Source organism: Euleptes europaea, chromosome 1 (assembly GCF_029931775.1).
Source record: "Euleptes europaea isolate rEulEur1 chromosome 1, rEulEur1.hap1, whole genome shotgun sequence".
In the NCBI taxonomy this organism is placed as follows: Eukaryota; Metazoa; Chordata; class Lepidosauria; order Squamata; family Sphaerodactylidae; genus Euleptes; species Euleptes europaea.
Window position 1 is genome coordinate 16,886,795 of NC_079312.1, and position 253,628 is coordinate 17,140,422.

General features: G+C 46.6%; 9 protein-coding genes and 1 non-coding gene across 10 annotated transcripts in view; 8 read left to right on the plus strand and 2 right to left on the minus strand.

The window, feature by feature from the left end:
- LOC130472633 (zinc finger protein 664-like) overlaps nt 1–9,152 on the plus strand; it is a 10,898-nt gene extending 1,746 nt beyond the window's left edge. Inside the window, exons 3-6 of the mRNA XM_056844012.1 lie at nt 645–770; nt 2,785–2,840; nt 3,261–4,011; nt 9,010–9,152. Coding sequence (XP_056699990.1) covers nt 645–770; nt 2,785–2,840; nt 3,261–4,011; nt 9,010–9,152 — 1,076 coding nt within the window. The remainder of the gene's footprint in view (nt 1–644; nt 771–2,784; nt 2,841–3,260; nt 4,012–9,009) is intronic.
- A 563-nt stretch (nt 9,153–9,715) lies between these two features.
- On the plus strand, nt 9,716–20,260 carry LOC130472640 (zinc finger protein 501-like). Its single transcript, XM_056844025.1, has 5 exons — nt 9,716–9,796; nt 11,054–11,180; nt 12,670–12,783; nt 17,380–18,474; nt 20,223–20,260. Exons 1-5 carry the CDS (start codon nt 9,716–9,718, stop codon nt 20,258–20,260), a joined length of 1,455 nt encoding a protein of 484 aa, XP_056700003.1.
- Nucleotides 20,261–31,255: 10,995 nt separating this feature from the next.
- Nucleotides 31,256–34,729, plus strand: LOC130472647 (zinc finger protein 239-like). The gene is made up of 3 exons (XM_056844038.1): nt 31,256–31,317; nt 31,509–32,089; nt 34,644–34,729. The coding sequence occupies exons 1-3, from the start codon at nt 31,256–31,258 to the stop codon at nt 34,727–34,729; spliced, it is 729 nt and encodes a 242-aa protein (XP_056700016.1).
- A 37-nt stretch (nt 34,730–34,766) lies between these two features.
- On the minus strand, nt 34,767–47,020 carry LOC130472654 (zinc finger protein OZF-like). Its single transcript, XM_056844051.1, has 7 exons — nt 47,006–47,020; nt 45,389–45,515; nt 44,545–44,667; nt 40,996–41,733; nt 37,085–37,187; nt 36,389–36,442; nt 34,767–34,887 (listed from the first exon to the last, which is right to left on the minus strand). Exons 1-7 carry the CDS (start codon nt 47,018–47,020, stop codon nt 34,767–34,769), a joined length of 1,281 nt encoding a protein of 426 aa, XP_056700029.1.
- A 55,215-nt stretch (nt 47,021–102,235) lies between these two features.
- Nucleotides 102,236–106,036, plus strand: LOC130472661 (zinc finger protein 501-like). The gene is made up of 3 exons (XM_056844064.1): nt 102,236–102,242; nt 103,529–104,548; nt 106,002–106,036. The coding sequence occupies exons 1-3, from the start codon at nt 102,236–102,238 to the stop codon at nt 106,034–106,036; spliced, it is 1,062 nt and encodes a 353-aa protein (XP_056700042.1).
- Nucleotides 106,037–109,825: 3,789 nt separating this feature from the next.
- LOC130472671 (zinc finger protein 345-like) lies at nt 109,826–111,194 on the plus strand. Its single transcript, XM_056844076.1, has 2 exons — nt 109,826–110,011; nt 110,505–111,194. Exons 1-2 carry the CDS (start codon nt 109,826–109,828, stop codon nt 111,192–111,194), a joined length of 876 nt encoding a protein of 291 aa, XP_056700054.1.
- A 3,331-nt stretch (nt 111,195–114,525) lies between these two features.
- On the plus strand, nt 114,526–150,578 carry LOC130472681 (zinc finger protein 620-like). Its single transcript, XM_056844087.1, has 5 exons — nt 114,526–114,540; nt 115,981–116,107; nt 116,873–116,998; nt 143,944–144,070; nt 150,536–150,578. The coding sequence occupies exons 1-5, from the start codon at nt 114,526–114,528 to the stop codon at nt 150,576–150,578; spliced, it is 438 nt and encodes a 145-aa protein (XP_056700065.1).
- On the plus strand, nt 123,217–124,932 carry LOC130491538 (zinc finger protein OZF-like). Its single transcript, XM_056865296.1, has 2 exons — nt 123,217–124,051; nt 124,211–124,932. The coding sequence occupies exons 1-2, from the start codon at nt 123,217–123,219 to the stop codon at nt 124,930–124,932; spliced, it is 1,557 nt and encodes a 518-aa protein (XP_056721274.1).
- A 2,954-nt stretch (nt 150,579–153,532) lies between the features above and the next one.
- Nucleotides 153,533–233,435, minus strand: LOC130472687 (complement C4-like). Its single transcript, XM_056844099.1, has 42 exons — nt 233,359–233,435; nt 226,824–227,013; nt 225,780–225,969; nt 223,993–224,063; nt 223,398–223,486; nt 222,001–222,083; nt 219,055–219,151; nt 216,949–217,054; nt 214,741–214,864; nt 212,150–212,265; nt 209,746–209,916; nt 208,725–208,904; nt 206,035–206,217; nt 200,693–200,698; nt 196,061–196,216; nt 194,072–194,198; nt 193,887–193,958; nt 192,420–192,608; nt 190,009–190,111; nt 189,608–189,678; nt 188,005–188,144; nt 186,752–186,961; nt 185,750–185,801; nt 182,794–182,883; nt 182,496–182,699; nt 181,361–181,436; nt 179,829–179,985; nt 179,541–179,681; nt 177,238–177,409; nt 176,119–176,294; nt 175,398–175,556; nt 174,920–174,979; nt 172,290–172,383; nt 169,873–170,044; nt 167,086–167,176; nt 165,678–165,752; nt 163,378–163,483; nt 162,784–162,873; nt 161,021–161,113; nt 159,841–159,924; nt 157,995–158,127; nt 153,533–153,674 (listed from the first exon to the last, which is right to left on the minus strand). Exons 1-42 carry the CDS (start codon nt 233,433–233,435, stop codon nt 153,533–153,535), a joined length of 5,118 nt encoding a protein of 1,705 aa, XP_056700077.1.
- TRNAI-GAU (transfer RNA isoleucine (anticodon GAU)) lies at nt 188,392–188,463 on the plus strand. The gene has a single exon. It is a non-coding gene; the product is annotated as a tRNA-Ile (tRNA).
- Nucleotides 233,436–253,628: the final 20,193 nt, after the last annotated feature.

Below are 253,628 nucleotides of genomic sequence, written 5' to 3' on the forward strand. Positions count from 1 at the left end.
AATGTGGCAAGATGGTCACCTTTTCTTTCCCCATCAAACTGCTTTGGGCCACTCTGGGGTCCTTTGGAAGATTATCAGTGAAAGGATCAGACATGGCAGACAATGTTCCCTGAAAGTCGGCTTGCCCGCTGTTGGCTGACCAAACCCTGCATTGTGCTCTGGGGCAAGGGGTGGGGGAGAGCTCTGAGTATGTTTTAGGGCCTGGTCTGGGTTGGTGTGGGACACGATGCCACCCGGTGGTTCTCCTCAGTGCTCTAACTGGCCTGGATTCACTCTTGAGAATTGGCCTAGAAACCTCTGCAGTGCGCAGGTGAACAGGGCTCTATGAGACCAATAAGGTTGCTGAGTATGTTCATATGGTGGGGATTCCTCAGCAGAGACGTCGAAGTGGAAAAGCCTTCCCTAGAGGCAGGGAGCTTGCAAGCCACTTGCCTATTGCAGGCCAAAGACGTGTGCCAAGATTAAAGCCAGAAGAATTGTGCTTCCAAGCTCTGTCTTAGTCCATCGCTTGTCTGTGCACAGCAGGATCTGCACCTTCTTCCCCCTCTTCGATTGACAAATGAAAATCAGCTCTGGCTTCACCAACTGTGAGCCATGACAGAGATACAAAAGTGCTCCTGACCCTTTCTTCTGTTTCCTTCCAGCCAGAAATGCAGGATATCCAGTTCCAAAGCCATACCTGATCTTCCACCTCGAAGGAGGGGAGGTGATTAGGCTACCTGATCCGCCAGAGATTGCCGAGAGGCAGGAGGCTTCAGTCTCCAGCTCAGGTAAGGAGTCTGCAGTGCCAGCTGAGATTTCCCTTGCCGATGGTGGCGTGGGCCATTTTCCCTCCACCCCTCACAGTATTAAATGCACACAGAAATGGTTAGAGGTTTGTCTCCGCCTCCTGTGGCAGCCATTTCCAGTTGTGGCCCACCACTCTCTGTCAGAATTGCAAAGGCCCTGGGAGGCTTAAAAAACTGGGGACTCCTGCTTGAAATGTTCCAGTAAAACGTCCTCAGCTGTACTTGGAGAAGAGGAATGCGAAGCAAGGATCAGTCAGTAATCTTTAAGCAGCCATTGGATGCAACCAGTAAAAGTGAAGTCCGAAGTCCTCCAAATCCAGTGTATTGAAGACACCATAGATGTTCTAAAGCATAATACTATGACCATCCACGACATTATTCTTAACATAGTTCCATCTGTGGATGCTTAAATCCAGAGACTGCATCCACAAAGTTATAAGACAGATATTTCTACAAACAAGAGAAAAGCCCCATGTATTATAAAAATCTGAAAACTTTTAAAAAAAATACACCAGGGGTTTAAAATCCCCCCCCAAATACTAGCTGTTACCTTTATGAAATGAATTCCCTCTGAGACCTCAGAAGCCATTCTGGAGGTTGTTGTGGAGGCAACCACAACAATAATGCCAGCCTTTAAACCTTAGTTTCCTAGGAAAAAAGGAGGGGAGGGGCAGGGCCCTTACCAAGTCCACCCCTGCTCCCCTACCTCCTGCCCTGGAAGGAGGATTCATCAGGCTCAGGGCCAGCTCCAACCAGGCAACTTGCGCCATGCCGCTTGCCCAATTTACCCAGTGCTGCTTTCATACCAAGGACGTCCCATGTTTCAGCCGCCTGAATGGTGCTTCTTTTAATGTTTCCACATGACATCACCTTCTGTTTTTGCACGGACCATAATAAGTAGCCGTTGCTTCTACAAAAAAACCAACAACCATCTTGTTTTGTTTTAAGTTTTTAAAAATGGTGTTTCCTGGGGGGGGGGGACACCGTCAGCAGGAGCAGTTTCTTGTGTCTGAAGGGGAAACAGCAGTAATTGCAGGACTTTGTTGTCTCTCTTTTCATTTGCGGATGACCGTAGGGGGCCGGTCCTTTGCAGAAATTTGCAAAACAGAAGAGAATCCCCTGCCTTTTAGACAAAAGGGAGGGGAATTCCAGAAGTGTCTGGAGATGTCTTTGCAAGTACATGGAATTAAAAGAAGTTTTGTAAAAGGTATTGTGTATTTCTATGCAGCAATACCCATGGGCCTCAAAACAAAACAGGGTGGGCTGAGAATCCTGAGGGCTGAGCCAGTGTGGTATAAGGTTAAAAGAGTCAGAGTAGTATTTGGGAGGCCCAGGTTTGAATCCCCAGTTGTGCCATGGAAGCTTGCTAGGTGACCTTGGGCCAGTCACAATCTCTCAGCCTAAACTACCTCACAGGGTTGTTGTGAGGATAAAATAGAGGAAAGGAAAAGAATGTAAGCTGCTTTGGGTCCCCATGGGGGAGAAAGGTGGGGTATAAATCAAGTAAGTAAATATTTTTTTTAAATATTATTAAAAATAATAAATTAATTAATTGCATGATAACACAAGCGGAAGAAAACTGATAACCTGGAATGTCTGGATTCTCCATTTCAAGGCTGATTTAACACAGAATGGCATGAGCAGCCAGACTGTTCCCTAGTAGAATCAGCCCAGGTGTGGCGATGGCTGTCACTGGGTGCCGCACAGCTTGTCTGGGCCCAGAAGGAGCCTCCGTACAACTTGTGCGACTTGGCCAAAGAGCCTGGCAGTGCCCTCCACGCAACTCCTCTGAGCAGTTTGTATTGTACAACATTTGAAAGTTGGCCAGACTTGGGAAAGAGGAAATAATGTGGGGAGGGAGATACAGGAGGAAATGAAGTGACCCCAGAAGTCCTTGTGGGTTCCCTGCTTGTAATGTCCACATTTGGTCCTTAGCTGCTACCTTCTGACAAGAAGGGAAGAATGTGAATATGTTCATTACTTTTCTCCCAAATAGGTGCTGAGCAGGTCAAAGAGAAGGAGAAATCTCTGCCAGCAGAAAATGCTCCACCGGTGACCCCAAAAGGGACAGAATTGCACTGGGTCATAAAGGGAACTTCCCAGGATCAGAGGGGAGGGGAACAATCTGAGACTCAGGAAAGTCCAGGGAGGTCCCAACAAAAACGTCCTCAGAAGAAAGTCAGTTTTTGTGTGGAAAGCCATAATGACCACCATGAAGAAAGAGTCCAAGAGGGGAGTCGCAAAGATGGGACTCAGAAGCCACTCAAAGATCAGGCAAGAGCCTCCTCCCTTTATACCAGCAATGCAACGCATGCAGTAGCAAAACGGTTTCAATGCTCAAACTGTGGGAGAAACTTCATGTATCACAGTGTACTTGTTATACACGAGCGAACCCACACAGGGGAGAAACCCTTTGCGTGCTCAGTCTGTGGGAAATGTTTCAGATGCAGATCAACCCTTTTTCACCATCAGAGGGTGCACACAGAAGAAAAACCCTATAAATGTTCCGATTGTGGGAAAAGTTTTAAAACGGCTTCATATTTCAAAGGTCACAAAAAGGTCCACACAGGAGAGAAAGTGTTCAACTGTCTAGAATGTGGGAAAGGATTTATAACAAAACCTAAACTTATTCGACATGAGAGAATCCACACCGGAGAGAAACCATACTCTTGTTCAGAGTGCGAGAAGAGCTTCAGCGTAAAATCAAGCCTCCTTCAACATATGAGAATGCACACCGGAGAGAAACCGTACAAATGTTCACTCTGCGGGAAGAGCTTCAGCGTAAAATCAAGCCTTGCTGTGCATGAGAAATTCCACCCAGGAAAGGAATCCCATCAGTGTTCAGAGTGTGGGAAAAGCTTCAACAATCCTTTACGCTTCCTGAAACATCAGAAGATCCACACAGGTGAAACTCCCTATAAATGCTTGGAGTGTGGGAAAAGCTTTGCCTCAAAGCGCAGTCAAGAGCAACATCAAAGAATCCACACAGGAGAGAAACCATACCAGTGTCTGGACTGTGGGAAGAGATTCAGTTATCAATCAAACCTGCAGGTACATAAAAAAAGACACACTGGAGAGAAACCCTTTAAATGTATGGAGTGCGGCAAAGGCTATATTACTAGTTCAGGCCTCATATACCACCATAAAATCCACACAGGAAATAAACAATCTGAATGCTCAGATGAGGGGGAAGGTTCCAGAAAGAGGACTGATCTGCCCCAATGTAAGAGAGCCCGCACACAGGGAAAAACCTTTTCAATGTTTACAGTGTGGGAAGACGTTTGTGAAGAAAGCAAATCTGGCTGCGCACAAGAAAATGCACAGATGAGAAGCATTAGAAAACAAGCTGAAAAGGAATCTTTGCTGAGGTCATAAATAATTATGGGTTGAAAAGTCTGTTGTGAGTTAATCTTTGTCCAACTCAGTTTCCACCAACAAAAACATAAAGAGCAAAATTTTTATGGTAGCAGGGGAATGGTGTAGACATAGTTTATCTTGATTTCAGTAAGACTTTTGATAAAGTTCCCCATAATATTCTTGTTGACAAATTGGGAAAATGTCGTTGAGATCCTATTACTGTTAGGTGGATCTGTAACTGGTTGACACCCAAAGAGTGCTTGTTAATGGTTCCTCATCCACTTGGAGAGGAGGGACTAGTGGAGTTCCTCAGGAATCTGTTCTGGGCCCTGTGTTGTTCAACATCTTTACAAATGATTTGGGTGAAGGAATAGAGGGGATGTTTATTAAATTTGCAGATGATACTAAATTGGGAGGGGTAGCAAATACGGTAGAAGACAGAGCCAGGATACTGGCTGATCTTGACAGGTTGGAGAATTGGGCTAAACCCAATAAAATGCATTTCAACAGAGATAAATGTAAAGTTCTGCATTTAGGTGGGAAAAATCAAATAATTATAAAATGGGTGAGACATGTCTGAGCAGTAGTGTGTGTGCAAAGGATCTTGGGGTATTAATAGACCAAACACTGAACATGAGTCAGCAGTGTGATGTGGTAGCTAAAAAGGCAAATGCGATCTTGGGCTGCATCAACAGTACTATAGTGTCCAGATCACATGAAGCTCTTCTCTGCTCTGGTTAGACCTCACCAAGAGTACTGTGTTCAGTTTTGAGCACCACAATTTAAGAAGCATATAGACAAGCTGGAATGTGTCCAGAGGAGGGCGACAAAAATGGTGAGGGGTCTGGAGACCAAGTCCTATGAAGAAAGGTTAAAGGAGCTGGGTATGTTTAGCCTGAAGAGGAGAAGACTGAGAGGTTATATGATAACCACCTTTAAGTACTCGAAGGGCTGTCACATAGAGTGTGGTGCTGAATTGTTTTCTGTTGCCCCAGAAGGTTCAATAGAGCATGCCAAAGTACCAACAGAATCAATACTCTTAACTTTAGATGTAACATCTTTATATACTAAAATACCTCATGATGAAGCCCGCATAATGGCAGAGGAAATATTTGACTCTAGAATTTCAGTGAGCCCCTCCAACAATGGAGGGATGTAAGCAGTGGGGTCCCTCAGGGAACTGTATTGGGACCGGTGCTTTTCAACCTGTTCATCCGTGACCTGGAGTTGGGGGTGAAAAGCGAGGTTGCCAAGTTTGCAGATGACACCAAATTATTTAGAGTGGTTAAAACAAGAACAGACTGTGAAGAGCTCCAAAAGGATCTCTTCAAACTGGAAGAATGGGCATTAAAATGGCAAATGAGATTCAATGTGCGCAAGTGAAAAGTAATGAACGTTGGGGCACAAAAAATCCCAACTTCACATATACACTGATGGAATCTGTGCTGGAAGCGACAGACCAAGAAAGGGGGTAGTGGATAGCTCAATGAAGATGTCAACCCATTTGTGAAAAAGGCAGATTTCATGCTGGCCATAATTAGACGAGGATCAAAAATAAAACTGCTGCTTTCATACTGCCTTTGTACAAATCTGTGTTGAGACCACACTTGGAATACTGTGTACAGTTCTGGTCACCACACCTAAAAAAAGAATATTGCAGAGCTTGAGAAGGTGTAGAAAAGAGCAACCAAAATGGTCAGAGGACTAGAGCAACTCCCCTATGAGTAGGCTTGCCAGGCCCCGTAACTCCACTGGCGGGAGCTTTCTCGGGACCTGGCTGCGGAGCCTGGCTCCATAGAGTTTTAGCTGGTGTTGTGTCCACGTCGCGTCCGGGCGCGTGCAGCACCAATGTGCACATGTGTGTCTTGCCCGCTGGCCCTCAGCTGGTCAGCGGGCAGCTCGGTGGTTGGGTGGGATTTTACTCGCCACCACCAGGCACTTGGCAACCCTACCTATGAGGAGCAGTTAAAACGCTTAGAGATGTTTAACTTGGAAGGGTGGTTAAGGGGAGACATGATAGGAGCTATAAAATGTCTATAAAATATAGGATGTCTATAAAATTCTGCATGGTGTGGAGAGAGTAGACAGGGAGAAGCTCTTCTCCCTCTCCCATAATACCAGAACACAGGGTCATCTGCTGAAGCTGGAGGGTGAGAGATTCAAAGCATAAAAGGAAGCATTTGTTCACACAATGCATAGTTAAACTGTGGAACTCCCTGCCCCAGGATGTGGTGATTACTGCCAATTCGGAAGGCTTTAAGAGGGGAGTGTGCATGTTCATGGAGGAGAGGGGTATTCATGGCTACTAGTCATGATGCATCCCTATTCTCTCCAGGATCAGAGGAGCATGCCTAGTATACTAGGTGCTGTGCAACCCAGGCAGAATAATGGTGCTGCAGTTGTCAGGTTTGTGGGCTTCCTAGAGGCAGCTGGTTGGCAGCCTAACCACTGATCACCTCCTGTTGACCCCATTCTCAGCTGACTCAACACCAGAGACGGGTCTACTGTGGAACTAATGAAGCTTAAGCTTCAGGGCCCCTAATCCTGGAGGGCCCCCCTGAAGCAACTTTTTTTAAATGAGTGAATTTCTCCACAAAATCTATGGGTTTTTTTAGTGATAGAATCATAAGCCAATGGCTTGAAGTACTTAATACTGACCTTAAAATATGTTCTAATACCCATTTCACATGGCCTCAAAATGTCCCTGTAATTGGTCAAATTTCAAAATCTTCTCGGGGGCTTGCAGTGCCCGAATCCCAAGCTGTATGGGCTCTCTGAGCTCGAATCCATTCATAGCCTACATTTGGGCAGCTGGATCCTTAAATCCTTCGTGGGTGCACGACTTAATAGTTCTATAGTTTTATTTCATCACTGTATGGCCCATTTTCCAGGACTCCACCCCACCACCCTCTTCTCCACCATTTGGGCCTGGAGGTCCTCGCAAGGGCAGCTGGGCCTTTTGGACCTTGTTGGATGTTGCCCTATTGTTGCTGGTTGCAAAGGGGCTCCCAGAAGAGTTCAAGCTTCAGCCCCCCCCCCCCAAATGTAGGTCCGCCACTGCTCAACACTAACTTGAGACGAGGGGGACTTTTCAGGGCCAATTTTATGGCCAACGTCCCTGTGAGCGGGCCTATCAGGAAGAAAAGCGGGGGAGGTCGGTTTCAACGAAGCCAGTAAATAATCTATAGGTCATGGAAGCTAATGTGGTGTTGCAGGAGAGTGTTACGTATACCCTGGACCGCCAAAAAACCAAATCTGGGTTTTAGATCAAATCAAGCCTGAACTGACCCTAGAAGCTAAAATGACTAAACTGAGGCTGTCGTACTTTGGACATATTATGAGAAGACAAGAGTCACTGGAAAAGACCATAATGCTAGGGAAAGTTGAAGGCAGCAGGAAAAGAGGAAGACCCAACAAGAGATGGACTGACTCAATAAAGGAAGCCACAGCCCTCCGTTTGCAAGATCTGAGCAAGGCTGTTAAGGATAGGACACTTTGGAGGACAATGATTCATAGGGTCACCATGAGGGGGAAACGACTTGACGGCACTTAACACACACGCATTCGATGCCAAGAAAACGCCTGCTTCCCCCCCCCTCCTCCAGCTGCCTCAAGTGGTGCAGTCCACTTCCCCTTCTCCTGTGGGTCATTTTGCACTGCGGGTCTGCAGTCCAAAGAGTTTCCCTTTGCAACTCACCTTGCAACGAGGGGAAAGGGTGGCAGGGGGTGGCTGTTTGGGGAGCGCTTCCCAGAGCTGCAGGACAAGAGCCGGAGCAGCGGAGTTGTTTGTACGGCTGCCGCCCCGTCCCCTGAAAGTGGGAAGGGGGAATCTCTGCTGAAGGAAGGAAAGAAACAGGGCAATAGTAGAGGGAGACCAGAGATATCTTTGGGTGGAGGGAAGACATCATTTTGCTATCTGGGTTTTATATGTTGACTTGACTTTAAATGGAAAACACTTGCAGCATACCAGCAAGCAGATTTTTATAGCACTTTCAGGGGGGAAGCCATGACAGTCTGCAGTAGAACAGTTAGATTTGAGTTAAGGTGCACCTTGACCAAGAAGAGTTTCCGAGTATCTGGGGAAGGGAGCTTTGACTCTGGAAAGATGATAGCCTGAAAAGCTTGTTGGTCTCTGAGGTGCTGCTGGACTCGAATCTAGATGTTGTCGCATCTGTGGGGACTCTGTGACTGTGGCGTCCTCTACAGTATTACTCCATTGAGCATCATCCTTACTGCATACATAACACTTAGGAAGACCTCTTCAGTGGCAAACTTGTCTGAAGGTCTGTGTTGTAAAGGAGGTCTGTGTTGTAAAAGAGGGGGTTATACTGCCCCACTCCCTGCTGGCGCTGCCTCCACCTTTCTGGGGTGGAGGAAGTAAGCCGCTGTGGGTCCCCCTCCTTGGGGAGAAAGGTGGCCAGGGTGGAGGAGAAGCTTGACTCAGGCGAAGCCATGTCGTTTGCCTCATGCACCCAGAACCTCTGGCAGGGAAGCCGCAAACTGCCAGCAGGGCTGGAAATACCTGAGGCAGGGCCGGATTTAGGTTTGATGAGTCCTAATCTATTGAAGGTAATGGGGCCCTTTATATGTCCAGCTGTCCTTTGTCAACAACAAATTGTGGCTGTTTTTTGTATTGAATATATGCTGTATGGTAATTTATGGACCTAATAGGTATCTAAAGCCATTTGCACATAACAAAATATGTATTTTATCAAAGTAAAACACTGTTGCTGTATGTAGGTTTTATTTTATTTGGTTTTTATCTTATATTTTGGAAATGTACATCCAGGTTTTATTTTCTTTAAATGTTTTCGGGGGCCCCCAAGAGAGTGGGGCCCTACGCTACAGGTTGTTTAGCTTATAGGTAAATCCGGCACTTTTAAAGGACGTGGAAAAGGAGTCTTGGTCCGGCGCACGGAGGCGGCTGCAGTTTCCCAGACACCGAATGGAAGCGGCTTGTCGAGAGTTGTTGTTGCTCCTGAGATGCGGGTCTTGCGGATCCAGTAATGCCGATGCATTGAGGAGGAGCTCAGAAAAGAGCGCCGCGTCGGGCAGGCACAGCTGTCCCTTGAAGGCAGAAGTTCTCAACTCCCACGATCCTCATGATCATCACCGTGTGGTTTCCTTGGCCAAAGGGCATCTACCTGTTGAGCCCCTCCAAAAAGGAGGAGCCCTGGAGGCAAGGCTCCGGCAAGACAAAGGGGGTATAAATGAAGCAAATAATCCCATGGGCCACGAAAGCCACATAAAGTCAGCCGTGGCTCTTGGGGAATAGACGAGGAACTTCCCCGTGTTGGTTTGCACGGAGTTTTATTCAATGTCGAGAAAAAGCCTCCCCCCCCCTCCCGCAGTCTCCAGTGGTGCCGTCAGCCTCCCCCTCCCCTCCCCTCCCCTCCGAGTTTGGGGTCTGCAGCCACAGAGCTGCCCTTTGCAAGGGAGGGAAGGGGGGCTGGTCGCAGGGGGGCTCTTGGGGAGCGTCTCGCAGGGCAGGATCCGGAGCAGTGGGGCTGGCTGGGGCTGCCTGCCGGAGAGGTCGCTCGGCTGCACACACACCCCCTTCGCCCCCCGAAATGCGGGCAGGAAGGGGGAGCTCTGAAGCCGGGCGCCTTTGGAGACGGCGGGGAGACGCCCGCCCCATGCCTCGTGGCTCGGTAAGCGCTTCCCTCCGCCGCCGCCTCCCTTCGTGCCGGGAGGGTCTCCTCTCCCGACTTACTCGTTTTCTGCTTGGGTCTGGCCCTTAAAGCAAGGGCTGGTACGAAGGGCGCATTCTGCGTACGCTCAGGAGCCCCCTGCAATTGTGGGCTGGTTTCCTGCGCTCCAGGTCTGAGGTGGGGCGTTGCAAAATGCGTGGAAATCCAGCCCGAAAGGCGCCCGTCTGAGCTGCACACCGAAGAAGACCCGCTTGGAAGGCGCCGCTGGAGCCAGCGGGGCGGCTCTGGAGGGACTGGCCGACTTCGGATTGCAAAGACGGGGTGGGGGGATCACGTTCTGGAGCCCCCCCCTCTAGAAAGTCCCTGGGAAAATACCGAAAAGGGTCTGGTGCAGCAACCGGGCGACTCTCTGGACTGATTATCACAGAGAGGCTGAAGTCTGGTTTCTTATGGAGGACTGTAAACTTGCCGGGGAGGGCGGGGGGGAGTCTTTTCTTAGACCTGTTAAGAGGGAAGGCAACATGTTGGCCAAAGAATCCTTCCTCACTACAAAGATACAAGGGCTTCTTCTAAGGACCCCCCCCCCTCTGAATATTTGTACTTATACCCCCTTTTTACATCATTGTGACATTATCTCCTTTCCCACCACTAACAGAGCACAGGAACGCCATGCACCCAATCTGCAGGGACAGAATTCGGACTGAGGGTGAGAATCTTGGGTCCCAAAAAGGGGTTTACTATCCAGATTGCTTACTCAGAGGCAGTAAAAGTTCTAAAACAACTTTATTGTGCCGTGGTCAGATAATCCTTCCTAACTATTCTTCTGAGTCCCACCTCTTTGAGTACATGTATTTATACCCCTTTTTACATCGTTTTACATCTCCTTGCCCATCACAGCAACGCAACGTATCAATTCATCTACCAGGACTCCCTTCCCTAGGTAACGGCCTACGATGGATTTGTGTCCTTAACTTCTAATAAGCAACTTCCTGTCCTTCTGCTAACTACTCTGGTTAATGAAAAAAAAAGGCATCACTCGTGCCGACAGACACGTTTTTGCTTCAAGACCATGGAGTCAAGAGAACTCTGTGCCTTAAAATCACATAGCGTTTATAGCATATTCTGGTTGCATGAGGGTCTGGGGCCTACTTGTTCTATTGCCACACCACACGCCCACCCAGATGCCCCTGCCTTCTTGTCCATCCTTTCCCTTTTCACTCTTGGGGCGACCTTGGACAATTGTTCTCTCTTTCTCAGGAGCCCGTGAGTTTTGAAGATGTGGCCGTGTATTTCACAGAAGGGGAGTGGGCCCTGCTGGATCCAGAGCAAAGAGCCCTCTATGAGGAGGTTATGCAGGAGAACTACAGCGCCATGGCCTCCGTGGGTAAGGGTCCCTGCCCACTCATTTCCTGGGCCCATGGATTCCCACCGAGTTCAGGCCTCAATGGCCAATGTGGCCTGGGCCACTCTGGGGTCCTTTAAGCTTATCAGTGAAAAGATCAGAAATGGCAGACAAAGTCCCCTGAAAGTCAGCTTGCCCGCTGTTGGCTGACCGTACCCTACGTTGTGCTCTGGGGGGTAGAACTCTGAGTGTGTTTTAGGGCCCGGTCTGGGCTGATGTGGGACATGATGCCATCCAGTTATTCTCCTCAGTGCTCTAACTGTCCTGGATTCACTCTTGAGAATTGGCCCAGAAACCTCTGCAGTGCGTAGGTGAACAGGGCTCTACAAGACTAATAAGGTTGCTGAGTATGTTCATATGGTGGGGATTCCTCAGCAGAGAGGTTAGCGAGGAAAAGCCTTCCCTAGAGGCAGGGAGTTTGCAAGCCACTTGTCTATAGCACGCCAAAGACATGTGCCGAGGTTAAAGCCAGCAGAGTGGTGTTTCCAAGCTTTGTCTTAGTCCATTCCTTGTCCATGCAGAGCAGGATCCGCACCTTCTTCTCCTTGTACTGGCCTCTATTATCGCTATTTGATGACTAGATCTATGGGATGTATACTTGATTGACAAGTATGGTTCCGTAGTAGTAGTAGTCTCTAGGGTAACTATTGCTAGTTCAAGATATTAAAAGCAGGTTCAACGCATGTACAGAAAATAACATAAATTTCTTAGGCAGAGTCACACAACAGACTATTACAGAAAATTGCACAGAGTATACAGATCATTACTTATACTTTTCCATACATTACCAACATCATCCAGGAGTCCTCGATTAGGACTCTCAATTTTTAACAAATCCGGGTTCCTGTTATAGTCTTTGGCATGGGAAGAGTCTCTATAAAAATGCCCCCATGACCCTTCTTCAAGGTTTTTCATAAGGGTCTCATAACATCCTAATCTTTATAATGGCATTTTAATCACCACACCTGTTTCATACCACTGATATGGCCAGATGTACGACCAGCTGCTCCGCTGATAAGAATGTTATCAGATATTCAGTGTCCAACCCATCTGCCAGGTGTGAAACAAGTTCAAGGAAAGGACAAGGATGACATCCTTCAAGGTCTTTCAATGCATTCAGGACACCCACAGAACATTGCTATCTTAATGTTATGAGTACTGGCAAGATCACTGGCAATATGCCCAGTCTTCCAGCTGCAGTAACAGATGACATAATGGTTTGGGGTTGTCTCTGTGTGCCAGCTAACTAATAGAGAAAACTGGCTGTTTATTGGCAAATAATATATAAAAATCCATCCTTTAATACTGAAATATAACTAGAAACTCGGTAAATATATCTAATCCACTACAACCTCTTCGATGGACAAATGAAAATCAGCTCTGGCTTCACCAGCTGTGAGCCCCGGTACATGACAGAGATACAAAAGTGCTCCTGACCCTTTTTTCTGTTTCCTTCCTGCCGGAAATGCAGAATACCCAGTTCCAAAGCCAGACCTGATCTCCCGCCTCGAAGGAGGGGAGGCGATTTGGCTACCTGATCCGCCAGAGATTGCCGAGAGGCAGGCGGCTTCCGGCTCCAGCTCAGGTAAGGAGTTTTTAGTGCTGGCTGAGATTTCCCTTGCTGATGCTGGTGTGGGCCATTTCCCCTCCACCCCTGGCAGTATTAAATGCACGCATAAATGGTTAGAGGTTTACCTCTACCTCTTGTGGCATCCATTTCAAGCTGGTTCCCACTGCTCTCTCACAGAATTGCAAAGGCCCTGGGAGGCTCAACAAATTGGGGACTCGTGCTTGAAATGTTTTCAGAAAAACTTCTTCAGCTGTATTTGGAGAAGAGGAATGTGAAGCAAGGATCAGTCATTTATTACAAACCTATATATTCCAGGATACTACCAAGTCACACAAGACACTTATTTGTTAAAGAAATGAGGCGACTGTCTTTTGAGCCATTCTTTATAGATAATACCATCTTGTCATCATCGGCTATTTTGTCCATATGTGCAAATCCACTGTGTAAATCCAGTTCCTGATTCTTAAATTCAAGATTTTCTATCAAGAAGCTGGGTTTCTTTGATCTAATGTCAGCTGCAGGTCAGAGCAAATAAAGATACCACAACAAGCCAGTTTTATATTTGAATAAAATTGCCCCTCATCAATATGCAAACAAACCACCTTTCCAATCTTCTCTTTCTTTCTCATTTTTCTGATGTTGTAATGATTTATGCACCCTGACCTTGATGGCCCAGACTAGCCTGATATCCTCAGATCTCAGAAGCGAAGCAGGGTTGGTCTTGGTTAGCGCTTGGATGGGAGACAATCAAGGAAGCGGCAGAGAGGCAGGCAATGGCAAGCCATCCCCTCAGCATCTTGTATCTTGAAAACCCCATGGGGTCGCCTTGAGTCAGCTTAGGGTTGGTGGCTCTATCCACCACCAATGGTTTGTTCTGCTTTGTCAGTCTCTGTTAGTCAAAAGATGGTCTTCAGATCCTCTAAATAAATGAAATCGATTAGTATCCTCATCACATACTCGCTTCTTTGCTGAAGTCAGGATTTGTTCTTAATCTTCCTGTTTATTCCAGCAGATAACAACCATCCAAGTGAGAACACAGAGGAGCTTCACTCACCAAAGAAAGAAATTAAAATAATATTGCACAGAGTCCAAGAGAGCATTTCCAAACATCAACAGAGAGGAGAAAATTCTGGGATACCCTGTGGACCACAGAGACCTCAAGGAGGGCACGATAGAAAGAAAAGGGCTAAAACCTCTCCTCACAAGGAGAACGGTGGGGATATTAGCGAACCATCACATGAAAAGAGAAGACACGGGAGTGAGAGACCAAAGGCCTGCACAGCAGGGGGGCAAGAATCCTCCCCCAAAGATGGTAAGAGGGAAGGGTTCTTTGGCAGAAGGGTGGGACATAGATAATAGGAGAATTCTTAGAGCAGCAAAACCACCTGTGTCCTCAAACTGTGGATGAACATCTTGTCCATAACTCGTGATGTTATTTGTGTGCTGCCCCCAAACTGGAGATAAATGGTATCAGTGCTTGACTGGAAACATCTCCAAGAGATTTATTGCTCGCCAAACATGAGGCAAAGTGGTAAAGCTCTGCCAGGACTCTACCACCATGGATTGCAAGTAATGCCTCACGTGAAGGAATATTCCACTATGAAAAGAAGCTTTCTACGTGTAGAAAACTACCATGTCAGAGCCTTCTCTGTAACATCTAGTGTTCTACCTGCGTGGTTTTTATTTATGTGGGGAGGGGTGGATCCTGCGAGCACCTGAAGCGGACCAACTACCGTGTTTAGTGGTTATGGTTACGGAATTCATATCTCCCTAAGGAGATATATTATCTTACTTAACGTAACCACATCAGATAGAGACACAACCCATTTGAACTGTTAACGTTCTTTTTATTGCTAAAGCGTTAAAATAATAAATGTATACATGTAAAAGGAGAGTAATGAAATAAAGTAAGTTGCATGAAAAGTTCTAACAGATTCTAACAGATCTGAATATAATGTCTTTAAAGAATGAAATAAGAGTTTATATACCCCATCACAGAATACAAGATTACCATACTGGGAGAATTGTGTCAGACAGCATGTCTGGTCAGAAAACCTCCAACTCTTTTTCTAAATTTTAAGTCCTCCAAATCCATCGTAGTCAAGCCACCACAGATGTTAAAAGGTATCATACTATGACCATCCATGACAAAAAATTTAACATAGTTCTATCTGTGGATGCTTAAATCCAAAGATTGCAGCCACTGAATGATAGGACAGATCTTTCTACAAATGAGAGAAAAGCTCCATGTCTCAGAAAAATCTGTAATCTTAAAAAATTATACACCAGGGGTTTAAAATCCCCCCAAATAATAGTAGTGCTGTTACCTTTAGGAAATGAATTCCCTCTGAGATCTCAGTGGCCATTGTGAAGGTTTCTCAGCAACCACAAAAATACTGCAAGCCTTCAAACCATCGTTTCCTAGTAAAAGGGAAGGGGAGGTAGAAAGGCTGTTTCCAAGGCTATTTTAGCCTCCACCCCTGCTCCTCAACCTCCTGCCCTGGAGGGAGGACTCATCAGGCTCAGGTCCAGCACCAACCAGGCAATTTGCTTCCATGCCGTTTGCACAATTCACCCAGTGCTGCTTTCACACCAGGGACTTCCCACGGTTCTGTTGCAGACTTTGACATATGGGACCATATGGAACGTTGTATTTTATGTATTCTTCGTTAATGTTAATCATAGACAGAATTTTCCTCATTTCTTGAATCATCGAGCTCCCTTCTCTCCTTAATATTAGTTCAAGCAGTCAGAAACTGCTTTCAGCTAAATTGAATGTAAGAGACCTTGAAAATATGCCAAATCTTACAACAGCAGTAAGGAACGTCTCCTTCGACTGCTCAGTAGAATGAACTGAGAAGTGCTTAACAGTTTATAAACATATAAAGCTTAGCTTTATAAAATAATCTTAGCTTTATAAAATATAGGTATTCAATACAGTTGTGATTTTAGACCAGGGGTGGGGAACATCAGGCCCAGGACCCATATAAGGCCCACGAAAGCATTTGGTCTGGCCCTTCGTGGGTCCTGGCAGATCGCTAGCTCAGAAGGTTCTAAGACTGGTGATCCGCCCCCTCCCACGGATAGGAATAGCCTCTGTTCAAGGCGGATGTTTGTTTGTTTTGATGATGTTTGTTTGTTTTTTCCCCTTGCATGAGAGTAGTTAGCTATGGAACTGCTAAGACCGCCCAAGAAACTGTGTTAACCCTTTCCCACCCAGGCCATGGAGAAACGTATTCCCGCTGTACTCCAAGAGGGCTGGGAGAGGAAGTGGCGACAATGGAGGGGAGTTAAAGGGGGCAGGGCCAGAATGTGTGTGTGTGTGTATGTGTTTTGGGTTTTAGCCAGTGTGTCCTAATTTCATCCCTACAGGCAGAGGTAGCAGGAGCCAGCTGTAGAATCTGGCCCTGAACATACGGAGCAAAAGCAACTCCAGCATGCGGCTGGACGGCTATGACGGGCTGGTGCAACAGACCATTCTGCGCCACCGGTTGGATGCCTCCCTCCTTGCCCGCATGGGGGGTCGGTCATCTGGGACAGCTGCCTGCTTGGGGCTTGGTCGGCTAATTTTTAGGTTGATAATTTTGTATGGCCCGCAAATGAGGCTGTAAATATCCAAATGGCCCCTGGCGGAAAGAAAGTTCCCCACCCTGCCTTATGGCATTGCTTCCAGCTTCGCTGACACACACAAATCCCTCTCCCCATGTTAAGGTGTGCGTCCAAAAAGAGGACGTCCAAAAGGTAGAGGGGGGGCATCCAAAAGGTAGTCACTTACTCTTTCCATTTGCTGATGACCACAAGGGGCCAGTCCTTTGCAGAAATTAGCATAACAGAAGATGATTGCCTGCCTTTTAGGAAAAAGGGAGGGGAATTTCAGAAGTGTGTGGAGATGTCTCTGCCAGTACATGGACGTAAAAGAAGTTTTGTAAAAAGTATTGTGTTATTTCTATACAGCAATGGCCATGGTCTTCAAAATAAAATAAGATAAAACAGGGTGGGCTGAGAATCCTGAGGGTTGAGCCTGTGTGGTGTAGTGGTTAAAAGTGTCAGCCTAGTATCTGGGAGGCCCAAGGTCGAATCCCCACTTGTGCCATGGAAGCTTGCTAGGTGACGTTGGGCCACTCACAGAAAGGTGGAGTATAAATTAAGTAAATGGTAAATAAAGCTGATGACTGGGGGAGGGGCTGTGGCTGAGTGGTGGAGCATCTGCTTGGCATGCAGAAGGTCCCAGGTTCAATCCCCAGTGGCATCTCCAGTTAAAGGGACCAGGCAAGTAGGTGACATGAAAGACCCCTGCCTGAGACCCTGGAGAGCCACTGCCGGTCCGAGTAGACAATACTGACTTTGATGGACCAAGGATCTGATTCAGTAGAAGGCAGCCTCTTGTGTTCATGAGTGGAGAAAAGAAAACTTGGTTGTTAAGTGGGGAGAAGAGAAGAAAGCAAGGAAAGAGGAAATAATGTGGGGAGGAGATACAGGAGGAAATGAAGTGACCCCAGAAGTCCTTGTGGGTTCCCTGCTTGTAATGTCTAAATTTGGTCCTTAGTTCCTACCTTCTGAAGAGAAGGAAAGAATTGTGACTATGTTCTTCATCACTTTTCTCTCAAATAGGTGCTGAGCAGGTAAAAGAGAAGGAGAAATCTCTGCAAGCAGAAAATGCTCCACTGGTGACCCCAAAAGGGACAGCATTGCAATGGGTCAGAGAGGGAACTTCCCAGGATTGCGGGGAAGGGGGACAATATGAGATTCGGAGAGGGTCAGGGATGTCCCAACAAAAACGTTCTCAGAAGAAAGCCGGTCTTTGCGTGGAAAGCCACGATGACCTCTATGAAGAAAGAGTGCAAGAGGGGAGTCGCAAAGATGGGACTCAGAAGCCACTCAAAGATCAGGCAAGAACCTCCTCCCTTAACACCAGCAAGATAACCCATGCAGCAGCAAAACGGTTTCAGTGCTCAAACTGTGGGAGAAGCTTCCACTATCGCGGTCTGCTTGTTATACACGAGCGAACCCACACAGGGGAGAAACCCTATGCATGTTCAGTCTGTGGGAGAAGTTTCAGCTGCAGATCACAACTTTTTAGACATCAGAGGGTGCACATAGAGGAAAGGCCGTATAAATGTTCTGATTGTGGGAAAAGTTTTAAAGCTGCTTCAGACCTCAAACGTCACAGAAAGGTCCACACTGGAGAAAAACCACATCCATGTCCAGAGTGTGGGAAAAGCTTTGGTGATAAGGGGCATCTTGTTAGACACAAAAAAACCCACACTCAAGTGAAACCATTCAAATGCTCACACTGTGGAAAGGGCTTCAGAGAGAGAGGGAGCCTTAGTGTTCATGAGAGAATCCACACGGGAGACAAGCCTTATAAATGCTCAGACTGTGGGAGAAGCTTCAGTTGTCTGGCAAATTGCATAACACACAAGAAAATCCATGGAGGAGAGAAACTGTATAAGTGTTCAGATTGTGGGAAAAGCTTGAGGAATAAGTCAAGCCTTACAGTGCATAAGAGAATTCACACTGGTGAGAAACCTTACCACTGCACAGAGTGTGGGGAAAACTTTCGGAGCAGCTCAAACTTTATAAGGCATAAGAGAACCCATCGAGGAGACAAACCATATGAGTGCCTGGAATGTGGCAAACGTTTCCGTCTTAGGTCTTCCCATATTCGCCATGAGCAGAGAATGCATAAATACCAGTGCCCTGATTGTGGGGAAAGTTTCAGTCAAAGTTCAGCCCTTCAACATCATACAAGTAAACACACAGGAGAGAAACCATTTAGGTGCTCACATTGTGGGAAAGGCTTTGATCAGAGAAAATTACTGACTCTGCACGAGAGAATCCACACGAGAGAGAAAGTATTCAATTGTCTAGAATGTGGGAAAGGTTTTATAACAAAAGCTGATCTTATTCGACATGAGAGAATCCACACAGGAGAGAAACCGTACTCTTGTTCAGAGTGCGAGAAGAGCTTCAGTGTAAAATCAAGCCTCCATCAACACATGAGAGTCCACACAGGCGAGAAACCATACAAATGCTCGCTCTGCGGGAAGAGATTCAGGCAGAAATCGAGTCTTGCTATACATGAAAAATTCCACCCCAGAAAGGAATCCCATGAATGTTCAGTCTGTGGGAAAAGATTCAACAATCCTTTGCGCTTGCTGAGACATCAGAAGATCCACACGGGTGAAACTCCCTATAAATGCTTGGAATGTGGGAAAAGCTTTGCCTCAAAGCGCAATCAAGAGCAACATCAAAGAATCCACACAGGAGAGAAACCATACCAGTGTCTGGACTGTGGGAAGAGATTCAGTTATCAATCAAACCTGCAGGTACATAAAAAAGGACACACTGGAGAGAAGCCGTTTAAATGCATGGAGTGCGGCAAAAGCTTTATTAGTGGTTCAGGCCTCATAAACCACCATAAAATCCACACAGGTGAGAAACCATCTAAATGCTCAGATGAGGGGGGAGGTTCCAGAAAGAGCACTGACTTGCCCCAAAGGGAAAAAGTCCACACACAGGAAAAACCTTTTCAGTGTGCATGGTGTGGGAAGACGTTTGTGAAGAAAGCACATCTGGCTGCACATGAGAAAACACACAGATGATAAGGGAAGCATAGGAAAAATAGGCTGAAAGGGAATCTTTGCTGTGAGGGCATAATTATGGGTTGAAAAGTTTGTTGAACACATGAACACGTGAAGCTGCCTTATACTGAATCAGACCCTTGGTCCATCAAAGTCAGTATATTGTCTACTCAGACCAGCAGCGGTTCTCCAGGGTCTTAGGCAGGGTCTCACCTAATGACCTTGTCTCTTTAACTGGAGATGCCAGGGATTGAACCTGGGACCTTCTGCATGTCAAGCAGATGCTCTGCCACTGAGCCTCAGCCCAACTCAGTTTCCTTCAAGAACAGGGCTGATATTCCCTCCTTAATTTCTATGGGCCCATCCCAGCTTCCTTTTCACACCAACCCATAGCTTTCTGTGCCCACCCCAATATTATTTTGTAGGGGCTCTGCCCCTCTGCATATTCCATGGGCTAATCCCCAAAGCAGAGTATTTTAAACATATTTTGTTTGACAGAAAACACACACACAAAAACTATTCTGTCAAAGAGATCAACCAGAAATGTAGGATTTGTGTTTTAATTAGTTTTATTAAGAAATTCAGACAAATACTACATGTTTTGGGTATATAACATGATGTAACCATTTTATATGTGTATATAGTGAAGAATCAACTGTTAACAACAAATGAGGAATTAAATGACAAATATTAAATAGCAGTTAATTAGGGAAAATAATGTTAAATAACAGTTAATTAGGGAAATTAGTGGTCTAAAGCTTCTAACACAGGCTTGTGAGGCACAGTGCACTCAACCTACACTATTTAGTGTTATTTTGTGTATTCCATGGAAGTATGATTGCTGAAAGCCGTTCTGTCTCTTGCCGAAAGCATCGCAGCAATACCTGATGAAGCAGCAGCCAGAATGATCATCCTGTTTTGGCAAGCTGTAGCCAAAAGCAAATTAAGAAATGTCTTTCCTAGCCCCCCAGAGTGGCATCTGTGAAAACTGTGGAACTCACTGCCACTGATTACTAAGAGCCAGCACGGGTTTCTCAAGAACAAGTCATGTCAGACTAATCTTATCTCCTTTTTTGAGAAAGTTACTACCTTACTGGATCAGGGTAATGCTGTAGACATAGTTTATCTAGATTTCAGTAAGGCTTTTGATAGTGTGATACCAGGTCCCGCGGAACAATACCTGGGAGCCCGGGAGATCATCTAGCTATTGTACGCTTTTAATTCTTGTATGCGTTTTCTTAAGTCGTTACCGGCAGTTAACTTCTGTATTGTCTCTCTGTATCTAAACTCAATCAACCTCATTGTATGTACCCTATATATGTACCAGTATTTCCCCATGCCTGTATTCTAGCCTTAAGTTTCTATGACTTGCTGAACTCACTGGCTTTCTCAATAAAACTTTCAACTCGCGATTACGTCTGAAGTGAAGTTCCCTATGCTTGAAACGCAATGAGGTACTGAGGTCTGACATTACGCCAAGCACAGGGGGTCTCCTTTTATTGGGGGAAATTAGCTGGAGACTAGATAGAGCTTTGCAAGAGGCTGGCGTGAGGATCTTGTTAAACCAATTCTTCCCCTAGGTGAGCTAGCCAAATGGAGAGCAACCCAATAATGAGGAGGCTTTTATTAATTTTAAGGCTTTTATTAAAAGTAATCAAATAGGGTAAAAAACACACACGCAAACAATTCCCGACACACATAGAGCTAAGAAAAAAAAGATTTGAGATTCCCAAGCGGTTCATAGTCACCTTTCCTGCAGAACAAGTTTCCAGGACGGCAGCTGCATGAGAGAAGGGGAAAAAGAAGTACACACCGGGTGTAGGGCTCACATCTTGTGTTCTGGATCCAAAATAAGAAGCCACTGGCATGTGCCAGAGTGCCAATATTTAAGGCTGAATTCTGCCCTGGGGCAGGGTGATTCACCGAGCATGTGTACAGTGGGGCACAAAGGTAAGATTGCTTCAAAATTGGAGAAAGATTGAATGGTGAAAAGGTGGGAGCGAGGTTGATCGGAATATGAGGGGATTATTGATGACTGTCAATCACTCAGTGATTGTGTTATTGAAAGCTGGCAGGAACTGGGGGAGAGGAGAAGGAGAAAATGGGATTAGCCTGTAATCAGACTATCCCAGAGAAGGGATGCAAAGTGGGGGAGGGGAACTGTCACTGTTCTGAGTCTGAAGTCATAAGGCAGATCTTGATAGGCTGGCCATCTTCTTGGTTATGCAAAGGCAGTTGTTCCAGGGTTGGGTCACAGGTGAGGAGAGGCGGGAGCAGAATCTGGAGTCCTGCTTGGCATCCACCTCCAAGATGGAATCCAGGTCACGCCCCTTTCTCCGGGTCCAGGTGCTGTGTGTGCGCCATTCGCAGGATCTGGCAGGCTCCGCACAGCGATGTCCGGTGGGGTATCTGGGGTACTCCTGTGCCTTGGAGTGTGGTGTTGTGTCTCTCCACGCCTCCCCTGTCATTCAGCAGCAGTTCCCATGTACAAATATGAGAGTCCAAGAGTGTCCATATTTATAGGGCATATGCAAGGGTGCCGTTAAGCGTGGGGGAGGTAGTTGTGACATTCCTGCATTGTGCAGGGGGTTGGACTAGATGACCCTGGTGGTCCCTTCCAACTGTATGATTCTATGATGTGGTGAGGGCGGCCAACTTGGAAGGCCATGAAATGGGAGTGGAGAAATCCATGGAGGGCGGGGCTCTCAGTGGTTACTAATCATGATGGAGATCTGCACCCTCCAGTTCATATCACTTACTGGGGAGCCCAGGGAGGCAGATGCTGTTGCAGCGGCCTGTGGGCTTCCTAGAGGCAGCTGGTTGGCCACCATGTGAACACAACGCTGGACTTGATGGGCCTTTGGAGAGAGGTAGATGCAGAACATGTCTAGAGTCCGTGAAAAAAACAGATGAATTGGGAGCCTCCTTTGTCTTCTGCCTCGGTCACGGTAGAACAAAGGATTTCATTTTACCCGGGCCAGAGGGAATTGTGGGAAGAAGCAGCTCTGATAGCCAATTAGCGTTCAGTTCAGACACATCTGCCCTAGTGTTGGTCTGGACTACATTTCCCACGATTGTAAGTCTTAAAGGGCTAACTACTACAAACATTTTCTATGTAACACCTCGCTTTCTGCTGGGGCAGCACACCACCAATGGTGGACCTGCCAAAAAACCCAGAAATATTGGAAGCGAATTCATAAAGAGATCGTGGCAATACTCCCGGTGGAATTTGATTTAAATCCAAACTTCATGCTCTTAGGGATGATTCCAACTCAACTACAAGTTATGCAGAAGGAATTTTTTCAGTATGCGGTTACTGCAGCGAGGGTTTTATATGCAAGATATTGGAAAAACAAAGAGGCCCCAGGACTAACGGAATGGATTGCAAAAATGATGGAATTTGCCACCATGGCAAGGCTCACCAGCCAACAGAATGAAGAGCACCAACAGAAATGGCAATTGTTTTAGGCTAAGTACGGATGCTAGTGTTCTTATTTCAGATTTGTTCATAATACCATTATGAATAGTGTTGTATGTAAGTTACAGTTGAGTGTAGAAGTAAAGCAATCGATATAAAGCAGCAATAACTTGACGAGCTTAGGATGGTTAATGGTTTATAGTAAGGAAACATTTGATTTAAATGAAAAGTTTCATTTTGTATGGCTTCAAACTGAAGATGGGTTGCAGGGTGCGCGCATGTAATACGATCTTTCCCTGTTTTCCCTTTTCCCCTTTAATCTCCCCCCCTTTTTTAAATTCTGTATCCTAAAAACTAATTTTAAAAAAAGTAATGCCAATGTATTGAGATGGAGACGGGGGTTTGCATGGAGTTTTATTCAACGTAGAGAAAAAGCCTCCCCCCCCTTGCAGTCTCCAGTGGTGCCGTCCGCCTCCCCCCTCCCCCCTGCAGCTGGAGTCTGCAGCCACAGAGCTGCCCTTTGCAAGGGAGGGAAAGGAGGGGGGTGGTCGCGGGGGTGGCTTTCGTGGGACCGTCTCGCGGGGCTGCGGGGCAGGAGCCGGAGCAGGGGGGCTGCCTGCCGGAGAGGTCGCTCGGCTGCACCACCCCACTTCGCCCCCCGTTAAGCGGGGAGGAAGGGGGAGCGCTGAAGCCGGGCGTGTTTGGAGGAGGCGGGGGGAGACATGCCTCGTGGCTCGGTAAGCGCTTCCCTCCTCTCCCCATCCTTTTGTGCCTGGAGGTGCCCCCCCCTCCTGATTTACTCGTCTTCTGCTTGGGTCCGTCCCTTAAAATAAGGGCTGGGGAGCTGTGCAAAGGGTGCATTCTGCGTATGCTCAGGAGCACCCTGCCATTCTGGGCTTGTTTCGTGGCCTCCGGGACTGAGGTCGGGCGCTGCAAACCGGCCCCGGGGGCCGAAATGCGTTGAAATTCAGCCCTCAAGCCGCCAGTTTAAATTGCAGACCGAAGACCGGGTTTGAAGGCGGCGCCGTAGCAGGCGGGGCGGCTCTGGCGGGACTGGCCGACTTTGCATTGCACGGACGGACGGGGTGGGGTGGGGGTGGGGGTCGCATCTTGCAGTCCACCCCCCTTGCTAGAAAGTCCCTGGGAAAATAACGAAAGGGGCCACGTGCAGCAATCGGGCGACTCTCTGGACTGATGATCACAGAGAGGCTGAAGTCTGGTTTCTTATGGAGGACTGTAAACTTGCCAGAGGGGGAAAGTCTTTCCTTAGACCTGTTGGTGGCGGGAGCCTTGGGAGGGAGGGCGACATGGGGGCCAAAGGATCCTTCTTCACTACAAAGACACAGGGCGTTCTTTGAGTCCCACCCCTCTGAATACCTGTATTTATACCCCTTCTTACATCGTTGTGGACGTCATTTCCTTTCCCACCACTAACAGAGCACAGCAACGCCATGCATCCAATCTGCAGGGAGAGAATTCGGACTGAGGGCGAAAATCTTGGGTCCCAACAAGGGGTTTACTATCCAACTTTATTGTGCCGTGGTCAAATAATACTTCCTAACTATTCTTGTGAGCCCCACCCCTCTGAATACATGTATTTATACCCCTTTTTTACATTCCCTAGGTAATGGCCTACAATGGATTTGTGGCCTTAACTTCTAATAAGCAGCTTCCAGTCCTTCTGCTAACTCTTCAGGCAGGTAGAAAAGTTCCTTGTTAGCTTTCAGCAAGAAAAAAACGGCATTGCTCATGCTGACAGACCATGGAGTCAAGAGAACTCTGTCTGTGCCTCAAAATCACGTAGGGTTTATAATATATTCCGGTTGCATGAAGGTCTGGGAACTGCTTGTTTTACTGCCATACTGCCCACCCACCAAGATGCCCCTGCCTTCGCGTCCATCCTTTCCCTTTTCACTCTTGGGGTGACCTTGAACAATTGTTCTCTCCTTTTCAGGACCCCGTGAGTTTTGAAGATGTGGCCGTGTATTTCACAGAAGGGGAGTGGGCCCTGCTGGATCCAAAGCAAAGAGCCCTCTATGAGGAGGTCATGCAGGAGAACTACAGTGCCGTGGCCTCCCTGGGTAAGGGTCCCTGTCCGCTCATTTCCTGGGCCCATGGATTCTCACCAGGGTCAGGCCTCAATATCCCATGTGGCAAGATGGTCTCCTTTTCCTTCCCCACCAAGCTGCTCTGGGCCACTCTGGGGTCCTTTGGAAGATTATGAGTGAAAGGATCAGAAATGGCAGACAAAGTTCCCTGAAAGTCGGCTTGCCCGCTGTTGGCTGACTGTACCCTGCGTTGTGCTCTGGGGCAAGGGGTGCGAGGAGCTCTGAGTGTGTTTTAGGGCCCGGTCTGGGTTGATGTGGGACACGATGCCACCCGGTTGTTCCCCTCAGTGCTCTAACTAGCCTGGATAAGAATAGAATCATAGATTTGGAAGGAACCACCAGGGTCATCTAGTCCAACCCCCTGCACAATGCCCCTCAGTGCTCTAACTAGCCTGGATAAGAATAGAATCATAGATTTGGAAGGAACCACCAGGGTCATCTAGTCCAACCCCCTTCACAACTACCTCCCCCCCACACACACTCTTGAGAGTTGGCCCACAATCCTCTGCAGCGCGTAGTGGAACAGGGCCCTACCAGACCAATAAGGTTGCTGGGAATGTTTGTATGGTGGGGATTCCTCAGCAGAGAGGTAAGCGTGGAAAAGCCTTCCCTAGGGGCAGGGAGCTTGCAAGCCATTTGTCTATTACAGGATAAAGACGTGTGCCAAGGTCTTTTTGAGCTTTGTCTCAGTTTCTCGCTTGCCTGCACGCATTAGGATCTGCACCCTCTTCCCCTCTTCGATGGACAGGTGAAAATCAGCTCTGGATTCACCAGCTCTGAGCTCCAGTATGTGACAGAGATACAAAAATGCTCCTGACCCTCTCTTTCCTTCCAGCTAAAAATGCAGGATACCTAGTTCCAAAGCCAGACCTGATCTCCCGCCTCGAAGGAGGGGAGGTGCTTTGGCTACCTGATCCGCCAGAGATTGCCAAGAGGCAGGTGGCTTCAGGCTCCAGCTCAGGTAAGGAGTCTGCAGTGCCAGCTGAGATTTCCCTTGCTGATGCTGGTGTGGCCCAGTTCCCCTCCACCCCTGGCAGTATTAAATGCAAGCATTAATAGTTAAGAGGTTTGGCTGTAACCATTTCAAGTTGATGCCCGCCACTCTCTCAGAATTGCAAAGGCCCTGGGAGGCTCAAAAAATTGGGGACTCGTGCTTGAAATGCTTTCAGTAAAACTTCTTCAGCTCTATTTGTAGAAGGTTTGGGACCTCTACCCCCAAAAATGCCCCCCCAGAGCCGTGGAAAGGGGCGGTTGTGTTTTTAATGGCTTTATTCGGCCGAATTTTTTTCCCGAACTTTGAATTCCCGCCGAATTGCACGGACCCGAAGTGGGGGAGTTCGGACTTCGGCATATTCCGAATCTAAACAGGCCGAATTCAGCCGAATCCGAACTATACTGAATTTTTAAAAATTCAACAGCCCTAATTTGAATAAAATTGCCCCTCATGAATATGCAAACAGGCTCCCCTTCCAATCTTCTCTACCTTTCTACTTTTTCTGGTGTGGTAACAGTTTGTTCACCCTGACCTTGATGGCGCAGACTAGCATGATCTCCGCAGAATCTCAGAAGCTAAGCAGGGTTGTTCTTGGTTAGCATTTGGATGGGAGACCATCAAGGAAGGGACACAGAGGCAGGCAGTGGCAAAACACCCCCTGAGCATCTCATGCCTTGAAAACCCTGTGTGGTCACCAAGAGCCGGTTGCGGCTTGATGGCTCTTTCCACCACCAAAGGTGTGTTCTGCTTTGTAGGTCTCTGTTAGTCAAAAGATGGTCTTCAGATCCTCTGAATAAATAACACTGGTGGTCAGCCTCATCAGAGTCTTCCTGGCAGAAAGCAGGATTCATTCTTCCCGTTTATTCCAGCAGTCAGTGGCCATCCAGGTGAGAACAAAGAGGAGCTTCGCCCACCAAAGAAAGGAAAGACAATAATACTGTGCAGAGACAAAAAGAGCATTTCCAGACATCAAGAAAGAGGAGAAAATTCTAAGCTTCCATGTAGATCAGAGAGACCTCAAGGAAGGCACTCCGGAAAGAAAGGTGCCAAAACATCTCCTCACAAGGAGAGTGGTGGGGATTTTATTGACCCATCAGATGAAAAGAGAAGTTACAGGAATGAGAGACCAAAGGCATGCACAACAGGGAGGCAAGAATCCTCCCCCAAAGATGGTAAGAGGGAAGGGTTCTTTGGCAGAAGGGTGGGACAAAGAAAGTGGGAGAACTCTTAGAGCAGCAAAATCAGCTGTATTCTCAAACTGCAAATGAACGTCTGTAAATAACCCGGGATTATATTTGTGAGCAACCCCCAAACTGGAGAGTAAGGGTATCAGTGTTTGACTGGAAACATCTCTAATAGATTTATTTCTCACCTAATGTGAGACAAGGTAAAGCTCTACCTGGACTCTACAGCCTTGGATTGTAGGTGAAGCCTCACGTGGTGAAATACGCTTCTAGTGAAAGAAGCTTCCTAAAGGGTAGAAAACTAGCATGTCAAAGGCTTCTGTGTAACAGGTGGTTTTTGTGTGTACTGCATGGTTTTTGCTTATTTGGGGAGGGGTGGATCCCACAAGGCTCTACCCCCAGTTTGAATGGCTTGGATACAGGTTGAGTGCCTCATCTCCAGTTCTGTGAGGACTGGGCCTGGGAAATAGGTCAAACTCTTCCCCTACCCACATGGACCCATTTTTCAGAACTCCTCAGAATTTTCTGGGTCAGCTTCTAGCTGTGAGGCAGTGATGTGAGTAGATTCAGGTGTAACATTAGTCATGTCCCCTATGTGCTAAACAGCTGCTTTAGGCTTGCGCCCCATGAGATTTACTCCCTCACAGCTGAGCCCTGGTTAAGGAGGACCATCATGGAAGCGACAGAGAGGCAGGCAATGGCAAATCATCCCCTCAGCATCTTGTATCTTGAAAACCCCATGGGGTCACCATGAGTTGGCTGTGGGTTGGTGGCTCTTTCCACCACCAATGGTGTGTTCTGCTTTGTCAGTCTCTGTTAGTCAAAAGATGGTCTTCAGATCCTCTAAATAAATGAAATCGATTAGCATCCTCATCAGATACTCGCTTCTTTGCTGAAGTCAGGATTCATTCTTAATCTTCCTGTTTATTCCAGCAGATAACGACCATCCAAGTGAGAACACAGAGGAGCTTCACTCACCAAAGAAAGAAATTAAAATAATATTGCACAGAGTCCAAGAGAGCATTTCCAAACGTCAACAGAGAGGAGAAAATTCTGGGATACCCTGTGGACCACAGAGACCTCAAGGAGGGCACGATAGAAAGAAAAGGGCTAAAACCTCTCCTCACAAGGAGAACAGTGGGAATATCAGCGAACCATCAGATGAGAAGAGAAGTCAGGAGAGTGAGAGACCAAAGGCCTGCACAGCAGGGGGGCAAGAATCCTCCCCCAAAGATGGTAAGAGGGAAGGGTTCTTTGGCAGAAGGGTGGGACATAGATAATAGGAGAATTCTTAGAGCAGTAAAAACCACCTGTGTCCTCAAACTGTGAATGAACATCTTGCCCATAACTCGTGATGTTATTTGTGTGCTACCCCCAAACTGGAGATAAATGGTATCAGTGCTTGACTGGAAACATCTCCAAGAGATTTATTGCTCACCAAACATGAGTCAAAGTGGTAAAGCTCTGCCAGGACTCTACCACCTTGGATTGCAAGTAAGGCCTCATGTGATGGAATATTCCTCTATGAAAAGAAGCTTCCTACGTGTAGAAAACTAGCATGTCAGAGCCTTCTCCGTGACATCTAGTGTTCTACCTGCATGGTTTTAATTTATATGGGGAGGGGTGGATCCTGCGAGTGCCTGAAGCGGATCAACTACTGTGTGTAGTGGTTATGGTTACAGAATTCATATCTCCCTAAGGAGATATATTATCTTACTTAACATTACCACATCAGGTAGAGACACAACCCATTTGAACTGTTAACGTTCTTTTTATTGCTAAAGCTTCAAAATAATAAATGTATAAATGTAAAAGGAGAGTAATGAAATAAAATAGGTTACGTGAAAAGTTCTAACAGATTCTAACAGCTGAATATAATGTCTTTAAAGAATGAAATAAGAGTTTATATACCCCATCACAGAATACAACATTACCATACCGGGAGAATTGTGTCAGACAGCATGTATGGTCAGAAAATCTTCAACTCTTTTTCAAAATTCTAAGTCCTCCAAATCCATCGTAGTGAAGACACTATAGATGTTATCAGGTATCATACTATGACCATCCATGACAAAAAAATTAACATAGTTCCATCTGTGGATGCTTAAATCCAAAGATTGCAGCCACTGAATGATAGGACAGATCTTTCTACAAACGAGAGAAAAGCCCCATGTCACAGAAAAATCTGTAATCTTAAAAAAATAATACACCAGGAGTTTAAAATCCCCCCAAATAATAGTAGTGCTGTTACCTTTAGGAAATGAATTCCCTCTGAGATCTCAGTGGCCATTGTGAAGGTTGCTCAGCAACCCCAACAATACTGCAAGCCTTCAAACCATTGTTTCCTAGTAAAAGGGAAGGGTAGGTAGAAAGGCTGTTTCCAAGGCTATTTTAGCCTCCATCCCTGCTCCTCAACCTCCTGCCCTGGAGGGAGGAAGTATCAGGCCCAAGTCCAGCACCAACCAGGCAATTTGCTTCCATGCCGTTTTCACAATTCACCCAGTGCTGCTTTCACACCAGGGACTTCCCACGGTTCTGTTGCAGACTTTGACATATGGGACCATATGGAACGTTGTATTTTAAATATTCTAAGTTAATGTTAATCATAGACAGAATTTTCCTCATTTCCTGAATCATTGAGTTCCCCTCTCTCCCTAATATTAGTTCAAGCAGTCAGAAACTGCTTTCAGCTAAATTGAATGTAAGAGACCTTGAAAATATGCCAAATCTAGTGTTGTTGTGAGGATAGAGGAGAGGAGAAGGATATAAGCTGCTTTGGCTCCTCATGGGTGGGGGGAGAACACAGTGGGGGGGCTCAGTGCACATCTGGTTTAAAAGGAAAACCATGGCTAAAAACCAGAAGAAAATTTTTAACCTGGGATGTCTGGAATCTCCATTCCAAGGTTGATTTCACACAGAATGGCATGAGTAGCCAGACTACCACAGAAAATCCCCCTAGCGTGGAATCAGGCCAGGTGTGGCGGGGGCCATAACTGGGTGCCACACAGCTTACCTGGTCCCAGTAGGAGGCTCCGCACAAGTCTGGCAGTGCCCCTCCACACCACTCACTTGAGCAATATGTACATTACAACTTTTGTAGCTTGGCCAGACTTTTCACAGGAAGAGGCTATTAGCAGAGGGAAGGAAGGAAAGCTGAGTGTGTATCATGTTGCCGTGTTAGATTTGGATCTGCGAGATCCGGGTTCAAATCCCTACTCTGCCATGGATGTTTTGCTGGGTGACTTTGGGACAGCCACACACTCTCAGCCTCATCAACTTCTTGTGGTTGTTGTGAGGATAACATGATGGAGAGGAGAATGATGTAAGTTGCTTTGGGTCCCTATTGGGCAGAAAGGTGGAGTATAAATTAAGTAAATAGTAAATAAAGCTGAAGACTGGGGAGGGGGTGTGGCTCACTAGTAGAGCCTCTGCTTGGCATGCAGAAGGTCCCAGGTTCAATCCCCAGTGGCATCTCTAGTTAAAGGGACGAGGCTAGCAAGTGATGAGAAAGAGACCCTGGAGAGCGATGGAGAGGGGCTGTGGCTGAGTGGTAGAGCCTCTGCTTGGCATGCAGAAGGTCCCAGGTTCAATCCCTGGAATCTCCAGTTAAAGGGACCAGACAAGTAGGTGACGGGAAAGACCCCTGCCTGAGACCCTGGAGAGCCGATGCCGGTCTGAGTACCATTCTTGATTCCATGGAGTAGACAATACTGACTTTGATGGACCAAGGGTCTGATTCAGTAGAAGGCAGCCTCTTGTGTTCATGAGTGGAGAAAAGAAAACTTGGTTGTTAAGTGGGGAGAAGAGAAGAAAGCAAGGAAAGAGGAAATAATGTGGGGAGGAGATACAGGAGGAAATGAAGTGACCTGAGAAGTCATTGTGGGTACCCTGCTTACAATGTCTAAATTTGGTCCTTAGTTCCTACCTTCTGAAGAGAAGGAAAGAATTGTGACTATGTTCTTCATCACTTTTCTCCCAAACAGGCGCTGAGCAGGTAAAAGAGAAGGAGAAATCTCTGCAAGCAGAAAATGCTCCACTGGCAACCCCAAAAAGGACAGAATTGCAATGGGTCCAAGAGGGAAATTCCCAGGAATGGGGGGAAGAGGGACAATATGAGACTCAGAGAGGGCCATTGAGGCACCAAAGAAAGCAACCTCAGAAGAAAGCCAGTGCTTGCGTCGAAAGCCACAACGACCGCCATGAAGAAAGAGTCCAAGAGGGGAGTCGCAAAGATGGGACTCAGAAGCCACTCAAAGATCAGGCAAGAACCTCCTCCCTTAACACCAGCAAGACAACCCATGCAGCAGCACAACCGTTTCAATGCCCACATTGTTGGAGGAGCTTCAAGCATCACGGTCCACTTGCTATACACGAGCGAACCCACACAGGAGAGAAACCCTATGCATGTTCAGTCTGTGGGAAAAGTTTCAAGTCTACATCAAACCTTTCTAGCCATCAGAGGGTGCACACAGAGGAAAGGCCGTATAAATGTTCCGATTGTGGGAAAAGTTTTAAAGCTGCTTCAGGCCTCAAACATCACAAAAAGGTCCACACTGGAGAGAAACCATATCCATGTTCAGAATGTGGGAAAAGGTTTGGTACTAACAACCATCTTGTTAGACACGAGAGAACCCACACTCAGGTGAAACCATTCAAATGCTCACACTGTGGAAAGGGCTTCAGATTGCGAGACAGCCTTGTTGTTCATGAGAGAATCCACACAGGAGACAAACCTTATAAATGCTCAGACTGTGGGAGAAGCTTCAATTGCCGGTCAAATTTCAGTAGGCACAAGAAAATCCATGGAGGAGAGAAACTGTATAAGTGTTCAGACTGTGGGAAAGGCTGGAGGAATAAGGCAGGCCTTACAGTGCATGAGAGAATTCACACTGGTGAGAAACCTTACCACTGCACAGAGTGTGGGAAAAACCTTCGGTGCAGTTCAAGCTTTATAATGCATAAGAGAACCCACCGAGGAGACAAACCATATGAGTGCCTGGAATGTGGCAAACGTTTCCGTCATAGGGTTTCTCGTATTAACCATGAACGGAGAATGCATAAACATCAGTGCTCAGTTTGTGGGGAAAGTTTCAGTCAAAGTTCAGCCCTTCAACGTCATACAACTAAACACACAGGAGAGAAACCATTTAGGTGCTCACATTGTGGGAAAGGCTTTGATCAGAGAAAAATACTGACTCTGCACGAGAGAATCCACACAAGAGAGAAAGTGTTCAGTTGTCTAGAATGTGGGAAAGGATTTATAACAAAACCTAAACTTATTCGACATAAGAGAGTCCACACTGGAGAGAAACCATACTCTTGTTCAGAGTGCGAGAAGAGTTTCAGCGAAAAATCAAACCTCGGTCAACATGAGAGAGTCCACACAGGAGAGAAACCGTACAAATGCTCGCTCTGCGGGAAGACATTCAGGCAGAAATCGAGTCTTGCTATACATGAAAAATTCCACCCAGGAAAAGAATCCCATGACTGTTCAGAGTGTGGGAAAAGCTTCAGCAATCCTTTACGCTTGCTGAGACATCGGAAGATCCACACAGGTGAAACCCCCTATAAATGTTTGGAATGTGGGAAAAGCTTTTCTTCAAAGTGGGGTCAACAGCAACATCAAAGAATCCACACAGGAGAGAAGCCATACCAGTGTCTGGACTGTGGGAAGAGGTTCCATTTCAAAGGAAACCTGCAGGAACATGAAAAAGGACACACTGGAGAGAAGCCGTTTAAATGCATGGAGTGCGGCAAAAGCTTTATTAATAGTTCAAGCCTCATAAGCCACCATGCAATCCACACAGGAAAGAAACCATCTGAATGCTCAGATGAGGGGGAAGGTTCTAGAAAGAGGACTGACCTGCCTCAATGAAACAGTACATACACAGGAAAACCCTTTTCAATGTTTAAGGTGTGGGAAGAAGTTTGTGAAAAACACATCTGGCTGCACATGAGAAAACACACAGACAATAAGGGAAGCATTAGAAAAATAGGCTGAAAGCGAATCTTTGCTGTGAAATCACAGAATAATTATGGATTGAAGAGTCTGTTGAACACATGTACACATGAAGCTGCCTTATAGTGAATCAGACCCTTGGTCCATCAAAGTCAGCATTGTCTACTCAGACCAGCAGCGGTTCTCCATGGTCTCTCACATAACTTACTTGCCTAGTCCCCTTTACTGGAGATGCCGGAGATTGAACCTGGGACCTTCTGTATGCCAAGCAGATGCTCTACCACTGAGCCTCAGCCCAACTCAGTTTCCTCCGACAACAGGGCTGATATTCTCTTCTTAATTCCTCTGGGCCCATCTCAGCTTCACCAGCCCCTTAGCTTTCTGTGCCCACCACCATATTATTTTATAGGGGCCCTGCCTCTGTACATACTCCAGGGGCTAATTCCCAAAGTAGAGTATTTTACATATATTTTATTTGACCAAAAAAAAATCTATTCTGTCAAAGATATCAACTAGAACTGTAGCATTTGGATTTTAATTAGTTTTATTAAGAAATACGTTTTCTTCCATCTCCTCCACTTGAGCATCCTACATAAAGTTCCCCGTGTGTAGAGCAAAGGCCCTGCGAATCAAGCCAACAGTTTTTTAATGATTATACCGGATATTTATCGATGCTGATTGCAAAACTTAATCGGATGGGAAATAGAAGACTCTTAAATTGAAATGGAAAGTCTGTAGGTATTATAGGCGTTATTAGAATAAATACATTCTGGACTAATTGTTAATCACACCTACAGCATCATTTCTGGATACTGAAACGGCCCTTTGGAAATGCTGAGTTCTGTAGATCTTCCAACTTCTCTGCCATATTCCCCGTGTTTTTCATGGATATTTCTACTATTCTACCAGGTGTTATAGCACCATTACCTAATCTCAAGAGATTCCATGCACATTCACAATGTGTAGCATAACCAGTAAATTGTATGGTTCTATTTTTCCTTCGGCATCATTTTAGGACGCTACTCCAAATTTATGACGACTTGATGCAGACCTGCAACTAATCAGAGTTAGTTCCTCCTCCTGAGGTAACAAGAAGACACCCCCAGCCAGTACAATGGTGACTCCTCCCATAGTTACGTCAGCTTCTGTTTTTTGGCTTCTCTTTTTAATATAGTGATTTTGAATTGCAAGTTGTCTCGAGCAGGATTCTGAAGAGGTGGCATAAAAATATTCTAAATGAATAAATACACTTAAGTTATTTCTTTGTAAATACTACAGTGTGTGGTCTAAAGCTTTTAACGCAGCCTTGTGCGACACAGTGCACTCATCCTAAACCTGCATTTAATGTTATTTTGTGTACTTAATGGATGTTTGATTACTGAAAGAGCTGCTCTGTCTCCCTCGGTTTCCTTCCTGCTTGTACAGGACTTTCACTAGAGGGGGAACAGTTTTTGTGGGTTTTTTGGCTTGGCGTTCCCTCGCTAACTCTTATCCGGGCCTTAAAACACACTCGAAGCTCCTCGCATCCCTTGCCCCAGAGCATAACGCAAGGTGCGGTCAGCCTGTTGGTTGGGCAAGCTGACTTTCAGGGAACTTTGTCTGCCATGTCTGATCTTTTCACTGATAAGCTTCCAAAGGACCCCAGAGTGGCCCAGAGCAGTTTGATGGGGAAGGAAAAGGAGACCGTCTTGCCACATTGGCCATTGAGGCCTGACCCTGGTGGGAATCCATGGGCCCAGGAAATGAGTAGGTTAAGGACCCTTACCCAGGGAGGACACGGCGCTGTAGTTCTCCTGCATGACCTCCTCATAGAGGGCTCTTTGCTCTGGATCCAGCAGGGTCCACTCCCCTTCTGTGAAATACACGCCACATCTTCAAAACACATGGGTTCCTGAGAAAGAGAGCACAATTGGTCAAGGTCGCCCCATGAGTGAAAAGGGAAAGGATGGACAAGAAGGCGGGGGCATCTGGGTGGGTGGGCAGTGTGGCAATAAAACAAGTAGCCCCCAGACCCTCATGCAACTGGAATGTGTTATAAACATTATGTGGTTTTGAGGCAGCGTTCTCTTGACTCCGTGGTCTTGAAGCAAAAACGTGCCTGTCAGCATGAGCGATGCCTTTTTTTTTCTTGCTGAGAGCGAAGAAGGAACTTTTGTACCTGCCTGAAGAGTTAGCAGAATGACAGGAAGGTGCTTATTAGAAGTTAATGCCACAAATCCATTGTAGGCCGTTAGCTAGGCAAGTGAGTTCTGGCAGACAAATGGATGCATTGCATCGCTATGGTAGTGGTAGGAAAGGAGAGGATGTCACAATGATGTAAAAAAGGAGTATAAATACATGTATTCAGAGGGGCGGGACTCAGGAGAATAGTCAGGAAAGATTATTTGACCACGGCACAATAAAGTTGTCTTAGAACTTTTACTGCCTCCGAGTAAGTAATCCGGATAGTAAACTCCTTGTTGGGACCCAAGATTTTCACCCTCAGTCCGAATTCTCTCCCTGCAGATTGGATGCATGGCATTGCTGTGCTCTGTTAGTGGTGGGAAAGGAGATGATGATGTCCACAACGATGTAAAAAGGGGTATAAATGCAGGTATTCAGAGGGGTGGGACTCAAAGAACGCCCTGTATCTTTGTAGCGAGGAAGGATTCTTTGGCCACCATGTCGCCTTCCCTCCCAAGGTTCCCAGCACCAACCAGTCTAAGGAAAGACTTTCCCCCTGTGGCAAGTTTACAGTCCTCCGTAACAAACCAGATTTCAGCCTCTCTATGATAATCAGTCCAGAGAGTTCGCCCCATTGCTACACTGGGGCCCTTTTCGTTATTTTTCTAGCAAGGGGGAGGGGACTCCCAAGACATGACCCCCAGCTAGGGTTGCCAGGTCCCTCTTCGCAATCGGTGAGAGGTTTTGGGGGCAGAGCCTGAGGAGGGCGGGGTTTGGGCAGGGGGGGACTTCAATACCATAGAGTCCAATTGCAAAAGCAGCCATTTCCTCCAGGTGAACTGATTTATATCGGCTGGAGATCAGTTGTAATAGCAGGAGATCTCCTGCTGCTACCTGGAGGTTGACTGAAGAAAATAGGCACTGGGTACTACTAGTCGTTTGGAGAAGGGAAAGTACCACAAAGTTGATCAATGCAAATACAAAATTTAGTGACAGTGCAGTGAAGCAATGAGTGCAAAAAAGACGAACAACGAACAGACAATACAATACTAATTATCTCCACTTAGCTCCAAAGGGAGTCAATAATATTCCATCTCAAATATTGTCCAATGAGTCCTGCCGGACTTCCTGTGTGAACTTGATATTGAAGACGGTAAGAAAAATCAAGTTGCAAGTTGGAACGCAGTCCGGATTAACTTTGCGTTTTCACCGCCACGCTGGCGGCTTCATCAGCGAATAGTTCAACTTCAGGAGACCAAAGCTCCTACAGGAATAACAATACATTAAGCGGAATTCTACATGTTGAAAGTTAATCCGGACTGCGTTCCAACTTGCAACTTGATTTTTCTTACCGTCTTCAATATCAAGTTCACACAGGAAGTCCGGCAGGACTCATTGGACAATATTTGAGATGGAATATTATTGACTCCCTTTGGAGCTAAGTGGAGATAATTAGTATTGTATTGTCTGTTCGTTGTTCGTCTTTTTTGCACTCATTGCTTCACTGCACTGTCACTAAATTTTGTATTTGCATTGATCAACTTTGTGGTACTTTCCCTTCTCCAAGCTACCTGGAGGTTGGCAACCCTACCCCCACCCCGTCTGTGCCATCCGAAGTCGGCCAGTCCTGCAAGAGCCGCCCCGCTTGCTACAGCGGCGCCTTCAAACCGGGTCTTCTTCGGTCTGCAATTTAAACTGGCGGCTTTAAGGTTTCATTTCAAGGAATTGTGGCCCCCTGGGACCTGGTTTGCAGCGCCTGACCTCAGTCCTGGAACACACACCACAAGCCCACAAGGGCAGCGTGCTCCTGAGCATACGCAGAATGCTCCCTTCGGACAGCTCCCCCCAGCCCTTGCTTTAAGAGACGGGCCCAAGCAGAAAAGGAATAAATCAGAAGAGGGGGCACCTCTCGGCACAAAAGGGGGGCACGCAGAGGGAAGCGCTCACCGAGGCGCCAGGCATGGGGCGCGCGTCTCCCCGCCTGCTCCAAACGCGCCCGGCTTCAGAGACTGCAGGAGTGGGGGGGGGGAGGCTTTTTCTCAACGTTAAATAAAACTGCATCCAAACCCATGCAAACCAACACGGGAAAGAAGAAAAAGGCCAGGGGAAGTTTCTTGTCTATTCCTCAAGAGCCGCTACTGACTTTATGCGACCTTTGGCTTTCCTGACCCATGGATTATTTGTTGGCTTCACTCATACACCACCCCCCCCCCCGTGGCGGAGACTGGCCTCCGAGGATCCTCCTTTTCGGAGGGGGGTTCAAAAGGCTGATGCCCTTTGGCCAAGGAAATCACACGGGTTTTTGTTTTTTTTATCGTACTCCTGATCGGGCCAATACAAGTCTGGAAATCAAGTTCCAAGCACACAACTCCCAGAACAAATCTATCACAGGACCTGGGACAGACTTGGAAGCCAGGCATTGTGTAGTGCGGGCCTTGCATGGTTTCCGGCACCAGGATGGACGGGGGTCCAGGGTGGAAAGGGGTGGCCTTCATGGGTCCCAAGGTCTTGTCAATGTTAACAATGGGGGCTGGATTTAAATGATCCCTAAAGGGATGGCCCAGCCTAGCCTGATCTGGTCAGATCTCAGAAGCTAAGCAGGGTCAGCCCTGGTTAGTATTTGGATGGGAGACTACTAAGGAATACCAGGGTTGCTGTGCAGAGGAAGGCACTGGCAAACCACCTCTGATAGTCTCTTGCCATAAAAACCCCAAAAGGGGTCGCCTGAAGGCACTTCACACACACACACACACAAAGGGACCAGTCATCCTGCCTAAGTTTCCTCATGTCTTAACTCTATCTTCAGCAACCTCCAAATCAGACCATCTCTGGTAGGTCTGAGAGCTTCTGCCTGGAAGGAAAAGTTCTGCCTGCCTGATGCAGTGCTCTTTTCTGACATCCGGTCTCCATCTCAATACGTCAGCATTACTGCATCCGCAAGACACACATCTCTTAATTCCTTGCGGTGTTTGGGAAAATGCAGCTCCCTTTGTGCTCATGACCAAAATTCCTTTCCCACCTTCTTATCGGGTCTTTCCAGCCAGGCTCAAAACGGCTCAACTCAGGGTTGCAGTTTCATGCTTCCCTGCCAGAGGTTCTTTGTTATCACCGTTCGAGATTCAAAGCTCCCTTCCCCAGATACCTGGAAAAGCTTCTTGGTCTCTAAGACGCTCCTTGACTCAAATCTACCTGTTCTACTGCACACTGGCACAGCTACCCTGTGAAAGCGCTATAAAAATCTGCTTGCTAGTGTGCTGCAAGGGTTTTCCATTTCCAATCAAGTCAGAATAGAAAATCCAGATAACAAAATGATGTATTGCCCCCACCCAAAGAGCCGTCTGTCTGCCTCTATTATTGCCTTCTGCCAAACGGTGAACAGGTTGTTTTGCTTGGTGTTCCCTCGCTAACTCTTATCCTTCCCACTTGTACAGTTTCACGTGTTTATGTTTTAATTATCCTGATTATTTTCATGCTGTTGAAAAGCTTTTTAGTATCTGAAACTTTCTAATGTTCACCACCTCAGGGAGTGGAAAGGCGGCACAGATATTTCAAATAAAATAATGACCCAATTGCTAATCATGTCAGAATTACGGACGATTGTGTTCCAACCATGGCTGGCTCTCATCTGAAGACATTTGGTCTTCCAAAACCACACAGGGATGACCGCTAATGCACTTGGAAGCGAATTTGCAATGAAAAGATCCTGCACAGCTTGGTTACTTTATATGAGAAAATTAGCCAAATTTTTAACAGGATCAAAGGAACAGTTGTGAAGAAATTACTGGTCTTGTTTTCAACACGGCAGGTGGTATAACAACATAAGAGGAGCCACACTTGATGCCGGACCAAAGGCCCATCAAGTCCAGCGTTGTGTTCACATGGTGGCCAACCAGCTGCCTCTAGGAAGCCCACAGGCAGGAACACTGCAGCAGCATCCACCTCCCTGGGCTCCCCAGCAAGTGACATGAACTGGAGGAAGCAGATCTTCGTCACGATTAGTAACCACTGAGAGCCCTTCCATGGATTTCTTCACTCTCATTCCCAAGCCTTCCATGTTGGCAGCCCTCACCACATCCTGTGGCAGGGAGTTCCACAATTTTCACAGATGCTGCTCCAGGGGAACAGGAAAGACATTTCTTAATCTGCTTTTGGCTACAGTTTACCAGAAAAGGATAATCATTCTGTCTGTTGCTGCATCAGGTGTTGCTGCGATGCTTTCGGCGAGAGACGTACACAAAATAACATTGTGTCTCACAAGGCTGCGTTAGAAGCTTTAGACCACACACTGACTGTAGTATTTGCAAAGCAATAACTTAAGTGTATTTATTCATTTAGAATATTTCTATGCTGCCTCTTCAGAATCCTGCTTGAGGCAACTTACAATTCAAAATCACAACATTAAAAAGAGAAGCCAAAAAACAGAAACAGACATAACTATGGGAAGAATCACCATTGTATTGGATGGGGATGGCTTCTTACCTCAAGTAACAAGAAGGTCCCAGATTCATATTCATAAAATTTATTGCCGTCTTTGACCAGTACAATAAAAGTTATCACAAGATTTAACAAAAGTTCCAGATTTAAAACAATGATTCAATACAACAGAAGAATAACAGTCTACAGCTTTACTACCGTTCCCCGAGTCTTACATAATCTGAGGCAAAATTTGGCAGCTTGTCTGGGTGCCCAGGGATTTTTATCAGGCAGTATGTTTTCCAAATTAATTTCATCGTATTGGGTAGCAGATTCAATCCCCAGAATTTCCAGTTAAAGGGACCAGGCAAACAGGTGATGTGAAAAATCTCTGCCTGAGTCCCTGGAGAACTGCTGCTGGTCTGAGTAGACAATACTGACTTTGATGGACCCCGGGTCTGATTCAGTATAAGGCAGCTTCGTGTGTACATGCGTTCAACAGACTCTTCAATGCATAATTATTTATGGCCTCACAGCAAAGATTCAATTTCAGAATATTTTTCTAATACTTCTCTTATTGTCTCTGTGTTTTCTCGTGTGCAGTCATACGTGTTTTCTTCACAAACTTCTTCCCACACCGTACATATAGCTTGTGCCGCACTCCATGCATTTAAACGGCTTCTCTCCAGTGTGTCGTTTTTCATGTGCCCGCAGGGCTGCTTTGAAATGGAACCTCTTCCCACATTTATCTCTGTTGAAATGCATTTTATTGGTTTTAGCCCAATTCTCCAACTTGTGAGGATCTACCTGTATCCTGGCTCTGTCTTGTACTGTATTTGCTACCCCTCCCAATTTAGTATCATCTGCAAATTTAATAAGCATTCCCTCTATACCTTCACCCAAATCATTTATAAAGATGTTGAACAACACAGGGCCCAGAACAGATTCCTGAGGCACTCCACTAGTCCCTCCTCTCCAAGTGGATGAGGAACCATTAACAAGCACTCTTTGGGTGTCAACCAGTTACAGATCCACCTAACAGTAATAGGATCTCAACCCTCAACCACATTTTCCCAATTTGTCAACAAGAATATTATGGGGAACTTTATCAAAAGTCTTACTGAAATCAAGATAAACAAGATCTACACCATTCCCCTGCTATCGTAAAAAAATTGCTCTTTATGTTTTTGTTGGTGGAAACTGAGTTGGACAAAGATTAACTCACAACAGACTTTTCAACCCATAATTATTTATGACCTCACAGCAAAGATTCTCTTTCAGCCTGTTTTCTAACGCTTCTCGTCTGTGCATTTTCTTGCGGGCAGCCAGATTTGTTTTCTTCACAAACGTCTTCCCGCACTGTAAACATTGAAAAGGTTTTTCCCTGTGTGCGGGCTCTCTTACATTGGGGCAGGTCAGTCCTCTTTCTGGAACCTTCCCCCTCATCTGAGCATTCAGATTGTTTCTTTCCTGTGTGGATTTTATGGTGGTTTATGAGGCCTGAACTAGTAATATAGCCTTTGCCGCACTCCATGCATTTAAAGGGTTTCTCTCCAGTGTGTCTTTTTTTATGTACCTGCAGGTTTGATTGATGACTGAATCTCTTCCCACAGTCCAGACACTGGTATGGTTTCTCTCCTGTGTGGATTCTTTGATGTAGCTCTTGACTGCTCTTTGAGGCAAAGCTTTTCCCACATTCCAAGCATTTATAGGGGGTTTCACCTGTGTGGATCTTCTGATGTTCCAGCAAGCGTAAAGGATTGTTGAAGCTTTTCCCACACTCTGAACACTCATGGGATTCCTTTCCTGGGTGGAATTTCTTATGCTTAGCAAAATGCGATCTCTGCCTGAATCTCTTCCCACAGAGCGAGCATTCGTACGGTTTCTCTCCTGTGTGGATTCTCACATGTTCATGAAGGCTTGATTTTACGCTGAAGCTCTTCTCACACTCTGAACAAGAGTATGGTTTCTCTCCGGTGTGGATTCTTCGATGTTTCTCTTGATGGCTCTTTGAGGTAAAACTTTTCCCACACTCCAAGCATTTATAGGGAGTTTCACCTGTGTGTATCTTCTGATGTCTCAGCAAGCGTAAAGGATTGTTGAAGCTTTTCCCACACTCTGAACACTCATGGGATTCCTTTCCTGGGTGGAATTTCTCATGCACCGCAAGACCTGATTTCTGCCTGAATTTCTTCTCACAGAGTGAGCATTTGTATGGTTTCTCTCCTGTGTGGACTCTCATATGTTCATGGAGGCTTTTTTTTACTCTGAAGCTCTTCTTGCACTCTGAACAAGAGTATGGTTTCTCTCCGATGTGGATTCTCTCATGTTTAATAAGATTAGGTTTTGTTATAAATCCTTTCCCACATTCTAGACAGTTGAACAGTTTCTCTCCTGTGTGGACCTTTTTGTGAATTTTGAAATATGAAGCCATTTTAAAACTTTTCCCACAATCGGAACATTTATAGGGTCTTTCTTCTGCGTGCACCCTCTGATGGCGAGAAAGGTTTGATGTGAATCTGAAACATTTCCCACAGACTGAGCACGCATAGGGTTTCTCCCCTGTGTGGGTTCGCTCGTGTATAACAAGTACACTGTGATACATGAAGTTTCTCCCACAGATTGAGCATTGAAACCGTTTTGCTGCTGCATGGGTTGCATTGCTGGTGTGAAGGGAGGAGGTTCTTGCTTGGTCTTTGAGTGGCTTCTGAGTCCCATCTTTGCGACTCCCCTCTTGGACTCTTTCTTCATGGTGGTCATCATGGCTTTCCACACCAAAACTGACTTTCTTCTGAGGACGTTTTTGTTGGGACCTCCCTGGCCTTTCTTCAGTCTCATACTGTCCCCCTCCCCTCCGATCCTGGGAAGTTCTCTCTTTGACCCATTGCAATTCTGTCCCTTTTGGGGTCACCAGTGGAGCATTTTCTGCTGGCAGGGATTTCTCCTTCTCTTTGACCTGCCCAGCGCCTATTTGGGAGAAAAGTAATGAACATATTCACAATTCTTCCCTTCTCGTCAGAAGGTAGCAGCTAAGGACCAAATGTGGACATTACAAGCAGGGAACCCCAAGGACCTCTGGGGTCACTTCATTTCCTCCTGTATCCCCCTCCCCACATTATTTCCTCTTTCCCAAGTCTGGCCAACTTCCAAATGTTGTACGGTACAAACTGCTCAGGGGAGTTGCGTGGGGGGCACTGCCAGGCTCCTTGGCCAAGTTGCGCAAGTTGTGCAAAGGCTCCTACTGGGCCCAGGCAAGCTGAGTGGCACCCAGCTACAGCCATCGCCACACCTGGGCTGATTCTACTAGGGAACAGTCTGGTTGCTCATGCAGTTCTGTGTTAAATCAGCCTTGCAATGGAGAATCCAGACATTCCAGGTTAATCAGTTTTCTTCCGGTTGTGTTCTCATGCAATTTATTTACTTACTTTATTTATACCCCACCTTTCTCCCCCATGGGGACCCAAAGCAGCTTACATCCTTTTCCTTTCCTCTATTTTATCCTCACAACAACCCTGTGAGGTAGGTTAGGCTGAGAGATTGTGACTGGCCCAAGGTCACCTAGCAAGCTTCCATGGCACAAGTGAAGATTCGAACCTGGGCCTCCCAAATACTACTCTGACTCTTTTAACCACTACACCACACTGGCTCAGCCCTCAGGATTCTCAGCCCACCCTGTTTTGTTTGAAGGCCCATGGGTATTGCTGCATAGAAATAACACAATACCTTTTACAAAACTTCTTTTAATTCCATGTACTTGCAAAGACATCTCCAGACACTTCTGAAATTCCCCTCCCTTTTGTCTAAAAGGCAGGGGATTCTCTTCTGTTTTGCAAATTTCTGCAAAGGACCGGCCCCCTACGGTCATCCGCAAATGAAAAGAGAGACATCAAAGTCCTGCAATTACTGCTGTTTCCCCTTCAGACACAAGGAACTGCTCCTGCTGATGGTGTCCCCCGCAGGAAAAACCTTTTTTTTAATAACTTAAAATAAAGCAAGATGGTTGTTCTTTTGTAGAAGCAATGGGCTACTTATGGTCTGTGCAAAAACAGAAGGTGATGCCATGTGGAAACATTTTAAAAAAGCACCATTTAGGCGACTGAAACATGGGACGTCCATGGTATGAAAGCAGCACTGGGTGAATTGGGCAAGCGGCATAGCGCAAGTTGCCTTGTTGGAGCTGGCCCTGAGCCTGATGAATCGTCCTTCCAGGGCAGGAGGTAGGGGAGCAGGGGTGGACTTGGTAAGGGCCCTGCCCCTCCCCTCCTTTTTTCCTTAGGAATCTAAGAAACTAAGGCTGGCAGCATTGTTGTGGTTGCCTCCACAACAATCTCCAGAATGGCCTCTGAGGTCTCAGAGGGAATTCATTTCATAAAGGTAACAGCACTACTAGTATTCGGGGGGGGGGGTTATACCCCTGGTGTATTTTTTTTTTTTAAGTTTTCAGATTTTTATAATACATGGGGCTTTTTTCTAGTTTGTAGAAATATCTGTCTTATAACTTTCTGGATATAGTCTCTGGATTTAAGCATCCACAGATGGAACTGTGTTAAGAATTATGTCGTGGATAATCATAGTATGATGCTTTAGAACATCTATGGTGTCTTCAATACACTGGATTTGGAGGACTTCGGACTTCACTTTTACTGGTTGCATCCAATGGCTGCTTAAGATTACTTACTGATCCTTGCTTCACATTCCTCTTCTCCAAGTACAGCTGAGGATGTTTTACTGAAACATTTCAAACAGGAGTCCCCAATTTTTTAAGCCTCCCAGGGCCTTTGCAATTTTGACAGAGAGTATAGTGGGCACCAAGTGGAAATGGCTGCCACAGGAGGTGAAGACAAACCTCTTAACTATTAATGCTTGCATTTAATACTGTGCCAGGGGTGGAGGGGAACTGGGCCACACCAGCATCAGCAAGGGAAATCTCAGCCGGCACTTCAGACTCCTTACCTGAGCTGGAGACTGAAGCCGCATGCCTCTCGGCGATCTTTGGCGGCTCAGGTAGCCAAATCACCTCCCCTCCTTCAAAGCAGATCAGGTCTGGCTTTGGAACTGGGTATCCTGCATTTCTGGCTGGAAGGAAACAGGAGAAAAGGTCAGGAGCCCTTTTGTATCTGTGTCATGTACCAGGGCTTACAGTTGGTGAAGCCAGAGCTGATTTTCATTTGTCCATCGAAGAGGGGAAGAAGGTGCGGATCCTGCTGTGCGCAGGCAAGTGATGAACTGAGACAGAGCTTGGAAACACCACTCTGCTGGCTTTAATCTCGGCACACGTCTTCAGCCTGCAATAGACAAGTGGCTTGCAAGCTCCTTGCCTCTAGGGAAGGCTTCTCCACTTCGACCTCTCTGCTGAGGAATCCCCACCATACAAACACACTCAGCAACCTTATTGGTCTGGTAGAGCCCTGTTCATCTGCGCGCTGCAGAGGTTTCTGGGCCAATTCTCAAGAGTGAATCCAGGCCAGTTAGAGCACTGAGGAGAACAACCGGGTGGCATAGTGTCCCACATCAACCCAGACCGGGCCCTAAAACACACTCAGAGCTCTCCCCCACCCATTGCTCCAGAGCACAATGCAGGGTACGGTCAGCCGAGCCAACAGTGGGCAAGCTGACTTTTAGGGAACTTTGTCTGCCATTTCTGATCGTTTCATTGATAAGCTTCCAAAGGACCTCAGAGTTGCTCAGAGCAGTTTGATGGGGAAAGAAAAGGAGACCGTCTTGCCACATTGGCCATTGAGGCCTGAACCCGGTGGAAATCCATGGGCCCAGGAAATGAGTGGGCAGGGACCCTTACCCAGGGAGGCCACGGCGTTGTAGTTCTCCTGCATGACCTCCTCATAGAGGGCTCTTTGCTCTGGATCCAGCAGGGCCCACTCCCCTTCTGTGAAATGCACGGCCACATCTTCAAAACTCACAGGCTCCTGAAAAAGAGAGAACAGTTGTCCAAAGTCGCCCCAAGAGTGAAAAGGGGAAGGCAGGGGCATCTGGGTGGACGTGTGGTGTGGCAGTAAAACAAGTAGGCCCCAGACCCTCATGCAACCGGAATATGCTATTAACACTATGTGATTTTGAGGCACAAACAGAGCTCTTGACTCCATGGTCTTGAAGCAAAAATGTGTCTATCGGCATGAGTGATGCCATTTTTTTCTTAAACTGGAGGAGTTAGCAGAAGGACAAGAAGCTGCTTATGAGAAATTAAGGACACAAATCCATTGTAGGCCATTACCTAGGGAAGCGAGTCCTGGTAGACGAATGGATGCATTGCATTGCTATGCCCTGTTAGTGGTGGGAAACAAGATGATGTAACAATGATGTAAAAGGGGGTTATAAATACATGTGTTTGAAGGGGTAGGACTCAAAAGAATAGTTAGGAAGGGTTATTTGACCACGGCACAATAAAGTTGTCTTAAAACTTTTTCTGCCTCCAAGTAAGCAATCTGGATAGTAAAAACTCTTGTTGGGACTCAAGAATTTCACCCTCAGTATGAATTCTCTCCTTGCAGATTGGATGCATGGTGTTGCTATGGATGCATGGTGTTGCTATGCTCTGTTAAGTGGTGGGAAAGGAGATGATGTAGGAATGATCCAAAAAGGGGTATAAATACAGGTATTGGGGGGGGGGGGAGAACCTCAGAAGAACGCCCTGTATCTTTGTAGCGAGGAAGGATCCTTTGGCCACCATGTCGCCTTCCCTCCCAAGGTTCCCGGCACCGACCCGTCTAAGAAAAGACTTTCCCCCTGTGGACAGTTTACAGTCCTTCATAAGAAACCAGGCCCTGACCAGGACGGCCCAGGCTAGCCTGATCTCGTCAGATCTCAGAAGCGAAGCAGGGTCAGCCCTGGTTAGTATTTGGATGGGAGACCACCAAGGAATAGCAGGGTTGCTGTGCAGAGGGAGGCACTAGCAAACCATCTCTGTTAGTCTCTTGCCATAAAACCCCCCAAAAGGCACTTTACACACACTCCTAAGAAACCAGACTTCGGCAGTTCTGTGATCATCAGTCCAGAGAGTCGCCCGGTTGCTGCAAGTGGCCCTTTTCGGTATTTTCCCAGAACTTTCTAGCAAGGGGGGGGGACTCCAAAACATGATCCCCCCACCCCGTCCTTGCAATCCAAAGCCGGTCAGTCCCGCCAGAGCCCCCCCGCTTTTGCTACAGACCCGCCTTCCAAGCGGGTCTTCTTCGGTGTGCAGCTCAGACGGGCGCCTTTCGGGCTGGATTTCCACGCATTTTGCAGAAGCCCCACCTCAGACCTGGAGCGCAGGAGACCAGCCCACAACTGCAGGGGGCTCGTGAGCGTACGCAGAATGCGCCCTTGGCACAGCCCCCCAGCCCTTGCTTGAAGCCCAAGCAGAAACGCGTAAGGTGGGGAACCCCCGGCACGAAAGGAGGCGGCGGAGGGAAGCGCTTACCGAGCCGCCAGGCATGTCTCCCCACCTGCTCCAAGCGGCCCCGGCTTCAGAGCTCCCTCCCCTCTCCTCGGGGGGCGAAGGGGCGGCAGCAGCGCGACCTCTCTGCAAGGCAGCCCCAGCCAGCCCGGCAGCAGTGCCAGACGAGACGAGATGCTCCCCCCGGACCTGCCTGCCCGGTCCTCGCCTTGCAAAGGGCAGCCCCGCACCTGCGACCCCAGGTGCAGAGGGGAGGGGGAGGCGGGCGGCACCACTGGAGACGGGGGGGGGGATGAGAGAGGCAGGCGTTTTCTCTACATTGAATCAAACTCCATGCAAACCCATGCAACTCAACACGGCCGGGGAAAGTTCCTCGTCTATTCCTCAACAGCCACTACTGACTTTATGTGGCTTTCGTGGCCCATGGGATTGTTTGTTTGCTTCATTTTTAAACCCTCCCCCCCCCTGACGGAGCATTGTCTCCAGGGCTCCTCCTTTTCGGAGGGGAGTTCAACAGGTGGATGCCCTCTGGCCAAGGAAACCACGCGGTGATTACCATGATCATGAGCGCTGAGGACTGCGCTGCCTTCAAGGAAAAGGGCTGCCTGCCTGACGCAGCGCTCTGGCTTCCTAGTAGAGTTTGGAAATGTTATATAAAAACATTGCTTTAAAAGGGTTTTTGGATGCCACGGCTAAAAAATGGTTGGAAGACGTCTTCACAGCTCAAGGGGCCAAACAAAGTGCGAACAGTATTTTTTATAACATTTTCAAACTCTTGATACATCGCTGGGAGTAAAAGTGTGGTAACCTCTGCCGTAACACCTGTCTCCGTTTCAATATATCGGCATTACTGAATCTGCAAGGCCCGCATCTCTTACGAACAACTCTGAACCAGCCGATTCCTTTCGGTGTTTGGCAAAATGCAGCCGCCTCTGTGCGCAGGACCAAAACTCCTTTCCCCACGTTCTTGTCTTACCGGGTCTTTCCAGCCAAGCTGTCAGTCTGATGCTTCCCTGCCACAGGTTTTGGGTGCATGAGGCAAACGAGGGGGCTTCGCCTGAGTCAAGCTTCTCCTTCACCCAGGCCGCCTTCCTCCCCCAAAGGGGACCCACAGCGGCTTACCTCCTCCTCGCCAGAAAGGTGGAGGCTGCGCAAGCAGGGAGTGGGGCAGTATATCCCCTGTGTTTACAACACAGACCTTCAGACAAGTTTACCACTGAAGAGGTCTTCTCAAAGATGATGCTCAACAGAGTAATAGTGTTGAGAGGGATCAGCAGTCACAGAGTCACATCAAATGTGACAACATCTAGATTCGAGTCCAGCAGCACTTCTGAGACCAACAAGCTTTTTTCAGCTATCAGCTTTCAAGAATCAAAAAATTTCCCCAGATACACAGGAAAGCTTGTTGGTCTCTAAGATGCTCCTTGACTCAAATCTAGCTGTTCTACTGCACACTGGCACGGCTACCCTCTGAAAGCGCTATAAAAATCTGTTCACTAGTATGCTGCAAGTGTTTTCCATTTCAAAACAAGTCAGAATATAAAATCCAGATACTGAAAGGATGTACTCTCCCTCACCCAAAGATCTGTCTCTCTCCCTCTATCATTGACTTCCGCTAGAGGGGGAACAGTTTTTGTGTTTGTTTTTTTGGCTTGGCGTTCCCTCGCTATCTCTTATCCTTCCTCCTCATATAGTTTCATGTGTTTATATGTTTCAGTTGTTCTAAATATTTACATGAATTTGAAAAGCTTTTTAACATCTGAAATGTTCTAATGTTCACCACCTCGGGGAGCCTGAATGGGGTGGAAAGGCGGCAGAGATATTTTAAATAAAATAAATAACAACCCAATTGCTTATTGAGTAGTTAGAATTACTGACGATTGTGTATCCAACTATGGCTGGCTCTCATTTGAAAACATTTGGCCTTCCAGAAATACAAAGAGATGACCGTTAGCGCACTTGCAAGTGAATTTGTCACAGAGATCGTATATGATCCTGAACAGCTTGGACTCTTTATCTGTGAAAATAAGTCAAACTTAAAATAAGATCAAAGGAATAGTTTTGAAGAAATTGCTGGTCTTGTTTTCAACACTGGAAGCCCACCAAGTCAAGTGTTGTGTTCACATGGTGACCAACTAGCAGCCTCTAGGAAGCCCACGGGCAGGAACACCGCAACAGCGTCCACCTCCCTGGCCTTCAAAACAAGACCAGTAATATTGTCGAAGGCTTTCACGGTCAGAGTTCATTGGTTCTTGTAGGTTATCCGGGCTGTGTAACCGTGGTCTTGGAATTTTCTTTCCTGACGTTTCACCAGCAGCTGTGGCAGGCATCTTCAGAGTAGTAACACTGAAGGACAGTGTCTCTCAGTGTCAAGTGTGTAGGAAGAGTAATATATAGTCAGAAAGGGGTTGGGTTTGAGCTGAGTACTGTCCTGCAATGATTAGCACATTACTTTTGCAGGACAGTACTCAGCTCAAACCCAACCCCTTTCTGACTATATATTACTCTTCCTACACACTTGACACTGAGAGACACTGTCCTTCAGTGTTAATCCTCTGAAGATGCCTGCCACAGTTGCTGGCGAAACGTCAGGAAAGAAAATTCCAAGACCACGGTTACACAGCCCGGATAACCTACAAGAACCAAAGACCAGTAATTTCTTCAAAACTGTTCCTTTGGTCCTATTGTAAGTTTGGCTTATTTTCTCGTATAAAGAGTCCAAGTTGTTCAGGAACACATCCAATCTCTGTGACAAATTTGCATGCAAGTGAGCTAACGGTCTCCTCTCTATATTTCTGTAAGGCCAAATGTTTCCCTGGGCTCCCCAGTAAGTGATATGAACAGGAGGACGCAGATCTCCATCACAATTAGTAACCACTGCGAGCCTCACCCTCCATGGATTTTTCCACTCCCATTTCACAGCTTTCCAAGTTGTCAGCTCTCACCACATCCTGCGGCAATGAGTTCCACAATTTTTACAGATGCTGCTTCAGGGGAACATTGCTTAATCTGCTTTTGGCTGCAGTTTGCAAGAAAAGGATGATCATTCTGGCATTTGCTGCATCAGGTATTCGGCAAGAGACAGAACAGCTCTTTCAGTAATCAAACATCCGTTAAATACACAAAATGACATTAAATGCAGGTTTAGGATGAGTGCACTGTGTCTTACAAGGCTGCGTTAGAAGCTTTAGACCACACACTGTAGTATTTACAAAGAAATAACTTAAGTGTATTTATTCATTTAGAATATTTTTATGCCACCTCTTCAGAATCCTGCTCAAGGCAACTTGCAATTCAAAATCACTTCATTAAAAAGAGAAGACAAAAAACAGAAGCAGATGTAACTATGGGAGGAGTCACCATTGTATTGGCTGGGGGTGTCTTCTTGTTACCTCAGGAGGAGGGACTAACGCTGATAAATTGCAGGTCTGCATCAAGTCGTCATAAATCTGGAGTAGTGTCAAAAAATGCTGCCAAGGGAAAAATATAACTGTACAACTTACTGGTTATGCTACACATTGTGAATTTGCACAGAATCTCTTGTGATTAAGTAATGGTGCTATACTTGGCAGAGTAGTAAAAATATCCATGAAAAACATGGGGAATATGGCAGAGAACTTGGAAGATCTACAGAACTCAGCATTTCCAAAAAGCAATTTGAGCACTAAGAAATGATGCTGTAGATGTGATTAACGGACAACAATAATTAGTCCAGAATGTATTTATTCTAATAATGCCTATAATACCTACAGACTTTCCATTTCAATTTAAGAGTCTTCTATTTCCCATCCAACTAAGTTTTGCAATCAGCATCGATAAATCTCCGGTATAATCATTAAAAAAAAATAGTTGGCTTGATTCGCAGCGCCTTTGCTCTACACATGGGGAACTTTATGTAGGACGCTCAAGTGGAGAAGATGGAAGGAAACTATTTATTTTAGCTCTTCATGGTAAGACTATCAATGTGGAACACAACAAAGTCTTGCGGCCATAAAGATCTTGCTCTTTAATTTCCCTAATTGACTGTTAATTAACATTTGTAATTTAATTCCCTATTTGTTTTTAATACTTATGATTCTTCCCCATATACAGGCAGTTGTAAAATGATTACATTACATTATATACCCAAAATATGTAAAGTTTTCTAAATTTCTTAATAAAACTAATTAAAATCCACATGCTACAGTTCTAGTTGATATCTTTAACAGAATAGATTTTTTGGGGGGTCAAATAAAATATATTTAAAATACTCTACTTTGGGAATTAGCCCATGGATTATGTACAGATAAATAAATAAAATAAATAAACAATAAAATAATGTGGTGGGCACAGAAAGCTAAGGGGTTGGTGAAGCTGGGGTGGTGTGAGACTTCAGTACCTTGTTGCGTTTCTCTCCTAAGGAACTTTGTGTGTGTTAAGTGCTGTCAAGTCGCTTCCGACTCATGGCGACCCTATGAATGAAAGTCCTCCAAAATGTCCTATCTTTGACAGCCTTGCTCAGATCTTGCAAATTGAAGGCTGTGGCTCCCTCCATTGAGTCAATCCATCTCTTGTTGGGTCTTCCTCTTCTCCTGCTGCCCTCAACTTTTCCTATCATGACGGTCTTTTCCAGTGATTCTTGTCGTCTCATGACGTGACCAAAATACGACAGCCTCAGTTTAGTCATTTTAGCTTCTAGGGTCAGTTCAGGCTTCATTTGATCTATAACCCACTGATTTGTTTTTTTGGCAGTCCACGGAAAAGGAACTTTACTCCAGACATAATCGTGAGTTAAAAAGTTTTATTAGAGAAAGCCCGCGGGTTCAGTAGGTCCGTTGAGACATAAGGCTAGAATGCAGACATGGGGAAACACCAGTACATTTAAAGGATTCATACAATTGGATTGATTAGTTTCAGGACATAATACAAAAGGGGCGAGTTGAGGCAGAGTTGCCTTGATGGTTTAGGTTTAAGGAAACAATACAGAAGGTAACAGCCGGTAACTATTCACAGGAGAAACCATACATGAAACCAGTGTGTGAAATAGCTAGGTGATTGCCAGGGCTCCCAGGCATTGTTCCGCGGGCCCTGGTGACTCAGTAACAATTAGCCAGGCAGGTCTCCATTGAGGTGTAGATGCGGGGGCGGGGGGATGGGCAGAGGCCGAATGCCAGGAAGCCTTAGCTGACAGGTGGGCCCAGAGGAATTAAGAAGAAAATATCAGCCCTGTTGTTGGAGGAAATTGAGTTGGGCTGTGGCTCAGTGGTAGAGCATCTGCTTGGCATACACAAAGTCCCAGGTTCAATCCCTGGCATCTCCAGTAAAAGGGACTAGGCAAGTAAGTTATGTGAGAGACCTCTGCCTGTGAGACCATGGAGAACCGTTGCTGGTCTGAGTAGACAATACTGACTTTGATGGACCAAGGGTCTGATTCAGTATAAGGCAGCTTCATGTGTTCAACAGGCTCTTCAACCCATAATTATCTGTGACCTCACAGCACAGATTCCCTTTCAGCCTATTTTTCTAACACTTCCCTTATTGTCTCTGTGTTTTCTTGTGTGCAGCCAGATGAGTTTTCTTCACAAACTGCTTCCCACACCTTAAACATTAAAAGGTTTTTCCTGTGTATGTACTGTTTCATTGGGGCAGGTCAGTCCTCTTTCTGGAAACTTCCCCTCATCTGAGCATTCAACTGGCTTTTTCCTGTGTGGATTTTATGGTGGCTTATGAGGCCTGAACTATTAAAAAAGCTTTTGCCGCACTCCATGCATTTAAACAGTTTCTCTCCAGTGTGTCCTTTTTCATGTACCCGCAGGGCTGCTTTGGTATGGAACCTCTTCCCACAATCCAGGCACTGGTATGGCTTCTCACCTGTGTGGATTCCTTAATGTTGCTCTTGACTGAGCTTCGAGGTAAAGCTTTTCCCATATTCCAAGCATTTATAGGGAGTTTCACCTGTGTGGATCTTCTGATGTCTCAGCAAGCGCAAAGGATTGTTGAAGCTTTTCCCACACTCTGAACACTCAAGGGATTCCTTTCCTGGGTGGAATTTCTCATGCACAGCAAGACCTGATTTCTGCCTGAATCTCTTCCCACAGAGTGAGCATTTGTATGGTTTCTCTCCTGTGTGGACTCTCATATGTTGACAGAGGCTTGATTTTTCGCTGAAGCAATTCTCGCACTCTGAAGAAGAGTATGGTTTCTCTCTGGTGTGGATTCTCTCATGTCGAATAAGTTTAGATTTTATTGCAAATCTCTTCCCACATTCTAGACAGTTGAACACTTTCTCTCCTGTGTGAATTCTCTCATGCTGATTCAGTCTTTTTCTCTGATCAAAGCCTTTCGCACAATATGAACACCTAAATAGTTTCTCTCCTGTGTGTTTAGTTGTATGACGTTGAAGGACTAAAACTTTCCCCACACTCTGAGCACTGATGTTTATGCATTCTCTGTTCATGGTTAATACGAGAAACCCTATGACAGAAACGTTTGCCACAGTCCAGGCACTCATATGGTTTGTCTCCTCGGTGGGTTCGCTTATGCCCTATAAAGTTTGAGCAGCAGCTGAAGTTTTTCCCACACTCTGTGCATTCGTAAGGTTTATCACCAGTGTGAATTCTCTCATGCACTGTAAGACCTGCCTTATTCCTCCAGCCTTTCCCACAATCTGAACACTTATAGAGTTTCTCTCCTCCATGGATTTTCTTGTGCCTACTGAAATTTGACAGGCAATTGAAGCTTCTCCCACAGTCTGAGCATTTATAAGGTTTGTCTCCCGTGTGGATTCTCTCATGAACAATAAGGTGCTCTTGCTCTCTGAAGCCCTTTCCACAGTGTGAGCATTCGAAGGGTTTCACTTGAGTGTGGGTTTTCACGTGTCTGAGAAGATGCCCCTTATCACCAAACCTTTTCCCACACTCTGGACTTGGATATGGTTTCTCTCCAGTGTGGACCTTTCTGTGACCTTTGAGGTGTGAAGCAGTTTTAAAACTTTTCCCACTATCAGAACATTTATACAGTCTTTCCTCTGTGTTCTCCCTCTGATGGCTAAAAAGGTTTGATCCGCAGCTAAATCATTTCCCACAGACTGAACATGCATAGGGTTTCTCCCCTGTGTGAGTTTGCTCGTGTATAACAAGTGAATTGTGATACTGGAAGCTTTCCCCACAGTTTGAGCATTGATATGGTTTTGCTGCTGCATGTGTTGTCTTGCTGGTGTGAAGGGAGGAGGTTCTTGCTTGATCTTTGAGTGGCTTCTGAGTCCCATCTTTGAGACTCCCCTCTTGGACTCTTTCTTCATAAAGGTTTTCAAACTCTTAATACAAGTGTGGTAACAGCCCTTGTGCGGTACTGTGGCTTTTGTGACCCATGGGGTTATTCGTTTGCTTCATTTTTTTATCCTCCTTGATGGAGAATTGACACCAGGGGTCCTCCTTTTAGGAGTGGTTCAACAGGCAGATTCCCTTTGGCAAAGAAAACCACAGGGTTCTTATCAGGATAACGAGCGCTGAGAACTTCTGTCTTAAAGGAAAAATCCTGGCTGATACCGCACTTGTATTCCCAGAGATGTATTAAGAGTTTGAAAATGTTGTAAAAAATACTGTTCGCACTTTCTATGTATTCCCACCGATGTATTAAGAGTTTGAAAACGTTGTAAAAAATACTGTTCGCACTTTGTTTGGCCCCTTTAGCTGTGAAGACGTCTTCAAACCATTTATTAGCCGTTGTATCCAAAAACCCTTTTTAAGCGATGCTTTTTATAACATTTTCAAACTCTTTATACATTGCTGGGAATACAAAGTGCGGTAACCCCCCCCCCCAGCGCTCTATCTCTGGGGGTTTCCCAGCGATGTATTAAGAGTTTGAAAACGTTATAAAAAATACTGTTCGCACTTTGTTTGGCCCCTTTAGCTGTGAAGACGTCTTCCAACCATTTATTAGCCGTGGCATCCAAAAACCCTTTTAAAGGGATGTTTTTTATAACATTTTCAAACTCTTAATACATCGCTGGGAATGCATAATGCGGTAACAACCAAAGTCTGCCTAGAAAACGTCGGGAGGTGACGCCACCCCATGGGTCTGGAATGACCCGGTGCTTGCACAGGGGACACCTTTACCTTTAATTGAGATGGAGACGGGGATCTCAGAGAAGAGCGCTGCCTTCCAGGCAGAAGTTCTCATCGCCCACGGCCAGCGTGATAAGAACCGCGTGGTTTTCTTGGCCAAATGGCATCTACCTTTTGATCCCATTCTCCGTCACGCGGGGGGGGGGATATAAATGAAGCCAACAAAGAATCCCATGGGTCACGAAAGCCAAAGGCCACGTACAGACAGTAGCGGCTCTTGAGGAATAGACGAGGAACTTCCCCCGGCCTTTTTCTTCTTTCCCGTGTTGGTTGGCATGTGGTTTTATTCAACGTTGAGAGTTGGGTTGCAGGGGTTTGCAATGGCATGGAGTTTGAGTCAGCGTTGAGAAAAAGCCTGCCTCCCCCACCCCCTTGCAGCCTCCAGTGGTGCCGTCCGCCTCCCCCCTCCCCTCTGCATATGGAGTCTGCCTCTTTGCAAAGGGGGAAGGGGGTGGTGGTCGAGGGGGTGGCTGTTTTGGGACCGTCTCGCTGAGCCGCGGGTCAGGATCCGGAGCGGTGGGGCTGCCTGCCGGAGAGGTCGCTTGGCTGCATCACCCCACCCTTCGCCCCCCGTTAAGCGGGAAGGAAGGGGGGGCTCCGAAGCCGGGCGCCCCATGCCTCGTGGCTGGGTAAGCGCTTCCCCCCGCCGCCGCCCTCTTTTTGTGCCGGGAGGCGCCTCCCTCCTGCCTTACTCCTCTTCTGCTTTGTCTGACCCCTCAAGCAAGGGCTGGGGGAGCTGTCCGAAGGGAGCGTTCTGCGTATGCTCAGGAGCCCCCTGCGATTGTGAGCTCGTTGCATGTGCTCCAGGACTGAGGGCGGGCGTTGCAAACCGGCCCCGGGGCCGCAGTCCCTTGACATTAAGCCCTACAGCCCCCAGTCCCAAAGTTGCCGACCCAAGACCGGCTTGAAAGCGTCGCTGTAGCCAGCGGGGCGGCTCTTGCGGGACTGGCCGACTTCGGATTGCATGGGGAGGGCGGGGGGGGGTCACATCTTGGAGCCCTTCCCTCCTCCTAGAGCAGTGGTTCCCCACCTTTTTTTGACCAGGGACCACTAGGACTTTTTTGTTCGGTGCAGGGACCCCAAGGTTCAAAATAAAAATTCCGAGAATTTGAAAATAAACTTTAATCATAACTGTTAGTGAAACATTAAACTTAGAATAATATTTGAATATATATATTTTACAATAGAGAACTTTTAATTGAAAATATTAATTTAGTATGGGTTTACAACTTTGTTTTGCGGACCTTAATTTAGTTCTCACGGACCCCTGGGGGTCCATGGACCCCTGGTTGGGAACAAGTGTCCTAGAAAGTCCCTGGGAAAAGAAGGGAAAGGGCCCCGTGCTGCAATCCGGCGAACTCTCTGGACTGATGATCACAGAGAGGCTGAAGTCTGGTTTGTTACGGAGGACTGTAAACTTGCCACAGGGGGAAAGTCATTTCTTAGACAGGTTGGTGCCCGGAAACTTGGGAGGGAAGGAAACATGGTGGCCAAAGGATCCTTCCTCACTACAAAGATACAAGGCATTCTTCTGAGGTCCCCCCACCCCGTGAATACCTGTATTCATACCCCTTTTTACATCGCTGTGACCTCCTCTCCTTTCCCACCACTAACAGAGCACAGCAACGCCATGCATCCAATCTGCAGGGAGAGAATTTAGACTGAAAATCTTGGGTCCCAACAAGGGGTTTACTATCCAGATTGCTTACTTGGAGGCAGTAAAAGATTTATGACAACTTTATTGTGCCGTGGTCAAATAATCCTTCCTAACTATTCAAATGCATGTATGTATACCCCTTTGTACATCGTTTTACACCCCCTTTCCCACCACTAACAGAGCATAGCAACCCAACGCATCCATTCGTCTACCAGGACTCACTTCCCTAGGTAACTGCCTACAATGGATTTGTGTCCTTTATTTCTAATAAGCAGCTTCCTGTCCTTCTAACTCCTCCAGTTAAAGAAAAAAATGGCATCGTTTTTGCTTCGAGACCATGGAGACAAGAGAACTCTGTGCCGCAGAATCACATAGTGCTTATAGCATATTCCGGTTGCATGAGGGTCTGGAGCCTGCTTGTTTTATTGCCACACCACCCGCCCACCCAGATGCCCCCGTCTTCTTGTCCATCCTTTCCCTTTTCACTCTTGGGATGACCTTGAACTATTGTTCTTTCTTTTTCAGGATCCCATGAGTTTTGAAGATGTGGCCGTGTATTTCACAGAAGGGGAGTGGGCCCTGCTGGATCCAGAGCAAAGAGCCCTCTATGAGGAGGTCATGCAGGAGAACTACAGCGCTGTGGCCTCCCTGGGTAAGGGTCCTTAACTTACTTATTTCCTGGGCCCATGGATTCCCACGGGGTTCAGGCCTCAATGGCCAATGTGGCAAGACGGTCTCCTTTTCTTTCCCCATCAAACTGCTCCGGGCCACTCTGGGGTCCTTTGGAAGATTATCAGTGAAAAGATCAGAAACAGTAGACAAAGTTCCCTGAAAGTCAGCTTGCCCACTGTTGGCTGACCATACCCTGTGTTGTGCTCTGTTTTAGGGCCTGGTCTGGGTTGTTGTGGGACACGATGCCACCTGGTTGTTCTCCTCAGTGCTCTAATTTACCTGGATTCACTCTTGCGAATTAGCCCAGAAACCTCTGCAGCTCACAGGGGAACAGGGCTCTACCAGACCAACAAGGTTGCTGAGTATGTTCATATGGTGAGGATTCCTCAGCAGAGAGGTCGAAGTGGAAAAGCCTTTCCTAGAGGCAGGGAGCTTGAAAGCCACTTGTCTATTGCAGGCTGAAGACGTGTGCCAAGATTAAAGCCAGCAGAGTGGTGTTTCCAAGCTCTGTCTTAGTCCATCGCTTGCCTGCGCACAGCAGGATCTGCACCTTCTTCCCCCTCTTCGATGGACAAATGAAAATCAGCTCTGGCTTCACCAGCTGTGTAGCCCAGTACGTGACAAAGATACAAAAGTGCTCCTGACCCTCTCTTCTGTTTCCTTCCAGCCAGAAATGCAGGATACCCAGTTCCAAAGCCAGACCTGATCTCTCGCCTCGAAGGAGGGGAGGTGCTTTGGCTACCTGATCCGCCAAAGATCGCCAAGAGGCAGGCGGCTTCAGGCTCCAGCTCAGGTAAGGAGTCTGCAGTGCTGGCTGAGATTTCCCTTGCTGATGCTGGTGTGGCCCAGTTCCCCTCCACCCCTGGCAGTATTAAATGCAAGCATTAATAATTAGAGGTTTGGCTCTAACCATTTCCAGTTGGTGCCCACCACTCTCTCTCAGAGTTGCAAAGGCCCTGGGAGGCTCAAAAAATTGGGGACTCCTGCTTGAAATGTTTCAGTAAAATGTCTTCAGCTATATTTGGAGAAGAGGAATGTAAAGCAAGGATCAATCATTTATTACAAACCTATATATTTCAGGATATTACCAAGTCACACAAGACCCTTGTCTTTTGAGCCATTGTTTATAGATGTATAATATCCCCTTGTCATCTGCGGCTACGTTGTCAATATGTGCAAATCCACTGACTTCAGCTCCGGATTCTTAAATTCAAGATTTTCTATCAAGCAGCTGGGTTTATTTGACCTAATGTGTCAGCTGCGGATCAAATAAAGACTCCATAACAGGCCAGTTTTATGTTTGAATAAAATTGGCCCTCATGAATATGCAGACAGGCCCCCTTTCCAATCTTCTCTACCTTTCTACTTTTTCTGGTGTGGTAATGGTTTGTTCAACCTCGATGGCCCAGACTAGCCCGATCTCCTCAGAATCTCAGAAGCTAAGCAGGGTCAGTCTTGGTTAGCAGTTGGATGGGAGACCATCAAGGAAGGGACACAGAGAGGCAGACAATGGCAAACCACCCCCTGAGCATCCTGTGCCTTGAAAACCCCATGGGGTTGCCATAAGTCAGCTGCAGCTTGATGGCTCTTTCCACCACCAAAGGTGTGTTCTGCTTAGTAGGTCCATGTTAGTCAAAAGATGGTCTTCAGATCCTCTAAATAATTGACATTGGAGGTCATCCTCATCAGATTCTCTCTTCCTTGTTCAAGGCAGGATTAGTTCTTAATCTTCCTGTTTATTCCAGCAGATAACAGCCTTCCAAGTGAGAACAAAGAGGAGATTCACCCACCAAAGAAATACATTAAAATAATATTGCACAGAGTCCAAGAGAGCATTTCCAAACGCCAACAGAGAGGAGAAAATTCTGGGAGACCTCAAGGAGGGCAAGATGGAAAGAAAAGGGCTAAAACCTCTCCTCACAAGGCGAACGGTGGGGATATCACCAAACCATCAGATGGAAAGAGAGCAAAGGCATGCACCGAAGGGGGGCAAGAATCCTCCCCCAAAGATGGTAAGAGGGAAGGGTTCTTTGGCAGAAAGGTGGGACATAGATAGCGGGAGAACTCTCATAGCAGCAAAACCACTGGTCTCCTGAAACTGTGAACGAACGTCTGTCTTAGCCACCATGGGCGGTAGGGTGGGGTCTCCCTTATTAGACCTATTTCCAACAAGGCAGGCTCTCCCAGTTTCTCTCTTATAGCTTGATAAGAAGGTTGTTTTTTATACCCTGCTTTTCTCAGCCATTAAGAAGTCCCAAAATGGCTTACAGTTGCCTCGCCCCACACACACAGAACAGGCACCTTGTGAGGTAGGTGGGGCTGAGAGAGTTTGGGGAGAACTGTGACTAACCCAAGGTCATCCAGCAGGCTTCAGTTGGACAAGTGGGGAATCAAACCCGATTCTCCAGGTTACAGTCCATGCTGCTCCTAACTACTACACCATGCTGAGTGACCCAGATGTTACAAAGACCAAATAGCTCTAGTTTCAGAAAAATAAAATTTATATATTTAAGCAGTCATTGGATACAACCAGTAAAAGTGAACAGTTGAGCAACAAGGCCTACAAATCTGAGCACAAGCAAAATCAAATTCTCTTACTTGGTCTAAAACTTACCGATGTGATGTTCAGTCAGGCCTGCTGTAGGGTCAAATGTGGGAAATATATAAACCATAAATGCATGGATTGGGGCAAAAGCTATATTAGTAGTTCAGGCCTCATAAGCCACCATAAAATCCACACAAGAAATAAACCATCTGAATGCTGAGATGAGGGGGAAGGTTCCAGAAAGAGGGCTGACCTGCCCCCATGTGAGAGAGTCCACACACAGAGAAAACCTTTTCAATGTTTACAGTGTGGGAAGAGGTTTACGAAGAAAATATCTGGCTGCACATGAGAAAACGCACAGAGAACAAGGGAAGCATTAGGAAAATGGGCTGAAAATGGAATCTTTGCTGTGAGGTTCTTGATTTATTTGGGGAGTCTGTCCAACTGATCAGATCCTTTTGATTATTTTTACTTTGAACCGCTTTAAAACGATCCTCAGTGATCTTGGGTTGTTTGTAATGTCTTGAATATTTCAAGTTTGGGATTAATGGGGATAAGATTTTATTATTAAAAACCCAAACAGGGAAAATCCCTTTTGCTGCAAATAACCTTTTTTTTGGGGGGGGGGGAGTAGGAGTGAGGGGATTTTAGAGCTGCTAAAGGACAGAAGAATTCTCTGTATCTGATTTGCGTTTCCTTAGATCAATTTGTTTCCTTAGATCAATTTGCCGCACCTGGTCACCTAATGGAGTGAAAAGATCAGTAACAGTAGACAAAGTTCCCTGAAAGTCGGCTTGCCCGCTGTTAGCTAACCGTACCCTGCGTTTTGCTTGGGGGGTGGGGTGGGGGAGAGCTCTGAGTGTGTTTTAGAGCCTGGTCTGGGTTGGTGTGGGACACGATGCCACCCGGTTGTTCTCCTCAGTGCTCTAATTGGCCTGGATTCACTCTTGCGAATTGGCCCAGAAACCTCTGCAGCGCGCAGGTGAACAGGGCTCTACCAGACCAACAAGATTGCTGAGTATTCTCGTATGGTGGGGATTCCTCAGCAGAGAGGTCGAAGTGGAAAAGCCTTTCCTAGAGGCAGGGAGTTTGCAAGCCACTTGTCTATTGCAGGCCAAAGACGTATGCTGAGGTTAAAGCCAGCAGAGTGGTGTTTCCAAGCTCTGTCTTAGTCCATCGCTTGCCTGCGCACAGCAGGATCTGCACCTTCTTCCCCCTCTTCGATGGACAAATGAAAATCAGCTCTGGCTTCACCAGCTGTGTGTCCCAGTACGTGACAGAGATACAAAAGTGATCCTGACCCTCTCTTCTGTTTCCTTCCAGCCAGAAATGCAGGCTACCCGGTTCCAAAGCCAGACCTGATCTCCCGCCTCGAAGGAGGGGAGGTGCTTTGGCTACCTGATCCACCAAAGATCGCCGAGAGGCAAGCGGCTTCAGGCTCCAGCTCAGGTAAGGAGTCTGCAGTGCCGGCTGAGGTTTCCCTTGCTGATGCTGGTGTGGCCCAGTTCCCCTCCACCGCCCGTCACAGTATTAAATGCAAGCATTAATGGTTAAGAGGTTTGTCTCTGCCTCCTGTGGCAGCCATTTCCAGTGGGTGCCCACTACACTCTCTGTCAGAATTGCAAAGGCCCTGGGAGGCTTAAAAAGTTGGGGACTCTTGTTTGAAATGTTTCAGTAAAACGTCCTCAGCTGTACTTGGAGAAGAGGAATGTGAAACAAGGATCAGTCAGTAATCTTTAGCAGCCATTGGATGCAACCAGTAAAAGTGAACTCTTGAACAGCAAGAACTACAGATCTTGAGCACAAGAAAAAATCAAATAGTAATAAATGCACATTTTCTTCCCCGAGGTCTAAAACTTACTGATGTGATGTTAAATCAGGCCTGCTGTAGGATCAAATGCAGTAAATATAGAAACCACCTCCCAATAATTGTTTTTAATGAAATGGAACCTGGGGAGGTGGCCAGTTTTAGTGGGGGAATGGAAGTGGAGAGGAGGTATTTAGCCATTTCTCTGATTGATTGACATTTTGCTCCGCACTAGGGAAGAGAGATAGTACATCTTTTTCTCCTTGTGGCCAAGGAGGGTGTGATTTTGAGCAGAAAAGCGGCAGAAAAGGGAAGGGTAGAGAAGGATGGTCCTTCCCCCCCCCCTCCCACTGCTTTTAAAAAAAAAAAACACCAGTCAGGAGATTTTTCACATGTTTCCGGTATCATCAATCTAACGAATTATCAAAGAGGTCCCTTTTGAGGAGACTAGGCAGACCAGGACCTATGAAGCTACAATGCTATCCAGGCACCTCAGTTGCCAGCCTTTAGTCCACCAGAAAAGGGGGAGAATCCATTAATAGAATTATTCTTCTGCAGAATAAAAAAGAGGATCTGAAACATTTCTTCCTTTTTGTGGCTCTAAAGATATCAAGAACAGATGTAAGAACAGGCCCAAAGGTTTCATTCAGGAAAACATTTTTTCTGCTCCTTCCCTGCACTTGATTCTTCCTCCTCTTTTAAGACGGACGTTCACGAAACTTTCTGTGAAGCCTGGCAAAGCCGTGTAGAATCTTGTGACTCCGTTGGTGCAAACAATTTCAGCAGGCAAGATTAGCTTCTGCAGGCCCAGCCAGTGTGACCTCCAAATACGCCACAATGTGTACTTTCAGGAATGCTGAGCAAGGCTCAGGGTGAGAGATTCAAAACAGATAAAAGGAAGATTTTTTTCACACAACGCATAGTTAAATTGTGGAACTCTCTGCCTCAAAATGTGGTGATGGCTGCCAACTTGGAAGGCTTTAAGAGGGGAGTGGATATGTTCATGGAGGATAGGGGTATTCATGGATACTAGTTAAAATGGACACTAGTCATGATGCATACCTATTCTCTCCAGGGTCAGAGGAGCATGCCTATTATCTGAGGTGCTGTGGAACAGAGGCAGGATGGTGCTGCTGCAGTTGTCTTGTTTGGGGGCTTCCTAGAGGCACTTGGTTGGCCATTGTGTGAACAGGCTGCTGGACTTTATGGGCCTTGGTCTGATCCAGCAGGGTTTTTCTTCTTATGTTCTTATGTAAGGCTGTCACATTCAATGGAAATTTTGTCCTCGAAATCCATTGTATTGAAGACACCATAGATGTTCTAAAGCATGATACTATGACCATCCACGACATAATTCTTAACATAGTTCCATCTGTGGATGCTTAAATCCAGAGACTGCATCCACAAAGTTATAAGACAGATATTTCTACAAACTAGAGAAAAGCTCCCTGTATTATAAAAATCTGAAAACTCAAAAAAAAAAAAAAATACAACAGGGGTTTAAAATCCCCCTCCCCCAAATACTAGCAGTGCTGTTACCTTTATGAAATGAATTCCCTCTGAGACTTCAGTGGCCATCCTGGAGGTTGTTGTGGAGGCAACCACAACAATGCTTCCAGCCTTTAAACCTTAGTTTCCTAAGAAAAAAGGAGGGGATCAAATGGACTTTCCAAGTCCACCCCTGCTACCCTATCTCCTGCCTTGGAAGGAGGATTCATCAGGCTCAGGGCCAGCTCCAACCAGGCAACTTGCGCCATGCCACTTGCACAATTCACCCAGTGCTGCTTTCATATCAAGGACGTCCCATGTTTCAGCTGCCTGAATGGTGCTTTTTTTAATGTTTCCACATGGCATCACCTTCTGTTTTTGCACGGACCATAAGTAGCCCATTGCTTCTACAAAAAAAAACAACCACCTTGCTTTATTTTAAGTTTTTTTTAATGATGTTTCCTGGGAAGGACACTGTCAGCAGGAGCAGTTCTTTGTGTCTGAAGGGGAAACAGCAGTAATTGCAGGACTTTGGTGTCTCTCTTTTCATTTGCTGATGACCGCAGGGGGCTGGTCCTTTGCAGAAATTTGCAAAACAGAAGAGAATTACCTGCCTTTTAGACAAAAGGGAGGGGGATTTCAGAAGTGTCTGGAGATGTCTGTGCAAGTACATGGACTTAAAAGAAGTTTTGTAAAAGGTATTGTGTTATTTCTATTCAGCAATACCCATGGGCCTCAAAGCAAAACAGGGTGGGCTGAGAATCCTGAGGGCTGGGCCAGTGTGGTGTAGTGGTTAAAAGAGTCAGACTAGTATTTGGGAGGCCCAGGTTTGAATCCCCAGTTGTGCCATGGAAGCTTGCTAGGTGACCTTGGGCCAGTCACAATCTCTCAGCTTTACCTACCTCACAGGGTTGTTGTGAGGATAAAATAGAGGAAAGGAGAAGGATATAAGCTGCTTTGGGTCCCCATGGGGGAGAAAGGTAGGGTATAAATAAAGGAAGTAAATAAATTGCATGAGAACACAGTGTGTTAATCATGGTTAAAAATTGGAAGAAAACTGATTAACCTTGGATGTCTGGAATCTCCGTTGCAAGGCTGATTTCACACAGAAAGACGTGAGCAGCCAGACTGTCCCCTAGTGTGTAATCAGCCCGGGTGTGGTGGTGGCTATAACTGGATGCCACACAGCTTGCCTGGCCCATTAGGAGCCTCTGCACAACTTGCGTGACTTAGCGAAGTCTGGCAGTGCCTTCCACACAACTCACTTGAGCAATCTGTACCATATAACTTTGGTAGCTTGGTCAGACTTTTCCTAGGAAGAGACTTTTAGGCAGTGGGAAGGAAGGAAAATTAAGTGTGTGTCATGCTTGGAGTGTTAGATTAGGACCTGCAAGATCTAGGTTCAAATCCCCACTCTGCCATGGAAGATTACTGGGTGACCTTGAGCCAGACTCACGCTGGCAGCCTAATTAACCTAACGTGGTTGTTGTGAAGATGACATGATGGAGAGAGTATGATGTAAGTTGCTTTGGGTCCCTATTGGGCAGAAAGGTGGAGTATAAATTAAGATATGAATGATAAATAAAGCTGAAGACCGGGCCAGCGGACAAAAGAAAGGTTGGTTGTTAAGTGGGGAGGAGAGAAGAAAGCAAGGAAAGGGAAGAGGTTGCATGGAGGAGGGAAGAGGCTGCTTGGAGGAGGGAAAGAGGAAATAATGTGGGGAGGGGCTACAGGAGGAAATGAAGTGACCCCAGAAGTCCTTGTGTGTTCCCTGCTTGTGTAGCAGTCTCTGACATGATCATGGTATCTTGTGAACATGTGCAGAATTAATTCCATATAGGGCTTAAACACATCATACAAATACAGAGGTTTGTGTAATGTATAATGAAAGTCTGTGTCATGCTGACAGGCAACTCTGTGTCATGCTGACAGGCTAGTTCAAGGTTAGCTCTAATCAAAGCTAACTACTAAAGTTACTCTGGCTTGCCCTTGAAGGGGCAGCGTAAAAGTCATCTTTCTGCCTTAGCTGCCAGATGTCAGAATCTTAATCTACTAAGAGTGCATTAATAGTTGGAAGTGTGCTTAAAATATAGCCTAACGGCATTATAGTTCTCTCAAAGATAAGAATAAAATGCTTCCTCGTTCTGCTGTAATCTTGCCGGAATGCAAACCTGCTAAACTAATGTAAACAAAACACTTTGCAAAGTGACAATGTCAGCTAAAATTATGTTTCATGAGTTATATAGTTAAACGTTGTGCTACAGGTTTCTAAGTAGTCTCATTTAATGCGTATAGTCCCAACGAAGAGGATGGTATAGAAATTAAATATGTAACTTGATCATGTAACTCAGAAATAAGGGTTTATACTTTGGGCACAGAGGACTGAAAGGGAAGGATGTCCATATTTGGACAATAAGATATCAGAAGACAGGAAAAGAAGCCACCTAAGCTCCTGGTTTTGGATACGAAAGGGAAATAAAAGTACCCTTTCGAGGGCTAAGGAAGAGAAGTTCCTGAAGGAAAAGGAACATTCTTCACTCTTAATGGGTCTAGAAACAGTATAAATAGAGCCACAGTACAGCTTGCATTTTAGAGTTCTATGGCTGGCAGACTGCAGCTGTCTGGCATAGCACCTCCATCTCAAAAGGCTTGAGATGTAAAACATTGAAACTCTGATCCTTGCGTGGACAGAAGTTCTCAGATATCTTGAAATATCAAGATCTGGATATTTCAACATATCTTACTTACAGTCTTCTTGTGAGACTGCTCTATTCCTAGAAGAGGATAGAGACCCTTAGAATTCCTATTCTTTGAATGGGAATCTAAGTGCAGAGATCTTTCCATGTATTGGAACACTGAGAGTCCATCAGATTTATGGATTCTTACAAACTAAGCCTATTTGGCTTACCAATGCTAAGAAGCATCCTGAATACAGGGATAATCGCTAGACCTCTGAGATTGTGTCAGAACGTCCTCTACTTAACAGAGGGACTTCTGAACCTCCTCAGAGCAAGAGACCAGAGAAGGGAAAGGAGACTCTCTGTACTCTGTGAGATATGCACAATGCACATACACAGATTGGCACAGCAAGGTATAGTGTGTCTTCTGTACAGAAATGTTATGATGTTTTGAATGATTTAAGTTAGGATGTTTCTAACCAAATCTTTCTCCAAAGAATTAACCATATTTTGACAGGATTTCTGTAACCTTATATTCTGAATGAAGGTGCATTGCACTAAGGATACTTTATGAGTATATTCTGACTAAAATACTCCTTTATGGAGGCATAGAGAATGTGAATGATTACTTGCTACATAAACATGTTTAAGACTAATGATGTCTATCCTTATATGATATTTTAAGGCTTGGTTTGCAACCAAAAAGCATATATTGTATAATGTAAATAAATGTGTTTTTTATATATACTTCTACTCTTGTCCATTATTATAAATTTATTGGCGTGTTCAAAAGATGTCCTAGAAGCAATAACAAGTTTCTAGGAACCGTTGATTCCGGTCTAGTGGTGTCTCACTGAATAAGATAACTCCATTTCTCAGAAAATGGTACATTCTAAGAGTGTAGGCACTTAACGGCCCGAACCGCGACAGTTGGCGACCGCGGCAGGACAGAGCGAAGGGTTTGAATCCAGACGTGGGTTCGAATTCAGAGTGTTTTGCAAGCACACAATTTAAACCATTGGTATTTATTCCTGCAGGATCCTAAAGCACGGCTTAGGAGATTTTGGCTCTATATATTTGCAAAGCTTGTAGAAGTGACTACAATGACAATACCACAGTCAGGAATTGACTGACTTCATAAGGTGAAGGTAAAGGTAACATTACTTTGCAATCTACTGCCCTTTGTATACTGTACATTGAGCCAGGGCACAACTAAACCAATGGGCATTTCTCTAAGTACTTATAGAGAAATGAAGGCTACTATACTGTACTAGCCTTTTCAATAACAGCCTACAAGTGGCTGAGCAAGTAAGCAACTCTATGTGATAACTGTATGATATGCAGTCAGATATATAAAGATACATTAAGATGTATTGATGATTGTACTAAGGTACATAAGGTTTTGAATGTATTGATATGTTGAATTGAAGTACTAAGGTACACATACAATGCTATATGCCAGATTAGAAAATATCTGGAATTTCTGAAACATGTACTTATATAAGAGAATGTAAAACATGATGAATACAAATGAATATTAATGAAATGGAATGTATGTTTCTTTACTTGGTTCTTAACCCACGAGTGTTCAGGTGGTTGAAGAGATGTCTGCTACTCACTTTTCTGTTCCTCATTATGCTATTATGAGATTATTGTATTAAGGACAAACAGTTGTCTGCTGGATAGACAAACTGAAACCTGGGCAATTATGATCATAAATACAGGAGCGTTTGTCACACCCTAAGTAGTGGGTAAGTGGAGCGAAAAAAGGACAGAATGACATGTAGTATGATTGAACTCCTATTTGTTCCCCAATGTGTAATTACTAAGTAAATATCATGCATTATAAATATGATTGAAAGAAAATATACAATGATTCATTGTAAAAATATTTCGTTTTTATCTCCAAATAGAGTAAAAGGAATCTTGGTGTCTAGGAATTTGGATAAGGTTCAGCTGATGTTACTCAGACCAAGGATAATGTTCAGAAACATGAAGATATTTTATATAAGTATATGTTATAGAAAGTACAAGTGTTCTAGATCTTACTTTCCAGCAGATGTGAAAGAAGAATTTGGTGAAATGCCATCACCAGACTGAGGTCATCTGAGAATAATGGACCATATATGTTTGAAAAAAATAATTGAACAATGATCTGAAGAGAATATTTTGAAGAGTTGTGAAAACCACATAGTGGAACATAATATGATGGAACACAGCCCAAAGGGATCATTGTTAAAGAAGTAAGTAAAACTGTATTTACTCCACAGCTATAAACAACAGACAGATGTATAAGGCCTACTGATGTGCCAAAAGAAGTACACAGAGATGTATAAGGCCTACTGTATCTGAACTGTATTGGAATCCATCTGCTACATAAGATGTGCAGCTGAAGAAGAGAATATACAGAGACTAACCTGATGAGTCTCTGATTGAGTTGGCAGGAAAAGTCACCCCCCAGACTAAATGACTAACTCTGATCTGGAACCTACCCCTGCTTGGTGACTTGACACTGGTTATCCATACTAACCATCAGAAGCAGGTATTGATGTCTGAAAAATTATGTGATATATGTTATGCGTGAAAACAACTGTTTATCCATCCAACCCATTTATATACTCAGAAGCAAGTATACCACTAAGCTTGTGAGCAATTGATGTTTTGGGATACCACCCAGTAGGTGTACATCGGATTGCAGCAAGTCAAAACCTTTGCATAGAGGACCTTTTGAGATAAGGACTCTCATGATAGACCTTTATGAGTTTGAGGCAAACTCCTCAGAGACTGTCTAAAATGCAAACTTATATGGGCTGGAGGAACTGATGATACTATAAATGTGATGAATCAATATTCATGTCAGAAGAAATATGGAAGAAACAACCATATCAACCATATTTGTCATTCAACAAAGGATTGAAGACAGCCTTGATAAAGGTACAGTGAACTATTTTATATACTTTGCATCCAAGAAGAAAATGCAAGACTAGCATAAATGCTTTATGATAAAGAAGCAAGAAATAATTATGCTTCAGTATATTACAATATATGCCAATGCCATTGGAAAAAGAATTAAAGATCAGTGAGTCTGTATTATGGAAGCTCCATATACAAGAGAAGCTGGAAGCTTTAACCTCATTCTATCCTAAGGAGAGGGACTTCAGTTTAGGAAGTCCAAGATATGTAGCTACGTAAACGGGACATTGAGACTCTTTTTTGTGTTATTCCTCTTGGAGAAAACTTCGTGAATGGCCCACAAAAGAGTTCATTGCGGATGATTATCCAAGACTAAACAGCACAACAAGAAGAATTGTATTATGATGACCAGAATGAGAAATAATATTTTTTACAAAATGATACAGAAAGCAAGGAACTGTAATCTTATTCTTCCTGAAGATAAACTTAAAGTGGAAGATCATAGAAAACCACAACAAAGTTGTAGGTTTATGCTCCAAAGAAGCTTTGGTGATAAGAAGGAATAGTCAAACAAGACTGTATAGATTTCTATATACTGATGTTCATATGCTGGCTAACATGGCTGAGAAAAGCTCAAAGTTCAGCAAAAAATGACTACAAGCAAGTAACGTGCTTCAAAGAAGATATGTATCCAGAGATGGAAATAGTATGGTCTGGAGTTTTGAAAGCTGAATACAAAAAGATTACGCCAAGGGTGTAAGCAAGAATATTTCCTAGAGTATTTCATGGCACCAGGTAATTGGAGGTAAAAATGATATGTTTCCCACAGGAAAAGTATGGCATAATTGACTATATGCCTAATTAAATGTAATAAATATACAATGTAATGTGGGTATTGCCTATACTTATATATTGAGAATGTGAAAGCTTCTCACATTTACATTTTACGAACATAAATTGTACACCCATAAGAGGTGCTGCCCACTATGGGAGACACAAGTTTCTGGTCTCTGCAGTGAGCAGGTCTTAAGATTTATGGGAGTATATAGTAGGTGTGTGAGTATATTATAAATATACTATTCATGTTTGTTACAATTCAGAATGTATTAGTATTATACCGAATTGAACTATAACTGTAAGGATGTCATGTTTACTTGTGTCATAGAATACAAGATTACACAATGACACAACTGACACAAAGTGACAGTGACAGTGAGAGTTTGTGTTAAATGATTTTAATGATTTCTTAGAATTAGCTAATTCTGCATTAATACTCATGTTGAAAGATATGGGCCCACATAGCAGTCCAACATTCTGCTCCAATTTAATTGTGGGTTCTCACAATGAGATGACCAGAAAACATAGTTTCTGGCACTTTGGATGTCAATCTGAAGAACCCAAAACATGGTCTTTGACATATTTTTGTAGATGTTGCAATGTTAACCTTGCAACTCCAATTTGTTTGAGACAAACGTTTGGCCATGCTTTTAAACCAAAAGCCAAAAAGACCAATTCTGGAATGGGTTTAATGCAATCCTACGAAATTATACATGATTGAGGGCTCATCTCAATCTACATGAGATTAACCTTTTTTAACAACGAACGAATGTTCTATCATTTACAGTACATTTTAAAACGACCACTTTTTTCCTGTGCCGAGGCTTGACTTTGGAAAAAATGAAGAGAGCTGTGTCTGGGCTTAGAGCCAACAGCTCCAGATAAGATATGAGTAAACTCCCTACTCTCTCTCGTTCACTGAATAAGCTTTTATGAAACTGAGGTTTCCAATGCAATTATAACCATTGCTAAAAGGAATGCATATATGCCACAATTTGTATGTATCAAGCATAGAATGCTTAAACTATATATTGTCAAGGATTTTCATGGTCAAAGTTCTTGTAAATTATATGGGCTATATGACCCTGGTCTTGGTGTTTTCAGAGAAGTAACACTAAAGGACTATATGATTGCAGTTGCAATTATGAGCTTAGTTAAGCTTTAACACTGGTTTGAAAAGTACAGCTACTGTTAAATGCTTTGGAATTATGATTAACAGATTGTTTTTAAATACTTTCCTCCACTGAGGTAGGAAGAACTATGGATTTACAGATGCAAATGTTTGAAGACAACTGATTGAAGAAGACATTATATTATGGCATGAAGACTTATGTAAAGGCATCTCCTTCATTGTACTTCATTGTTATTTTGTAATATTTTGTAATAGTCTACATGTAATGGCTCTGCTGTATAACAGTTTGATTTGTATTGTTATATAATAGTGATACTGTTTCTCACTGCTACTTAATTTTGGTGATTGATTATATGGTATTCCATAAGCATGGGGGGGATTCATGAGGGATGCTATGCTCATGGATTCCCATATCATATTCTTAAATGTATAAAATGAGGTAGAATACTGCTGTATTCAATACTTGGTTTCAGTACTTCTCTAGGATATGCAGAGAAGCTTTATACAAAGTTGAGTTATTTTACTGTCTTGAACCCTTTAACTAAGGGTCTCTCTCTCCTTTAAGCCTTGGAGTGAGAACAGATAAGAAGATTTGCTTATGGACTATTTCCTAATGAACAAATGGATAAAAATGGAGGATTCAAAAAAATTGGAATGACAGATCCAAGAAATTTGAAAGACTCTACAACTTAATGAATGTAGCTAAGTTGTGTTTTTATTTTTCTGTAACATGTTAAATATTTTGCGGGAATGAATGCTGCAAATGTTCATAGGAGAGGGTGTAGCAGTCTCTGACATGATCATGGTATCTTGTGAACATGTGCAGAATTAATTCCATATAGGGCTTAAACACATCATACAAATACAGAGGTTTGTGTAATGTATAATGAAAGTCTGTGTCATGCTGACAGGCAACTCTGTGTCATGCTGACAGGCTAGTTCAAGGTTAGCTCTAATCAAAGCTAACTACTAAAGTTACTCTGGCTTGCCCTTGAAGGGGCAGCGTAAAAGTCATCTTTCTGCCTTAGCTGCCAGATGTCAGAATCTTAATCTACTAAGAGTGCATTAATAGTTGGAAGTGTGCTTAAAATATAGCCTAACGGCATTATAGTTCTCTCAAAGATAAGAATAAAATGCTTCCTCGTTCTACTGTAATCTTGCCGGAATGCAAACCTGCTAAACTAATGTAAACAAAACACTTTGCAAAGTGACAATGTCAGCTAAAATTATGTTTCATGAGTTATATAGTTAAACGTTGTGCTACAGGTTTCTAAGTAGTCTCATTTAATGCGTATAGTCCCAACGAAGAGGATGGTATAGAAATTAAATATGTAACTTGATCATGTAACTCAGAAATAAGGGTTTATACTTTGGGCACAGAGGACTGAAAGGGAAGGATGTCCATATTTGGACAATAAGATATCAGAAGACAGGAAAAGAAGCCACCTAAGCTCCTGGTTTTGGATACGAAAGGGAAATAAAAGTACCCTTTCGAGGGCTAAGGAAGAGAAGTTCCTGAAGGAAAAGGAACATTCTTCACTCTTAATGGGTCTAGAAACAGTATAAATAGAGCCACAGTACAGCTTGCATTTTAGAGTTCTATGGCTGGCAGACTGCAGCTGTCTGGCATAGCACCTCCATCTCAAAAGGCTTGAGATGTAAAACATTGAAACTCTGATCCTTGCGTGGACAGAAGTTCTCAGATATCTTGAAATATCAAGATCTGGATATTTCAACATATCTTACTTACAGTCTTCTTGTGAGACTGCTCTATTCCTAGAAGAGGATAGAGACCCTTAGAATTCCTATTCTTTGAATGGGAATCTAAGTGCAGAGATCTTTCCATGTATTAGAACACTGAGAGTCCATCAGATTTATGGATTCTTACAAACTAAGCCTATTTGGCTTACCAATGCTAAGAAGCATCCTGAATACAGGGATAATCGCTAGACCTCTGAGATTGTGTCAGAACGTCCTCTACTTAACAGAGGGACTTCTGAACCTCCTCAGAGCAAGAGACCAGAGAAGGGAAAGGAGACTCTCTGTACTCTGTGAGATATGCACAATGCACATACACAGATTGGCACAGCAAGGTATAGTGTGTCTTCTGTACAGAAATGTTATGATGTTTTGAATGATTTAAGTTAGGATGTTTCTAACCAAATCTTTCTCCAAAGAATTAACCATATTTTGACAGGATTTCTGTAACCTTATATTCTGAATGAAGGTGCATTGCACTAAGGATACTTTATGAGTATATTCTGACTAAAATACTCCTTTATGGAGGCATAGAGAATGTGAATGATTACTTGCTACATAAACATGTTTAAGACTAATGATGTCTATCCTTATATGATATTTTAAGGCTTGGTTTGCAACCAAAAAGCATATATTGTATAATGTAAATAAATGTGTTTTTTATATATACTTCTACTCTTGTCCATTATTATAAATTTATTGGCGTGTTCAAAAGATGTCCTAGAAGCAATAACAAGTTTCTAGGAACCGTTGATTCCGGTCTAGTGGTGTCTCACTGAATAAGATAACTCCATTTCTCAGTAAATGGTACATTCTAAGAGTGTAGGCACTTAACGGCCCGAACCGCGACACTTGTAAATTTGGTCCTTAGCTGCTACCTTCTGATGGGAAGAACTGTGACTATGTACTTCATTACTTTTCTCCCAAATAGGTGCTCAGCAGATAAAAGAGAAGGAGAAATCTCCGAAAGCAGAAAAAGTTCCACTGGTAACCCCAAAAGGGACAGCACTGCAATGGGTCAAAGAGGGAACTTCTCAGGATTGCGGGGAAGGGGAACAATATGAGACTCGGGGAGGGCCAGGGAGGTCCCAAAGAAAGCGTTCTCAGAAGAAAGCCAGTACTTGCATGGAAAGCCATGACGACCTCTATGAAGAAAGGGTGCAAGAGGGGAGCCACACAGATGGGACTCAGAAGCCACTCAAAGGTCAGGCAAGAACCTCCTCCCTTCACAGCAGCAAGACAACCTATGCAGCAGCACAACCGTTTCAATGCCCACACTGTTGGCGGAGCTTCAAGCATCGCAATGTACTTGTTATACACGAGCGATCCCACACAGGGGAGAAACCCTATGCATGCTCTGACTGTGGGAAAAGTTTCAAGTCTACATCAAATCTTTTTAGACCTCACAAGGTGCACACCAAAGAAAGAACCTATAAATGTTCCGATTGTGGGGAAAGTTTTAAAGCTGCTTCAGGCCTCAAAGGTCACAGAAAGGTCTACACTGGAGAGAAACCATATCCATGTCCAGAGTGTGGGAAAAGGTTTGGTGATAAGTGGCATCTTCTTAGACACGAGAAAATCCACACTCAAGTGAAACCATTCAGATGCTCACATTGTGGAAAGGGCTTCAGAGAGCAAGAGCACCTTATTGTTCATGAGAGAATCCACACGGGAGAAAAACCTTATAAATGCTCAGACTGTGGGAGAAGCTTCAGTTGTCTGGCAAATTGCATAAGACACAAGAAAATCCATGGAGGAGAGAAACTGTATAAGTGTTCAGATTGTGGGAAAAGCTGCAGGAATAAGTCAGACCTTACACTGCATGAGAGAATTCACACTGGTGAGAAACCTTACCACTGCACAGAGTGTGGGAAAAACTTTCGGAGCAGCTCAAACTTTATAATGCATAAGAGAACCCACCGAGAAGACAAACCATATGAGTGCCTGGAATGTGGCAAACGTTTCCGTCATACGTCTTCCCATATTCACCACGAGCAGAGAATGCATAAATATCCATGCTCAGTTTGTGGGGAAAGTTTCAGTCAAAGTTCAGCCCTTCAACGTCATACAACTAAACACACAGGAGAGAAACCATTTAGGTGCTCACATTGTGGGAAAGGCTTTGATCAGAGAAAAATACTGACTCTGCACCAGAGAATCCACACAAGAGAGAAAGTGTTCAGTTGTCTAGAATGTGGGAAAGGATTTATAACAAAACCTAAACTTATTCGACATGAGAGAGTCCACACTGGAGAGTAACCATACTCTTGTTCAGAGTGCGAGAAGAGTTTCAGCGAAAAATCAAGCCTCCGTCAACACATGAGAGTCCACACAGGAGAGAAACCGTACGAATGCTCGCTCTGCGGGAAGAGATTCAGGCAGAGATCGTATTTTGTTGCGCATGAGAAATTCCACCCTGGAAAGGAATCCTATGAGTGTTCCGAGTGTGGGAAAAGCTTCAACAATTCCTTAAGTTTGCTGAGACATCAGAAGATCCACACGCGTGAAACTCCCTATAAATGCTTGGAATGTGGGAAAAGCTTTGCCTCAAAGCGCAGTCAAGAGCTACATCAAAGAATCCACACAGCAGAGAAACCATACCAGTGTCTGGACTGTGGGAAGAGGTTCCATTATAGAACAAACCTGCAGGTACATGAAAAAGGACACATGGGAGAGAAACCGTTTAAATGCATGGAGTGCGGCAAAAGCTTTATTAATAGTTCAGGCCTCATAAACCACCATAAAATCCACACAGGAGATAAACCATATTAATGCTCAGATGAGGGGTAAGGTTCCAGAAAGATGACTGACCTGCCCCAATGTGAGAGAGTCCACACACACAGGAAAAAACTTTCCAGTGTGCGCACAGTGGGAAGATGTTTGTGAAGAAAGCACATTTGGCTGCACATGGGGAAATACACAGATGATAAGGGAAGCATTAGGAAAACAGGCCAAAAGGGAATCTTTGCTGGGGGTCATATGGGTTGAAGAGTCTGTTGCAAGTTAATCTTTGCCCAACTCAGTTTTCCCCAACAACAGGGCTGCTAGTCTCTCCTTAATTCCTATGAGCCCACCCCAGCTTCCTTTGCTCACCAACCCTGTAGCTTTCTGTGCTCACCAAAATATTATTTTATAGGGGCTGTGCCCCTCTACATACTCCATGGGCTAATCCGCAAAGCAGAGTATTTTAGATAGATTTTGTTTGACCAAAAAAATCACACACAAAAAAACTATTGTCAAATAAATCAACCAGAACTGTAGCATTTGGATTTTAATTAGTTTTATTCAGAAATTTAGACAAATATTACATATTCTGAGTATATAATGTAATGGAAGCATTTGATAAGTATCTGTAAAAGGTAAAGAGATAACTGTTAACAACACTTGAGCTTCCTACTTAAAGTTCCCCGTGTGCAGAGCAAAGGCCCTCCTGCGAATCAAGCTAACTATTTTTTTAATGATTATACAGGAAATACAAGACTCTTAAATTGAAATGGAATCTGTAGATATTATAGGAATTACTGGAATAAATACATTCTGGACTGTAATTGTTGTTGTCTGTTAATCACATCTACAGCATCATTTCTAGGTCCTAAAATGGCCCATAGATGCAAGCAGATTGGGTTCATTTAACAGCACAGTTCCTCTGGAAATGCTGAGTTCTGTAGATCTTACAACTTCTCTGCCATATTCTCCGTGTTTCCCACAGGCATTTCTTCTTCTCTATCAGGTGTTATAGCACTATTACCTAATCTCAAGTGATTCTCTGAAAATTCACAATGTACATTTTAACTAGTAGCCATGTACAAGGCCCATAAAGTCCAGCAGTCTGTTCACACAGTGGCCAACCAGGTACCTCTAGGAAGCCCCCAAACAAGCACCATCCTGCCTGTGTTCCACAGCACCTAAGGCAATAGGCATGCCCCTCTGATCCTGGAGATAATAGGTATGCATCGTGACTAGTATCCTTTTTAACTAGAAGCCATGAATACCCCTTTCTTCCATGAACATGTCCCCTCCCCTCTTAAAGCCTTCCAAGTTGGCAGCCATCACCACATTTTGAGGCAGGGAGTTATGTAGCCTAACCTGTAAGTTGTATGGTTATATTTTTCCTCAGGCAGCATGTTTGGACGCTACTCCAAATTTATGACAACTTGATGTAGACCTGCAACTCATCAGTGTTAAGTTCCTCCTCAGGTAACAAGAAGACACACCCAGCCAATACAATGGTGACTCCTCCCATAGTTATGTCTACTTCTGTTTTATGGCTTCTCTGCTTAATATTGTGATTTACAATTGTAAGCTGCCTCAAGCGGGATTCTGAAGAGACGGCCTAGAAATTTTCTAAACGAATAAATAAAATTGGGCTATTACTTTGCAAATACTACAGCGTGTGGGCTAAAGCTTCTAACTCAGCTTTGTGAGACACAGTGCACTCATCCCACACTATTTAATGTTATTCTGTATATTTAATGCAAGTTTGATTACTGAAAGAGTTGTTCTGCATTGCAGCAATACCTGATAAAGCAGCAACCAGAATGAGCATCCTGTTTTGGAAAACTGCAGCCAAAAGCAGATCGATAAGAAATGTCTTTTGTGTTCTCCCCCAGAGTGGCGTCTGTGAAAATTGTGGAACTCACTGCCACAGGCTGTGGTGTGGGCTGCCAACTTGGAAGGCCATGAAATGGGAGTGGAGAAATTCATGGAGGGCGGGGCTCTCAGTGGTTTCTAATCATGATGGAGATCTGCTTCCTCCAGTTCATATCCGTTACTGGGGAGCCCAGGGAGGTGGATGCTGTCGCACCGTTCCTGCCTGTGGGCTTCCTAAAGGCAGCCGTTTATCCACCATGTGAACAGACTGCTGGACTTGATTGGCCTTTGGTCCGGCATCCGGTGTGGCTCATCTTATGTTCTTATACCACCTGCCGTGTTGAAAACGACAACTGTTCTTTTGGTCCCGTTATAAGTTTGGCTTGTTTTTCTCATTCAGGATCATATGCAGTCCCTGTGACAAATTCGCTTGCAAGTGCGCTAACGGTCTCCTCTCTGTATTTCTCGAAGGCCAAATGTTTTCAAATGCTGATTCCTCAACAGTATTACTCTGTTGAGTGAGCATCATCTTTGAGAAGGCCTCTTCAGTGGCAAACTTGTGTGAAGGTGTGTATTGTAAAGGAGGGGATATACTGCCCCACTCCCTGCTAGCCGCTGCCTCCACCTGTCTGGGGAGGAGGAGGTAAGCCGCTGTGGGGGGAGAAAGGCGGCCAGGGTGAAGGAGAGCTTGACTCATGCGAAGCCCATGCTGGGTGCCTCCTGAACTCTGAACCTCTGGCAGGGAAGCATCAAACTGCCAGCCTAGGTTGAGCTGGTGTCAGCCTGGCTGGAAAGGAAGTGGGAAAATGAGTTTTGGTCCTGCGCACAAAGGGAGCTGCCTTTTCCCAAACACTGACAGAAATCGGCTGGTCGAGAGTTGTTCCTAAGGGAAGTGGGTTCAGTGATGCCAACGTATTGAGATGGAGACAGGGAAACCAGAGAAGAGCGCTGCATCATGCAGACTGAAATTTTCATTTCAGGTAGGAGTGTGATGCTCTTTGACAAAGGGCATCTACCTGTTGAACCCCCCCCCCCCGAAAAGGAGACTCCTTGGAGGCCATTCTCTGCCAAGGGGTATAAATGGAACCTTCTTGTCCATCCTTTCCCTTTTCACTCTTGGGGCGACCTTGGACTATTGTTCTCTCTTTCTCAGGACCCCGTGAGTTTTGAAGATGCGGCCGTGTATTTCACTGAAGGGGAGTGGGCCCTGCTGGATCCAGAGCAAAGAGCCCTCTATGAGGAGGTCATGCAGGAGAACTACAGCGCCGTGGCCTCCCTGGGTAAGGGTCCCTAACTTACTCATTTCCTGGGCCCATGGATTCCCACCAGGGTCAGGCCTCAATGGCCAACGTGGCAAGACAGTCTCCTTTTCTTTCCCCACCAAGCTGCTCTGGGCAACTCCAAGGTCCTCTGAAATCTTATCAGTGAAAAGATCAGACATGGCAGGAAAAGTTCCCTGAAAGTTGATTTGCCCGCTGTTGGCTTACCAAACCCTGCGTTGTGTTCTGGGGCGCGGGAGGAGCTCTGAGTGTGTTTTAGGGCCTGGTCTGGGTTGGTGTGGGACATGATGCCACCCGGTTGTTCTCCTCGGTGCTCTAACTGGCCTGGATTCACTCTTGTGAATTGGCCCAGAAACCTCTGTAGTGCTTAGGAGAATGGGGCTCTACGGGACCAATAAGGTTGCTGAGTATGTTCATATGGTGGGGATTCCTCAGCAGAGAGGTCGAAGTGGAAAAGCCTTCCCTAGAGGGCAGGGAGCTTGCAAGCCACTTGTTTGTTGCAGGCTGAAGATGCGTGCTGAGGTTAAAGCCAGCAGAGTGGTGTTTCTGAGCTTTTGTCTCAGTTCATCGCCTGTCCACGCAGAGCAGGATCTGCACCCTCTTCCCCTCTTCGATGGACAGGTGAAAATCAGCTCTGGATTCACCAGCTCTGAGCCCCGGTACGTGATCACGGTAATTCCCGTGCGATTTCTCTTGGGTGGAACCTGCCTTTTGAACCCCCCTCCGAAAAGGAGGCTCCTCGGAGGCCAGTCTCCGCCAAGGGGGGGGGGGGGTATAAATGAAGCCAACAACTAATCCCATGGGTCCCGAAAGCCAAAGGCCACCTACAGACAGTAGCGGAATAGACGAGGAACTTCCCCCGGACTTTTCCTTTTCCCGTGTTGGTTGGCGTGGGTTTGCATGGAGTTTTATTCAACGTAGAGAAAAAGCCTCCCCCCCCCTTGCAGTCTCCAGTGGTGCAGTCCGCCTCCCCCCTCCCCTCTGCATTTGGGGTATGCAGCCACAGAGCTGCCCTTTGCAAGGGAGGGAAAGGAGGGGGGTGGTCGCGGGGGTGGCCCTTGTGGGACCGTCTCGCGGGGCTGCGGGGCAGGAGCCGGAGCAGGGGGGCTGCCTGCCGGAGAGGCCGCTTGGCTGCACCACCCCTCGCCCACCCCCGTTAGGCGGGGAGGAAGGGGGAGCGCTGAAGCCGGGCGTGTTTGGAGGTGGCGGGGGGAGACATGCCTGGCGGCTCGGTAAGCGCTTCCCTCCGCGCCCCCCCTCCTTTTGTGCCGGGAGGTGCCCCCCCCTCCTGATTTACTCCTTTTCTGCTTGGGCCCGTCCCTTAAAGCCAGGGCTGGGGGGAGCTGTCCGAAGGGAGCGTTCTGCGTATGCTCAGGAGCCCCCTGCCCTTGTGGGCTTGTTGCACGTGCTCCAGGACTGAGGTCGGGCGCTGCAAACCGGCCCCGGGGGCCGCAATGCGTTGAAAATCAGCCCTCAAGCCGCCAGTTTAAATTGCAGACCGAAGACCCGGTTTGAAGGCGGCGCCGTAGCAGGCGGGGCGGCTCTTGCGGGACTGGCCGGCTTTGGGTTGCACGGACGGGGTGGGGTGGGGGTGGGGGTCGCATCTTGCAGTCCGCCCCCCTTGCTAGAAAGTCCTGGGGAAAATACCGAAAGGGGCCACGTGCAGCAATTGGGTGACTCTCTGGACTGATGATCACAGAAAGGCTGAAATCTGACTTGTTACAGAGGACTGTAAACTTGCCAGAGGAAGAAAGTCTTTCCTTAGACCGGTTGGTGCTGGGAGCCTTCGGAGGGAAGGCGACATGGTGGCCAAAGGATCCTTCCTCACTACAAAGATACAGGGCGTTCTTCTGAGTCCCACCCCTCTGAATACTTGTACTTATACCCCTTTTTAAATTGTTGTGACTTCATTTCCTTTCCCACCACTAACAGAGCACAGCAACGCCATGCATCCAATCTGCAGGGAGAGAATTCATACTGAGGGTGGAAATCTTGGGTCCCAACATGGGGTTTACTATCCAACTTTATTGTGCCGTGGGCAAATAATACTTCCTAACTATTCTCCCAAGTCCCACCACTCTGAATACATGTATTTATACAGCTTTTTTACATGATTGTGACACCCTCTCCTTTCCCACCACTAACATAGCAATGCAACACATCCATTTGTCTGCCAGAACTCAATTGCCTAGGTAACGGACTGCAATGGATTTGTGGCCTTAACTTGTAATAAGCACCTTCCTGTCATTCTGCTAACTCTTCAGGCAGGTACAAAAGTTCCTTCTTAGCTTTCAGCAAGAAAAAAATGGCACCGCTCATGCTGATAGGCACGTTTTTGCTTCAAGACCACGGAGTCAAGGGAGCTCTGTCTGTGCCTCAAAATCACGTAGGGTTTATAATATATTCTGGTTGCATGAAGGTCTGGGACCTGCTTGTTTTACTGCCACACCACACGCCCAGCCAGATGCCCCTGCCTTCGTGTCCATCCTTTCCCTTTTCACTCTTGGGGCGACCTTGGACAATTGTTCTCTCTTTTTCAGGAGCCTGTGAGTTTTGAAGATGTGTCCGTGTATTTCACAGAAGGGGAGTGGGCCCTGCTGGATCCAGAGCAAAGAGCCCTCTATGAGGAGGTCATGCAGGAGAACTACAGCGCCGTGGCCTCCCTGGGTAAGAGTCCCTTACTTACTCATTTCCTGGGCCCATGGATTCCCACCAGGGTCAGGCCTCAATATCCAATGTGGCAAGACAGTTTCCTTTGCTTTCCCCATCATACTGCTCTGGGCCACTCTGGGGTCCTTTGGAAGCTTATCAGTGAAAAGATCAGACATGGCAGACAAAGTTCCTTGAAAGTCAGCTTGCCCACTGTTGGCTGACCATACCCTGTGTTGTGCTCTGGTGCGGTGGGGGGAGCTCTGAGTCTGTTTTAGGGCCTGGTCTGGGTTGATGTGGGACACGATGCCACCCGGTTTTTCCCCTCAGGGCTCTAACTGGCCTGGATAAGAATAGAATCATAGATTTGGAAGGGACCACCAGGGGTCATCTAGTCTCAGTTTCTCGCTTGCCTGCACGCAGAAGGATCTGCACCCTCTTTCCCACTTCGATGGACAGACGAAAATCAGCTCTGGATTCACCAGCTCTGAGCCCTGGTACGTGATAGAGATACAAAAATGCTCCTGACCCTCTCTCTCTTTCCTTCCAGCTAGAAATGCAGGATACTTAGTTCCAAAGCCAGACCTGATCTCCCTCCTCGAAGGAGGGGAGGTGCTTTGGTTACCTGATCCACCAAAGATCGCCGAGAGGCAGGTGGCTTCAGGCTCCAGCTCAGGTAAGGAGTCTGCAGTGCCAGCTGAGATTTCCCTTGCTAATGCTGGTGGGGCCCAGTTCCCCTCCACCCGTGGCAGTATTAAATGCAAGCATTAATAGCTAAGAGGTTTGGCTCTAACCATTTCCAGTTGGTGCCCACCACTCTCTCATAGAATTGCAATGGCTCTGGGAGGCTCAAAAAATTGGGGACTCATGCTTGAAATGTTTTCAGTAAAACGTCTTCAGCTATATTTGGAGAAGAGGAATGTGAAGCAAGGATCAGTCATTTATTACAAACCTATATATTTCAGGATATTACCAAGTCACACAAGACACTTGTTTATTAAAAACCTGAAACAACCGTCTTTTGAGCCACTATTTATAGATGCATAATATCACCTTGTCATCTGCGGCTACATTGTCAGTATGTGCAAATCCACTGACTTCAGCTCCAGATTATAAAATTCAAGATTTTCTATCAAGCAGCTGGGTTTCTTTGGCCTCATGTCAGCTGCGGGTCATATCAAATAAAGCTACCATAACAGGCCAGTTTTATATTTGAATGAAATTGCCCCTCATGAATATGCAAACAGGCCCCCTTTCCAATCTTCTCTACCTTTCTAGTTTTTCTGGTGCGGTAATGGTTTGTTCGACCTTGATGGCCCAGACTAGCATGATCTCCGCAGAATCTCAGAAGCTAAACAGGGTCGTTTTTGGTTAGCACTTGGATAGGAGACCATCAGGGAAGCGACATTGAGGCAGGCAATGGCAAACCGCCATCTGAGCATCAAGCTGCTCTGGGCAACTCCGAGGTCCTCTGAAATCTTATCAGTGAAAAGATCAGACATGGCAGGAAAAGTTCCCTGAAAGTTGATTTTCCCACTGTTGGCTTACCAAACCCTGTGTTGTGCTCTGGGGCGCGGGGGGAGCTCTGAGTGTGTTTTAGGGCCTGGTCTGGGTTGGTGTGGGACATGATGCCACCCGGTTGTTCTCCTCGGTGCTCTAACTGGCCTGGGTTCACTCTTGTGAATTGGCCCAGAAACCTCTGTAGTGCTTAGGAGAACGGGGCTCTACCAGACCAATAAGGATGCTGAGTATGTTCGTATGCTGGGGATTCCTCAGCAGAGAGGTCGAAGTGGAAAAAGCCTTCCCTAGAGGGCAGGGAGCTTGCAAGCCACTTGTTTGTTGCAGGCTGAAGATGCATGCTGAGGTTAAAGCCAGCAGAGTGGTGTTTCTGAGCTTTTGTCTCAGTTCATCGCCTGTCCACGCAGAGCAGGATCTGCACCCTCTTCCCCTCTTTGATGGACAGATGAAAATCAGCTCTGGATTCACCAGCTCTGAGCCCCGGTACGTGACAGAGATACAAAAGTGCTCCTGACCCTCTCTCTTTCCTTCCAGCCAGAAATGCAGGATACTTAGTTCCAAAGCCAGACCTGATCTCCCTCCTCGAAGGAGGGGAGGTGATTAGGCTACCTGATCGGCCAAAGATCGCCGAGAGGCAGGCGGCTTCCGGCTCCCGCTCAGGTAAGGAGTCTGCAGTGCTGGCTGAGATTTCCCTTGCTGATGCTGGTGTGGCCCAGTTCCCCTCCACCCCGGAACAGTATTAAATGCACACAGAAATGGTTAGAGGTTTGGCTCCCCCTCTTTTAGCAGCCATTTCAAGTTGGTGCCCACCACCCTCTCTCAATATGTGCAATTCCATCCTTCAAATCCAGCTCCGGATTCTTAAATTCAAGATTTCCTATCAATAAGTTGTGTTTCTTTGACCTAATATCAGCTGTAGGTCAGATCAAATAAAGATACCACAAGAGGCCAGTTTTATATTTGAATAAAATGGTCCCTCATCAATATGCAAACAGACCCTCTTGCTGATCTTCTCTTTCTCGTTTTTCTGGTGTTTTAATGGTTTATTCGCCCTGACCTCGATGGCCCAGAATAGCCTGATCTCCTCAGATCTCAGAAGCTAAGCAGGGTTGGTCTTGGTTAGAGCTTGGATGGGAGACCATCAAGGAAGCGACACAGAGGCAGGCAATAGCAAACCGCCCCCTGAGCATCTCGTACCTTTAACACCCCATGGAGTCGCCGTGAGTCAGCTGCAGCTTGGTGGCTCTTTCCATCACCAATTGTTTGTTGTGCTTTGTAGGTCTCTGTTAGTCAAAAGATGGCCTTCAGATCCTCTAAATGAATGACATCGGCTGTCATCCTCATCAGATTCTCCATTCCTTGTTCAAGACAGGATTCTTCTTTAATCTTCTTGTTTATTCCAGCAGATAACAACCATCCAAATGAGAACACAGCGGAGCTTCACCCACCAAGGAAAGAAATTAAAATAATATTGCACAGAGTCCAAGAGAGCATTTCCAAACGTCAACAGAGAGGAGAAAATTCTGGGATGCCCTGTGGACCAGAGAGACCTCAAGGAGGGCAAGATGGAAAGAAAAGGGCTAAAACCTCTCGTCACAAGGAGAACGGTGGGAATATCAGCGAACCATCAGATGAGAAGAGAAGTCAGGGGAGTGAGAGACCAATGCCCTGCACAGCAGGGGGGCAAGAATCCTCTTCCAAAGATGGTAAGAGGGAAGGGTTCTTTGGCAGAAGGGTGGGACAAAGATAGCGGGAAAACTTTTAGAGCAGCAAAATCACCTGCGTCCTCAAACTGCAAATGAACGTCAGCAGTATCCCTTGATGATATCTTAGGTGCTGTGGAACATGGGCAGGATGGTGGTGCTGCAGTCACCTTGTTTGGGGGCTTCCTAGAGGCACCTGGTTGGCCACTGTGTGAACAGACTGCTGGACTTGATGGACCTTGGTCTGATCCAGCAGGGTTTTTCTTATGTTCTTATTTGCGAGCAATCCCAAAACTGGAGAGATATGGTATCTGTGTTTGACTGGAAACATCTCTAATAAATTTATTTCTCAGATAACATGAGACGAAGTAAAGTTCTACCTGGACTCTACTACCTCTGATTGTAGATGAGCCTCACATGGCAAAATCGTCTTCCAGGAAATGAACCTTCCTAAGTGTAGAAAACTAGCATGTCAAAGGCTTCTGTGCAACATGTGGTTCTGTGCATGCATGGTTTTTGTTTATTTGGTAAGGGGTGGATCCCGCAAGGCTCTACCCCCGGTTTGAATGGCTTGGATACAGGATGAGTGCGTCCTCTCCAATTCTGTGAGGACTTGGCCTGGGAAAAATGTCAAACTTCCCCTACCCACACGGACCCATTTTTCAGATTTCCTCAGAATTTCCTGGGTCAGCTTCTACTTCTAGTGAGGCAGTGATGTGGGCAGGTTCAGGTGTTACATTAGTCATGTCCCCCATGTGCTAAACAGCTGCTTTAGGCTTATGCCCAATGAGATTTTATTCCTACACAGCTGAGCCCTGGTTAAGGAATTCCTCAGCTCAGCTGTGAATGAAAACAATAACAACAACCAAAGGGATGCAGGAGCGGGAAGAAAAACAGAGCTTTGCTCTATCTTTTTGAAGGTGCTCCTTGTGGTAAAACCACCCTACAGGCTCTTGTTTATACCAAATGGAGTGAAGGTTTACTCTGCTGGCCCTGGTCTCAAGCAGCTGGATCTCAATGAGGATCCCTCCAGCTCTATCCCAACCCCAAAGAGGGTTTCCTCTCCGCTGCCACCAGCAGGCCACTAGAAGTACTGCAGTCTGATGGCTTTCCAAAGGACCCTATTTTCAAATTTAGAATCTCCTCCTTATTTCAGCCATCCTGGGAGGTTGGGGAAAACTTTGGAAGTCTCGCATATTAGACAAATTTCTAACTAGGCAGGCTCTCTCTGTTTCTCCCTTATAGTTTAATAATACTAATAAGAGTTGATTTTTATACCCCACTTTTCTCTACCTTGAAGGAGTCTCAAAGTGGCTGACAATTGCCTTCCTCTCCCCACAACAGACATCTTGTGAGGTAGGTGGGGCTTAGAGAGTTCAGAGGGAACTGTGACTAGCCCAGGATCACTCAGCAGGCTTCGTGTGTAGGACTGGGAAAACAAACCCAGTTCTCCAGATTAGAGTCCATAGCTCCTAACCAATACACCATGCTGGGTGAACCAGATATTACAAAGACGAAATAGCTCTAGTTTCAGGATTTTTTTTATCTTTTAAGCAGTGATTGGATACAACCAATAAAAGTGAGCCATTGAAAAAGGACTACAGATCTGAGCACAAGAAAAATCAAATACGTATAAATGCACATTTTCTTCAACGAGGTCTAAAACTTACCAATGTGGTGATCAGGCCTGCTGTAGGGTCAAATGCAGGAAATATATAAACCATCTCCCAACAATGATTTTTAATGAAATGGAACTTGGGGAGGCTGCCATTTTGAATGGGGGAATGGAAGTGGAGAGGGGCCTCTTGAGCCATTTCTCCGCTTTGATTGAAAGCTGCCCATAGTCATTTTGTTCCCCACTAGGGAAGAGAGAGGGTATAGCTTTTCTCCATGGCTGCGGAGGGTGCGATTTTGAGGAGAAAAGTGGTGGAAAAGGAAAGGGCTGAGCAGGACGATCCTTACTCCTTTTTCTACTGCTTTTAAGCTTGTTTTAATATTTAAAAGACCAGTGAGGAGATTTTTCATAAATCTCCTGCATCATCAATATATCTAGTTGTTACAGAGGTCATAAGAAAGGTCCTGCTGGATCAGACCAAGGCCCATCAAGTCCAGCAGTCCGTTCACACAGTGGCCAACCAGGTGCCTCTAGGAAGCCACAAACAAGACGACTGCAGCAGCACCATCCTGCCTGTGCTCCAAAGCATCCAAAACAATAGGCATGCTCCTCTGATACTAGAGAGAATAGGTATGCAGCATGACTAGTATCCATTTTAACTAATAGCCATGAACACCCCTCTCCTCCATGAATATGTCCACTCCCCTCTTAAAGCCTTCCAAGTTGGCAGCCATCACCTCATTTTGGGGCAGGGAGTTCCACAATGTACCTATGCGTTCTGTGAAAAAACAGCCCTAAGCGTCTTAACCGCTCCCCATAGGGCAGTTGCCCTTTTGGGGAGGCAAGACAGACCACTATCTAGGAAGCCACCAAGCTAAACAGTTACCTCAGTTGCTATCCTTTAGTTGACCAGAAAAGGGAGAGAATCCATTCATATAATTATTTTCCCGCAGAATAAACAAGAGGATCTGTAGGATGGCATCCTTTTGTGGTTCTAGAGTAGAAATGCATATTTAAAGATAACAGAAATGTGACATGATTGGAGTGTCAGATTAGGATGCTCTCAGCCAAATTAATGCTGTCAGCCAAATCAACCTCACAAAATATTGTCGAAGGCTTTCACGGTCAGAGTTCATTGGTTCTTGTAGGTTATCCGGGCTGTGTAACCGTGGTCTTGGAATTTTCTTTCCTGACGTTTCGCCAGCAGCTGTGGCAGGCATCTTTAGAGTAGTAACACTAAAGGACAGTGTCTCTCAGTGTTACTACTCAGTGTCTCTCAGTGTTACTACTCTGAAGATGCCTGCCACGGATAACCTACAAGAACCAACAACCTCACACAGTTGTTGAGAGGATAACATGAGGAAAAGAAAAATGAGGGAGAGAAGAATGATGGATTTGGGTCCATACTGGGGAGAGGTAGAATATAAATGATTGTTTTGTGTAATTAAAGTTGAAATCTGGGGGAGCAGAGAAAAGCAAGGTTAGTTGGTAAGTAGGGAGGACAGAGGAAAGCAAGGAAAGGGAAGAGGATTTTGGGGCTGCTTGGAGGAGAGAAAGAGGAAATAATGTGGGGAAGGGGATACAGGAGGAAATGGTGACCACATAAGTCCTTGTGGGATCCCTGCTTACAATGTCTAAAATTTGGTCCTTAGCTGCTACCTTCTGATGGGATGGGAACTATTGTTACTATGTTCTTCACTACTCTTCTCCCAAACAGGCACTGAGCAGGCAAAAGAGAAGGAGAAATCTCCGAAAGCAGAAAAAGTTCCATTGTTAACCCCAAAAGGGACAGCATTGCAATGGGTCAAAGAGGGAACTTCTCAGGATCATGGGGAAGGGGGACAATATGAGACTCAGGGAGGGCCAGGAAGGTGCCGACAAAAACGTCCTCAGAAAAAAGCCAGTCCTTGCGTGGAAAGCCATGATGACCTCTGTGAAGAAAGAGTGCAAGAAAGGAGTCACACAGATGGGACTCAGAAGCCACTCAAAGATCAGGCAAGAACCTCCTCCCTTCATACCAGCAAGACAACCCATGCAGCAGCACAACCGTTTCAATGCCCACACTGTTGGCGGAGCTTCAAGCATCACAATCAGCTCGTTATACACGAGCGATCACACACAGGGGAGAAACCCTATGCATGCTCTCTCTGTGGGAAAAGTTTCAAGTCTACATCAAACCTTTTTAGACATCACAGGGCGCACACTGAAGAAAGACCCTATAAATGTTCCAATTGTGAGAAAGGTTTTAAAGATGCTTCAGGCCTCAAAAGTCACAGAAAGGTCCACACTGGAGAAAAACCACATCCATGTCCAGAGTGTGGGAAAAGGTTTGGTGGTAAGGGGCATCTTCTTAGACACAAGAAAACCCACACTCAAGTGAAACCATTCAAATGCTCACACTGTGGAAAGGGCTTCAGAGAGAGAGGGAACCTTAGTGTTCATGAGATAATCCACACGGGAGACAAACCTTATAAATGCTCAGACTGTGGGAGAGGCTTTAATTGCCTGTCAAACTTCAGTAGGCACAAGAAAATCCATGGAGGAGAGAAACCGTATAAGTGTTCAGATTGTGGGAAAAGCTGGAGGAATAAGGCAGACCTTACACAACATAAGAGAATTCACACTGGTGAGAAACCTTACCACTGCACAGAGTGTGGGAAAAACCTTCGGAGCCGCTTAGGCTTTATAATGCATAAGAGAACCCACCGAGGAGACAAACCATATGAGTGCCTGGAATGTGGCAAACAATTCCATCATAGGTCTTCCCGTATTTACCATGAGCAGAGAATGCATAAATACCAGTGCCCTGATTGTGTGGAAAGTTTCAGTCAAAGTTCAGCCCTTCAACGCCATATAAGTAAACACACAGGAGAGAAACCATTTAGGTGCGTGCATTGTGGGAAAGGCTTTAATCATAGAAGAATACTGACTCAGCATGAGCTAATTCACATAGGAAAGAAAGCATTCAACTGTCTAGAATGTGGGAAAGCATTTATAAGAAAAGATAGACTTATTCAACATGAGAGAATCCACACCGGAGAGAAACCACACTCTTGTTCAGAGTGCGAGAAGAGCTTCAGCCAAAAATCATACCTCCTTCAACATATGAGAGTCCACACAGGAGAGAAGCCATACCAGTGTCTGGATTGTGGGAAGAGGTACTGTAGCAAAGCATCCCTGCAGGCACATGAAAAAGGACACACTGGAGAGAAACCATTTAAATGCATGGAGTGCGACAAAAGCTTTATTAATAGTCCAGGCCTCATAAGGCACCACAAAATCCACACCGGAGAGAAACCACACTCTTGTTCAGAGTGCGAGAAGAGCTTCAGCCAAAAATCATACCTCCTTCAACATATGAGAGTCCACACAGGAGAGAAGCCATACCAGTGTCTGGATTGTGGGAAGAGGTACTGTAGCAAAGCATCCCTGCAGGCACATGAAAAAGGACACACTGGAGAGAAACCATTTAAATGCATGGAGTGCGACAAAAGCTTTATTAATAGTCCAGGCCTCATAAGGCACCACAAAATCCACACAGGAAAGAAACCATCTAAATGCTCAGATGAGGGGGAAGGTTCCAGGAAGAGGACTGACCTGCCCCAATGTGAGAGAATCCATAAAGAGGAAAAACCTTTTCGATGTTTACGGTGTGGGAAAAAGTTTACGAAGAAAACACACCTGGTTGCACATGAGAAAATGCACGGAGGATAAGGGAAGCATTAGAAAAACAGGTGGAAGAGAATCTTTGCTGTGAGGTCATAGATAATTGTGGGTTGAAGAGTCTGTTGCGAGTTAAGCTTTGCCCGGCTCAATTTCCTCCAACAACAGGGATGATATTCTCTTTTTAATTCCTATGTGTTGCCCCAGCTTGGTTTGCTCACCAACCCCATAGCTTTCTGTGTCCACCGCAATATTATTTTATAGGGGCTCACATTACAGCATCATTTCTGGGTGCCAAAATGGTCCTTTGAAGTAAGCACATTGGATTCATATAACGGTGTGGTACCTTTGGAAAAGCTGAGTTCTCCAGATCTTTCATCTTCTCTACCATATTCCCAATGTTTTCCAAGGATATATCTCTACTAAGTGTTATAGCACCGTTACCTAAACTCTAAAGATTCTCTGCAAACTCACAATGAGTAGCATAACTAGAAAGTTGTACGGTTATATTTTCCTTGGGAAGCATGTTTGGACATGAAGGAAGATGCCAGCACATGGGCTGCACATGGGAAAATGCGCACATGATAAAGGAAGCGTTAGGAAAACAGGCCAAAAGGAAATCTGTGCTGTGAGGTCATAGGTAATTATGGATTGAAGAGTCTGTTGCGAGTTAATTGTTGCCCAACCCAGTTTTCCCCAACAACAGGGCTGATAGTCCCTCCTTAATCCCACTGTGAATTAATTCCTGTGAGTCCACCTCAGCTTCCTTTGTTCACCAACCCTGTAGCTTTCTGTGCTTGCCAACATACTCCATGGGCTAATCTGCAAAGCAGAGTATTTTAGATAGATTTTGTTTGACCAAAAACACACACACAAAAAAACTATTGTCAAATAAATCAACCAGAACTGAAGCATTTGGATTTTATTTTTTTTTATTGAGAAATTTAGACAAATATTACATATTTGGGGTATATAATGTAATGGAAGCATTTGATGAGTATGTGTATATGGTGAAGAATCATAACTGTTAACAACACTTGAGCTTCCTACATAAAGTTCCCCGTGTGCAGAGCAAAGGCCCTGCGAATCAAGCCAACTATTATTTTTAATGATTATACTGGTGATGTATTGATGCTGATTGCAAAACTTAGTTGGATGGGAAACACAAGATTCCTAAATTGAAATGGAAAGTCTGTAGGTATTATAGGAATTATTGGAATAAATACATTCTGGACTGTAATTATTGTTGTCTGTTAATCACATCTCCGGCATCATTTCTAGGTCCTAAAATGCCCCCTTGATGCAAGCACAGTGGATTCATATAACTGCATAGTGCCTCTGGAAATGCTGAGTTCTGTAGATGTTTCACCTTCTCTGCCATATTCTCAGTGTTTTCCTTGGGTATTTCTCCTTCTCTACCAGGGGTTTTAGCACCATTACCTAATCTCAAGAGATTCTCTGAAAATTCACAATGTAGCATAACTGGTAAATTGTAGGGTTATTTTTTTCCTCAGGCAGCATTTTTGGACGCTACTCCAAATTTATGATGTCTTGATGTAGACCTGCAACTCATCAGTGTTAAAAAAATATATTATTGGTACAGTCAATGAGACCAGTAAAAGCTATACAACAAAGAACCTCGCATGGCCAATATAAAAACAGCATTAAAAAAGATACATATATAAATAACTTTTCAGAACACTTAACATAAAAAGGGGATGGAGTGGGAAAAAGTGCAATAAATGCCAATGACATTATTCTAGCAGAAGAACTCATCAGCATTAGTTCCTCCTGATGTAACTAGAAGACACACCCAACCAATACAATGATTACTCCTGCCATAGTTATGTCTGGTTCTGTTTTATGGCTTCTCTGTTTAATATTGTGGTTTTCAATTGTAAGCTGCCTCAAGCAGGATTCTGAAGAGGTGGCCTAGAAATTTTCTAAATGAATAAATAAAATTGGGGTATTACTTTGCAAATGTGTGGGCTAAAGCTTCTAACTCAACCTTGTGAGACACACTGCACTCATCCCATACTATTTAATGTTATTCTGTATATTTAATGCAAGTCTGATTACTGAACGAGCCATTCTGTCTCTTGCCGAAAGCATCACAGCAATACTGGATGAAGCAGCAGCCAGAATGATCATCCTTTTTTGGAAAACTAGCCAAAAGCAGATTGATAAGAAATGTCTTTCCTGTTCCCCCCGGAGTGGCATCTGTGAAAATTGTGGAACTCACTGCCACAGGATGTGGCGAGGGCTGCCAACTTGGAAGGCCATGAAATGGGAGTGGAGAAATTCATGGAGGGCGGGGCTCTCAGTGGTTTCTAATGATGGAGATCTGCTCCCTCCAGTTCATATCTGTTACTGGGGAGCCCAGGGAGGTGGATGCTGTTGCAGCATTCCTGCCTGTGGGCTTCCTAAAGGAGCTGGTTGGCCACCATGTGAACAGACTGCTGGACTTGATGAGGCTTCAGTCCGGCATCCTGTGTGGCTCCTCTTACATTCTTATACCACCTGCCGTGTTGAAAACAAGACCACTGTTCCTTTGGTCCCATTATAAGTTTGGATAGACTCAGATAAAGAGTCCAAGCTGTTCAGGATCATATGTAATCTCTGTGACAAATTGTCTTGTGAGTGCGCTAATGGTCTCCTCTTTGTATTTCTGGGAAGGCCAAATGTTTTCAAATGAGAGCCAGCCATGGCTGGAACACAATCGTCAGTAATTCTGATGACTCGAGTAGCAATTGGGTAGTTATTTTTTTTAATTATCTCTCTGCCTTTCCACCCCATTCAGGCCCCCCCCCAGGTGGTGAACATTAGAACGTTTCAGATATTAAAAGACTTTTCAATTGCATGGAAATATTTAGAACAACTGAAACATATAAACACATGAAACTATACAAGCAGGAAGGATAAGAACGCCAAGCCAAAAAAAAAACACAAAACCTGTTCCCCCTCTAGCGGAAGCCAATGATAGAGGGAGAGCAGTCATGTCCAAAGTCCGGCCTGGGGCCCAATTGCGGCCCCTGGGCCGGTTTAATACGGCCCCCCAGCCCGTTTTGCAGAGAGAGAAAAGGGGGCGCGTGGGGGCTGCGCCTGTGCTTTGCATCCCCGACCGAGGGGGCAACGCTTGGGCGGAGGGTCACCTCGATTGGCTGTCTCAGCCCCACCTCCCGGAATGAAGGCCAGTGAGTCCTTCCTTCTTACCCAGAGCCCGTGTGTTGTTCTTGTGAGGGTTTCCAACCTCCCTGTGCAGTTTCCATAAAATCACTTGCTCAGACGACCATTCAGAAACAGGTAAGTTTATTAGAAAGCTTCAGGTATGACTGGGCCCTTACAGGGTCAAAGTTGCAAGTGCTAGCTTTTCCAAAAAGCAAGACTATAAACAATTCTACACAGCAGATGCCAGTTACATGTTTTGAGAACCATGAGATAACCGTGGCAGACCATGCCTAGCACAGGAACATCAAAAGGTCCCAAGAAGCTCGCTATTGCAATCTACAGAAGCCAAGGCCAGAGCAAGCAGGAGGGAGGCAGGGAGGGACATTCCAGCTTGGGGCCTGCTTGGGGTTTACAACAGTAACAGCCTGAACCAAAGTTAGCAAAGGTCTGTCTTGCTGCTTATACGAGCAAAAACAGAAGCACACAGAAAAGAAGCATTACAGTTCCTCACAGTTCTGACGCATGGAAAAGCAGCAGCAGCTCCTCCCGAGTGAGTCAAGGGGGATCCTGAGGATGGGTTGGGGGGGACTCGAGGGTGGGAAAAGTGGTGGGGGGAAGGGAAATGAAAGGGAGGTCAGAGGCTGGCCCCAATCTGGGAGAGGAAAAACACACACACACACACACAAACACCGAAAAGCCTGGGGGTGGGGGGGCTTCTCTGTCTGGTTCTCCTCTTTCCTCCTTCCTCTCTGCAGAAGGCTGGGGTGGGGTGGGGGAGATGCAGCCCCTTCCCTGCATTGCAGAGGTCTCACGAGGGATCCAGATTTGCAGGGTGGGTGGGAGGGAGGAGGGGAGAGACTGGATGGGTCTTGGGTGGGGGGGATTGTGAGTCAAGGAAAGGCAGGGGGGAGAGGGGGCTGGATTTGGGGGCAGGGAGTGTTTGGAGTCAGACCCCCCAGCAGGTTCTCTCCAAGGCAAGTGGCTGCTTCGAAAGAAGGGATGGGTGGGGGAAATGAATGACTCCTGGCATGTATCGTGTTTGGAAACGATGTGTGTTCAGACTGGGCCGAGTCTGCAGAGGACACCCATGTTCATTCCGGAGGTCAAAACCCCGAGCAGAGAGCAAAGAGGTCAGAAGGAAAGAAGAAGAGAAGAGTTGGTTTTTATATGCCCACTTTCTCTACCACTTAAGGGTGGCTTGCAATCGCCCTTCCCCTCCCCACAACAGATACCATGTGAGGTGATGTGCCTGCATTATTGTATTAATTCCCAATGACAATAACACAGTAGGAGGTTGAAAGTTTAAAGCAGTTGTTTATTAGGCCTAATATACATACCGGGTGAGAACTGCCCCAAATGCGCAGGACACTTCACACACTGAACAAAGGATTGCAAGAACCTTTATCACTTCTGGTCAGGGGCGTTACAACTGCGTAGATTGGGTGTCTACTCCAATATCTCATTAGAATAGCCTATAGATATTGCCCGAGGCTGTCTCTAAGCAGGCACTTGGTCTTGTGATCCACATTCCTAACAGTGAAGGTAAGACACTGTTTTTCTTTACTGGGGAAAGACCGTACCAGGCAAGTATGTAATCTGTTGGCTTCTTATAGTTGTGGATGCCAACGTTCTCAAAGCCTCCATGTGTGTGCAGAATATATATGTGTCTGCTGCTATGCTCTATACCTGGGCATAGCACCTCATAACTCTATGTGTGTTCATACATGTGAAAGAATATACGTTTTCCCATATAAATGAAGTTTATAGGCACTTCAGAGGTAGGTAAGGCTGAGAGAGCTGTGACTAGCCCAAGGTCACCCAGCTGGCTTCGTGTGTAGGAGCGGGAGAAACACATCCAGCTCACCAGATTAACCTCCACCGCTCGTGTGGAGGAGTGGGGGAATCAGACCCGGTTCTGCAGATCAGACTCCACCACTCTTAACCACTACACCACGCTGACTCTCATGGGGAGGAAAACTCCACATTCCTCCCTGCACGGGAGATGTCAGAGTGTTTGAATCTTGGACTCCATGAGAATGAAAACCAGTTTATTTCCTGGCTCAGATGAGGGGAGGACAGAATACCCCTGGCATGATTGAAGGGAGAGAGTCGACAGTCCCAGAGAGGCACATGAATGGGGGGGGGGGAGTTCCTGCTCCCTCCCTACACAAGGAAGGTTGGAGATTTAGAAGCTGGGGGGCATCCGGTGAGCTGAAAGGGGCTTTGGGGAAAGGAAGGAATGTAGCCATGGTTTTTGTGGTGCAGTCATGGGCATAATAAGTATGCCATTGACAATAAACTTTGCATAAAATAGTTAATTTGCATTTAATTAATTTAATTAAGAATGTCAGGCAAAATGGTTGGCCCTCACGCATGTTCACTTCATCAAATCTGGCTCTCTTTAAAAAAAGTTTGGACACCCCTGAGGGAGAGAGACAGATCTTTGGGTGAGGGAGAGTACATCATTTCACTCTCTGGATTTTATATTCTGACTTGATTTGAAATGGAAAACACTTGCAGCACACTAGCGAACAGATTTTTATAGCGCTTTCAGAGGGTAGCCATGTCAATGTGCAGTAGGACCGCGAGATTTGAGTCAAGGAGTGCCTTGGAGACCAGGAAGCTTTTCCGCGTATCTGGGGAAGGGAACTTTGACTCTGGAAGCTGAGAGCCCAAAAAGTCTCTGAGGTGCTGCTGGACTGGAATCCAGATGTTGTCACATTGGAGGTGACTCCGTGACTGCTGATTCCTCAACACTCTTACTCTGTTGAGCATCATCTTTGAGGCGGCCTCTTGGGTGGCAAAAACTTGTCTGAAGGTCTGTGTTGTCAAGGAGGGGGATATACTGCCCCACTCCCTGCTGGCGCAGCCTCCACCTTTCTGGCCAGGAGGAGGTAAGCCGCTGAGGGTCCCCCAGGGTGAAGCTTGACTCAGGCGAAGCCATGTGGGGTGCCTCATATAAAGCACCCGACTGCCAGCCTAAGTTGAGCCGGTTTCAGCCTGGCTGGAAAGACCCGGTAAGAAAAGGACGTGGGGAAGGAGTCTTGATCCTGCGCACGGAGGGAGCGGCAGTTTCCCAGACGCCGCAAGGAATCGGCTGGCGGAGAGTTGTGGCTCCAGGAAGGGTTCCGTGTCTTGCAGATCCAGTAGCGGATCCAGTAGCGCTCAGGATCAGACCCGCGTGGTTTTCTTGGCCAAAGGGCATCTACTTGTTGAACCCCCCCCTCCGAAAAGGAGGATCCATGGAGACAATGCTCCATCATGGGGGGGGGTTTAATAAAAGAAGCAAACCAATAACCCCATGGGTCACGAAAGCCACATAAAGTCAGCAGCGGCTCTTGAGGACTAGACGAGGAACACCCCCCGGCCTTTTTCTTCTTTCCCGTGTCGGTTTTCATGGAGTTTTATTCAATGCAGAGAAGAAAAAAGCCTTCCCCACCTCCTGCAGTCTCCAGTGGTGCCGTCCCTCTCCCCCCTCCCCCCTCCCCAGGCAGCTACAGAGCTGCCCTTTGCAAGGGAGGGAAGGGGGTGGCTCTCTTGGGACCGTCTCGCAGGGCTGCGGGGCAGGAGCCGGAGCAGCGGGGCTGCCTGCCGGAGAGGTCGCTTGGCCGCCCCCCACCCTTCGCCCCCCGAAATGCGGGAAGGAAGGGGGAGCTCTGAAGCCCGGCGCCTTTGGAGACGGCGGGGAGACGCGCGCCCCATGCCTGGCGCCTCGGTAAGCGCTTCGCCCCCCGCCTCCTTTCGTGCCGGGGGGTTCCCCTCTCCCGACTTACTCCTTTTCTGCTTGGGCTTCAAGCAAGGGCCGGGGGGCTGTGCCAAGGGCGCATTCTGCGTACGCTCAGGAGCCCCCTGCAGTTGTGGGCTGGTCTCCTGCGCTCCAGGACTGAGGTGGGGCTTTTGCAAAATGCGGGGAAATTCAGCCCGAAAGGCGCCCGTCTGAGCTGCACACCGAAGAAGACCCGCTTGGAAGGCGCCGCTGTAGCCAGCGGGGGGGCTCTGGCGGGGCTGGCCGGCTTCGGATTGCAGGGAGGGTCGCCCCCCCCCCCACTTGCTAGAAAGCCCCTGGGGAAAGCCCAGGGCTGCAGTCGGGCGACTCTCTGGGCTGATGATCACAGCGAGGCTGAAGTCTGGTTTGTTATGGACGAGCGTAAATTTGCCCCAGTGAAATTTGCCCCAGTGGGAAAGGAGGCTTCTCCCAAGCCTGCTTTCCATGTGCAGATGTTTTGATGCGGTGGCAAATGAGTGCCGGTGTAGAAAGGCTCGGAGCAGAGATCTCCCAAAGCCCCCCCCCTCTGCCCCCCACTCCCTTGCTCCACTGCAGAGCTTTACCTTGTAGTTAGATCAAATCTGCCAGGGGCACTTTATTGAAAAGCAGAAGTGTCTGCAGGGAGAGAATTCAAATCGATGGTGAAATTCTTGGGCCCCCACAAGGGGTTTCTTATCCAAATCGCTTACTTGGAAGCAGTAAAAGTTTTGAGACAACTTTATTGTGCCCTGGCCAAAGAACTCTTCCTAGCTACGAAGTCGCAAAGCATTATTTTGAGTCCCACCCGTCTGAATACATGTACCTATAAAAAAGGGTAAAGGTCCCCTGTGCAAGCACCAGGTCATTCCTGACCCAACGGGTGAGGTCACATCCCGAGGTTTCCTAGACAGACTTTGTTTACGGGGTGGTTTGAAATCAACTTCCGTTGGGATCAAGCTCAGGTCGTGAGCAGAGCTTGGACTGCAGTACTGCGGCTTACCACTCTGCGCCACAAGGCTCTACGTGTACCTGTGTGTGTGTGTAAAGTGCCGTCAAGTCGCAGCCAACTTATATCAACCCCTTTTGGGGGGTTTCATGGCAAGAGACTAACAGAGGTGGTTTTACCAGTGCCTTCCTTTGCACAGCAACCCTGGTATTCCTTGGTGGTCTCCCATCCAAATACTAACCAGGGCTGACCCTGCTTAGCTTCTGAGATCTGTACCCCTCTTTAAATAATTGTTACATTGGGTGAAAACGCATGGTCACTTTAGTCTCCTTTATTCCCTGTTTTAGCCAGGATCTGTCAGATGTCTGTCCCTAGCATCCCCTAAGCACGCACGCTCAGGCAGGTGATCCTAAGCAATGTAAAAAGACAGATAGAAGAAGTTGACTGCCTTACACGCAGGTAAGGCTGCTAATGACTCTATGCATGTAGGTTACAGTTTAAAAGCATTCTAGGCTGAGAAAGTAAAATAAAGTGAAACCATTCTGAGATAAGCGATTCCCAGGAAGGGAAGCCATAACATTGGCACATCTGTGGTAAACAGGATAAGCAGAACTGTACACAGGGATTGCAGGCATGGGAACCCAAAAGCTTGTCATGTAGCCAGGACTTGGCCTACTCATGTCAAGAGCCTTACTCCAGCTACCAGCAAAGGCCTGACAGGATCAAACGCATGTTCGGCGAAAATACATGGGTTCGATCCTGGCTGAATCCTGGCTGAAACGGAATAAAGGAGGCTAAAGTGACCATGCGTTTTTGCACCACTAAGGTAGCATAGCAATTCAATGCATTCAATCACCTACCAAAACTCGCTTGCCTGAGTAATGGCCTACTATGCACGGGGCAGGAGGCGTGCAGGCATGGGTTGGTGACAGTGGCCCCTGCCAGGAGCTCTGGGCCCTGATAACTGCCCCACCTCAGGATATGCTGATATTGGGCCTGTGGGGAGGGGGGGAGATGTCAGTTGTATTCTTCAGCAGTCCCTCACTGATACTTCCTAATTTACATAAGACCCTATGAAATGCCCTGCTGGATCACACCAGTGGTCTATATACAGCAGGGGTGGGGAACGTCAGGCCCGGGGGCCATTTAAGGCCCGCTAAATCATTTGGTCTGGCCCTTCATGGGTCCTGGCAGATCTCTAGCTCAGAATGATCTAAGACTGGCAATGCACCCCCTCCGGCGGACAAGAATAGCTTCTATTCAAGGATGTGAGTTTATTTTGCCAAGAAAAGGAAACTTTTTCCCCCTTGCAGAAGAGTCGTTAGTTTTGGAGCTGCTAGGACCTCCCAATTAACCCTTTCCCACCCGTGGAGACACATATTCCCTCTGTACTACAAGAGGGCTGGGGGTGGAAGTGGCAACAATGGAGAGGTTAAAGGGGGCAGGGCCAGGATGCACGGGGTGGGGGGGAGTTCTTAGCCAGTGTATCCTCATTTCATCCCTGCAGGCAGAGGTAGAAGGATCCAGTAGTAGAATCCCACCAGACCATGCCGAGCAGGAGCAACTCCGGCGTGTGGCTGAACGGCTACACCCAGCCGGTGCAACAGACCATCCTGTGCTTGGGGCTTGGTCGGCTAATTCTTAAGTTGATAATTTTGTATGGCTCAAGAATGATGTTATAAATATCCAAATGGCCCTTGGTGGAAAAAAGGTTCTCCACCCAGTTTACTTGCTCGATGACTAAAGTAGTGTTTCCTTTTGTCTGTCCTGTATCTATCGCTTATCAGCCTCATTGGATGCTCCTGAGTTGTAGTATTATGGGAGAAAAAAGCCCCTCTGTCCACTTCCTCCACTCCATAAACCTCTGTCAGGCTTCCCCTTAGCCTTTTTCTTTTTCCTAAACAAAGAAGTCCCAGGCTGTCCAGCCAGCTTTGGCTGCAGACTGGGTTTTTTCCGCACACACCTCATGACTAAAGCTTCTGCTGGCCTTCTGAGATGATCCCAGGGGCGACCTTGAACAACTGTTCTCTCTTTTTCAGGACCCCGTGAGTTTTGAAGATGTGGCCGTGTATTTCACAGAAGAGGAGTGGGCCCTGCTGGATCCAGAGCAAAGAGCCCTCTATGAGGAGGTCATGCAGGAGAACTACAGCGCCGTGGCCTCCCTGGGTAAGGGTCCTTAACTTACTCATTTCCTGGGCCCATGGATTCCCACTAGGGTCAGGCCTCAATGGCCAATGTGGCAAGACGGTCTCCTTTTCTTTCCCCATCAAACTGGCTCTGGGCCACTCTGGGGTCCTTTGGAAGCTTATCAGTGAAAGGATCAGACATGGCAGGCAAAGCTCCCTGAAAGTCAGCTTGCCCGCTGTTGACTGATCGTACCCTGCGTCGTGCTCTGGGGCAAGGGGTGGGGGAGAGCTCTGAGTGTGTTTTAGGGCCCGGTCTGGGTTCGTGTGGGACATGATGCCACCCGGCTGTTCTCCTCGGTGCTCTAAGTGGCCTGGATTCACTCTTGAGAATTGGCCCAGAAACCTCTGCAGCGCATAGGGGAACAGGGTTCCTCCAGACCAATAAGGTTGCTGAGTATGTTCATATGGTGGGGATTCCTCAGCAGAGAGGTCAGCGTGGAAAAGCCTTCCCTAGGGACAGGGAGCTTGCAAGCCACTTGTCTGTTGCACGCTGAAGACGTGTGCCAAGATTAAAACCAGCAGAGTGGTGTTTCTGAGCTTTTGTCTCAATTCATCGCTTGCCTACGCACAGCAGGATCGGCACCCTGTTTCCCTCTTCGATGGACAGATGAAAATCATCATTGGCTTCACCAGCTGTGAGCCCCAGTATGTGCTCTTCACCCTCTCTTCTGTTTCCTTCCAGCCAGAAATGCAGGATACCCAGTTCCAAAGCCAGACCTGATCTCTCGTCTCGAAGGAGGGGAGGTAATTTGGCTACCTGATCCGCCAGAGACCGCCGAGAGGCAGGTGTTTTCAGGCTCCAGCTCAGGTAAGGAGTCTGCAGGGCCGGCTGAGATTTCCCTTGCTGATGCTGGTTTGGCTCAGTTCCTCTCCCCCCCCCCCCAGCAGTACTAAATGCACACATAAATGGTTAGAGGCTAGGCTCCGCCTCCTGTGGCAGCCATTTCCAGCAAAGGCCCTGGGAGGATCAAAAAATTGGGGACTCCTGCTTGAAATGTTTCAGTAAAACCTCCTCAGCTATACTTGGAGAAGAGGAATGTGAAGCAAGGATCAGCCATTTATTACGAACCTATATATTTCAGGATATTATCAAGTCACACAAGACACTTGTTTGTTAAAAACCTGAGGCAACTGTCTTTTGAGCCATTGTTTATAGATGATGTAGCGGGTCAGTGTGTTTCAGTTGACTATGCTCTTAGAATCGACCCCTTCCTGAGAAGTGGTATGTTTTCTTATTCAGTTCGTCACCTATTAAGCAGGACTCAACTTATTTACTCACAAAAGTAAGTCTTCTTATTGATTAGCTCCAATGAAATAAATGTGTATATATATATGTGTGTATATGCAAGTATTACAAAGTCTTAAAAGCAATAACAATGTATACAGTAAAGCAAGCAAGTTCTACATACTATTTAGTTTTAAAATTCAGTACTTAAAATATAACAGTAAAGGTCTGATTTAGTTAAAAGAATCTGATTCACACTATCTAGAATAGTATATAAGTAAATCAATACATACCAAGCCAATCTTCTTTGAGATTCTCTTAAGTCAAAGACTCAGAGAGATCTAAACTTCTAGCTCTTCCTTGCCTATATTTATACTGTTAAAAGTGACTGTATTTCAACTTAGCCGGATTTCCACAGCTAAACTTGTACTATATAAGGATTTCCTTACTGTATTCCTGCAGGCTACCATACAAGGACCTTACTGTATTCCTGCAGGCTACCATACAAGGACTTCCTTCTACTGTATTCCTGTAGGCCACCATTAAGGACTTCCTTTTCCAGCTGGCCATTTGTTTATTTCTTAAACAGTCAGTTTTTAGCTTTAATATACCTCTATACTGTTTAATATTATCAGCATCTGTGAGGCAGTGATGTGGGGCAGGCCACATTAATCGTGTCCCCCATGTGCCAAACAGCTGCTTTAGGGTTGCGCCCCCATGAGATTTCTTCTCTCACAACTGAGCCCTGGTTAAGGAATTCTGCAGCTCAGCTTTCAATGAAAACGATAACAGCGACCAAAGGGATGAGGGGCAGGGAGGAAAACGGAGTTTAGTTGTATCTTTTAGTTGTAAAACCACCCCACAGGCTCTTGTCCATACCACACGGAGTGAAGAGTCAAGCTGCTGGATCTCAATGAGGATCCCTCCAGCTCTATCCCGACCACAAAGAGGGTTTCCTCTCTGCTGCCACCAGCAGTCCATTAGAAGCACTGCAGCCTGATGGCTTGCGGGAGGACCCCAGTTTCATATTCAGAATCTTGTGCATATTTCAGCCACCATGGGAAGGTGGGGGGGGGGTCTTGCTTATTAGACCTATTTCCAGCTGGGCAGGCTCTCCCTGTTTCTCTCTTATAGCTTGATAAGAAGAAGGTTGTTTTTTATACCCTGCTTTTCTCAACCATTAAGGAGTCCCAAAGTGGCTTACAGTTGCCTCCCACCCCCACACAACAGGCACCTTGTGAGGTAGGTGGGGCTGAGAGAGTTTGGGGAGAACTGTGACTAACCCAAGGTCATCCAGCAGGCTTCAGCTGGACAAGCGGGGAATCAAACCCGATTCTCCAGATTACAGTCCATGCTGCTCCTAACTACTACACCATGCTGGGTGAGCCAGATGTTGCAAAGACCAAATAGCTCTAGTTTCAGAAAAATAAAATTTGTATCTTTAAGCAGTCATTGGATACAACCAGTAAAAGTGAACAGTTCAGCAACAAGGCCTACAAAAATGTGTAAATGCATATTCTCTTTACCCAAGGTCTAAAACTTACCAATGTGATGTTCAGTCAGGCAAATGCGGGAAATATATAAACCATAAATGCATGGAGTGTGGCAAAAGCTATATTAGTAGTTCAGACCTCATAAGCCACTATAAAATCAGCACAAGAAAGAAACCATCTGAATGTTGAGATGAGGGGGAAGGTTCCAGAAAGAGGGCTGACCTGCCCCCATGTGAGAGAGTCCACACACAGAGAAAACCTTTTCAATGTTTACGGTGTGGGAAGAAGTTTATGAAGAAAACATATCTGGCTGCACATGAGAAAACGCACAGACAACAAGGGAAGTATTCGTAAAATAGGCTGAAATGGAATCTTTGCTGTGAGATTATTATCTATTATCTGTTGCGAGTTGTTCATCTTTGTCATACTCACTTTCCTGCAACAACAGGGATGTATTATTTCTATGCGTCAATAACCATGGCTGACAAAATAAAGTAAATAAAGCAGGGTAGGCTGAGGGCTGAGCCTGTATGGTGTATTAGTTAAAAGTGTCAGACTACTGTTTGGGAGGCCCAGGTTCGAATCCTCACTTGTGCCATGGAAGCTTGCCTGTGAGGTAGGTTGGGCCAGTCACGCACTCTCAACCCAACCTACCTCACAGGGTTGTTGTGACGATAAAATAGAGGAGAAGGATGTAAGCTGCTTTGGGTCCCCATGGGGGAGAAAGGTGGGGTATAAATAAAGTAAGTAAATAAATTTCATGAGAACACAGTGGGTTAACTACAATTCATAATCAGAAGACAATTGATTAACCTGGAATGTCTGGAATCTCCATTGCAAGGCTGATTTCACACAGAACAGCATGAGCAACCAGACTGTCCCCTAGTGTGGAATCAGCCCAGGTGTGGCGGTGGCTGTAACTGGGTGCCACACATCTTGCCGGGGCCCTACATGCAACTCCCCTGAGTAGTTTGTACCGTACAACATTTGCAAGTTGGCCAGACCTGGGAAAGATGAAATATTGTGGGGGAGGAGATACAGGAGGAAATGAAGTGACCCCCGAAGTCCTTGTGGGTTCCCTGCTTTTAATGTCTACATTTGGACCTTAGCTGCTACCTACTGACGGGAAGGGAAGAACTGTGACTATGTTCTTTGTTACTTTTCTCCCAAATAGGCGCTGAGCAAGTAAAAGAGAAGGAGAAATCTCGGCCAGCAGAAAATGCTCCACTGGTGACCCCAAAAGGGACAGCATTGCAGAGGGTCAAAGAGGGAACTTCCCAGGATCACCGGGAAGGGGGACGGTATGAGACTCAGCGAAGGCCAGGGAGGTCCCAACGAAAACGTTCCCAGAAGACAGGCAGCCTTTGCGTGGAAAGCCACGATGACCTCTATGAACAACGAGTCCGAGAGGGGAGTCGCAAAGATGGGACTCAGAAGCCACTCAAAGATCAAGCAAGAACCTCCTCTCTTCACACCAGCAAGACAACCCATGCAGCAGCAAAACCATATCAATGCTCAAACTGTGGGAGAAGCTTCAAGTATCACGGTCCGCTTGTTATACATGAGCGAACCCACACAGGGGAGAAACCCTATGCATGTTCAGTCTGTGGGAGAAGTTTCAGCTCTAGATCAAACCTTTTTAGCCATCAGAGGGTGCACACAGAAGAAAGACCCTATAAATGTTCCAATTGTGGGAAAAGTTTTAAAGCTGCTAGAGCCCTCACAAATCACAGAAAGGTCCACACTGGAGAGAAACCATATCCATGTCCAAAGTGTGGGAAAAGGTTTGGTGATAAGGGGCATCTTCTCAGACACGCGAAAACCCACACTCAAGTGAAACCCTTCAAATGCGCACACTGTGGAAAGGGCTTCAGAGAGCGAGAGCACCTTATCGTTCATGAGAGAATCCACACGGGAGACAAACCTTATAAATGCTCAGACTGTGGGAGAAGCTTTAATTGCCTGTCAAACTTCAATAGGCACAAGAAAATCCATGGAGGAGAGAAACCGTATAAGTGTTCAGATTGTGGGAAAAGCTGGAGGAATAAGGCAGACCTTACACTGCATGAGAGAATTCACACTGGTGAGAAACCTTACCACTGCACGGAGTGTGGGAAAAACTTTCGGTGCAGTTCAAGCTTTACAATGCATAAGAGAACCCACCGAGAAGACAAACCATATGAGTGCCTGGAATGTGGCAAACGTTTCCGTCATAGGGTTTCTCGTATTAAACATGAGCAGAGAATGCATAAATACCGGTGCTCAGATTGTGGGGAAAGTTTCAGTCAAAGTTCAGCCCTTCAACGTCATACAACTAAACACACAGGAGAGAAACTATTTAGGTGCTCACATTGTGGGAAGGGCTTTGATCAGAGAAAAATGCTGACTCAGCATGAGAGAATCCACACAAGAGAGAGAGTGTTCAGTTGTCTAGAATGTGGGAAAGGATGTATAACAAAAGCTGATCTTATTCGACATAAGAGAATCCACACAGGAGAGAAACCGTACTCTTGTTCAGAGTGCGAGAAGAGCTTCAGCCTAAAATCAAACCTCCTTCAACATATGAGAGTCCACACAGGAGAGAAACCGTACAAATGCTCACTCTGTGGGAAGAGATTCAGCCGCAGACGGTGTCTTGTTGAGCATGAGAAATTCCACCCTGGAAAGGAATCCCATGAGTGTTCAGAGTGTGGGAAAAGCTTCAGCAATCCTTTACGCTTGCTGACACATCAGAAGATCCACACAGGTGAAACCCCCTATAAATGCTTGGAATGTGGGAAAAGCTTTACTACAAAGGGGAGTCAAGAACAACATCAAAGAATCCACACAGGAGAGAAGCCATACCAGTGTCTGGATTGTGGGAAGAGGTTCCGTTTCAAAGCATCCCTGCAGGTACATGAAAAAGGACACACTGGAGAGAAGCCATTTAAATGCATGGAATGCGGCAAAAGCTATATTAATAGTTCAGGCCTCATAAGCCACCACAAAATCCACACAGGAAAGAAAGCATCTAAATGCTCAGATTAGGGGGAAGGTTCCAGGAAGAGGACTGACCTGCCTCAATGTGAGAGAGTCCACACACTGGAAAAACCTTTTCAATGTTTACAGTGTGGGAAGAAGTTTACGAAGAAAACGCACCTGGCTGCACATGAGAAAACACACAGAGGATAAGGGCAGCGTTAGAAAAACAGGTGGAAAGAGAATCTTTGCTGTGAGGTCATAGATAATTGTGTGTTGAAGAGTGCTGCGAGTTAAGCTCTGCCCAGCTCAATTTCCTCCAACAACAGGGATGATATTCTCTTCTTAATTCCTATGGGCTGCCCCAGCTTGCTTTGTTCACCAACCCCATAGCTTTCTGTGTCCACCGCAATATTTTTTTATAGGGGCTCACATCTACAGCATCATTTCTAGGTGCCAAAATGGTCCTTTGATGTAAGCACATTGGATTCATATAACAGTGTGGTACCTTTGGAAAAGCTGAGTTCTGCAGATCTTTCACCTTCTCTACCATATTCCCGATGTTTTCCAAGGATATATCTCCTCTACTAAGTATTATAGCACCATTATCTAAACTCTAGAGATTCTCTGCAAACTAACAATGAGTAGCATAACCAGTAAGTTGTACAGTTATATTTTCCCTTGGGCAGCATGTTTGGACATGAAGGAAGATGCCAGCAGGTGATGGGGGGGTGGCTCAGTGGTCGAGCATCTGCTTGGCATGCAGAAGGCCCCAGGTTCAATTCCCGGCATCTCCAATTAAAGGGACTAGTCAGGTAGGTGATGTGAAAGATCTCTCTGCCTGAGACCCTGGAGAGCCACTGCCTGTCTGAGTAGACAATACTGACTTTGATGGACTAAGGGTCTGATTCAGTAGAGGGCAGCTTCATGTGTTCATGTGACACTACTCCAAATTTATGACGACTTGATGCAGGCCTACAACTCATCAGCTTCAGTTCCTTGTGAGTGCAGAAGAACTGCTGCCCCAGGTAACATACAGTTCAAGTGCAGGTTTGCAAAAACACTCTCTCAAGATCAAGTAGACACTGATTTTGAAGGATATAAAAGGAGGAGTTTCCTAGCCAAGAGAGTTCCTAACAGGTTGGTACCCTCTGGCCTGAATGGATCTCTCCATCCCTTGCATGGGATGTGGGCTCTCAGACCTTGATTCTTGCATGGATTGAGGCTCTTAGAGCTTCCATATGGGTTAAGACTTTCTTGCCTAAAAAGTCTCTCTAAGTGTTTAGTCCTTGCGTGTTCTGAATACTTACAGATTTCTCCAACATTTACAAGTCTTCCTATAAGACTGGAGAACTCCCTAAACTGAGGAGTCTCTCTAGATATCCAGCCCTTGCGAGGACTGGGTGTCTGGACTGAATACCTACAGACTTCACATCTTTCATATAAGATGGGAGCTCTTGGAGTCCATCAACCCTTGCGTGGATTCTTGGAGCTTACCGGTCCTCATGGACTGAAGGAGCTTAGATTTCTCCAAGTCTTTGCGTAGACATGGAGGTTCTAAGAACGTCCTATAGATCTCTCCATCCTTTGTATGGAGGCACTGAAAACTCCTTAATACTTGAATGTATTGGGAAGTGTTCACTAAAATCTATCCAGCCCTTATAGACATGGAAGTTCTTAAGACTTCTCTCAGACTAAGGTCTTACACACCTATACAGAGCTTTAGGCTTTGCAGAGCTTTCTAGTTCTGGCAAAGCTAAAGATGGCATGCACACATTCAGATCTCCCTTATCTTAGCATAGATCAGAGGCCTTTCATAGGCTGAGAACACTCAGAGATTTCTGTATGGTTTCATGAACCTGGTCCTGGCATGGACTGAAAATATGCTCTAAAGACTTCAGTTCTTACATGAACTCATGGAACAATCAGAGATTTCTCTAACCTTTGCATACACCAAAGATATTTTAAGACTAAAATAACACATATAGAACCTTAAAGGTCTATTCATCCTTAACATAGATTGGGAACTTTCAGATCTCTCTAGTCCTGCTGTACTAGGGAAGTTCACAAAGGGGTAAAGTATGCCTATATATTTTATGATATTCTAGATACTTTGAATTAAGATACTTTTAACTAAATCAGATCTTACTCACTGCACTAACCATTTTTACAAGATTTCTGTAACTTTTATATTTTCTGAATGAAATATTACTGTTTTAAGGTTTGAAACTCTCATATAGAGGTATAGAGATTGTTTAAGATTGCTTGCATACATGAACATGTTTAAGACTCATAATATCTGAACTTTGTAACATTTTAAAGACTTTGTTACCATCTACATGCACACATACTATATTATATATACTGTACATACATTTACATCTTTTTTCATATTTTTGAAGCAATTCAATAAAAAGCTTACTCTGGTAAGAAAGCAGTTGAGTCCTGCTTAGTAGGTATCTAACTGAATAAGATAACATACTTCTTCTCAGGAAGGGGTCGATTCTAAGAGCATAGGCACTGAAAAGCACTGACCCGCTTTAGGACCTTTACCTTTATGAGTAGGAAAAGAGGTTTTCCTTTTGACTCAGACCCTGACAACCTCCCTTCTACCAAACAAAGTTAGCTGGAAGATTTCTTTACTTTTGGAAAGTAATACCAGTAACAGGTTTCAGGTGCTTCAAGATGAGTCTGTTGATTATATTGACACAGAAGAAAAAGAATGTTTCCCTATACTACCCCCCTAATGCGAATGTTGGATCTCACAATCCGATTAGTATTTCGACAGGTGCCAGTGTTGGTTTCTGTCAACAAACCTTCTCAAATTTCCCGTCTCCATCTTCATTCCAGCCTTGCATTTCACCCAAAAGATCCTTAAAATAGAGTGTGGTGGTCTAAATCCAGATTTGTGGCATGTTTCCTGGTGGCATCTAGATTAGATTACCCCAGTGTGCTCTGCATGGGGCTGACCTTGATGACAGTCTGGAAGCTGCAGTTGGTACAGAATGGAGTGGGTCATAGGGACCATACCATTCGTCTTATTCTATCTATGCTGGCTTCCAACATTCTTCAGGGCTCAATTCAAGGTGCTGGTATTGACGTTTAAAGCCCTGAATGGCCTGGGACTAACATGCCGTAAGGACCATCTTCTCCAATATGAACCTACCTGCTCATTCCGATCATCCTCGGAAGCCCTACTTCAGTTGCCCTCGCCATCAGAGGCCCAAGAAAGGGCCTTCTTGCTCGTGGCACCAAAAGTCTGGAACTCCTTCCCCGGTGAGATGTGTGTCTCTCCCTCTCTCTTTGTGCCTTCTGCCAGCAGGAGAAGACTCTTTTTGTTTCATTTGGCATACCCCCAGCTTTTATGTCCGCTGCCTTGGCCCCTTGGGGACATTGTCAAGTGGAAAGGCGACATAAAGAATATTTTAAATAAGTAAGTATTTCCTTCTAGCCAAATACATTAGAACTTAAGTTGTCAGCTTCTGCCAGGGAAGGAAGCGAGAGATGGAGGAGGAGGCATTTCTCTCTTTTGCTTGGCTATTCTTGATCAAAGGGCGATATCAAAGTGTTTTGGTGTGGATCAATCCGCCTGGATTTTTATATGTGGTAACTCATGTCTCGACCTAATTTTTGTGGGTGTACAGCTGGCCAAGAACGATAGACGTTTTGGAGGACATTGATTCATAGGGTTGCCTGGAGTCGAAAGCGACTTGACAGCACTTAACACACACGCACAGCTGGCCAAAGTGTGCTTTGATGAGACCTCATTCCCCCCCCCCCCAAGTAAAAACTATTTCTCTCAAGTTTCTGGGAGCAGACGCAGTTTTAAAGATGCACGTTAGCGGCAGGCAGACCCTCTGACACTAGGAAATAATGGCCACAGTTGAGAGCATAAAAATCAGACCATGTTTATTGTAGGACAATTGACGTTAATGCAGAGGTGCAAGAATTATGTAAAGGGGGTACGCTTCACTTATGATATTAGCCCACGGTAAGACAGGCTGCGTGCAGAGAGAGGCGGCTGAAAGGTGAAGTTCGAGAGGTCAGGTCTGTTGGCCACGATGCCTAAATGTACAAAGGCTGGGAGCCAAATGACAGGAGAAGGCTGTAGTGTCCATGCTCCACTTATAACCATCCTATTGGCAACTGAATGCCCCTCCTTGGTCTGATTCAGCAGGGCTTTATGTTCTCGAATCCCTCAAATGCAAAGCAACAGGGGAGATGCTTTAGTGGAGGGGCTGTGGCTCAGTTTTTAGAGCATCCGCTTGGCATGAAGAAGGTCCCAGGCTCAATCCCGGGCATCTACGGTTAAAGGGACTAGGCAAGTATGTGATGTGAAAGACCTCCGCCCAAGACCCTGGAGAGCCGCTGCCGGTCTGAGTAGACAATACTGACTTTGATGGACTTAGGGTCTGATGCAGTGTAAGGCAGATTCATGTGTGTGTGAGGTGCAATAACAAGAATTAAGGCACTGGGGCACTGATAGCTCCATTCCCAGAGAAAGTTGCGAGTGATGAGTGGGAGAAAGCACACAGGCACATATGAGGTTCTGAGCCAGTCCTTTGGCTCAGATGCGGCAGCCGTTCTCAGCAAAGGAGCTCATAAAAGACTGGAGGTCAATGCAGCTGTTGCGATTCTTGGTGGCCCCGCAGTTTCTGGGATCGGGCAGCTCCTCCACCCACGCGTTCAAATCCAGCAGGTACTGAGGGCTGCAGAGAGAGAGAGGCTGAGTCAAAACACAGGAAAGTCTGGCGTAACCTATCCTCATCGGCGAGAAACTCAGGAGCAGAATTAACAAGGGAAGGGGCCATGGCTCAGTTTGTGGAGCATCTGCTTGGCATGCAGAAGGTCCCAGGTTCAGTCCCCGGCATCTCCAGTTAAAGGGACTAGGCAAGAAGGTGATGGGAAAGACCTCTGCCTGAGACCCTGGAGAGCCAAGCCGGACTTAGACAGTACTGACTTGGATGGACCGAGGGTCTGATTCAGTATAAGGCAGCTTCATGTGTTCATGTGTGTTCAACAAGGTAGCTTGGCGAAAGTTTCTAAATCTGCTTTTGCCAGATTGTGGGAAGGGCTTTGATCAGAGAAAAATACTGACTCAGCATGAGAGATTCCACAAAAGAGAGAAAGTGTTCAATTGTCTAGAATGTGGGAAAGGTTTTATAACAAAAGCTGATCTTATTCGACATGAGAGAATCCACACAGGAGAGAAACCGTACTCTTGTTCAGAGTGCGAGAAGAGCTTCAGTGTAAAATCGAGCCTCCATCAACACATGAGAGTTCACACAGGAGAGAAACCGTACAAATGCTCGCTCTGCGGGAAGAGATTCAGGCAGAGATCACATTTTGTTGAGCATGAAAAATTCCACCCAGGAAAGGAATCCCTTGAGTGTTCAGAGTGTGGGAAAAGCTTCAACAATCCTTTGTGCTTGCTGAGACATCAGGAGATCCACACAGGTGAAACTCCCTATAAATGCTTGGAGTGTGGGAAAAGCTTTGCCTCAAAGCGCAGTCAAGAGCAACATCAAAGAATCCACACAGGAGAGAAGCCATACCAGTGTCTGGATTGTGGGAAGAGGTTCCATACCAAAGCAGCCCTGCGGGTACATGAAAAAGGACACACTGGAGAGAAGCCGTTTAAATGCATGGAGTGTGGCAAAAGCTTTATTAATAGTTCAGGCCTCATAAACCACCATAAAATCCACACAGGTGAGAAACCATCTAAATGCTCAGATGAGGGGGGAGGTTCCAGAAAGAGCACTGACTTGACCCAATGGGAAAAAGTCCACACACAGGAAAAACCTTTTCAGTGTGCATGGTGTGGGAAGAAGTTTGTGAAGAAAGCACATCTGGCTGCACATGAGAAAACACACAGATGGTAAGGGAAGCATTGGAAAAATAGGATGAAAGGGAATCTTTGCTGTGAGGGCATAATTATGGGTTGAAAAGTCTGTTGAATGCATGAACAAATGAAGCTGCCTTATACTGAACCAGACCCTTGGTCCATCAAAGTCAGTATTGTCTACTCAGACCAGCAGCGGTTTTCCAGGGCCTCAGGCAGGGTGTCACCTAATGACCTTGTCTCTTTAACTGGAGATGCCAGGGATTGAACCTGGGACCTTCTGCATGCCAAGCAGATGCTCTCAGCCCAACTCAGTTTCCTTCAACAACAGGGCTGATATTCCCTTCTTAATTTCTATGGGCCTGTCCCAGCTTCCTTTGCACACCAACCCATAGCTTTCTGTGCCCACCCCAATATTATTTTGTAGGGGCTCTCCCCCTCTGCATATTCCATGGGCTAATCCCCAAAGCAGAGTATTTTAAATATATTTTGTTTGACAGAAAACACACACACAAAAAACTATTCTGTCAAAGAGATCAACCAGAAATGTAGGATTTGCATTTTAATTAGTTTTATTAAGAAATTCAGACAAATACTACATGTTTTGGGTATATAACATGATGTAACCATTTTATATGTGTATATAGTGAAGAATCAACAATTAACAACAAATGAAGAATTAAATGACAAATGTTAAATAGCATTTAATTAGGGAAATTAATATTAAATAGCAGTTAATTAGGGAAAATAGTGGTCTAAAGTTTCTAAAGCAGGCTTGTGAGGCACAGTGCACTCATCCTACACTAGTGTTATTTTGTGTATTCAATGGAAGTATGATTACTGAAAGCCGTTCTGTCTCTTGCAGAAAGCATTGCAGCAATTGCTGATGAAGCAGCAGCCAGAATGATCATCCTGTTTTGGCAAGCTGTAGCCAAAAGCAGATTAAGAAACGTCTTTCCTGGCCCCCCGGAGTGGCATCTATGAAAACTGTGGAACTTGCTGCCACTGATTACTAAAAGCCAGCACAGGTTTCTCAAGAACAAGTCATGTCAGACTAATCTTATCTCCTTTTTTGAGAAAGATACTACCTTGCTGGATCAGGGGAATGCTGTAGACATAGTTTATCTAGATTTCAGTAAGGCTTTTGATAAGGTTCCTCATAATATTTTTGTTGACAAATTGGGAAAATGTGATTTAGATCCTGTTACTGTTAGTTGGATCTGAAATTGGTTGACAGATCGCACCCAAAGAGTGCTTGTTAATTGTTCCTCATCTACTTGGACAGGAGTGACTAGCGGAATGCCTCAGGAATCTGTCCTGGGCCCTGTGTTGTTCAATATCTTTATAAATGATTTGGATGAAGGAATAGAGGGGATGCTTATTAAATGTGCAGATGATACTAAATTGGGAGGGGTAGCAAATACGGTAGAAGACAGCCAGGATACAGGCTGATCTTGACAGGCTGAAGATTTGGGCGAAAACGAATAAAATGCATTTCAACAGAGATAAATGTAATGTTCTGCATTTAGGTAGGAAAAAATCAAATGCATAATTATAGTGTGGGGGAGACTTGTCTCAGCAGTAGGGTGTGCGAAAAGGATCTTGGGGTCTTAGTAGACCAAACACTGAACATGAGTCAGCAGTGTGATGCGGTAGCTAAAAAGGCAAATGCAATCTTGGGCTGCATCAACAAAAGTATAATGTCCAGATCATGTAAATATTGATTTTGACTATTAATTTTATAAATTGATGCACTGAAGATTTGATATCTGAATTTTAAAAGTTTTTATTGCTGATATATTAGGTATTGATTCTGTTTTTAGACTGTTCATTGGATGAATTAGAAATTAATTCCAATTTTAATTTTGACTTATTTAAATCATGTAATTGTTAGGTTGACTGTGGTAATTGACATCAAGTGCCTCTCAATTGACTGATTCTTTGTTAACTGATCATTTGATGAATTAGAACTAATCTCATTTGTGGTTGATTTCAAATTGTATATCTGTTAGGCTGCTGGGGTAGACTTGATAAGTAGAAGTACAAAATTTATTGTTTTGGCTTATGAAAAAGTATTTACAACAATCTAAGAAGCGTTTAATCTCATCTAAAATCTTGTCATCATCGCCTGAGTCTACACAATATCAAAGAGTCAGCTCAGCAGAAATGCCTAAACTGAAAAGGAAGACCAAAAATCAAGAAGAAGAATCGCAAATGCAAGAACTCAAGACCTTAATAATACAACTTAGCGAAGAGAACAAAAAAAGACAAGAAGACACAAAACAAAGCATTCAGAATTTGTTTCCTTGCAAAGGTTTGAGAAAAAGATTGATGACAATGCAAAAGAAATAAAAATTCTACAGCAAAAACACCAGAAACTAGAAGAGAAGCTTGAACAACAAACAGTACCGGCACAGGAGTTGAAACACAAAGATTTGTTCATAATACCATTATGAATAGTGTTGTATGTAAGTTACAGTTAAGTGTAGAAGTATAGCAATCGATATAAAGCAGCAATAACTTGACGAGCTTAGGATGGTTGATGGTTTATAGTAGGAAAACGTTTGATGTAAATGAGAAGTTTCATTTTGTATGGCTTCAAACTGAAGATGGGTTGCAGGGTGCGCACGTGTAATACGACCTTTTCCTTTTTTTTCCCTTTAATCTCCCCCCACTTTTTTAAAATTCTGCATCCTAAAAACTAATAAAAATTTTTTTTAAAAAAAGTAATGCTGATGTATTGAGATGGAGGGGGGGGGAGGATCTCAGAAAAGAGCGCTGCGTCAGGCAGGCAGAACTTTTCCTTCCAGGCAGAAGTTCTCAGCGCCCAATGATCACGGTAATTCCCGTGCGATTTCTCTTGGGTGGAACCTGCCTTTTGAACCCCCCTCCGAAAAGGAGGCTCCTCGGAGGCCAGTCTCCGCCAAGGGGGGGGGGGATATAAATGAAGCCAACAACTAATCCCATGGGTCCCGAAAGCCACCTACAGACAGTAGCGGAATAGACGAGGAACTTCCCCCGGACTTTTCCTTTTCCCGTGTTGGTTGGCGTGGGTTTGCATGCAGTTTTATTCAACGTAGAGAAAAAGCCTCCCCCCCCTGCAGTCTCCAGTGGTGCAGTCCGCCTCCCCCCTCCCCTCTGCAGCTGGAATCTGCAGCCGCGGAGCTGCCCTTTGCAAGGGAGGGAAAGGAGGGGGGTGGTCGCGGGGGTGGCCCTTGTGGGACCGTCTGGCGGGGCTGCGGGGCAGGAGCCGGAGCAGGGGGGCTGCCTGCCGGAGAGGTCGCTTGGCTGCACCACCCCACTTCGCCCCCCGTTAAGCGGGGAGGAAGGGGGGCTCTGAAGCCGGGCCTGTTTGGAGGAGGCGGGGAGACATGCCTCGTGGCTCGGTAAGCGCTTCCCTCCGCGCCCCCCCCTCCTTTTGTGCCGGGAGGTGCCCCTCCCCTCCCCTCCTGATTTACTCCTTTTCTGCTTGGGCCCGTCCCTTAAAGCCAGGGCTGGGGAGCTGTGCAGAGGGTGCATTCTGCGTATGCTCAGGAGCCCCCTGCCCTTGTGGGCTTGTTGAATGTGCTCCGGGACTGAGGTCGGGCGCTGCAAACCGGCCCCGGGGGCCGCAATGCGTTGAAATTCAGCCCTCAAGCCGCCAGTTTAAATTGCAGACCGAAGACCCGGTTTGAAGGCGGCTCTTGCGGGACTGGCCGACTTTGGAGTCTTGCTCACTTGCAACTTTTACTCGTGTTTGGCCTATACTGTCTGAAGCCTTCAATAAACTCCTTGTTTCTGCATCAACGTCTGAGCAAGTGATTTTATGGAGTTTGCACAGGCCGGTTGGGAACTCTCACATTAAGTTGCAAGTGAGCAAGACTCCAAAGCTACAGAATTATATCCCCTACAGGGCAACAAAGTTTACACCTATGTTATGGGAAGCTACAAGATAGATGGGTACAATACAGACATCAATCGACCCCAGAGGGCTTGTTAGGGCTATCTGGTCTCCAAGGCCGAATCTGGCAAGAGGGAGTGAATCAAAGCACAGCAGGGGAGGCATATGTTACAGGGGAGGCATTCCAGCCAAGGCCTGACAGATATGGCGCCTGAATCCAGGAAATGCCAAACGGTGTGAACTGCTTTTACGACTTCAAAGGAGGGGGGGGGAGACTGGGACCAGTAGACAGAGACATGCAGACCCTCACACTTACGTCATCTCCTTTCCCACCACTAACAGAGCACAGCAACGCCATGCATCCAATCTGCAGGGAGAGAATTCAGACTGAGGGCGAAAATCTTGGGTCCCTACAAGGGGTTTACTATCCAACTTTATTGTGCCGTGGTCAAATAATTCTTCCTAACTATTCTTGTGAGTCCCACCCCTCTGAGACATGTGTTTATACCCCTTTTTTACATCGTTGTTACATCCTCTCCTTTCCCACCACTAACAGCAATGCAATGCATCCATTTGTCTGCCAGGACTCACTTCCCTAGGTAATGGCCTACAATGGATTTGTGGCCTTAACTTCTAATAAGCAGCTTCCTATCGTTCTGCTAACTCTTCAGGCAGGTACAAAAGTTCCTTCTTAGCTTTTAGCAAGAAAAAAATGGCACCGCTCATGCTGATAGGCACGTTTTTGTTCAAGACTACGGAGTCAAGAGAACTCTGTCTGTGCCTCAAAATCACGTAGGGTTTATAATATATTCTGGTTGCATGAAGGTCTGGGACCTGCTTGTTTTACTGCCACACCACACACACACCCAGATGCCCCTGCCTTCGTGTCCATCCTTTCCCTTTTCACTCTTGGGGCGACCTTGGACAATTGTTCTCTCTTTTTCAGGAGCCCGTGAGTTTTGAAGATGTGGCCGTGTATTTCACAGAAGGGGAGTGGGCCCTGCTGGATCCAGAGCAAAGAGCCCTCTATGAGGAGGTCATGCAGGAGAACTACAGCGCCGTGGCCTCCCTGGGTAAGAGTCCCTAACTTACTCATTTCCTGGGCCCATGGATTCCCACCAGGGTCAGGCCTCAATATCCAATGTGGCAAGACAGTTTCCTTTGCTTTCCCCATCAAACTGCTCTGGGCCACTCTGGGGTCCTTTGGAAGCTTATCAGTGAAAAGATCAGACATGGCAGACAAAGTTCCTTGCCCACTGTTCGCTGACCATACCCTGTGTTGTGCTCTGGCGCGGTGGGGGGGGGTGTTTTAGGGCCTGGTCTGGGTTGATGTGGGACACGATGCCACCCAGTTGTTCCCCTCAGGGCTCTAACTGGCCTGGATAAGAATAGAATCAAAGATTTGGAAGGGACCACCAGGGTAATCTAGTCCAACCCCCTGCACAATGCAGGAATTTCACAACTACCTCCCCCCCCACACTCTTGAGTGTTGGCCCACAATCCTCTGCAGTGCGTAGGGGAACAGGGCTCTACCAGACCAATAAGGTTGCTGGGAATGTTTGTATGGTGGGGATTCCTCAGCAGAGAGGTAAGCGTGGAAAAGCCTTCCCTAGAGGCAGGGAGCTTGCAAGCCGTTTGTCTATTGCAGGCTAAAGGCGCGTGCCAAGGTCTTTTTGAGCTTTGTCTCAGTTTCTCGCTTGCCTGCACGCAGCAGGATCTGCACCCTCTTCCCCTCTTCGATGGACAGGTGAAAATCAGCTCTGGATTCACCAGCTCTGAGCCCCGGTACGTGACAGAGATACAAAAGTGCTCCTGACCCTCTCTCTCTTTCCTTCCAGCTAGAAATGCAGGATACCCAGTTCCAAAGCCAGACCTGATCTCCCGCCTCGAAGGAGGGGAGTTGCTTTGGCTACCTGATCCACCAGAGATCGCCGAGAGGCAGGTGGCTTCAGGCTCCAGCTCAGGTAAAGAGTCTGCAGTGCCGGCTGAGATTTCCCTTGCTGATGCTGGTTTGGCCCAGTTCCCCTCCACCCCTGGCAGTAGTAAATGCAAGCATTAATAGCTAAGAGGTTTGGCTCTAACCATTTCCAGTTGGTGCCCACCACTCTCTCTCAGAATTGCAAAGGCCCTGGGAGGCAGCATCTTGTATCTTGAAACCCCATGGGGTCGCCATGAGTCAGCTGTGGGTTGGCGGCTCTTTCCACCACCAATGGTGTGTTCTGCTTTGTCAGTCTCTGTTAGTCAAAAGATGGTGTTCAAATCCTCTAAATAAATGAAATCGATTAGCATCCTCATCAGATACTCGCTTCTTTGCTGAAGTCAGGATTCGTTCTTAATCTTCCTGTTTATTCCAGCAGATAACGACCGTCCAAGTGAGAACACAGAAGAGCTTCACCCACCAAAGAAAGAAATTAAAATAATATTGCACAGAGTCCAAGAGAGCATTTCCAAATGTCAACAGAGAGGAGAAAATTCTGAGATACCCTGTAGATCAGAGAGACCTCAAGGAAGGCACAATGGAAAGAAAGGTGCCAAGACGTCTCCTCACAAGGAGAGTGGTGGGGATTTTATTCAACCGTCAGATGAAAAGAGAAGTTACAGGAATGAGAGACCAAAGGCATGCACAACAGGGAGGCAAGAATCCTCCCCCAAAGATGGTAAGAGGGAAGGGTTCTTTGGCAGAAGGGTGGTACACAGATAGTTGGAGAACTCTTAGAGCAGCAAAATCAGCTGTATTCTCAAACTGCAAATGAACGTCTGTAAATAACCCGGGATGATATTTGTGAGCAACCCCCAAACTGGAGAGTAATGGTATCAGTGTTTGACTGGAAACATCTCTAATAGATTTCTTTCTCGCCTAACGTGAGACAAGGTAAAGCTCTATCTGGACTCTACAGCCTTGGATTGTGGGTGAAGCCTCACGTGGTGAAATACTCTTCTAGTGAAAGAAGCTTCCTAAAGGGTAGAAAACTAGCATGTCAAAGGCTTCTGTATAACATATGGTTTTTGTGTGTACTGCATAGTTTTTGCCTATTTGGGGAGGGGTGGATCCCACAAGGCTCTACCCCCAGTTTGAATGGATTGGATACAGGTTGAGTGCCTCATCTCCAGTTCTGTGAGGACTGGGCCTGGGAAATAGGTCAAACTCTTCTCCTACCCACATGGACCCATTTTTCAGAATTTTCTGGGTCAGCTTCTAGCTGTGAGGCAGTGATGTGAGCAGATTCAGGTGTAACATTAGTCATGTCCCCCATGTGCTAAACAGCTGCTTTAGGCTTGCGCCCCAAGAGATTTACTCCCTCACAGCTGAGCCCTGGTTAAGGAGGACCATCAAGGAAGTGGCAGAGAGGCAGGCAATGGCAAACCATCCCCTCAGCATCTTGTATCTTGAAACCCCATGGGGTCGCCATGAGTCAGCTGTGGGTTGGCGGCTCTTTCCACCACCAATGGTGTGTTCTGCTTTGTCAGTCTCTGTTAGTAAAAAGATGGTCTTCAGATCCTCTAAATAAATGAAATCGATTAGCATCCTCATCAGATACTCGCTTCTTTGCTGAAGTCAGGATTCGTTCTTAATCTTCCTGTTTATTCCAGCAGATAACGACCGTCCAAGTGAGAACACAGAGGAGCTTCACCCACCAAAGAAAGAAATTAAAATAATATTGCACAGAGTCCAAGAGAGCATTTCCAAATGTCAACAGAGAGGAGAAAATTCTGGGATACCCTGTGGACCACAGAGACCTCAAGGAGGGCACAATAGAAAGAAAAGGGCTAAAACCTCTCCTCACAAGGAGAACGGTGGGGATATCAGCAAACCATCACATGAAAAGAGAAGACACGGGAGTGAGAGACCAAAGGCATGCGCAGCAGGGGGGCAAGAATCCTCCCCCAAAGATGGTAAGAGGGAAGGGTGCTTTGGCAGACGGGTGGGACATAGATAATAGGAGAATTCTTAGAGCAGCAAAACCACCTGAGTCCTCAAACTGTGGATGAACATCTGGCCCATAACTCGTGATGTTATTTGTGTGCTGCCCCCAAACTGGAGATAAATGATATCAGTGCTTGACTGGAAACATCTCCAAGAGATTTATTGCTCGCCAAACATGAGGCAAAGTGGTAAAGCTCTGCCAGGACTCTACCACCTTGGATTGCAAGTAAGGCCTCATGTGAAGGAATATTCCTCTGTGAAAAGAAGCTTCCTACGTGTAGAAAACTAGCATGTCAGAGCCTTCTCCGTAACATCTAGTGTTCTACCTGCATGTTTTTTATTTATATGGAGAGGGGTGGATCCTGCGAGCGCCTGAAGCGGACCAACTACCGTGTTTAGTGGTTATGGTTACAGAATTCATATCTCCCTAAAGAGATATATTATCTTACTTAACGTAACCACAGCAGGTAGAGACACAACCCATTTGAACTGTTAACGTTCTTTTTATTGCTAAAGCTTCAAAATAATAAATGTATAAATGTAAAATGAGAGTAATGAAATAAAATAGGTTACGTGAAAAGTTCTAACAGATTCTAACAGCTGAATATAATGTCTTTAAAGAATGAAATAAGAGTTTATATACCCCATCACCGAATACAAGATTACCATACCGGGAGAATTGTGTCAGACAGCACGAATGTCAGAAAATCTTCAACTCTTTTTCTAAATTCTAAGTCCTCCAAATCCATCGTAGTGAAAACACTACAGATGTTATCAGGTATCATACTATGACCATCCATGACAAAAAAATTAACATAGTTCCATCTGTGGATGCTTAAATCCAAAGATTGCAGCCGCTGAATGATAGGACAGATCTTTCTACAAACGAGAGAAAAGCCCCATGTTACAGAAAAATCTGTAATCTTAAAAAAATAATACGCCAGGGGTTTAAAATCCCCCCAAATAATAGTAGTGCTGTTACCTTTAGGAAATGAATTCCCTCCGAGATCTCAGTGGCCATTGTGAAGGTTGTTCAGCAACCACAACAATACTGCAAGCCTTCAAACCATAGTTTCCTAATAAAAGGGAAGGGGAGGTAGAAAGGCCCTTTCCAAGGCTATTTTGCCCTCCGCCCCTGCGCCTCAACCTCCTGCCCTGGAGGGAGGACTCATCAGGCCCAGGTCCAGCACCAACCAGGCAATTTGCTTCCATGCCGTTTGCACAATTCACCCAGTGCTGCTTTCACATCAAGGACTTCCCACGGTTCTGTTACAGACTTTGACATATGGGACCATGTGGAATGTTGTATTTTATGTATTTTTAGTTAATGTTAATCATAGACAGAATTTTTCTCATTTCCTGAATCATTGAGCTCCCGTCTCTCCCTAATATTAGTTCAAGCAGTCAGAAACTGCTTTCAGCTAAATTGAATGTAAGAGACCTTGAAAATATGCCTAATCTTACATCAACAACGAACGTCTCCTTCTATTGCTCAGTAGAATGAACTGAGAAGTGCTTAACAGTTTATAAACATATAAAGCTGGAAACATGTTCTTAGCTTTATAAAATATAGGTCTTCAATACAGTTGTGGTTTTAGACCAGGGGTGGGGAACGTCAGGCCCGGGGGCCATTTAAGGCCCACGAAATAATTTGGTCTGGCCCTTTGTGGGTCCTGGCAGATCACTAGCTCAGAAGGATCTAAGCCTGGTGATCCACCCCCTCCCACAGATAGGAATAGCCTCTGTTCAAGGCGGATGTTAATTCGTTTTGATGAGAAAAGGAACCTTCCACCCCCCCATGCATGAGAGTAGTTAGCTATGGAGCTGCTAAGACCGCCAAAGAAACTGTGTTAACCCTTTCCCACCCAGGCCATGGAGAAACGTATTCCCGCTGTACTCCAAGAGGGCTGGGGGAGGAAGTGGTGACAATGGAGGGGAGTTAAAGGGGGCAGGGCCAGAATGTGCAGGGTTTTCCCCCCCAGGTTTTAGCCAGTGTGTCCTAATTTCATCCCTGCAGGCAGAGGTAGCAGGAGCCAGCTGTAGAATCTGGCCCTGAACATATGGAGCAGGAGCAACTCCAGCATGCGGCTGGACAGCTATGAACGGCTGGTGCAACAGACCATTCTGCGCCACCGGTTGGATGCCTGCCTCCTTGCCCGCATGGGGGGTAGGTCATCTGGGGCAGCTGCCTGCTTGGGGCTTGGTCGGCTAATTTTTAGGTTGATAATTTTGTATGGCCCGCAAATGATGTTATAAATATCCAAATGGCCCTTGGCAGAAAAAAGGTTCCCCACCCCTGCCTTATGGCATTGCTTCCAGCTTTGCTGACACACACAAATCCCTCTCACCATGTTAAGGTGTGCATCCAAAAAGAGGACGTCCAAAAGGTAGAGGGGGCGACATCCAAAAGGTAGTCAATTACTCTTTTCATTTGCTGATGACCACAAAGGGCCAGTCCTTTGCACAAATTAGCATAACAGAAGATGATTGCCTGCCTTTTAGGCAAAAGGGAGGGGAATTTCAGAAGTGTGTGGAGATGTCTCTGCCAGTACATGGACATAAAAGAAGTTTTGTAAAAGGTATTGTGCTATTTCTATGCAGCAATGGCCATGGTCCTCAAAATAAAATAAGATAAACAAAACAGGGTGGGCTGAGAATCCTGAGGGTTGAGCCTGTGTGGTGTAGTGGTTAAAAGTGTCAGCCTAGTATCTGGGAGGCCCAAGGTCGAATCCCCACTTGTGTCATGGAAGCTTGCTAGGTGAGGTTGGGCCACTCACATCTCTCAGCCCAACCTACCTCACAGGATATTGTCGAAGGCTTTCACGGTCAGAGTTCATTGGTTCTTGTAGGTTATCCGGGCTGTGTGACCGTGGTCTTGGAATTTTCTTTCCTGATGTTTCGCCAGCAACTGTGGCAGGCATCTTCAGAGTAGTAACACTGAAGGACAGTGTCTCTCTACCTCACAGGGTTGTTGTGAGGATACAATAGAAGAGTAGGATATAAGCTGCTTTGGCTCCTCATGAGGGGGAGAACACGGGGGGGGGGCTCAGTGCACATCTGGTTTAAAAGGAAAACCATGGTTAAAAATCAGAAGAAAATTATTAACCTGGGATGTCTGGAATCTCCATTCCAAGGTTGATTTCACACAGAAAGGCATGAGCAGCCAGACTACCACAGAAAATCCCCCTTGTGTGGAATCAGCCCAGGTGTGGCGAGGCCATATCTGGGTGCCACACAACTTACCTGGTCCCAGTAGGAGCCTCCGCACAACTTGGGCGACTTAGCCAAGTCTGGCAGTGCCCTCCACACCACTCACTTGAGCAATCTGTACAGTACAACTTTTGTAGCTTGGCCAGACTTTTCACAGGAAGAGGCTATTAGCAGAAGGAAGGAAGGAAAGCTGAGTGTGTATCATGTTGCCGTGTTAGATTTGGATCTGCGAGATCCGGGCTCAAATCCCTACTCTGCCATGGATGTTTTGCTGGGTGACTTTAGGACAGCCAAACGCTCTCAGCCTCATCAACTTCTTGTGGTTGTTGTGAGGATAACATGATGGAGAGGAGAATGATGTAAGTTGCTTTGGGTCCCTATTGGGGAAAAGGTGGAGTATAAATTAAGTAAATGGTAAATAAAGCTGAAGACTGGGGGAGGGGCTGTGGCTCACTGGTAGAGCCTTTGCTTGGCATGCAGAAGGTCCCAGGTTCAATCCCTGGCATCTCCAGTTAAAGGGACTAGGCAAGTAGGTGACGTGAAAGACCCCCGCCTGAGACCCTGGAGAGCCGCTGCCGGTCTGAGTAGACAATACTGACTTTGATGGACCAAGGATCTGATTCAGTAGAAGGCAGCCTCTTGTGTTCATGAGTGGAGAAAAGAAAACTTGGTTGTTAAGTAGGGAGAAGAGAAGAAAGCAAGGAAAGAGGAAATAATGTGGGGAGGAGATACAGGACTGAGAAGTCATTGTGGGTACCCTGCTTGCAATGTCTAAATTTGGTCCTTAGTTCCTACCTTCTGAAGAGAAGGAAAGAATTGTGACTATGTTCTTCATCACTTTTCTCCCAAACAGGCGCTGAGCAGATAAAAGAGAAGGAGAAATCTCTGCAAGCAGAAAATGCTCCACTGGCAACCCCAAAAAGGATAGAATTACAATGGGTCCAAGAGGGAAATTCCCAGGAATGGGGGGAAGGGGGACAATATGAGACTCGGAGAGGGGCATTGAGGCACCAAAGAAAGCATCCTCAGAAGAAAGCCAGTCCTTGCATGAAAAGCTACAACGACCGCTATGAAGAAAGAGTCCAAGAGGGGAGTCGCAAAGATGGGACTCAGAAGCCACTCACAGATCAGGCAAGAACCTCCTCCCATAACACCAGCAAGACAACCCATGCAGCAGCACAGCCGTTTCAATGCCCACACTGTTGGCGGAGCTTCAAGCATCGCAATCCACTTGTTATACATGAGCGAACCCACACAGGGGAGAAACCCTATTCATGTTCAGTCTGTGGGAAAAGTTTCAGCTGCAGATCAAACCTTTTTAGCCATCAGAGGGTCCACACAGAGGAAAGGCCGTATAAATGTTCCGATTGTGGGAAAAGTTTTAAAGCTGCTAGAGACCTCAAGGGTCACAGAAAGGTCCACACTGGAGAGAAACCATATCCATGTCCAGAGTGTGGGAAAAGGTTTGGTGATAAGAGGCATCTTCTTAGACACGAGAAAACCCACACTGAAGTGAAACCATTCAAATGCTCACACTGTGGAAAGGGCTTCAGATTGCGAGACAGCCTTGTTGTTCATGAGAGAATCCACACAGGAGACAAACCTTATAAATGCTCAGACTGTGGGAGAAGCTTCAGTTGCTGGTCAAACTTCAGCAGGCACGAGAAAATCCATGGAGGAGAGAAACTGTATAAGTGTTCAGATTGTGGGAAAAGCTGGAGGAATAAGGCAGGCCTTACACTGCATGAGAGAATTCACACTGGCGAGAAACCTTACCACTGCGCAGAGTGTGGGGAAAACTTTCGGAGCAGCTCAAACTTTATAAGACATAAGAGAACCCACCGAGAAGACAAACCATATGAGTGCCTGGAATGTGGCAAACGTTTCCGTCACAGGTCTTCCCATATTCACCACGAGCAGAGAATGCATAAATATCCATGCTCAGTTTGTGGGGAAAGTTTCAGTCAAAGTTCAGCCCTTCAACGTCATACAACTAAACACACCGGAGAGAAACTATTTAAATGCCCACATTGTGGGAAAGGATTTATAACAAAACATAAACTTATTCGACATGAGAGAGTCCACACTGGAGAGAAACCATACTCTTGTTCAGAGTGCGAGAAGAGTTTCAGCGAAAAATCAAGCCTCCGTCAACACATGAGAGTCCACACAGGAGAGAAACCGTACGAATGCTCCCTCTGCGGGAAGAGATTCAGGCAGAGACCGCATTTTGTTGAGCATGAGAAATTCCACCCTGGAAAGGAATCCTATGAGTGTTCAGAGTGTGGGAAAAGCTTCAACAATTCCTTAAGCTTGCTGAGACATCAGAAGATCCACATGGGTGAAACTCCCTACAAATGCTTAGAATGTGGGAAAAGCTTTGCCTCAAAGAGCGGTCAAGAGCAACATCAAAGAATCCACACAGGAGAGAAGCCATATCAGTGTCTGGATTGTGGGAAGAAGTTCAGTTTCAAAGCATCCCTGCAGGTACATGAAAAAGGACACATTGGAGAGAAGCCGTTTAAATGCATGGAGTGCGGCAAATGCTATATTAATAGTTCAGGCCTCATAAGCCACCACAAAATCCACATGGGAGAGAAAGCATCTAAATCCTCAGATGAGAGGGAAGGTTCCAGGAAGAGGACTGACCTGCCCCAATATGAGAGAGTCCACACACAGGAAAAACCTTTCCAGTGTGCACAGTGTGGGAAGACGTTTGCAAAGAAAGCATATTTGGCTGCACATGGGAAAATGCACAGATGACAAGGGAAGCATTAGGAAAACAGGCCAAAAGTGAAACTATGCTGTGAAGTCATAGATAATTATGGGTTGAAGAATCTGTTGTGAGTTAATCTTTGCCCAACTCAGTTTCCGCCAACATCAGGGCTGATATTCTCTCCTTAATTCCTATGAGCCCTCCCCAGCTTCCTTTGCTCATAGAATCATAGAGTAGGAAGGGACCACCAGGGCCATCTAGTCCAACCCCCTGCACAATTCAGGAAATTCCAAACTACCTCCCCCCCACACCCCCAGAAGATGGCCAAGATGCCTTCCCTCTCATCATCTGCCTAAGGTCATAGAATCAGCATTGCTGACGGATGGCCATCTAGCCTCTTCTTAAAAACCTCCAGGGAAAGAGTGCTTACCACCTCCTGAGGAAGCCTGTTCCACTGAGGAACTGCTCTGTTAGAAAATTCTTCCTAATGTCTAGACGGAAACTCTTTTGATTCAATTTCAACCCGTTGGTTCTGGTCCGACCTCCTTGGGCAACAGAAAACAACTCGGCACCATCCTCTCTATGACAGCCTTTCAAGTACTTGAAGATGGTTATCATATCCCCTCTCAATCTTCTCCTCTTCAGGCTAAACATACCCGGCTCCTTCAACCTTCCCTCATAGGACTTAGTCTCCAGACCCCTCACCATCCTTGTTGCCCTCCTCTGGACGCGTTCCAGCTTGTCTACATCTTTCTTAAATTGCAGTGCCCAAAACTGAACACAGTACTCCAGGTGAGGTCTAACCAGAGCAGAGTAAAGCGATACCATCACTTCGCGTGATCTGTTGATGAGCTGTTGATGCAGCCCAAGACTGCATTTGCCTTTTTAGCTATCGCATCACACTGCTGACTCATGTTCGGTCTACTAAGACCCCAAGATCCTTTTCACACACACTACTGCTGAGACAAGTCTCCCCCATCCTATAATTATGCATTTGATTTATCCTACCTAAATGCACAACTTTACATTCTGTAAAGGCCCTCCTGCGAATCAAGCTAACTATTTTTTTTAATTGATTATACTGGAGACAGATGGATGCTGATTGCAAAACTTAGTTGGGTAGGAAATACAAGACTCTTAAATTGAAATGGAAAGTCTGTAGGTATTATAGGAATTATTGGAATAAATGCATTCTGGACTGTAGTTATTGTTGTCTGTTAATCGAGCAGGATTCTGAAGAGGCGGCCTAGAAATTTTCTAAATGAATAAATAAAATTGGGTTATTACTTTGCAAACACTACAGTGTGTGGGCTAAAGCTTCTAACGCAGCCTTGTGAGACACGGTGCACTCATCCCACACTATTTAATGTTATGTGTATTTAATGCAAGTTTGATTACTGAAAGAGTCGTCTGTCTCTTGCCAAAACCATCACAGCAATAGCCGATGGAGCAGCAGCCAGAATGATGATCCTTTTTTGGAAAACTAGTCAAAAGCAGATCGATACGAAATGTCTTTCGTGTTCCCCCCGGTGCTGCATCTGTGAAAATTGTGGAACTCACTGCCACAGGATGTGGCGAGGGCTGCCAGCTTGGAAGGCCATGAAATGGGAGTGGAGAAATTCATGGAGGGCGGGGCTCTCAGTGGTTTCTAATCATGATGGAGATCTGCTCCCTTCCTTCAGTTCATATCACTTACTGGGGAGCCCTGCCATCAGCGGAAACTTTTATCCCAGGCGTGTCTATACTCATGATATAGCAGAAGCTCACACAAAATAAGGTGCAAACCAGTGAGTATTTACAGTACAAAAACCAAAAACCGACAGAGTAACTAGCCTTGTGAACACCAACTCCCCAGAGCTTGATCTTACATATGCACACTTCTTATTTACATATATACAGCCAATCACAATACAGACTCAATTGGTGCTTATATCAGCCCAGTACAGGTGATCTTAATTGAATAATTGGCAACTTCCCTTACTCAGCACTTTACAGCATTTGACAGCTGTCAGACTAGATCACTGGGATCTGTACATATGATCCTGAGCACAAACATTTCCTACATGACAAGCCCAGGGAGGCGGACGCTGTCGCAGCGTTCCTGCCTGTGGGCTTCCTAGAGGTTCCTGGTCAGCCACCGAGTGAACAGACTGCTGGACTTGATGGGCCTTTGGTCCGGCATCCAGCGTGGCTCCTCTTACATTCCTATACCTCCCATGTTGAAAACAAGACAACTGTTCCTTTGGTCCCATGATAAGTTTGGCTTGTTTTCTCAGATAAAGAGTCCACGCTGTCCAGGATCATATGCAATCTTTGTGACAAATTTGCTTGCAAGTGCTTTAACGGTCTCCTCTCTGTATTTCTGGAAGGCCAAATGCTTTCAAATGAGAGCCCGCCATGGCTGGAACGCAATCGTCAGTAATTCTGATGACTCGATTAGCAATTGGGTAGTTATTTATTTTATTTAAAATATCTCTGCCCCTTTCCATCCCATTCAGGCTCCCCCAGGTGGTGAACATTAGAACGTTTCAGATATTAAAAGACTTTTCAATTGCATGAAAATATTTAGGATAACTAAATCATGTAAACACATTAAACTATACAAGCAGGAAGGATAAGAGCAAGGGAACGCCAAGCAAAACAAACTTCCCTCTCTGGCGGAAGTCAATCAGAGGGAGAGAGGGATCTTTGGGGGCGGGGGGGGGAGTACGTCATTTCACTATCTGGATTTTATATTCTGACTTGATTTGAAATGGAAAACGCAGCATACTAGAAAACAGTTTTTATAGCGCTTTCAGAGGGTAGCTGTGTCAATGTGCAGGAGAACAGCTAGATTTGAGTCAAGGAGACTAGGCTGAAGTTGGTTACTTATTCCCAGTTCGTTCCCTATTCCCAATTCCTTATTCACATTTCCTAGTTCCTGAATGTTTTTGAGGACCATTCAAAAGCTCTGCACCCCAAAATATGGATTGGACCACCACATATCATACACCCTCACATTAAGGGGACTGTGCCCTCCATGATGGCGCATGCTGAGTTCTGGTCCAAAGTCCGGTTCTTGTGCCAGCTGCTCCCAAGGGGGGTGACCCAGGACAGATGCACATACAGACACTGGGGCTCAGCTGCACCCCAAAATAATCTTTGGGTCACCCCAAAGGACACATCCCCACACTTCAGAGACTGTCCCCTGCAAGAAGACATACAACGGTGCCCAGTCCAAACACTGGTTCTGGAACCAATGGCATCTTTTTGGGTCCCCTCCCAGAAACCCGTATTGCAAAGAAGATGTGAATAAGGAACTGGAGCTCTGCACCCCAAAATATGGATTGGACCACCGCATATCATACACCCCCACATTCAGGGGACTAAGAATTTCTGTATGAGGACCTGGAACAGTTGTGTGCCTTCTGCACCCCAAAAGAAAGTTTGGACCACCACATAACATACACCCCCACATTCAGGGGACTGTGCCCCACAAGGCAATGTGTGCAGAGTCCTGGTCCAAAGTCCGGTTCTTGTGACACCTGCTCCCAACTGGGGTCCCTCCAGGACCAAGGCAGACGCTGGGGCCCAGCTGCACCCCAAAATAATCTTTGGACCACCCCAAATTACACATCCACACATTCCTGAGACAGTCGCCTGCAAGAAGACATACAGCAATGCCCGGCACAAACACCGGTTCTGGCATCCGAGAGGGCCCATGCTGTGTCCTGGGCCAAAGCCATGGAAATTTTTTCTTTTGATTGCTTTCCTTGAAGATGCCTATTGCAGCCACAAGTCGTTTTCCCTGAATAGTATCTTTCATGATCTCAACAAATTCTGCTGGTCTGTGATGAAGCTTGGCATTCAGGGCTCGATTCTTAACAATTCTGAACCAATTTTCAGCAGTAGACTTACTGTCTCTGGTTTGGGGCCACCGTTTGGCCTGCAGCATAATTCCACTCCATAGTCCGAGTGTATTTAGAGAGCAGTTTCTTCAGTTCAGTATTGTAGTAGATGTTGGGCTGTAAAGCACTGTTCAGTATATTCAAAGTTGTCTTGTGGGATTAATTTTACAAATGGTGATGCCTGATATGTAGAGTCCAGCGGTGTTTCCATGATATCATCTTTCTAATGGAGGTCTTGATCACTTACTGATATTGTTTGGTTTTTCAAAGCCTCTTTTACAGTGCTGACTGCCACCCTACAAGCTTCCGTAAGATATTTAGTACCAAATATAACGGTGAGGCATTTAATAAGTTCACCACATTCTTGTATAGTTGTTCCATTTTGCAGCAGTGCAAATGAGCATAGGGAAACCTTCCTTACATCTCTTGAAAGCTTTAACTTACTGACATGGTTTTTGCTGGGCAGGATCATAGTGTCTGGATTTCCAAGGCATTTTAACAAACCACAGACAATGACAGTGTTACACAGTTTGCCAGGGACAATGGACTGATTGCTCTTTGATTGTGTGTGTTAAGTGCCGTCAAGTCACTTCCGACTCATGGCGACCCTATGAATGAAAGTCCTCCAAAATGTCCTATCTTTGACAGCCTTGCTCAGATCTTGCAAATTGAAGGCTGTGGCTTCCTTTATTGAATCAATCCATCTCTTGTTGAGTCTTCCTCTTTTCCTGCTGTCCTCAACTTTTCCTAGCATGACTGTCTTTTCCAGTGACTCTTCTCGTCTCATGACATGACCAAAATACGAAAGCCTCAGTTTAGTTTAGTCATTTTAGCTTCTAGGGTCAGTTCAGGCTTGATTTGATCTATAACCCACTGATTTGTTTTTTTGGCAGTCCATGGAATCCGTAACCCTCTCCTCCAACACCACATTTCAAAGGAATCTATTTTCTTCCTATCAGCTTTCTTCCGTGTCCAGCTTTCACACCCATAGATAGTAATAGGGAATACGACGGCATGAATTAATCTAGTCTTGGTGGCCAGTGACACATCCTTACACTTCAAAATATTTTCTAGCTCCTTCATGGCTGCCCTTCCCAGTCTCAATCTTCTTCTGATTTCTTGGCTGCAGTCTCCCTTTGGTTGATGGTGGAGCCAAGGAATAGAAAGTCTTGAACAATTTCAATTTCCTCAGTGTCAACCTTAAAGTTGTGTAATTCTCCTGTAGTCATTACTTTTGTTTTCTTGATGTTCAGCTGTAGTCCTGCTTTGGCACTTTCTCTTTTAACTTTCAGCAGTAGTTGTTTCAAATCTTCACTATTTTCTGCCAATAATGTAGTGTCATCAGCATATCTCAAATTATTAATGGTCCTCCCTCCAATTTTCACTCCACCTTCATCTGAATCTAATCCAGCTTTCCTAATTATATGTTCTGCATATAGATTGAAGAGATAGGGAGATAAAATACATCCTTGTCTTGATTACCTGTCTTGCTCTTTGATTACCTTAGAACTTTTAGTTAGAAAGGACAGGTGATAGAAAAAGAGAGGAACAATACCCAGATTATTCGGAAAAGTACCGTTAAGTATTAGTTATACATTTCCAGATGAGTGAAATTGTTTTGGGAGAGTTTTCCCAGGAAGAAGGAGATGATTCAGAAGGGTGTGGCTATAACTATTTTGCATCTTGATGGTAATCACTAGGAATATACTTCTGTAAAGGAATGATTCCAAAGTCCCTGAATAGAATTGTAATTACTGAGTTAACTGCTGTCAGTTACCAAGTGACCTGCAAGTAGAGCTTTAACACATATGCTAAGAGAGCTGATAATTTCTCATTTGTCCTGGAGCCACCACACTTAGGAGCAGCTGGCAGCAGAACTGGACTTTGGACCAGGACCCAGCACGTACCCCCTTGAAGTGCACAGTAGACAGTACCCTCAATGTATGATATTTGGTGTATGATATGTGGTGCTCCAAAGTTAATTTTGGGGTGCAGAAGGCTCACAACTGTCCCAAACATTTATTCACGATTCAGGATTTTCAGGGGCCACCACAAATAGAAACAGGTGATGCCAGAACCAATGTCTGGACCGAGCACCACTGTATGTCCTCTTGCAGGGGACAGTAGTTCCCTATTCAAAACCTCTTTGCAATACAGGTTTCTGGTGGGGGGGGGGACCAAAAAGAAGCCAGTGGTGCCAGAACCGGTGTTTGGACTGGGCACCGCTGTATGTCTTCTTGGAGGGGACAGTCTCTGGAGTGTGGGGATGTGTTATTTGGGGTGGTCCAAATATTATTTTGGGGTGCAGTGTCTGTATGTGCATCATTCCTGGGTCACCCCCCTTGGGAGCAGCTGGCACAAGAACCGTACTTTGGACCAGGACCCAGCATGCGCCATCATGGAGGGCACAGTCCCCTGAATGTGGGGGTGTATGATGTGTGGTGTTCCAATCTATATTTTGGGGTGCAGCTAGGCCCCAGTGTCTGCCTTGGTCCTGGGGGCACCCCAGTTGGGAGCAGGTGTCACAAGAAACAGACTTTGGACCAGGACCCTGTACACATTGCCTTGTGGGGCACAGTCCCCTGAATGTGGGGGTGTATGATATGTGGTGGTCCAATCCATATTTTGTGGTGCAAGCTCCAGTTCCTTATTCACATCTTCTTTGCAATATGGGTTTCGGGGGGGACCCAAAAAGATGCCATTGGTTCCAGAACCAGTGTTTGGACCAAGCACTGCTGTATGTCTTCTTGCAGGGGACAGTCTCTGGAGTGTGGGGATGTGTCATTTGGGAAGGCCAAAGATTATTTTGGGGTGCAGCTGAGCCCCAGTGTCTGTATGTGCATCTGAACTGGGTCATCCACTTTGGGAGCAGCTGGCACAAGAACCGGACTTTGGACCAGAACTCAGCATGCGCCATTGTGGAGGGCACAGTCCCCTGAATGTGGGGGTGTATGATATATGGTGTTCCAATCCATATTTTGGGGTGCAGAGCTCCAGTTCCTTATTCAAAACCTCTTTGCAATACAGGTTTCTGGGGGGATGGGACCCAAAACGAAGCCAGTGGTGCCAGAACCAGTGTTTGGACCGTGCACCACTGTATGACATCTTGGAGGGGACAGTCTCTGGAGTGTGGGGATGTGTCATTTGGGGTGGTTCAAAGATTATTATGGGGTACAGCTGAGCCCCAGTGTCTGTATGTGCATCTGTCCTGGGTCACCCCCCTTGGGAGCAGCTGGCACAAGAACCGGACTTTGGACCAGAACTCGGCATGTGCCATCGTGGAGGGCCCAGTCCCCTGAATGTGGGGGTTTATAATATGTGGTGGTCTAATCCATATTTTGGGGTGCAAAGCTCCAGTTCCTTATTCAAAACCTCTTTGCAATACAGTTTTTTGGGGGAGGACCCAAAAAGAAGCCTGTGGTGCCAGAACCAGTGTTTGGACCAGGCACCGCTGTATGTCTTCTTGGAGGGGACAGTCTCTGGAGTGTGGGGATGTGTCATTTGGGTTGGTCCAAAGATTATTTTGGGGCGCAGTGTCTGTATATGCATCAGTCCTGGGTCATTTCAGGCTACAATGGTAAACACGGCTAAGCATCCCCAAGATAAGCTTAGGACACGACAGGACAGGCAGATTAAACATTGGCGCAGCTGGTGGGAGAAAGGAAGAGTGAAACAGTACACAGGGTTTACGGGCATGGCAACCAAGGACTTGGTATGTAGCCAGTAGCTGGCCTGCTCATGTCAAGATCCTTTACCCCTGCTAGCAGCAAAGGCCTGACACCGATAAGAAAAAGATGTGGGAAAGGAGTCTTGGGGGGTTACCACACTTTGTATTCCCAGCAATGTATAAAGAGTTTCAAAATTTTATAAAAAACATCGCTTTAAAAGGGTTTTTGGATACAACAGCTAATAAATGGTTTGAAGACATCTTCACAGCTAAAGGGGCCAAACAAAGTGCAAACAGTATTTTTTACAACGTTTTCAACCTCTTAATACATCGGTGGGAATACCTAGAAAGTGCGAACAGTATTTTTTACAACGTTTTCAAACTCTTAATACGTCGCTGGGAATACAAGTGCGGTAACAGCCATTGTCCTGTGCACGGAGGCGGCTGCAGTTTCCCAAACACCGAAAGGAATCGGCCGGCTGAGAGTTGTTGCTCCTAAGAGATGTGGGCCTTGCGGATCCAGCAACGCCGATGTATTGAGACCCGGGGATTCCCGCACTTTGTATTCCCAGCGACGTATCAAGAGTTTGAAATTGTTATAAAAAAACATCGCTTTAAAAGGGTTTTTGGATACAGCGGCTAATAAATGGTTGGAAGACGTCTTCACAGCTAAAGGGGCCACGGGGGAAGCCAGAGAAGAGTGCTGCTTCATGCAGAGAACTTTTCCCTCGAAGGCAGCAGCGGTTCTCAGCGCTCAGGATCAGAACCGCGTGGTTTCCTTGGCCAGAGGGCATCTACCTGTTGAACCCCCCCTCCGAAAAGGAGGATCCATGGAGATCCCCATCATGGGGGGGGGGGTATAAAAGAAGCCAATAAACAATCCCATGGGTCACGAAAGCCACATAAAGTCAGTAGCGGCTCTTGAGGAATAGACGAGGAACAGATCCCGGCCTTTTTCTTCTTCCCCGTGTTGGGTTGCAGGGGTTTGCAATTGCATGGAGTTTGATTCAGCGTTGAGAAAAAGCCTTCCCCCCCCCCTGCAGCCTCCAGTGGTGCCGCCCGCCTCCCCCCTCCCCTCTGCACCTGGAGCCTGCAGCCACAGAGCTGCCCTTTGCAAGGGAGGGAAAGGAGGGGGGTGGTCGCGGGGGCGGCTGTTTTGGGACCGTCTGGCGGAGCTGCGGGGCAGGATCCGGAGCAGCGGGGCTGCCTGCCGGAGAGGTCGCTTGGCCGCCCCCCACCCTTCGCCCCCCGAAATGCGGGCAGGAAGGGGGAGCTCTGAAGCCCGGCGCCTTTGGAGACGGCGGGGAGACATGCCTGGCGGCTCGGTAAGCGCTTCCCTCCTCTCCCCATCCTTTTGTGCCGGGAGGTGCCCCCCCCCCCTCCTGATTTACTCTTTTTCTGCTTGGGCCCGTCCCTTAAAGCCAGGGCTGGGGGGAGCTGTCCGAAGGGAGCGTTCTGCGTATGCTCAGGAGCACCCTGCCCTTGTGGGCTTGTGGCGCGTGCTCCGGGACTGAGGTCGGGCGCTGCGAATGAATGAATGAATGAATGAATGAAGCCCTGGAGCCGCCCGTCTAAGTAGCAGACCGAAGACCCGCTTTGAAGGCGCCGCCGTAGCCAGCGGGGCGGCTCTGGCGGGACTGGCTGACTCCGGATTGGATGGAGGGGGAAGGGGTGGAGGGGTCGCATCTTGGAGTCCCCCCCCCTTTTTCTAGAAAGGCCCTGGGGGGGAAACGAAGAAGGCCCGGGCCTGCAATCGGGCGACTCTCTGGACTGATGATCACAGCGAGGCTGAAGTCTGGTTTGTTATGGACGAGGGTAAATTTGCCCCCAGTGGGAAAGGAGGCTTCTCCCAAGCCTGCTAGCCTGCTTTCCATGTGCAGATGTTTTGATGCGGTGGCAAATGTGTGCCGGTGTAGAAAGGCTCGGAGCAGAGATCTCCCAAAGCCCCCCAACCCCCCCTCTGCCCCCCACCCCCTTGCTCCCCTGCAGAGCTTTCCCTTGTAGTTAGATCAAATCTGCCAGGGGCACTTTATGGAAAAGTAGAAGGGTCTGCAGGGAGATAATTCAGATCGATGGTGACAGGGGCCCCACAAGGGGTTTCTTATCCAAATCGCTTACTTGGAAGCCGTAAAAGTTTTGAGACAACTTTATTGTGCCCTGGCCAAAGAACTCTTCCTAACTATGAAGTCGCAAAGCGTTCTTTTGAGTCCCACCCGTCTGAATACATGTACCTATAAAAAAAGGTAAAGGTCCCCTGTGCAAGCACCAGATCATTCCTGACCCACGGGGTGACGTCACATCCCGATGTTTCCTAGACAGACTTTGTTTACGGGGTGGTTTGAAATCAACTTCCGTTGGGATCAAACTCAGGTCGTGAGCAGAGCTTGGACTGCAGTACTGCAGCTTACCACTCTGCGCCACAAGGCTCTACGTGTACCTATGTGTGTGTGTAAAGTGCCGTCAAGTCGCAGCCGACTTATATCAACCCCTTTTTGGTGTTTTAATGGCAAGAGACTAACAGAGGTGGTTTGCCAGTGCCTTCCTCTGCACAGCAAGCCTGGTATTCCTTGGTGGTCTCCCATCCAAGTACTAACCAGGGCTGACCCTGCTTCGCTTCTGAGATCTGTACCCCTCTTTAAATCATTGTTACATTGGGTGAAAACGCATGGTCGCTTTAGCCTCTTTTGTTCCCTGTTTTAGCCAGGATCGAATGCATGTTTGGTGAAAATGCATGTGCTCGATCCTGGCTGAATCCTGGCTGAAACAGGGAATAAAGGATGCTAAAGTGACCATGCGTTTTTGGACCACTAAGGTAGCAGAGCAATACAATGCATTCAGTCACCTACCAAAACTCGCTTGCCTAAGTAATGGCCTACTATGCGCAGGAGGCGTGCAGGCATGGGTTGGTGACAGTGGCCCCCGCCAGGAGCTCTGGGCCCTGGCCACTGCCCCACCTCAGGATATGCTGATATTGGGCCTGTGGGGAGGGGGGGATGTCAGCTATATTCTTCAGCAATCCCTCACTGATACTTCCTAATTTACATAAGACCCTATGAAACGCCCTGCTGGATCACACAAGTGGTCTATCTACAGCAGGGGTGGGGAACATCAGGCCTGGGCCGTTTAAGGTCGGCTAAATCATTTGGTCTGGCCCTTCATGGGTCCTGGCAGATCTCTAGCTCAGAAGGATCTAAGAATGGCAATGCACCCCCTCTGGCGACAGGAATAGCTTCTATTCAAGGATATGAGTTTGTTTTGCCAAGAAAAGGAAACTTTTCCCCCCTTGCAGAAGAGTCATTAGTTATGGAGCTGCTAGGACCTCCCAATTAACCCTTTCCCACCCAGGCCAGGCCAGAATGCAGGGGGGGGGTTTAGCCAGTGTGTCCTCATTTCATCCCTGCAGGCAGAGGTAGCAGGATCCGGCTGTAGAATCCAGCCAGACCATGCCGAGCAGGAGCAACTCCGGCGTGTGGCTGAATGGCTACGCCAGGCTGGTGCAACAGACCATCCTGTGCTTGGGGCTTGGTCGGCTAATTTTTAAGTTGATAATTTTGTATGGCTCAAGAATGATGTTATAAATATCCAAATGGCCCTTGGTGGAAAAAAGGTTCTCCACCCCTGATCTACAGTTTACTTGCTCGATGACTAAAGTAGTGTTTCCTTTTGTCTGTCCTGTATCTATCGCTTATCAACCTCATTGGGTGCCCCTGAGCTGTAGTATTATAGGAGAAAAAAGCCCCCTCTGTCCACTTCCTCCACTCCATAAACCTCTGTCAGGCTTCCCCTTAGCCTTTTCCTTTTTCCTAAACAAAGAAGTCCCAGGCTGTCCAGCCAGCTTTGGCTGCAGACTGGGTTTTTTCCGCACACACCTCATGACTAAAGCTTCTGCTGGCCTTCTGAGATGATCCCAGGGGCGACCTTGAACAACTGTTCTCTCTTTTTCAGGACCCCGTGAGTTTTGAAGATGTGGCCGTGTATTTCACAGAAGGGGAGTGGGTCCTGCTGGATCCAGAGCAAAGAGGCCTCTATGAGGAGGTCATGCAGGAGAACTACTGCGCCGTGGCCTCCCTGGGTAAGGGTCCCTGCCCACTCATTTCCTGGGCCCATGGATTCCCATGGGGTTCAGGCCTCAATAGCCAATGTGGCAAGAAGGTCTCCTTTTCTTTCCCCATCAAACTAGCTCTGGGCCACTCTGGGGTCCTTTGGAAGCTTATCAGTGAAAAGATCAGAAATGGCAGACAAAGTTCCCTGAAAGTCGGCTTGCCCACTGTGGGCTGACTGTACCCTGTGTTGTGCTCTGGGGCAAGGGGTGGGGGAGAGCTCTGAGTGTGTTTTAGGGCCCGGTCTGGGTTGATGTGGGACATGATGCCACCCGGTTGTTCTCCTCGGTGCTCTAAGTGGTCTGGATTCACTCTTGAGAATTGGCCCAGAAATCTCTGCAGCGCGTAGGGGAACAGGGTTCCTCCAGACCAATAAGGTTGCTGAGAATGTTTGTATGGTGGAGATTCCTCAGCAGAGAGGTCAGCGTGGATAAAGCCTTCCCTAGGGACAGGGAGCTTGCAAGCCACTTGTCTGTTGCATGCTGAAGACGTGTGCCGAGATTAAAGCCAGCAGAGTGGTGTTTCTGAGCTTTTGTCTCAATTCATCGCTTGCCTACGCACAGCAGGATCGGCACCCTGTTTCCCTCTTCGATGGACAGATGAAAATAATCATTGGCTTCACCAGCTGTGAGCCCCAGTGTGTGCTCCTGACCCTCTCTTCTGTTTCCTTCCAGCCAGAAATATAGGATACTCTGTTCCAAAGCCAGACCTGATCTCTCGTCTTGAAGGAGGGGAGGTAATTTGGCTACCTGATCCGCCAAAGATCGCCAAGAGGCAGGTGGCTTCAGGCTCCAGCTCAGGTAAGGGGTCTGCAGTGCCGGCTGAGATTTCCCTTGCTGATACTGGTTTGGCACAGTTCCTCTCCCCCCCCAGCAGTATTAAATACACACATAAATGGTTAGAGGCTACGATCCACCTCCTGTTGCAGCCATTTCCAGTTGCTGCCCACCCCTCTCAGAATTGCAACGGCCCTGGGAGGCTCAAAAAATTGGGGACTCCTGCTTGAAATGTTTCAGTAAAACTTCCTTAGCTATGCTTGGAGAAGAGGAATGTGAAGCAAGGATCAGCCATTTATTACGAACCTATGTATTTCAGGATATTATCAAGTCACACAAGACACTTGTTTGTTAAAAACCGGAGGCAACTGTCTTTTGAGCCATTGTTTATAGCTGATGTAGCGGGTCAGTGTGTTTCAGTTGACTATGCTCTTAGAATCGACCCCTTCCTGAGAAGTGGTATGTTATCTTATTCAGTTCGTCACCTATTAAGCAGGACTCAACTTATTTACTCACAAAAGTAAGTATTTTTATTGATTAGCTCCAATGAAATTAATGGGTATATATATATATATATATATATGTGTGTGTGTGTATGCAAGTATTACAAAGTCTTAAAAGCAATAACAATGTATACAGTAAAGCAAGCAAGTTCTACATACTATTTAGTTTTAAAATTCAGTACTTAAAATATAACAGTAAAGGTGGTCTGATTTAGTTAAAAGAATCTGATTCACACTATCTAGAATAGTATATAAGTAAATCAATACACACCAAGCCAATCTTCTTTGAGATTCTCTTAAGTCAAAGACTCAGAGAGATCTAAACTTCTAGCTCTTCCTTGCCTATATTTATACTGTTAAAAGTCACCGTATTTCAACTTGGCCGGATTTCCACAGCTAAACTTGTACCATATAAGGACTTCCTTACTGTATTCCTGCAGGCTGCCATACAAGGACTTCCTTACTGTATTCCTGCAGGCTACCATACAAGGACTTCCTTCTACTGTATTCCTGCAGGCCATCATATAAGGACTTACTTTTCCAGCTGGCTATTTGCTTATTTCTTAGTCAGTTTTCAGCGTTAATATACCTCTATAATGTTTAATATTATCAGCATCATCTCCCAAAAAGTAGATCAAAATGAATCTATTTTCAACAATCTGTAGCAATTCTTTCATATTTAAACTTTAAAAACACAATATTACATTTATACAACACTATTTTATAACAGTCAGTGTTAGTGGAAGATTGGATTTCAAAAACCTAGTTGGATTCCTGAAACGTCTTTTAAAAGATTAGGAGTTTTCAAAACAGTAGAGGAGTTTTCTAAATGAGTCTCTTAGCCAGGCATGTTCATTTTAAATGAAATACAAGCCTCTTAATGGTGTTTGTGAAGAATAAGGTTTTACATTGAATAATTCTGCATATGTACAACACTAATACAACAGTTCATATGCTCTAATATGGCAAAGCCCGTAACAATGTATAATACCACCTTGTCATCTGCGGCTATGTTGTCCATATGTGCAAATCCACTGACATCAGCTCCGGATTCTTAAATTCAAGATTTTCTATCAAGAATCTGGGTTTCTTTGACCTAATGTGTCAGCTGCGGGTCATATCAAATAAAGATACCATAACAGGCCAGTTTTATATTTGAATAAAATTGCCCCTCATGAATATGCAAACAAACCACCTTTCCAATCTTCTCTACCTTTCTACTTTTTCTGGTGTGGTAATGGTTTGTTCAACCTCGATGGCCCAGACTAGCCCGATCTCATCAGAATCTCAGAAGCTAAGCAGGGTCGGTCTTGGTTAGCAGTTGAATGGGAGACCATCAAGAAAGCGGCAGAGAGGCAGGCAATGGCAAACCACCCACTGAGCATCCTGTGCCTTGAAAACCCCATGGGGTCGCCATGAGTCGGCTGCAGCTTGATGGCTCTTTCCACCACCAAAGGTGTGTGTTCTGCTTAGTAGGTCCATGTTAGTCAAAAGATGGTCTTCAGAGCCTCTAAATAAATGACATTGGCTGTCATCCTCATAGGATTCTCTCTTCCTTGTTCAAGGCAGGATTTGTTCTTAATCTTCCTGTTTATTCCAGCAGATAACAGCCTTCCAAGTGAGAACAAAGAGGAGATTCACCCACCAAAGAAATACATTAAAATAATATTGCACAGAGTCCAAGAGAGCATTTCCAAACGTCAACAGAGAGGAGAAAATTCTGGGATACCTTCTGGACCAGAGAGACCTCAAGGAGGGCAAGATGGAAAGAAAAGGGCTAAAACCTCTCCTCACAAGGAGAACGGTGGGGATATCAGCGAACCATCAGAGGAAAAGAGACCAAAGGCCTGCACAGCAGAGGGGCAAGAATCCTCCCCCAAAGATGGTAAGAGGGAAGGGTTCTTTGGCAGAAGGGTGGGACATAGATAGCAGGAGAACTCTTAGAGCAGCAAAACCACCTGTGTCCTCAAACTGTGAATGAACGTCTGCCAATAACCTGTGATGTTATTTGTGAGCCGCCCCCAAACTGGAGAGAAATGTTATCAGTGCTTGACTGGAAATATCTCCAAGAGATTTACCGTATTTTTCCATGTATAAGACTACGTTTTTTTCTTTAAATTTTTGCTCCAAAATTGGGGGTTGTCTTATACACGGAAAACAACCCCTATTTTTTTCTTAATTTTGTGTTTAAAAAAATAGGGGTCGTCTTATACATGGGGGCGTCTTATACACGGAAAAATACGATATTCCTCACCAAACATGTTGCAAGGTGGTGAAGCTCTACCTGGGCTCTGCCACCTCGGATTGTAGGTGAGTCCCCACATGCTGAAATACTCTTCAAGGAAATGACGCTTCCTACGTGTAGAGAACTAGCATGTCAAAGCTTTCTCTGGGACATCTAGATTTCTACATGCATTTTTTTTTAATTTTGAGAGGGGTGGATCGAGGATGCTTCCACCCCTGGTTTGAATTGCTTGGATACAGGTTGAGTGCCTCATCTCCAGTTCTGTCAGCACTTGGCCTGGGAAATACATCAAACTTTTCCCTTACCCGCACGGACCGATTTTTGAGGTTTCCTCGGAATTTTCTGGATGAGTTTCTAGCTCTGAGGCAGTGATGTGGGGCAGGTTCAGGTGCCACATTAATCGTGTCCCCCATGTGCCAAACAGCTGCTTTAGGGTTGCGCCCCCATGAGATTTCTTCTCTCACAACTGAGCCCTGGTTAAGGAATTCTGCAGCTCAGCTTTCAATGAAAACGATAACAGCGACAAAAGGGATGGGGGGCAGGGAGGAAAACGGAGTTTAGTTGTATCTTTTCGAAGGTGTTCTTTGTGGTTAAACCACCCCACAGGCTCTTGTCCATACCACACGGAGTGAAGAGTCCTGCTGCTGTATCTCAACGAGGATCCCTCCAGCTCTATCCCAACCCCAAAGAGGGTTTCCTCTCTGCTGCCACCAGCAGTCCATTAGAAGCATTGCAGCCTGATGGCTTGCGGGAGGACCCCAGTTTCATATTCAGAATCTTGTGCTTATTTCAGCCACCATGGGAGGTGTGTGTGTTGGGGGGTCTTGCTTATTAGACCTATTTCCAGCTGGGCAGGTGCTCCCTGTTTCTCTCTTATAGCTTGATAAGAAGAAGGTTGTTTTTTATACCTTGCTTTTCTCAACCATTAAGGAGTCCCAAAGTGGCTTACAGTTGCCCCCCCTACCCACATACACACAACAGACACCTTGTGAGGTAGGTGGGGCTGAAAGAGTTTGGGGAGAACTGTGACTAACCCAAGGTCATCCAGCAGGCTTCAGTTGGACAAGTGGGGAATCAAACCCGATTCTCCAAATTACAGTCCATGCTGCTCCTAACTACTACACCATGCTGGGTGAGCCGGATGTTGCAAAGACCAAATAGCTCTAGTTTCAGAAAAATAAAATTTGTATGTTTAAGCAGTCATTGGATACAACCAGTAAAAGTGAACAGTTGAGCAACAAGGCCTACAAAAATGTGTAAATGCATATTCTCTTTACCCAGGGTCTAAAACTTACCAATGTGATGTTCAGTCAGGCAAATGCAGGAAATATATAAACTATAAATGCATGGAGTGTGGCAAAAGCTATATTAGTAGTTCAGACCTCATAAGCCACTATAAAATCCGCACACGAAAGAAACCATCTGAATGTTGAGATGAGGGGGAAGGTTCCAGATAGAGGGCTGACCTGCCCCCATGTGAGAGAGTCCACACACAGAGAAAACCTTTTCAGTGTTTACGGTGTGGGAAGAAGTTTACGAAGAAAACATATCTGGCTGCACATGAGAAAACGCACAGACAACAAGGGAAGTATTCGTAAAATAGGCTGAAATGGAATCTTAGAATCATAGAATCATAGAGTTGGAAGGGACCACCAGAGCCATCAAGTCCAACCCCCCCACAATGCAGGAAATTCACAACTACCTCCCCCACACACACCCGTAGTGACCAGAAGATGGCCAAGATGCCCTCCCTCTCATCATCTGCCTAAGGTCACAGAATCAGCATTGCTGACAGATGGCCATCTACCGTATTTTTAACTCCATAAGACGCACTTTTTTCCTCCTCAAAAGTGAGGGGAAATGTCTGTGTGTCTTATGAAGTGAATGTGTGTGTTGAGTGCGGCTCTTGAGTGCGGGCTCCCGAGCCACTCCTCTCCTTCCCTGGCGCAGGGCAGCTTCTCGCCTCTCTGCCCAGCTGGGCACCACTCGCCACGCCTGGGCTCCTCCCACCGCCGAGACCCACCCGCGCCTGGGCTGCACGTGGTGGTAGTCTCCGGAGCCCTCTCGTCCGCTCCCCGGGCGTTCCAGCGGAGTGCGGGGCAGGCAGATGGCTGCTGCGCTCGGCCATCGACTCGGCCCCGAGCCGCACCAGGTCTGCAGCACCACGTGGCGGAGGCAGGCGGTGGGGCTTCCCTTGCGTGCGTGCTGTCCCGGCCACGGCCCCTCACCCCCTCCCTCCCGTGAAGCCGCTCAGGGCGCTTCCCCAAGTGCCGCCGACTCGTGCGCCCTGCTGCGCCTGGTCTGCGGCAGAGGGAGGGGCTCATGGGGCAGCGTAATGGCCCGGGTTCGTCTTGGCGCAAGAGCTCTTCTTCAGGCCCCATGGCTGCAAGCCAGGCTCTCCCGCTGCCTGCAGGCCGGCGCATTTCTCCGTGTTTTCCTCCTCTAAAATCTAGGTGCGTCTTATGGTCAGGTGCGTCTTATGGAGCGAAAAATATGGTAACCTCTTCTTAAAAACCTCCAGGGAAGGAGAGCTTACCACCTCCCGATGAAGCCTGTTCCACTGAGGAACCGCTCTGTTAGAAAATTCTTCCTAATGACTAGACGGAAACTCTTTTGATTCAATTTCAACCCGTTGGTTCTGGTCCGACTTCCTGGGGCAACAGAAAACAACTCGGCACCATCCTCTCTATGACAGCCTTTCAAGTACTTGAAGATGGTTATCATATCCCCTCTCAGTCTTCTCCTCTTCAGGCTAAACATACCAGGCTCCTTCAACCTTCCCTCATAGGACTTAGTCTCCAGACCCCTCACCATCCTTGTTGCCCTCCTCTGGACACGTTCCAGCTTGTCAACATCTTTCTTAAATTGCGGTACCCAAAACTGAACACAGTACTCTAGGTGAGGTCTAACCAGAGCGGAGTAAAGTGATACCATCACTTCACATGATCTGGACACTATACTTCTGTTGATGCAGCCCAAGACTGCATTTGCCTTTTTAGTTACCCCATCACAAAGTTACCTCTTTGCTGTGAGGTCATAGATTATGATCTATTATCTGTTGCGAGTTCATCTTTGTCATACTCACTTTCCTGCAATAACAGGGATGTATTATTTCTATGCGTCAATAACCATGGCTGACAAAATAAAGTAAATAAAGCAGGGTGTGCGAGGGCTGAGCCTGTATGGTGTATTAGTTTAAAGTATCCGACTAGTATTTGGGAGGCCCAGGTTTGAATCCCCACTTGTGCCATGGAAGCTTGCTAGATGACCTGGGGCCAGTCACACACACTTAACCTAACCTACCTCACAGGATTGTTGTGAGGATAAAATAGAGGAGAGGAGAAGAATGTAAGCTGCTTTGGGTCCCCATGGGGGAGAAAGGTGGGGTATAAATAAAATAAGTAAATAAATTTCATGAGAACACAGTGGGTTAACTATGGTTAATAATCAGAAGAAAATTGATTAACCTGGAATGCCTGGAATCTCCATCGCAAGGCTGATTTAACACAGAAAGGTGTGAGCAGCCAGACTGTCCCCTAATGTGGAATCAGCCCAGGTGTGGCGGTGGCTGTAACTGGGTGCCACACAGCTTGCCTGGGCCCAGTAGGAGCCTCCACACAACTTGCGCGACTTGGCCAAGGAGCCTGGCAGTGCCCTCCATGCAACTCACCTGACCAGTTTGTACCGTACAGTATTTTCAAGTTGGCCAGACCTGGGAAAGAGGAAATAATGTGGGGAGGGGGATACAGGAGGAAATGAAGTGACCCCAGAAGTCCTTGTGGGTTCCCTGCTTTTAATGTCTACATTTGGACCTTAGCTGCTGCCTACTGACGGGAAGGGAAGAATTGTGACTGTTCTTCATTACTTTTCTCCCAAATAGGCACTGAGCAAGTAAAAGAGAAGGAGAAATCTCTGCCAGCAGAAAATGCTCCACTGGTGACCCCAAAAGGGACAGCATTGCAGTGGGTCAAAGAGGGAACTTCCCAGGATCACCGGGAAGGGGTACAGTATGAGACTCAGGGAAGGCCAGGGAGGTCCCAACGAAAACGTTCCCAGAAGAAAGGCAGCCTTTGCGTGGGAAGCCACGACGACCTCTATGAAGAACGAGTCCGAGGGGGGAGTTGCACAGATGGGACTCAGAAGCCACTCAGAGATCAAGCAAGAACCTCCTCTCTTGACACCAGCAAGACAACCCATGCAGCAGCAAAGCCATATCAATGCCCACACTGTTGGCGGAGCTTCAAGCATCGCAATCCACTTGTTATACACGAACGAACCCACACAGGGGAGAAACCCTATGCATGTTCAGTCTGTGGGAGAAGTTTCAGCTGTAGATCAAGCCTTTTTAGGCATCAGAGGAGGGTGCACACAGAAGAAAGACCCTATAAATGTTCCGATTGTGGGAAAAGTTTTAAAGCTGCTTCAGACCTCAAAGGTCACAGAAAGGTCCACACTGGAGAAAAACCACATCCATGTCCAGAGTGCGGGAAAAGCTTTGGTGATAAGGGGTGTCTTGTTAGACACAAGAAAACCCACACTCAAGTGAAACCATTCAAATGCTCACACTGTGGAAAGGGCTTCAGAGAGCGAGAGCACCTTAGTGTTCATGAGAGAATCCACACAGGAGACAAACCTTATAAATGCTCAGACTGTGGGAGAAGCTTCAATTGCTGGTCAAACTTCAATAGGCACAAGAAAATCCATGGAGGAGAGAAACCGTATAAGTGTTCAGATTGTGGGAAAAGCTGGAGGAATAAGTCAGACCTTACACTGCATGAGAGAATTCACACTGGCGAGAAACCTTACCACTGCACGGAGTGTGGGAAAAACCTTCGGTGCAGTTCAAGCTTTATAATGCATAAGAGAACCCACCGAGAAGACAAACCATATGAGTGCCTGGAATGTGGCAAACGTTTCCGTCATAGGGTTTCTCATATTAACCATGAGCAGAGGATGCATAAATACCGGTGCTCAGATTGTGGGGAAAGTTTCAGTCAAAGTTCAGCCCTTCAACGTCATACAACTAAACACACAGGAGAGAAACTATTTAGGTGCTCACATTGTGGGAAGGGCTTTGATCAGAGAAAAATGCTGACTCAGCATGAAAAAATCCACACAAGAGAGAGAGAGTTCAACTGCCTAGAATGTGGGAAAGGTTTTATAACAAAACATAAACTTATTCTACATGAGAGAATCCACACAGGAGAGAAACCGTACTCTTGTTCAGAGTGCGAGAAGAGCTTCAGCATAAAATCAAACCTCCTTCAACATATGAGAGTCCACACAGGAGAGAAACTGTACAAATGCTCACTCTGTGGGAAGGGATTCAGCCGCAGACGGTATCTTGTTGAGCATGAGAAATTCCACCCTGGAAAGGAATCCCATGAGTGTTCAGAGTGTGGGAAAAGCTTCAGCAATCCTTTACGCTTGCTGACACATCAGAAGATCCACACAGTTGAAACCCCCTATAAATGTTTGGAATGTGGGAAAAGCTTTACTACAAAGGGGAGTCAAGAACAACATCAAAGAATCCACACAGGAGAGAAGCCATACCAGTGTCTGGACTGTGGGAAGAGGTTCCGTTTCAAAGCAAACCTGCAGGTACATGAAAAAGGACACACTGGAGAGAAGCCATTTAAATGCATGGAGTGCGGCAAAAGCTATATTAATAGTTCAGGCCTCATAAGCCACCACAAAATCCACATGGGAGAGAAACCATCTAAATGCTCCGATGAGGGGGAAGGTTCCAGAAAGAGGACTGACCTGCCCCAATGTGAGAGAGTCCACACACTGGAAAAACCTTTTCAATGTTTACAGTGTGGGAAGAAGTTTACGGAGAAAACACTCCTGGCTGCACATGAGAAAACACACAGAGGATAAGGGCAGCGTTAGAAAAACAAGTGGAAAAAGAATCTTTGCTGTGAGATAATTGTGGGTTGAAGAGTCTGTTGCGAGTTAAGATTTGCCCAGCTCAATTTCCTCCGACAACAGGGATGATATTCTCTTCTTAATTCTTATGGGCTGCCCCAGTTTGCTTTGTTCACCAACCCCATAGCTTTCTGTGTCCACCACAATATTATTTTATAGGGGCTCACATCTACAGCATCATTTCTAGGTGCCAAAATGGTCCTTTGATGTAAGCACATTGGATTCATATAACGGTGTGGTACCTTTGGAAAAGCTGAGTTCTGCAGATCTTTCACCTTCTCTACCATATTCCCAATGTTTTCCAAGGATATATCTCTACTAAGTGTTATAGCACCATTACCTAAACTCAAAAGATTCTCTGCAAACTCACATTGAGTAGCATAACCAGTAAGTTGTACAGTTATATTTTTCCTTGGGCAGCATGTTTGGACATGGAAGATGCCAGCAGGTGATGGGGGTGGTGGTGGCTCAGTGGTAGAGCATCTGCTTGGCATGCAGAAGGCCCCAGGTTCAATTCCCGGCATCTCCAGTTAAAGGGACTAGTCAGGTAGGTGATGTGAAAGATCTCTCTGCCTGAGACCCTGGAGAGCCACTGCCTGTCTGAGTAGACAATACTGACTTTGATGGACTAAGGGTCTGATTCAGTAGAGGGCAGCTTCATGTGTTCATGTGACACTACTCCAAATTTATGACGACTTGATGCAGGCCTACAACTCATCAGCTTCCGTTCCTTGTGAGGTAAGAGGAATAAGAAGAGTAGGTTTTTATCTGCCGACTTTCTCTACCATTTAAGGATGAATCAAACCAGCTTACAATGACCTTCCCTTTCCCACAACAGACACCCTGTGAGGTAGGTGGGGCTGAGGGAGCTCTAAGTGAACTGTGACTTACCCAAGGTCAGCCAGCTGGCTTCATGTGTAGGAGTGGGGAAACCAACCCAGTTCATCAGATTAGAGTCCGCTGCTCGTGTGAAGGAGCAAGGAACAAACCCAACTCTCTAGATAGAGTCCACCACTCTTAATCGCTACAAGACAGCCCAGCCAATACAATGGTGATTCCTCCCTTAGTTATGTCTGCTTATGTTTTATGGCTTCTCTTTTTAATATTGCGAAGAGGCAGCATAAAAATATTCTAAATAAACAAAATTAAGCTATTTCTTTGCAAATACTACAGTGTGTAGTCTAAAGAGAGAGCCAGTGTGGTGTAGTGGTTAGAAACAATGGACTCTAATCTGGAACATTTCCCTGGATCCGGTTTCCGGTGTGCAAAGAGTCAAACTCTTTCAGATTCAGCTCTGCCCTGGGGAGTTACATTTTATTTTATCTCAGTTCACTTCTAGGCTATTTTATCTGGGGTTTTTCCCCTAGGTTTTATTTTGCTATTTTGTTATTTTAAATTGGTTTTATACTTCGTAATCGGCTGCTGTTTTTGATTGCAATATACCTAGCAGATGGCTAGGTATATTGCAATCAAATACCTTTGTTGCTCGATTTGCTTTTTCTGTCCCCCTCCCTCTAGGGGAGCGGCGGCCTGTTTAATGATCTTTGTTGCTCTATTTGTTAGGTTTTTGCAAGGATTGTTACGATTGGTCTCATTCGAACTGGAGACTGGGGCCGGGCTATTTAGTATTGGTCTAGGTAGTATTTTATATTTTGTGCTTCGTGGAGCTGTTGTTATCTAATTAAAGTTAGGAGTATCGCCAGCATGTGTTTTGCAAACAGTGTCTTGCCATCGTTTTAATTTAGTTTAGCTTTTCCTTTTCTGTTAATTTATATTTCTGTTTTATTTTCATTTTCTTCTTAACCTTCTTGTGATCTTTTGAAGTCCCTCATTCACTTCACCCTCCCTTTGGGTTGTGAGTCAGCCTGTTGTTAGTAGTTAACAGCTAATAGTAGTGTAGAACGTAGCAATAGCCAAGTTAAGGCTGTTTTATATATGTGTGTAAAATAGTGCCAGATGAAGGAGGTAAAAGGTGAAGGTAAAGGTGTCCCCTGTGCAAGCACCGGGTCATTCCTGACCCATGGGGTGACGTCACATCCCGACGTTTCCAAGGCAGACTTTGTTTACGGGGTGTTTTGCCACTGCCTTCCCCAGTCGTCTTCCTTTTACCCCCAGCAAGCTGGGTCCTCGTTTTACCGACCTCGGAAGGATGGAAGGCTGAGTCAACCTTGACCCAGCTACCTGAAATCGACTTCCATCGGGATCGAACTAAGGTCATGAGCAGAGCTTGGACTGCAGTACTGCAGCTTACCACTCTGCGCCGTGGGCTCCTTAGATGAAGGAGGGTGAGTGTATCTTTTATTAAGTTGCTTCCTAGAGAGCAAAAGTACAGTGTTATTGAACAGGAAGAGCTGGGAGTGGTTTGGGGTCTAAACAAACTTAAGACCTACCTAAGAGGTGTCCATTTCCAGCTGGACACAGATCATAGCCCACTTGTCTTCATTCATAGAATGAAAGAGACGAATGAGAAAATCCTGAGATGGGCTCTGTCCCTACAGTATCTGTCATTCGACATTGTTCATATCGGACGGAAGGAAAATGTTCTAGCTGATTCCCTTTCAAGATGTCATGCAGAAGTGGAGTGAGGGCAGGAACAGAGATCAGTTTGGGTTCATATAGAATCATAGAGTTGGAAGGGACCACCAGGGTCATCTAGTCCAACCTCCTGCACAATGCAGGAAATTCCAAACTACCTCCCCACCCCCACCCCCAGTGATCCATACTTCATGCTCAGAAGATAGCCAAGGTGCCCTCCCTCTCATGATCTGCCTAAGGTCATAGAATCAGCATTGCTGACAGATGGACATCTAGCCTCTTCTTAAAAACCTCCAGGGAAGGAGCGCTTACCACCTCCCGAGGAAGCGTGTTCCACCGAGGAACCGCTCTAACTGTTAGAAAATTATTCCTAATGCCTAGACAGAAACTATTTTGATGTAATTTCAACCCGTTCGTTCTGGTCCGATCATCTGGAGCAACGGAAAACAACTCAGCACCTTTCTCTATATGACAGCCCTTCAAGTACTTGAAGATGGTTATCATATTCCCTCTCAGTCATCTCCTCTCCAGGCTAAACATACCCAGCTCCTTCAACCTTTCCTCATAGGACTTGGTCTCCAGACCCCTCACCATCTTTGTTGCCCTCCTCTGGACCCGTTCTTGGAGTTGTTATAGTTCAGAAGGATTTGATTTTAAGTAACTGAATATTATTTTATGATATTTCATTATTAGAGCTGAGAAAGTCACGCAGGCTGATCCCAAGGTTGGTTGGTTTGCAGAAAGCGAGATGGGGCTCCTCTCTCTGTGAGGGAGGTTGTAAGGAAGAAGCCATTGTAACAGCTGGACTGGCGCAAGGAGCAATCCGGCCTTGAGAGTTTTACGCCCTAGGGAACCCCAGCTGGGACAGTTTTGGGAACAGGTGAAACTAATGAGGAGGAAGGAAGCCAAAGTCAGCTATTAAGTGAAAAGGGATGTTGCTCTTGGGAGGGAGGTTTTTTTCGGGTTCTTTGGCTTTTGCTGTGGGGACTGGCAGTAAGAACGAATGGGACCAGCTCTGCTTTGTAAGTAGCATACCTATTTAGACTCTTTAAGTTTTGTTATTTTTCCTTTTTAATTGCCTTTAATGGTGTGAGAGTTCACTTTTCTCTTGCTCTCTCTGAAACCAATAAACTTTGTTGCATTACTTAAGCAAAGGTGTGAGGCGAGTCTGTGCGTGGCTCTCCCCTGCCCAGAAACGAACCTGGAGTAGTAAAACTTGAGTATCGGGAAACTACTGGCCCCAAATAAAATACGTTCAGGTCTCTTTGTTTTGCTTGTGGAGTTGAGGGGAGACTGGAACCATACAATGGTATTTTAAGTTATTTTATTAAGTTATTGTAAATAATAAATTATTTTAAATAGCCACTGCCAGCTACGGTTAGCCATTTTAATCATTTTAGACACATACATCTAATTTTAATACTGTATTTTATTATTATGATAGATACACTATTTGCTATCAGGTATGAGTAGGAAAGTCAATGAGCCCCGTGCCGCAGAGTGGTAAGCTGCAGTACTGCAGTCCAAACTCTGCTCACTACCTGAGTTTGATCCCAACGGAAGTTGGTTTCAGGTAGCCGGCTCAAGGTTGACTCAACCTTCCATCCTTCTGAGGTCAGTAAACTGAGCACCCAGCTTGCTGGGGGTAAAGGGAAGACGACTGGGGAAGGCAGTGGCAAACCACCCCGTAAACAAAGTCCACCTAGTAAATGTCGGGATGTGACGTCACCTCATGGGTCAGAAATGACCCGGTGCTTGCACAGGGGACTGTCACAGGCAGACTATAAAAATCTAGAAAGCTTGTAGAATTTTCCTATTTAAAGTCCAAAAGCACCATCTTATTTAGAGGCTTGACTTTCATTTAAAAGTGAACCAGCCTAAACATTCTTTTGCCAAGGACTTGTCTTGTTGTATTCCTGTGCCAAAGTCACAGTCACAATCTGCAGCTGTCTGTTCTGAAAAGTTGCCACTTTCAGAAAAAAATTCTTTGAACTTTTCACTCTTATCAGAAATGCTCTTGCTCATGACCTGTACTCCAAGGATTTGCTCTGACCGTTCTATGTCCTCTGATCATATTTGTGCTGACTGTGAGCTAATGATGTAATGTAATAATATAATGTGATTTTATATTGAATTTTAAGTTTTAGAAAGTAAAGGAAATATTTATATTGAGCGTGTTCTCCAGGAGAAGAAAATGTTGGTAAAAGCAACTTTCAAGAGAAACATAACAAAGACACAAACTGACTGTTTAGTACATGTGGCTATGGTCAGCAAATGACCTGCTGTGGAATGGAAGTCCTTATATGGGAAGTGCAGAAGAACTGCTGCCCCAGGTAACATACAGTTCAAGTGCAGATTTGCAAAAACACTCTCTCAAGATCAGGTAGACACTGATTTGAAGGATATAAAAGGAGGAGTTTCCTAGCCAAGAGTTAGAGTTCCTAACAGGTTGGTACCCTCTGGCCTGAATGGATCTCTCCATCCCTTGCATGGGATGTGGGCTCTCAGACCTTGTTTCTTGCATGGATTAAGGCTCTTAGACCTTCCATATAGGTTAAGACTTTCTTGCCTAAAAAGTCTCTTTAAGTGTTTAGTCCTTGCGTGTTCTGAATACTTACAGATTTCTCCAGCATTTACAAGTCTTCCTATAAGACTGGAGAACTCCCTAAACTGAGGAGTCTCTCTAGATATCCAGCCCTTGCGAGGACTGGGTGTCTGGACTGAATACCTACAGACTTCACATCTTTCATATAAGATGGGAGCTCTTGGAGTCCATCAACCCTTGCTTACCGGTCCTCATGGACTGAGGGGGCTTAGATTTCTCCAAGCCTTTGCGTAAACATGGAGGTTCTAAGAACTCCCTGTAGATCTATCCATCCTTTGTATGGAGGCACTGAAAACTCCTTAATACTTGCATGTATTGGGAAGTGTTCACTAAGATCTATCCAGCCCTTATAGACATGGAAGTTCTTAAGACTTCTATATTATATATACTGTACTTACATTTACGTCTTTTTCATATTTTTGAAGCAATTCAATAAAGAGCTTACTCCGGTAAGAAAGCAGTTGAGTCCTTCTTAGTAGGTGTCTAACTGAATAAGATAACATACTTCTTCTCAGGAAGGGGTCGATTCTAAGAGCATAGGCACTGAAAAGCACTGACCCGGTTCAGGACCTTTACCTTTATGAGTAGGAAAAGAGGTTTTCCTTTTGACTCAGACCCTGACAACCTCCCTTCTACCAAACAAAGTTAGCTGGAAGATTTCTTTACTTTTGGAAAGTAATACCAGTAACAGGTTTCAGGTGCTTCAAGATGAGTCTGTTGATTATATTGACACAGAAGAAAAAGAATGTTTCCCTATGCTGGCCCCCTAATGCGAATGTTGGCTCTCACAATCCGATTAGTATTTCGACAGGTGCCAGTGTTGGTTTCTGTCAACAAACCTTCTCAAATTTCCCGTCTCCATCTTCATTCCAGCCTTGCATTTCACCCAAAAGATCCTTAAAATAGAGTGTGGTGGTCTAAATCCAGATTTGTGGCATGTTTCCTGGTGGCATCTAGATTAGATTACCCCAGTGTGCTCTGCATGGGGCTGACCTTGATGACAGTCTGGAAGCTGCAGTTGGTACAGAATGGAGTGGGTCATAGGGACCATACCATTCCAGTCTTATTCTATCTATGCTGGCTTCCAACATTCTTCAGGGCTCAATTCAAGGTGCTGGTATTGACGTTTAAAGCCCTGAATAGCCTGGGACTAACATACCGTAAGGACCATCTTCTCCCATATGAACCTACCTGCTCATTCCCATCATCCTCAGAAGCCCTACTTCAGTTGCCCTCGCCATCAGAGGCCCAAGAAAGGGCCTTCTTACTCGTGGCACCAAAAGTCTGGAACTCCTTCCCCAGTGAGATGTGTCTCTCTCCCTCTCTCTTTGTGCCTTCTGCCAGCAGAAGAGTCTTTTTGTTTCATTTGGCATACCCCCAGCTTTTATGTATGCTGCCTTGGGGACATTGTCAAGTGGAAAGGCGACATAAAGAATATTTTAAATAAATAAGTATTTCCTTCTAGCCAAATACATTAGAACTTAAGTTGTCAGCTCCTGCCAGGGAAGGAAGCGAGAGATGGAGGAGGCATTTCTCTCTTTTGCTTGGCTATTCTTGATCAAAGGGCAATATCAAAGTATTTTGGTGTGGATCAATCCGCCTGGATTTTTATATGTGGTAACTCATGTCTCGACCTAATTTTTGTGGGTGTACAGCTGGCCAAGAACGATAGGATGTTTTGGAAGACATTGATTCATAGGGTCGCCAGGAGTCGGAAGCGACTTGACAGCACTTAACACACACGCACAGCTGGCCAAAGTCTGCTTTGATGAGACCTTATTCCCCACCCCCCCCACCCCAAGTAAAAACTATTTCTCTCAAGTGTCTGGGAGCAGACACAGTTTTAAAGATGCACGTTCGCGGCAGGCAGACCCTCTGACACTAGGAAATGATGGCCACAGTTGAGAACATAAAAATCAGACCATGTTTATTGTAGGACAATTGACGTTAATGCAGAGGTGCAAGAATGATGAAAAGAGGGTATGCTTCGCTTATGATATTAGCCCACAGTAAGACAGGCTGCATGCAGAGAGAGGCGGCTGAAAGGTGAAGTTCGAGAGGTCAGGTCTGTTGGCCATGATGCCTAAATGTACAAAGGCTGGGAGCCAAATGACAGGAGAAGGCTGTAGTGTCCATGCTCCACTTATAACCATCCTATTGGCAACTGAATGCCCCTCCTTGGTAAGATTCAGCAGGGCTCTTCTTTATGTTCTCGAATCCCTCAAATGCAAAGCAACAGGTGAGATGCTTTAGTGGAGGGGCTGTGGCTCAGTTTTTAGAGCATCTGCTTGGCATGAAGAAGGTCCCAGGCTCAATCCCTGGCATCTACAGTTAAAGGGACTAGGCAAATAAGTGATGTGAAAGACCTCCGCCCAAGACCCTGGAGAGCCAGTCCTTTGGCTCAGATGCGGCAGCCGTTCTCAGCAAAGGAGCTCATAAAAGACTGAAGGTCAATGCAGCTGTTGCGATTCTTGGTGGCTCCGCAGTTTCTGGGATCGGGCAGCTCCTCCACCCACGCGTTCAAATCCAGCAGGTACTGAGGGCTGCAGAGAGAGAGAGGCTGAGTCAAAACACAGGAAAGTCTGGCGTAACCTATCCTCATCGGCGAGAAACTCAGGAGCAGAATTAACGAGGGAAGGGCCATGGCTCAATTTGTAGAGCATCTGCTTGGCATGCAGAAGGTCCCAGGTTCAGTCCCCGGCATCTCCAGTTAAAGGGACTAGGCAAGTAGGTGATGGGAAAGACCTCTGCCTGAGACCCTGGAGAGCCAAGCCGGACTTAGATAGTACTGATTTTGATGGACCAAGGGTCTGATTCAGTATAAGGCAGCTTCATGTGTTCATGTGTGTTCAACAAGGTAGCTTGGCGAAGTGTTTCTAAATCTGCTTTTGCCAGAAAGTGGGAGTTCAGGGCAGAGGGGGGAATTTGCAGGAAAGGGCTGGTAGAAGGAAGGTTTCTTGGCCTCTCCTGCTGAATCTGTCCTGAAAATGTCTACTCCCGGATCCTCATCTGTCTAACCACCCCAGAAACCTGCTGTTTATTTTTATAATGGATTTCCTGCCACCACTCTGAGTTTGGCCCTATTGGACCTAGTGAACCACTTCAGACTGCAGGTGGGAGTTCACATGAACTGCATATATATATGCATATATATGAACTGCATATATATATGAACACTTTTCTATGCATATATATATATATACACACACACACACATATATATATATACACACATATATATATACACATGCATAGAAAAGTGTTCAGTGGAGGTTGAATGATACCCAGTTTCTGAGAATTCTTTCTTTGTACAGAGAAGAACAACAAAAAGAAGAGAACAAAAAGCACTAACACTTAAGAAGAATCAAACTGGCTTATAATCTCCTTCTCTTCCTCTCCTCACAACATACACCTTGTGAGGTGGGTGGGGCTGAGAAAGCTCGGAGAGAACTGTGACTAGCCCAAGGTCACCCAGCAGGCTTCATGTGGAGGAGTGGGGAAACCAACCCAGTTCACCCGATTAGAGTCCTCTGCTCATGTGGAGGAGTGGGGAATCAAACCCAGTTCCCCAGATTACAGTCCACCACTCTTATCTTCTACACCACGCTGGCTCTCACTATCTTGAAAGCTTCCATTGGCAGTCTGAAAGTGGTATACTAAGGGAGATGGAGTGGTAAAATTAATTTCCTCAGTGGCTACAGGAATATCAGAAGCTGCCTTATACTGAATCAGACCCTTGGTCCATCAAGGCCAGTATTGTCTATACCCAGACTGACAGCAGCTCTCCAGGGTCTTGGTAGTGGTCTTTCACATCACCATCTACTTGGCCCTTTTTGAAGTGGTGATGTGGGGGTTTGAACCTGGGACCTTCTGCATGCGAAGCAGATGCTCAACCACTGAGCCATGGGCCCTCCATTTTAAAGGCTGAGATTTCATTCTGTACTATCCCATCATCTTTGTTATGTATGCATGTGTGTGTGTGTGTGATTGAATCAAGGGAATGAAGCTCCTCGTAATTGCATCAGGGGAAACCCTGGGGAGCTTGGAGTTCCCCAAGGCTCCTGAACTGTATGATCCCATTGGCTACTGGGGTTTTCTCCCCAAATCACGGTTGTGGGGGGAGTGGCCGCAGGCGGCCAAGCGGGCATATAAGCGGGGGTCTGGTCACTGTAGTTAGTTCTGTTCTCGTTCGTACAATAAAGCGGTTGCTGTTGGAACTCCGTCTCCGACCTCGTGTGTTCCCCCACGCAAACTTAACAATCTTCATCCAGGAGAGTGCCCTGCTGCCTTTCTACTACTCAGTGCCTGCAAACAGTATTAGCAGTAGTTGCAAGCACCACCATCTTCCTTACACGTAGTCCTGGGCAGGTGAGGGTGTCATAGGAATCTCATCTCATTACAGGCACTCACTGAGTGCTTTTCCTGCCTCTCTGCATCTCTCGTTGGTCTAATCAAGCTGATTACATTTTGTATGAGACCTCTGCATCCTGACTCCAGCTGTCCCTTATTGGTAACACCCCTCCTCCCTTCTGTCCTAGATATAAAGGCTGATGGATCTTCATTCTCATTTACATTTGACGAAGTGAACTTTGACTCGTGAATGCTTATGTCCTGGAAAATTTTCTTGATCTCTAAAGTGCTACTAGATGCAGATTTTGTTCTGCTGCTACAGACAAACACTGCTACCCACCTGAAACTAAATAAACCTAAGTGTCTGCTAAGATTGGGTCCCACAGGAAGGGAGTATGCACGCACCTGTGCAAGGTGAAGGCAGAGAGCCAGCGTGGTGTAGTGGTTAAGAGTGGCGGACTCTAATCTAGTGAACCAGGTTTGTTAGTGAACCAGTCTAGTGAGGAGACACTGTCCTTCAGTGTTACTCCTCTGAAGATGCCTGCCACAGCTGCTGGCGAAACGTCAGGAAAGAAAATACCAAGACCATCGTCACATAGCCCGGATAACCTACAAGAACCAACTAGTGAACCAGGTTTGTTTCCCCACTCCTGCACATGAAGCCTGCTGGGTGACGTTGGGCCAGTCACAATTCTCTCCGAACTCTCTCAGCCTAACCTACCTGTCTGTTGTGGGGAGGGGAAGGGAAGGAGACTGTAAGCTGCTTTGAGACTCCTTAAGGTAGAGGGGGGGAAAGGTAAAGGTCTCCTGTGCAAGCACCGGGTCATTCCTGACCCATAGGGTGACGTCACATCCCGACGTTTTCTAGGCAGACTTTGTTCGCGGGGTGGTTTGCCAGTGCCTTCCCCAGTCATCTTCCCTTTACCCACAGCAAGCTGGGTACTCATTTTACCGACCTCGGAAGGATGGAAGGCTGAGTCAAAAGCGGGGTATAAAAACCAACTCTTCCGACATTTATGTATGGGATTTTTACCTGAGGTTTGTTGTTCGCTGAACCCACACTTTCCTGTTGGGAATCTATGACCCAGCAGTCTCCAAGCTCAAATCAAGAAGCATTTGAATCCCTGCTCCTTGAAATGCTGCTTTGTAATTGGCTGTAGTGCTTACTGTGAGAAAAAAGTGTTGTCCCCCGCCCCCCGCCAGAAACCTAATTGCCACACAAAAAAGCATTTAAAAATACATAGCTCTCTAAAAGGAACGGGGGGGACACCCAATCCTTATTTCTAACATCCTTTCTTCTGCTCAGAAAGAGGAAGCAGGAAGCATTTTAATCCCTGCCCCTTGACACACTGCTTTGTAATTGGCTGTAGTGCTTTCTGTGAGAGAAACCAAGCTTCCATGTCCTGTGCTTTGCCTTATGCATGGGGATTTCACCCGGGCTGAGCTCAGGGGAGATGGAAGAATCAGTTTAATAGAGGAACAGGAAGTCCTGGGATTTGTGAGGGCTGGCATCTCTAATGGATGGAAAATTCATGCATAACTCCAAGGAACAACTGAGACAGTCCAGGGACGAACATGAGTGAAAGTACCCATGCATAAATGCCTTTCTTCTTCTTCTTTCTGTCATGCAGGACTAAGAAAACCCATGCCCTGGGAAATTCCCTCTTCTATGTAAATAAATGTTGTGGGATTTTACTGTATTGAGCCCTGGCCTTTTGTCTCTCTGTGGACTTGCATCTTTGGTTCATTCTCCCTCAAATCCTTGCAAAGTACTACATGAACTGTTGGAGAACACCATCCTAAGTCCATTGTCCTGGTCTCCATGCCAACATCACGGGTGCTTTGCTCCTGCCTTGGTATGCTGATGGAATATATTCCTTATTATGAACCTTATTATATTTTGCATTATTGGGGTTCTTGGGTTGCAACTGCTATGCATGTTTGTTTTAGTTTGCTGTATGTTACAATAAATAGTTGTAGAGTGTTCAACTGTTGGTCTCTGTCTCTGTGAATCTGATCCTAACACCACTCACTCCAGCCAAGGACAAGCCCAGGGTAACCTGGAGGGTTCCTAGGCCCAGGACTTGGTATTCCCTTCATAATAAATATTGTCCCAACCTGGATAGCCTAGGCTATCCTGATCTCCTCAGTTCTCAGAAGCGAAGCAGGGGCGGCCCTAGTTAGTACTGGGATGGGAGACCACCAAGGAAGTCCAGGCAGGCAATGGCAAATAACCTCTGAACATCTCTTCCCTTCAATACCCTACGGGGTTACCATAAGACTGTGACGTGACAACATGTTCCACCCCCATGCAAATATTAAAGCCCTGCTTTACTTATCTGCAACTGACCACCCTTCTTTTCCTCATTCTCACCTGCCTCACAGTAACCACTAGGCACAGCTCCCTTCTTTGACACAGCCTGGCTGTCGATGACCTCTACCACCCAATCCTCTTGCCTTTCCACCACTCCTTTATGTACCCAAGTCCCCCTCATTCTTTCTCCCTAACTTACCGGCCTTCAGAGTCCCGCGTTTCTCCATCACGTCCCATCAGAAGATATTCGCTGCCTTTTGCCAAGCGCGTCCGACACGCAGCACGAACCACGAAACGTCGGACCTGGTTAGCAGAGGCCCCCATGTCTGAGGCTGGAGAGGGAGAGAGAGAATTGGAAAAGCTCCGGGAACACTTAATGCGACAGCCTTGTTGAAGCTAACCAGGTGAGGTTGACGGGCTCAATCCCTAAGACCGGAGATCACTGGGCTGCCCATGTGAGGGTAAAAGGTAAAGGTCCCCTGTGCAAGCAGCGGGTCATTCCTGACCCATGGGGTGATGTCACATCCCAACGTTTCCTAGGCAGACTGTTTACGGAGTGGTTATCTCAGTGCCTTCCCCAGTCATCTTCCCTTTACCCCCAGCAAGCTGGGTACTCATTTTACCAACCTCGGAAGGATGGGAGGCTGAGTCAACCTTGAGCGGGCTACCTGAAACCAACTTCTGTTGGGATCGAACTCAGGCCATGAGCAGAGCTTGGACTGCAGTACTGCAGCTTACCACTCTGCGTCACGGGGCTCATCCATGCGAGAAATAAGTATAATAAATAGATATTAAAAAGTAGAAAAGAGCAAGAGCCCAGTAGCACCTTAAAGACTGACAAAATTTCTTGCAGGGTATGACCTGTGGCTCATGAAAGCTCATAGGCTGCCAGAAATGTTAGGCTTTAAGATGTTACTGGATTCTTGCTCTTTTTTGTTGTTACAGACAGTCTTAGTTGAGGGCAGAAGGAAAAGAGGAAGACCCAACAAGAGATGGACTCTATAAAGGAAGCCACAGCCCTCAGTTTGCAAGACCTGAGCAAGGCCGTCAAAGATAGGACATTTTGGAGGACTTTCATTCATAGGGTCGCCATGAGTCGGAGGCGACTTGATGGCACTTAACACACACACACACACAACACAGCTACCCATCGTGATCTATTTTCATGGAAGATATTAAAAAGGGGAGAGAACCAAAGGCTGGGGACGGCATTGGGGTCCTTCATCCCTCTTTCATTTCTTCTCTCCTCACATACTCGGCTTCATATTGTTTTCACTTTTTGTTGTGGTCTCATAACTCTGCCACTCCAATCCCGGGCCTGCTCTGCTAAGGCGGGAGGATTGCCACAGCGGGACAAATAATAAACAGTGCTGGAAATGCATGTTTACATCCCTAGAGGATCAGACTCGCAATAATGGGTTTAAATTATGGGTGGAAAGGCTGGACATTAGGAAGAATTTTTTTACAGTAAGAGTAGTTCAGCAGTGGAATCGGCTGCCTTGGGAGGTGGTGAGCCCCCCCTCACTGGCAGCCTTTAAGCAGCGGCTGGACAAACACTTGTCAGGGATGCTCTAGGCCAGCGGTTCTCAAACTGTGCTCCATGAAGCACTTGGTGCTCCATGAAATATCTCCTAGTGCTCCATGAAGAGATTGAAAAAAAAATACTATTGTCATTCGGTTTAGTATGTAGGTGCTAGTAGAAAATTAGAGCTCCGTGATGAATTTCTCTCCTGAAAAGTGCTCCATGACTGGAAAAGTTTGGGAACTGCTGCTCTAGGCTGATGCTGCATTGAGCAGGGGGTTGGACTAGACAGCCTGTATGGCCCCTTCCAACTCTTGAGATTCTGTGATTCTACATATAAATTAACTGTTACAAGAAGCAGACTGGGAGCAGGCCAGAAGACAGACCTTTGCCATGTTTAGTACCAGACCTGATCTGGAATATCCAGATTTGGTGGGGATTCGGCTGTCCATTGGCTTGTGGCCTGCAAAGAAGCCCTGGCTCTAACTTGGCCATCAATACACTCCCGAAGGTGATCACTCACTGAACTGCAAGGGCTCCAGGATGGTCACTTTATAGACACGGAAGGCGCTTTCTTGGTCTTCGCTCTCCACTCGAGCCCGGAAGGCTGTGGGTGGCAGGAAAAGGCAGAGGGAGAATAGGCTGTTATTATTAGCAAGGAAACTTATAAAACAGGAGTTACTCTTTTAAAAAACACATTAACTCGCATGCTTTGTCCAGAACAGCCTATTGATTGGCAGTTCCAGACATGGCATCCACTGGTGTTATGGTACCCTCTGATGCGTTTCCCGGCACCCATCCCCACACTCAAAAGCGTTTAATCTCCACACTCAAAAGCCAATCCTGGCTTTCCTACATCTCACTAGATCGGGGTGGTTCAGGGTTGCCAGGTTCCCCCCACGCCACTGGCAGGAGCTTCAAGGGGTCGGGGCTGGGGGTGACGATCTGTCCACGTGCAGCTCTATGACGTCAATTCCAGCGCCAGCATCTCAACATTGATGCTCTAGCACTATCCTCCAAAACTCTATGAAAACAATAGAGTTTTTTTGGGGGGGAGTGCTAGAACGTCCCTGTCTTGATGCCAGTGCTTCCAGTGTAAACCTGGAAGTGACATCATTGCACTGCATGCGGATCACCCTCCCCACACACACACACACAGCTGGCCTGCTTCTGCCCGCCGACCAGCTGAGGGTAATTGCTCACCATAACCAGGCATAGGGGAAACCTATTCAGAAGATCCCCAAGAGGCAACTAGGTCGGAAGAAAGGAATCTTGGTAGGAATCTTGGTTTGAAACCTCCCATCATTTTGAAAGTGTTTCCCCCTCTCCCATGGCAGCCATTTTGTGACTACTCCAACCTCTGAGGGCAGCCATTGTGTGGTGATGCCCGTAATCCTCTGTCGAAACACTAAAATTGTCCACAGGCTCAACAAGTTTGGCAACGGTGGCTATAAATGCTGTAGATTAAGTGAAATCAACCCAGCCAAGCCCACTGAAGCCCCGTGGCTGAAGTCACACCACTCTGTGCTTCGATGGTGAGAAGACAATTTCAGAGAGACTCCCATGTTAAAGGAGAAAATGGAGGGAATTGAACCCTGGTGTGTGCATGTGAGAAAATCAAAAAGGCTTTGCAGGAAGGGGGGGAATCAAAGAGTCAAAAGCCAAACAGACAGCACAGATGGACTCCAGAACCAAACGCTTACCGTAGTGTACACGGGGATTGTAACACGCAAACTGCATACGAGTGTCTCCTGTAATGGTTTCCTTGAGAGTTCGCTTCAAACGCGGACAGGCACCTACGGGGGGGGGGGGGGAGGCAGAGATACAGTCAGGATCCCAGTGGGGAGTGCATGGCATTAATGTAAGAGGGAAACAGCTGACATCCTTAAGAAGGAAGTGACAGGTAGGGGATTTGGGAGACGACCCCACCCCCTGGTTGTTTTATTTATTTAAAGCATCTTCCTTGCAGAACTCAAGGCTGCTCGCAATATAAATAAAATGATTGTAAAAACAACAACATAAACAAAACAACAATTACAAAAGCACACAAAGAGGTCACAATTTAAAAACTCTAATTAGGACTGCCAATAAATAAAAAACTAAATCAGTCAAATGCAGTCCTAAAGAAAACCGTCGTCAGCTGCGTCCTGAAGATCGACAGTGAGGGGGGCGACGGCACACCTCCCTGGGGAGGTTGTTTCATAATAGTGGGGCTGCCACCAAAAAGGCCCTCTCTCGTGTGCCCACCAGATGAGCTTCTTTGATAGGTGGGACAGTGAAGAGAGCTCCTCCCTGCAATCTTAATTCCTGGGGAGTAATATGTGAGGATGGGAATAGTTGTGGAGTAAGGCTCTGAAATTCTGGAATTTCAGAGCTGCTCTTCTTTGTTCATAGTGGTTTTCTTAGGTGCAGCTATATCACTGGTCCACCCAAGTGATGCTGCCCCAACAAACACAACTATCAGGAAAATCGTTAACTGCAACTGCTGGAAAATAGTGATTCATGCCTCAGCTTGCACAACTTTCAAGAGTATTTCACGGTAACCATAACACAATCGGCGCAGGAACCTGTTGGATAGTGACCGTAGCACCTCACTTCTAGGGGCATGAATGTATAGACTGTGATTTAAGAAGCGGTTCTCCTCCCCATCGTCACACAGGGGACCTCTGCCGTATCAAACAGCATGGCCAGGGCCATCATTACGAGCTGTCAGGAGATTGGGCCGTAATGATGGCAGACAGGCCCGATCTCATTTCTCATCCACCTTCCCTCATGGCTTTCCCGTTACTCAAGGGACAAGGGAGCATTAAAATATGAAGGCAAAGTCATGAGCCCTTTGGTGGGTAAGAGCACGCCAGTCACATTGCCTTTGTCCACTCTCACTGTGCTGTGAGTCTTACGGAAATCAATAGTGCCGGGGTGTCAAACATAAGGCCCGAGGGCTGGATCCGGCCCCTTGAGAGCTCTTATCTGGTCCGTGAGCCAGCTGAGGCAGCCCCCACCCCCGGACTCTCGATCTGGGCTTGCAAGGCATGGCCCGGCTCAACCAAGTGAGATTTATGTCATATTTGGCCCTCGTAACAATTGAGTTCGACACCCCTGAAATAGTGCATTCTTATTGTTCCAGGGGCAGCTCTCTTGCCCAGATGTGTGTGTGTGTGTGAAGTGCTGTCAAGTCGCAGCCAACTTATAGCGACTCCTTTTGGGGGGGGGGTTTCAAGGTAAGCGACTAACAGAGGTGATTTTGCCAGTGCCTTCCTCTGCACAGCAAACCCTGGTCTTCCTTGGTGGTCTCCCATCCAAATACTAACCAGGGCTGACCCTGCTTAGCTTCTGAGATCTGACGAGATCAGGCTAGCCTGGGCCATCCAGGTCAGGGCCTTGCCCAGATAGCTCATTGAAAATCCCATTAACACCCCCCCGAAGGCCAACTCTAGCACTCAGGCAGGCCGGCCGGCCATCTTACCTTCCGCACATTGGCAGACATCTTCTGAGCACAACGCCGACACAAACTGATCCTTGTTGTGTATACCGTAGAAGATGCTGCAGCGCTTCTCTATAGCCGAAGAGGGGAACAGGGAAGATATGCGTACATATGATAGGGGTGTTACTTTAATTCAGTTACTCCACCTTCTCCCCAAGCCCTGAATTGCTGATAATCACAGGGGTTCACAGTTAATGCCCTTCTCCCTTCTAATGTGCCTCCAAATCTTAGCTTGATGTCACGGGTTAGAGCAAAGGCTGAGGGAAATTAGGGTTGCCAGCCTCCAGTTACTAGCTGGAGATCTCCTGCTATTACAACTGATCTCCAGCCGATAGAGATCAGTTCACCTGGAGAAAATGGCCGCTTTGGCCATTGGCATTGAAGTCCCTCCCCACCCCAAACCCCGCCCTCCTCAGGCTCCGCCCCAAAAACCTCCCACAGGTTGCGAAGAGGGACCTGGCAACCCTTGGGAAAATAAATGAATTTGGGCTGGTCTAAGAATCCCCTGAACCCACCAAAGAGAAACACCCCACTGCACCTGGGGGACTCTCTGCCCCACAACCTGCCCAGGCTTACCCGGCTCATAGAAGTCATAGAGGGAGGCGCTTGTTGGCTGGAGTTTTCCCACAGCGACCAGCTGTTTTGCTCCAAAGGAAATACATTCCTGGCCGGACGCTGGCACCTATATGTGAATATACAAAGCTGCCTTATCCCAAATCGGATTGTCGGTCTGTCTAGACCAGAGTGGCCTTCTCTATCCAGGGACAGTCTCTGAGGTGGACCCCCAGAGATGCTTTTAACTGGAGAGCCAACATAGTGTAGTGGTTAAGAGCGGCGGACTCAAATCTGGAGAATCGGGTTTGATTCCTCCACATGAAGCCCACTGGGTGACCCTGGGCTAGTCACAGTTCTCTCAGAACTCTCTCAGCCCCACTTACCTTACAAGGTGCCTGTTGTGTGTGTGTGTGTAGGGGGGAGACTGGGAGCTAGGGCAGACAATAAATACAAAAAATAAATAAAATAGATAAAATAAATAGGATGCCCGTGGCAGACTTTAGCCAAACATCAGAGTTTTCTAGCTGCATCCATATTTTCTTTTGGTGAAGAAATTATCTCTCTCTTCCTCTGCTCTTTCCCTATCATTTATTTATAGATAATGAGTAGTCTTCCATCTTCTCCCTTGGAGAGAACTGTGACAGGCCCAAGGTCACCCAGCAGACTTTATGTGGAGGAGTGAGGGATCAAACCTGGTTCTTGAGATTAGAGTCTGCAGCTCCTAACCACTACATCAAACTGGCTGTCTGGAGAAAGGGGGGGGGGGTCAAAGGCTGAAATATCACCTCCACAGGGCAACATTTGTGTATGTCAGAATGCCCCTTGCTTGGGGTTCATAGTGCGGGCAGCTGCAGCCTTTGTGAGGTGTTTGTTGGCTTCTCATAGAACCATAGAGTTGGAAGGAGCCATGCAGGCCATCGAGTCCAACCCCCTGCTCAATGCAGGATCAGCCTAGAGCATCCCTGACAAGTGTTTGTCCAGCCTCTGCTTGAAGGCTGCCCGTGAGGGGGAGCTCACCACCTCCCTGGGTAGCCACTGCTGAACTACTCTTACTGCAAAAAAATTTCTTCCCAATATGCAGCTGTACTTTTCCGTTCTCAAAAACATCTGGTTAGCCGCTGCAGAAAATGGAATGCTGAACCAGACAGGTGCTAAGGTCATAGTTTGCCTGTGTGTTAAGTGCCGTCAAGTCGCTTTCGACTCATGGTGACCCTATGAATGAAAGTCCTCCAAAATGTCCTATCTTTGATAGTTTGCCTAGGCTGCCAAAAAACCTTGGGCCAGCCCTGGATGGGTCGCCATACCAAGTGAATTTGAACTTGTGGGTCACCTCAAGTTGAGGCCAGCGTGGTGTAGTGGTTAAGAGTGGTGGTTTGGAGTGGTGGGCTCTGATCTGGAGAACCAGGTCTGATTCCCCACTCCTCCACATGAGCGGTGGAGGCTAATCTGATGAACTGGATTGGTTTCCCCACTCCTATACACAAAGCCAGCTGGGTGACCTTGGGTTAGTCACTGTTCTCTTAGAGCTCTCTCAGCCCCACCTACCTCACAGGGTGTCTGTTGTGGGGAGGGGAAGGAAAGGTGATTGTAAGCCGGTTTGATTCTCCCTTAAGTGGTAGAGAAAGTCAGCATATAAAAACCAACTCTTCTTCTTCTACCTCAGAAGACTATAGAGAGGTGCCTTTACAGGTGTTGCATATAAGGGGTCTCAGAAAGAAGCAAAATATTACAAGCATGTCTAAAGGAACTGGCTGCTCTTTAACATCATCTTCAGAGATAAGTTTCCTCACCAGGCACCCGTACCTTCAAATATGGGTGGGTGCTAATTGGAAACAGGGCCTCCTCTGCGGCTGCCCCTTCCCACTATATATCACCTTCCGCAGAAATGCTCACCTGGCCGCTTTGTGGTGTTGTAGGCACTAGGTTGAAAACTACTTTATCTATGCAAACTTTCAAATTTAATTTTATTTTTACTTGAAAAGAAGATGACCCGGAATGTAAGATGACTCCCCCTAAAAATGTTATACACAAAGTGTTTTTTAGTATTGGGCATAACTCTAAGTGGTATGGAAATTTAAGATGACTTTCACTCTCTTTTTTTGATAGCATATCGGGGAGGGGGGAACTAGTTTTGCATTTGAGTAAATACTGTATTTATTTAAGTTGCTGCTGTGCAGTTTTATTGTTGTGCTGGTGCTACATTATGGTTTCAAGTGTGTTTCACTAGGACATTTTTAATGTTGATTTCTACTGCTTGGAGCCAGATTGGAAATCCTTGCACTGAGAGGCAGGAAAAAGTTTTGTTCTACAGAGGTTCTCACCGTGTCAAAATACAGCAGCAGCTGTTGCCCCTGGAACTCCCAATGGCTGATGTATTGATCGGCGAGATCTCGCAGCTGAGGAGGCGGGAGAGAGGCAGAAAAAGAAATCAGCAAGTGAACTAAGCCAGTAGATTCCCCTCAGATGACCAGCTAGGGTTGCCAACCTCCAGGTGGTACCTGGAGCTCTCCTGCTACTACAAATGATCACCAGGTGTCCACGATCATTTTCCCTGGAGATGGAGGATGGACTCTATTAGCATTATACCCAGCTGAGGTCCCTTCCCCAAACACCACTCTCCTCAGACTCCACCCCTAAAATCACCAGGTATTTCCCAACCTAGAGCTGGCAATCCTAAGAATGGCCCCCGCCAAATCCAATGGCCCCCCTCTCCTTTCCATGATGAGGCTGTAACAGACAGTCAAGGTGCTTTCACACTAGCAGTTTAAATCTGAAATTAGTTTTGTTTTGTTTTTACAGATGATTCAGACGATGTACGGTTAACCTGTTGTAGTCCAACATTTTCTGAATTCAGTTCTGATCTGTGGCAGGGTTTTCCCCCCTCTTTAACCCAGGGTGAAAGTAAGTTAGTACAAGTCTGTACAGAGGGCAAGTAAAAGTGGGACATCTAATTATCTCCTTTGAGCCCCCAAGAAAGACAGGCCATTTATGCAGAGTCGATTCTGCTCCTCGCTCAATGCTGATTTTTTAAATCCTACCTTTAAAATGACTATTCACAGTCTTGATGCAAGAGGAGAAAGTCAAACAAATTCCACCCCCCACTCTCCTGCTCCTTCATTTGCATAGCCATTAGCAATAGTCATTTGCATAGCTAAGCTGCAGCTGGGATTCTGCATGCTTCCTTCAGTGAATGGTTCGATGCAGGGGCAGAGCAAATACAAAAAGTCACGTTAAAGGGCTTTTAAGAAATGCGAAGTGACATCTGGAATGACGGTTCAGCGTGAAGAAATAAAAAAATATATGCGGGGCACTTTAGCCTGGAACACGCTGCTAATTACCAAGCATAAACAGCCGGTGTGTGTATGTGTGTGTGTAAAGTGCCGTCAACTCATAGCCAACTTATAGCAACCCCTGGTGGGGTTTTCAAGGCAAGAGATGCCCAGACGTGGTTTGCTGTTGCCTTCCTCTACATAGTAATGACCCTGGTATTCCTCGGAGGTCTCCCATCCAGATACTAACCAGGGCTGACCCAGCTTAGCTTCTGAGATCTGACAAGATCAGGCTACACCACACTGCCTTCCCTCCCAAGAGAGACAGTAGCAGCAAGAAATGTAAGTTACTTCTTTTAACTTGAAATGGACTTGCTAGGATGGGCAGCATTTTAGAAAGCGTAAGCGCAGGCCGTCTGTGTCCTCCCCCTGCCCCCCCTGCCCCATGCCCATCCACCACCTTGTCAAGGTCATCCCGGTCCGGCTGGAAGCCACTGAGCATGGTGATGTCAGCAACGACCATGCCTGAGACGCGTGCCCCTGGTTGCCTCCTGGAGGGAAAGGGTGGGGAGAGGAGAAGAAGCAGGAGAAGAGAATTATGACTTCCTGTTTTTTACATGTGTGCTGTATCAAGGCTTTGATATGTCCTAGTGTGGTGTAGTGGTTAAGAGCAGTGGTTTGGAGTGGTGGACTCTGATCTGGAGAACTGGGTGTCAGGATTGTTTGGTTTCAATGCCTGTCATGATGTATATAAGGATTTATTGGTGTGGTAACCAGATCAAAAGGTTGGGTTGCTTGATCTGTAACCTGAATCCTTGGTGGGAGTTGGGAAAGTGGAGCCATGTGTGCGTGTGTGTGTGTGTGTGTGTATAGGGGAGGGTACAAAGAATGCACAGCAATGCAGAAGAACAACCTTGAGGGGAGATAACACTGAAAGCCTCTGAGTGAAGAGAAACCACCTGGACATAAGGGGGATGGGAGCTTGGCGGCTATAACCGGAGACTACTGGAATGTATGCTCATTAGAGTCTTTATGCTGTACCAAGAGCCATGAGATTTTCTGAATGCTCCCTGGAAATACAATAAACTGCTGGTTACTGCCGAACAAATACTGAGTGCCTGGAATTATTGAAATATTGTCGGGACAACGAGAAACCTCACACTGGGTTTGATTACCCACTCCTCCACACGAGTGGCGGAGGCTAATCTGGTGAACTGGGTTTGTTTCCCCAGTCCTACACACAAAGCCAGCTGGGTGACCTTGGGCTAGTTACAGTTCTTAGAGCTCTCTCAACCCCACCTGGGCTGTGGCTCAGTGGTAGAGCATCTGCTTGGCATGCAGAAGGTCCCAGGTTCAATCCCCGGCATCTCCAGGTAAAGGGACTAAGCAAGTAGGTGATGTGAAAGACTTCTGCCTGAGAACCTGGAGAGCCTCTGCGGGTCAGAGTAGACAATACTGACTTTGATGGACCAAGGGTCTGATTCAGTATAAGGCAGCTTCATGTGTTCACCTACCTCACAGGGAGTCTATTGTGGGGAGGGGAAGGGAAGGTGATTGTAAGCCGGTTTGATTTTTCCTCAAGTGGTAGAGAAAGTTGGCATATAAAAACTAACTCTTCTTCTTCCCTAGGTATTGTTTGACCTGGATGGCCCAGGATGGCCTGATCTCATCAGATCTCAGAAGTTAACCAGGGTTGGCTCTGGTTACTAGTGGGCAGGACTCAAGCATGTGAACAGTTGCTAAGGTACTTTTGAAGTAGGGTTTTTCTAATGCCAATGTGGTTGACCTGAAAACCTCCAGACTAACAAAGACTACAGTCAACAATAGCCATGCAGATTAGCTTTGGATTTCACACATTAACAGATCACTTCAGGATACAATGGTTCCATATTAACATACCACACCCTCATTAGCACATTATCTTGATACTTACAGGACAATGATTAGCACATTACCTTTACTTTTTGCAGGACAATGATTCAGCTCAAACCCAACCCCTTTCTGACTATATATTACTCTTCCTACACACTTGACACTGAGAGACACTGTCCTTCAGTGTTACTCCTCTGAAAATGCCTGCCACAGCTGCTGGCGAAACGTCAGGAAAGAAAATACCAAGACCACGGTTACACAGCCCGGATAACCTACAAGAACCAATGGTTGCCCTGTATTTGTCTCAATGGGGTAGCCGTGTTAGTCTGTCTGTAGCAGCAGAAAAGAGCAAGAGTCCAGCAGCACCTTAAAGATTGACAAAATTTCTGACGGCATGAGCTTTCGTGAGCCACTTCCTCTCTCATGAGCTCACTTCTTCAGATACACATGCAGAATGCATGCAGAACTGGTATCTGAAGAAGTGAGCTGTGACTCGGAAATTTTGTTGCGCCAGAAATTTTGTTAGTCTTTAAGGTGCGACTGGACTCTTGCTCTTTTCTATTGTTACGGCCAACCCATACTAACACAGCTACCCATCGTGATCTATCTCCCATTTCAGGAATGCCCCGCACACTGCAGTGTACACATTATTATCTTTATTAAAATATTTGTATCCCACTTTTCTCAAGGCAGCTTAGATTACATATACTTCGCTTATCTGTCCAAGTGGGACCCAAAGTGGCTTATAACATCTTTCTCCCCTCCTCCGTTTTATCCTCCCTACAAACACAACCCTGTGAGGTAGGTTAGACAGAGAGTGACTGGCCCGAGACTGCCCTGCAAACTTCCAAGGCAGAGTGGAGGGATTCGAACCTGGGTCTCCCAGATCATAAGAACATAAGAACCATAAGAAAAGCTTTTCTGGATCAGACCAAGGCCCAACAAGTCCAGCAGTCAGTTCTCACAGTGGCCAGCCAGGTGCCTCTAAGAAGCCCACAAACAAGACAACTGCAGCAGCACCATCCTGTCTGTGTCCCACAGCACTTAATATATTAGGCATGCTCCTCTGATCCTGGAGAGAACAGGAATGCATCATGACTAGTATCTATTTTTACTAGCAGCTATGAATACCCCTCTCCTCCATGAATATGTCCACTCCTCTCTTCAAGCCTTCCAAGTTGGCAGCCATCCCCACATCCTGGGGCAGGGAGTTCCACAATTTAACTTTTTAATCCTGCTGTGGGCACTCTAACCTGCCTCCTAGCAGATTGAGAGAAGACCACCCCTGGACCACTAGAGGGTGACAAGGAAGAAGAACAGGAAGTCCCACCACCCACACTTGGTCGCTGGAAGTTAGTACGACCCTCTCACGTACCAGATGCAGACATTATAGGTGACGTCTCTCCGCTGCTGGTCAGGACCTTTGGCTTCCCTCCTGCGGCGCTGGCGGGCATCAAATAACTGGATAGGCGAAAGAGGCTGGTCGGCAGCCTGCGATTCTCCAGTGTCGTAGTCTTCGTCCTCATAGTAGTACTCGCTCAATGTTGCTGTTGTAGAGAGTCAGAAAGGGAAGAAGAGTTGGTTTTTAAATGCCAACTTTCTCTACCACTTAAGGATGACTCAAACCAGCTTCCCTCCCCCTCCCCACAACAGACACCCTGTGAGGTAGGTGAGGCTGAGAGAGCTCTAAGAGAACTGTGACTACCCCAAGGTCACCCAGCTGGCTTCACGTGGAGGAGTGGGGAAACCAATCCAGTTCACCAGATTAGCCTCCGCCGCTCATGTGAAGGATTGGGGAATCAAACCCGGTCCTCCAAATCAGAGTCCACCGTTCCAAACCACTACTCTTAACCACTACCACAGTTTGAAATAGGATGATGGGCTTGTGAAATAGGCTGAAAACATAAACCAATTCTGGCTCAGGAGTCTGAGGAGCAGATTGGTTTTGAATCTGTGTAATTTATTTTATTTATATTCACATTTATAGCCCGCCCTCATTCCCAGTCCGACCGGGCTCAGGGCAGGTAACTACCTTTAAAATCGACAAAACCATAAGACATTAAAATCAGTAATTCAAATACAGCAAGCATAGCAATTAAAACAAGATGGCATTAAAATAGTAATTACTGTGGTAGACCGGACAGCAGAATCTCCCCCGCAGATGACAAGGGGAGGGAAAAGGGATTGGGAGGCCAGTCCGATGGATAGCTTAGAATAGTTAGCAGCTGCCCTCGTGGGACAGGCGGAATAGCTCCGTTTTGCAGGCCCTGCGGAACTCTTTCAGGTCTCACAGAAGACTCCGCCTCCCCCTCCCTCCATACCATGGTTCTGATCTGAACTGGGTTTCCACGCATCTGAGTATCTAGTTTCAACAGGGAATGCCCAACAGAATAAGTCCTCAACTCAAGCTGAGGATTTTCCAAGGTCAGGGTTGAGGCCTCATTGAGGTCCACAATTCTTTGCTTCTCCCCACTCCTTGAAACTATGAAAAGATATGAAATTTTTGGCATGAATTTATGTCCTTCATAGAATTACTCTTTTCCCTGAACAGAATTTGGGTTTCTCTGACTTAACTGAATCTTGCCTCAGCTATGGATATCTCTTTTTCTGTATCTATTTCTGTTGTTTCACCCACTGATTTCGTGTGTGTGTGTGTGTGTGTGTGTGTGTGTGTGTTAAGTGCTGTCAAGTCACTTCCGACTCATGGCGACCCTATGAATCAATGTCCTTCAAAATGTCCTATCTTTGACAGCCTTGCTCAGGTCTTGCAAATAGAGGGCTGTGGCTTTATTGAGTCCATCCATCTCTTGTTGGGTCTTCCTCTTTTCCTGCTGCCCTCAACTTTTCCTAGCATGACTGTCTTTTCTAGTGACTCTTGCCTTCTCATAATGTGACCAAAATATGATAGCCTCAGTTTAGTCATTTTAGCTTCTAGGGTCAGTTCAGGCTTGATTTGATCTATAACCCACTGATTTGTTTTTTTGGCAGTCCACGGTATCCGTAACACTCTCCTCCAACACCACATTTCAAAGGAATCTACTTTCTTCCTGTCAGCTTTCTTCAATGTCCAGCTTTCACACCCATACATAGTAATAGGGAATACGATGGCATGAATTAACCTGATCTTGGTAGTGACACATCCTTACACTTCAGAATCTTTTCTAGCTCCTTCATGGCTGCCCTTCCCAGTCTCAATCTCCTTCTGATCTCTTGGCTGCAGTTTCCCTTTTGGTTGATGATGGAGCCAAGGAATAGAAAGCCTTCAACAATTTCAATTTCCTCATCGTCAACCTTAAAGTTGTGTAATTCTCCTGTAAGTCATTACTCTTGTCTTCTTAGCTGTCAGTTTATATTGACTATGGTTTCATACAGTGAGTTTACATCTCGAGAACTGCTGTGTTGTCTCCTTGATGATAAGCATCCAGGATCGCCAACCTCCAAAGATCTCCTGGAATTACAACTGATCTCCAGACTATGCAGATCAGTTCCCCTGGAGAAAATGGCCGCTTTGGAATGGTGGGCTCTGGGTAGGCTTGCCAATTTCCAGAAGGTGGCTGGAGATCTCCTGGGATTACAACTGATCTCAGGGTGACAAAGATCAGTTCACCTGGAGAAAAAGGCTGCTTTGAAAGGTGGACTCTCTGGTATTATACCCCACTGAAATCCCTCCCAACCCCAAACCCTGCCTTCCTCATGCTCCACCCCCAAAATCTCCAGGTATTTCCCAACCCAACCCAGAGTTGGCAACCCTACCTCTATGGCATTATATTTCAAGTTTCAAACCTGACTTACCATCTCGGCGAACAGAGCCGCTCACTTCTACCTTTAAGCCGAGGGTTTGGCAGGAGGTGTTCTGCACAGCCATGACGTGAAACTGTTTCAGGACCTGAAGGAATTGAAGGACACAAGTCTTGATTCCATAAACTCCCCCATCAGAAGTACTACTTTGATCCTACTCAGAGTAGGGAGGGAGGGAGGGAGGGAAGACTGTTAATTCTTTCTTTTCTTTTTGGTGATAGTGCTCCTTATGCCTTTAACAGATGCACAATGGGCAGAACTTCAACCGGTGAAGAGGTTTCCACCGTGACTACATTGCTCTTTCTGCAAAGGCCTTGTCTGTTGGATTTCTGCCTGTCAGACCAAGTAGGGGAGAGTAAAGCTTTGGCAAATTATTTCCAGCCATGTAGCGGAAGAAAGCAGCACTGCAGGCAAAGTGGAAAGTATTGTCGAAGGCTTTCACGGTCAGAGTTCATCGGTTCTTGTAGGCTATCCGGGCTGTGTGACTGTGGTCTTGGTATTTTCTTTCCTGACGTTTCGCCAGCAGCTGTGGCAGAGGAGTAACACTGAAGGACACGTCTCTCAGTGTCAAGTGTCAAGTTTCCACACACTTGACACTGCGAGACACTGTGCTTCAGTGTTACTCCTCTGAAGATGCCTGCCACAGCTGCTGGCGAAATGTCAGGAAAGAAAATACTAAGACCACGGTCACACAGCCCGGATAGCCTACAAGAACCAAACTGGAAAGTGTTTTTTGCAAATGTTGTCTAATTTGCATACTTGGGAGCATGAAGTTAATTTGGTGTAACACAATCTATGTGTAAGAGATAAAGCTAAAATGTTAGAATTTGTGGTAGTGTCTGAGCTATCGTTGCTCTGTGTCAGCACAGGCTGGCTCTGCTCACCCTAACATCAAATGGCAGAGGGAACAAAGGGGTTTCATCCCATGAAAAAGAAATACTGATATGGATAGAGGGTTCCCCCCCCCCTTTTCTTTTTGGACACAAGTGCCTTGCCGGTTTAGAAAAGTCCTTGACTTGTTTCAATATAGCCCCAGGGAAACTCTCTCCTGGAAAAGGGACAAAGAAAACAACACCTTATACCAAACTTCTTCAGAGCTGTTATTATTTCCTGATTCCCCATTTCTTTCTTAGAAGCACTCTTTCCACTCTTCCATCAGAATCCCTTAGTTTTTGTAGGGTCTCTCTCTCCATCATCATACTTTAAGAGCTGGGGAGGGTTGAGAGGAGACAAGGGGCTTTTCTCGCATTCTCATTTTCCTCCCTTCCAAGTTCCTGTTTCTACAGGGTTTCTTAAAAGTTCTGCATGTGTTTTGCTCCCTCTAGTGGTTGATTCGACCTAAAGCCGCTTTAAACGCAGCATAAAAATCTCCAGTTTAAATCTGCAGGAAGATATGCCGTATTTAAAGCTGATTTATGTTGAATCAACCATTATAGGGAATAAAACACACACACAACTGACCCTGTCCCCCAAACAGGAGCTTGTGTGTGTGCGTGCGGTCAAGTCACAGCTGACGTATGGTGACCCCGTAGGGCAGGAGTGTCAAACATAAGGTCCACGGGCCAGATCCGGCCCCTGGAGAGCTCTTATCTGGCCTGCGAACCAGCTAAGGCAGCCATCCCCCCCCCCCCACTCTCTATCTGAGCTGGTGAGGCATGGCTCGGCCCGATCAAGTGACGGTTATGTCATATCTGGCCCTCATAACAATTGAGTTCAACACCCCTGCTGCAGGGTTTTCAAGGCAAGAGATGTTTGGAGGTGGTTTGCCATTGCCTGTCTCCGTATGGGCTGAGAGAGTTCTGAGAGAACTGTGACTGGCCCAAGGTCACCCAGCACGCTTCATGTGGAGGAGTGGGGAATCGAACCCGGTACTCCAGATTAGAGTCCACAGCTCTTAACCACTACACCATCCTGGCTCTCTTAAACAGGAACTTAGAATTGAGGAAACTGAGAATGTGGGAAAGCCTGAGGTTGCTCTACTTTGAGTCTCCTTTCAAATCCCATTAAAGCAAACAACTTTATTAATGCTACACTGTTAAGACAGACCAGCTTTAAATTCTTATGAGTGTACTTTGCCGGTCCTTTGGAGGACTTTCTAGAAGCTCAAGTTCAGCAAATGCATTTTAAGATTAGGGGTAGACTCTGTCTTCAAATTTTTCAGAAACACACGGCCAGTGCTCCACATACCCTTTTTATAATTTCCCCCCTCTTTTCTGCTTTTTTTTCTCAGTGGTGCTAATAAAAAGGGAGAGGGTCCATGAATCAATTATCTCCAGTACCAGTAAAGGAAATATTAAACAAGTCTTGCCATTTGGAACTTTGGGTAAGAATTGAGGGACATAGGAGGGAGGAGGGAGGGAAAACAGAGGAATTTCCCACCCTCTTTCATATTGGAAGGGGGTGGGAAAATCCGGTTTGCTATCGTGGATAACGTGACAGCTTTAGACAGGTAAGATGCAGATTCAGATTCCCTCTCTGCCATGAAGTTTACTGGAGGCCCTTTGGGTCAGTCACGAACTCTCAACCTTGACTCACCTTGCTGGATTGGGAGGGCAACTTGAGAGGGAAACCATGGTTACACAGATATTGGCGAATACGTTGTTAATGGGCGTGAAGATACTCACAGTCAAAGTCCCTTTTCCTTTCCCTTCCACCTTGACCTGGATGTTACTTCCCAAGGGAAACTGAATGAGAGAGAGAAAAAACAAAAAGAGAGTGAATGACCCCAGGCGACACACAATGACTGCACTTGGGAATACATTAGAGACCTGAATCAAAGGTTCTGGGTGGACTGGGAGGCCAGGAATGGAAGAAAGGGGCTCTCCTCCCACCCACTGAGGGACCCTCCTCTGCAGAACATGGGTGTGCGTAAAGTGCCTTCGAGTCACAGCTGACTTCTGGTGACCCCTCATGGAGTTTTCAAGGCTAGAGACCAAGATAGGCGGTTTGCCATGGTCTTCATCTGCATTGCGACCCTGGTATTCCTTGGTGGTCTCCCATCCTAATACTAACCAGGCCGATCCTGCTTAGGTTCTGAGATCGGGCTATACCATGTTGCCTTCCCCTCTGCAGATTACCCCGTGGAAAGTTAACACCGCGTACCTGCAGCTCTTCCTGGATTGGGTCCTCCGACCTCCCAAAGGAGATTCGTTTTGGCAAGCTTCTCCCAGCAGTGGTGAGGGTCACTTTCAGTTCGTTGCCTTCATTGTCGAAGGTGCTGATCCAGTACTGGGAGAGAGCTTGCAGAGCTACCACAGTGTCCTGAAAGAAAAAATGTGCGCACATGAATCTGCCGTCTAACGAGTCAGAACACTCGTCTATCGAGGCCAGTTCAACTTACATGGTGTAATCCATTTTGAGTTTCAGTGAGAAAAATGGACTATAAATACAGTTAATTAATTAATAACAAAGGCCATTTTCTCCAGGGGAACGGATCTCTATCGGCTGGAGATCAGCTGTAATACTGGGAGATCTCCAGCTATCACCTGGAGGTTGGCAACCCTACTTCCTAATGCGAACCCAAAGCAGTTGGGGAAAAACACAAACCAGACAAGAAAGGGAGGGCAGGCTTCCAAGGGTCAAGAACATCTTTCCTCTCCCCTGGCTGATCTTCTGCCCAGCTCTATGCCCAACCCTCAGGCTAAGAGCTTTTTGTTCAAGCCCACATCCGAGAAAGAGGCCTGTACTCAGGACAACCACTCTCATAAGAAACAAACAAACAGAAAAACCCCTAACCCTATTTCCTTGCCTCACACCACACTCAGATACCCCTCCAAGACCCCTTTTGCAAAAGGCAAAGTGTTCTGGTCGCGTCACTTGGTACCTGTGTTGATTTGAAGCCTCCACCATAATTCCTCTGTTCTGTCAGCCATTTTGCTACTTTGCCAGCTGTTACGGTGTCCTTTTGCAGCACCAAGTGGAGGAGCCCGTAGCTCGTGGCCTCCACCGAGATGGCTGAGGGTCCATGGCCCTCCACCGCCCAGTGAATCTCCGTGTCGTCTGGAAGGAGAGAACAGAATTTCATTCCCTGTTATTACTTAGGTTGGCAGCAATACCATTTGCCACCAGCAGTGGGTGCCAGAATGGAACCAGCAGGTGGGAAAGGGCTTAAGCACACCTAGCGTTGCCAGCTGTGAGTTGGGAATAGCGGGAGATCTCCAGCTATCACCTGGAGGTTGGCAACCCTACTTCCTAATGCGAACCCAAAGCAGTTGGGGAAAAACACAAACCAAGAGCTTTCAGGGGATGGTACGATACGACCCAGAAGTGGACACTATAGCAATCTCCTCTGAAAACTCTATGGGCTCCATAGAGTTTTGGGGGAGTGTGCTGGAGCATCCACGTCACTTCGAGGTTTACCCAGAAGTGATCATCGCTCCCCCCCCTTCAGATGGGTCTCTTCCACCTGCCACCCAGCTGATGGTCAGTGGGCAGCCCAGTCAATTGGCAAGCATTTGCCCACCAAATGCAATTGGCAAGCCTAGTTGGGAAATACCTGGAGATTTGGGGAGTGGAGCTGGGGAAGGCATAGTTTGGAGAGGAGGGGGACCTCAGCATGGGACAGTGCCACAGAGTCCACCCTCCAAACTAGCCCTTTTCTCCAGGGGAACTGATCTCTGTCGGCTGGAGATCAACCCCAAACCAGGGAGATCTCCAGGCCCCACCTGGAAGTTGGCAACCCTGAGCACACCCCACATGATCACCACATCCTCACGTCCACCTCCTCCTTTTCCAGTTAAAAAAGGATCACCAAGTTAGATCCGAGGCATACAATCTGGCCCTCATTGTGCGGCAGATCTGCCTTAAATGCCTTCCTGTGGGGGTGGAGCTTATTAAGCCCCGCCTTCACATGGGCAGACTGAAGGAGGGCTTCATGAGGGACCGAGACAGTAGGCGGAGCCAAAGTTAATCAGGAGCCAAAATGGACACTGAAGGCCCATACTTTCATCCTTCGTGGCGAGCCTCTTCAGGAGGCCATCGGCAAAGGCAATGGCAGACCGGTTGTCCGAAGCAAACGAGAGGGCGTAGCTGGAGATGGCGACAGGGTAGGGGCCCAGAGATGGCTTGTCCAGCGAGCGGGCCAGGTAGGCGGTGGCTTGAGAGAGCTTATTTTTCTGGAAGAGAAGTCGACAAGAGTTGGGGCCGGTGAGGGAGACCGCGACGGCACTTCTTCCCACCTTCTGTAGCCCAAAGGCTGATTCACACATTACAAAGCCCATGCGGACCCCACAAGGATGTGGGATCACGTGGGGAGGACGGCTTGTGCATTAGTTTCCTCAACAGGGCAAACTGGCGCACACGCACACACCCCGAGGCTGTTTCAGGTGAGGAAAATGGCAGGCCGGTGTTTGCGTGCAGAAGGCTATGCACTCCTGGGAAACATGGACTCCCGTCTCACGTGTGATACGAAGACTTCATGGTGGCCACTAGGACTCTGTAATAGGGTTGCCAGGTCCCTCTTTGCCACCAGCGGGAGGTTTTTGGGGCGCAGCCTGAGGAGGGCGGGGTTTGGGGAGGGGCGGGACTTCAATGCCATAGAGCCCAATGGCCAAAGCGGCCATTTTCTCCAGGGGAACTGATCTCTATCGGCTGGAGATCAGTTGTAATTGCAGGAGATATCCAGCTAGTACCTGGAGGTTGCTGCTACAAAAAATCAGTACACGGCCATCTATCAAAAATGCTCTTTCATTAATTATAACACATGAAATTTACAAACCAGTGCAAAAAGTGCTAAACCCATATATACAAAACAAACAATGAACACACAATGAAACGTTGAAACTATATACACACAAAAAAGCCCTGCAGCCGGGGAGAAAACTTTTAACCAACTGGGCTTATAAGCCCCTGAGGAGTTTAGAACATGAACAGAACAGACGGTAGAACCAAAGTTCTGTGCCAAATGTGAACAAAACTTAAGGCTGGATGTAAATGCTTCAACTGGTGGGATTTCATACTAGTACCTGGAGGTTGGCAACCCTACTCTGTAATGTGGGAACGGGACCTCATTTAAGAGCTTGCTGCCCCCTCCCCTTTGTTTCCTTGGTCTTTGTACAGATACAACGAGCCAGACCCTGACAGCTGAGGGAAAGGGGGCATATCACGACAGCTGATGTTTGTTTCTGGTTAGTTAATTACATTTTTAGCCCAATTAAGATAAGGAATGAGAGGGACAAGCCTCTGATCTCTTCATCAGCACACCTTCCAGCACCAGTGTGGTGCAGTGGTTAAGAGCGATGGACTCTGATCTGGAGAACCGGGTTTGATTCCCCAGTCCTCCACATGAGCGGCGGAGGCTAATCTGGTGAACTGGGTTGGTTTCCCCACTCCTCCACATGAAGCCAGCTGGGTGACCTTGGGCAAGTCACTTTCTCTCAGCCCCACCTATCTCATAGGGCATCTGTTGTGGGGAAGGGAAGGTGACTGCAAGCCGGGTTGAGTCTCCCTTAAGTGGTAGAGAAAGTCGGCATATAAAAGCCAACTCTTTTTCTTCTTCTTCTACCAGTCCAGTTGTTGTTGGTAACCCAGTATGGGAGGGGCGGGGAGGGAGCCAGGGTTGAAATTAGAGGAAGTGATAAGATAAGGAAGCACAGGCAAAGGAACTTATAAAGAAAACAGGGAGGTGATGGAGGGTAGGAAAAGGGGAATAAAATTATAATAGGTTCTTGTAGGTTACCCGGGCTGTATAGCCGTGGTCTTGGAATTTTCTTTCCCGACGTTTCGCCAGCAACTGTGGCAGGCATCTTCAGAGTAGTAACATTGTCCTTCAGACCACGGTTACACAGCCCGGATAACCTACAAGAACCAATGAACTCTGACCGTGAAAGCCTTCGACAAAATTATAATACTCTTAGGTTGGTTAATATTGGTAAGAAAAAGAATAAGAAGAGCAGATCAGAGGTAAGCTTCCTGTAATAGGACGAGTAGAGTTATGGATTTGGGATGAGTGGTTGAGGTAGAGGTTTTTCTGAAGCAAGGACTTCTAGATGAACAGCCACCTCAACTGCTGTCCACAGGGGGTCAGTTAGGTAATTTTAGATTCTAGACTTAATGTGGCCCCCCTCTTAGTTGGTAACTAGTCGCAATACCTGGATCGGTCACACGAGGTAGAACCATCCTCCCAATCTCTCCCCTTTATCAAACGAAGAATTGAGATGATAGGTATTGTCAATTAATCTTTCTGCTTGCAAAATGTTATTGCTGAATTGAAAAGCTCTCTCCGGACCCCCTTCCCTCGCTCCGTACCAGTTGGCTGAGCTGTTCCTCTTTCTCTGTTTGCTTCTTTGGGTCCAACTCCTTTCCGCCATACATGGCCACTGCCTCTTGAAGCGCAATGGTGACGAAGGCCGTGAGCGAAACTCCCCCTTGAAGGCCACCAACGCCACCCTAGGGAAGAAAAACAAGAGAGTGCATAGCAGTGACCTCTAAGTAACAATGAACGGCAGCATACGAATCAGTGCATAAGAAACCACTGCTTCGGACAGCACATAGTTGTAAATGTGAGAACGGAAAGATAACTGCCTGGTGGCTCACCTGCATCTCCCGATGATAGACAGGATTTGGGTCTTGGAAGGAGCCATCCGACAGTTGTTTTCTCAGCAGCCACTGCACCGACTCACGGATCTTGGCTTCATCCACCGCCTGGTATGCACGGCTCAGAGACAAAACTTTCACCACAAAAGCCGTCAGCCTGAAAGTGGGTGGTCGTAGATGTAGCGTCAGTACCCTTCCTCTGACCGTTATATAGCATGGGCTATGAATCGGGGCCAGCCCCCCCCCCATCACATCACAACCCATAGTGTGTGGGGGTCACTGCTGGGAGCGAGGCTGGCCCCCACCTAGTAGGAGTACCTAACCGAGATTGATGGATTTCCCAAAATCAAACTAAAACCCAGGAGGCGGGTACACAAAATTCTAAAACAAGTAGGCGAACTTGAGAACATTGAGATTAGAAAAGGGTGTATAATTGCAGGGCAATGTAGTCTTTGTATTCAGTTTTTTTTCTTTACATTGAAACAGCAGGCTTTTAGAAAATCAATAGGCCTCTAAAAATAAATAAATAAATAAGAAAGTATTACTGAACTCCAAAATCAGAGGGCCTCTGGGAAAATATATTTAGAAGTTAGACAGACAGAAAAAGAAGCCAAAAAGAGATTACAGTTGAAGCCAGATAGTGTTGTTTTGTCCATCTCAAGGCTGGACAACAGAAAGGCATCTGAGTGTCTGAGAATCATTAGGGAGGACAAGATTAATGTAACTAGATAGAAATGCCAGGTGTTAAAACAATGGACACTATACACAAGCTTATTCCACCAATCATGTTGTTTCTGTTTTATGGTCCATCAATGGAATGTCTATATTAGTAAGCCAATAAACAAATGAATTACATATTAATCAACCAATAAATTAGCAGAAAAGTTGTAAACCAATCATTAGTATAATGTATAAATGACGTATTTTAGATAATGTATAATGAGCTAACCAAAGGTTATATAAGTCTAAACACAGTCATCTTCAGGGCTCCAAACTCCATTTTGAAAGCCTCTGAAGGGCAGAGTCTGGAGACTTAAATAACTATTTGAAATAATAAAACTTGTTTTTTCCAAGACAAGTGGTCCGGGTCTTTGTGTCATGAACTCTTAAATCCAGCTCATAAATTTCTATAACAACATAAATAATTGTATGTTGGAGATATCTGTTTTTTCTTCTTCCCCCCTGTCCCTTTTTCCTTTTTTTCCCCTTCCTTTATATAACGAAGTAAAATTTAAAAACAAGCAAACAACCACAACCCAGTGTCCTCTCATTTTGTTGGTTGCCTGCACTATGCTATTCTTATGGCATTGTTTTTAATTGCGATCCATTTTGAGTCTCAGCGAGAAAGTCGAACTAGAAAGCAAATAAATAATTTCTGCTTAAGCTTCAGCGGTTTTAGTCCGTTCTCTGCATGGTGTGTTCCAGAAACGTAGAATTTTTCTCTCAGTACAGAATTCTAGATGCTGAATATTCCCACTCAAGAAACCCCTCACCCCACCCCCACCTGTGGCCCACAAAGTGCTGGGTCTCACCAGGTACTACTTGGGGTGTAGATCCAAGCCCCATAAGACCCATCAGACTTCCGGAAAGTGAGGATTCGCTCGTAGCCTACGACACAAAAGACAATCAGGTAATAGGTATAATGAAAGGGAATACGAATCGAAGTACAAAAAATAGAACTAAAGAATTGATGCAGAAATGAAAACAAGTAATAAAAAAGAAATCAAGGTTTTAATTATACTTATGATAATGACGAAGAGAGTCCGTGCGCTCGTGAAAAGTAATGAATGTTATCCTATTTTCCTTTCCCTATTTTCCCCCTTTATTTTGTATCCTAAAAATATCAATAATTAAAAAAAAACAAAAAAACAAGTGAGTCCCTCCCCAAAACACCAAACTTTTGCTACTTTTCAGCAAACTCTGCGTTGAATGCATGGGCACTTGAAGGGGTGGGGAGGAAGGGAAGGGCTACATTTATCTTAGGACATTGAATAATCAGTGAATGGATGAACTGGAAAATTATCAGATGAAGTGAATGCTGGGGAAGAGAGAAACAACTCTAGAATTTCACCAAACAGCATGAAAGAGGAGGAGGAGGAGGAGGAGGAGAGTTGGTTTTTAAATGCCAACTTTCTCTGCCACTTAAGGAAGAATCAAACCGGCTTACACCTTCCCTTCCACTCCCCACAACAGACAACCTGTGAAGTAGGTGAGGCTGAAAGAGTGTGATTAGCCCAAGGTCACCCAGCTGGCTTCATGTGGAGGAGTGGGGAATCAAACCCGGTTCTCCAGATTAGCCTCCGCCGCACAACCACAAAATGGCTGCCGAACGAGGTGGAGCTAATCACAAAATGGCTGCCAGAGGAGGTGGGGCTACGCATACCTAAATACAGGGGAGAAAAGGGATAATTTTAAAAAATACAATGGGAAAGAGGAGTGAGAGTGAATAAAACCACTACTGTAGTTGCAGCTGCAGCTGAAATGTTATTTTAATCTGCCCAGGCAATCACATGGCCAATGATCTGACAGAAGCCCTGTTGGGCAAGTGCCCCACCTGGCCCCACCCACACTCGGTGAGCACCAGGCAAGGTGCTGGTGAGCACCATGGCACCCATGGGGATCATATTGGGGACCCATGTCCTAGAGTGTCCTCCTCATGTACCCCACCTGTACGAAGATTCTCCAGCGCCTGTTCTTTGCTCTCTGGTTTGAGCTTCAGCCACTGCTCCGTCTGGTCTAGATAGCGCATGGCGTAGACCCCCGGGGCCAGACGGAGCATGGTTTGCTCGGCACAACCCGTCGGAACCTGCAGCAGCGACGACAGCCCTTCAGGCGACAGAGAACTCTCCAGAGTGTCGGCTGGCATGGATCCTGCATCAAAGAGAACGCCACGGTCCAGCGGTTTAGTGTGACAAAAGCCGAAAGTGGAAGTTAGGGCGTAAGGGCCTCGGTTCTGCTTTCTTACCTGTCAGGCGAACGTTCATCTTGAAGTCCCCATCTGGAATGGCATTGGACGGCATCTCTCCCTTAATCTCCACAGATCTGATCTGGCCCTCTGTCCCAAAAAGGGGGAAAGAAAGAGAGGCAGTTAGGAGGGCGAGCCTGGTTCAGTCCTCCAGCCAGGCCCAAGAGCTCTCATGCTTCACAGCGTCCCACGGATGGTTCAAATTGTGGCGCCCGTACGACACTCTGGCCACAAGGGGCCTATGACTCCTCCCTCCCAATCCACTCCATCGGCTCAATCTGATCAGGTGTGAGGGGCACTCTTCCTAACCTGGTTGTGGATTATGATTAATGTGGGCTCATTTCTACTCTATGGTATTTCTCAGGGCCAAACCATACGTTATGTTTTTTTGATGAGAGTTGGATCTAGTGAAGAGGAATTGTGGCATTGGGGCCTATCAGAATTCTACGCATGAACCAAAGTTTAGTTAGAAGCATTAGTATAGCTAATGTATAGAATCATTAGTATAGCTAGTATGCATCATGACCAGTATTCATTTTGATGAGTAGCCATAAATATCCCTGTCCTCTATGAACATGTCCGCTCCCCTCTTAAAGCCTTCCAAGTTGGCAGCCATCACCACATCCTGGGGCAGGGAGTTCACCGTATCCTGGGGCAGGGAGTTCCACAATTTAACAATGCATTTTTGTGAAGAAATACTTCCTTTTATCTGTTTTGAATCTCTCACCCTCCAGCTTCAGTAGATGACCTTGTGTTCTGTTATTACGAGAGAGGGGGGAAAGTTTCTCCCTGTCCACTCTCTCCAAACCATGCATAATTTTATAGACCTCTATCATGTCTCCCCTTAAACCGCCTTCTTTCCAAGCTAAACAGCCCCAAGCATTTTATCTGCTCCTCAAAGGGCAGTTGCTCTAGTCCCCTGATCCTTTTGGTTGCTCTTTTCTGCACCTTCTCAAGCTCTGTAATATCCTTTTTTAGGTGTGGTGACCAGAACTGTACACAGTATTCCAAGTGTAGTCTCACCATAGATTTGTACAAGAACAGTATGATAGTAGCAGTTTTATTCTCTATTCCTTGTCTAATTATGGCTAGCATAGAATTTGCCTTTTTTACAGCAGCCACACACTGGGTTGACATCTTCATTGAGCTATCCACTACCACCCCAAGATCCTTTTCCTGGTCTGTTGCTGCCAGCACAGATCCCATCAGTGCATATATAAAGTAGGGATTTTTTTTTTTTGCCACAGTATGCATCACTTTACACTTGCTCACATTGAATCTTAGTTGCCATTTTAATTCCCATTCTTCGAGTTTGGGGAGATCCTTTTGGAACTCTTTACAGTCCGATTTTGTTTTAATCACCCTAAATAATTTAGTGTTATCTGCAAACCTGGCCACCTCACTGTTCACCCCCAAGTCAAGGTCATTGATGAACAGGTTGAAAAGCACCGGTCCCAACATAGATCCCTGAGGAACCCCACCGCTCACATCCCTCCATTGGGAGAACTGATCATTGATTCCTATTCTCTGCTTCCTATTTTTCACCCAGCTCTCAATCCATAAGAGGACCTTCCCCCTTTATTCCATGACTATGAAGTTTGCTTAGCAGTCTTTGTTGGGGGACTTTGTCAAAAGCCTTTTGGAAATCCAAATACACAATGTCCACAGGCTCATTCCTGTCTACTTGCTTAATGACACTTTCAAAATCAACAGCTGGGAATAGTTGGAGGAAATAAGTTCTTCCTCTTAAGAGTGGTTAGTATAGCCAAGAAGAAGGTCAACTTGACATTTCTGTCCTTGGCCAGCAGGAACCGAACTACTTGGAAAGTACAGATGTTCCTGTTATTAGCTTTTGAGATTTTGTAACAATTTCTGAGAATTAGACTGTTGTTTACATGTGTCTAAATAACTGCTAGGATGCCCGCTGATGGGCGAGGGAAAGGGTCTGGTGTCTCCCCAAAGGTCAGTGCCGCCGTCTCTCTCCCTTCTGCCCAGACAATATTATCACTGTTATTATTGTTTTTATCATAAACGATATGTCTCTATTTCAAACTATTCTCTGAGCTTCCTGTCTGAGTCCAGTCAGTCTGAACCATTTGCAGGGGCCTGGATATTTCCCCTACACCAGGTTTCCCCGGAGCCAACTTTCTTTCTCCACGGTCACACAGCAGCTGTGGGGAAAAGCACTTTTACAGTCCTCAGGAGCCTGACTGGACTCAGGAGGATCACACAAGGAAGGAAGGGCTCCTGCCTCCCCCTCCCCTTGCCATTTTCCTGAGAATAAGAATAAGAAGAATTGGTTTTTATATGCCAACTTTCTCTACCACTTAAGGAAGAATCAAACCGGCTCACAATCACCTTCCCTTCCCCTCCCCACAACAGACACCCTGTGAGGTAGGTGGGGCTGAGAGAGTATGACTTGCCCAAGGTCACCCAGCTGGCTTCGCGTGTAGGAGTGGGGAAACAAATCCAGTTCACCAGATTAGCCTCCGTCTCTCATGCAGAGGAGTGGGGAATCAAACCCAGTTCTCCAGATCAGAGTCCACCGCTCCAAACCATCGCTCTTAACCACTAACACCATGCTGAAACAGCAAGGGGGGGAGAGTAATTTGCCTCTCTTTGGAGCTAAACATGGGCAAATCACCCCTCCTCAGCCGTTTCAGCTCAGGAAAATGGTGGGGGGGGGGAGAAGACTTTCCCTCCTCTGCACTGTTGTTGGAGAATCCAGACCCAACTCATCAAAAAACATAACAAGCATTTTGGCCCTCAGTGGGTTTAGGTTTATTTTTTTTCCTTCTGAATTTTAAAAGGCTTCATTGTCTGCCTTGAACATATGGGAACAGGTTGAAACCATTCAGGTCATTTTGAAAGGTTACATGTTTGCACTGTGTCACGTACACCCCCACCTGCAGACATTCTTTCCCCCAGATCTTTCACCTCCGTCGTTCTTTCCTACCTGCAATATCCAGGGGGACGGTGTATTCTTCCACCTGAACGGCACCCTCTTTCTGTCAATGGAAAAGAGATGGAGCAGATGTGGAGGGGTGTATCAGAGCCAACATGACAGCCAGCACTGGGCGACAGGCGGAGGGCGAGACTCGGATGAGGGAGAGCTGGCTTTGAATCCCTGGCTTGGGGGCAGGACATGGGCCATGTTTTCAAGACAGGCTTGGCTTCCTGTCTTGAAAACCTCCAGACTAACAAAGACTACAGTCAACAATAGCCATACAGATTAGCTTTGGATTTCACACATTAACAGATCACTTCAGGATACAATGGTTCCATATTAACATACCACACCCTCATTAGCACATTATCTTGATACTTACAGGACAATGGTTAGCACATTAACTTTGTTACTTTTTGCAGGACAATGATTCAGCTCAAACCCAACCCCTTTCTGACTATATATTACTCTTCCTACACACTTGACATTGAGAGACACTGTCCTTCAGTGTTACTCCTCTGAAGATGCCGGCCACAGCTGCTGGCGAAACGTCAGGAAAGAAAATACCAAGACCACGGTTACACAGCCCGGATAACCTACGAGAACCAGTTATTGATTGTATTTCTAGCATTTCCATTATATTTTTGTGTGTCATCAGTGCTTGTCTGTGTTTGTTAAGTACCTGAAGGTCGGCAACCCTAGCTGCTGGGCCTCTTCACTTCTGCAGACATAAGGAGCAGGGACTGGGAGTGATGCCGCACGATGACTCATGACATCACTTCCAGTTTTTACCTGGAAGTGACACCACAGCACGGACGAATTCCTAGAGTGCCATGGTATCACTTCCTGGTACGAACCGGAAGTGACCTTACAACAGTGCTTCCCTACCCCAAAAGGTTTCCACTGGTTGCCACCACTTTTTTGGCCATCTTAGCCCCACAAGAAGATCTCTGTTGAAAACTGCTAGGCTCGGGAGCGGGGGGACATCTTTTGCAGTGGAAAAGGCCTTACCTCAACCCGTAGCACTTTTGTCACCTTGTCCCCAGCCCCCCAGCCACCATGGGCAACGACTGTGATGGGGATGTTGTTTGCTCCCATGGGCACCAGAACAAATGGGATTGGGACCGCTGAGTTCCCTGGCACGTCCACCTGCTGCTTTCTTGCTGGGCCCACCGTGGCCGGAGAGCAGATGCCCTCAGCAGGTTCCAGATATACGGAGGCCTGAAAGGGGAAAGGGAGAGTGCCTGGGTTATTAATCACTTTTATATGTTTAATTTAGTGTTGCGACCTTTTGCTGATTAAAATACATTTTGCTGATTAATCAGGCAGGAGGCAGTTTACACCTATGAGTGCAAACCTGGGGTAATTTCAGACTTCAGGTGAGCATGAGGAACTGCATGTCTGCATATTTCCCTCACACACAGAGACACAAAATCTGTCTGGAGATAAGTAATCTAACAAGTCTACCCTAGCATTCTCCCTAATAGAAGGAAAGCCAGCTCTGGTTAGGGTGTCAGACTAGGATCTCAGAGACCCAGGTTTGAATCCCCACTCAGCTTGATGGTTGACCTTGGGCAAGTCACACATCATCAGCCTCACTTATCTCACAGGATTGTTCTAAGGATTAATGGGACACAAGGGACTCCTTTGGGTCCCCACTGGGGAGAAAATGGGGGGAAAGCAAAGACAATAAATAATAGGTTAATTTTTACATATGGGGAGGGCCATTTTTTCTCCAAGAGGGAGACATTCGAACAACCAACCCCTCTACTTTCAGTCTAAATCAGCACAGCCCAAGAACTCTGAACCATGTACGTAGGTCAGCTCTAAACAGACGGAAACTCTTGTTAGCCTGGATCTGTGGAAGGTTTCTGTGGATCTAAGGGATTTCCTGCCTCCCTTCCTCCTGCTGCAGTCCAAAATGCCTCCCCCCATTCCTCTGAGAGAATGCCCAGGAAACAGCATGATCAAGGAAAAAGAGGTCTGCCATGGGAGGGGTGAAAATCAGCAACAGCCATCCTGTCTCCTTGCTCCCAGGCAAATTCTTCAATGGATCCAAGCTTATAGTTTTGTTTTCAGTTTCAGAAACATAGGAAGCCTCTCTCTCAAACTCTGTTAGAAATTATTGGTCTTCGAGAACATCCGCAACATAAGCGTTAGGTGAGTTTGTGCACTAGAAGGTAATAAAGAGGGGGAAATTCTGTCGTGTCCTAGAGGGACAGCAAACTGAGCAAAGGGCCAAACCAAGGGGGAAGTCCTCTTACCTTGACTGAGTCAGGCAGGTAATTGTACAGAACTGGACGGAGCTCAATTTGTTCAAAGCGTTTCACTGAGTAAGGCAGCCTCAGAGAGATGTGGAACTCTTGGAAGACTTTAATTTGGAGAGGTTCTGAGACACAGATCCCTGAGAAGGCAATTCAGAATGAGCACTGGTGAAAAGGAAGACAGGAGAGGGAGAAGGACGGGTGGGTAGATGTATGGAATGCTGTCTTTCATGGAACTTAAGAAAACTAGAGTCTTGAACTTTCAATATTATACGGAAAGACTCTGATTGGGTGGAAGATCCATGATGGACGATTGCAGAAGACCTGAGATTCAAATTCCAGCTCTAATAATAATTGTGTGCCATGAAGTCACAACCAGCATGGCAAGGGGCTGTGGCTCAGTAGTAGAGCATCTGCTTGATATGCAGAAGGTCCCAGGTTCAACCCCTGGCATCTCCAGTTGAAGGAACCGGGCAAGTAGGTGATGGGAAGGACCCCAGCCTGAGACCCTGGAGAGCTACTGCCAGTCTGAGTAGACAATACTGACTTTGATGGACCAAAAGTCTGATTCAGTATGACCTCAGTATCATGGGGTTTTCAAGGCAAGGGATGAACAGAGGTGGTTTGCCATTGCCTTCCTCTGCATAGCAAACCCTGGACTTCCTTGGTGGTCTCCCATCCAAGTTCTAACTAGGACCAACCCTGCTTAGCTTCCGAGATCAGATGACACTGGGATATTCAGGCTGCTAAAATTCCCCAGTGTTATACAGTTTAAAATATCAGGTTGAAGGTGATGTGAAAGACCTCCACCTGAGAACCTGGAGAGCCGCTGCCAGTCAGAGTAGAAAGTCTGGACCAGAAGGGTCCATATAGTCGGACTCAGACGGATTCATGTGCTCATGTCCATATGTGAAAGAAGATGGATGGGTAGTTACTTCTGTTCTTGTGGGAAATGGCCAAATAGATGGCTATGTTTATGAAGACATCAGTTAATTGACAATTTTTATTTGTAGAAGATAAATGAAAATGGGTGAATTTTTATGGGATATATATTGATATGCCAAACCAAGGGGGAAGTGGTTTTGAACTGCAGTGGTTTTGAACTGGAGATCTTTGCACCAGGGCCAGGGTGACTTGCTGGGCAATCCTGTGTGTGTGCATAGTGCCGTCAAGTAGCAGCCGACCTCTGGGGACCCCAGCAAGGGGCTTTCAAGACAAGTGAGAAGCAGAGGTGGCTGGCCATTGCCTTTCTTTGCAGAGTCTTCCTCGGAGGTATCCCTTCCAAGTACTGACCCTGCTTAGCTTCTGAGATCTGACGTGATCAGGCTATACCAGGCCAACTTCCCTCCTGCTGTGCAATCCTAAACCTCTTTAAGCCCGTTGACCTAAATGGATTGAAAAGGGAGTATCTCCATTTAGGACTGCACTGCAATCCTGTGTGTGTACAGAAGGTGGATAGAAGGGCACAGGCTGAAAAGTAAGTTATGGACGATCAAATGGATGAACATGAACCTTTGTGTATGGGGAAGCAAATGATAATTAAAGGAAGACCTTTGTGAGTTTGCTCAAACGTCTGGCAGAAACCAGTAGGGGTCCGGTTTACCTGTGCTATGTGACATGCTCACTGCCTGGATCTCCCAGGTGGTGATGGAATCAGGAAGCACCACTGTTTCCCTGTGGGAGAAAAACGGGACTTTATTTATCCAGAGACGACAGGTAATCAGTGTGGCGGGGGAGAATGCGGGCAAGAAATGGGGAACATTTGGGTCCTAACTTTTGTTATAGGCTTCTGCATTGCCTGACTGCCTGGCTGGATGCCTGGCTGCTGAGATGAAGGATTTCCCCCTTAAGATCTGGGCCCAGGGACTTTTGACGCCTGCTTCACAACTCTGCCTCTTGATCTAAAGTGGCCCAAGACCCAGAATCCAATAACTGGAGTATTTCTACCCCAAACTAGTGCATGGAAGGGAGGGAATGCTACGGAAAGTTCCTTGGCCCACTCACGTCTTTTTCTGGTCCACAGTGAATGTTTTCCACAGCCAGCTCTCAGGGAAGACGCTCCGGACTTTGACGACTTCGTCATCAAAGAAATCCTCTTCCTCCTCTTCTCCTTGAGCTATACAGAGAGAGGAGATCCCAAGCAGAGAATGACCATATCTCCCTTAGATTGCCCAATCGTGGCAAATCATTTGCCACAGCGGAAAGATTACTGTTTAGAACAGGAGGCTACTGTATTTCTCTGTGTTTTGTTTATCCCACTCTTCCTTCCAAAGAGTTCAGGACACAACAACTCCTCTTCTCTCCACCCCTTACATTAAGATTTACGCTTGAAAGTCTCATAGTGGAATTCACACCAAGCCTTTAATCCTCCACCACCACCTCAAAACCTGCCCCATAAAAATTCCCCAGTTTGGTTTTCATAGAACCGTAGAGTTGGAAGGGGCCATACAGGCCCATCTAGTCCAACCCCCTGCTCAATGCAGGATCAGCCTTGAGCATCCCTGACGAGGGCTTGTCCAGCCTCCACTTAAGGGCTGCCAGTGAGGGGGAGCTTTCCACCTCCCTGGGTAGCCGATTCCACTGTCAAACAAATATTGCTGTAAAAAATAATAATCCTAATATCCAACCGGTACCTTTTTGCCCACAATTTAAACAAATTATTGTGAGTCCTGTCCTCTGCAGCCAAGAGGAGCAGCTCCCTGCCTTCCTCTAAGTGGCAGCCCTTCAAATTCTTAAAGAGAGCAATAATGTCCCCCCTCAATCCCTTCTTCTCCAGACTGAACATTCCCTTCAGCCTTTCCTCACAGGGCTTGGTCTCCAGGCCCCTGATCATCTTCGTCGCTCTCCTCTGCACCTGCTCGATTCTCTCCGCATCCTTTTCAAAGTGAGGCCTCCCATTATGTGTCTGTCTGATGAAGTGGGCTATGACCCAGGAAAGCTCATATGGAAATAAATGTTAGAATTTCAGGTGCTGCTAGAATTTTATTTTTCAGAACACGACACATGGATTTTCTCCCCATCCCTTTTATCCTCACAACCACCCTGTGAGGTAAGTTCAACTGCCCCTGGTCACTGAGCTCACAAGATTTAACAGTAGTTTGAATATTGAATGAGCAGTTCCCATTCCTGCCCCCCCAAAAAGCTGCAGTAATACCTGATGAAGCGATAGCAATAGCAATCCTTTTTGGGTGGTATGTAGGCAGTTAGATTTTTAACAAATTGAATACCCCATCTTTCTCCTCAATGGGGACCAAAGAAGCTTCTATCGTTCTCCTGCCCACCATTTTATCCTCACAACAGTGCTGTGAGGTAGGTCGGGCTGAAAGAGTGTCACCCAGCAACCTTTCATGGCAGATTGGGGATTTGAGTATTAGAGACACATGACAGGTTGCTTAAAATCTCTTATTACATCTTGGAGTTAACCTGGTTTGGGATGTTCAGATCCCTTCATTTTTGCCACTGCAACTCCCATCATTGTTCTGGGGTTGGTATTCAAATGTATTCAAATTTTCTGGTGAGTTATGCCTGCCACAAATGGACAGATACATAGATACACAGATCCTTCTATTGCTATAGATGCCTGGTAACAGCAAGCCAAGTGGTTTTGTTATGATGTTTAATTTGGATCAGAGTCCTATGGGGGGGGGGCAGAAGGAATATTTGTCCGAGGGCCCATGGTGGCTCTTGAACAAAGTCACTCATTCTAGTCTGCCTTTGAGAGCCAGCATGGTGTAGTGGTTAAGAGCAGTGGACTCTAATCTGGAGAACCGGGTTTGATTCCCAACTCCTCCACATGAGGAGGAGTGAACTGGGTGGATAATCTGGTGAACTGGGTGGATTTCCCCACTACTCCACATGAAGCCAGCTGGGTGACCTTGGGCTAGTCACAGCTCTCAACCTCACCTACCTCACAAGGTGTCTGTTGTGGGGTGGGGAGGGGGAAGGCGATTGTAAACCGCTTTGAGTCCTTAAAGGTAGAGAAAAGCGGGGTGTAAAAACCAACTCTTCTTCTTTCCAAGGTCAACAAAAATATAAAGCATTTGCTGTTAGGCTGTAGGGTTCCCTCTGCAAAAAAATCTTCCATTTTACTTTGTTTAGTACAAGGGGTATGCCCATCTTTAAAAGGATATCCCAGTTTCTTTCCCATTTATCTTTACTAATTAAAGTTTTCAGTTCACTCCATAAATTAAAATAAGAGATTAAAATTTATTACAGCAGCTTCCTGATAATAACAAAGCATTTGTGAAACACTCTGAATGCTGAAAAATATTTCGTATTACGTGCACACATTGTTAGGGATCTTCCGCTACAGACAAAAAGCTGAATTTTGAATGAAAATGGTTTAAGACCGCAAGGAAATCTCTGTTCATGATCAAGGCAGGGATTGAAAAGCTGGTTGCGGGCTCTCCACTCACCCCGAGCAAGACCACGGTGACCCCCAGACTTGCGTCGTAGTTCGGCAGCATATCGGCAACAGTCGAGGAAGGCGTCACGGCACTCTCCCTCGATCCGCCTGGCGCGCTGCTCGCACGATAATGGCATGGGGATCAGCACCATGCCGTCCCGACAGCAGCTTTGAAACTTGGAGGCTGAATAGTTGGAAACTGGGGGAGGAAGGGTTGGAAAAGAAGACAGAAAGGTGAGCGGATTGCCTATAAAAAGAGAAGCAGGCAAGCCAAAAGGAAGGTTGCTGGTATTTTGTGCTTGGCTTTCCAAAAGTGCAGGCCAATTCTTCTAGGTCAGGGGTACCCAACTCTTTCTAGCCTGCGAGCACCTTTTGAATTCTGACTAACAATTAGGGTTGTCAACATCCAGGTAATGGTAGGAACAAAGACACCACTGTGCAAATACCGTGGAGGTTTGGCAATCAGCACAGGAGCGAAGGATTATTACAGAGTGCAAATATTTATATAAATTGCTACAACATATAACATAGAGTCATAACTAACCACATACTATGTATAACAAACACAACAAACTTATTCTACTATATATAAAGTCTTTAACATCAATCTAGCTGGAACAAGCAGTCTCTGTATTTTGGTCAATCTCTATGACACTTGTAATTTTCAAGAAAAAATATTTCTCCAGGCTTTAAAATAGTGTCTCTGAAGTTATTGAATATGAAGTCAACGTGAGATGACGCTGAAGAGTAAAGCGGGGATACAGCCGTTTCAAATTATTTCGCTTAAATTCTTCATCAGTCCCTCAAATGTCAGTCATCATATGATAATCTCCAGCTTGCATATTACATGTTTGCCACAAATTCCTGCGGGATAGTAACCAGTTCCCATGTAGGATAACACAATTGTGTAGCAGTATACTCTCCTAGTTTGCTAGCTACTTGTATATAGTAGAATAAGTTTGTTGTGTTTGTTATACATAGTATGTGGTTAGTTATGACTCTATGTTATATGTTGTAGCAATTTATATAAATATTTGCACTCTGTAATAATTCTTCACTCCTGTGCTGATTTCCAAACCTCCAGGTAATAGTAGGAGATCTCCTGCTATCACAACTGATCTCCAGCCGATAGGGATCAGTTCACCTAGAAAAAAGGCCACTTTGGCCATTGGACTCTATGGCATTGAAGTCCCTCCCCTCCCCAAACCCCACCCTCCACAGGCTCCACCCCAAAAACCTCCCGCCGGTGGCGAAGAGGGACCTTACAACCCTAGTTGGTGGGCACCATGGAACCAATGGGCACCATTTTGGAGATGTCTGTTCTAGATCCTTTCCCTTCATTTGGAAAGAAAGAGGGGGGAAAGAAACGCCAGAATGTGGGAGGTGGAACCTGGTATGGTCTGAGCATGTGCTGATGCTCATGTGCCACCCCTCCCCGAAACCCCCAGTCTTCCTCCCTTCCCCTCAGATCACTCACGCCTCTCCTGGAGTTGGACTTGGATCTGCAATGAACGCTTCTTCCGGGAAATGTCGGCACTGCACCCATGGGCTGTGAGAGGAAAAAATAGAACAAGATGGGGTAGTGAGAACGGGATGCGACAGGAATTGCCCCTGGCTCACACTCCCCTGCTGCACCCTCTTCTTACGACCCCGGAAGTTCACCTTTTCGGGGCAGGCTGTACTGTTCCCCATTGCTGAGGGAGAGTCCAGCATCATAAAAAACGCCAAGGGTGTTTTCCCCGCTGCCAGCTGTGCAGCCCAGATCGTAACTTTCCATGGCCTGGAAGACCTGGGACCAGGAAGAAAGAAGGAAAGAAAGTGGCAGGGAAACAATGAGACTGCAGATACAAATCGACAGGAGGGTGCTTGCAATCGGGTGGCAGGACAGACACATACGAATACAAGTAAAGTGGAAAGGTTTCTGGAAATATATGGACCTCGTTTGGTTTTAGGATTTTGAGTTAGCGTGTGCTTGGATCACTATGCAATTTCCCCCAAGCCGCCATAACTTTTCATATCAGGACAAGCAGGCAGCCAGCATAGGTACAGCTATTCAGAAGGAATAAAAAAACCACAAATGAGACTTCTAAGATGATCATATCTGGCCCTTGGTTAGCAGCTTTTCCTTCGGAGCTACAGTTCTACTGTCTAAAAATGAAGCAATCTTTTGAAAGGTAAAGTACCAGGTCATTACTGACCCATGGAGTGATGCCGCATCTCGAAGTTTACTTGGCAGACTTTTGTTTCTGGGGTGGTTTGCCAGTGTATTGGGGAATGATCGGGGCCCCAGTTCCTGTAAAGGGAACCCCGATACTTAATTTTCTGCTACCAAATCAGAGGGATTGGATCGTTCCTCTTGAACTATAGAGAATTGAGATCACACACACGCACAAAAGACACAAAGCATTTGTCTTTGTGTTAAACAATCTTTACTCTAACTCAGGGTAGGGAAAAATATCACTGGGATACAAAACAAATAATTCTGTCTACGTTCTGTTTCCTATACTTGCCAAAAGCCTTTGGCAAGGCACTAAGCTTACTTATGAGTAGGCACCCTTAGCGAAAGGAGAGCCTCTCTCCATCCTGCCTGTTTGGCAGTCAAGCAAAAGTGTACAACAGCTTTCTCTTCTAACAAAGAAATCGAAAGCAGTTGAACATGCAAAATAGTTGTATACGTGACCCTCGAGCACGACTGCAATGGCCACTACACTGACCAAATGGTCAGTTACAATATTAACCCTTTAACTGTCTGACATGTAACAAAGCTCGCTATCTAATACCCAATACAGTGCCTTCCCCAGTTGTCTACACTTTACCCCCAGCAAACTGGGTACTCATTTTACTGACCTCGGAAGGCTAGAAGGCCGAGTCAACCTTGAGCCGGCTACCTGAAACTGACTTCCGTCGAGATCGAACTCAGGTCATGAGCAGAGCTTTTGGCTTTTTATGCAGGGACGTTTTCCCGTGGTCACTCCTGTCAACCGGAAAACATGGGCAAAATCTGCAAGGAGAGCGAGGCAACCTCTGACAGCTGGAGGTCTTTTCCCACCATCAGAGGTCGCCTCGCTGTCCTTGCGGATTTTGCCCGTGTTTTCCGGATTCTGTTTTAGCCAGAATCTGGGAAACGTGGGCAAAACGCGCAGGGAGAGCAAGGCAACCTCTGACAGCCAGAAAAGGCATGCATAATCAAAAGGAAGCCCCGAAGCAGTCGGCGGGGTGACTACGGGGAAACGTCCCTGCATAAAAGGCCTTTGACTGCAGTACTGTAATTTAGCACTCTGTGCTGCAGGGCTCAGGCAGCATTATAGGGGTTCCAAAAAGATTCCTTCTTATTACAAGCCACCCCGGGGAAGAAGAAGAGTTAGTTTTTATATGCTGACTTTCTCTACCACTTAAGGAAGAATCAAACCGGTTTACAATCTCGTTCCCTTCCCCTCCCCACAACAGACACCCTGTGAGGTAGGTGGGGCTGAGAGAGCTGTGACTAGCCCAAGGTCACCCAGCTGGCTTGGTGTGTAGGAGTGGGGAAACAAATCCAGTTCACTAGATTAGTATCCGCCGCTCATGTGGAGGAGTGGGGAATCAAACCTGGTTTGCCATATCAGAGTCCACAAGAGAGAAGGGAGAAGCGTGGGAGAAGCACGGCGGTACCTTGCCCTGAGTGAGGCGATTTTTCCGATTGAGGGCGTAGACAGCCGTGTCCACAGCAGCAAGCGAGACGGAAGATGATTTGTCGTTGGTGTCAATGGTGAGTTTCAAGTCACCCTGGGGTCGATACTGACTGGCTTTGTCCGGTGTGAGGCGCAGCTACAGATCGGAGAGACGAAGTTAGGGATGGCCAAGGCATTTTGACACTATTGCAAACGTTTTTTTTAAAATAATTCCCGGCCCACTGTTTGCTATTCATACACCAAACCTTACTCTCTTCTCTGCTTTCTACCTTGTGCCCTTCTCCAGGTCTAAGCTCCTCTTCTCCCTGTACTCTGTACTGTCACAAATAGGGTTGCCAGCTCCAGGATGGGAAATACCTGGAGATTTTGTGGGCAGAGCCTGAGGAGGGTGGGATTTGGAGAGGGGAGGGACTTCAATGTCACAGAGTCCATTTTCTCCAGGGGAACTGATCTCTGTCGCCTGGAGATCAAGTTGTAATAGTGGGAGATCTCCAGCCACCACTTGGAGGTTGGCAACTCTAGTCACAAACCTTTCCTTATTCTCTCCTTCTTGGCATGGTAGATTTGTATAGCTGTAGGTTGCTTCCACACTAGTTGGTTACAGTGCAATCCTATGCAGATGTACTCCTGTCTCAGCCCACCGAAATCAAATTAGCTTAGGCCTGAGTAACTATGCATAGAATTGGGCTGGTGTAGGGTTGTGAAGATTTGGGGAGGGGACAGGTGGGCCTGCATGCAACATCACTTGACAAAAAAAAAAAACCTGGAAGTGTCATGATGTCATGGACAACGCTGTAGGAGTCACCCAAACTCTATGTTTAAACCATAAATTTTGGGGCCAGTCCTACAGCATTGTGCCAATGGCATGAAGAACTGCCGGTTTTGCTCCTGAAGTGACATAGCATACCAGCATTCCCCTACCTGCTGGCTCTTGGAGCCCTGGTGGGGAACAGGGAGGATTGCTGGGAGGTCACCTGTGATAGGGGTGAAGCTGACCCACCCTCAGTTTGTCACTCTGAACTGAACTCTATTGATTCAGTCTGTATTTATAGAGAAGCCAGTGAGTGTCACTGTCCTTCCAATGTCTCCTAACATTTCTACCCTGGGCCCACCACTGATGGTCAGAGGCCAAAAAATGGCTCCCATCCATCCTAGGTAGGTTGCCAGAATGAGACTGACAACAAGTGGGCGACCTATGTGATGATGTTGCTGCCATTGCCAGTGACACTAGCATTTGGCCAGAACGCCATGGTTTAACCATGGAGTTTTGAATGAATGTGTGAGCACTTGCCCCGTGATAATCCCATAAACAAACATCCACAGACGAGTAGTCCAAAAGAGAGTTGATTTATTGGAAGATCTACAGGTTTACAGCAGCTAAGAGTCAAGACGGCACTAATGGGAACTATAAGCACAGTGCAGGGCCTAAATCAGAGAGCATAGAACAATTCAGGATGCCACGGCAACCCCCCCCCCACTGAGGTACGATTCCCACAAAGTCCTGAGACACAACAAATACTTGGCAGTTATGCCGACCTTGGCCAGCACCTGGTGAAAGCACAACATCCTCTGTCAGACCATGCCTGGCATTTTCTATACACAGCTCAGGCTGAGCCTGACATCCTGCCCCCCCAAAGCCCCCCCTTCATTTTCCGGGCGCAGGTTTGTGTGGGTAGGCATCATGGAACTCTCGGACCAGGCGAGGGGCGGAAACATCATGCGAGCGTACCCACTCATCCTGAGAAGGACTGAAATGTTTTCAACGAACCAGATATTGGAGGGAACCATGATGTAAACATGAGTCCAAGATTTTAGCAACTTCAAAATGTTCCTTCCCCCCCCCCCACCAGCACAGGCACCTCAGGAGATGGTTCGGGATGCCACTCCGGGGAGGGAACATGTGGCTTTAACAGACTGACATGAAATACAGGATGGATTCGCTTAAGTGACTTCGGGAGTGAGAGTTCCACTGTGACTGGGTTGATGATGCGGGAAATGGGGAATGGACCCGCATATTTGGCACTAAGTTTGCCACACGGGTGTGTTGACCAGAGGTTCTTGGTGGACAGATAAACTGTATCCCCCACCCTGTATGTTTTGCCCGATGACTGGTGTTTGTCAGCTTGAACCTTATACTTGCGCTTGGCTCGTTCCAGATTTTTTATCAACCACGGCCAGGTTGTTTGAATTGTGTGCACCCGGGAAGCCACATCTGCACCTCCCTCCTCCCCAGACATGTCAACATGGCTAATGGGGCCAAAGTCTTGTCCATACACAGCTTGAAAAGGGATAACCCAGTGGACTGGTGCACAGCATTATTGTAAGCATACTCAGCAAAAGGCAACAGTTCTATCCAATCATCTTGGTGGTAATTGACATAACAGCATAAGTAGCATTCTAATACAACATTCACCCGTTCTGTTTGGCCGTCTCTTTTGGGATGGAAAACGGTTGACAGTCCTTGTTCCACCCCAGCCAATTTTAGGAACGACTTCCAGAATTTAGCCACATAACTACTCCCGCGGTCACTGACCACCTTGCACGGAAATCCATGCAATCGGAAGACGTGCGTCACAAAGAGGCGGGCTAGTTTCAGGGCAGATGGCATACCTGCGCAAGGCACAAGATGTACCTGTTTTGAGAACAAGTCTGTGACTACCCAAAGTACAGTTTTACCCTCGCTGAGCGGTAGGTCAGTCATAAAATCCATTGAAATCACTTCCCAGGATCTGGTAGGGGTTTCGAAAGGTTGCAACAATCCGGGCGGCTTGCCCTGGAGTCTCTTGGCAGCAGCACAAACTGGACAACTGCGGATGAACGAATCCACTTCAGTTCGCATGACCGCCCACCAAAATTGTCTCCTTAGCAGGTGTAAAGTCTTAAAAAAAACCAAAGTGCCCCGCAGTTTTGGCCCCATGAACCAAATGCAGAACTTCCCTCCGCAGTACCTGAGGTATGTATAACTTGGCGTCTTTATACCAATAGCCCCCGCATTCAACCAACCGAGTTGGGAGGGTTTTCGCAGAGAGTTCGGTTCGGCAACTCCGGTGGAGGGATTCCCTAAAGGAATCGGTGAACCCCTCTATGTCCGGCGTTGTGGGAGCCACGCTAGCAAGCTTTGATGCAGGAGAAGGTACCGGTGCCGTCGGAGGGCTTGAGCGGTCAGTTCGCCTGGGCGGACGGGCCCATGCTTCTCGGAACTGGCAATGCAAGATGGCCTGAGGGGTGGAGCCAGAGTTGTGGTGGAGAGTGGGGTAGACGGGCCGATCATTGTCGTCGGGCTGTGGGTTACCCCGCCCTGCGAAAACTGCATTGGGGGCTGGGTGTGCGACCAGGTTTGCACTGCCAAGGTAGGCAGCAAACCCCTCTGAGCAGGAGTGAAGAGAGACTTGGTGGGGCGCTCAATCTTGGTAGGGTATTGAGGCAGTCTAGATAAAGCATCAGCCAGCAAGTTTTGCTTCCCTGGCACATATTTAATTACAAAGCGAAATTGGGCAAAGAAGTCCGCCCAGCGTACTTGTTTTGCGGACAGTTTACGAGCCCCTGTTAACGCTTCTAGGTTCCTGTGATCGCTCCACACTTCAAAAGGCATTTTAGAACCCTCTAAAAATTGTCTCCACACCGTGAGGGCATGCTTGACTGCGGCCGCTTCTTTTTCCCAGACCGGCCAATTGAGCTGAGACTGCGTGAACTTCTTAGAGAAGTACACACATGGATGAAGTTGACCGTCCCCGCCTTGCTGTAGTAATGCACCCCCCATTGCAACGTCTGAAGCATCCATCTGTACTATGAACATTCGGTCTGGGTCTGGGTGTTTCAATACCGGCTCAGAGGTAAACAGTCGTTTGAGACTGTCAAAAGCAGCTTGGCACTAAGGTGTCCAATTCACTTTTGCCGAGGGCAGGACGGCTGCGTTTCCCTTCCCTTTAGTCTTAAGGAGATCTGTGATGGGTAGTGCAGTTTGTGCAAAGTTTGGGAGGAACCCCCTGTAGAATTTGCGAACCCGAGAAATCTCTGAACCTGTTTACGGATTGAGGGTGGTTTCCAATTGGTTACAGCCTGTACTTTCTCCGGGTCCATTGTGAGTCCTTGTGTGAAATTATATAGCCCAGAAAAGTCAACTGTTTTTGGTGAAATTCACATTTGGACACCTTAGCATAGAGACGCTGTAACACTTCCCTAACCAGGGCAACGTGTTCATCCATGGTTTTAGAGTAAATAGGAATGTCACCTAAATAAACCACCACTCCTTTATACAACAAGTCATGTAGTATTTCATTAATGAGTTGCATGAAGACCCCCGGAGCCCCCTTCAATCCAAAAGGCATCACCAAAAATTCAAACATACCAAAACAACTGGAAAAGGCTGTGAGGGGTTCGTCTCCTTCTCGAATTCTGATTCTATAATAGGCTTTGACCAAGTCTAACTTGGTAAAAATGCGACCCTCCTTTAACTGCCCCAAAAGATCTGAGATCAGAGGAATGGAGTAGGCATTGGTTTGGGTGATCGCATTGAGTTTTCGAAAGTCTATGCACAATCGCAAGGCACCGGTCTTCTTGTGCATGAAGAAAGCGGGGGCTGAATACGGAGCGGTAGAGGATCAGATAAAACCTCGAGCTAGATTCTTGTCCAAGAAATCTCGAAGCACAGTTCTTTCAGAAGCGCTCATGGGATAAATCTTGCTTTTCGGCAGTTTCCCCTCCCCCACCATCTCAATACACAGTCAGATCTGTGGTTGGGGGGGTAGCACATCGCACTCTTGGACATTAAAGACATCAGCAAAGTCCTGATATTCGGCAGGTAGTTGGGGTGACCCAGGGGTGTCTGAAGCCAAGGCAGGGGTTATTGGGAGTGGGGTTTTAACAGCTACTTCATACCGATGCCGTTCGCAACTTGGGCTGGAAAATGTCAAAGTCTCGGCCCCCCAGTCAATGGAGGGGCTGTGTCCTCTCACCCAGTTTATTCCCAACACTACAGCGTATCGTATATTGGGGGCTATAGTGAAGTCAATTTGCTCCCAATGGTGGCCTATACCCATCGCCACCCCCCCAAGTGCGACAGTCAACTGGTCCACCTTTAAAGTGACTGCCATCCATCTGGGCAAACTGAACAGGGGTCGGTAGTGGTACTGATTTTACCTTGAGTGCCTTGAAAGTGGCTTCATTGATCAAAGAGCGGGTACATCCCGAGTCAACGAGGGCTTTGACTTGTAACTAGGGTCCCTTTCTATAATGTTGTAATATCACATCCACATATACAGTTTCTCCCACTTCACTCACCATCACAGGAGCCTTGGGTTTGGCAGAAACGTCAGCAGAGGTCTGCGGGGCCGCTCCACTCACCGCAGACCCAGTCCGTTTTTTGAAAGATCCAGGGGAGACTCTAGGTTCAAGGCAGAATCCCAGTGGTGGTTCTCATCCGACGATGCTGAACCATCCCCTACTGGGGCAATTGTAATCCAGGACCCCAACGGGTCTGCAGGCGAAGGCTCGTGTGCCAGCTCCTCGATGTGGAGGGCTGGGGGCGCCAGTGTCCTGGCGCGGCACTGTGCTCCGTCGCGGCGCTTCTCCTCCGAGCGCGTCCCCTTCTGCGAGGAGTCCCCTCTGGGCGGGGAGCGGGAGTTGGTTGCTCCAAACGAAACAGACAAGCCGCGGCAAAATGACCCATAGCACTGCAAACGAGGCAGGCTCCCCTTTGAAAGCGCGACACTCAGTCTTGCATGGGTTGAGCCGGTCTCCGTGGGGCAGGGGTTGCGGCCTTTGGAGGGGTTTTCTGGCTTACACCCTCCTTGGCCCGACTTCGGGCCAGGTTTATGAACTGGCGATGGCTTTCCGCTTCTTCCGCCAGCAGGATCCATTCCTCCAGGGCGGCTGGATCCCGTTGCATATAAGCCCAGTTCAATATTTCGGGGTGTAAGGCTTCTCGGAAATAATGCACCCGGGTAGCCTCAGTCCAGTCCACAATCTTACTCGCAAGTCTCTGAAACTCATCAGCAAAGTCTCTGACTGAAGAGGATCCTTGACGGAGTTGTAGGAGGGCAGCCTTGGCCTTCTCCCCTTGGAACAGGTCTTCAAACCATCGTCTTAACGCTCGCATAAACTCATTGAGAGAGTGGATGGATCGGGCCCGGGTGTCGAATTGGAGGACCATCCAGTCCACAGCCTTTCCTACCAAAAGCGAGGAAACGAACTGTACTCTGCTATTTTCCGTGGGAAAGTTGTGGCCTTGTTCCCTCATATAGCTGTCCACTTGGTGCAGAAAACAGGGCAATGTATCCATGGAGCCATCATAAGTCACCCGCAGACAGGGTTGATTCCACTGCACGATCGGGGCCACCGAAGGTAGTGCCGGTGGTTGCCCCGGGAGTGGTTGGGCCGGCGGTACCAGGGGCGGCTGGGCCGGTGGTGGCAGGAGTGCCGGGGTTGTGGTGGGAGTGCCAGAGGCACCTGCGGTTGTGGGGCCGGGGTCGCTTGCGTTCACTGTAGACAGTCGTATTCACTCATCAGTAGGTCCATTTGGTCCTGCATACGGGCCATACGATCCATCAAGTCCCGGTTCTGGAAACGTAGGACATGGATTTCCTCCTCGGATCCCCCAGTATGGCGGGCTTGGCTGGCACGGAAGTTAGTATTCCAGTCAGCCCCCTCAGAATACAAGTCCTCATCCGAGTAATCCAGCACGTCGGAAGCGAAGGCGAGCCGTCGTCTGGGCGCCATATCTCGAGGCAGGCCACAATCGGGGGGAAACGAGGGCAAGGACTGTTTCAGTCCCTTGCTCACCTTCGGGCGCACATCGACTCCTACTGTCGCTCGCATCCGAGCGGCAGCCGCATCGGCCAAAAGTTGCTCCTCCGCTCACTTCTGGTCAGCAAGCGCTTGATCCGCCTCAAGCTTGATGGCGGCAGCCGCCGTCACGATCGGTAGGGCCTCTTGTTGCAAGAGCAACTCAATTTCCTTTGGTTGGCTCAACAGCAGTTGCACCCGGGAAGCTAGATCCGTTGAGGCAGATCCAAACTCAGGGGCCAGCAGTTTCTTGATGTCGGCCACCGCTGCCGTAGCCGGCAAGTCCAGAAGGACCATAACCGTCCTGGCTGCCACGTTCTGAGCTTCCCATTGACACAAAGCGGGATCGGGAACAGTTGACGGGACATTCCCCCTACAGCATCCGCCATAGTTGTAAAATCCTCAGACCCCTGGATTGGGGCCGCCGGCATTTGTGGTGACTCACGGAGCGTGAGCTCCGCCAACAAACGAATCAATGTAGATAGGTCTTCTTGCACCAGCTGGACTTTTTCAAGCAAAACGTCCAGTTGCCGAAGGTCGTCCTGGGCAAGTTGATCAGCGTCCGAAGACTTCCAGGGGGACGCCGCAGCCAGACAACGCCATTGGTCACTCACAAAGCCAATGAGCCGGGTGGCCTCCGCGTCAGTCTGCAGCGTCTCTTCCAAAACATCCTGCAACAAGTCACGGTCATCGGGAAACTCATCCGGTGTTCCCAACAAAGAAAGAAAGCGTCCAGGCGAACCCTCCAGGGCTCCAGCCAGAGGCAGTCCACTCAGGGAGCACATCCTATGCTCTAACCCAAGATCCAGGCGAACCCCCCAGGGCTTTAGCCAAGATCAATCCACTCGGGGAGCATGTCCTCTGCTCCAACCCGAGAACCCGGCGATCCCTCCAGGGCTCCAGCCAGGGATGAAAAATCAGTTAAAAGAGGTAAGGAGATTAGTGCCGTAATGTGAGCACTTGTCCCGTGATAATCCCATAAACAAACATCCACAGACGAGTAGTCCAAAAGAGAGTTGATTTACTGGAAGATCTATAGGTTTACAGCAGCTAAGAGTCAAGACAGCACTAATGGGAACTATTAGCAGGGCCTAAATCAGAGAGCATAGAACAATTCAGGATGCCATGGCAAAACCCCCCCCCCCCCACTGAGATACGATTCCCACAAAGTCCTGAGACACAACAAATACTTGGCAGTTATGCCGACCTTGGCCAGCACCTGGTGAAAGCACAACATCCTCTGTCAGACCATGCCTGGCATTTTCTGTACACAGCTCAGGCTGGGCCTGACAGAAAGCTAGAGTGTCACCAACAATGAAATGATGTTATTTCTGGTCACACTGGAAGTGACGTCGTGTTTGACGCCAAAAAACATCCCCCCCCCATCCCCACTTTTCTCCCACTGCCTAGCTGAATGGTGGTGGGAAGGCTCATCCAGTCACAGGAGGTCTCTCATGTGACCTTAACCCTATGGTTGCCAACTTCAGCTTGGGAAGTTCCTGGACCTTTGAGGGCTGCACCCGGGGAAGGTAGAGGATGGAAAGGAGGAGGGAGTTCAAGGGTGAAGCAATATAGAGAAGGCTATTTGGTGTGGCCCTGACCTGGATGGCCCAGGCTAGCCTGATCTTGTCAGATCTCAGAAGCTAAGCAGGGTCAGCCCTGGTTAGTATTTGGATGGGAGACCACCAAGGAATACCAGGGTTGCTGTGCAGAGGAAGGCACTGGCAAACCACCTCTGTTAGTCTCTTGCCATGAAAACCCCCAAAAAGGGGTCGCCATAAGTTGGCTGCGACTTGAAGGCACTTTACACACACACATTTGGTGTGAGGACTGTGGCATTTTTAAACATAAGTCAATGAGGAAAGGAAAGTCCACTCTCTGAGCTCCCATCCCTGTTCTACAGGGAGGTAACATCATGTTCCAATGGGGCTATGGCAGCTTCCTTTAGATATGTATGACTGGAGTAAATATGACCCCACCACCATTATTACTATTCATTAATTATTTAAATTTATAGCCTGCCCTCATTCCCAGCCAGGCCAGGCTCAGGTTGGGTAACAATAATTTCAAAACAATATAAAACAATAACACTTCTCATTTAAGATAACAATTGTCACTATTAATCTAATGTAAATATAAATATACCAAGATGACGCTCATTCAAACAATAGTAATAACAATAGCCACTGAAGACTCGGCCGAGCAGTCAGACCCCACAAAATAAACGGAAAGTGGGGTGAGGGATAGGGAGGCCAGCACCGATGGACAATTTACTGCAGCCCTCAGTTGTAGGATTGGTGGAATAGTTCTATCTTGCAGGCCCTGCAGGGTATATACTGCACTTTACAAAAAAATGACAAGTGAAGTATGGGCATGAAATACCACAGGGAATTAATATTGCTAAGGTTCAGGAATGGAAGAAATGGGTAGGGTTGCCACGTTCGCTCTCTCCTCCAGTGGGAGGTTTTGGAGCGGAGGTGAGGCAAGATTGCGCCCACGGCTGTGCCAACATGATCACGTCACTTCCGGTTTACACCTGGAAGTGCTGCATTGCAAAGGGCCTTTACTAAAACTCCCAGTAAAAGGCCCCTTGCGATGCAGCACTTCCGGGTGTAAATGCATCGCAAGGGCTGTTTACCACTCAAACCCCTGGCATTCCCCCACACACACACACTCCACCACCCCCCCACACACACACACTTTATCAAGGCCAATTTGGTTAAGCTGTGTGTGTGTGTGTGTTAAGTGCCATCAAGTCGCTTCCGACTCATGGCGACCCTATGAATGGAAGTCCTCCAAAATGTCCTATCTTTGACAGCCTTGCTCAGATCTTGCAAATTGAAGGCTGTGGCTTTCTTTTTTGAGTCCATCCATCTCTTATTGGGTCTTCCTCTTTTCCTGCTGCCCTCAATTTTTCCTAGCACGAAAAATTGGTTAAGCTACTTTCAGTTAAGTTATGTCTCATCCTGTTGATGGCATTAATGTGTAAATCTGCCTTGAGTCTCAGTCAGAAAGGCGGATTATGAAATAAATAAATAAATAGATAGATAAATAGATAAATAAATAAATAAATAAATAAATGTGTAACATACAGCTCAGTGCTGTAGCCTTTAGCGGTGGATTCTGGGAAAGACTTCTCGTGGAAGCAAGCTCATTGCAAGTGCTACTCACCTTCCCTTCGCAGGTGTCAACGACGTCCACCCAGATGGAGTTTGCCACGACTTGGTCCCCCACGCGGTAAAAGGCCACGAACCGAAACGCCGGCATCAGGTTGGGCGAGATGTGGACGGGGACCACAATATAGGAGCCACGGGTCACATTGCTGGCGGAGACAATGTCCCCTTTGCTCAAAACCTGGAAGCAAAGGGACAGTTCCCACAAACAGGTGAAGAATGTGGTGCAGTCCTAACTGTACCATACCAATCTTATTTTTGCAAATAAAACCTATAACTTCTGGATTATAGGTGGGTATTATATATTTGAATGCTTCGAGCATAATAAATTCCCATCCAAGGATGAATAGTCTGACATAATAATTGTTCGTATAGATGGAATTTTTCTTAATGTGAGGAAGCATTCGATTATTGGATGCTTTCACCTGCCGTCTGAAGTGGTATAATCAGGAATGACAGCACCGCATGATCTTTTCATACATTTAAACCAGTTTGAGAGGCAGAGTGAGGTTTAGGGGAGCTAGACTATGTACACTCAGAAAGGCTTGTTTATTTATGCTACTGAAGCAGAAGGCTTTTAGAAAACCAACAGGCCTCTAACATAAAAATAAATAAATAAGAAAGCATTACTAAACTCCAAACTCAGAGGGCCTCTGGAGAGATACATTTAGAAGTTAAAGACAGACAAAAGAGAATTCAAGAAGAGATAACTACACAATATTACTTGTTCTTCCAAGGTTGACAAACAGAGTAAAGCAGACAAGATGTCTGGGAACTGCTAGGGAGGAAAAGATTAATTGTTACCAGATAAAGTAACAGGTGCATTAACAATGGACTCTTTGCACAAGTTCATTTGACCAATCAGGTAATTTCTGTCTTATAACTCACCAATAAGATGTCTGTATAAGTAAGCCAATGGACAAATGAATTACATATTAAATCCACCAATTAACTGTAAAAGATTTGCATGACCAATCAACAGTATAATGCATGTGTGATGTATTTTTGAATGTATAATGAACTGACCAAAATCTATAAAGGATCTTACACACCTTTGTTCAGGGCCGAGCTTTTCCATTTTATACTCTCAAGAGTGAGAAGCTGGGACTAGCAATTGCTAAATAAATCTGTTTTTTCCAAGACAAGTGGTCCGGGTCTTTGTGTCATGAACTCTGAAATCCAGCTCATAAATTTCTACAACACTACATAGGTTTATTATTTTATATATTTATATTATTTTATATACATTTATATAAAGCCAACATGGGGAAGTGGTTAAAGCACTTAAGAAGGGTCTGTGAAAGTCAGGTGTAAACCCCACTTCTGCCACGGAAGCTTGCAGGGTGGCTTTGGGCCTGTCACACCCTCTCAGCCTAATCACCTCACAGGGATATTATGAGGATAAAATGGAGACGTAGAGAGTGCTGTGAGCCATTTTGGGCCCCCACTGTGGAGAAAAGTGGGGTAAATATGAAGTAAACAAACACATATTTTTAATTCTATATATGTTTGTGCAGATAAGAGCCCCTGAGCTTCATCCCTCCAGTGGCTTCAATGCATGTCTAAAGGACCGTCTCCTTCCATGTATCCTCACAGGCCAACGGCGTTCCTCAGGCTGCCACCCACTGGCTGTTCTCCCTCTTAAGGTAGCCCATCTGTCATCAACCAGATTCTGTGCCTTCTCCAATGCATCTCCCAATCTGTGGTATGTGCTACCTGAGGAAGTGGGGGCAAGCACCATCTCTAGAACATTTTTTAGGAGGCACTGCAAGGCCTTTTCAGTTGCTTTTACCTGGATAGCCCAGGCTAGCTTATCAGATCTCAGAAGCTAAGCAGGGTTGACTCTGGCAAATATTTACATAGGAGACCACCAAGGAATACCAGGGTTGCAATACAGAGACAGGTGATGGCAAACCACATCTGAACATCTCTTGCCTCAAAAACCCTATGGGGGTCACCCTAAGTCAGCTATGACTTGACGGCAGAAAAAAAACTGCCAGGTATATTTGGGCGGAGGGGCCATTTGTGGTTCTATTTTATTGTTTTTTTAATTGTGATGTTTTACATTATGATTTCTAAGCTGCCTTGAGCCACTAGGAAAGAGTTGGAAAGTCTCTGGAGCCTAATTTGAACGAGAGAAATTCTATGGCTTCAGGAGGAAAGAGGTCAGATACACTGAAAAGATGCTTTCCATCCTCCAGAATCTGCCGTTCCCTTCTGAAGACTGTTCTTCTTGAAGTTAACTCTGCCACTGTCTCTTTACTGGTTTTCTCTCTCTTGCTGTTACAATGTCTGTTTTTTGAGTTATGCTGAAGTAAAAGTTCTAGAAGCCTCCTAAGCCAAGATGTTGTGTGTTTTTGAATGGCTTTGTGAATAGTTATTACATACAGTTTTCTTAACCTTTAATATGTGAGCTGTTTAGAAATTCCTCCATGTTCACAGACTCTGCTATTTAAGGAGGTGGAATATCCTGCATCTGGTGAGTGGCTGGGATATTACCACTGAAGAAGGATTGGGTTGTTTTTTCTTTTCCCCTCTAACAGAGCGATGGGGTGTAAGTATTTTTTTAACAAATAAAACAGGCAAGGGGTAGATCAACAAACTGAGAGATGAGAAGTCCTGGTAAACTCAGAGGGTCATTCAGCCAGGAGAGGGGGAGAGGTGCATCACCATGCCACAAGGAATCACCATGTAGTAGAAGTGGGAGAAGTCATCCGGTCCAACATGTTTCAGCCCCAGATTGAGGGTCTCTCCAGGGCTCAAGTCTTGGTGTTTTGGACTGTCGATAATCAAGTATCTGCCTGTTTCGGAATTCATGGCTTTTGCGGTCAGCGTGGCTTCGGCCGGAGACTCCGTCCCCGCTGTTATCTGTGTGGAACAACAACAACACACGTGGCTCACTTAGCAAAGCTATGAAGATCCTATAAACTAACATAAGTTTTATAGTTTAACTCTCATGGCTTTCCCCAGAGGTATCAGCTGCACTGACTAAAGAGGCAGAAAATGCAATTTCACCCCATTCCAGGCTTGCTAAGTCGCTCCTGGTGGAAAGGGATCTCTCAGCTCCACAATTTTAAAAAAGGCAGTTGGGCAGATGGCATGACATCATTGCTGGGTTTTCCATAGAGTTTCCAGAGATTACTAGAGAGGTACGACAGTACTTCCGGGTTCTCTCTGGAAGAGTGGCTGTCCTCTTTAGGAATCACCGAAGAGTTTTCACGATTGGTGGGTCCCTCAGCCATGGACCATTAGGGTTGCCAACCTCCAGGTACTAGCTGGAGATCTCCTGCTATTACAACTGATCTCCAGCCCATATAGATCTGTTCACCTGGAGAAAATGGCTGCTTTGGCAATTGGACTCTATGGCATTAAAGTCCCTCCCCTCCTCAAACCCTGCCCTCCTCAGGCTCTGCCCCCAAAACCTCCCACCGGTAGTGCAGAGGGACCTGGCAACCCTAGTCACTCCTGCCAAGGCAGCCATTTTGTGATCAGTCACTCCTGCCATGGCAGCCATTTTGTGGTGGCACCCACTATTTGTTCTACAAATTCCAAAAGTGCCCACAGGCTACACAAGATGGGGGACCCACTCTCCAGGGCTTGTGCCCCTCCTCCTTTTCTTCTCCCAACCATTCTCCGCCCCCCTTCTCCCACTTTCTTGAACGTTCAAGTCTACCCCTTCCCACTTCCAGTGCAGGAAGGATTCTTATACCGTAAAAGTGACTTCTTTTGCTCCAGAGGGGATGTTGATCCTGTACGTCACGACCCCACGGTTGTCAGTGTTTACTGCCGCATTATCAGGGGATGTCCCCCCAGCTACCAGGGTGGAGAAATGAACTGGGAGGTGGGGGGCAGGTGTGCCATCTGAGAGTGAAATAGTAGCCTGGTGTGGGGAGAGAAAGAGAGAGGTTTATGAACTCCAGTTGTGTATATACACACAAGAGCACAAAGATGCAAGCAATTAGGCGAGTGCGAGGGACTATTCTCCCAGAAAGAAACAGAGCATCCTGCTTCTGTGACTCAAACACTGCAATGCCAAAAATCTAAGGCAATGTTTTCCCTGGATTTAAGAGATGGAAAAATCCTCTGCAGCCAAAAGCGTGAACTGCACCTTCCCCTGGTCCACCTTGGTTCTGTATGATTCATAGGCACTTGTGAATTCCCTTCTAGAAGCGCAGTTGCCTGGTGCGCAGGGCCCAATTAGGCTTGGGACCACAGCATACGAAGAGAAAGAGCTTCATCCTTCCCCCTTGTGCAGTTTGCCCGTCCTGAAAGGGCCCAGTGTTGGAGTGAGCAATGTCTGGTGCATGAAAAGGACAGAAGAAGAACCCCGTGGTGGGCAGCAAGAGGAAAGGCCAGTTTGATAGGATAGTGAAGTCAGCACCTTCTTTCCTGATAAGTGTGGTTCCTTGTCTCCCTCCAGATTGCTCCAGTAGGGATTGACACACTGGGTCTTGCAGATCCTAGTCTGAAACTCTAACCACTACACTGCATTGGCTTTCACTGGGTAGCTGCTGTTGAACAACAGAAAGCATCTGGGCCTAGGTGAGTCATGCAAGTCAGCTGGTAGCATTGCCCAGTGGTTGCTGGTGGACCTGGTAATGATAAGTCCTCCTTCAAAGTTCAAAACAGTCCTGGAAAGGGCCCTTTCCCCTTCCTCCTGACAGAAACTAAGGCTTGAAGGAAGGCAATACTGTGTAACCACTAGCAATGGCCAGTGAGGTAATTCATTTTTTAAAGCTAAAGTTGCTGCTTCTATTACTGGGGGTGGGTGGGTTTAACCCTCATAATATTGCCAGCACCCGTCCACCCAGCAGCTGGCAGGGAATAGGTGAGACCTACTAGTTGGCTGGCAACACACTGACGTAACTTCCTGTGTGTACCCTAAGTGACATTAGCGTGTTGTGACACTGCTGACATCCCTTCCATTTTAGTGCCTCTTTCCCCCCATCAGCAAGTTGAGCAGCAACAGAGAACACCCACTTGCGGACAGAGGATCCCCCGCCCCCAATGGAGGTCTGGGAACCCAACCCCCAAACCTGGGGCATTTGTAGAAAGATCTGACTTGTTTGTTTATGGTCCCAGTCTCTGGATTTAGGTATCCACAGATTTGGCCATGTTGAGAATCGGATATACAGGTTGAGTATCCCTTATCTGGATTGCTTGGAACCAGAAGTGGTCCATATTTTGGATCTTTCCATATACTGGAATTTTTGCATATATATAATGAGATATTTGGGGGTTGCACCCAAATTCATTTATGTTTTATATACACTTTGCACACATAGCCTGAATGTAATTTTAAACAATATTTTAAATAATTTTGTGTACACTGAACCATCAGAAAGCAAAGGTGTGACTATCTCACCAGAATACCTGTATCAGCTGTTAAAGAAGAGCAGCAACAAACAACAATCAAACTAACAATGGCAGGCTTTCAGTCTCCACCTACGATGCAGTATACAGACTGAAGTTCTGTCAGCATCTCCTTCAACTGGTTTAGTATCTAATGTGCTTATCTCCAATTGACCAAATATTGCATGTTGAATTTTTCCTGTTCTCCAAAGCTTCTGTGAGTCCCAAATAGTACTAGAGTTCAAGACTCTCCTCAGTACAAATATGTAGTTTTTCAAAGCAAGACCTTATACCTCAAAAGAGTGTTTTACACAATCTAGCAAGATGTGTGATTCAAAAACCTCCCTCCTCGTTGAGAAATACTCCCTCCCATTCTTTTTTCTTGAAAATGTAGCCAAGGAAGACTGCTGAACATTCAGAAGTTTATGGGCTTGTTTGTGGGCTTCCTAGAGGCACCTGGTTGGCCACTGTGTGAACAGACTGCTGGACTTGATGGGCCTTGGTCTGATCCAGCAGGGTTTTTCTTATGTTCTTAAATCTGTATTCTGCATTTTAGAGTTCTCTTAGTAGAACAGTGACCCCCAGTGGCTATGAGATGCAGCTCTAGGAAAACAGGTGAGAAGGGTTTGAGAAAAGTATCAGAGAGGAAGAGAGAAAAAGCTAGGATTCAAACTAGGATTCATTATGGGACATCTTTGGCAACAAAATACACTTGACACCACACCGGACAGGCTACACTGGAAGAGACATCACACACGCACCAGCACTTCGAATGGTGCCCCAGGCACAAAATACTGCTTGGTTTTGGACAAGTCCAGCAAATATGGAGATTCCACAAATTTCACAGATGCAAGTTCCTGCTCTTCCATCTCTCCACCTGCAGGAATGTGGAAAACAGGCAATGGGATAAAAGACACATGTTAGACTTCCCTCCTTTCAGCTCCTGGCAGCTCCTGGCAAGTGCTTTCTGCAGCGCTCTTCCATCTTTTCCCAAACCTCTTTTGCTCAGGATGCATTTTGTATTACTTGGAATGGAACTACAGTGCTGAGAATTGCAAAACTCTTGAGGCATCTGGCAGGAGAGACTGGATGGGGGATGTTGGCAGTGCCCAGCCATTTATGGGTTTATGGCCATTTTGAAATGCTCTGCAAGTGGGAAGACACCTTATTGTTATAACTGACTTGATCTGTATGGGCCGATTCTTGGGGGCCAGGATTCCTGGAGGACTGTCTCCTTCCTTATTCTCTCCAGGCTGTCAGTTAAGATCGGACTCTCACGCCCTACTCTCTGTGCCCCCACCTTCAGAGATGAGGCAGGACATTTTCTGTGGTGGCACCTCGCCTCTGGAACATCCTGACCCTTCAGGCTCGCTTGGCACCTACTTTATTTTCCTTTAGGCACCAGGCCAAGACACAGGTTTTTTTACCTAGGTTTTTAATTAGGGGTATTCTCTTAACAGCTTCTTAATGGTCTGCTTCTGTTTTATGGATTATTATTATTATGCATTCCGGAGGGGGGTGTTACCAGAGGCGGCAGGCAGTGCAGAGCTGAACGCTAGGCTGAGCCGAGACCAGAATTCAGCTCTGCACCGTGTATTTTTTCAGGTTTGGGTTTAATAAACCTGGAAAAAAAATTTGGAAAATATGAGGGAAACTGATACGGCATTTTGGCTTTTTTGGCTTTTTTGAATATTTGAATATTTCCGGGTCTATTAAACCCAAACCCGAAAAAAACCAAAAAAATGGTGCACAGCCCTACTGCTTATATCCAATGGCTTGATTTAATATTATCACATGGTTTTAATTGTAAGATGCCTCAAGCAGGTTCTGAAGAGGCAGCAAAGAAATATCCCAAGTAAATAAATAAACAAAGCATCATTTTACAGTATAGCTCCTCCACCCCCAGCAATCCCCATAATGCTCTATGTCTTGTTTACGAATATCAAACAACATTCGTTTAGATCCTGAGAGCAGAACACATGGGGATTATAAACCATTTAGCAAATAGTCAGGACATTTAGTAATTTATTAAGATAATTATACCATGCCTCTTTCTCAATGGGGACCCAAAGTGGATTACAACACTGTTCTCTGTTTTATCCTCAAAACAAGACCAACCCTATGAGGCTAGGCTGAAAGCATGAGACTTGCCCAAGGTCACCCAGCTGGCTTCATGTGTAGGAGTGGGGAAATAAATCCAATTCACCAGATTAGCCTCCGCCACTCATGTGGAGGAGTGGGGAATCCAACCCAGTTCTCCAGATCAGAGTCCACCGCTCCAAACCACCGCACTTAATCACTACACTACGCTGGCTGTCTTAGCCTTTCCGTTATTATTAAACTCATATGACCAAGGGAAGACGACTGGGGAAGGCACTGACAAACCACCCATAAACAAAGTCTGCCTAGTAAACGTCGGGATGTGACGTCACCCCATGGCTCAGGAATGACCCGGTGCTTGCAGAGGGGACCTTTACCTTTTTACATATGACCAAAGATCTTGAGCATAAAGAATACATAAAAGATAAGACAACATTAAAACATTATAATATCCTGAAGGACTTAAAACATTATATTACATATATAAACAATAAATTAGATAATACCTCCAGTTAACTCATAAGAGAATAAATACATAGACCCCCATCCAATTTGTTCATAATCAGCAAATAAAATCATTTCAACACAACTGTAAAGAAACTACTATTGCCAGATATTCTGCAAAGCATTTAGTTATTTCTGGGTCAGAGTCTGCTAGCAATAGCGATACCACCCATGGCTCAACAGAAGCCGATATCTAGATAAAATAGGAGCAATCCAGAGAGCCCTGGGTGCAATCCATAATCACAGAATTTAAAAAAGGTGATCTATTCTATATTGCCCCTGATACACAACCACAGTAGCGATCTGAGAATGGAATCTTATCAAATCATTATTTCAGTTCTGCTGTCGGCAGGATATTCAACCTGGCGAGCATAACAGTGCGCCTATGATTAGGGACTGTAATAAACTTCTGATATGAAGGGTTTTAATTGGGCCATATTAGCTAGTACCAGTGAAGAGGGTCATGCAGGTACGAGGTGGAACCTTTAGATACCAGTTCAGATACAGAGCAATAGATGCACAAATCAGTCTAGCAGGAGATAATCAGATTTGTTAGTGTTGCCTCACCGGGTAGAGACCTGGGATGGCAGTAGAACTTTTTCCCCTTGATCAAAAAGGGGAAACAGGACCTGCAAGTCCATTTCCTTACATCAGGCAAAGCATGAGAGAATACCAATGAGCTTGGCTTAGCCTCAGTGTATTGAGACCTGCTCGTAGTGGATAAAGGGGTTCCCGTTTCCAAACTTACTTGCTGTCTCTATGACTGTGGCCGCGATGTAGAGCGCTGTTCCAACTAGGTCCTGCAGAGGACGCCCCAGTTTTTCCGACAGGAGGCTGCGTTTCAGGGATACCGAGCCATGCCCATTGATTACCTTGTAGGGGTGGGATTTGGTTGGAGGTGAAGGAAAATAAAATAAATTATATTATATTAAGGCGAGACAAGAATTTCCTGGGCCCCAAGTTTGAGAGAGAGAGAGAAAATGGTGCCCAACTACACCCTGGGGAGGCAGAGAAAATGGTGCCTAGCTACACATCGGGGTGGATCCTATCACTCCACTGAGCAAAGTTTGAGGCCCACCTCCAGCCTAAGGAGACTTCCTCCAACTTAGTTGGGAGGAACACATGAAATTGTGTGATACTGAATCAGGCCATTGGTCTGTCAAGGTTGGTATTGTCTACTCAGACTGGCAGCAGTCTCCAGAATCTCAGGCGGAGGTCTTTCACATCACCGCCTACCTGGTCCTTGCCAGTGGATATCATAGAATCATAGAGTTGGATCACCAGGGTCATCTAGTCCAACCCCCTGCACAATGCAGGAAACTCTGGAGACTGAAGCTGGGATCTTCTGCATGTCAAGCAGATGCTCCACCACTGAGCCACAACTGCACCCCATAAGTTGGCTCTTCTATAGGAGGAAGAGCCACTTAAGTTGGAAGACCGGCTCCCTTAGGCTGGAGGAATGTCGCCTTGGAGGATAGTTGGATCCACCCCATAATGTTTTCCATGTGAGCTGGGAAGGTACGTTCAGAGGTTCCATACTTCCCAAGTGCAGAGGTTGGGCCCATTTCAGATTGGGACCATAGAGGGAGGGGACTTTGACCTTCCCTTACAGTGTTTTCTCAAACTGAAATGGACCTGGGGGGCTATATTTTTCCACTGAGGACTATCTCAGGTCAGGAAAACATCATGGAGGAAGGTCTCCCTCTCTCCATACACTGTGATCCTCATCCAAATCTGCTGGGTGTGCACCTGGGAAGTATGGGACTTCAGAACAAGCCATTCCACCCACCCCAGGGACATCTCCAGGCAGAGCCCAAAGACTCTGCCAGAATTCTCATAAACCTCAGTGGCTGTTCACTGCATATTTGAGGTGCATATGGGACAACTCTCCAAAGACTCATTTCATGTTTATACTACAAGATTCCTTGCTTATTATAGGACCACAACTCTGCGGTCTTGGCTCAATTTGCTTCCAGGCCCATTTCAAAATGCTGGAATTGACCTTTAAAACCCTATATGGTTTAGGGCCAGCCTACCTTAAGAACTGTCTAATCCCATATTATTTATTTAAAACATTTCTACGCTGCCTTAATAAGGTCCCCAAGGCAGAGAACATCAAAATATTAAAATATTTGACCTTTAAAATTTTAAAATAATATATAACGTAATTCAATAAAAACATAAATACACAAACCCACAGCACCGAAACCAGGGAGGAGGGCCAGCAACAGTTATTGGGGGTATGCCAAACAACACACAAAGAAGTGTTCACATGCTGGCAGATGACTACCCAACCCATAAGGGCATCTTCCAAGGCCTTGCTTTGGGTACCCCCACCATCTGAGGCTAGAGGGGTCTCAATAGAGAGATTCAGATATCCCTTTCTATCACTGTCTTCCACCAGGAAAGAGCAAGAGTCCAGTAGCACCTTAAAGACTAACAAAATTTCTGCCTGGGTATGAGCTTTCGTGAGTCACCGGGAAGTTTTTTTTGTCTGACATTCCCTCACCTCTTTTTATATGTTTTTCACACTGCTCTGGTTTTAGCCGTCTTGGAGGCTCCTATTGGGCTGAAAGGCGGGACATAAACCTCGTAAATAAAGATATAAAATAAACATCTCAAAAGATAGATTTTATTAGAAATTAGTTCTGTCCAGGACTTTAGGGGTTGAGCCAGAGTTCATGTCTTGAACTGTCCTGGGACACGTGAACATAGAGAGCTTCAGCACATACCAATAATTTAAATAACCACATCTATCACCCTACACAACTGGGAACAGTATCCTGGCAGCGTATACAACTTCCCAGTTGATCAGAACACCAGCATGTTCATTTAAGGTACCAAATGATGCCTCGTAAGGGGCAGAGAGGGACGGAGGAAGGCAGAACCATCCAGAGTTCTCTGTAAAAGGGGGTTGTGGATGGACGGGGTGTTGAAGACAGCAGTTTCCTCTTACTGAGACTTGTTGCTCCAGTCCTGGAATGTAAGTTTTTGCTCCATCGTCATCACTGACGCCAAATCGCACGTAGGCTGTTCCAGCAACCCCCTTCCCGTAGAAAAATCTGTTGAGGGAGAAGGCCAGGGAGAATTCAAAGGTGGGTCAGCCAAGGTTACTGGTAGGCAACTAGGCTGCTAGCAAACATAAATAACAGAGACCACAATTCAAAGGGCTATAAAGCTCCTCTCGGTCTGGGATAAGGACACCTGAAGGACTCTGACCCTATAATGCCTGCCCATAGGGCTGCCAACCTCCAGGTACCAGCTGGAGATCTCCTGCTATTACAACTGATCTCCAGCAAATAGAGATCAGTTCCCCTGGAAAAATGGCCACCTTGGCAATTGGACTCTATGGCACTGAAGTCCCTCCCCTCTACAAACCCTGCCCTCCTCAGGCTCCGCCCTAAAAGCCTCCCACCGGTGGCAAAGAGGGACCTAGCAACCCAACCTGCCCACCAATTAATATCGTCTGAGGCCCTGCCCTGCACACTTCTTTTTTCACAGGAAGCATGGGTGAGCACTAGAGGCAGGGTCTTTTCTGTAGTGGCTCCCAAGCTTGAGAACACCCTCTCTACAGAAGCTTGGCTGGCACCAAGTATACAAGCTTTTAGCTGTTGCGAGGAGACCTTGTTATTCTCTCACACCTTTCAAATCTCCCTCCCCACTGGGTGGAGTTTTATTTGCCATTTTATGACATTTTCCTTCTTTTATCTCATTGTTTTAGAAGGCTTTTCCTGGTTTTACGCTGGCTGCTGTCAAGATTTTAAGAACCACCCAGTTTTATATCTGATGCAGTTTTAAATTATTACATTCTTCTGTTTTTATCTTGTTCTTTTACTGTAGCCAAGGGCCAAACTACACATTCATGTTTTGAAAGAGTGGGGTCTTGCGTTCCATGGACCCAGCTTGGTTTCCCTGCAGCCACACAGCAGCTTTGGGGAATGGCTTTTAAAAAACACAGGAGAGGCCAAAGGGAGGGGCTGTGGCTCAGTGGTAGAGCATCTGCTTGGCAGAAGGTCCTTGGTTCAGTCCCCGGCATCTCCAGTTAAAGGGACTAGGCAAGTAGGTGATGTGAAAGACCTCTGCCTGAGACCATGGAGAGCCGCTGCCGATCTGAGCAGACAATACTGACTTGGATGGACCGAGGGTCTGATTCAGTATCAGGCAGCTTCATGGGTTCATGTGTGACTTGGAACATTGCTGCAATGGGAGATGAAAGAGTACAGGGATGCCAGCCTCCAGGTGGGACCTAGGGATCCCCTGAAATTATAGCTCATCTCCACACTACAGAAATCAGTTCCCGTGCAAAAAAATAGACGCTTTAAAGGTGGCATTGTACCCCACTGAGGTCTTTGTCCTCCCTAGGCTCCACCCCCAAATCTCCAGGTGTTCCCTAAACTGTAATTGGCAACTGAGTGTTGAACTACAGCATTTTCGATGAGCTTTCTCATTTCCTCATTTTCATTTCTTCCATGTTCCATATTTTCTTTATTGTTCCTTCATGCTTTCACCAGTCACCTTTGAACTGATTTCAGAAGGCACTAGGGTTTGCCAGCTCCGGGTTGGGAAATAAATGGAAGTTTTTGGGGTGGAGCCTGAGGAGGGCAGGGTTTGGAGAGGGACTTCAATGCCATAGAGTCCAATTGCCAAAGTAGCCATTTTTTCCAGGTGAACTGATCTCTATTGGCTAGAGATCAGTTGTAATAGCGGGAGATCTCGAGCTAGTACCTGGAGGTTGGAAAGAATCCAGACAGCACTCACACAATATATATTAAAGTACTAATTTATAAAGGTGAAGAAAGGTGCAAAAGTGAACAATATATACAACAAGGTAACAACAAGATACACATATAGATATAAATAGCAGTCCAGCAGAAAAAACAAGTTCAATATATAAATATCCTGAGAGTCAGGTATGTCAATGTCAATTCCTGAGTATCCTGAGTAACAGGTAAGTCAATTTTTATACTCAAATATAGACTTCTTTTTTATTCTCAGTAGTAAAGTGCCCTGAAAACTTTAAAGCTGAAAAAGTGGAGTGTAAAAAACTCAGAGTGCCTCGTACTTAGCCTGAATATCAATTTGCAATTCGGAGTCCTGCTGTCCGGAAAGCAGGATATATTTCCGTTCTGGAATGATCATTACCTCGAAATTAGGAAGCACTAATGAGAGACAGAAAATGAAATTTAACAGGTTAACTTTTGCCCATCTTCCCCATACAAACACTCGATGCCTTGTGAGATCAGCTGATAACTTCCTGGTCTAGATTCTACATTTTACTTAGGTTTTTTACGCAGGGACGATTCCCTGCGGTCACCCCGACCAACTGCTTCGGGCCTTCCTTTTGATTATGCATGCCTTTTCTGCCTGTCAGAGGTTGCCTCACTCTCCCTGAGCGCTTTGCCCACATTTTCCAGATTTTAGCTAAAACAGCATCTGGAAAACATAGGCAAAACACTCGGGGAGAGCAAGGCAGCCTCTGACAGTCGGCAAAGGCATGCACGGGCAAAAGGAAGCCCCAAAGCAGGCCGCAGGGGTGACGGCGGGGAAACGTCCCTACATAAAAGGCCTTAGGAAGATGTCTTCTGTTAGAGAGCAGAGGTAATATCCATGTATTAGCGAGGGAATAAGGAAGACCCAATAAGAGATGGACTGACTCAATAAAGGAAGCCACAGCCCTCAATTTGCAAGATCTGAGCAAGGCTGTCAAAGATAGGATATTTTGGAGGACTTTCATTCATAGCGTCGCCATGAGTCGGAAGAGACTTGACGGCACTTAACACACACAACATAGCAAGGGTTACCAGCAGGGCCAGCGTCAGCATACCCTGTGTTAGGGCAGCTACTGAGTCAGGGGCTTCTGGTGGATCCCTCTGCCATGGACCATTAGGGTTGCCAACCTCCACGTACTAGCTGGAGATCTCCTGCTATTACAACTGATCTCCAGCCATTAGAGATCAGTTCCCCTGGAGAAAATGGCCGCTTTGGCAATTGGACTATATGGCATTGAAGTCCCTCCCCTCCCCAGACCCCTCCCTCCTCAAGCTCTGCCCCAAAACCTCCCGCCGGTGGCGAAGAGGGACCTGGCAACTGTATGGACCCTGCACCAGCCCTGCTGCCCACCCACCCTTCCCCGACCTGCTTGCTCGCAAGTACTCTGCCATCCATGCTCCCAGCCGTAGGTACTGCCCAGCGTCATTAGAGAACAGGAATGTCGGTGGCACAGGCATCTGTGAGTGCAGGTGGTGAGAGGGCTTGTGAGGGGGTGGGGAAAGGATGCCTCCTGCATTCTGCCCCACAGTCTTCTTCGGCAATTTGCCATGAAATTGATACAGTCCAGACTTTCGGACTGGAAAGAATAGCTGGCAATAGCCAGCACACTGCAGAAATTAATTAGGAGCTGACGAAGTCATCGAAACGTGCCCAGACCAGTAACATGTTCTCCTACTCCCCGATCCACTTTCTGACTTCCAGTGACGGCTCTCTTGCCCCCGCAAGAACCCTGTGCATCCTTCCAGGTCCTTCACAGTCTTTTGACGCAGCGCCGCTCTTGCCGCACATCCGACCCACAACCTGACCTCCAGCAACGGCTCTCTTGCTCCCGCAAGAACCCTGTGCAACCCTCTGGGTCCCCCGCAATCTTTTGATGCAACACGGCTTTTGCCGTACATCAGGACTGAGGTCTCCCACCCCTGACTCACTAACCTGACTCCTGGAAGCACAGCTCTCCTGCCTCTGCAGAATCCAATGCAATCCTTTTAGGCTTCCTATAGTTCTTTGCACTACATACAGGGATTGAGGTTGAGCCTTAACGCTCTTCTTTGAATGGTTCCTTGTGATGCTTTATGAATTATGATTTATCACATGGTTTTGATTATTTAGCAGGTAACTAGTAAAATATTGTGGAATTTACAGGTTGCAATTTGCTTTATACATTATGCTTTAATTTTGTATACCCTATCCAAGCTTGCTTACTTTTTATACTGTGAAGTCAACAGTTTCTTTCCTTGTTTACAATCTTTGTATACAGTGCTTAAGCTACACTCTGTTTTGTAATTCACAATATAGTGGTTAAGCTACACTTCGTACTGTATTTTCACTGTGCTATCTAACAGTATTGCCAATGCACAATTTTTGATTTAAAATAGATTCTTTGGCTTGATGGTTATAATATTTAGTTGACCAGCGTACAAGATTTGAGTTCTTACATTTCCTATCCCTCCTTTTTTTTCCCTTTGGAGCCCACGTGCTGTTAATTATCTCAGTCTTTACTTGTTTCAGCACAGGTATCTATTTACCTTAGTAACCTCCAGGTAATAGCAGAAGATCTCCTGCTATTACAACTGATTTCCAGCCAACAGAGATCAGTTCACCCGGAAAAAATGGCAGCTTTGGCCATTGGACTCTATGGCATTGAAGCCCCTCCCCTCCCCAACCTCATACTCCTCAGGCTCCACCCCAAAAATCTCCCGCCGATAGCGAAGAGGGACCAGGCAACCCTACTGTAATGGCATCGCATCCTTGGGGAGTTCCCTCCCCTCCCCAAACTGGGCAGCCTGAAAACAGTCATCTGTGAGAATGGGCCCCTTTTAAATCACAACAAAAACATGTGTTGTTCAGTAAATGACTGCATCCCCAGGAGACAACCAAATACTGCGCCTGACCTGTTCAGTTGCAGCCTGTTTGAAGCAATAATCCTAAAGGGGAACGAAGGTACTAATAGGCGAACATCTGTCAAGTACAACCCTCTGTCTGGAAGTGTTTCGTGTTAAAGATTTCTAACACATATCTCTTTAAATGAAATTACCAATAGGTTGCGTATCATTTGGAACTTTTCCTGGTGAATTAGCAACCTGAATATTGGTAATTTCATTTAAAGAGTTATGTGTTAGAAATCTTTAAGAAGAAACACTTCCAGACAGAAGGTAGTACTTGACAGATGTTTGCCTGTTTGAAGCACACAGCTTCCATGGGACGAAGAATGCGGCAATCCTGCCCACCCCAGACATACCATATTTTTTCACTTCGAACTCTGTAGTAGTGTTGAAAGCCAAAGTGTTGACGAACTGAGCTGCGATACTCCAAATGCCGGGCCTGGGAAGAAGAAGAATAACAAAGAGACCCTGGTGAAACTTGAGCCAATGCATTGGTAAGGTTGCCAGGCAGGAGGGAGGACGACTGAAGATCACCTGGAATTACAACTGATCTCTAAAATGCAGAGATCATTTTCCCTGGAGAAAACTGTTGCTGTGGCATTACACCTGGCTGAATTCCCTCCCCAACCCCCACCCTCAAGGCTCATCCCCCAAATTTTCTGGAAGATCTCCAGGCCTCATCTGGAGGTTGGCAACACCACTGCTACACTCTAGGCCAGCTCAAGGTATTTTCCTGTCCCAGGAAGAAATATTTTGCAGCCTCCCATGTTGTTTAGGGGCCCCGTGGCGCAGAGTGGTAAGCTGCAGTACTGCAGTCCAAGCTCTGCTCATGACCTGAGTTCGATCCCAACAGAAGTCGGTTTCAGGTAGCCGGCTCAAGGTTGACTGAGCCTTCCATCCTTCCGAGGTCGGTAAAATAAGTATCCAGATTGCTGGGGGTAAAGGGAAGATGACTGGGGAAGGCACTGGCAAACCACCCCGCAAACAAAGTCTGCCTAGGAAACCTCGGGATGTGACGTCACCTCATGGGTCAGGAATGACCCGGTGCTTGCACAGGGGACCTTTACCTTTTACCATGTTGTTTACAGTTCAGCAGGTCAGAATCCTGTTTTTCCTCAAGTGTCTTCCAGCTTCTACCTGCTTTTCCCTGTTCCATATATACGGTTGCCAGCCTCCAGGTGGGGCCTGGAGATGTCCCGCTATTGCAAGTAATCTCTAGATGTCAGAGAGCAGTTCCCCTGGAGAAAATGGCTGCTTTGAAAGGTGGACTGTGTGGCATTATTCCTTGCTGAGGTCTCTCCCCTCCCAAATCCTGCCTTCCCCAGGGTCCACCCCCAAAATCTCCAGGTATTTCCCCACTAGGGTTGCCAACTTCCAGCTACTATCTGGAGATCTCCTGCTATTACAACTGATCTCCAGCCGATAGAGATCAGTTCACTTGGAGAAAAGGGCTGCTTTGGCAATTGGACCCTATAGCACTGAAGTCCCTCCACTCTCCAAATCCCACCCTCCTCAGGCTGTGCCCCAAAAACCTCCTGCTGGTGGGGAAGAGGGACTTGGCAACCCTATTCCCACCCAGAGCTGACAACCCTTAGTCAGCTGTGGAAAGGGACAACCACTCCATTCAGTTGTAAGAAATGTAGGACAGGGGGGTTTATCACCAGAAAACCATTATAATCGTGCTGTTCCAGGCATCTATCTGTTCTGCTGATTGGGTTTGGCTGCCCTGGCTTGAACAGCTGGTGTAACTTACTCAGCGATATCTGGGATAGTGATGTGATCGCTGATCACGAAGTTAATTGCGACACGCTGATCTCTCCGGACTTGAATACCCCGTGGGTTCTGGTGGCAACAGAGAGATAGGAAAAGAATCAGTAGAGTTTTTTTGGGGGGGGGTATAGAAGCAATGTTTCCCACTTTCTCCTCCTTCAAGACTCACCCCTTAAATCGGGGCTCCCCAAATTTTAGGGCCCTGTGACCACCGTTGGTGGGCAAAACCACAAAATGGCTGCCACAGGAAGGGGAGCCACACAGAGAGAGGAAGCCCAAGTGCAAGGGAGAAGAGGGGTAATTAAAGATACACTGGGAAAGAGGAGTGAAAGAGAATAAAACAAACACCACGGTGGCAGCTGACACTGAACCAATGGTATTTTCATTTGCACAGCCAATCAGATCTTCAGCCGCAAATCCAAAGCCCTGCTGGGCAGGAGCCCTGCCCAATTTTCAAAAACACTTGGTTGGCCCCAAGAGAGGTGTCAGCGGGCCGCATGGTGCCTTTGGGCACCACGTTGGAGACCACTGCCTTAGATTGATGGACCTGTGGAGAGACTGAACAACGTTCATATTACCCGAACAGTGATGATGACGGGTTCGGAGCTTGGCCTCAGTTTGTGGTCCAGGGCGAAGATTCGGAAGTTCACTGTAATGAAAGGATTGAATATGAGGGTGAGGAAGGAGACAGGGGAAGGCCCAGAAAGAAAGACCCAGAAATGACACCACTGCATCAAGCTACTCTTGAGGAATCTCCCAAAACTCTATGGATTTTATCATAGGTGTTGGGGAAATTCCCAGAGCATCATAGAATCTTAGAGTTGGAAGGGACCACCAGGGTCATCTAGTCCAACCCCCTGCACAATGCAGGAAATTCACAATTACCTCCCGCCCCCTACACCCCCAGTGACCACTACTCCACTCCCAGAAGATGGCCAAGATGCCCTCCCTCTCATCATCTGCTTAAGGTCACAGAATCAGCATTGCTGACAGATGGCCATCTAGCCTCTGCTTAAAAACCTCCAGGGAAGGAGAGCTCACCACCTCCCGAAGTGACATCACTTGACATGGTATCGAGACAGAAAGGTTATTTTACATGCTTGACCAAAGTTCGGTTTTCCATTTTGAAATGTTAAGTGTTAGCTTTAGTGATTTTCCAGGGTTCGGTTCACAGAGTCCTAACAGCCTGCACCTACAGCTTGTTCGGCCAGCAGGTAGCTGCTCAAGGACACCCACATTCCAGCTTAATTGGATGGCACCGTGCAGCTGTGAGAAAGTTGGGAGGGGGGATGAGATCACTCCTCTGTGCGTGAGAAGAGTGCCAGTCAGAACCGGTCTGATCCATCTAGGGGTTTCTCCCTGGCTAATATACTGATTGGGAGACAAGGGTCATCTGACCTAGGTTCAGAAATCCATAAGTGCAATTAGCCTTTTGGTGGTTTTTCCTTTTCCTTATGCTTTTCTTTCGCTTGGGACAACAATATTCAGCACCTCATGGGACGTGTAAACTCTGCAGTGCTTTGTGCCCAGGCTGTTGGGCTGAGACTTGAACCAGCTTAAGCAGCAAGTTAGAACGCCTGCTAAGTAACAGTTATTAAATATTCTGATTAGTTCAGCTTTTATTATTTTATTTGCCAGTGTGCCTTACTGTAACCTGTGTTTTAATCAATAATCTTGAATTACCTTAACAAAGCTTATTCAGCTTTTAAAAGGCTATGGTTTCTTTTGAGTTTACTGGCCTATGCCCGGTCCCTCTACAACAGGCCCTGGGGTTAGGGTTGCCAGGTCCCTCTTCGCCACCGATGGGAGATTTTGGGGGTGGGGCCTGAAGAGGGCAGGGTTTGGGGAGGGGAGGGACTTCAATGCCATAGAGTTCAATTGCCCAGGCAGCCATTTTTCTCCAGGTGATAGGATCTCTATCGGCTGGAGATCAGTTGAATTAGCAGGAGATCTCCTGCTACTACCTGGCAGTTGGCAACCCTGCCTGGGGTCCTGGGGAGGGCTCTGGCTTAAGACAGGTTGCCAACTTCCAGGTAATAGCAGAAGATCTCCTGCTATTACAACTGATCTCCAGCTGATAGAGATCAGTTCACCTGGAGAAAATGGCCGCTTTGGCCATTGGACTCTATGGCACTGAAGTCCCTCCCCTCCCCAAACCCCGCCCTCCTCAGGCTCTGCCCCCAAAATCTCCTGCCGATGGCAAAGAGGGACCTGGCAACTTTAACACATGGTGATGTCACTTGTGGGTTTTCACACAGGAATGATGTCACCACATCATGTGACACTCCCGTTTCCCATGCCCTCCCCCCTAGAAGCTACGTGTGCCAGGCCTATACCCGGTAAACCTAGTTAGAGGTGGGCTCACCCTTCTGCCGAGGGGTATAGATAGGCTTGTCAGTCTGCACTAGCAGGTACCCTTGTCGGGCACTCCAACGCAGGTTGAGAAACTCTTTGCCACCGTTTTTGGGGAGTTGAGGGCTCTGGGCAACAAGTTGAATATAATGTTGCACTTTCTGGTTAGACAGTCCGCATTGAGAGAAGAGTTCATGGGTCACCTGAGCAAATGAGAAAAGAGCAGCCAATGAAGGAAGGGAGACAATGGCCTTATTTAACCAACAGAAAATTGAGCAGTGAAGCTTCAGCCTACAGGTGGGGGAGCTGTGTGGCGGAAGACTATCTTGTGCACAGAGTTCCTTGTACACCTAACACAAGTACTTTTCTCTCTCCATCCAGAGAATTTCCTACAAGGAGGCATACTCAATCATGCAGTTCTCAATGGCTGCCCTGCTATGTGAAATGGGATGCTGGACTAGGTAGATCAGTGGTTTGCATGTCCTGTACTTTGCCTTCTGCGTGGGGATTTCACCCGGACTTTGCTCAGGAAAGATGGAAGAATCAGGTTAATCAAGGAATGGGAAGACCCGGACATTGCAAGGACTGGCAGCAAGGTAATTTCTAATGGACGGAAAACTCATGCAGAACTCCAAGGAACAACCGAGTCAGACAAGGGGTGAACGTGAGTCCAAGTACCCATGCATAAAGGATCTATCAGAAGGATGGAGGGCTGAGTCAACCTTGAGCCCGCTTCCTGCAACTGACTTCTGTCAGGATCGAACTCAGGTTGTGAGCAGAGCTTTAACTGCAGTAATGCAGTTTACCACTCTGCACCATGGAAATTAAAGAGTTTTTATGTGCCTCCCCCACCTGGAAATAGGTGCAACTAGCAACCCCCCCAATCTTCCCCATTAATTCCAAATTTCTAGAGTGTATTGGTGCTGAAGGGTGGTACTCTGTACATGCTTGAAGACACATTTTCTTCTTCACAGCTGATGCAAAGATACCTTTCCTTCTGGGGACAAAGTTAGATGCAGGTCTGCCCTTCCCAAGGGAAATGGGAATTACACTGTACCTTCAGTGTAATTCTTTGCAAGAAATCGTTGGGCTGAAGATTAAACGGCTGCTCAGCAGAGCATTTCACCCCGTTAATCTGGTTCTGGAAATAGACTGTGCCAGAGAGCCCAGAGGAGGCTCCCTCGACCTGAAGCACAACCGCCACTTCTGCCCCCATAGGCACCACGCTGGGGGCGACCATCAGCAACCTGCACAGAGAGAAGGGGCAGAGATATAATATATGTAGACCCATAATGCCCTCATTCTGATTAAATGTAATGGACATGTTGCAGTCTTAGAGGGGAAAAGTCAGGTTGGAGAGTGCTGCACAAATTTGAGAGACCATGTGACTTGATGGCACCTAACACCCCCACCCACCCACCCATTATGGCAGGAGAACTCCCATCTTCAGGCTCTGGGCCCTCACTGAAGAAGCAGAAGAAGAGTTGGTTTTTATACCCCGCTTTTTTCTACCTTTAAGGAGTCTCAAAGCCTTTAAGGATAGGGTTGCCAGGTCCCTCTTCGCCACCAGCGGGAGATTTTTGGGGCAGAGTCTGAGATCTAAATCTATCGGCTAGAGATCAGTTGAATTAGCAGGAGATCTCCTGCTACTACCTGGCAGTTGGCAACCCTATTTAAGGAGTCTCAAAACGGCTTACAATCACCTTCCCTTCCCCTCCCCACAACAGACACCTGGTGAGGTAAGTGGGTCTGAGAGAGTTCAGAGAGAACTGTGACTAGCCCAAGGTCACCTGGCAGGCTTCATGAGGAGAAGTGGGGAATCAAACCGCTCTTAACCACTACGCCATGCAGCGGGAGCACAATGAGGGGGAGACGAGGCATTGCTCAACACCACAACTTCACTTCCAGTTCCACTCTTGGAATTTCTCAGATCTCTAAGGTACACATTGGTTTCTTTGTATACAAAAAGGTGACAGTACTCAAACGTAAGGTTGTACCGATTTCCACCAGTTTCTCCCTTAGGACTTGGAAGAGCCCTGATGCACAAAAAACCTTTGACAGTACATAACCAGAAGTGAATTTACGGTAACTCTGGGTTAGTAATTCCTGGATATTTAGAAGTGGAGTCTAGGGAGGAGAAAGACATCAGTGAGGTATAATGCCATACTGGGGTTGCCAACCTCCAGATAGTACAGAAAATAGGCAATGTTATAACAATATAACAAAAGTGTAATGAGTTCAAAATACATGTAATATGCAAGTGCCTATTATGCATGTAATATGCAGACCTGCTACTGATTGTATCCTGCCCAGGAACTCTGTAACCAGTTGAATTTGTCTGTGCAACCATGTATAAGTGAATTATTATCCTAAGGAAATTACACAAAAATAATACATGGTTTGCCCTTGTTGATCCCTATGGGAAATTGAAATTATTGGCTCTGAAAGCTTCGTTTGAAACAAGTGTGCATATTAATATCCTAACTGAACGGGACTGAGGAAGACTTGAGACTTGAACCGATCGTATTCCTATTCCACCCCTTCTTCTTTCAAGACTTCTACTTGGATTGAATGTTACTGTGTATGTATTTAGGCACTTGCATATTACATGTATTTTGAACTCATTACACTTTTGTTATATTGTTGTAACATTGCCTATTTTCTGTACTTTCTTTCTAATCTATGATATTAGTACAGAGGTGTTAATTTTTGATTGCCAACCTCCAGGTAGTAGCTGGAGATATCCTGCTATTGCAACCGATCTCCAGCCGATAGAGATCAGTTCACCTGGAGAAAATGGCCGCTGTGGCAATTGGACTCTATGGCATTGAAGTCCCTCCCCTTCCCCAACTCCCACCCTCCCCAGGCTCCGCCCCCAAAACCTCCTGCCGGTGGTGAAGAGGGACCTGGCAACCTTACTTCAATGCCATAGAGTCCAATTGCCAAAGCGGCCATTTTCTTCAGGTGAACTGATCTCTATCGGCTGAAGATCAGTTGTAATAGCAGGCAATCGCCAGCTAGTACCTGGAGGTTGGCAACCTATGTTGGAAACCCCTGCGGTACACAGTAAATCACACAGGGCAAACCTCCCATTGAAAGAAACCCCCTGAAAAGCAAAAAAAGGTCCCTAATGCCACTGTTTTACTGGACTCCTAACTCTGTTTCAATAGCTGGTCCCATTTAGGCCCATCTCACCCTAGTGTCGAGGTAAGGGATCAACTCCCTCCAACATCCAGCATGCCAATTCTTATGTTCTAATCTTAACCGAATACTTTCCCCCCACACACACACCCCTAGAACAGCCTGTTCCCATTTCTTCCCCCTAAAACTGAGAACATTTCAGCAGGGGAATTGAAAATTTCCACAGTTTCGCAATATTAGGCTTGGCTGCAGTGAACAACAGAGCGCTATTTCCTGGTCTTGTGTTTGGGACCTTCATCCAGTAATAGCAGTTATGGAAATTCCAACGTTACATGAACTGCTTTTGTTTTGTTTGTTAAGAAAAGACCTTTTTGGCACATTATCTAAAAAAAAAAACCACACTTGAGAACTGTTTAATAGTTATGTAATTCTGGACTACAGCCTTTTCTGCCTGGCTGTTTCCCTCACTGTCATCCCTCCGACGACTTCGGTCTTTGCGTTGATTATGCGTGCCGTTTCCGACTATCAGAGGTCGCCTCGCTCTCCCCCTGAGTTTCCCCGTGTTTTGCCCACGTTTTCAATTTTGAGTTAAAACAGGTCTCTGAAAACGCGGGGAAAGGCAGAGGGAGAGCGAGGCGACCTCCGACCGTCGGAAACGGGGATGCATAATCAACACGAAGACTCAAAGTTGGAGGGGTGACCGTGAGGGAAACAGTCAAGCATAAGAGGCCTCCATTATACTCTTCTTGTCTGCTTTGGTGCTCAAGATGCTATAAATATAACAATACAATAATAAATTGTTTAAAATATACTTAAGGGGAAAGAGCTGTGGCTCAGTGGTAGATGGGGTTGCCAGGCCCCTCTTCGCCACCGGTGGGAGGTTTTGGGGGCAGAGCCTGAGGAGGGTGGGGTTTGGGGAGGGGAGGGAGAGGGTTGCCAGGTGCCCGCTGGTGGCGGGCAAACCCCCGGTAATGTGCCCCTCTGCCTGTCAACCAGCTGAGGGCCGGCGGGCAATCGGGCACGCACGCTCCAATGCAGCACTTTCAGTTTACAATCAGAAGTGCTGCCTCGCGAGGAGCCTTAGACCACTCAAGCTCTTAGTAAGAGTTTGAGTGGCCTAAGTGCTGATCGCACACACTAAAAAAAGGAAAAAGGAACCTCCCGCCGAAGGTAAGAGGGAACCTAGCAACCCTAGGGAGGGGCTTCCATGCCATAGAGTCCAGTTGGCAAAGTGGCCATTTTCTCCAGGGGAACTGATCTCTATCGGCTGGAGATCAGTTGTAATAGCAGGAGATCTCCAAGATCCCAGGTTCAATCCCCAGCATCTCCACTGAAAAGGAGCAAGTAGTGGGTGACGTGAAAGATAACTCTTGGAGACCATAGAGATGGGGTTCCCAACGCGGAGCCTGTGCACCATGGTGCCTTGCCAAGACTTTTCCTAGCACCTGGCAAACATTTTTAGGAAGTGCGTGAGGCTTTTGCCCAGGACTTCTGATTGGCCATTGGATATCTGCTTAGCCATGCAGGTTTTTTAAAAAGTTGCTTTGGCAGCAGCTGCCACCACAACACAAGGATCTGCACTGTATGACTGAAGATAAACTATGCGTATGCAAGAAGATATTTTTAAACAATATGTTCATTTTTAAAAGCATCCTGTTAAGCTGAATTTCTGCCTGAAACGTTGAAGAATGGCTGTTAGAGTTATATGCATGGCCTCATTCCCTGACATGTTGTGGGTGACGCTGTCTCTTGCGGGCAGCCATTTTGTGGTTGCACCCACCACCCTGCGTCAGAACTCCAAAGATACCTGCAGGCTCTGTACTTCCTAGTAACACAGGGCATCGATTGGGATTGGTTCCACAGTGTAGGAGGAGACTGAAATGGCCCTCGGGGGCTGCTGCTTGCCCCACAGTAGAAAAGGACATGTAGTCATGCCAGTATACACGGAGCCCCAATGGGTAGGATTGTCAACAGACCTGGAAAACATGTCCGGTCCTAGGGTTGCCAGGTCCCTCTTCGCCACTGGCGGGAGGTTTTTGGGGTGGAGCCACAGGAGGGTGGGGTTTGGGGAGGGGAGGGACTTCAATGCCATAGAGTCCAATTGCCAAAGTGGCCATTTTCTCCAGGGGAACTGATCTCTATCGGGTGGAGATCAGTTGTGATAGCTGGAGATCTCCAGCTAGTACCTGGAGGCTGGCAACCCTATCCGGTCCTGTTAATAGAAGCTTAATGGGATGTTGTTTCCTAGGTGATGTTATTTACCTCAATGCTCTGAAAAGCTTCAACTGCCCATGTCCACACATTACCCTCTATTAAAGGGGCAGGACTTCCCCCCCCCCTGCAAGGTTTTGGTAACCCTAGCCAATAAGCCTGCAGAAAATCGCCTGTCCCTTTGGAAATAGGCAGCTGAAGCTTTTCATGTGTGTGTGTGTATTAAGTGCTGTCAAGTCGCTTCCGACTCATGGCGACCCTATGAATGAAAGTCCTCCAAAATATCCTATATATTATGTATTGTGGGTAACACGATATTTGACAGCCTTGCTCAGATCATGCAAACTGAGGGCTGTGGCTCAATAAAGGAAGCTTTTCATAGCATGGAGATAAATAACACCCCCTGGTTTAAAAAAAAAAAAAAGCCTGTTAAATCTCAATTAATGAGACAGGGCATTTTTCTCCAGACCTGTTGGCAACCCTACTGTCTGTAAGGTTGCCAACTGCCTGAGGGGGGGGAAAGTCCCGCCCTCCTCAGGCTCCGCCCCCCAAAAACCCCGCTGGTTGCAAAGAGGGACCTGGCAACCCTAGTTGTCAAGGCAAGAGACAAACACAGGTGCTTTTGCCATTGCTTGCCTCCGCATAGAGACCCTGGGCTTCCTTGGTGGTCTTCCATTCAAATACTGACCAGGGCTGACCCCACTTAGCTTCCGACATCTGACAAGACCCGGGCCATCCTAGTCAGTGCCAAGAATAAGTCCCCCCTCAAAGGGCTGTACCTGAACACCACAGGAAAAGCTTACTTTAGCAAAAAGCACTTGAAAAAATAAATACATGGGAACCTTCACCACAAGGGAGAATAAGCAATGAAACTGTTTCAGTGTGTGTGCCTTTTGCTTTTTTTCAGACAGTAAAGGAAAAAAACGCAGTCAAAAGTCAAATTTATTGTATAAGGCCATAGGCCATTACAATCTAAAACAATATAACCACAGATCTAAAACAATTTAACAGCAAATAAATGTACGCAATATCACTAAAAGGAATACAAAAGTTAAAAAATTGAAGTACGCCCATGCGGCTCTATCCAGTTTTCCCACCTTTTATGATTTGCTTCGCCCTGATTTTCTTGGCCACAATGAAACAAAGGACTCCCAAAGGACTGCCAACTGGCAAAACAAACCAACCAACAAAAAAAACAAAACAAAAAAAGCAAAAACCAGATCCTTGCTCGCTCTTGTGACTTTGTTGTGCAGAAATCGGCAGACGCTGCTTTCCATGACGCAGAGCTAAATGGTATCTCTTGGTAATTGGTATAGTTTAAATGGCTATTAAAGGTACAGTGGCAGTGCCCAGTTACAAAGCTGGCAACCCAACCACCACCTCCACTCCCACAGCCTGGCCCGGTTCCTAGATTTGTTGCTAGCCTTCATACATACCACTGCCAGGAGCAATTATCTCTTCCTGGCCCCAACAACCTCACTGCACCTACCCCTGATAAACATTACTTGCATCCTAAGTGCCCCAGCGGCAGGTAAGCTAAACAACATGCAAATATTATTACAGGCTCAGTCAAAAGAAAGTGCTGCACCATCATTTGCTTACCGTATGTCCAACCTGACCCTCTCCAATCAGGACAAAACAGACAACATATCTACAACACAATTATAACAAATTATTTTTTAAAAACCCAGAAAGTGGTGGAATTTAGTAAACCAAAGTAACAGGTTCTGCTAAATACATTTAAAACAAAGAGGGTTACAGATTTTTGATGACAATGCAAAACCTTCACACATGAAGCTGCCCTATACTGAATCCATCCCCTTGGTCCATCAAAGTCAGCATTGCCTACTCAGACCAGCAGCGGCTCTACAGGGTCTCAGGCAGAGAGGTCTTTCACATCACCTACTTGCCTAGTCCCTTTAACTGGAGATGCTGGGGACTGAATCTGGGACCTTCTGCATGCCAAGCAGAGGCTCTACCACTGAGCCACAGCCCCCCCCCCTTCAACTGTTATAATTTTTTAAGAAATCATTCCTATGCTTGTCGTCACTCTGTGGGAGGCAGAAATTCAACAGGTGACGGGCTATCTCCAAGAGATGCATGATGTTGTAGAGAGCTTCATTGGCTGAATTTCTGCCTGGTATACCACTATTAAAGACAGTAGAACCCTTCCAGAAAAGCGATGCAGCTGTCCAGGATGGTGGTCCCTACATCATGACCCCCCATAGCCCCTATTTTACCTTGGAGTTTGTTGGCTCAGGGCTACCAAAGCCCCCGTCCATGCTAGCCAAAGAAGCAGCCCCTTTCCAGGAGACATCTCTGGGCTGCGTCAGAGCAGGGCAGACGTCTCCTCTGCTCTGGTGCTGAAAGGGGATTTTGCAATACAGTTCCATTGCCAAGGGAGGGGAGGGGAGGGGAGGGGGGAAAGAGAAAGTGTGTTTGCATGCTGTGATAATTATTAATGACCCAAGGCCCTGCCCTCACGGCAGCTCCAGGCGCTGGTTGAGTCACATCCTTTGGAAGCCTTCCAGGCAAAGAGAGACCTGGAAGGAACCATCCCATACCTGGTACCTAGGTATGCTGTGGGAAAATCTGTATAGTATTGGTCCCTTGATATCTGTTAGCCACTGTGGCTCATTTTCCATGATCATAGAATCATAGAGTTGGAAGGGACCCTCAGGGCCATCTAGTCCAACCCCCTGCTCAATGTAGGAAATTTACAACTGCTGCTCCCCCACACCCCCAGCCACCCGTACTCCATGCTCAGAAGTAAGGGCCACAAGAAGAAAGGGCCAGAAGAGCCAAATGTTCAGAGGGTCTATACTTCTGAATTCCTGTTGCTTGTGTGTGTGTGTTGGGGGGTGATTATAGGGGAAGTAGGCTCCCAGAATTACAACTGATCTCTAGGTAGCTAGGGTTACCAGGTCCCTCTTCACCACCAGTGGGAGGTTTTGGGGGCGGAGCCTGAGGAGGACAGGGTTTGGGGAGGGACTTCAGTGCCATAGAGTCCAATGGCCAAAGCAGCCATTTCCTCCAGGGGAACTGATCTCTATCGGCTGGAGATCAGTTATAATATCAGGAGATCTCCAGCTAGTACCTGGAGGTTGGCAACCCTACTAGTAGCACCTTAGCTGATCTCCAGTAGCACCTTCGAGACCCACAAGATTTTCAGGGTATACATTTTTGAGAGTCAAAGCTCCCTTCGTCAGACATTTCAGTACACTACCTTCTGATGCTGATCTCCAGATGACAGAGATCAATACTGGAGAATGGCTGCTTTGGAGGGAAGATGCCGGGGCATTATACTTTCCCCAAACCCTGCCCTCCCGAAGGCTCCACCCCCAAATATCCAGGAATTTCCCAACCCAGAGTAGGCAACCTGTTAGGTATGTATATAGTTAGGCCGGTAAGCAAGGGAAAACCTAGGAGCTTGAGTCCCCGACAAAGGATCCTAAACCTGCACGCGCCATTGGCCCTAAGCCGGCACGCACCATGGGCGACCTGGGGGTTATTCCCCCCCTATCCCAAATCAGGGGGGGAGTGGCCGCGGGCGGCCAGGGGGGCATATAAGCAGGGCCAGTTCACTGTATTCCTTAGTTCTGTTCACAATAAACGGGTTGCTGTTGGAACTCCGTCTCGACTTTGTGTGTCCTCCCCATGCGGACTTACACAACCCTAAGGGGAAGGCTTTGGAAGGGATGCCAGGCTGCTGGCTGGTATTTCTAGGAGCTTTAGTGATGGGTCCAGAGGGGGAAATGACATCACATGACACATGGCATCATGTCCGGGTTTTCAGCTGAATGTGACATCATGCATAGCACAATGCCATTTCTGTCTCTGGACTTTCTCCTGCTGGTCTGGAGGATGAGGGCAGGAGGGCAGACCCATGAGCGGAAGGCCTCCTGTCAGAAGCAAGCATGTGGCCACCCTAGGCTTTGGCCTCTGTAACCTTGCTCGTGATAGACTTGCCAATAGCCTGGAGAGAGAGGGTCCAGGCCCTTTAACAGAAGCTTAATGGGATGTTATTGATCAGGTGATATTACTTACCTCTGTGCCTTGAAAAGGTTCAACTGCATCTGTCAAGGGAACAAGGCATTTTTCTCCAGTTTGTTGGCAACCCTAGCTTGTGGCATCTGGTTACGCTCGGTGGGTAGGACTAGATGGATCATCCTGTCGTCTTTTCTTACAGGACACTTTGGTATGCTCCCAGATGAAGCAGGATGAGAATACGTGCACTGCGCTTCACATCCAGGGATCTAGCACATCAATGCTACCTGCACACCAAGTGACCCAGGGGATACAAGTTCAGAAAGCATTTCCCTCAGGGAACATCCATAGCAAATTGTTATATTAAATTGGATATGTTCAAGTTTAAATTTTAAAAAATTCTTACTTATCTCTACTGGTAACCACATTTACCCTGACAGGCCTGGATGGCCCAGGCTAACCCGACCTTGTCAGATCTCAGAACCTGAGTAGGGTTGGCCCTGGTTAGTACTTGGATGGGAGACTACCAAGGAAGTCCAGGGTCACCCCGCAGAAGGAGGCATTGGCAAACCACCTCTCTCTTTCTTGCCTTGAAAACCCTGCCGGGTCAGGTCACTTGATGGCACTTTACACACACACATACACACACACACATACAGAGTGACCACATTCAAAGTATCATAAGGGAAAAAAATAGCATTTGATCTGAAACCCAAGGTGTTATCCCCTCCCCCGTTGTTTGATAGATCCCTGCAAGATCTGTGATCCATTTTATGTCAGCCCCACCAGTTAATTACAGGTGAATATTTACACATGACTGCAGGAAGGGCTGTGGCTCAGTTAAAAGGACTAGGCAGTTAATGGTGTGAAAGACCTCTGCCTAAGATCCTGGAGAGCAGCTGCCAGTCAGAGCAGACAATACTGATCTTGATGGACCAACAGTCTGATTCAGTACAAGGTGGTTTCATGCTCTGTGATGTAATTCATGATTAACGTTTTGACTGCTGGATTGCACTAAGATTGCTGACTTTCTCCTGGGCCAGCCTTTAACAGAGCATGCGTAAATTAAGTTTTCAGCCAACATATTTTCTTGTTCCTAGGTTGAAGCTTCACCTTCTGTATTCGCACGTGCCAGGGGGTTGTTCAAATGCACTGGAACAGAAAGAATGAAAAAGTAAGGACCCCCAAATCGCCCAACCCAATTACATGCATTATAACTTGTAGCCCCAGGAGGATAAAATGTGCAGAGCGTTAGAGAGAAGGATCAGCAAGACAGCTGTTCGGCTTGTGCATTGCATGTTTGACCTGAACTTAGAAGAGGACTTGGTCTTCTCCCAAGTTGGCTGCGGACATTACGAGGCCTTGGACACATCATGGGTTCGTGATGTAAGTGTCCTCGCGGTAGTTTGTGCAATGGGAGAGAAAGATTCGAGTCCAGTGGCACCGTAGAGACAAACCGGATTTCCAGGGTAGAAGCATTCGAGAGTCAAAGCTCCCTTCGTCGGATACAAGAGAGTGTTGCCTCTCGAAAGCGTATACCCCCAAAATCTTGTTGGTCACTAAGGTGCTACTGGACTCGCATCTAGCTCTTCTCCTGCAGACAAATATGGCTACCCACCTGAAACTGTGTGATGGAAGCAATAGCAGCAACACAAGCTGCATTCACCCGGCAACAATTCTGTTGCGAATTCACTGCAGCTGTGAATGCACAAGAATTTGCTTGTCTGCATCTGATGCCCTTCACTTTTCACAGTCATATCCTTGCAGCCTCCCCCCCCCCCGCCCCGCCCCGCCCAGGCCACATCACCTGAGGGCTTTTGAAAAGAACAAGTACCGGTAGATATAGTGATACAGCAACTACCATTGTTTTTTAAAGCCCTCAGGGGGAGCAACACAAAAGTGGTGGCAGTAAGGTAATGGCATGATTAAGGGGAGACATGATAAAATTATGCATGGTGTGGAGAGAGTGGACAGGGAGAAGCTTTTCTCTCTCCCATAATACTAGAACACAGGATCATCTGCTGAAGCTGGAGGGTGAGAGATTCAAAACATAAAAGGAAGCATTTCTTCATACAACGCATAGTTAAATTGTGGAACTCCCTCCCCCAGGATGTGGTGATGATTGCCAACTTGGAAGGCTTTAAGAGGGGAGTGGACATGTTCGTGGAGGAAAGAGCTATTCATGGCTATTAGTAAAAATGGATACTAGTCATGATGCATACCTCTTCTCTCCAGGATCAGAGGAGCATGCCTGTTATATTAGGTGCTGTGGAACACAGGCAGGACAATGCTGCTGCAGTTGTCTTGTTTGTGGGCTTCCTAGAGGCACCTGGTTGGCCCCTGTGACATTGTGCGATGCATGATGTCACATCCAGCTGAAAACCCAGACATGATGTCATATGTCATGTGATGTCATTTCCCGCTCTAGAACCACCACTAAAGTTCCTGGAGATACCAGCCAGCAGCCTGGCATCCCTTCCAAAGCCTTCCCTTTAGGGTAGACTACTCTGGTTGGGAAATTCTTGGAGATTTGGGGATAGAGTAGTTGTCTTGTTTGTGGGCTTCCTAGAGGCACCTGGTTGGCCACTGTGTGAACAGACTGCTGGACTTGATGGACCTTGGTCTGATCCAGCACGGCCTTTCTTATGTTCTTATGACAGAGGTAAAATAGTGCTGATGTTGGTGGGAAGTTTGAAAATGTGCACCTTCTAGTCCAGATGGCATACTAATGGGCATGTACTATTATTTTTCCAGAAGGATTTGGGCAAAGCAGGGGAAAGCCTAGAAGGTGGACAACTGGAGGGTGAAGTCATGTGGAACACACTACTGTGTGGATGTAGGTAGTCACAAAGATCTACCCCAGCCTCTCTGGGTTGGCTTCGTAGTTGTATGTGGGTAAAGAAGAAAAAGGAGCCTGGTGGCGCAGAGCAGTAAGCTGCAGTACTGCAATCCAAGCTCTGCTCAGGACCTGAGTTGGATCCCAACGGGAGTCAGTTTCAGGTAGCCCGCTCAAGGTTGACTCAGCCTTCCATCCTTCCGAGGTCGGTAAAATGCGCACCCAGCTTGCTTGGGGTAAAGGGAAGATGACTGGGGAAGGCACTGGCAAACCACCCCATAAACAAAGTGTGCCTAGTAAATGTTGGGATGTGACATCACCCCATGGGTCAGGAATGGCCCGCTGCTTGCACAGGGGACCTTTACCTTTTTAAAGAAGAAAAGCCCTGACCTGGATAGCTCCAGGCTAGCCTGATCTCGTCAGATCTCAGAAGCTAAGCAGGGTCGGCCCTGGCAAGTATTTGTATGGGAGACCACCAAGAAAGTCCAGGGCTGCTACACAGAGGCAGGCAATGGCAAACCACCTTTGAACGTCTCTTGCCTTGAAAACCCCATGGGGTTGCCATAAGTCAGCAAAAAAACAACAAGAAAAAAGAAAGCCCCGCGGCGATAAGCCCCATCTCATCATATCTCAGAAACTTAGACGGGGCCAGGATGGCTATGCAGAGGAAGGCAACGGCAAACCACCTCTCCTCATCTGAAAATCCCATGACGAGTTGCCATAAGTCAGCGGTGACTTGATGGCACTTCTCACCAACAACAACATTTTAATTTGTCCTGATCTGGATGGCCCAGGTGAGCCCAATCTCACCAGTTCATAGAAGCTACGGAGAGTCGGCTGAGGCCAGTACTTGGCTGGGAGACCACCAAGGAAGTCCAGGGAGCTACTCGGAGGCCAGCAATGACAAGCCCCCCTCTGTTCCTCCCTGTCCTTGAAAACCCTGCGGGGTCGCCACAAGTCGGGTGGAACTTGACATCAAAAAGAAGAAGGAGGGGGGGAAAAGCCACCCCAAACACAGAGGCAAGCCAGACAACTTCTCCGAGGTGCCACAATTTTGGGGCGCCTCTCTCTACACTTGCGTCCTGCAGTGGAGGAGACACACAGCGGAAGATCAGGAGGTAAAGATCCTATCAATCAGGTATCGATTCAAGCTGAAAGGGGGGGAGGGAAATCAAACCCCGTTCACAACCAGCCTCACCAGGAGCCCATCCCCACCCCCACTCCAGTATCCACACTCCAAAACTGGACATCACCCTGGGGTCATTGGCTGTTTTCCCTGCTCGGCCTCCTTCTGCTGGGAATCCACGTGACTGATGGGAAATTCCCCCATGGTCTACATAAACAGAAAGCAACTCCTGAACCTGACTGGAAAGCCAAGGAGATGGCTCTGGATCAGGGCGCGCTTGCAGAAGTGTGTGTGTGTGTGTGTGTGTGTGTGTGTGTGTGTGTGTGTGTGTGTGTGAGGAAGGGGGTGTGTGGAATCAGCAACTCCCCATATTTTGGGGGGGGGGGGTCAACAAGCTAAGCAGGTGAAGAGGAGACCGAGGGAATCCTCCTCCCCTCCACGGTTAATTAGCAGCTCATTAAGCGTGCCGTTGGAGATGATATTAATTAGTGCTGATTGGGAGCCAGGAGTGGAACCCCCCTAATAAACCCCCTCCCTTCCTGCCTCTCTCCGGTTTTAATTAAGCAAAACAGCCAAAGTAATTAGGGGACTAATTAGCGGAAGAAAAATGAGCCGGCGCGTCTTAGAGTCTCAGCGCTGAGCTGTCCTTGTGGTTGTTGTTGGACGCCCTCTGTCATTCAGTCTGGTTTTCCCCTCGGGTTTCTCCCCCCCCACACACCACCACCCATCTTGTTTTCTAGGCCCTCTCTCACTTGCCCACCTTGTCTTCCGCTTTCGCCCCAAACGAAAACTAAATTTGGCCTCAGAATTCCTAATATGTGAAATAATAAAACAAGAGAGCGTCTGCGCATGTGTGACGTGCATTTTCCTCACCACTGAGTAACCACATTTTAAGCCAACGTGGTGGAGTGGTTAAGAGTGGTGGTTTGGAGTGGTGGACTGTAACCTGGGGAACTGGGTTTGATTCCCCACTCCTCCACATGAGCGGTGGAGGCTAATCTGGTGAACTGGATTTCTTTCCCCCACTCCTACACATAAAGCCTGCTGGGTGACCTTGGGTTAGTCACAGCTCTCTCAGCCCCACCTGCCTCACAAGGTGTCTGTTGTGGGGAGGGGAAGGGGAGGCGACGGTAAGCCGGTTTGATTCTTCCTTAAGTGGTAGAGAAAGTCAGCATATAAAAACCAACTCTTCTTCTTCTAAGGAGACAAAGCTTCAGTATTAGCGTTGCCAACTCCAGCATGGGTAGTGTTGCTAACCTCCAGGTACTAGCTGGGGATCTCCTGCTATTACAACTGATCTCCTGGCGACAGAGATCAGTTCCCCTGGAGAAAATGGACACTTTGGCAATTGGACTCTATGGCATTGAAGTCCCTCCCCTTCCCAAACCCCGCCCTCCTCAGGCTCCGCCACAAAAACCTCCCACCGGTGGCGAAGAAGGACCTGGCAACCCTAAGCATGGAATATTCATGGTGTTGTAGGGTTGGAGCTAGGGTTGCCAACTCCAGATTGGGACATACCTGGAGACTTTGGGGGTGGAGCCTGAGGAGGGCAGGGTTTGGGGAGGGGAGGGACTTTAATGGGGTGTAATGCCACAGAATTAGGTTTGCCAGGTGCTGCCTGGCCTCCATCGGGAGCCTTTTTCGCCCGGGTCTGTGGGCGAGTGATCCAGAAGTGCCAGAATCGCGCGGGACACTCTAGCGACTCCCTCCAAAACCTTTATGGAAAGTCCAGTCATCTTCAGAGGTCCTGCTTCAGTTGTCCTCACCATCTGAGGCGAGACTGGTGGAGACCCAAGAAAGGGCCTTCTCGGTCATGGCACCAAAATGTTGGAACACCCTCCCCAGGGAGATGCATCTGTCTTGAACACATGAAGCTGCCTTATACTTGGTCCAACAAAGTCAGTACTGTCTACTCAAACGGGCAGCGGCTCTCCAGAGTCTCAGGCTGAGGTCTTTCACATCACCTACTTGCCTAGTCCCTTTAACTGGAGATGCTGGGGATTGAACCTGGGACCTTCTGCATACCAAGCAGGTGCTCTTCCACTGAGCCACAGCCCCTCCCCTTCCTCTATTGGTCTTCCTCTGTTGGTGTTTTCTGCCAGCCATTGGTGTTTTCTGCCAGGTCTTTTCTGCATGCTAAGCATGCTAAGCTCTACCACTGAGCCACAGCCCCTCCCCTTCATGTATTGGGGTTTTCCTCTATTGCCAGCGGGTGAAGACTTATTGGGCCCCCTCCTTGATTCTGGTGTTGTTTATTATGTGTTTTTATTAAATTACTTTTAAATTGTTCGAGTGTTTTGCCTCCTTGGGGTCCCTGATCAGGTGGAAAGGCGGCATTATTTTTCTAATAAATAAAAGCAACGGGGAGGGCAGGGGGAGAAAGAATTTGGGCAATGTATTGAATTGCCATGGTAACCTGAACCACAGCCCGGAAAAGAAGGGGAGCACAAAGAAGTGAGAAGCTGAGCAACAGGAAAGAAAGAAAGAAAGAAAGAAAGAAAGAAAGAAAGAAAGAAAGAAAGAAAGAAAGAAAGAAAGAAAGAAAGAAAGAAAGAAAGAAAGAAAGAAAGAACCCAGTTGCCAACCTCTAGGTGGGGCCTGGAGTTTTCCAGGAATTACAAGTGATCACCAGACTGTAGAGTTCCCCTCAAGAAAATGGCAGCTTTGGAGAGTGGACTCTATAGCCTTACACCCCTGCTGAGCTCCCTCCCCACCCCAAACTCTACCCTTCCCAGGTACAAACCCTAAACCTCCAGGAATTTCCCAAGCTGGAGTTGGCAACCCCACCAGAGCCAGATAAGTGGGAGCCACAGGAAAGCAGAGGGGGAAGTGGAGGATGCTGGGGTGGGGGGATGTAATTTCCCTCTCCATCAAGTCCTCAGAGCCCCCCCAACCCTATAAGAATGATTTAACTGAGGAAAAAGGAAAGCAGGATTTGAGCAAATGCCTTGAGTTGCCAAACCATAGCTTGGAGAAAGAGGGTGAGGGCAAGCACAGATTGACCCAGAGGGGAAGCAGGTAGGGTTGCCAGGTCCCTCTTCGCCACCGGCGGGAGGTTTTGGGGTGAATCCTGAGGAGGGCGGGGTTTGGGGAGGGGAGGGACTTCAATGCCATAGAGTCCAATGGCCAAAGCTGCCACTTTCTCCAGGTGAACTGATCTCTATCAGCTGGAGATCAGTTGTAATAGCAGGAGATCTCCAGCTGGTACCTGGAAGTTGGCAACCCTAGAAGAAGGGGATGCTAGGGGTGGGGGGAATGAAGCCCACACAACAGGAGGGACGTTGGAGCCAGGCCTGGCAGGGGAGCTGGAGTCAGTGGGGGAATGCAATTTCCCTCCCCCATGGGTCCTCAAATCCCCATCCCATATATAAAATGTTATGTATGAAGTGTCCATGCAGCTTGGTGTGAGGATAATAGCATTGGCCTTATGTGATGCTCTCTTCTGGGCCTGCTATTTATTTGATATTTATATTTGATATTTATTGAGATTCAGAGTTGGACCTTGCTTTTCCACCTCCAAATCCTCAGTTTGGTTCTACTCAGTTTAGTCGCTTAAAGCAGATGTACCGGTAACTGCTCATATGCTCACATGTATATTGCAATTTTCTGTGCAGGCAAAATTTTCAATTTCTGTGGCATAAACCTGCTGTGGTTCAGAGAGAAGAACAACAAAATCACACATTGTCATATGCTCATGTCAAAGAATAACCATACTACGGCATGGATTGGACATACCTGCTTTGGATATTTTTTTTCACTTGCTACAGGGTTGTATTTGTTCTTGTCAGATAGCAGGAAGCAAATCTTTTTGGAGTCTGTGAACCTCACAAAATGACCACAAGAGGTCTGACAGGAATCTCTGTCTTAGTTGCCTTATACAAAGCCTTCACACATACGCACAACTGGAGGTCTCCCTGACGGTCTGGTATATTTGCAAACCAAATATGAAGTAGACATTCGGTGAAATTGCAGCTACGCCATAGCTTTCCTCGGGTTGTGAACTGTTAAGTTCTCAAAAATGTTGTTGTTGGATACAGTCCATCTTAATGAAGAAACACTGCTGTGAGCAGAGGACTTTGTATGATTTCCATCTCTAGCTGAAAACCCTTATCCAAATCCCTGTTTTTAATTAAACTTTTTGAAATCTCAACATTTCTTCTACAGTTAAATCGGCTTACAGGGAACAACAGTTCTGGCAGAATTGTTTTGGTGGCCTTTGACAAACTGTAGGGTTGCCAACTCTGGGTTGGGAAATTCCTGGAGATCTGGGCGCAGAACCTGGGGAGGGCAGGTTTTGGGGAGGGGAGGGACCTCAGCCGGGGTTGATGCCCTAGGGTCCACCCTGCACAGCAGCCATTTTGTTAGGGTTGCCAACATTCAGGTTAGGGTGGCCAGCTCCGGATTGGGAAATACCTGGAGATTTTTGGGGCAGAGCCTGAGGAGTGGGGGGGTTTGGGGAGGGGGGGGACTTCAATGCCATAGAGTCCAACTGCCAAAGCGGCCGTTTTCTCCAGGGGAACTGATCTCTATCGGCGGGAGATCAGTTGTAACAGCAGGAGATCTTCAGCTAGTACCTGGAGGCTGGCAACCTTACTTCAGGTACAGCCTGGAGATCTCCTGGAATTAGAGCTTATCTCCAGGGAAGAGAAATAAGTTCCCCAGGAGAAGATGGCCGCTTTGGAGGTAGGGTTGCCAACCTCCAGGTACTTGCTGGAGATCTCCTGCTATTACAACTGATCTCCGGCCGATAGAGATCAGTTCACCTGGAGAAAATGGCCGCTTTGGCAATTGGACTCTATGGCATTGAAGTCCCCTCCCCAAACCCCACCCTCCTTAGGCTCCGCCCCCAAAAATCTCCCCCCCCCCCGTGGTGAAGAGGGACCTGGCAACCCTATTTGGAGGGTGGACTCTATGGAATTATACCCCAATAAGGCCTCACCCCTCCCTCCACAGGCTCCACCCCAAAAATTTCCAGGTGTTTCCCAACCAACGGTTGGCAACCTTATATTTTTGCCACCATTCCCGAAGAGTCCTCATGTGTGTGCATATGAATACATAGTGTTCTCAACCAGACCTTATATTCTGGGCTTAGCATTTCTATAAGTGAAAATATGCAGACTGAACATAAAAGCATACATTCAAATAATAATTATGATTACAGGCACTACATTGGCAACCTTATATTTTGTCCCAGGCATCTTATCTCTGTCAGCTGGAGATTGCCAGGCCCCAAATGGGGGTTGGCGATCCGAGTAATTTTTTGACAGTGATTGTTTTGATGGTTTTAAAAATGGCATGAGTTGGTATAGATTTTTGGTTCCACCGGTAACCGTCTCATGTCTTCATGAGAAAGGTGGGCAAAAAGGTATTTCATACATTTTAAAAATAAAATAAGGTTACTAACTGGTCTAGCAAAAAAATGTTCATTCCCTTCAATAAAGGCTTAATAGTTATTTACCAGAGGAAGTTATTTATCTCCATGTCATGAAAAGCTTCAACTGCCCATTTCCACACATTAAGCCTCCATTAAAGGAATAGGACATTTTTCTTCAGGCAAGCAGGCAACCTTATCAGTAAAAATAAAACATCATAAATACTGTGCAATTTACTTTGAAGAATTGCCATTACTGGGAACACAATAATTAACTAGGAGTCTGACATTGAGGGAACAACCCCAGACTGGTCTAGTCAAAAGTAATTCCCATTTTATTTAATAGGGCTTACTCCCAGGAAAGTGTTCTTAGGATTGCAACCTGAGAGAGGGAACTTGCCATTTTTAAAACTGGATCCGGTACAGATACTGAGCTCGGTCTTACACCTTTCCCTGTTTATTTCAGAACTAATACCCTGCCCTTTTAACTTGAAAAACAGGTTCCTGAAATCTAAGGACTGACCTTTTCATGTGCCAGCAGGTCAAACCTTGTACCAAAGTAGGGTTGCCAACCTCCAGGTGGGGGCTGGAGATCTCCCAGAGTTCGCTATCCATCAGCTGATAGAAATTCCCCGGGTTTTGTTGTTGTTCCATTCAAGATCCTTTGCGTTTTCTTCCCAAATCTGAAGATGCACGTAGGCACCAGGAAACCTATCAGTGGGCGGGCACCATGCAGAGGATCACTGGTCTGGAATATGGGATTTACTCACACTAGGGTTGCCAACCTCCAGGTGGCGGCTGGAGAGCTCCTGCTATTACAGCTGATCTCCAGCCGACAGAGATCAGTTCACCTGGAGAAAATAGCCACTTTAGCAATTGGACTCTATGGCATTGATGTCCCTCCCCTCCCCAAACCCCACCCTCCTCAGGCTCCGCCCCAAAATTCTCCCACCGGTGGTGAAGGGGGACCTGACAACCCTAGCTATTAGAGATCAGTTGTAATTCTGGGAAAGCTGCAGGCCCCACCTGGAGAGTAGTAAGCCTAGTTCCCCTATACACACCCCACACACACACACAAGCAACAGGAATTCAGAACACATGAAGCTGCCTTATACTGAACCAGACCCTTGGTCCATCCAAGTCAGTATTGTCTACTCAGACCGGCAGCGGCTCTCCAGGGTCTTGGGCGGAGGTCTTTCACATCACTTACTTGCCCAATCCCTTTAACTGGAGATGTCGGGGACTGCACCTGGGACCTTCTGCATGCCAAGCAGAGGCTCGACCACTGAGCCACTGCCCCTCCCCAAATTACGGAGACCAGAACACCCAGAGCAGGGAAGGTAGAAGCCTTGAGTCTGGCACCTTAGACTACTAGGCCATCATGACACTCGTGCGTAGGAGTGGGGAAACAAATCAAGTTCACCAGATTAGCCTCAGCGGCTCATGTGGAGGAGTAGACCCTCTGAACATCTGGCCCTTCTGGCCCTTTCTTCTTGTGGGGTCACTGGGGGTGTGTCAGTTGTAAATTTCCTATTGGTTGCCCCACTTAAAGCTTATGGCACTACCAGCCAAAACCTAAGTGTTAGTTAGGCTTGCCAGGTCCCTCTTCGCCACCAGCGGGAGGTTTTTGGTGCGGAGCCTGAGGAGGGCGGGGTTTGGGGAGGGGACAGGCTTCAATGCCATAGTGTCCGATGGCCAAAGCAGCCACTTTCTCCAGGTGAACTGATCTCTATCTGCTGGAGATCAGTTGTAATAGCAGGAGATCTCCAGCTAGTACCTGGAGGTTGGCAAGCCTAAACATAACACTTGAACAGACCCTTAATATTTTATCCCAGTAGATCTAAGTTTAGGGTGATGAGGCGAGTCTGTTTGGGACTGATTTGCAGGCTGCACAGAGTTGTCAGTTTAGGAAACGCCACGTTTTGCTGGAATTAAAGCTTTTTTTTTTATAATCCTGCAGAATCAGGAAGCAAAACTTTCCCAGGATTGCACCACTTCAGGCTGGATGTGGGTGTGTGTGCGTTGTCTGTTTGATTTTCTCCCATCCAAAAACAGAACAAAGCCATCCAATAAATAAAAAATGAGTAGTTCAGTTCTTACCAGCCTTCTGCAAGATAAGTTTTTTCAATGTCCATGGAGAGTCTTTTAAAATCCCAAATCTTATTTGCCCTCCAAAGTGGAACAGCCCAGAGAAAGATTTACCAAGTGATTCTGGGAAGAAGGAGGTATAAGTCTATCGATCCCAGAGATCGAGCAGAGCAGGGGATCTTTTGGGAGGGAAACAGCAGGCTCTGGACCTGGTGGGCCAGCTTTTTACTCTTCTTCAGGTCTTAGCTGAGCCCCAGAACTTGCTAAGAAAAACAGGCTGAATAGGGGATACTGCTAACTTTTGCACTGGTTCAATTTTGGTTTCTCCCCAGTGCCTGTTCGACCCGTGAGTCTTTATTCCTGCGCCCACGTTTTGTTTCCTCGCACCAGATCTTTTCAGTTAAATATATGTAATTTTAATTTTAAAATGCTTTTTTGTTGCACTGATTACATATACATGGCATAGTTTAAAATGCCATAAAATGGCACTTACCAAAGAGAAACAAACTGGGAACATGAGCCAGGACAGTGGGCAAAACACAACAAACAGGCCCACAGTGACAACAACACTAAAAAGAAATGAAAAAGGCCGAAATGGCAGTCGGATGCCAGGTAAGTTGGTTGGTTTGGGCAGAAGTCTTGCACTAACTTGGAATCCAGAGGCTAATGTACAAGCTAGAGCATCAGTCTGGGATCCGAGAGACCTGGGTTCAAATTCTCCTCATGCCACAAAGCTCATTGAGTACCCTGGGACTAGTCATTCTGTCTCTGCCTAATCTGCCTCACAGATAGGGTTGCCAACCTCCAGGTAGAGGAGAAAATAGACACCACTGTACAATTATCCAAGGATTTAGAAGCTAGTACAGGAGCGAAACACTACATAAACAAAGTGCAAATAGATTTATAAATAGCTACGTGCAATTACATACATTATGAGACATTATATACACAAAAAGACCTACAAGAAGTCATTCATAAATATTCATATTTTTAAATGTCCAAACAAGGTACACATTCTTCTTCCACAAGCTAATCTCATGTAGTCCAATGGATGCCAATACTATATATAATGTCTCAAAATGTATGTAATTGCACATAGCTATTTATAAATCTATTTGCACTTTGTTTATGTAGTGTTTCACTCCTGTACTAACCTCCAGGTAGTAGCTGGAGATCTCCTGCTATTACAACTGATCTTCAGCCGATAGAAATCAGTTCCCCTGGAGAAAATGGCTGCTTTGGCAATTGGACTGTATGGCATCGAAACCCCATTCCTCCCCAAACCCCGCCCTCCTCAGGCTCTGCCCCAAAAAATCTCCAGGTATTCCCCAACCTAAAGCTGGCAACGCTACTCACAGAGTTGTTGTGAGGATCAAACAAAAGCACAGAAATCTATGGGCAAAAACGCATGGTCGCTTTATCCTCCTTTAATCCCTGTTTCAGCCAGGATTCAGCCTGGATCGAACGCATGCGTTTTGCCTAATGTGTGTTCGATCCTGGCTAAAACAGGGATTAAAGGAGGATAAAGCGACCATGCGTTTTCGCCCAAAGTTTGATGTCCTGAACTGCTCGGAAGAGGAAGGGGTGGTTTTAAAATGCATATAAAATACACCAGAATTCAGGACTTCCCTCACCAATAAGTTATTTGTGTGCTGTTCTCTTACAGTGTAATCTTAAACAGAGTTACACCCTTAAAAGGTCTTAGAAGGATATGGCTAGGGCTGCCGGCCCTAAGAGTAACACTATGTCATACGGTTTTCTTGTGGAAATGGTGTAGAAACGCAGCCGACGTCACCCTCCCACACACACATATACTTGCCCTTATCCTACGTAGCCAGTGTGGCGTAGTGGTTAAGAGCGGTGGTTTGGAGCTGCGGACTCTGATCTGGAGAACCGGGTTTGATTCCCCACTCCTCCACATGAAGCCAGCTGGGTGACCTTAGGCTAGTCACACTCTCTCAGCCCCACCTACCTCACAGGGTGTCTGTTGTGGGGAAGGGAAGGTGATGGCAAGCCGGTTTGAGTCTCCCTTAAGTGGTAGAGAAAATCGGCATATAAAAACCAACTCTTCTTCCTCTTCCTCTTCTTCCTCTCCTCTATCAGCCTCTGTCCTGCATTTCATGGGACTGTTGCCCAGCAAAATGTATTACACATTCAAATGAAGCTAGTGGCTGAAAGGCAAAACTAGACGTGATTGCATCTTTGGGTCCTAAGGCCTACATCACAAAGGCGAGCCCAAAAATGTTTTTGTACCAAATTTAAAACTGCAGTGCGTCCTGGGGGCAGGGCCCAGAGCTGCTCTGTGGGTGTCACTAGGAGGTGACGTCCAGAGGTTTAGGACAGGTCCAGGGACCTAATAGCTTGGAGTGAGCCTGATAGGTTGCCAGGTCCCTCTTCACAACCAGCGGGAGGTTTTGGGGGCAGAGCCTGAGGAGGGCGGGGTTTGGGAGGGGCTTCAATGCCATAGAGTCCAATCGGCAAAGCGGCCATTTTCTCCAGGTGAACTGATCTCTATCGGCTGGAGATCAGCTGTAACAGCAGGAGACTTCCAGCTACTACCTGGAGGTTGGCAACCTTAGGGCCTGAAGACAGTTGTGTTAACTGGGATAGCCAACTCCAACTTAGAAAATTCCTGGAGGATTGGAGGCAGTACCTGGGAAGGGTGGAATTTGGGATGGGGAGGAAGCTCAGCAGGGATGTAATGCCGTAGAGTCCACTCTCTGAAGCTGCCATTTCCTCCAGGGGGGCCAGATTGCTGTAGTCTGGAAATTGCTTGTAATTCCGGGAGAACTCCAGGCCTTGCCTGGAGGTTTGCCACCCTAACGATGGCTATGCACTTCACATAGACAGGTAAACAAAATGTACATGGAGAGGGGAAAACAGTTTTGTTTGTTAGTTTTGGCAATGGTACAGTTGCCAACCTCCAGGTGGTGGCTGGCGATCTCCCACTATTACAACTGATCTCCAGGCAACAGATATCTGTTCACCTGGAGAAAATGGCCACTTTGGAAGGGGGGCTGTGTTAAGTCCACGTGGGAAGGATTCACGAGATCAGAGACAGAGTTCAACAACACAGCTTTATTTGATTTCAGCACAGAACTAACTTACGCACTGAACGTGCCCTGCTTATATGCCCCCCTGGCCGCCTGCGGCCACTTCCCCCTGATCTGTGATGGGGGGAATATCTTCTCGGTGACCAACGGGACATGCTGGCTTAGGGCCAATAGGATCTGTTTGCTTAGCCAATAGGGCGAGCAGGGTTTAGGATCCTTCTTGCGGAACTCAAGCTCCTAAGTCTCCCCTTGCTTACTACCCTACTAAATACATACACAACAGACTGTATGGCATTAGACCTCACTGAAGGCCCTCCCTTCTTCAAACATCACCCTCCTCAGGCTCCACCCCCAAAATCTCCAGGTGTTTCCCAACTGGTAACCCTAGCCAACGGGCCTAATACCAACTTTCCCCTCCCTTTTCTTGCTTGGTTGGTGACTGTATGCCTGTAGACCTGAAGTTTCCTTATACTAAGTCAGACCACTGCCCCCTGAAGCCCAGTACTGATGGTCTGGTAGCGGCTCTCTAGGGTCTTGGGCAGAGAAGGGTCTTGCGCAGTTCCTGCAACCTGAGATCCTTTCACTGGAGATGCCAGGTATTGAACCTGGGATATTTTGTGTGCTCTAAAAGTCCTTCCCCGAGGGTGAGAAGCCTGCCTCGTTTTGCCCCATGGTAGGACAGGAGTGCCCCTGATCCTCCTAGCCTGTCAGAACGATTTTCTGTTGGATGAACTGAATACTTTTTTACAGCATTCATCTTCTACGCATGGTGCTACCTGTCTGCTTGGGTTAACTGCAAAATAGCTCGCCAAAAGTGACTACTGCTTACTAAACTTGATGTTTCTTATAGCACAGTGGTTACCGCAGCACTTTTTAGCACCCTGCAATGCGAGCAGTGTGGACAGAGCAAGTGGGAATGTTGCGCAGGAGGAGGAGAAGGAGGAGAAAGGCATGGCGGGCACATGCGCCCTGTGGCCTCATTTTCCAAATCCCTGTGGATGGGGTTGGTTGGTGGCAATTCCAAGAAACACACAGTGATGGGTAGGAAAGAATCTGTGGTGTTTAGATTTAAAGCTGCACTCAACGTGAATGTTTTTAAGGTGAAAATGATGCTCCTGGAGGCGTGAAACTTTTTTTTGCTGAACCTTCACTCGCCTGGTTCACATTGCTTCCTTTTGCTTTAGCACTTACTGTTTTTTCTAATGATGAACTTCCTAGAGATGATGATACAACCTAGCCAGTTGTATTGGGTTGCACCATAACGTCACAATCACATCACCAATGATGCTTCTTGCATGCCGTTTGCCTCCCCACTGAACACACATGTACTTTGGCACCCTTTCTCACCTCGCCCCACTGTAGTCGCTAAAGTGTAGTCTCCCACTTTCTCAAGGGGGAGAAGAATATTCATACAAAATAACCCCTTGTTTAGTTTAGCCCAGTTTAGGTTGCATTCACACCAGGGATCTCAGAATGGCTTATGCTATATAGCCATGCCTGTTTGTGATATGTGCTTTTTTTAAAAAAGATCAAAATTCTGTACTGAGGTAGCTCAAACCCAAGAGGGTGCGTTCAGCCTCTGCATCACTTTCAACTCTCAGTGAGACCAAAACAATGTACAGCTACACTTGCCATGTTCCTGGCAGGAGACTATAATACTGTTAATTGCTGCAACTTGCAAGCATTTTATATATTTTTAATCCAATATGTCCCTAACACTGTTACAATCTCAGATGCATGTGCTATGGTGTGTGTACGTATGCTAGAAAGCATAGCTTCACACTTAAATTGTACTCTGTGCAAAAAAGCATGCATGTGGAATTATCCCAATTTCTAATCTGCTTATGGGGAGGGAAGGCAGCATGGTATAGACCGATCTCATCAGATCTCAGAAGCTAAGCAGGGTCAGCCCTGGTTAGTATTGGAGACCACCAAGGAATACCAGGGTTGCTATGCAGAGGAAGGCACTGGCTAACCACCTTTGTTAGTCTCTTGCCTTGAAAACCCCATAAGGGGTCACCATAAATCGGCTGAAACTTGATGGCACTTTGCACACACACAATCTGCTTATGAGTTGCATGTTATTTCCTAAATTGCTTTGTATTTTATTTTTAAAAAATCCCACAAAGAGTAACATAGAAACCTGTCTCTCTCTTTCTATGTTAAAGCACCACATACAGTGATTTAAATAGTAATGTGAAGCTGTGTTCTTGTGTTCTCCCCCCCACCCCCACCGCCAAGTCCAATGGGCTGTCTGCTAGATCACACCCTCTCTCAAGGAGGCCACTAGAATAGCTCTCCAGGTCTGTACTCAAGATTACTTAATACAAGTTGGTTTTCCTTTTACATCTGAAGCCGTCTAGTCATGCTTATTTCGTAAAGCAGGAGTCCAGGAGTCCCATAAAAGCAAACCACATTTTATTCCAGCATAAGCTTTCATGAGTCAGAGTTCACTTCTTCAGATGCATGAGAGTGTAAACCCATCAGGCTGGATTTATACACACAAGTCTTCTCAAAACAGAACCCAGTCTGAAGAGTAATCACGGGAGAAGAGCCGTAGCTCAGTAGCAGAGCATCTGCTTGGCATGCAGAAGGTCCCAGGTTCAATCCCCGGCAGTTCCAGTTAAAGGGACCAGGCAAATAGGTGATGGGAAAGACCTCTGCCTGAGAGAGAGAGAGCCAAGCCGGACTTAGACAGTACTGACTTTGATGGACTGAGGGTCTGATTCAGTATAAGGCAGCTTCATATGTTCATGTGTTCATTAGTCTGTTGTGCGCAGTAGTGAGATCACTCCCAACTATGTTGTGTTAAGTGCTGTCAAGTCGCTTCCGACTTATGGCGACCCTATGATTTAATGCCCTCCAAAACATCCTCTCTTTAACAGCATTGCTCAGGTCTTGCAAATTGAGGGCCCTGGCTTCTTTGATTGCGTCAATCCTTCTCATGTCGGGTCTTCCTCTCTTCCTGCTGCCTTCAGCTTTTCCTTGCATTATTGATTTTTCCAGTGTCCATTGTCTTCTCATGATGTGACCAAAGTACAATAGCCTCAGTTTGGTCATTTTAGTTTCTAGGGAGGGTTTAAGCTTGATTTGATCTAGAACCCACTGATTTGTCTTTTTGTTGGTCTACGGCATCCGTAAAACTCTCCTCCAACACCAAGTTCAAATGAATCAACTTTCTTACCGTCGGCTTTCTTCATTGTCCAACTTTCACACCGATAATAGGGAATACTATAGCATGAGTTCTCTTGATCTTGGTCGCCAGAAACACATCCTTAAGCATCTTTTCTAGCTCCTTCGTGGCTAAGTTGTTACTTGCCCTGAGTCAGAAATCAAAATAAATAAATAAATTCATTTTTTATTATTGGGGTCCATGGCGCAGTGGTAGAGCATCTGCTTGGCATACAGAAGGTTCCAGGTTCAATCCCTGGCATCTCCAGTTAAAGGGACTAGGCAGGTAGGTGATGTGAAAGACCGCTGCCTGAGACCCTGGAGAGCTGCTGCTGGTCTGAGTAGACAATACTGACTTTGATGGACCTTGATGGTCTGATTCAGTATAAGGCAGCTTCATGTGTTCATGTGTTCAAACAAACAAACAAACAAACAAATAAGACCGCTTCCTGAGACCCTGGAGAGTTGCTGCTGGTCTGAGTAGACAATACTGACTTTGATGGACCAAGGGTCTGATTCAGTATAAGACAGCTTCATGTGTTCATGTGTTCAAACAAACAAACAAACAAAAACAGACAGACAGACAGACAGACAGATAGCCAAAATGTAAAATCCAGTGCAGGATTAAGGGAGAAAAGCCGATCCAATATGATAAAAGCAGATGCCCGTGTGGGATCTTCATCATGGAAGGCACTTATTTTGTTATCACCTATAGGCAGAATCCTTCTGGGGGGCTTGGGCTATCCTTTGCGAAGGGCCGTATGTGTTTTAACCGGCTACATTTAGGATGGTGGGAGAGCGTAAGCTTGCAGATCGATTGGAGGCTGTAATCCACTGTAGGGAGGGTGGCAAATCCTCCAGGTTGCTTCAGATGGAAA

Coding starts and splice junctions, on each gene's coding strand:
- LOC130472640 (XM_056844025.1), top strand. CDS start 9,716: ATGCGGGCAGGAAGGGGGAGCTCTGAAGCCGGGCGCCTTTGGAGACGG. Junction 11,181..12,669: donor CAGCGCCATGGCCTCCGTGG/GTAAGGGTCCCT, acceptor CCGGAAATGCAG/AATACCCAGTTCCAAAGCCA. Junction 18,475..20,222: donor TAAATACCAGTGCCCTGATT/GTGGGGAAAGTT, acceptor TCTTGCCGAAAG/CATCGCAGCAATACCTGATG.
- LOC130472647 (XM_056844038.1), top strand. CDS start 31,256: ATGAAGAAAGAGTCCAAGAGGGGAGTCGCAAAGATGGGACTCAGAAGC. Junction 31,318..31,508: donor AGAAGCCACTCAAAGATCAG/GCAAGAACCTCC, acceptor AAACCTTTCTAG/CCATCAGAGGGTGCACACAG. Junction 32,090..34,643: donor TTTCCGTCATAGGGTTTCTC/GTATTAACCATG, acceptor TTCACTGATAAG/CTTCCAAAGGACCCCAGAGT.
- LOC130472654 (XM_056844051.1), bottom strand. Junction 41,734..44,544: donor GGCTTCAGTCTCCAGCTCAG/GTAAGGAGTCTG, acceptor AATTCCACCCAG/GAAAGGAATCCCATGAGTGT. Junction 34,888..36,388: donor ATGAAGCCGCCAGCGTGGCG/GTGAAAACGCAA, acceptor TGTGTTTTGAAG/ATGTGGCGTGTATTTCACAG.
- LOC130472661 (XM_056844064.1), top strand. Junction 104,549..106,001: donor ACCATATGAGTGCCTGGAAT/GTGGCAAACGTT, acceptor TCCCTTGGGCAG/CATGTTTGGACATGAAGGAA.
- LOC130472671 (XM_056844076.1), top strand. CDS start 109,826: ATGAGTGGGAGAAAGCACACAGGCACATATGAGGTTCTGAGCCAGTCC. Junction 110,012..110,504: donor CACGCGTTCAAATCCAGCAG/GTACTGAGGGCT, acceptor ATTCGACATGAG/AGAATCCACACAGGAGAGAA.
- LOC130472681 (XM_056844087.1), top strand. Junction 116,999..143,943: donor GGCTTCAGGCTCCAGCTCAG/GTAAAGAGTCTG, acceptor TCTCCCAAATAG/GCACTGAGCAAGTAAAAGAG. Junction 144,071..150,535: donor GATCACCGGGAAGGGGTACA/GTATGAGACTCA, acceptor CACTCTTATCAG/AAATGCTCTTGCTCATGACC.
- LOC130491538 (XM_056865296.1), top strand. CDS start 123,217: ATGAAAAGCTACAACGACCGCTATGAAGAAAGAGTCCAAGAGGGGAGT. Junction 124,052..124,210: donor GTGCCTGGAATGTGGCAAAC/GTTTCCGTCACA, acceptor ATTGTGGGAAAG/GATTTATAACAAAACATAAA.
- LOC130472687 (XM_056844099.1), bottom strand. CDS start 233,435: ATGTCTCCTGGAAAGGGGCTGCTTCTTTGGCTAGCATGGACGGGGGCT. Junction 182,700..182,793: donor GATGAACGTTCGCCTGACAG/GTAAGAAAGCAG, acceptor TCTTTGATGCAG/GATCCATGCCAGCCGACACT. Junction 170,045..172,289: donor CGGCTCTGTTCGCCGAGATG/GTAAGTCAGGTT, acceptor TCTCTACAACAG/CAACATTGAGCGAGTACTAC.